The following is a 286,332-nucleotide window of genomic DNA, read 5'->3' on the forward strand; positions in this document are numbered from 1 at the left end:
ATATCACTCAGCCCCTCATCACTTTAAAAATGAGAAGAGTGGGATGCCTGGGTATCTCAGTTGGCTGAGCATCGGACTCTTGATTTCAGCTCAGGTCATGATCTCAGGGTCGTGGGATCGAGCCCCACATTGGGCTCCACACTGAGTGTGGAACCTGCTTAAGATTCTCTCTCTCTCTCTCTCTCTCTCTCTCTGCCACTCCCCTCGTGCTCTCTCTCTTTCTCTCTAAAATAAAATAATAATAATAATAATAATAACAAAGATGAGAAAAATGAACATGTTTCATAGCTAAAAGCTATTTAAAATACAGTGTTATAAATATTTCTGTTAAGTATTCATCTTTTTAATGGCTTTCACAATTTTGAAGTTGGAAAAAAATGAAAGTGTAAAGCATCTAAATATTTTACTAATTATTTTTAAGACGTTTTAAAATTTTAACAAGTTAATAATATTGCTAGATAATCCTGCAGTATAAATATAAGTGACTGGAGTATTTGGCCCATGTTGTAAATGAAAGTAAAGAACAGAAAAGGTCTGGGACTTTACCGGAAGAGTGAGTGGGCCAGGCAGTCTCGGGTTTAGTTCCAAATGACTGGGGTGGACAAAAGGCAAACATTTTAAAACCCAGGAAAAGGGATGGAGAGAGGGTGTAATGTGATGATTTTACCAAGTACTTCTACGTTATTTATACCAACGAGGCAGCACCTGGTGCAATAAATAACTCTGGGAAGCCGGGTCCAACATGAAGGGACCAAAGCACATCTTAGCAGTCATTATTGATGTATTTCCAGATGACAACTTTGTGACGTGACTGAGGTGCCCTGGTTGGACCAATGCAGTATGCATCTGTATCCCACATGGAGTGTGTCTAACTGGAGGTCTAGGATAGAGGTGGTAGGCCAGGAGCATGGATCTGGAAGTTACCAATAACTCAAAGTGCCTACATTCATGGTTTTCAACCTCTTCCTAAGCTATCCCCAACCTGTGTATGCCACCCCCAACCATAACTGTCCTCTCCCACTCCCCAAATCGACAACTGCGGGTCACACATCAGCTCTGGCTCCCCAACAAACAGTCTCAAAAGAATGAGAGACAAGGGCGCCTGGGTGGCTCATTTGGTTAAGCATCCAGCTCTTGATTTCGGCTCACGTCATGATCTCACCGTGACACCTGACAGGGCGGAGCCTGCTGGGGATTCTCTCTCTTCCTCTTTCTCTGTGCCCCTCATTCTCTCTCAAGATAAATAAATAAACTTAATTTTTTTAAAAAAAACAAACTTAAAAAAAAAAGAATGAGAAACAAACACATAATCGTTTTAACTGTTGGTTTACTACAATACCTGTCATCCAGGTATTTAAAAATTCTCCACGTGTTGTCCTTGTTATGTGCTTGAGAAAATGACCATGGGCACCTCTTAGAATTGTGAGCAAGAGTGAATCTGAGGGCTTGCAGAGCTGCTCCAGAAAGGTTTCCACTCTTCCAGCATTTTGCTTCCTGGCCCTGGACAGCAAGAACCAACTCTTTAAGAGTACTTGAATAAATACATCATCAGATCTGGGAACAGATAAAAACCTTCCTCGAATTACCCTCACACTATATGCAAGTGTTTCTTAATGCTCTTGGTCTTGGATAAAATATGTTCCAATAAATTAGATTTTAAGCCATTCATACATATCATAAGTGGAATATACAATTATTTCAATTTCACTCTTGTTAATTGATATGAATCTTTATTTATATTTAACTGATATAGTAGTTCTAAAAATAAAAATTCCTGGAAAGATATGAATTAATAGAATGTGTTTAGAAAAATCTGTGGGTATTGTTCCAAGTCACCTTAGGTACTTTATAAAATTATGTTCTGCAGGTACCAGCTATATGGCACCCCAACAAATTTGTAGCAGTTGACTTTCGACACTTTTACAGGTTGTAACAAATGCTATTTGTTCGGGCTGTAGAGTTACACATTAACAATCACTAGAAAGATGAAGTCAGATGGAATAATGCAGGTCATGGAAACTGTTTGGGATGTTATACTTAGAGCAATGCCAGCTAAAGTTCCCTCCTGACCCTGACCTCAGAAGGCGGCTGGGGACCTGGCAGCCTATTGTAGGAGGTTCTGCTCAGAGGGCTCAACACTGACCCCACTGAATGTTGCATTAATGAGCTGGGATCTCCACTCCCCCCCAGCTCCCGCCCGGAGTTTTCCCAGTTACTACATGAATCAAATTACGGGCACCTCTGCTGGGTTTCCTGTGAAATAACAGATCTTACTGTAACCAAATATTACCATCTCGGAAAAACTTTATGCAACTAGCGAGGACTCTTCATTCTCAGGCAACAGAGAAAAGCTTCTTTGTTTTGAGATTGAACACCTGGAACAAGTTATCCAGGGGGGCCTCCCCGGCCCACAGTGGAGAGAGGGCTCCCAGGACCCAATCACGTCCCTGCCTGTGGACGGCCAGCCGCCCAGAGCTTCCTCCCAGCTCCGTCTGGCCCAGTTTCATTGGAACTTGCAGTTGGCTGTAGCCCCATGGCCGAGGGAGCCTTGCATCTATAAGGAAAGACGACAGTGATAAGGAGCCCAAACTCCAAGGCAAGTTCCACAAGACAGAGGAGAAAGAGCTAAGGATTCGGAGATGGGAAGCATGGAGCCTATCCTGCCCCTAGACTGCTCGGACCCCCCTGAAGCAATTACCAGATAAGAATGCTGGCTGTGTCTCTGAGAGAGCAGGCAGACATCTGGCATGGGATCAGTCAGTGTGCGCATCTGTGCACGGCTTCCCTTGGAAACCAATGAAACCCTGTTTCCACCTTTGCCTCAAAACATTTACTTTCCAGAAGAAAACCTTGTGTTGCTTCTTTTGTCTCTACAACCATGGCTGATCCAGCAGTCCCAAGGAGGAATCTAACTCGGGCCAGGGTGGAGGCAGGAGTCAGGGCTGGTGCGGTAGGAGTTAGGATGCAGACCCTGGTGACCTCACCTGCGGAGAGGAAAACAAGACCACTCCTCAGTGTGGAGAACCCAGGCGATCATAAGACAGATAACCATCCACCCACGAACGCACGTTTTTGAACCCATCTTTGCTCACATCTTAATAAAATATGGGCTACTTGCTGGAAAGGACCAGCTCTCACCCATCTTTGGGCCCCTCACTTTCGATGCCCAGATAAAAGTGTGTGGTCTTCAACACATATATGACTAGAACTAGTCTTTCAAATCCTCCTGTGCACAGCAGTGCCCTGGGGGCTGGGGACATGCAAATTCTGAGTCAGCGACAGGGTCAGGCCTGACGCAGCACTTTTCTAGCAAGCTCCCATGAGATGCTGGAGAGGCTGGTTCAGGTCACACTGAGTTAAGGGATGTCCTAATGACAATTGTTTGCCTACAGAACAGGCAATTTCCCACATCCGTTGAAATTCCCATCTTTGACTGAGTATCCAAGATAGTTGTGTGAACATAGCTTCCCCCACCCACCACCAAATAACAACAAAGTGTAATTGTGTTTCTTGTTAATTCTTGTGTCATTAATTCATCCATTTATATGTGAATGGCAAAAACAAATCTAAGCAATTCCCTAGGAATGCCTCACAACATTTTAGATAGGACTTGGGAAAACAAAGCTGAGAAATGCACACTTTTTTACAGAATGGCAGGAACTGTATATTATTACCATTGAGCTATTGCTATATTTAATAATTTTAAATAAATTTTAATAAAAAAACATTAATTCTTGCTAAATACACAGATGTGGGTTTTTTTTTAATTTTTTAATGTTTACTTATTTTTAAGAGAGACAGAGCATGAGCCAGGGAGGGGCAGAGAGAGAGGGAAACAGAATCTGAAGCAGGCTCCAGGCTCTGAGCTGTCAGCACAGAGCCTAACGCAGGGCTCAAACTCATGAACCCCGAGATCATGACCTGAGCCAAAGTCAGACACTTACCCTTAACTGACTGAGCCACCCAGGTACCCCTACACAGATGTGTTTTGAGAGGAACAGAAAACCAGTTAAAGCCACTCTGAAGACTCTATCCTTTGCACAAAAGTGATTGGGAACCTCTACCTGGTTGATGCTTTAAAAATGTATTCCTTGGGGGGCCTGGGTGGCTCAGTCGGTTAAGCATACGAATTCGGCTCAGGTCATGACCTCACAGTTCGTGGGTTCGAGCCCCATGTTGGGTTCTGTGCTGATAGCTCAGGGCCTGGACCCTGCTTTGGATTCTGTGTCTCACTCTCTCTCTACCCCTCCCCTGCTTGCAGTCTGCCTCTCTCTCTCTCTCTCTCTCTTTCTCTCTCAAAAGTAAATAAACATTAAAAAAATAAAAATGTATTACTTTACTTCCAAACTGTTGATAAAGGGCTCTAACAGTTAGCAGAATGTTTCCTTAAAATGGTGGGGGGACTATTGATTCTTTCCTTCCCAGTGTTCTGTTTCAAGGGACCCAGTGTGATTTTACTCAACAAAGCTGTTCTAGCAAGATGCAATTTGGCTGCTTCTTCGTGCTTTAAAGCAAGTTTAATTTACTTGATTAAAAGTATGTCTATGTTCATCGTGTCTCCAAAGGGCCAGGGAGAGACATTCATGAAGACTTTCCCTTTGAAATAAAATATACAGATTTTGTTTCCCGGTGTTTCCATGTCGATCTTCCTCGCTTTGTTAGTTTTTATGTAGTATCCAATATCACAGAGGTCGGCAGCAGCAGGACATGGAGATGCTTCTGATGAGGGCCCATTCTCTGGGCTTGTAGGCGTAACATATATTTTACGGGAACAATGAGAAATCAGTGAGGGGTCCACTTGTCATGTCCCCATGGAAGAAATGCTCACTGCGGTAGAGGTGTGGGGGTGGGTAAGTGGCTTTGATATAAAGCCCTCACCAGAAAGACAAGCACCCCCCATTCCTTGGGATTTTCTGTCACTACAGTCTCTTCCACAAAGTTCTTCTCCCTAGACTGTTCACACAAACCAGAAAAATTCATGAAGAAAAAGGAGCCCTACTGACCAGAACTCATTACCCATTTTTTAAAAAAAATTAAGTGTTTTTTATTTATTTGTATATTTATATCCTTCAGAGGAAAATAGGTGACATATCTTATTTTTACCATGATGTGCAGAAATTCCTTAAGCAAATACGTGATCAGGCATTTTGAAACGTAAGACGTATTTATTTATAGCTCACACCCACGCATTTACTTTTATTTATCCAAAAGATTGAAACTGTACTTTTTCCCTGGCCCTTTTTTGGTTTCCTGTTAAAATATATAATTAGGCAGATTTTTTAATGTACCTAATAGCCCTGAGGAGACTAAGCAGTGATCTTTTTGAAACTTTAAAAATATTGGTAGGAAGCGGTTCTCTTTTCTTTTTTCCCCAAGTTCAATAGCTCAGCTATTCGTTTCCTGTTTCCAATAGCCGAGGTAATTAGACCATAATGAGAACTCTTTGCTTGGAAGATGACATCTGAAAATTGAAACTATTTGCTGCACCAACCTCAACACAGAGGGGAGGGGGCAGGGATCGCCTCCTTAGGGAGAGAAAATTCTACAACTAGAATGTCATTCCTCCAAAATTATTTCTTCCTGGAAGGACTCTAGTCTGGGAGGTAAAGTGACATTGGTACTGTTTTTTTTTTTTTCCTTTTTGGTTTTTTGTTTTATGGAGTGATCAATTCTTCATTGTCACAGAAACATCTCTAAAAGCCCCAGAAAGAGCCAGAACATACAGGAAACCTGTTTGCCACATTAACTGTTTTTCTTTCTAGGCACAGCACCCATACAGTAAAGTGCATGTCTGTCTTGATGGCACAGCACGGAGAATACAGCAGTGTTTTAACAGTGTTGTATTGTGGTGTATGGTCACAGATGGTAGCTACAGTTGTGAGCACAGCATAACAGCACAGACTTGTCAAATGACTACGTTACACCTGAAAACTAAAGTAACCTAGTGTGTCAACTATATTTCAATAAAAAAGTATATCTTGATGAATTTTTCAGCTATGATGTACCTGTGAGGCTACCACCAAGGTAAAAAATTAGTAGATTTCCAGCTCCCGAAGGCTCTCAACCCGTTCCTGTCAATACCTATCCCCCAAGGGAGCCCCCATTCTTCCCCCAGAATGGTTTTGGCTGTCCATGGATTTCACATAAATGGACCTATGAAGCATATACCCTGTCTGTCTGGCTTCTTTCTTTCAGTTCTGTATCAAATTCAGCCTCATGGTTCTGTATACATTGGGCTCTCACATTTTCATTGCAGTGTGTTTTTTTTTTTTCTTCATGTGGTTGTTCATTCTACCTTTCTATCTATACATTTGCATGTGTCCTGGTTCTTAGAAAGTTATGAAAATTCCATGTCTTTGGGCAGAAGTGCTTGTTTCCCTTGGGTAGGAGTGGAACTCCTGGGGTGTCAAGTATGTACCACACTGACAGATTCTGCCAAACCTCTTTCCAACAAAGTTTTATCAACCATCCCTCCCACCGGGCACCCATTGAGCACTTGTGAATGGCAACAGGGGCACAGTCTCACCACTGGAAGTCAAGTCTCAAGTGTTTCCAAAAGGGAATACACTGGGAGTGAGTGACAGGAGAGGCAGGACAAAACAATTTACAAAATGAAAACTATTCCCCAGGGAGGAAGCTCGCCCTGGCTAAGTGGGCTCTGGTCAGGGTCCTAGGGGTCCTAGGGCTTCCCTGGAGGGACCATTTCCCATCCATGCTGGTCGGGCAGTTATGGCCAGTGGCACCAGCTGGGAAGCTCACGTCCTCAGGGCTTTTGGCCACACACACATGGCCAAGGCTCTTCCCAGACAAGCAAGACTTTCTCAGGGTCACAGCCCTGAAGAAGGACATTCACACGAGATGACTCCTTGACTCAGTAAGTTACCCAATCTTTTCTCATTTGGATCAAATTCCATATGTCCTCTTTTCCAATAATCTTTCTAATGATTGACCAAAGAGTGAATAGCAGAACTATTTAAGGAATAGTCCTTGTGGCCAGTAATCCCCCAACCCACAGTGGCCCTGCTGCCCTCTATGGGTCCTGTCTGCCTTCCGGGGACCACATCTCATCCTCTTGATTTATATGCAAACCCTCAGAGGTTCCCAAAAGGGAGGCTTGGAGCTCTGGGCTCTACGTAGGCCTGAATCCCAGGGGAGATGAGAATCCTAACCCCCCCCCCCACCGCCAAGCAATTCTAGAAACAAAGGAGATACGGAGATTCCTAAGAGACCATTGCTCCTACCAACAACTTTTCTGAACTAGCAAGATGTCGCTTTTAAAGTTTAGTATTTCTGCTGCTCCCTCTGCAAATTGAGACTCCTCCGTGGATGGGAGCTGTGTGGGTTGTCAAAGGGTAACTTGGGAGGCCCTCCTAGCCACTGGAGGCCAGAGCCCCTGGGTCAAGGCCGGTGGCTGAGCAAATCTTGCCACCTCACTCCCCGCCTCCATCGCTCCATTTGCCAACTTCCCACTGGCTTTCTTCTCAGAGCTTCTGCTCTTTCCACTTCTCTGGAGCCCTGATGGGTTGAAATCTCTGCTGGGAGTTTCACACGGGCCAGGATGTTTCAGTTTCACTCAGGATGTTCAGCTGAAGTTTCACTCATAACTCAAAGGGTTACGTGCATAGTCGTTTGTCATTTCTCTGTAACATAGACTTGAACCCAGGCCCTGGCAAGCTTATGTGTTTCGTATCTACTTAGCAAGTGAAGGAGCCCAATTGTCAGTTCACCTTTTGCACAAAGAGGCATCCCAATCTGCCCAGGCAAAGACCCCTGACTCCAACAGGCCATACCCACCAGTGGCAGAGCAAAACTGGCTTAAGCCAGAGAAGTTGGTAGGGCAACTTCAAGGACTTAAGTATTTCCCTTCTTTCTCTCTTTGTCCTTCTTCACCAGAAGTCTCTTTTGAAATGTTTGCACTCCTCCCCTCCCACTGTCCTCCAAGTTGGAGAGGAACAGGGATGGATGGAAAAGCCCTGGCTACAACTAAAGAGGGCTGAACTGGGGCCATATGAACTCGTGGCTCTGCACACTGGTCCCAGGCTCCAGACAGTTAGCTGGGGAGCACATGCAGGCATGAAGGTATTAAGATATAACCCCAGGTTCTTGAATACTCCTCCCTTCAAGAGACAGAGTCTAGGAGCACCTGGGTGGCTCAGTGGTTGGGCAACTGACTCTTGATTTAGCTCAGATAATGATCCCAGGGTCATAGGATCCAGCCCCACATCAGGTTCCGTGCTGAGCATGGAGCTTGCTTAAGATTCTCTCTCCTTTCCCTCTGCTCCTTCCCCACACATGTGCTCTCTCCTCTAAAAAAATCAAAAAAATTAAAAAAAGAGAGAAAGAGCCTAATTCTCTTCAACTTAAGTGTGGGCTGGACTTAATGTCTCCATTCTCCTGAATAGAAGAAAGCAGGAGTGATGGTGTACAACTCCATTGTTTTTTAAAGTGAGCTTTTTAAAAATTCTTATTTATTTTAAGTAATCTCTACACCCAATGTGGGGCTCAAACTCATGAGCCCAAGATCAAGAGTCACATGCTCCTCTAACTGAATCATCCAGGTGCCCCAATAGTGTACAACTCATAAGACTAGGTCCTAAAAGATACTGCAGCTGGCTGCTTGTTCTCTCTCTCTCTCTCTCTCTCTCTCTCTCTCTCTCTCTCTTTCTCCCCCTCTCTCTTTCTCTCTCAAATCACCAGCTTTGAGGAAAACCAGACTCCATGTCATGAGCACTCTTGGGCAGCCCAGGGAATGAATGACCCACGTGGTAAGGAACTGAGGCCTCCTGCCAAAAGCCATGTGAATGTTCCATCTCCCTACAGCCCCAGTCAAGCCTTCAGATAACCATAGCCCCAGCCAACATCTTGACTGCAATCTCAAGAGAGACCCTGATCCCGAATCACCCAGCTATTCTGCTACCAGATTCCTGAGTAAGAAAATAAATACTTGTTGATTGAAGCCACAAAGTTTTGGAGTAACTTGTTACACAGCAATACATAACTAAATTAGAAAGTTACTGGTACTACTAACCAATACTTCTGGTCTACCTCCTAGAAACATAACAAGGCACCTCAAGAGCCAGTGCACAGTCATGGTCTCTTTCTCCCTCTACCAAACCATTGGTAAATTTTTCTGATAATGGGACAATGCCCCATCAGCCCAGGGCCCAGAGTGGGGATGATGTGGTGCAGAGCTCTGAGCCAACCCACCACGGACATGTAACAGAAGAAGAAAAAAAAAACCTTTGTAGATTGTAAGCACTTACATTTTGGGTGTTTGTTACAGCAGCAGGACCAGAACTATACGAGCATAAGCAAGGACACAAAGGGGTCTCCATCCCTCTACCTCCATTTCTTCCTGCCAGCGTCTCCATCAAGGGCAGCAGGATTGCACTGCTAATGTGGGATCCCTACCATCTGCACAGGGAACAGCGCTCTCTCCTGTGGAAGCCTCATTCAGGAGTATGTTCAGAGGTCAGGCACCGTCACTGTGGCTCCTGTAGTTTAGTCCCCAGAGGATGGGAAAAGCTTGTGTGTGAGTTAGAGGAGTTTAAGGTGTTAACAGCCAATGTGATCCAGTTCTGAAAGTCACAAAGTCAACACTGATTGATCCTTTGCTTTCTTTTCCGGAACCATAGAGAATTTGGGGGAAGTTACTGTCTGGCCACCCAGAAAACAAAGGCCAGTTAGGATTTGTTTTATTTTCTTTTCTTCCCAGATCAATCCCCAGTTCCCCAAGGATCCGGTGTGGTTTTGAGCTTCCTCTGTGCCTGTTCTGCTCTTCTCCACACACCCCCTTCTCGCCCCTCCCAGCCACCCCCCCAACCGTCTTCTCCTTCCTCACAGCCTCCTCTCCTTCCCCCTGTCCTCAGGCTGTGGCCTCCTCATTAGGAAGTGTTAGAAAGTTGCTGGAGTGAGAAATGAGCCTGTGAAAGCTCCTTGTCCTAATTAAACTTCAACGAGGAGAGTGACAAGAGGCGACGGGGAGGAAACGGGTGCCACGGGGGTCTCAGACTGGGTCCAGGCTGGGGAGGCCATTGTCCTGCAGAACAAAAGCCGCTGTTTGCATGTGTTAAACCTCATCAAACTTCATCAGACCCAGGTGCAAAAACCCACATCCCAAATGCCATCCCGGCTTATGCCACCTTCCAGAGCACTGTTGGGGCCCCAGCCGTCAGGCCTAATCAGGACAGGGCCCCACATCAAAGCTGCACTCCCTCCACAGACAGCTTCTGCTCCAAGATGCATTGTTGTTACGACTTCCTACGCTCAGCCCTTGCCCCACGAATTAGGGCACAGAGCCCCCCCATGGCATGGCTGGTCCCTGCTGGCGTTGTTGTTAATGAGGTAGGAAGGGCGGGTTCGTCCTAGCCTGGGACTAACATAATCACATAAAGCTGTTGCTTTGGAACAGACCGAACTGCCCCAGAGTCAATTTCCCTGAAAGCAACGCAGAGCAGAGCTTCCTGGGAGAAGACACAATACTGTCTATTGTCTCTGTCACTTCCTCTGCACCCTCCCAGCGTTGAAGCATATAGTTGGGAGCCACAGCCCTTTGCAAAAGCTGTTTGCTGAGGCCCAGCCGCGGTTTTCTGAAAACCCCCGTGAGAAGCAGTTTTTCTCCGCAGTCATTGTTTCCAGACCGGCCAAGCCGGCTGGGGAGGAGAAGCCAGACCCAGGGAGACTGTCTTCCAGGCTCTGGGAAGAGGCCGGGCTTGCGACACAGGACCCTGTTTGCTCATGGCGTCTCAGGGTCTCTAGACGCAGCCCCGCATCTGGGCAGAGGCCAGGCCGGTGCCAGGCCCAGGAAGAGGCTCCCATGGGGCCGGGACCTATGTGAGGGCAGAGCAGGGATTATCTAGGAGGTCCTCAAAATGTTGCTGGGCCCCTGAAAACGAGCCTCCGGGCCTTTCTGCTCACCCACCCCTCCTTCCTAATTACAGCCGGTTCCCAAAGGCGCCGGCCTTCTCCCGGAAGAGGCCAAGACTGGGCGGAAGTTCCCCTCACACCCACCGGATATACCCACGTTTCTCTCTCCTCCTCTTGCTACATGTTCCGAAGAACCCAGGCGGGAAGAGGGTGGGCTGGAGGGATCCCCAGTGTGGGCCAAGGAGGGCCCAGGGCAACACTGGGGTCGGGCCGAAGTGCAAAATGGGGGGAACCTGGACGGGGTGTGGGTGCTTGGTCTGTGCTGAGTGCCAGATAGGAGGTCGGACGTTGCAATGGAAGCTGTGACTCCCCATCTCTCCGCCTGTGCGTTTGGGAGGTTCTGCTGCATTCCCCAGGTCACCGAGAGCTCTGGAAGGCCAACAAGCTGCTAGGGTGATCAAGACATGGCTCTTCTCTTACCAGCCAGGAGATCGATATGTGAACAATTAAACCTAACCCAAAGCAGAATTTTCTAAGGGCTGTTTAAAAGGTGGCCTGAATGAGGAACAAGGAGAAAGGTTTGATGTGGGAGGAAAGACTCCTTCCTGGGAAGGCTGCCCTCACTCAGGCCTCAATGTCCAAGCGGATTTTGCAGAGAGGGAGCATAGGTGACAGGAAGGCTTTGCTAAAGCATTGCTTATGAAAGGGGTGCAATCACTTACTTCACTCCCAGCCCTGGGTTAGCCTGTTTCTCCAACCGAGTCTTTGGCATCCCTAGAAAACTGTGCCTTTTCTAACCTGTGGCTAGCCCACCGCGTCCTCCCACGTCTCATTTTGCAGTCTGGTGTGTGTGGTGGGCACTCCAAGAATTCTTGCTGATCCTGAGGGTGAAGCCATACTGTGGGGCCCCTGGAAACCAAAAGGGCCTACTTAAGCAGATCACTCTTGGATGCTGGCAAGAGTGAAATCACTCGATAGGTATTTTGTCGTGTGTTTCTTTTTAACTATATAAAAAAAGGGTGGATGTGCAAACCCAACCCAAGAATACCTTGGCTCAGGCTCAACTAGATGAAACTTTAAAAAATGATTTAATGTTATGTTAGACTGTTGCATATTAAAGCAATGTAATGCCTTCTAAGAGATGAGAATCAGCTCCTAAAAGTGATGACTTGGACACATTTAAAGAGTTATAGCTCACTTATCAAAAGAGCAACAGTAAACATTTTGCCCAATATGTACAACAGGCTGGACCTCGGAGGAATGTATGGAAATGTCCTTTTCTTCCCAGATTATGATGCCACCACCTTTACTTCCCTTCCTGAGCTGCACCTTTCCAAACAGCAACTGTGTGAGGGGTAGGAAGCTCATGGGAGAAGGGGAGTATTTGGGACCGTGTTGGCCCATGGAGTGGGGCTGTGTGATCACTGGTTTGCAAAGCCAGAATTCTTCCTGGTAAACACAAGTTTCCAATGGCTCTCTGGCCAGGGTTGGTGGGGGGCAGGTGGCGGCGAGTGTATGTGTTGGGTATGTTGCAGCTGTGTAACCTTTTGGTACAGAGGCATTCGTGGAAAATTATTGGGCACTTGGCCCACAGCAGATGGGATGAGAAATCAAGCCAGCAGGAATTGGGATGCAGAGGAGACGAGACATGGAAGGACCGAGGAGCTTTGTGAGGTGACCACAGGTGGAAACCTGAAAAATGAAGACATTCCCACCAGTTCCAGAAAATGGGGCTAACTCAAAATGTAGGTTCTTTCCTTGGAGTGGGCTTGGCAGGCCCAATTGTTGAAAGGTAAAAATAAAATTATAAAATAAAATAAAATAAAATAAAATAAAATAAAATAATAATTTGTTTTTAAAAAGAAAGGAAAGAAAAAAAATCAACATGTTTGACATTTGTCTAGCCTACAGATCTAGCTGAGTTCCCTCCAGGCCCCCTTCACATGCTGAAATGATGTGTGAGATCACAACAAAAGGCATTTAGAGTAGTCTTTGCCATAGGGTCCAAGAGCTAGGGAGGCTGTAATGGGAAAATATTGTTTCACACATTCATGATGTGAAATCAGCAAACAGGTAGCCGCATGCTGGGTCCTCTTGGATGTCACCAGAGTCTCACAGCTGTAGCCTCCCCAGCCATTGCTTAGGAGGGTCACGTGTGCCCCTTGCCCTCAGTCCAGAAGCCAGAGGAAAGGGTACATCTCCCCTCACAGAGTCCTTTCCAGCACCTTAGCTCTTCACCTCCCTCCATCCTCCAAGTCTGTTCCTCTGTAGAGAGTGGAGACCTGCTTACGCCCTAATGTGAATGCCAACCCCAGATTTTTCTTAGGATGGATAAGAAGGCTCTTGTTCCCATTGGGCCTAAGCTAAAGCACACTGTTAAGCACATGAGGGAATTAGATTTAGGGTCAAAAGTTCCACACTGGACTCCTATGAGTTCCTTGAAGTCTCCATGAAATTTCTTAACCCCAGGCTTTATGCAGAAGTTGGTTCTCTCCATCTGCAATGTTTTCCACCTAATTGACTCATGTTTTCTTTCTACTTGAAGATGACACTTCTCCAGAATGGTCTTCTGGGATTAGTTGTGGTCTCTGTAGCAGAAACTGCTAGTTGTCTACCAACACCTATTCCCCTTTCCTCTTGACCAACAGACCCCTATGTTGTTGGGAGCAGCAGTGGGGCCAGCTGGAACAAACAAAACTGCATTTCCCAGGTTTATAGATACCTGTGGCCAAGGAGATGTAAGCAGAAGACATTGGGAGGGCTTCAGAGAAAGTTCTTCAAAAGGAGGATAATTAAGCCAGGAAGCAGTTTTTCTTCTTTCCCTGTCTCCTTGAAATGTGGCCATGATGGTTGGGACCTCCAGCAGCCATCTTGGGACAAACTTGAGGATGGAATTTACAAGCTAAGATGGCTGAGAAGAAAGAAAGAGATGTCAGGTTTTCTGATGATTGAGTGTGGAGCTGTCTTATCAGCCCTTGACTTCCCATCTCTGTATTTCTTTTATGTGAAAACAAACTTCAGTCTTCTTTAAGTCACCATGGTTTCCAGTTTCTGTCACTAGCTGAACTAAGCCTAAGTCCTCCTCTTTCTGCACGTCTCCTGATGGCTATTTACACTTCCAGCTCCTCCTTCTGAGTTTGTCTTCTCCCCAGTCTGTAAGAGCTATGAGGTCAGCAGTGTATCTGTTCTTTTCACCTTTGGAGCTTCAGTGCCTGCCTTGGAGTCTGGCTCATAATGGCAGCCCTATACATGTTTGTTGAATGAGAGGCCCCTGACATATGGCTCCACCATTGGGTGGGCACACTTGGAGCCCTTTTCCATGGAGTTAATCCAGATTCCAGGATATTGAGAGCCAGAGCCCATGAGAAGTCCGTGTTTAGACTAATTTGGACTCAGAAGAGGGAAAACCACCTACTTACATTTATTCATTTATAACAAAAAAAAAATGTCTATTTTTGACCACCTGCCATGTGCTCCAAATATTGGCTCCCTCTGTCCCACTTCATCCCATTCTTTTAAGATTTCTCCCTCTGCATCATTGTTGCAGATTAAAACATATCCCCACATGCACCTTGCCTACCTCACCCTCTCCCTCCTCAGCCAGGAATTTCCCCCATTGAATCTCTGCAGGTGCAACAGGAACCAGGGGCCTCCCTGAGTGGGTGCTCAGGAGGTGGGAGACGGAAACATGACTCCAGGGCCCGGAAGAAGCCCCTGAAGGAAGGTCCCCACAGAGCTTGAGAGTTTCCTTTGTCCACCCTGCATCTATTTTGCCCAAATGTGTTTTTGGACGAACAGTTACCACGGAAGAGCAGGCCAGGCCCCCTGGCCTCAGAGCTCAGCCTTCAGGGTAGGGCAGAAGAAAGAATGTAATCAGAGTTATGGCTTAATGAAGTGAACCGTGATGACCATAAACAGACAGTTTGGGATTTGGTTTGTTATTTTGTACAAGGCAGTACCTTTCAACAGTGACTGGTGTTAGGGTCAGGCTTGCACATTTTCATGTCACCAACAAAAAAACAGTAATGCCATTGTTACACTGCACTTTTCCACCTTAAAATGGGATTGGTTTTGTGGGTTGGGAAAGTTACCAAAACTAAGTTTCTTCGATCACAAAGGTTAGCACAAAGGAAGTTGCTAGATCATTTGAAAGATGAGAGAGGCCTGTAGGTAAGAAAGAGCTATTACAGACAATAGAATGCCAGACCACCTATACTCTAGCTTCTTTATATTTAATGTATGTAATAGACAGTAAATGCAGCACAACTGGGGGAGAAAAGTACGTTTGTCTACTAGTCCTTATATGTGGGGCAGAGCCCAAGTAGTTATCTATATGTGATAGCTCATAGCTGTGTGCTATGCTTTAAGAAATAGCAATAACTAAAAAATGTTCTCCCCCTTGAGAACCAGCATCCCAAATGCAGCAAGCCCAAGATGGCCACACCAAGCAGCCCGACAATGGAGAGAGAGAGATTGGGGGGGGGGGGGTACTACCTCTTCTTTGAAAAACGGCTCAGCTATAAATTGGTGGCCTTTATTTCACATCCAGACATGTAGGCACCACCTAGTGACAGCCCAAATCAGGCTATTTTTGGCACTTTCAGAATTTACAGCCATTTGGGGATACCCTGAGGGGTTGTTCATATTTAAAGCATGCCCTATAAATGCTTTGCATGGGAGATGCTGGGAGCCAGGCAGAAATGGCAGGTCTGAAGGATGACAGGGTGTTGAGGCCATACGTTGGGCCAAGACTTGCCAGGCCCACGGCCCCAGGGTGATCCTAACACCAGAGGTGAAGCTGGGACTCTGGCACCATCAACGCAGCTGAGTCAATGCTGCCAGCTATTATTTTGTCAAAGTGAGTTGACAACACAAAGGTCCAAGTGTATGGCCTTGAATATTTCTCTTCTTAAAAATCTGCCCTGTACCCAAGAGTACCATCTCTTACCTCTATCTCTCCAGGAGGGCATATGATACATTATTCTACCTGGACATACTTTCCTAGCTAAATTAGAAACTCCTTGAAAGCAAAGACCATGTCCCATTTTTCCGTAGTCATCATGCCCAGCTCATAAAATGCTTTAACAGAGTATAAAATCCTTTGGCTTCCCATAAAGTCACTTCACTCAGGATTGACCTTTTTACTTCTCACAAGATAAAAACCAAGAGGGTGCTTTGGCATATGCAAGGGATCATGGATTTCCGCCTGGTAGAGAAGTCACCACGTGGCTGGGAGCCAGGTGGCTGGGCGTTCTAGTCCTGGCTCAGTCAGAACTAACACCATGACTCTGGACAATGTTGGCCCTCTGTGTCCAGTGTGGATTTCCCTATGAGATAAAGAAATGGGTTTCAGAGATCTCTGTGGTCTCCACCAGGTCTACAACATAGGCTAACCAAGAGAATGTCATTTCATTATTAACATCTCAGGAATGGGTGGGAAAACAAACAAAACTTGTTTGTTTATTCCAACTCAAGACCTTTAATTTGTTCTAGAAAGCGAATTGACCATGATGCATTCACTGCAGACTTACAAATAAGCTATCCAACTAACAGTTGATGAATGTACTGAACATTAAATGACTGTTTGCATTTTGAGTATTTGGGGCCACTTTCCATTATCTAGTACCAAGCTGCCCTGGGTCAATGATGCCCCCTGGTGGCTAGTGTGTGTGTGTGTGTGTGTTGCGGGGTCTCTGCAGTTTTACATTTGCATTCTAGAAGCAGGAGTCCAGACAGAAAGCCAACTTGACAGTAGAACAGAATGCTGTGAGGGAAGGATGTTGTGTGGGCTAGGCAGGGAAGCCTTTCTGATGAGGCAGCATTTGAGCTGAGACTGTCATGACAGAAGAGGTCCCCAAAGAGCATTCCAGGCAGAAGCAATTTGCAATTGCAAAGGCCCTGAGGTAGAAATTAGATGAACGTTTTTTCAGAACAGAAAGACACGCTATACAGCCGGCACCTGGTGTGCATGGACGAAAGACAGATCAGGAGAAGCCTCGAGTGGTGTAAGGAGTTGATTCTGAGTGGGAGGGGTTAGGAGCCAAAAAGGAGAGTAACATAGTACCACTATGTTATATGCCTTCTTTTCTTTCTTTTTTTTTTTAATAATTTTTTTTAACGTTCATTTATTTTTGAGAGAGACAGAGCATGAGCAGGGGAGGGGCAGAGAGAGAGGGAGACACAGAATCGGAAGCAGGCTCCAGGCTCTGAGCTGTCAGCACAGAGCCCAACATGGGGTTCAAACTCATGAGCCGAGAGATCACGACCTGAGCCAAAGTCAGACGCTTAACCGACTGAGCCACTCAGGCGCCCCATGCCTTCTTTTTTTGCATGCTTCTCATACTATAGTCAATTCCACTCTAGAAAATATTTCTTTCTCTTCCAGCCTTTGTTCAAGTTTCTCAGAAAAAAAATTTCTTCCTTTAATTCGCCTTCCATTCCGTCCTATTGGAGGCAAAATGACCCTGACCTTGGCCAATGTATGCACTGTGGCATTGGAGAACCCCTCTTTAAGAAGATGAAGAGTGAGCACCCACCCAGCCTGACCAGCTCCCCTCACCTGGACAGGCCCATTTCCAGAACAGCTGGGCACCTTGACACCAGCCATCCACATAGCTGTGTGCTGCTAAACTGTCCTATTTTACAGAGTAGGAAGCCAAAGATTAGAGGCCTGCCCAGGTCACACCGCCAACAACTGCTGAAGCCAGGATGCTGGATACCAGAACCTTGGCCTAAGTCCATAACATAAGATGAAAACAATGCATTGACTCAACATTTAGTGTTTTTTTTTTTTTATATATCCACTGTGATGGCCACTTGGCTAGGCAAAGAGGGGAGAAACTAGACAGTGTTCCTGCCCTCAGAGTTCAGTCTCTTAAAGGAGACCACCATCAAGGGGCGCCTGGGTGGCTCAGTTGGTTAAGCACCCTACTTCAGCTCAGGTCATGATCTCAGGGTTTGTGAGTTCAAGCCCCACGTCAGGCTGTGTACTGAAGGCTCTGTGCTGACAGCTCAGAGCCTGGAGCCTGCTTCCGATTCTGTGTCTCCCTCTCTCTCTGCCTGTGCTCTGTCTCTCTCTCTCTCTTTCAAAATTAAATAAACATTTAAAAAATTAAAAAAAGAAAAGAAAACCAACATCGAATCAATGACTACACAAATAGATGTAAAATTATCTTTTGCATATACAAAATCATATGTATATTATAATGTAGCTACCCCATGAGCTGGAGTATATACAATGGCTAGAGCTGACATTCCTACAAAGAAACCTGTGGCTTGGTGCCATCTCCCTGCTCTGGCTGCTCATTTTCTCCAATGACTGTCCACTGTCCACATTTAACGCCTTTGATGTCACCACTTCTTCAATGGTCAAGGTAGGGGTGATCTTCCCTACCTTCTCCAAGTCTGTATCCCATTCTGCTAAAGCTGACTTCCTGAAGCCCCAGGATTCAACATCAGTATAAAGAACACTTTTTCCATGTAATGAAGTTACAACCTCTTCTTCATAGTATTGCCCTGGTGTTTCTGGTCTTTGATATTGTAAAGTTGTATTGATTATAATTCTGTAAAGCCATTCCTTTGGGAGACACTATAACAAGCCTCTGAAGAGTGGGGGGGAGTTTGCTCTTGGCTAGGAGTGCATACTGGACCTTCCTTATGCTCATGGTGAAATATGGGCTTAAGGTGGATCTCCACTCTGAAAAGAAACAGAGACTCACAAGATACAACAGACTCATTTCAGCCATCCTGACAAAGTGGGCTTCAGGTTAGGGGTGGGGAGGGGTGCAGGTGGGGTTGGGGGTGCCTTTCATAAGTTGCCAGGTATTGGCCAACTGGAGACCAGAGCCTGGTGGCCCTCCTCAAGCCACAATGTGCATACAGAATTCCTGGGGCTCTGGTTAAAATGTAGATTCCATCTCTGTAGGTCTAGAGCAGGGCCAGAGAGTCTGCATTTCTAAAAAGCTCCCAGGAGATGCTGATGCTGCCAATCTAGAGAGGACGCTTCTTACACACTTGTTAGTAGCTGGTATGTAGTGCAGAATCCTGACCTCAGACCCATGAATTGGGTCTGCACACTCACAAAATCCCAGTTGATTCCTGTGCTTGGTTCAGTGTGAGAAGGCTGGTTTCTAGGGCTTCCCCCTGTGCCCACAACAGATATTACTAATCAATCACCACACTGATGATGAGTTGAGGTCCTTCTCTGCAGTGCTGCAAGTGCCCTACTAATGCCTGAGAGTCAGCCTGGAAGAAAACCCTATGGCCAGTACGCACTAGAAAATTGGGAAGAATCAGCCCTAACATACATCTGATGAAACGGGGGAGAGAGAAACAAATTAGGGCAAAGTGGGACTTTCAGGAGCCCCCAAACCAAAAAGATTTCTAGGAGCCCAGGAAGTGTCTGCAATGTCAGGATGAAGCATAAGTATATGTGGAGGGGATGTGTTTCAGGGGGAGTAGGCCAGGAGTCAGCCAGAGCAGGGTTTCTATCCACTGGCATCTGGGGCCACTGAAAGCCACTTATGACATCCATCAGAGAGAAAACCAGGAAGAACGTTCTAGAAGGGCTGAGAAGCTGCCTACCCAGCTCGGAATTTCTTGGCCAGGGCTGAAGGAAGGGACTGGGGTCTGTCTCACTCACATGAGCATCTCAGGTGGCATACATGGAACATTCACCATACACCAGGCAGAGACTAGGCCCTGTCACATCTGTGATCTCATTTACATTTCTCAGGCTGTGAGGGAGGTCCCACGTCCCCTTCTGACAGATGTGGAAAGTGAAGCCCAGGAAGTTTCAATAATGAGGCCAATAAATGCCTTAATGGGAATCCTATCCAGTCTGTCTGCCTGTAAGGCTGACCTCCTAGGCTTATACATATTTATTCTCTGGCATTAAAAAAAAAAGTCTATTTCCTGCAGTCTCTCGGCAAATTTCCACTAGAGGGTCCTTGGCCATTGCCTGTGTGAGGGGCGGGAAAGGATGGCACCCAGAAGGGAGTGATGCCTGGGAGGGCAATGAGGACAGGGCTCTGGCATGATGCTGTCAGGTCAATTATGACTTGGGCAGCAGTGGTGTCTTCCTGTCTGTTTTACTGCAAGTGTGCTTGGCACATCACACCTGCTCTCTTGTTCATTCCCGTGACCTTGCTGGGAAGGAATTTTTACTCTCATTTTCAGAAAAGGAAGTGGAGGAAGAGGTGCGAAGCGCTTAGCTCAAGTGCCGGGTCTGAGTCACACCCACATGTGTCTGATCTCAAAGTTAGGACCCCTTTTCAGGCTCATAAAGAAGTGAGTGGGATTCTGTGGGCTAGTCTGGGCACTAATCTCCAGTTCTAGCATTGTGTCTATGATACAGTTTGAAGTTTGGGGCACTATCAATAAACTTTTGCAACACCATTTATTTGTAAGTTGGGAAATTCCTGTTTCTCACAGTGGGAAAAACTTTAGTGGCCACTTCCTACTGAACTTGGTCCCATGACATCTAGTGGCCACCCGGAGGAGTGCAGTGGAACCACCGGACATTGGCTAGCAGGTGCAAACGCTGGTACTTCCTGGGATAAGAGATGGGCTGAAATGCACAATAATTGAAGTGTCCATGGAACTTATAAGATGTACACTTAAGCCATGTGAAATTTGTAATTCTTATTTTTGTTCCCAATATTTACGCTTATTTACCATCACTGGTGGAAAATACACCTTATCCAGTCCATTGTCTTTTAATTGATAAACTATGTTTAATGATTATAATATAATGTAGTAAAATATAATATAATATAATATAATATAATATAAACTCAATTCTTGCATTATGCTCAATAATGAAAAGCATTAGAAATTTGAAAATGCTACAGTTCACTAATTAGTCTATTCCCCTGGGAGTAGGGTGGCTGTTTTCAGATCACCATAAAACCACATAAAAAAAAAAAAAAACTCACACGACAATATACCTAAATAGGCTTCCCATCTGTTATGCCTAAACATATGATAAGACATGAATGTGCTTTATAGAGACTTTCTGATTACAGGGGACCTTCCAGAGCACTGCTTGAGTAATTTTCATACCACAAAGACGCAAAGGCAACAGGATCCCCAGGCTATTTTGTGAGAACATTGATTTTAACAACTTTTCTACTCTCCATCCCCATCTTTACCCCAGGATTCAAATAATGGCAAAGATCCAAAGGAAGATTCTTCTATAATTGATGCTCCTTTACAGGGAGTCCCGGCTGAAAGGCAAAAGGAAAGTCTTGTCACTGTGGGGCTAGGATAGATGAGTCCAAGAGTGATTCTCCAAACTAACACACTCAAATTAGTTTTCAAACATTTTGGGTTTGGCAAACTGCATCTTGCTAAGCCCCCTTTCCCAACATTTTTATACCCATGTGGATTTCAAGGGAAATTTAATATGTATGTTTCTGATTCACTTAGGCTTAACTGAGCACAATTGTTTAGTGAAAGCCACTTTTTGTCCAAGAATCTTCCAGAACCCTTTTATAAGCCCCTTAAATACCTTTCCTTCTAACCAGGAAGTGCATTTTTCCAGAATAAATTGAGCTCACCCCCCTCCCAAAATAATTCAAATTTGGTTCAAAACTCAGAATCTCTGAATTTCAAAGAGGGTTGCAAATTTTGAAAACAATTCTTCACGTCACTGAGAAAGTCCAGCGGCAATATTGAGAAGTGGGGAGTGTTCCAAGGGAGATGCAATGATTATATGTAGTGACATTTTGTGTACTTTAAAACAAGAAGTCTGGCCTGAGTGCTGGCCTGGCCAAGCAGCTTCCAGATCTGGGTCGCCCGGGGAATGGTGCGGTCATATCAGCAATCTGAGCATTGGTACCTTCCTCAGTAGGCTGGAGGGTGAGGCCCCAACAGCTAATACCCCTGGGCACCACAAGATGGTGAGCTACCTGCCCAGCCCCATGAGAGCCTTTGTACCAAAAAGATTCTCTTCCCTAGGAAGGACATCACCATCCAATTGAGGTCACCAAAGCTGTGGATGAATGAATGAGCTAGCTTCATTTATTCCATCCCATGGTTAGGTTTATCTTTGCTTTTTATTTTCCTATAAATCTGAGCACAGACATTCAGAACATTTGCTTAAAGCCAAAGAAGGTAGAGATGGCGAAAGATTTCAGATGTGCTGCTCATTGTATATAGAGATAAAGAAAACATAATTACTCCACCAGAGTTTAGAAGAGTTTAGAGTTGTTTTTCCAGTCATGATGATATAGCATGATTTAAGCAGCCAGTGGTATCACTTAGGATTAGGTTCAACCACATATTACAGAAAGCCCAAATCGCAGGCTGAAATGAGATAGGATTTCACCCTGGGCTCACATGAAGGAAATCCAGGGGAGGAAATCCAGGGCAGAAAGCCTGGTTCTAGGATCATCAGGGACAAAGGCTCTTCCGGTGCATCTGCTCCAACTTCCTTATCATATAACTTCCATTCTCAGAATTGCTTTATGGTCATAAGACAGCTGCTGGAGCCCCAGCCCTTGTATCTATGTTCCAGGCAGCAGGAAGGAAGAAGGGCCTCTTAGATGACTCAGCCCCATATAAAGAGCTTATTCAGAAGCCAAAACCAAAGACTTTGGCTTATATCTCATTAACCACTCCTGTCTGCGAGAGAGGCACACTGTTCTCATCAAAGCACACTGCTGCCCTCAATAATATGACATTTTACTGGCAGGAAAGAAGCGAAGAATTGGGCGGTCAACCAGCTGTCCCTACTTTATCTGCCATACTCTTTCCTGGACTGATGACAACTCTTTTTTTTTTTTTTAATTTTTTTTTCAACATTTATTTATTTTTGGGACAGAGAGAGACAGAGCATGAACGGGGGAGGGGCAGAGAGAGAGGGAGACACAGAATCAGAAGCAGGCTCCAGGCTATGAGCCATCAGCCCAGAGCCCGACGCGGGGCTCGAACTCACGGACCGCGAGATCGTGACCTGGCTGAAGTCGGACGCTTAACCGACTGCGCCACCCAGGCGCCCCTGATGACAACTCTTAATGCTTCTGTGGGCTAGTCTGGGCACTAATAGAAGAAGGTGTTACTGGTAGAAGAAGGTGGACCAGGGGGAAAGTTCCAGAAGCGTAAACTGTCAGGCTAAGCATGTGTGAGGCCTCACCAAGGCCTGACCCACAAATATTTTGTGTATCTTCTTTGCTTTGATATAGTTGATTCTCTGCTTCTGCATGGCCTAAAACTGATCTACCTCAGACCAATCTTGTGTGTGAAGATTTTCCCTCAGGTCCACAAAAGACCTGGAAAAGAAGCAGCTGGAAAAAGAGGTTTTGTGGCCCTTTTTGCTTTGACATGGTTGGGTGTCAGCTGGCTAATCTTCCTCAGGCCTGGATGCTCCTGTCTCTGGTGTGACCACGGATGAAAACTCACAGGAAAACAACTCAGTTTGGTTGTTCCCTGAGGACAGAATGATGGGGAAGCGTAGAGCAGGCTTGACAGATCTTGAGTTATAGTGACTGTGAAAACCAAGTAGTTCCCTACTCAAGTCAAGTTTAGGCAATATTAAATAATTCGCATGAATGGTGGAATCCACTTCGTGGACACCAGTGGGGAGATGCTGGCAGTAAAGGTAATCTTCCCTCATTTCAAGGGCATCTATCAGCCCATTTTATAGTCAAGAAAACTGAGGTTAGGTCACCTGTCCTGAGGCACCGAAGAGTCTCACTGCTTCCCAACTGCAGAGAACCACCTTCGCCTGAGAAGCCTGGCTTTCCATGAAAGTGTTCCGAACGCCCATGGGTCCCAGAGCCTGGCCTTGACTTCCAGAAGCTGGGTGAGGTGAGTGGCCTTCGGGCGACAGCTCTGCAGCCAGCCACCAACTGTGGGGATGCTGAGAACCCTCCAAAGTCTCTGGGCACCCCCGTGGAGGCTTAGGTAGCAGACTTGAAATAAAGTATAACAAAATGTGGGATCCATTACTGCTGTCATCATTGTTAATTACATTTACTGCAGACCTCAGTATCTCCCACGGTGTTTTATGAATTTAAAAATGGAATTCGGTTGAGCTTTCAATGCCGGGGGAGGAGTGGAGAGGTAATCTAACTTTGATTTTTTATCTTAGTTTTTGTCTTCATCATTACTTTTATTGAATGTCTCGGCAGCAACACAGGGAAGCTAGGGGTGCAAAATGGTAGCAAAGAAGCCAAGAAGCTTCAGCATGAAACGTCTTGGGCTCATAATTTGACACGCCAGAAAACAGCGCAATAGCACCACAAAGCTGAATACAAAATTAAAATGATATTTTTTACAATGAAATTGGTAGAGTGACTGTTGATCCAGAGAAGTTTCCACACAAGTCAGAGAAGCTAGGAGACCTTGCTAACTTCCCAGAAGAACAGCCAACTCAGAGGAATTAGTCTCCAAGGAGAACAGGAAAATGAAGAAGAGGCATGGATACAGCACTTTACAGTTCGTAAAGCATTCCTTCACACCGTGTTCTTGCTTGGGCTTCCCCAGACATTCTAAAGTGGGAAGGAGATTATTTTGTAGGAAAAAAAAAAAAAAACAAAACTGAAGGGGCACCTGGATGGCTCAGTCGGTTAAGCGTCCAACTTCAGCTCAGGTCATGATCTCACGGTCTGTGAGTTCGAGCCCCGTGTCGGGCTCTGTGCTGACAGCTCAGAGCCTGAAGCCTGCTTCGGAGTCTCTCTGTCTCTCTGTCTCTCTTTGTCTCTCTGCCTTGCCCACTCACACTCTGTGTCTCTCAAAAATAAGTAAACATTTAAAAAGAAAAAAAAAAAGAAAAACTGAAGCTCCGCGTGATGAAATGTCCAAGCCAAGAACACACAGCTGGAATATCGATCGGGGATGGGGTCAGAAGGGGCTGGACCTCTGGTACCTTGGCATTCAGGCAATCTCTCTGGCACCCAGACACCCAGTGGCGGACTGTGGGAGAAAATGGTCCTTCCTCCTCCCTCAGCAACTGAGGTCACCACCTCGGAGGCCAGGGGCTGACCCTTAATAGGCATATCCTAGAGGGTCACTGCTCCCATTCTGTACCCCTAGCTTCCCTGTGGTCTATGCCGCTCCAGAAGACATGGGGCCACAGGCCACAGGTGCTCACTTCAGTGAAAGAACATACAGAAGAAGGTAAGAGAAATCCCTCCTCCACAGTCTGCACCACCCACCCCCACACAGTCTGGCCTTGGTTTCTCCACGGCTGCCGATGTCTGGGGCAAGTATCTGCATGCCTCTGTTTACTCACCTGTAAAATGGGGAGAAGAGCATCTTGCCTTCATCCCTCCCACTGGGTGGCAAGACAGGGGAGCAGTGGTAGCCTGCTGGTCTAGACAAGTCTGGAACCAGGCCCATTCTCCTGATCTGTTCCCGGGGAGCTGCCTGCTGTGTCTGGGTGCTCTGCTCTGATCCCAGCCTCCCAGGATCATGTGGGTGGCTGTCTATAGGAGGAGCTGCAGGTGAGGTGGTCAACGTCACTGCAACTGGCCCCTGAGGCCAGATGCTGCAGGTCACAGGGGCGTCTTTGGGTGTGAGTTGAGGTGGCCTCTGTGTCTGACTTCATGATGAGCAAGATGGCAGCTGTCTAGCTCCGAGCAAACAGGCTCCACTCTCTGAGGGAGCAGAGTTCTAAGCCCCACCCTGTTTGCCTCCACCCAGACAGCCAGCAGTTATTAAAAAAAAAAAAAAAATTAATGTTTATTTATTTCTGAGAGAGACAGAGTGAGAGAGAGGGAGAGTGCATGAGTGAGGGAGGGGCAGAGAGAGGGAGACACAGAATCCCAAGTGGGCTCCAGGTTCTGAGTTGTCAGCACAGAGCCCGATGCAGGGCTTGAACTCACAGATCACGAGATCATGTCTGGAGCTGAAGTCAGACACTTAACCAACTGAGCCACCCAGGTGCCCACCAGTGGTTATTTAATAAACACAGTTGCTTCTACAAATCTTCAGACTTTTTTTTTAAAGCCTGGCACAAGTGATTTAAGTTCAACCACCCAGAGTCCCACAGAAACTTCTGGAATGAGAGTTCTGTTTAGAGAGTTTCTCAAACTTGCAGCCTTTGTCGTGCTTGGTGCACCCACCAGCCTTGCACCAAGCACGACAAAGGCTGCAAGTTTGAGAAACTCTCTAAACTGGGGCCTGGGCCCCAGTGCAGGGAGAATGTGCTGCCAGGACCCTGCAGGCCTTCCTGGGCTCAGCATCCAGCCAGGGGCCCTGACATGAGATATCCACCCACAGTTTTCCAAGAGCTGAATGGGGGCCACGGGGCCAGTCAGGCAGGGCAGGGAGCCCAGGGACCGGGAGGAGCGTTGCTCCCCGACGCCTCAGTGTTCATGAGCCTGGCATTGAAGACAGACTCACTGATGTGGGTCGGCCCTAACCCACAGAGGGGACCCTTTATCCCTTTCCCTGCATCACCTGTGTGTTCTAACCCATAACAGCATCGGACCCTTTCACCCCCAGAGGGCAGGTGTTCTAATGAACAGTTTGTAAAAGCTTAAAAGCTTGTTTACTCCACTATTCAGAAGGACACACAGTAGCACTGCAGTGAGGAAAGGGAGAGGGACGCTGAGACCCACCAAACCAACAGAGCATCAGGACATCAAGACACCAAGGAGTGCCACCATTTCCGGTCTCCCCGTTGAGATTACTCACAGAAGGAAATGGACTGAGGGGCTGTGCCTAACTGGGGATTAAACCACCGCTTTTGTTGCCGAGTTCATGCCCCACATCATTGTTCCAGAAACCCGAGGTATGACAAGCATGAGAAGCCACTTCCACGTCTCAGAGGGGGCCCGGGGCAAGTCCCTGGGGTTGGTGGAGCGTTTCCCAACGGGCAAACCAAGGGGAGACGAATATGCCTCTGCTTCCCTGGGAAATCAGGAGCAACCTACCAGACAACCGCCCAACTCTTAAAACACAAAGCTGCAAAGATCTGATGTGATCTCTCTCTTTGTTACTTCATTCTTTTAAATTGAGGTATAATTTATGCATCCGAAAAGTCCAGGGCCCCTGCTGCAGGGCGGTCCGCGCCTGTTAAGGACAGAGGCCCAGCTCGCCAGAGGAAGGGCTAAACGATTTTCTTGCCTTCTGGCCCTCGGCGTGTGAAGCCCCAGGGCCGCGGGGCAAGTCCTGGCCATCTGGGCCAGCAGGGCCCAGGAGGCTGTCCCAGCAAGGGGCCGAGTGAGGCGCGGCGGGCGTCTGTCCTGAGAGCGGGGACCTGGCGACCGGACTCCAGGCCCAGGCACGTGGGCAGCGAAGCGGGGCCGCCCCGTGGGGCGCCCCGACCCCGGACGCGGTTCAGGGCCCGAGGCGGGTGGGGGCGCGCATTCCCGGAGCGCGGCGCGCCGACCGAAGTCAGCCGAGTGCGCGGAGCGGCGGCGGGCAGGGGGCGGCAGGTGCGGCGGGGAGAGCTCGCCCGACTCGGGGAAAGGGCCGGGCGCTGTGGCCCTGGCGCCCCCGCTCCCTATCCTGGCCCGCTGCGGGAGCTCTGGCACTTCCGGGGCCCGGTGGCTCTTCGGGGGAGCTCCTCCAAGGGCAGCCTCCGGGGCGGGGGAGCGCGCGCTGCGCGGTGGCCGGGCGGGGGGTGGCCGGGCTCCCGCAGGGGCGGCGGGCGGGGTGGGGTGAGGCGGGCCGGCCCCCTCCCCTCCCGCCCTCCCTCCCTTCCTCCGGTCCTGCAGCCAATTAGACGGCCCCCTTGGGCGGGAGGCGTGGGTCGCTCCATAAAGCGGCGCGGAGCTGTCACCCCGCGAGCAAGCTGCGCACCATTCAGGCCGGAGCCAGCGCCGCAGACTCGGGCGCCTCGGGCCAGGGAGCGCAGAAGAGCCATGGCCACCACCAACGGGACCGTGGAGAACGGGCAGCCGGACAGGAAGCCGCCTGCCCTGCCGCGCCCCGTCCGCAGCCTGGAGGTCAAGTTTACCAAGGTAAGGTGGGCGCCCATCCCACCCGACGGTCGCCTGGCTCTGAGCTGGGCTGTCCGGCCCGGGTGGCAGGGATGCGGAGCCAGCAGGCCGGGAGCCCCGCCGCTCCGCTCCGAGGGTGCCGGGTGCTGCGGGCGGCGCGCCTTCAGTCGAGTTCGCCCGGCGTTCCCGCGACCGGAGCCTCTCCGCTTGGGTCGGGCCCTCTCCAAGCGGCGTCCGGCGCAGGACATCCCGGGCGGGAGCGCGTCCACCGCGCATCCCGAAGGCGACTCCGCGATCTGCCGTCCCAGACGGGCCCTCGGGCGGCGGGGCTCAGCGCTTTAAGCCACCGAGCCTGGCGAGGGAGGCTGCGCAGCGCCCGTGCGGCTCCAGGCTGCCACCGGCGCGGCCCCGACGTGCCCTTGCAGGGCCCGCTTTGAAGGCGAGTGGAGGTGCGGGCCGCGGCCCCTCGGGCCCGCCGGTCTCCCGCAGACCCTGCGACAAGGTTTCCGGGGACGAACGGGCCAGGCTTTGGGAGGGTCAGAGGGTGCCTGAGAACACCGAGAGTTGGTCACGGAGCTCGCGCTGCACTGGGGACCCGCCACTTGGAGACTCCAAACCCATGTCATCGGGAGCCAACTGGAGAGACGTCGTACCTTCCGAGCCTAGCCTACCTGGCTTACCAGCAGAGCGAGGGGAAGTAGGAAGGTGAGCCCTGGTGAAACTGCCTTGGAGCCCAGAAGCACTGGTGCTGACAGACGGAGAATGTGTTCCCGAAGGTCTCCGAACTGGGCCTGGGAAGCCGCGCTGGTGGCAAGGCCCCGCCGCACCCCGTGGAGTCTCTGCTGGTTTGCGCCGAGCTGGGAGGCCGGGCGTCTGCAGGGCGGTGAGATCACCTGCCTAGGGCAGAAAGGAAGATGGCGAGGCCTGGAGAGCCGGCCGCGGAGGGCTGCCGGGAGCGCGTCCCGTGGGAGGACACGGAGAGGCTGTTTGGAGGCCGTGGACACGGGGAGCGCTGCAGGGTCGCAGGCCGAGAGCCTCCGTTGGCATCTCTTTCCCCAGCTTCCCTTCTTTTTATTTTTTAATTTGCATCTTATCCCTAGCCCCCAACTCCAGCTGACACAGCACTTAGAAAATTCCCCCACCAATTTTACTTTCAAAAGTAGCAATTATGCCTCTCAAATAGTTTTAATCAAGCGGAGAAAGTTGTAGGCCACTATGTGTGGCCTTCAGATTTGGGTCTCTTGGCACTTAATGTCGGCTCTGCCTCAGATCACATGACATTTAAATTAACTGTTTTCAGAGGGCTCTGTAATCAGTGGAGACACTTCACCATAAACGCTGGAGATTATTTTTAATGTAGTTTCCGTAAGTAGTATCAGCTTTGGAGCGAAAAATTCCACCACACGCTCTGGGAACATAAGAATAGTACCTACGTCTTTGTAGATCGTTAACACTGCTGGTGCTTGCTTGCCTGTTGGTGGTGGTGACGTTTGGTTTTATTTTTGTTTCGTAAGTTTTGGGCTTTTTTTTAAAGGAGGCAGAACCCAGAAATCACCTATGTTATTGTCCTTTTTCTTTCTGCCTTTTTGAGTCCTATCAGAAGAAGGAAGCCACATGGAATGTTTCTTTCTCTGCGATTCTTTATGGCCCTTTACAAGTGTATATAGAGAAGGATCTTAGAAGATTCACAGAGCGACCAGTCTGTTGTCTTGCTGGGCACTCCCTTTTTCTTAGTGGAACAGAGCAGGGTATGTGATTAAGGCTGAGAAGAGATGGGGAGGGGGAGGCTCCAAAGAACCTGGAGACTTAGGGGCTCCCGGGTGACGATGGCTGCTGTGGCCTGATGTCAGGCCACTGTACTCTCCTTCCCTGTGGAGGGTAAGGCCTCTGCCTGTTTTGTCTTTGCAGACCCACCACCGCAGAGGCCTAGTGCTAGCACCTGCAGGGCCCAGGCAGCCTGTGTGGTGGTGGCTGAGGGACAGCAACCCTGGCGAGCAATGCTGAGGGAGCCTCTGGCTGGAGAGACAGCAGAAGGGGCCTAGGAAAGAAGCAGGAGACACAGAATTGCAGAATCCATCGAGGCCCGGGGCAGGCGGTGGGGAGGGGTGCAGTGTGTGAGCCAGTAAAGGCCTGTTATTTTTCAAACCTGACTCATGGTACTTCTTGCTAATGGAAGAAATGGCGGGTCTGAGCCCCAGCCTTGGGGGTGCCATTTCCTAGGGTAAGGCCAGTTTCCAGAAGGACGACCTTGTCGGAACTTCCTCATTTGTTCTCCCGTTTTAACACCGGGCTCTGCTATGTTACCCTGGTGTGGGGGAAGGATCCCCTTGGGCACCCCCTCCCAGATTCAGAGGATACCAAGCTCTTTCACTTCAGGGGGACCTTTTCTTCCCTTATAAAATTTCTTCCGGTAACAGAGATTCTCCTTAAGAGTTTCTGGTTCACTAAAACTCCCGTTTTTATGATCTCTTTTGTGAAAAATAAACTGCCCTCAACTCTCCTTTTCTGAAAACATACTCCTCTGAGTTTAGCCGAAGTCCGATGGAAGTTACTGTAAATGGCGCCAGCACACCTCCCTTGCATGACCCCCGTCTTCTCCACCCGGGACCCAGGTCTCCTCAGAGCAGCTGTGGTTTTCCAGCTCAGTTCGGAGAACACGCCTTTCTTCTTCAGGAAGTTTCGAGTTCGCCTACAGCTTGGTGTAACAATTTCATACCTCTGTGAGGTTTATTTGATACCAATTCACAAGTGGAAGATAACATTTTTTTTTTTTTCTGGAGACTTTCTCCTTATTTGGGGCTCAAGACAATACAGGCAGCATAATTGGTAAGCCACACTTACTGACCCCTTCTTTATTTGTGTTTTTGTTTTGTTTTCGTGGAGAGAAAATCAACAGTTAGAAACCACTTCCAAGATTACTTTACTAGTGTAGCAGGAAGAAAAAAAAATCTTGCTAAATTGGCAACATTGTGATGGGAAAATATGGTCAAAGTTGAGGAGTCTGAATGTTGTTGTTGTTGTTGTTGTTGTTGTTTTTAAGTTGCTGGTTAGGAGGGACTACAGACCACTGTCATGACCGACCAAGTAATTTTTTTTTTTTTTTTTGGAGGCACATGCTTGGAGATGAAGTATAACAGACATCTGATCGTTGCAATCTGTCTCCATCTTCCTTATTTATATTCTCTTCTACCGTCTTCTCATTTCCCTCCCCCTTGGAATTGATACCAGGAAGGACCCAGAATCAGCAGTTTTCACTAACAGTCTCTATTTGCTAACCCACGAAATTTCATCTTCCGACAAATGCCCACCCCCCCCCGCTCTGGCTCTGCTTTCGTCCCTGCGCTAACTGAACCCCTCTTCCCCACTTATTAATTTCTCGCTGTTACCGAGTGATTGCTCGCTGGATGGCAAGAGTGAACGCTTGGATTTGGTTTCAGCTGGAAGAATAAACCTGTAATTGTAGCCTGGCTTATTCCACGTGCTTCCCTGGGGGCCTGGCCTCATGTTGAAGAAGCTGAGCTTCCAGAAGTCAGACAGGCACGTCCTACAGGCAAGGGATGCCCTCAGCCCTGGATTCCACATGGGGGACAAGGTGCCTCTGCCCACCTGCCCCGGCAAGAGTTGGCCTTCTGTGCTTTGTCCCCGCCATGATGAGACTTCCCCGCTTTCAGAGAGAGTTACCAAAACGGTCTTCCCCCAGCAGCTTCGCAGAGCGCGCTTCCTTCTCAGTGAGCTTTGGATTTTTTACAGCAGAGTCCAGGACAGAGACCGTAATCAAGCCATGCACAAGCTGGATGAGATGTCGCTCTGCCTGCCTATCATCACTGGGGAGTCAAGTGTTCCTAATGAATAAAATTCACAGCAATTGAAAATAGCCATTGGAGTGACACAATTCTTTGAAAATTAATGAAAGGGAAGCAAAAGATACACATATAGATGTAGAAACGGACTTTGATGAGCTAGCTTTGTACTTAGAAATTATTGATGGAAATATTTCTAAGGTGTCTTACCCACGTCTGTGACTGGGGTCTTTGTGACGCCATGATGGGCTGTGATGACAAGGCTGTCCCAAGCTGGTACAGCAGCAGATCATCTGTCCTCTCTGGGTTACGGGGGCCTCCACACTGTCAGAACGTGTTTTGTATGTTAGCTGTCACCTCTGTTCCTCATTCCTTTCCCAAAGCCCTCTCTTTTAATGTGGTGCTTTTTTAAGGTAGTTAGCAGCTAGAGTAAAGTAAGAGTAAATAGTACATACATTTCAGCGTGGGAACTTTGTGAATTCCTTTTCGTGTGCTCATGATGTCTTTTTTTTTTTTAACATCCTTCTTCTCGGTTGTGTTCTAGGTAATTGAGGCCCCGAGCTAAATGATTTCTGTGGGTTAATTCCTTGGTTCTAGATATAAATGACTATTTGCTACATCTTTTCATATAACCAGACCATTTCCTAACCCAGGTATTTATCTTTGTATTCCAACACTGGCTTTTATCAAGCCCAACATGAACATAGACATTTTAAAGAGAATGGGGGAGGAGTGCCAATGTACGTTTAACAAAGATTAGGGATTATGGTAAGATCCTTGTAGAAAGCCAATTCCTTGGCAATCTGGCTGGGGGTTTCCGCAAGAAGGAGGCAGAAGGGAGTGCTCACTGACGACCTACCCTTCGGGGGTAGGTGATTCCTTGGCACTTATAGGTCCAAACCTATTTAGTCTTCGCCCAAACTCTATGAGGGTGTTGGATTTAACCTATACCCGCTAGCCATTCTTCCATGAATCCATATTAATGCTTTTTAAAAAGAGAGAGACAACATTTTAGAAAAATTCTAAATGACTTTAGTTTCATTATGACAAAAAGTAATTCTCTGAGAATGCATTAGAAGTTAGGAGACTTGGATTCTAATTCTGAGGGTGCTCCGGGGTGGGCGTGGGACTCCACCTCCCCTCCAGGTCTCATCTATAAAGGGGTGGGTGGGTGGGTAGGTGGCGGGGGGGGGGGGTGGGGAAAGGACAAGACATTACCTAAGGTCCTCAGCATGTTGGAATGATATGATTTTGATTTAACCCTAATGCATTACAACTTCCTTTCCTGGTTAGATATTCATCAACAATGAATGGCACGAATCCAAGAGTGGAAAAAAGTTTGCCACATATAATCCTTCAACTCTAGAAAAAATATGTGAAGTAGAAGAAGGAGATAAGGTGAGTGCTCCACCTACCCCCCCATCCCCCAAGTAATTAAATTGCGGATAATTAAAGGATAAGGAGGCAGTTTGGCTCAGTTGTAAGACAGAACGGGCCTGTCCTCCGGGTACAACCTAAGTTAGCTGCTTCCCAGACACATGGCCCAGAATGGGATCAATTAGGGACAATCCACTGCAAACAGTCACTCTCCTTTGATAGATGTTTCCCCATCTATAAGGATGACCTCAGCTTTCCTCAGCACAGGGATAAAGGAAAGGTTTTTATCAATTATTTGAACCTGGAGGCATTAAAGAATCTTTCCAGAAAGCATTTCCGGCTGGTGTGTTTCACCCAAATGCAGCATTCTGGCAGGAGACACTTAAAAAAAAAAAAAAAAAAAAAAAAAAAAAAAAAGACTTGAAGGGAAAAAGACTCAGTGGCCAGATTTCTCTTCTGCCAGAACCTGAAATGATCATGTAAAGCTATAGTCTTTATAACTATTTAAAACAACTATATAACCTTAAAACTATATAATTTTGCATATATATCTATGTCTTCTGGATGTGTCCTTGATACATTTCAAAGCCGGAAAGTATCTTTTAAATATACGTGCCATTAGAAGAAATGTTGAAGGTAAAGCTTTTCTAAGGAGGGAAGGGAAATTGAAACCTCTCCTCCACCACTAGAGTAATCATCTGATGTTCTTATAAGCGTATGGGTAATGTCGAATGTGGACAGGGTGAAAGACATGTGTAAAATAGGCTTGAATTTGATCCCACCAGTAATAGTTCTGTGCCAGGCAGGAAACACAGTGGTTCTACCTATACAGACCCTTCTGTGTGTAGTGTTTCAGGCTAAGCTGTATTTACAAAGATAATAGCATCAGGGAGCTCGTCTTTATATGATGTCAGTACATGGGGTGGCTGGGGTGTGGGGGCACAGAGCAGGATTCCCAGTGGGTGATTCCCAAGTGCATCATTACACAGGAATCAAGGAGGAGAATGAGATCCCTGCCTGAGGCTCTGGCTTTTCTCTTGGTCTGGGTGAGTGCTCTGAGCCCGTGGAGTCAGAGGCTGTCCTGTCCCCTGTGCCTGGAGAGGCTCTGGCTCCCAGAGCCTGGAACAAGGAATTCAAAGTCTTAATATCTCCTTTGCCCAAGTTTTCAGTGGCCTCCAAGCATGCTTTGGAGACAGAGAATCTTGGTGGTGTCCCCCTCTTGATTGCATCCGGCATCACCTTCCTAGGGAAATGAGGCTCTGAGGGGCCTGGGGGATGAGCTTTTGCCCATCAGCAATCAGAGCCTTGAACTCATTTTCCTGAAATAAGAATGGGTGACCTTAAACAACTCTAAATAATTCTCACCTCCTTTCTTTTACGAAGAAGTTTTGATTATAATTCTATGGGTGCGCAGAAAATCCAGTTCCTTGTCTATAAAATGGTGCAATACTTCTGCCCCCAAGGGGGGTAGGTGAGGCTGAAGGGAGAGAAAAGTTCCAGATCCTCCCCGTCTGTGGACTTTTCCGATGTGGTCAGTTCCCAAGAAGCACTCCTGCCCCATTCTCACTATGGGACCAGAGTCCTCAGCTTGAATACAATGCCAAGCTAAAATAAAAAGACAGACATTTCCCCACCTAATTGAATAACTGTGGGAGTGTGTGTCCAGACTGAGCTAGCAAGTGGAAAAATCTTTTCCTACTTGGGTCACCAAGAAAAATAATTAAGGTCGGTAGTTTTAGAAACTATTTTAAAACGCTTTTATAATCAGAAGGATGGTTCATGCTTGGCCATTGTAGGAATCTTGAAAAAGACCTAAGATGTAAAGAAGCAGAAAGTCACGCTGAAGCCCCGAACAGGTCCAGAGATTTGAAACGTAGCTGCCATTTTCCGACTGCCACCAACCCCCTTCCTCTGCTTGTGTGATGGAGGCAGGTCTCTGCTGTTCTCCGAAACGGACAGCTGAGTTCTCCCAAAATGCAGTCACAGCAAAAGATGATACACTCACTCTGGTTTTCAGCCCGACGTGGACAAGGCAGTGGAGGCCGCACAAGCCGCCTTCCAGAGGGGCTCCCCGTGGCGCCGCCTGGATGCGCTGGGCCGTGGCCGGCTGCTGAATCAGTTGGCTGACCTGGTGGAGAGGGACCGCACCGTCTTGGCTGTGAGTTCGCGCGCGTTGGCGGGCAGGTGTGGGACGACTGGCTGGCCTCACAGAGGGGGCCTGTCCCCCACGGAGTGTGGGGGAGACCCAGGGCGCTGGTTTTGTGTGGAAGTGGATGTGTTAGGCCCTTTGAGGTATGGCTCTCTGGCAGTAGGCACGTGTCCACGCCCTCCGCCGTCACCTGTTTGGTTTTGAAGTCAGACTGTTGCCCCCTGAAGTTCACATTCGGGACCAAGAAGTTGCCTGGATGCAGTTCAGCTGCGTTGGCGGTCCCCAGACTCATAGTCACAGCCAGCCAGATGAGCTAGGCCATATCCTGGCCCTGCACCTGTATGTTTATGACATTAATTTTTTTTTTCACATGAGATCTCTTTCAAAGTTAAGTTTAACTTCCTCCTAAGTGACAATATCCATGACATTACAGATTTAATGTGCTGGTGTATATATTTTTTGAATATTTATTAAGATAAATGCTGCCATTCAACATAGAAAAAAACTGTTCCCCTATGACTTAAAAATCAATTCGGATCCCGCCTCTGCCACTTGCTAGCTGCGTGGCTTTGGACAAGTTGCTGTACTTCTCTGAGCATATATTTCTTTGTGGAAGATATCAGTAAGAATTGTATTTAAATGTTGTGAGAGTGCTCCATTTAAAATCCTTAGCAGAGGCCCTGGCATGCAGTAATCACTAACTAGATGACAGGTATTATTGGTAACAGCATTCCTCATAAATAATGCTGCACACCCAGCTCTATACCCTCCTGGCCAGTAATTTCTAGTAATCTTAGATCTGCTGCTGCAAAATGGGCACATGAATTCCACCCACCCCATGAGGTAGGGCTGCTCCGATCAGAACGGACTGTGAAGACAATTATAGGTTGTAAATGCATTATTCACAGGGGTCCTAAGACCTTCCTTTAGTCTTGCAATGAGTGAGCAGAGGAAATTTCAGGGCCATCTCCTGCCTTGAGGTCCTCTGCACCCTCCACATGCTGCCCTCCTATGGCTTTGACTCCTGTTTAAAACTTGCTCCAAACCTTGAGGCCCAGTTGGTAGGGGAGAAAAATCTCCTTTTCAGCCTCTGATTTGGAAAAATGGTTCTTTCCTTTCTTGATCGGGTGTCTGGAACGAGCCATAGAATATCTACCGTCATGGAGAACAGCGTCATCCAGGACACTGAGATTGTTTTTGTCCCTGGATGTGTGTTTTGGGGGTGGAGGGCTCAAGAACCCTGCATCTCAGGTCCTGCTCTTAGGTGCAATGCCCAGAGGGTGTGTCTGCACAGAGACCTGAGCTCTCCTTCCTTCCTTCCTTCCTTCCTTCCTTCCTTCCTTCCTTCCTTCCTTTCTCCCTCCCCAGTCGGCCCTTGCCCGGCATGTGTGCCCCAAATCTGGGTGAGGGGTGGCTCCCTCTCAAGGTCAGCGTTTCTGTCCGAGGAGCCTCTGGTTTCTTCCTGCAACGAAAGCCAGCCTCAACTCTCAAGCTGCCAGACTGGCTTTTTCAAAAACATTTCTGTTTTCACCCAGCATGAGCTCATCAGTCTGCAATGTCCGTGGGGACTAATAGCAGGCGGGAGAGGATGTGCCCTGGGCACCCCTCCCCACCCTGTCCTCAAGTGTCAGTATCGTCTTAGGGAGCAGTGGCCATAGAACCACCTTCGCCGGCAGCCCGCCCCACGGGCCCGGCAGGACTGGGTCGTGATAGACGGAGCGAGTTGCCTGTGTTGTCGGGACCTGGCTGTGCACGAGAAACAAGATCCGGCTCTTTGCCACATCGTGAAAGGAACAAGAGAATTAGTGGGAAATATGTTTTTCAAACCAGGACCACATCATAGGAAAATACCCTCACCCTCCACCTTGATATGGTTTTCTTGCATTTTCATGCAGCGTAGTGCTTCTTTCCATCATGTTCTCTTGCCGGCTCAGTGGTTTTGACAGAGCTACGTATTTACTTCTGTGTTCAATGTTTAGAAACAGATGTGGGCGATCCGGCAGCCCCAGCTTTCTCCCCCTTCCTGAGGCACCTGGGGCCCAGACTCTGGCTCTGTGGGTGCTCTCTCTGGAAGCGCCCCAAATCGGGGCCCTCCCTGTTGACTCTCTTTTCAACCCAAGCCCCATTTCTGGGCCTCCTCATTTTAAGCCTTGGAATACTGACTTGAGTGAAGGGACAGGTTCCTTCGCACTTTGCCTCATTCTTTAGTATCTGAAGGTTACGATGCATTCGTTTTTCTGAAGGCATATTTTTCTCTTAAAATGTTAGAGGAAGTAAATGCAGGAGCGGCTGCGGTTCACTCCTGGTCCAGCCACAATAACTGTTTACAAGTCCCAATCAGTAGCTAACACTTGATATCTCAGGTTCAACCCTGTACACTCATCTGTGATTCTTTTTCTTTTTTTTTTTTTTTTTTTTTTAACGTTTCAAAAGAATTTCCTGTCTAAACCTATTATGACCCTGGTTTTGCTTGGACAGATTCCATAAAACCAACCTGGCAAATTCATGTCATCCCTCTGGGAAGCAAAGTGGCCCAAGTTAATAGTGACAGCTAGCCGATGCTTGCTGAATCCTCACCATGTACCAGGCCTGTGTTGGGCACTTGGCCTGCGCATTCATTATCCCGTTTCAGAGATGAAGATACTGATGCCCAGAGAGGTTAGGTAACCTGTGCAAGGTTATCCAGCCAGAGGAGGTAAGCCAGGACTGGAGGCAGGACTTCCCTACCATGGTACGCCATAGTCTTCTGCCTTTCTCCTCCTTGTCCCATCCCAGAAAAAGGCCAAGAATGATTCCCTCATCCCATCGACAGATATGCAGATGCCGTCAGGAGTAGGCCCGTCCTGGACTTTGGGGCGTTATTTGCAATGCTTGGGTTTCCTGTGGGAAGATAAAAGTTTCAACATGGAATCGATAGGAGCGTAAGGGACGGCACACTGGATCTTACGTTGGCCTCACTTGGTCCCTGAACAGCATCCGCTGGGGGTGGGACACACCCCAGACCCAGACCAGCCCTGTCATCTTCAGCAACTCACAGTCCTCTCTCTTCAGTGTCCCCAAGTAAGGATTGCCCAAAACGAAGCCTCCCGAAAGGAAGATGATCATGATCATACAGCTGTCACCGGCAACAGTTAACATGGCACTTCCTGTGGGCGGGCCCTGCTCTAGCCCCCCCACTAGCCCCATGAGACAAGTACTACTATTAGTAGTAGTTATTAGTATTATTGTTATTATTATTATGATTATTCTCATTTTACAGATGAGGAAACTGAGGCAGAGAGGGATTCAGGGGCTCGCAGCTCAGCGAGAGAAGCGGTTGCTCCTGTTTAGAAATGCTTGGAACCCCAGTTCTGACAGAGCTGCCCCGAGCACCCTGTGTGGCCATTCTCCAATCTTCCCAGATGCAAATGTCTGGGGGCAGCCACCTCAGGAGTGGTCACTATGCCGGCTGGAAGTTTGATGCCCTGAATTCAGTGCCACTGACCCGCTAGGTGACCTTGGGTGTCACCTGGCTCCATTAGCCGTGGTGTCGGCACCTCAACGTGGGAACACAGGTGTCAAGCTCAGAGATGAGGCACACACAGGTGCACGTGGAGGGGGCCTCTCTTCCCTAGTAAGTCACCCTGTCACTGCATCGATGCTAAAATGAGAATCCAGCCCCAGGCTATGTGTCAGGGTGGCCACTTCCTGCAGAGATGGATGAATGGATGACAGGCGGTCTCAGCGCTGGACTCAACTGGGGCCGCTTGTCCAAGGGACAAAGGGGTTCTCTTAAACCCCGGCTGGAAATAGAAAAGAATCCGGACCATTGAGTGGCTGCGCACTCGCCCTGGGTAATCACCTCCCTCACTGCCAAGGGCGAGCCTGCTCCCTTCTGACCGACGGCGCATCCGGCTTGGGCAGCCCAGTTGGGGAGGACTGCGCCTTTGGCTGGTGGCACTACCCTTCGGGGCTCTGTCACTCTTTCCACAGCCACAAGGGTCAGCCTAGCCAAGAAAGAAGAATCGCATCCCCCCTTTTGTCAGAAGAAGCCAGCCTTTGTCCAGCCTCCCCAAAGCCTAACCTTCCAGGAGCTTCCCGGGAAATGCACAACGTGTGGCCAGGTCACAGAGCGAGACAACTGTGCTCCAGACAGAAGACCAAATGCTACCGTGTCCTCCTTCCCAGTGAGGCTCCAGATCAGACTTCTATCCACTGTCCTTCACGGGGACACCTGCCCATGCTCTGGCCAGCCCCCCAGATCGAGGTGTTTTGAAGGGAAAGAAATCCTCGACCGTCTGAGATAGGTCTTATGGGAAATGTGTGTCTTGCTTTCTGAAGGGACACGCAGAACATTGCACACACAGTGTTCTAGGGCTGTGCTCTCCTCCCCTGTCCCCTGTCTTTAACAGCCCGACAGCCAAAAGGGAAACTATGTCTAAAATAGATGTTGTCTTCATGTTGCAGACCCTGGAAACGATGGACACAGGGAAGCCATTCCTTCATGCCTTTTTCATCGACCTAGAGGGCTGTGTGAAAACCCTCAGATACTTTGCAGGGTGGGCTGACAAAATACAGGGACGGACCATCCCCACAGGTGAGCCAGCGCAAGACTCCTAGCCTCATCTGGGCCTTCTGGGGACCCTGTCTTCTCGTCACTCCAGGTAGCCTCTTCATAGCACCCCTGGTTTCCCCTTCAAGGCGCCTTCCCTGTCCCCAAAGGAAATGGTGCTGTGCTGATTTCTTCTCTTAAGGAGTTTTTTCTTTTTTAATTCTTTTTTTAATGTTCATTTATTTTTGAGAGAGAGAGAGCATGCGCTCGTGGGAGCTAGTGGGAAGGAGACACAGAATTGGAAGCAGGCTCCAGGCTCTGAGCTGTCAGCACAGAGCCCGACTCGGGGCTCAAACTCACAAACCGTGAGATCATGACCTGGGCCAAAGTCAGAGCTTAACCGGCTGAGCCACCCAGGCACCCCAAGGAATTTTACTTAAAAAAAAAAAATGTTTACTTATATTTTAGAGAAAGAGAGCAAGAGTGGGGGAGGGGCGGTGGAGCAGTGGATCCAAAGCAGGCTCTGTGCTTATAGCACAGAGCCTGATTTGGGGCTTGAACTCATGAACTGTGAGATCATGACCTGAGCCAAAGTTGGATGCTTAACTGACTGAACCCCACCCAGGCACCGCCCCAGGAAGTTTGCTTTTAAAATTGAGTTCAAAATCACTTCTTTGTAGACTAGACAAGACTTGGAGCTGATCCCATTGTGGGCTTCTGGGTTTCTTGTTGTTTTGCTACGTAAAATCCTTAACCTAGATTAATCCCAGTGTGTTCTCCTCCATGTAACCTCTTCCAGATGACAACGTTGTATGTTTCACCAGGCATGAACCTATAGGTGTGTGTGGAGCCATCACTCCGGTAAGTATGATGACTTTTCTGGATAGATCCATGTAGATCCCGCCCCACTCCCCTGTAGCCTTTGGAACCTGTTTCTGATGTGTTTTGATTTGATCACATCAGCATTAACTGAGCATTTGCTCTGTGGCATGGAGTTCAGTGCTTTAGAGTTATCAGGATAGATTAGATCCCGCTCCTGTTCTCAAGGGGCCGACCCCAGGAGCACAAGAGAAGGCACCATGGATTCCAAGCAGAGGGCTCAGGAATAGCAGGCTTAGCCTAGAGCAGTGGTTTCATAAGCCAGCCTTGAAGGATGAGAAAGAGTGGTTCAATAGGAAAGTGGGTTTTCTAAGCAGCAGGAATAGCCTGAGTGAAGGTGTAGGGTTGTCTGGGCTACTTGGAGAGCAAGGACAGCTGGTGAGGCCACACTTAGATGGGGACAAAGTGAGGAAGAGGAGGTGTACACATCAGGTGGTGTAGACCCAGTGGGCTGTGGCTGCCAAGGGCCTGGGACTGTATTCACCGTGCAGTGGGGAGCCTGGCAGGAGCCAGGGAATGTGGTAATGCTGCCCGTCTGTTGGAGGAAGCCCCGGGCCACTGCAACACCAGGGCGGGAGGCTGGGCAGACAAGTGACAGTGTACGGAGAGGATTGGAAATGTGCTCCCAGGGACGAAGGAGATATGTGCATTCAGCAAACGGTTGAGAGTCCACTGTGTGCCAGGCATGGCACCAGGGTACCAGGTACTGAAGGCCTGAAGGAAAAGGGTCCAGCCCTTGTCCCTGAGAAACTTGCAGGTCACTTAAAAGGCTGAGGGGGGTATCCCCGCCAAGAAAATAAGACAGGAAATATTTGAGGACCTAGCAGAAGCATGGATTTGAAAGCTCCTAAGGATGTAGAGTTGGTGGAGTTCAGTGGCTGATCAGAGGTTGGGGGTGAGTCCTGGCTGGAATTGGGTGGATCGTGTTGCTGGTTGATTTGAGGAAGACGGGGGGAGAAGTAGGTTTGGGTGGAGTGAAGTGAAAGACGAAGGTAAGTCTGGGCAGGTGAGGCAGAGGGGCCAGTGGGTCCCATCAGGCATTTGCATATTTGGGTCTAGAGCTCAAGAGAGAGGTGAGGGTTGGAGCTACCCACAGGCGATGGTCAGGACAAAGGTGTTCCCACCCATAAGTTGGGAGGGGGGTCATCCAATGAGGGGTTGTAGAGTGACAGGAGAGGACCTGGGGCCAAATCCCAAAGACTATCAGGGGGTCCCACTGAGAAGTCTGAGCAGCAAGGGTCAAGGGCATCCCAGGAATGGAATACATTCCCAGACATTGATCATTCCTGTGATCAATGGGGTCACCTCCTTCCTTGAAATTAAACAAGACAGAAACACAGCTGTTAGATTTGCTCACCAACAGTGTTGTCGGGAGATTTGGGTGCAGCGGAAGCCCCACTGCTGGGGCTTACAGGAGGGGACCTGGGCACGTGGGCACAGCTCTGCCAAGAAGCTTCGAGGAGAGGGAAGGGAGCTGCTGGAAGCAGTACAGGCCAAGGGAAGGTGTGGCTTTGCTTGTCAGATGGGAAAGAGGATGGTATTTGCATGCTAAGAAGTGGGGATCCAGGAAAGAGGGGACCCCAACCATTAGGGGGTAAACCCAAAACAATACCATCATTTAGCCAAGCGTATCGACCCTTGGGAACTGAGATCTTATGTTTATTGTCTATGGTAGGAATTCCAGACAGAGCTGGGGAAGAAATATATACATATAGCAGAAATATAAACATACAGCAGAGTCCTCTTTGCAAAGACTACCTATTAACATCTCCCAGAATGCAGTTTAGGAAGCACTGGGCAGGAATGAGTTTCTTTTTCATTTTAATGTTTTTTCATTTATCTTTGAGAGAGAGAGAGAGAGAGAGAGAGAGAGAGAGAGAGAGAGAGAATGAACTGGGGAGGAGCAGAGAGAGAAGGAGAAAGGGAATCCCAAGCAGGTTCTGCACTGTCATCACAGAGCCCAATGTGGGGCTCATCTCAAGAACTGTGAGATCTTGACCTGAGCCGAACTCAAGAGTCAGGCGCTTTACCGACTGAGCCACCCAGGTGCCCCAGGAATGAAGTTCTGATCATTGCTGTCCTGTGTTACCTCTTATGCCCCAAATCTAGACCCTGCGAAGCAAATACCCTTCGGGGAGGCATTGTGGGGCCTCCAGGACAGGGGAGCAGGGTGGATCTAGGCCCTCCCACGAGTTCCTCTGTGTTCTGTTGTAGTGGAACTTCCCTCTGCTGATGCTGGTGTGGAAGTTGGCCCCGGCTCTCTGCTGTGGGAACACCGTAGTTGTGAAGCCGGCGGAGCAGACCCCCCTCACGGCCCTTTATCTGGGCTCTCTGATCAAGGAGGTAAGGCATCCAGAAGAGAAAGACAATAGTGTGCGTTGTTGATAACATTCCCACTCCCAGGCACCAGGCCACCGGCACCAGATAATGCTGCCCCGTCGAGCTGGGCTGCGGGTGACAGTGCCAGCCTGCTCACAGCTGAGTGGGAGGGAAGGGCTTCTGTGTCTCACTTGGCAACTGTACATTCTTTCTCCTGCTTGCGGTCACTGAGCTAGAAGAAACTCCATTCCTCCCACTGATCCTAATGAGAATACTTAACTCTTATTATGGGTTCAAACCTATGGTTGAGGAGCAAATGTTGTGTCTAGAGAATTTGTAGGAGGGGCACTTGAGAGGGAGCCAAATATTTGGGGGTTCTTTGGTCCTTGCATTTGTGGCGTATGAAATGGTCTGGTTTTCTCCCGGAGGGACGGTCTTGCGGGCTCCCACGGAAGCGGCTGCCCCGAGCCGGGCCCACTCACCAGTGCTCTTGCTCTCCGACGACTGTCCTCTCCCCTGCGACAGCCACCGTTCCAGGAAATAAGCCGCCCAAACACACCTGGCAACATGCTTCAGTCCTTCTGTGCCCAGCTTGTATGCTGCAAAGAGGTTAAAAAAGAAACAGGAAGGGAAGAGGGATGGGAGAAAAGATCCATTCATGTCACTTCTCAGCTGGGCGAATACGACCAGGAAGCGTGACCTTTACCGCTTAGAAGTAAGGCTGCAGCAGCGGCCAGAAACTGACCAGTTTCCCACTTTCCTTTGACTGGTGATGTTGGACATGATTACATAATATTCATGAGACTGACAGAACTGGTAAAACACAGCCCCTAGGACAACTAAGACTCAAGCACCATGTCCTAAATTCTTCCCTTTTAAAATAATGTGTTTTAAGAACATTAAATATTAAATTAATTAAACATTTGTTAAATAGCATCCTCCCCCCCACCCCCCACCGACCTCATTCACTTGCGGTATTCTTGGTTAATAAAGAGGCCTCAGATGTGCAAAGCAGGAGGCATGAATGTGGAAGAGATGGCAGTCCCCACCTTGAGGACCTGCCAGTTCGGGGTGTGGCCTGAGAGCTTTGAGGGAGTGATTACACTGTTGCCATTTGGAACACTGATGAGGCAGGTTTAAAAAATGAAAAGCTGAAGGTCATAGAGGATATTTTTCAGGTGCCTCTGAGCCTCGGGGCTTGTGAGCAAGGTATCTCTCTTCTCCCAACACACACATAGACAGATACACACAGACACACTCATGCACACGCACGTGCACATGCACAGAATGGTGCTCGGCTGTGGAGGCTCACCGCCGTTTTGGTCAGAGGCCCTTTTGGGTTATTAAGTGCTGCCTGGAAGGAAGGGTGTGCACCTCACCCTGGCCCAGCCCACACACTGGCCGCGTGGGGCTGGGCCCTGGGGTGGACGTATGACCCAGGCCCTGGCTTCCCAGTGACGGTGCCGCTGGGCTCGTGGACATCCTACAGCGGTTGGCCTGTTGGCCCAAGCATGGTCTGTGGTAGACGCTGGTCCGTTGTCCTCCTCTGAATGCCACCTCAATTTCCATCCAGGTCGGATTCCCTCCAGGAGTGGTCAACATCGTGCCAGGATTTGGGCCCACGGTGGGAGCAGCCATGTCTTCTCACCCTCAGATCAGCAAGCTAGCCTTCACGGGGTCTACAGAGGTAACCTTCCTCACTGGCTATGGGCAAAAGTAGCAGTCACTGCATGATCTGAGACCTGGGAACTTTTCCTTTGAGGAGCTGAACTATGGTTTATTATCCTTCTAAATATGACCGTGTTATTTAATACAGAACAATCAGTAAAAGTAATAACATAATAATAAGTAAATAAATAAAGTCACTGGTCCAGTTTCCAAACTAAATAAATGTCTAATAGAACTCAGAAGCCTTAGAAGAAAAGATTGGTAGATAAGATAAAATAAAAATGTAAAACATCCAGAGGACAAACAACATCACAATTGAAGGGAAAGGATAAATAGCAAGCTGGGAGAAAACCAGTCATAATTCATGCAGCTCTCCGAGGCTTAAAATCCATAATATCCCTAAAAATCAAGGCGGGGGGGCAGAAAGCACACTGAATGATAAGACAATGGGTAATTCAGAAAAGAGAAACACCGAATGTCCAATAAGCTTGACCTAAGTTCCTGGTTTTGTCTGACATGCAAAATCCAGTGAAATTCAGATTCTTTTTTTGTCCATCAGATTGGTAAAAATTGGAATCCAGTGTCATTGACGTTACCAGGAAATGGGCACTCACCCACCCCAGTACCAGGATGCAGGGCAATGTTGCAGCACTGACCACAAATTTGAAAGCGTCAAACTTGTGCTCCAGAAATGCCATTTCAAAGCAACTACTTACAGAAATATTTCCCGTATACTGTCAGGTATACGGTATCCATTCTGTACGCCGTGTTGCAGACCCTACAATAAGGAAAACTGTCCCGCTTCTGTGATTGAAGCACAAAAACGTGGGAAAGTATCTTCGGGACGATCGCACTGGTAAAAGCATGGGTGTGGAGAAATAGAAATCGTTCATAAGGGTACCCAAGAAATTCTCAATTGTGGCCACCTCTGGGCAGGTCCTGGGCCACAGGGTGAGGGGAGATGAGAACTTCCCCCCTTTTTAACTGACACACATATGCGTGTGGAATTATTTTTTAATATTTCGTTCTTGAGAAAGAACACTGAACACAGAATAAACAGAATAAACGCTGTCCGTGCAGTGAGTGTCTCCTTCTTCCCCCTAAGATTCGTCCAGCTTGGAGCCTGAGAGGGCAGTACCATAACCACCCTCCTCTGCCGGCTGGGGTGAACCTGCTAGAGAAGCCTAGTCAGAACCGAATTGGGGCCCTGCATGGCGTCATAACAGCCGGGGGGCGCTCAGCACGTTTTCCTACCCTAAGTGCCCCTGTTCCGTCCACCTGTGAGAGCACCCCTCAACCCCACAAGGACTCGCCAGCCCGTGGCAGACTGGTCTTGCTGTGGTTGCTCTCGGGGGACAATCACTGTCACTCTGGAACTTTTCCAAGCATCATTCCAGTCCAGCAACTGTGAGCTGGACAATTTTTAAAACACACTCACACTCAAGTTTTGGGGAAACGGCCTCAGCCCTAGAAGAGCCCAGCCCTGCCTCTTGCTAGCTTAGCTGCCTGGTTCCAAGCCTCTGTGTGCACATTGGTCTCTGAGAGTCTTCCCAGCTCTGAGTGTGCGGCACCAGCTGTGTGACGGGCCCAGCTTGGCTTCTAGCAGGACGTGGATTGATAAGAGAGACCCGTCAGGGACATGAAGGAGGTTGGTAGGTGGTCCCTCTGTTACTGCACAGCGCGCCCATTCTCTCCCTCCCCCCTGGGGAAGCCTCAGTCTTGAGTCTGTTTTCAGAGAATTGGCCTTTTCTCATCCTGAAGGTCGGCTTCCCTATTACCCCAACATTTGGAGGTTCCCTGAGATTATACCACAGAGCCACATGGAACCACCTCCCCTACTGGTGGGGGCTGGTCCCCTCAGGCCCCTTGCCAGACTAGCAGGACCAGCCTGCTGCCAGGACGGACAGGCACCAGGACAAGCGGGTAGCTGGCTGTGCCCCTAGCCAGCTATGTGGCTGTGGGTGAACCGCTGGGCCTTCCAAAGGCTCCCACTCCACCCCTGTAAGTGGAACAGTTTGGACCAAGGATTCCAGTGATGTCAAGATCTGATGAATGAGATGCAGGGAGTGGGAAGACACTATCATGGCCCGGGGCACCTGGGCAGAGAGGCAGGGGAGCCCTGGGCATGCTGTGCTCACTGCCTCCTAGGCTGGAACGTTCAGGCCATGCCTGACCCCATCTGAGGTTTCATCTGGTCTGTTTTTTATCCTGAAGGTTGGAAAGTTGGTTAAAGAAGCCGCCTCCCGGAGCAATCTGAAGAGGGTGACACTGGAGCTTGGGGGCAAAAACCCCTGTATCGTGTGTGCTGATGCCGACCGTGAGTCTCTCCCCTTGTGGGCATTGCTGGGGCTTTATGGGATCCATAAACCTCTCCCTGTTTCCTTGCCCAAATTCAGGACCAATTGAGACAGACACACACACACACACACACACACACACACACACACACACGCACCGGCTGTTTTTCCACCTTGGGTTGTCCTGCCATAAGTAGGCAGATGGAGATCAAAACACCAGCTTTATTGCTGATAGAAAGCTGCATTGGAGGAAAATATGTCCCATGTGGTGGCGGAGAGGCTGCCTGTTCCTGCCTTTGAAGATTAAGTTTACGTCGCCTGTCCCTGCAGAGCTGGGGCCATGGGGAGCAAGTCCAGATTCTTCTCCAGAGTCCTGTGTGCAGGGAGGAGGCCAAGACAAGGAGGAGCAGGGCAGATGCTCCCCACTCACAGGCATTAATCACTCTACCCTCGCAGTCAGTATTTCCTACAGTGCTTCGAGGCTCTCCGAACACTTGAGATGTTTCTTCCTTCTTTGTCTCAGGCCTGACAGATGAGAGGACAGTGGCAGCTGACCCTTAGAATTACCTCCCTGGTCTGAGTGCTCTCTCTCTCTCCCTCCACCTCGAGAAAGCAACCCTGCCCAGCTGCTTGAGGGCAGTTTGTGTCTTGCTAGAGCTTCATGGATGCACAATATGAAAATAGATGCTATTCTTGGCTGCTGTGTCCAGAAGGAGGAAGAAAGGGCCACATCGGGCATTCATTCACCTGCTGATAGGGTCAGCCGCCAAAAGGTGTCACTTCCCAAGTACCCTGAAGCGCCCTAAAGAGTAGCCTCTCCCACCTGCCCACTGGTGCCAGAAATTCCTCTCACGGAAAACAAAGCCTTCCATTCCATGCTCAGATAAGGTTGGAACTACAAATATCCCTGAGAAAAATGACCCTGGCCCAATTTCTTGCTAAGGTGTAAATGACTGATATGACTTCCTCTCCTTGAAGCTGGCTTTCAATGGGAGAGTGGCCTGAGGGAGGAAACAAGCTTCAAGGAAGGAGAGGGAAGCTGGGCATGAAGACAGGGCTCGTTTTTCACCTGGATTGGTAGCCCTTGCGGGAGCATCATTAGTGTTGCTGATGGTTTCTGGAGCCACATGAAACAGTTCTGGGTATTGCCACATTTGGGCTCCCCAACTCCAATCCTGAAGAGCCAGGACCCCTGTTTTGCATTCTTGTGCCACCATATCTGGGTGCCCCGTCTGCACCTCAGCTCATCTTCTTACCCCCTCGGTGAAACAAACAAACAAACAACAACAACAAAAAAAAAAACTGCAGCTAAAACACAAAACCCTTCCATGTTTGAGGCTTGGTTTTACAAGGGTCATAAACACCCTATGTAGCCATTTCCTGCTTCTCATCCAGGCAGCACCAGTCCACAAAAGTAAATTCAGACGTCGCTGGCATCCAGACATAGTGTCAATGGTGACATGCCCCCATTCCCCACCACTTGCAGCCATTACCCCTGGCTCCTGTCAGGATGCGGGAGGGGCAGTTGGCACAGAGGGTCAGGGAAAGCCAGAACCTTACGGTGCTGTCTGCTGATCCAGAGACTTCTACAGACTGTCCTGCTGGAGAGCAATGGCTCGGTTCTCAAAGTGGAGGCCAGCAGTCCTCAGAGCTGCCTCAGAGCAGTGCTGGGTGTCTGTGGATCACCTGCTCATGGCAAAGCTGCATGTCTTAAGCAGCAGTGTGTGCATTGGAGGGGTGGGGGATGTGGAAAAACCAGCTAACAGTGGAGCGCGCACAAGAGGCCATCCTGTGAGCCCTAAAGGGAAACCCACTGAGCACTTCTTTTTCATGAAGCACATCCCCAAAGGTTTTACTTACTAAGCACCCTTCTAGTTTTAACTCGGTGCCTGCTCTCCAGTTCAGATTCAGCCCCCATGAGGCAGGATCCCTGCTTTCTTTTTTAACCCATATAAGTTCTACATGGAGTTCATGCTGCTTAGTAAGGCTTCATAAGCAAAAGAAGCTTGCTTAATAGGACTTGATAAGTGAAGGAAGCACAAGGTGGAAAATATGGGCTGTCACCAATTGGGGGCGCCTCGGTGGCTCAGTCTGTTAAGCAGCAACTTTGGCTCAGGTCAGGATCTCAGGATTCCTGGGTTCCAGCCCCACCACCGCTCTGTGCTGACAGCTCAGAGCCTGGAGCCTGCTTCGGATTCTGTGTTTCTCTCTCTGTCCTCCCCTCCCCTGCTCGTGCTCTCTCTCTTGCTCTCAAAAATGAATAAACATTAAAAAAAAAATTTTTTTTTTAAGCTCTCACCAATTGGCCTACATCCAGACTTACCAAAGGTTAATCTATAGAACGGGGGTCCTCCCGAGAGGGGGAGGGGAGGGATCCACGAGCAGGTGAACGGAGGGGGGGGGTGGAGGGGAGGATTACTACAACTCTCCGAGTTCATTAGCATAGTAAAGAAGTCCAGCAGTCCCAGAACTCACTTAACCCCCCACTCCCAGTGCACCAGAAAATCCCTTTTCCCATCCTCTCTGTTGGGAAATGCCGAGAATAAAATTAATTTCTGAAACGCAGCCATTCCGGGGCCTGTTTTCTTGCGCCGGCAATTAGAGCTGCAGCTGTCACCAGTCCGGCCCTAACGACTTAATCGCTTCCTCTTGCCCCCGCCGCTCCCCTCCCTCCAGTGGACTTGGCGGTGGAGTGCGCCCATCAGGGAGTGTTCTTCAACCAAGGTCAGTGCTGCACGGCCGCCTCGAGGGTGTTCGTGGAGGAGCAGGTGTACGCCGAATTCGTCAGGCGGAGCGTGGAATACGCCAAGAAACGTCCCGTCGGAGACCCCTTCGACGTCAGAACGGAACAGGGGCCCCAGGTAACCTACCGATGTGTGGGAACCCTGCGTTGCGCGTCTGGAGGCTGGACCAGGCAGCCCCTTTGACCACAGCCCCTTACAGCTCTGGTGCTTTTTGATTCCACGGTCCCTCCCGAAGCAGAAGGGAGGCTGCTTGCCTCCTGAGGCTTTTGTTGAGGCGCCATCGAGGGACAGGGCAGTCCCATCAGGTCTCTGTGGGCTTCTAAAGTGGGAGCGGACACACACCCCTGTGTGTTGCTCTTTGCAGCAAATAATGCCAAGCTCAGGGCCTTGGCAGGAGGGAGGCGCTCCCAGATCAGAAGGCCTTATGCTTGCACCCTCCAGCCAAGAGGACCCTCCAATTTTTGAGCCACCAGGATCCCCAGAGGAGAGACCCAGGCAGAGGCTGTCTGACTTGGCTGGTTTCCCTACAAAAGAGGGGTTGTAACCCTGGGCGAAAGGCAGCAAAGTGCAAGCAGAGGCAAAGTACCCAGAGCAGTCTCAGCCTCCGGGCCCTGGAGCTCACATGTGCTATAGGACAAGGTGACCGTCAGAAACCAAAGAGCCCCAGTGGAGAGGGCTCTGGGAACCGGGATGCCTCTCTGGGCGGGCGGAACATGTCACTGAAGGCCTGGTTTTCGAAACTAACGGCAGGATGAAAATGATCATAACCACGAGGTTTAATAACCTCTTTAAAAGGGCACATCCTGTATCACTTTCTTGCTAATTATGCAGTGCTCGCAGATGGATAAATATTTAAAAGAGGGCAGCCTGACCATCCCATGCATTACTGAAATAGAGCTCGACAGCAACCCACTTTTCTCGTAGCCAAAGTCCTGCCCCAGCCACAAAGTTTCAAATCACGTGTCAAGACTCACCTACTTATGTCTATATCCTGGGAACTTGCTGCTTACCCACTGCAGTGGCACCATGTGTTTACATGGGAAGCCATAGATCTGAGTGCAAGTTTGGCTCTATGACTTTGAGAAAGTCCCAAGCTCCTTCCAAACCTCAGTGTCCTCATCTGGAAAATGGGAGTAATGGATGAATATTATGAATATTTCAAGGCACCTAATAAGTCTTTATTTTTTAAGGAGGGGAGCTGAGCATTAAATGACAGCCTCCCTGATCTAGGTAGCAATGAATGTCTGTGCCAGACTTCAGGTCACGTCAGTCAGGTCTTGCTTGACCATCCCGTGGGGACGATCTGGCTGGGGAAGGGGGAGGACCACGTGGAAAAGGTGCATTTCTGGCCACAGTGCCCATCCTTGCCTTTTCCCAGCCCACATGCTCTGTGGCTCCAATGCCATGTGACCCTGGTGGAGAGAAGCATCTCAGCTTGTGGCCAAAACTCCCCACCCTGCCAGACCTCAGCTCCAAACCCAGCGGCCAGTGACACAAAGTTGTCCAGTGGCCTTGGTTGGATTTCAGGTCTGAATGCAAACATGGCCACAAGTCATTACCAAACCCACCGTCATTGTAAAGCTAATCCAGACTCCGTGGGAAATATGTGAGCTGATCCCATAGTAAGGAAACCCTTTCACCCCATCATTATTCATAAGTCTCTTTCCAAGGCTCCAGGCTTGACTTTTGAAGCCAGATACGGAAACCTCTTCCAAGAGAGCAGATCCAAGCAGAATGGGTGTTGATTTCGTCGGTGCTTTTGATGCTGCTGCTAAAAGTCCTTTTGAAAGCTCACTTAAGCCGCCTAACCTCAGCATATTATTTTAGGACACTGTTGGATTTTTTTCTCCCAAAGTGCTTTTTCATCTATGGTAATAAGATTTTTACTCAGAGAGGATTTACAGCTGTCCAAATAGTCAGTCCTGTCTGTCTCATGCCTGTAAAACAGCTAGCTGACCTAGATCGGTGTCCACTGCAGGCAGTTGCTTTGCCGAATGCTCCAAAATCTCTTAGGTTTATTTGGCAACGAGGCACATAAACACTGCACAGGCCACCTGGTGGGGGCAGGATCCGGTGCCCTCTCCAGTGGAGCCCAGTGCAACTTTCCACCTGTCCTTCGGGGTCCGTCTGACTCCGTCTCTGGTGTTGTGCCCCACCGGGCCATTCACTTCTGGCAGGTCTTCTTCCAGCACTGGAAGTCACCAGCTGCCATTTCTTGGAGGACTATTAGATTTAGACAATGTGTTCACATGGACTCATCAGGAAAAGTTGAGTCTGGATATGCAGGCTTCCCACGGGGATCCCGGCACTGCCTATAGGACAGACAGATGAGAAGTCTGGTCTTACAGGCAGAGAATGGTCACAGCCACTCAGGACCCATAGTTTGATAAAGCCCTACAAGCCCTCTTGGCCTCTGGGGAGGAGCAAAGAGCAGTCCTGGAACTTTTAACCCAAGACCAGGTTCATCCAGAGACAAATTGAGAGAACCTTGAGATATTCCTGGATCCATTACAGTTGTTTAAATTCGTTCTCTAGGCGAGAATGCAGACATAGGAGTTAAAACCTAGGGCACATCTAAATGTCAATAGAGAAAAGTCTTTCTTCCATCCTTCTTCCTCTTGCATGGACCTGGTTCTTAACCTTCCCTCCGTGGGTACCCCACAGTCTTAGTTTCTCACATAGCCCTCCAGAATTTCTTTATGTATATATAAGGAAACAGGAATATGTGTTCTGATTTCCCCTGTTTTCACCCACAAGATAACTATGACATCTATACTGCTTGCACCTTGGTTTTTGTGTTCTAATAAGAAATTTGAAGACCTTTCCATACCAGGCCATGAGAACCTGCCTCATTCTTTTTCACAGGTACATAGAATCCTGCTTTATGAATTCACCAGGATTCAAATCACATGTTCTTTTTTTTTTTAATATTGTATTTATTTTTGAGATGGAGACAGAACATGAATGTGGGAATGGCAGAGAGAGACACACACACGCACACAGAATCTGAAGCAGGCTCCAGGCTCTGAGCTGTCAGCACAGAGCCTGATGTAGGGCTCGACTCGAACTCATGAACCGAGAGAACATGACCTGAGCCGAAGTCAGATGCTTCACAGACTGAGCCACCCAGGCGCCCTTACCATGTTCTTTTTCTAATTAAAGTTTATTTATTTTTGAGAGAGAGGGGGACAGAGCATGTGCATGCATGCGTGTGCTAGTGGGGGAGGGGCAGAGAGTGAGGGAGAAAGAATCTGAAGCAGAATCCTGATCTGCGCTGTCAGTGCAAATCCTGACGCAGGGCTCGATCCCACAAACTGTGAGATCATGACCTGAGCCCAAACAAGAGTCAGATGCTTAACCAACTGAGCCATCAGGGCACCCCTCAAACGACATGTTCTGATGAACACGTCAGTATGTGCAGTTACACATGATGTTGTATGTCATTTTGTAAACATACAAGGACATCAGTGGGACGGATTCCCCAAGTGGGATTACCGAGTGGGAGCACATTTGTAATTTCTGCAAGCATTGCCAAATTACCTTCGAAGAGGATGAACCAACTTATGTTATACCAACCTTGTGTGAGCTTGTCTGTTTCTCCAGCCTTACTAATAGGATATGGATTTTGCCCATCCGAGAGTTAAGAACCGTATCTCACTTAGTTTTAATACGCATGTATCTCTCATAAGGAGTAAGGCAGAACATCTTATCATGTTTAAAAGCTATTTGCAGTCCCTTTTCCATAAACTCTGCAGGTGCTTTGCATATTTTTTCCTTATATTTCTGGTCATTTTTCTTATCATTTCCAAGGACTCATTATTTTTTATTTTTAAATATTTATTTATTTTTAGATAGAGAGCAGGGGAGGGACAGAGAGAGAGAGGGAGACAGAGAACCACAAGCAGACTCTGCACTGTCAGCTCAGAGCCATAAGCGAGACTAGATCTCACAAGCCCTGAGATCATGACCTGAGCCGAAATCAAGAGTCGGATGCTTAACAGACTGAGCCCCCCAGATACCCCTCTAAGAACTCTTTAATTTTTTTTTTAATGTTTATTTATTTTTGAGACAGAGAGAGACAGAGAGCATGAATGGGGGAGGGGCAGAGAGAGAGGGAGACACAGAATCGGAAGCAGGCTCCAGGCTCTGAGCTGTCGGCGCAGAGCCCGATGCGGGGCTCGGACTCACAGACCGTGACATCATGACCTGAGCCGAAGCTGGAAGTTCAACCGACTGAGCCACCCAGGCACCAGGAACTCTTTAAATGCTAGAGAAATTAGCTCCAGTTCTATGAAATGACTTGTCAGGTTTTTTTTCCAGTTTGTTTTTTGCCCTTTGATTTTGCTTATGATGTTTTTGCATTTTTTTATATAATATACTCAAATTTATCATCTTTTCTTTTTGGCTTTTGGGTTTCACATCATAGACCATCAACACCCAATATTTACAGAAGCATTCTCCCACATGAGAGAATTTGAGAACTTCCCTGCGTTCATTTTTCATGGTTTAATTTTTGATCTGTTTGGAATTTATCCTGGTACAAGGATCCAAAACTTGGAATTTTAACACTGGATCCGCACTTCAGGAGATGACTGGTCTAGGGACGTGCATGATTTGTGCCCACTGGTTCTGAAAAAGCCAGCCTGCTCCTCAGGAACAGTCATCCAAATACACCATTGGGTTTGCTTATTTCTCTTTTTTAATTTAAAATTGTTTTAAGAAAACCAGTTTTTCTGTCCAAAAATCTCAGTTACCGCAAACCAATCACAGTCAAAACTCTGTCTCTCTCAGCCAAAGAGGAAGGGACTTAGCAGCTGGGTCATGGCCATGAACAGGGCATCCATGGATTAGGGAAGAAGGCCTACTGGGGATGAGGATAGCACTTCTTCCCTTGAGCACAGTCTCACAAAAAGGGTGCCCTTTGACAGCTATTTGGGTGCCATGTCCAAGAGCAGAGTGTTAGGCTAGTGATGCAGGGTGCACGCTAGCCCAGGAGATTCCTAGGCAAGGTGGCAGAAGGTGGAGCCTTTCTGATGACCTGGCTCCTTACAAACAAGCAGCCCATCCATCTCACCTTCAGGCTTACTCTGCTGTATTTCTGGGGGTTTGGGTACAGTGGTTAGCTCTCCTTCCTACTTCTCCACATTATGGATGGAAAATTCCAGTAACTGTTACACTGATCCATGGTGCCCTGTGCGAAGGGCGCAGGGGTGCCAGATAACATACATGGCACTCAACTAGATTTGACATTCAAATAAGCAATAAATGACGTTTACCAAACATTGGTTTGGTATATACTTATGCTGAAAATGTCATTTATTGCTTTTCAAAAATTCAAATTTAATTGGGCATCCTGTAGTTTTATTTGCTAAATCTGGCAGCCTTCCCAGGATGCGAAGAGTTGGGAGAGCAAAGAACGTGACCACTTCAGATCTTGTTTCATTCATGGATTTGCTTAACAGCATGGAAGAGGTCAGTCATATGAATAAACCCTACACCTAGAGAGGATGAGAAGGGCCTATCTCCCCCTCTCTCCCCTGCTCCGAAGAGCCTAGATGTGTGCATCAGAGGAGTATTTGTATACAAGGCATATCTGCTCCATGACTTATGACTTGGCAAGAACATTTAGGGGTAGGACAGCTGATCATGTGAAAGGCCATTGGACTCATAAGATGGCAGCCACTGCCCAGAAGGAATCCAGGCTGTACTTCTCATTGTGTTTTGCAGATTGACCAAAAGCAGTTTGACAAAATCCTCGATCTGATCGAGAGTGGGAAGAAGGAGGGAGCCAAACTGGAATGTGGGGGTTCGGCTATGGAAGACAGGGGGCTCTTCATTAAACCCACGGTCTTCTCAGAAGTTACTGACACCATGAGGATTGCCAAAGAGGAGGTACTGGGCACTGCAGGAAAAGCTTCATTCCATGGGGACTCTTATGGGACTCGAAGGGGGAGAGGGCTGGGCCTTTCAAACAGAAGTCTTCTCTAGGGCTTGGGCATCCCAGAAGTCTTTGTGAAGGGAATGTTTTCTTTTCTCCTGTGGCCTTCTTCCTCTCCTTTGGGGTCCTGAGAGAAGCCATCTTGCCTACCTGCCTTTGGGAACCCCAAGCACTGTATAGCAGGTGCAGAGTTTGTTCTAAACCCCCCATTTTCACACATCTCTGGGGATCAACCGTCCCTCTTCTGTCTTCTGACACATCCTTGGGTTAGCACATGCTGGAAGGCTCTTGCTGCCTATAGGTTCACAGTCCAAAGCTGCCTTCATTACCCCTAGACTGAACTGAAATGACAAGTGTGTTGATGCAAAGAACACCTCACGGCTGGAATTCTCTATGAAGTTTTCCACCATGAGCATCTTTGCAAATGGTGGACCTCCATATGACTTCCTTATGACCTCCATAAAAGTGTGATTCTAACTTTGTCTTTCAATCTTACCATTAATCTAGATGGAAACTGGTTCCCACCTAGGGTCCTGGGTGGTTCGATCCTGGGATGTGGTCTTTTGGGACGTGTGAGAAAGTGAATTACTGCCTTCCTGTGGGGGTATTTTACAGATTTTCTCCTAGAGATTTTTATGGGATTTTTATTTTTATTTTGCATAACAAGGAACACTGTCTCATCCCCTCCCCTGGGAGTTATTAGGGAAACATTTTGTGGCATCTTCATTGATGGAAAATGTACCACCAAGAGGTCGGGGCACACAGTTCTATATGTGTTCCGTGCCTTGCAAACACCCTTGGCAATAACTTTCTCCAAGAAAAACTTGGAAAGTTTTGTCTTCTGTGTATGTCAGTATGCAGGGTCTATGCCAAAGCTCAAGGGCTGGGGCTTCTCAGAAGCCCTGATGACAATAAGAGATCATAAGCCTGAAATATACTTTCAGTTGATATTTTAATTTTTCATTGTAATCCTTCCCTTCAGATGTCAACCATCACGTAAATAAAAAGATCTCTGGACATTCTTTTTCCTCTGGTCATCATTTCTCCTGCATGTAAGCACTCTGGGTACATGGAGAAGGCATAAAACGAAGGCAGTGTTTGCTCAGAGTGTGTGTGCTTCATTTGAACATGACTCTCATGGCCATTCTTGCAATTAATCCTAGATTTTTGGACCAGTGCAGCCAATACTGAAGTTCAAAAATATCGAAGAAGTGATAAAAAGGGCAAATAGCCTTGAATATGGACTCACAGCAGCCGTGTTCACAAAAAACCTCGACAAGGCCCTGAAGCTGGCTTCTGCGTTGGAGTCTGGAACAGTCTGGTGAGTAGAGGGTGTGCGTGTTTCGGCTCTCCTGAGTTGCTGACTTGCTAACTTCATTACTCTTCTGTCGACAGAGAGATGCTAGTTGTATGTTATGTGCGAAGCACCGCCTTAGTGCTTTGCTCGATACTCATGACTGCCTCTGAGACAGGGACCGTCATCGTCTCCATGTTACAGATGAGAAAATCAAGACACAGAGAGACTGGGTGATTTGCCTAGGGTCACACGGCTAGTACGTGGCACAGCAGAGCCCACAGCCCGCTGGGCAACTCTGGTGTCCGTGTAGCTCTGGTGTCCATGTTTTTGACCACCGTGTCGTGCTGTCCCTTGGACTTCACTCCCTCTCGCTTTAATTTTGTATTCTGGTTCTAAAAGCAGCGCATGGTCCTGTTCAAAGTGTGGGTGAAAGTCCCTGCTTTACCAGCAATCCTGCAGATGACATTATCCTCATTTTATTTTTTAATGTTTTTTAATGTTTATTTTTGAGAGACAGAGAGAGACAGAGTGTGAGTGGGGAGGGGCAGAGAGAGAGGGAGACACAGAAGCAGAAGCAGGCTCCAGGCTCCGAGCTGTCAGCACAGAGCCTGGTGCGGGGCAGGAGCCCACGAACTGTGAGATCATGACCTGAGCCAAAGTCGGACGCTTAACCAACTGAGCCACCCAGGCGCCCCATCCTCATTGTAAAGACGATAATGCTGATAAACATGAATGGGGGCTCAGAGAGGCTGGGTAACAAGACCAGAATCCTATGACCAAGCAGGAGAACTTTGAGGTCAGGGCTGGCTCATTTCAAAGCTGAATCTTACTCCCTTATGCCATAATTTCACTCTCCTTTCTTCTCCCCCTTGACATTCCCTTCCTATCCCAGTGAAGAGCTTTATCCTTGAGAATATTTGAATTTTAGGGGCACCTGGGTGGCTCAGTCGGTTGGGTGTCCGACTTCGGCTCAGGTCATGATCTTATGGCTCGTGGGTTTAAGCCCCACGTCGGGCTCTGTGCTGACAGCTCAGAGCCTGGAACCTGCTTCCGATTCCGTGTCTCCCTCTCTCTCTGCCCGTCCCTCGCTCATGCTCTCTCTCTCAAAAATGAGTAAACATTAAAAAAAATGTTCAAATTTTAGCTTCTGGTGGGAAGAATGAGAAGACAGAAGTTGAACAACCTGTTCCCATTATTAAAACTTAGACAAAAGTCACTCTTGAGGCAACAGTCTGCTTCAAGTGCCTGACAGCCGAGATGCATGCACCCCAGGTGGGTCTTCTCCAGGTAATCATGAGCATCTTCTGTTCTTCCTCCAGGATCAATTGCTATAATGCCATCTACGCACAGGCTCCATTTGGTGGCTTTAAAATGTCAGGAAATGGCAGAGAACTGTAAGTATTTCTGTTACTGCACGCCCACCAGCAGGTGGATAAAAAATATACTACATTCGCAGGGTGGTAGGGATATGTACTCCAGTCCGGTGACCTTGCCCTGTGCTCCTGGGTGGCAGGCTGGGTCAGCTGTGTCAGGAAGGCTGGTGGCCCTTTCCCTCTGGGGCTGCGATGGATCCCTTCCATCCACCATCTCCTTCCCGCCTTCCCACTCCTGCCCTTCCCTGCCCTCATTCTCATGCTTCCCTCCTTCTGGCCCCAGGACCAACCTCTAGCCTCAGCTCCTGTGTCCTCCCCAGCACCCACCACACATGGAGATGTTCCATAGAGACTTGGCATAGGCTCCTTGAGTGAGGACAGGGGCAGAACTGGAAAAGTGCACTCTTTGCCAGACTCCCACAAACTCCAGCCCTCAGCAGGGAAGATGGGCTCTCTCCCAGGTCGGGCTCTGGTGCTGTCCACCCCACCAGCAGAGGCTCTGGGGACAGACTCTGGGCTACTCTGGCTCCTTCTGGGTGCTGCTTTGGGAGACATACTGCCCCGTCCTCTGTGGTCCCATCAAACCCACTCATATTCCTCCAGAGCTCCTTTCCATCTTGCCCGCTGGGAAGATGAACTCCATGCGTAGACTAACGGACAGGCCTTCTTGTGTCTGGCCTGAGATAAAAGGTCCAGACACAGGGCTGGACAGAGCGTTCCGGGAGTGGACACACTGCAGTTTCCAGCTGGACGATGCCTTCTCTCCCACATCCTTCGTGGTGGTGCTTGGGGTTTTATTAGTCTTTGTGGACAAACAGCTTGTAGGATCACTCTTCCCAGGGGACCATCTGTGACAACATGCGGGGCTGCTCCTGGAACATCTCAAAGGGCTCCAAGCTCTTCCTCTTAGTTAAACAGTTTGTATTATTTATATACAAATGCATTACCTCGTCCTCGTTTGGGCATCTTCCAGTGGGAGCACTCAAATGCTTCTCCTCGGCTCGGGCCCTATTGGGGCTTTTGGGCAACTCCCCTTCCAGATTCTTAATAAAGATGTTATTATGAAACAGAGGGGCTGGCTTCCCTCCCTGAACAAATGCTTTTGACCAGTCTCCACAGCATTGGGGTCCCTTCCCCTGTGTTGGTCTTTCTCTCTAATCCATTTCTGAGTCATGGCAAATATGCCAGAACCATCTGAACATCTGAGTAGAGTGTATCCATTGGTGTCGTCCTAATTCCTGTGGCTGGTTTTCCCTTCAGGGAACTTCAGTAAATTCTTGGCGGTGAAAACCCTTTGCAGAAATCATGTTTCATCCCCTGAGTGGCTTGTTTGTGTTGTGTTCTGTGAGTCTCTGCTTCATTTTCTTTTCACACCCTCCTGCCTGAGAGAGACATGAGGCCTGGGCCGGGGTCACCTGCATCCCCGTCAGGGCCCCCCAACAGCCATAGTATGGGTGACAACTGGCATTTGCTGAGAACAGAGTCGGCCAGGCTCTGTAAGAGCACTTTCGCGTGTGTTCATTGATTCCACGCTCACACCATCTATGAGATGGTGTCTCATTGTGCTCTGGTGGCTATAACAACACCACAGACAGGCGGGCTTGAACAATAGGCATTGATCTCTCAATGCCTGAGAGTTCTGGAGGTTGGAAGTCTGAGATCAAGGTGCCAGCAGATTTGGGGTCTGGCGAGGGTTACCTTCCTAGTCCATAGATGGCTGTCTTCTCACTGTGTCCTCACATGGTGGAGGGGTAGGGGAGCTGTCTGGAGTCTCCTTCATAAAGACGCTTATCCTATTCGTGGGGATAACCACCTCCCAAATGCCTTCACCTTGGGAGTTAGGGCTTCAGTGTATGAATTATAGGTGGGCACAAACATTGTCCACTGTAGATGGCTAGTACTACTACCCTAATTTTTGGATGAGGAAACCCAAGGATGCTAGGGAGGGTCCCTGCCTTTCCCAGGTCACACTGCCCATAAGTGACAGGGGTGGGGTTGAACTCTTGGACCCACCACACCACAAGGCCTTCCTCAACAGGGATGTCACCCCTGTGAGCCACCTGGAATGAAGTCAGCCAGGACATTGGTGTCCTCCAATCAGCTGCCTTCGACCAGTGACAGCTGAGGGCCCCAGAACCCCACACAGTCCTCCTCCCAGAGGCCAGACACAGCTTCCTGCTGCAACAAGAACTTGGGCCCCCAACCAGACGGCCTTGGATATGGAAGCCGTGGCAAGGGTGTGTGGGGCCCACCTGACTTCTAGTGTGCACTCACTCACGCCGACTATTGCTCATTACTTTCCTCACCTGTGTCACTTCTGTCCCCCTTCCCCCTGCTCTGACTGTGCCTCCGGGTCCTCAGCACCCCCACCTGGCACGGAGCACAGCCCATGTTTCATCCTGCCACAGTCGGGACTTTTCTCGATGTGTTTTTTTGACCCTTGGCATATACTTTCCCAAGGCTTTAGATAAAGTACTTTAACATAATTCCCAGGGAGCCTGGAAACGGACTTGCAAACCAATTTCCATTTTCAGTCGTTCCTGATTAATGTCTTCATGTTGCATCTAGTTCTCCTTTTCTCTGTGCTGGAGCACTGCACGGTGGATTCCGTGGTTTTCCCCACCTCCGGCCGCCTGAACTGGGCTGGCTATCTGCCGCCCACCCACAGGCCCCTCCGGGGGCTGTTCCTGTGCAGGTCTTGGGCTGAAGCCTACAAGTCCTCTTCCTCCTGGGCAGTTTTCTTGGTTGTTGTGCAGTAACAACAACAGAAAGCAACAACAACAGAAATCCACACGGTAGAGGCATGTGGGAAGCCTAGGCTTCCCGCCACGGATCTTCAATCCCATTTGTTAGCGGTCACCACTGTTCAGTCATTCATTCTGTTCATGTGTTCCTTGGTTCACTCAGCAGCTGTTTAATGAGCACCTTTAGTGCACCAGGCACGTGCTGGGTTCTGAGCACATAGCAGTGAACATATGATCCAGTCTCTGCCCCTTGCAACGTTATGATGAGGTCTACTAGGAGAATGGCTGGGCTCGTGGATGGCTTTGCATGCCAAGACAGTCATGACTGGGCAGGAAACCCATTAGGAGACGCCACAGTGGGTTGAATAAGAGCAGCATGAACTTGAACTCTGGCAGTGATTGCAGCAATAGGAAGAACGAGGCGATTCATGTACTTCATCCTATAGGAATGGTTGAATACTGGAGTTAATAGTTCATGAGCTAATGCAGCATGCTTTCATCATTTGGTGTACTTCTGTTTACTAAGTTGATAAATCCTTAACCACTTTTGGATTTTTAAAAAAAATTTTTTGAATGTTTATTTATTTTTGAGAGAGACAGAGACAGAGCACCAGCGAGAGAGGGGCAGAGACAGAGGGAGACACAGAATCCGAAGCAGGCTCCAGGCCCTGAGCTGTCAGCACAGAGGCCGACACGGGGCTCGAACTCATGAGCCGTGAGATCATGACCTAAGCCAAAGTTGGACGCTCAACCAACTGAGCCAGCCAGGCACCCCAACCACTTTAGATTTTAAACAGTGCAACACAATATGCTCACTGTTAGAAATATTTTGTAATCTTTTCTAAATGTAGCACAAGATACAAAGTCCCTATGCATTTTCTTTGCATGCAGTGGGTGTGCATGTGTGCATTCTTTACTGTTTTCAAATGAAATGGGAGAGAAAGCTACTTTTTGCTTTTGAGAATGGGCTTTGGATACCCTTCTGTCCTTTGCATTAACCGTCTCCCATGATGGACTCTTGTGCTGTTTCCAAGGGCTTTTGCTATTACAAACTATGCTGGTGTTCTTTCTTGTGCAGAAATCTTTAGGCACTCGTGGGAGATTGTTTTCAGAATAAATTCCTAAAATTGGGTAATCCACCACACAGAACATGAGCTTTCCACTTTTTTCGTTTGCCTGTCTTTAATTGTGAGGGTATCGAGCGCATTTTTAACACTTACTAAGTAATCTGTGTTTGTTTTTCTGTGAACTGACTGTTCATGCCCTTTGTTGATTTTTCCATTTGGTTGTGTGTGGGTTTTTTTTTAATTGGGTTTTAAGAGCTCTTTGTATGTGAAGGAAAACAGCACTGTTTCTCACATAGAATTGTGAACGTAATTTTTTTCTAGTTTGTCATTTGTTTGTGGGGGTGGGTAGATGGATTTCCTGCTCTATAAAAGTTCAATTCAGCATTCTGCATAGGGCTTTTATATTTTGTGTTACGTTTAGAAAAGATTGCAAAATAATTCACTCATTCTCATGGGTTCTTGAACTATTTGTTTTAGGGAACTACCAAAAACTCTCAGAGACATATTAATTCAAAATAATGATGTTACTTTCTGGCATTCATTTTTTACCTAGCACATAGGAGGTGCTCTATACTAAATTATCTCCAATCATTATAACTGCAAGGAGGTGATGATATGCCCATTTTAAAGATAATGAAATGGAGGCTCAGGGAAGACAAAGAACTTGCTTAAGCTACATTGGTCTAAACCAGTGGTTCTCCAACTCAGAATCCCCTGGCTTGTTAAAACACAGATTTCTGGGGGCACCTGGGTGGCTCAGTCGGTTAAGTGTCTGACTGTTGATTCCGGCTCAAGTCATGATCTCATGGCCTTGTGAGATCAAGCCTGGAATTGGGCTCTGCACTGAACATGGAGCTTGCTTGGGACTCTCTCTCTCTGCCCCTCCCCCACTCGTGTGCATGCTCTCTCTCTCTCAAAATAAATAAGTAAACAAACTTTTTAAAAACGTTAAAAAAACACACAGATTTCTGGATCCCACTTTAGTAGGGTGTATTAGGTTTTTTTGTTACTGCTACAATCAATTGCCACAAAATTCGTGGTTTAAACAGCATACATCTATGATTTGATACAGTTCTGGAGGCTCCAAATCTGACAGTCTGCAGGGCTACCTCCCTTTCTGGGGACTCCAGGGAAAGAATATGTTTTCTTGCCTTTCCTGGCTTCTGGAGGCTTCCCACATTCCTTGACTGGCAGCCCCTTCCTCTGTATTCAAAGCCAACAATGTTGCACCTCTCTGAACCTGCTTCCATAGTCTCATTTCCTTCTGGCTTCCTTCTCCTTACATTTTTAAGGATCCTAGTGATTACATTGGGCCCATGCAGGTAATCCAGAATAACCTCCCTATTTTAATTTGCAAATTTAATTCCATCTGCAACCTTAATTCTCCTTTGCCACACAGGTGCAGCGGGTTGAGATGTGGTCACCTTGAAGGGGGGCATCATATCAGGGGCAGGGTAGGGGGCCTGAGAATCTGAATTTTGAGCAAGTTCTGAGGTGTTGCTGAGGCTGCTGGCCTGGGGACCACCCTTTGAGAACCCCTGATCTAAGGGGTGAAATGGGACAATGTCTCAAGTCTTCCTAGCGACAGAGCCTCCAGGGGCCACCTCTGCGTCTACCTCTTTTCCTCAACAAGTACACGTTTTTATGTGCTTAACAGCAGAGCAAGTGTTGGAGAGGCAGTTAAATCTGTCCAAAGTTGTATCTCAGTTCTGGGAAGAGGGACCGCCCAGAGGATGGCCCATGACGCCCGAGAAGGGTCAGCTGGACTCTGCAAGACTTAAAGAAGGGACACATAGCAGAGAGGCTAACTCAAAGGCTGTGGTCCCCCTTGTGTCCAGGCTGTGCTAATGTCTGCTGCCCTCACCGCTCTGGGCTGGCCTTATTCTTCTTACAGCTGGTCCCCAGCTGCAGACTCTGAGGTCAACTCCAGGCCCTCCATGTCTCTGCCCCTTGCACATCCTCAAGCCACATATCCAGCTCCCCTCTTTGTTCACCCATGCAGGCCCTCTTCTTGCTCTGTACTCCCCACTTAGGGAATCCACCTCTTTATTTCCATCCCTTTTTGTTCTTTAAAGACAAGCACTTATTCCTTCTGAAAATATTTCCAAAGCATCACACACCAAAAAACGTGATACTTATTTATCTCTTTTATTTATTTAAGTTTGTTTGTTTATTTATTTATTTACTTACTTACTTACTTATTTTGAGAGAGAGGAAGGGAGAGAATCCCAAGCAGACTCCGCACTGTCGGCACAGAGCCTCATGCGGGGCTTGAACTCACAAACTGTGGGCTCGTGACCTGAGCCAAAATCAAGAGTCAGATGCTTAACCGACTGAGCCACCCAGAAACCCTCCCGAGAAACGTTATATTTAAACTTAACTTATAGATCCCGTTACTTAAACGTAGTAATGATGTTACAGTCCTGGCTTCTCCTCTATAAAGTCATCACATTCTGACCTTTTGCGTAGACTCCGAACTGCCCCCCAGAGTAGTGACCAACCAAGCATTTGAACACAGGTTCCCACAGAACGGCTAAGTGACATGCCCATTTTATATTCTCCTCTTTTCTGTAATCGCAGTGGTGAATATGCGCTGGCTGAATACACAGAAGTGAAAACGGTCACCATCAAACTCGATGACAAAAGCCCCTGAGGGAACGATGGGCTCCTGCCTCAAACATTGGACAGCCGAATGTGGCAGATCAAACTTGCCGAAGAAAACGTGCATTGCCCGCCTTCCTGGGTCACTTTGTTGTGGAGACTTTACATCTACTGGATTTGAACGATTTTTCTTTTCCTCTCACACTCCTGTGTTATTGACCATTATGTTGTGTGTGAAATTGTAGTCCTGCCTGGGGGTGGAGCTATTGGCCGTTTCTGTGTTTCCCTTTCAACCAGGTCCCCAGGGACAGTAAAGAGGCTCAGGGTGTGGCCAACGGGAAGTGGCATTTCAAGTATCCAGCGGTCACTTACAAATGTTTTGCCGGCTCTGACTCCAGTAAGAACTTGGAAAAACTCCCGGGTTGTTCTGCAAACAGAGCCCTGCACCTGTGGCTTCCTCAGGGTCACCTGCCCACAGAACAAGCCCCTCCCAGCATTCAGTGGGAAAGAAAGCGTTAAGTTAAAAACAAAAACAAAAGCAGGACTGTGAGGAGCCAAAGTGGGGAGTTCTGGGGAGTCCAGTACTATGGAAGGGTACTGAAGGTCTTGGGTGTGAATGGGCGTGCGTCTTCAAGGACTGCATCTCGACATTGACCGTGGGACTCAGCTCAAAAACCAGTGTTCCTTTTGGAATATGATCGAATCAGCGCCCAAAATGCTTATCTAAAACTATGTCACGGTCGACCTTAACCAAGGCACTTTCTTAGGCAGAGAACATCGCTGGTGTCACCATTGCTGCTAAGGACCCAGTGCTCTGACACTACAAGAGCATAGCCAATGCTAGGATAATTAACTCTCGTGTTTGACAAATCAGAGCCACACTCCGCTTTTACGGAATATCAATTTCTACCTTGCATTAATGGTTTATGATCAGCCTATGTAGTTTTCTTTTTCTCCAGTTTGGTTATCTGTTTTAGACTAGCAAAACATACACAACTGGAAAGGCCATTGGCCGTTGTTTAAATACAGCCTGGCTTTTTTAAAGTCCTATTTTGATATTAATTAATGATTAATTAACAAATAACACCCAGACTCCGTGGAAGAACTGGGTCTCCTACTACAGTGGCCTGAGTACTGCACTAACATGTTGCGAAATTTTCTTTTCCTGTGTGTGCAAATGCTGTGCAATTCCAAGTTTTAAAGCGTTCCCAGATAGCTTTTAAAAAACGAAAACCAAACGTAACTGCGTTATTTGGATACTTTTACCATTACTAACTAGTACTTTTCTAATGGTGCTTATGTTTGGGAATTAAATTATGTTTGAGAATTAAATTGGGGGGAGGGCAATAATACAATGAAAATCGACATCAAAAGCAGTGTACGGATGAAGAAAGTCCTATGTGAAATGGGTTTATCATTCTTGTCAGAAATAGGCAATACGCTATTCACCTTCTCTGCATCAGTTAACACATCACTTAAACTGTCAGCAACTTGCTAAGTCAGGATTTGACTTCAGACACTGAATTTTCAGGATTTTATCTCAAGCAACTTTAGACACTAACCTTGATAGTAATACATTAGAGGGTTCTTAATCTTCTGTTGTATAATAATGCCTTTAATATGAAATGCTACATTATTTATAATTGGTATAGTTAATGTATCTTTTTATAGTTGTAAGTAAACAGAGGTGGTATATTTAACCTTCTGTAATATACTGTATTTAGAAATGGAAATCTATATAGTATTAGATTTCACTTCTTTTAAGGTTTACTCCTGTGGTATGGTTTTAAAAAATCTATTGGCCTGGGAATTCCGACCCTAACTGCAGATTGTGTTCAACAACGCAACGATGATAAAATAAAATTGGATATTTGACAAACGTGTTTTTTCCTTTAAGGACCAAACTCATTTTAATTCTATGGGTGGCCTTTCTCTTTCTCAGACCTTCAGTACAAAATGGCTTGGAGTAAAGCAGTATCAGTAGTTGAAGATGAAAATTCCATTTGCTGAATCCACCAGGCCACACATTTAGCCTGTGTGGGAAACCCGCTTGCGTGGGTTTGTGGGTGGAGGCAGGCAGCAAGCTTGGCTTCAGAGGCTGTGCGTCTTAGTTGGTGAAGTTGAAGCTGTCACCTAAGCTGCCCGAGTCTGTTTTGGTGAGGGTGTGATTGTGGAAAAGTGTGGGAAGGACAGCACGGGAATTGAGGGGAAATAGAATTTAGGGAAAATACTGCATCCCACTTCTGTGTGCACAGGTTTGCATTTTCGTCGCGAGGATCTGAGTGTTTGGGTGTCACCCACCTTAAGTTTCTAAGGCTTTGAACCAAGAAGCTTCAATCACCAAGTCGTGAGCTGACACAGGTTGGGCCAAGAGCATCCTTTGTTCACTTTGGCCATGAGGTGGCAGGGTGCCACCTTTTAAGAGAAAACTTAAGGAAGGCTTGGATCAGATTTCTCTTTTAAAAAAAAAATTTTTTTTAATGTGTATTTATTTTTGAGACAGAGAGAGACAGAGCATGAACGGGGGAGGGTCAGAGAGAGAGAGAGGGAGATACAGAATCTGAAGCAGGCTCCAGGCTCTGAGCTGTCAGCACAGAGCCTGACGCGGGGCTCGAACTCACGGACCGTGAGATCATGACTTGAGCCGAAGTCGCACACTCAACCAACTGAGCCACCCAGGCGCCCCAAGATCTCTCTTAATGTATACACTTAATGTATGTATGAATTTCTTTAGAGACTTTCCATTTCTCAAGCTAAATGTCAGCAGAAAATTCTAGAAAAATGGCCTTTTCCTTCATTTGGTTTGCTCTCTGACGGGAACCATTCTGGGGGCACAGACTAGCCGTCATGTGTGTGGATGTACATGCCTGCACTTGTGTGTTTGTGGTGGGAGGGGGCCACCAGAGGTAGGCACATTCTCTAAAAGCAGACCCTTTGGAATCTCCTAGATTTTCCTGATAGTGGATAAATAATTTTTTTGATGTTTATTTATTTTTGAAAGACAGAATGTGAGTGGGGGAGGGGCAGAGAGAGAGGGAGACACAATCTGAAGCAGGCCCCAGGCTCGGAGCTGTCAGCACAGAGCCTCATGTGGGGTTCGAACTCCCAAACTGTGAGATCATGACCTGAGCTGAAGTCCCACGCTTAATGGACCGAGCTACCCAGGTGCCCCTGGATGGAGAATTTTTAATGTCCTTTCCCCTAGCATATATCTGACTTGAGCTTGAAGGTGGATAATAAGGGATTTTTTTAATTTAATTTATTTTAGAGAGAGAGAGAGACAGAATGCAAGTGGAGAGAGGCAGAGAGAGAGGGAGACACAGAATTCGAAGCAGGCTCCAGGCTCTGAGCTGTCAGCACAGAGCCTGATGTGGGGCTGGAACTCACGAACTGTGAGAACATGATCTTAGCTGAAGTTGGCTGCTTAACTGACTGAGCCACTCAGATGCCCTAAGGGATTTTTTTTTTTTAGGTGTCCAGGAAGTAATGTCTGAGGAAAGTGAGTTCCCAGCTGAAGAAATGACTAGAAGACAGTGTGGGTGGGGTGGTGGGGTAGCAGTCAGCCACAGAAAACAGTGGGAGTCGGGAGGGGGGCAGCAGTCAGTCACTAGGCCTTAAGGAGGCAGAAATGTTAGGTCGGGGAGGTAGTATCCACCTGACTCCACCTTAGGAAGTGTCATTCCAACATGAGATGCTGAGAACCCGGGTAGGCAGAGCAAAAGCTAGAGGACAAGCAGTCAGCGCGAGTCAAGAAGCAGCAAGAATAAATCCTAAATGACCTGTAATAACCTTCCCATGCAAACCCATGACAAATGCATGCCTAACGAATAGAGTTAAATGCTGGGATGCAATCAGCTCAAAGAAGTCCACTCGGCTGTTCCCTACTTTGTAGACATTCCCTAGCCTATTCCCAAACTCATGTAAAAGGGAAGTTCAGTTGCCCCCTGCCACACTGGCCACAGGAGCCCCGGGTACTGGGCGTGCTCTTCCTCCTGGCGCCGCTAGATGGCGGGGCCGTGCTCCTCGGAGTCGCCGCACCGCGATTGCCGCGCTCACTCAGGAAGGCGACGCCACGCCCTGCAAATTATTAGGGACTTTTCGGTAGCAATCACACTGCTGCCTTTTGAGTGCTGGAATTGGGACCGAAGTATTGAGGACAGGATTGCAAAACTGCACCCACCCTTTTGCAAGGGCGTTCCGTGGCAGGAGAGCTGGGGGCGCGGCCTCCTGGGAGCAGAGCAAAGCTGCCCGATTGTGCCCTTGCCAAGGGGCCACTACTGAAAGCGTCCTCGAGTTCGTGCGGGGGTCGTGCGGGGGACCCTGCGGCTGCCTGGCGTTTGTGAAATGGCAGTGAGGGTGGTGGCGATTTGTCTGTCTTACGCTAAATCCTGGGAATGTTCCAGTCATAACATTACATGAGTCTAGGGTGCGGGTCCTGCTGGGCTGCAAACCATTTACTTTATTCCAAGTAGGCTTCTCTTGCTGGGGTGGGCACGTGGAGTCAAATCTGATGCCCGCCCGCAGCATGGACGTATGTCTTTGCGATCTGCGTTCGTATAATGGCCGCAGGGGTGTGATGAACATACTTACATTAGGTTGAAACCTAAGAAATTGCCAACATTCCATGTTTTATCTCCCCCGCCAAAACGCCCCACCCAATTAAAAATGATTCACCAAATAGTGTCATCCTCATACATACATCCATAATTAAATTGGTACATTCATGTGATGGAAGGGGTACAGTTTGCCAAACACGAAAGCTTTAAAAATATGTATTTCCATACCGCCCTATAGTTGTACATAAGTGAATATTCCCGGCCTTTTAAATATTTACTGCGAGTCTACGCCTAACAGCTGCAAGTCAGAGGTTAATTGGCGTATTTAGCTCCCCGAGCAGAACAGAGGGAAAGCTGGGTTGCGCTGAGAACCCACCAACCTTGTCGCTGCGCCTGCCCCGCGACGAGAGAGCAGGGGACCCAAACCTGGAGGAGACCTCGCGCTACAAGAAGGGCTCGCGGGCCTTGCGGCCTCCAGGGTAGGAGCGGCGAATCTTGGCACCTCCGGCTTTCGGCTAGGGAAACTGAGGCAGGCCACCGTAGGGACCCCTGGCGCCCCTCGTGGGCAGAAGCAGCAGCGGCCGACCTTCACCGCGCGCGCTCTTCGCGCCGCCCGCTCACCCGCCCGCCCGCGGGCCGCAGGATTGAGGAAGTGCGTCTGGGCCCTGCCCGGCCCCGGCGCGCTCGGCCGGAGGCGCAGGGGGGCGGAGGGCAGGGGGACGGCCAGGCCCCGGCCCGCTGGAGTCCGCCCCTCCCGGCCCGCGGGCCCAGCCCCTTGTCCCAGGCGCCCGGGGCCGTGCCCCGCCGCCGCCGCCGCCGCCACCGCCGTCGCCGCCGCAGGTAAGTGCCCGGGTCCGCGCCCCGTGGGGGGGCCTCGCTGCCTCCCGCGGCGGGTCGCGGGGAGCCCGACTCCGCAGCGCAGGCCCGCGTTCCAGGCGGCCTCGTGCTCCGCCCAGGTGGCCCTTGCCCGGGGTCCCCCGAGGGTGCGGGCGCGGGCGATCTCCGTCTGGCAGCCCCACCGCCTCCCTGGCCCGCGGGGTGGGGGAGGGTGCGCGGTCCCGGAGGGGCGGGGGTGCAACCCCGAAACCCCGCGCCGGACGGGGCTGGGGGAGCCGGGGCAAGAAACAAAAGTCGGAGGCTACACCAGGGCGTCTACAGGTTTCCTCCGCCTTTGGAGAGAACCTCTTCCTTCAGCCCGGCACGGGCGGAGTGTGAGCGCTCCTGTGTGCGGGCGAGTGTGAATGCGTGTGCCCAGGTTCTGGCCGATCGTGGAGTTGGGGGGGGGGCGGGGGGGTAGGTTCTGCTGAAGGGGGCGGCCCAGCGCGCCTGCACCCCCAGAAGAGTCCACGGGACGCGCGGCTCTGCCCAGGTCCGGATAAAACCCGCCATCTCTGTGGCGGTCTCTGAGGGCCACCTTTCCTGGCAGGGGTTCGGAGACGGAGTGAGGACCGGGACGGGGCAAGAAGCGGAGCCTGGGAAGGCTGAGGCCAGAGGAAGATGGTGAGGGAGAGTTTGGGGACCTCTGGCCGGCTCCACCTGGCCCTGCACAGTTGGAGGCCAGGAAATTTTCTCCCCAAACACATCCGCAGGGGTCAGAGAGGCAGAGAAACAGGCGCCTGTAGTGAAGTGTTCAGCAAGGCTCTCAAAGAATATGCTCTTTTTAGAGTTTGGAGGTCATCCAGCGATTGTAACAAAGTACCCAGACATTAAAGGGACAAGTGGACTAGCAAGATTTTGGAAAACATTAACATTAAAATGCCTTTTGTGATTTGACTTTCATTACCTTTGCTTATGTCCCTGAAGAATAAAGGAATTAAGTTAAAAACATACAAACCTCACACCTGATTTGTCCCTAAAGGAGGTTTTGGGGTCAGCCAGACTTTCCCTCCCCCAAGCTTCCACATCTCAGGAAATAGCTCCCTAGTCAACTCAGTTGCTCAGTTGCAGGGAATTCGCCCCCAGCCTGTACCTCCATCCCTTGAATTCAGTGTTAGCAAGTTCTGTTGGGTTTACCTAGGTGTCTGGGCTCAGCCCTTCCTTCCCACAGTCTCGACCCTAGCCCGAAGGTATCAGCATCTCTCTCCGGTATGATTGCAATCCTCCCCTCTCCAATTCTTTATTTGACAGCCAGAGTGATTTTCTTTTTTTTTTTTTTTAATAAGTGAATCAGAATGTGATTTACTCCCAGAATGTGATTTAATGTGAATCAGTCCTCTGCTTAGAACCCTGCCATGGCTTCTCTCCTTGTGATTGGCGTGAAATCTAGGACACCTCCTTCCCCTCAGTTGATCCGGCCTCTGCCATCATCAACCACCTGGCCATTGCCCAAGCCACTCCTGCCCCCCACCAGCCACCCTGGCCCAGCTCACTCTCCAGCATGTGGCCTCTGCAGTGCTGGCCCTGGAGTCTTCACATGGCCAGCATGTTAAGCTCAGCCTCTTTCTCAACAACCCTCTCTCGCTGTCCTTCTGGAGCCTCCCCTGGTGTTGTGTTCCTTCTTCATGTATTTCATTTCTCCTTTAATTACCTGGCAGTCTCTTCTGGAGCTCCAGGGACACAGACCAGTATTGCTCACTGCTGGGTCTTCACTCCCAGAACTAAGAGGTGCCCAGGACACATGGTATAGTGATGGAATGGTGAATGGACAGCCTTAACCCGTTTGTGGTTTCAGACTCCTGAAGGGCTTCTGTTCCCAAACCCCTTGGGTGCTCATCTGAGATGGAGACCACACATTTCTCTGGTCTGCAGCTCCATGATATTTTGATGCTCACAAACCCATTAAACACATTTTGTAGCAAGCCAGTAACTAGTCAGGGAGACTAGCAGTGCCAAAAGGATGTCAAGGACCATGGGCCAACCATCCCTACCAGGCTTCTCATTCAAAGAAATTACTGGATAATATGAGAATTACTCACATGCTTTATTTGCAAGCATCTTCCCCGTACTGGCAATCCTTTCCATGCCTCCTGAAAAGACAGGTGAGGAGGTGCAGGTCCTCCTATGTTTCTCTCTATTTATCCTGTGTCTGAAACTTTGTAACTGTCCCTTCCGGACCAGCTGTAAGTTTCATGAATTACATGGCAGTTCACTCCATGGAAAGGGCCCAATGAAAACATCTGTACAATGAAGGTCAAGTTCCTTTTTTTCTTTTTTCATTAAGTATTCAGGTTTATTCGTTAATGCAGGTATAAAGAACTGGCAAATGAAAATTGGTGAGGTTTTAAAGATTATTAAAATAATTATTACAAAAAAAGATCCTCTCGAAACTCTCTTAAGAATGTATATACACCATGATGGCAAGATAGACCTGTAACTTACAACCATGATTTGTTGCATTGATCTAAACCCAAAAGGAGCAGGAAGAAGCAAAGATCCGTTTGAGGGCAAAAATTGAGCAAAAACTGAGTTACCTCATTTTAAAACTTCTACCTTAGAGTCTAAGCCAACATACAAATTGCAATTGAAAAACTCCAGTGGTAAAAAATCCTTCATTGGTAAAGTGATTTTTCAAAAGGAAACTGAAAATGAAAAGGGGAACAAAATGTGCTGGGCAAGGGTTGGCCTAAAATATTTTAACGATTTTTTTTTTTTTTATCACTTAAAAGCATTCTATGGTAAGACACTTCTGTTTTCCGAAGGAACATCTACTAGCATTTGGATTTTGAGGTGTTGTTAGGCATATGTGGTAGCTGATTTTAAGAGGTGTTTGAAAGTAGATAGGAACTGTGCCTCTTGGTTTCTGAATGTTACTGTAGGATTTGGAGCCTTTTTATTTATTTAGTTTAATGTTTATTTTTTGAGAGGGAGAGAGAGAGACAAAGCATGAGTGGGGGGAGAGGCAGAGAGGGACAGAGACACAGAATCTGAAGCAGGCTCCAGGGTCTGAGCTGTCAGCACAGAGCCTGATGCAGGGCTCGAACTCACGAACCGTGACCTGAGCCAAAGTCGTACGCTTAACCAAGTGAGCCACCCAGGCGCCCCTGGAGCCTTTAATTTAAGACGGAGATTATTTTCGTCTTCAAGTTGATTTTCCTGTCTCAATTTGATTTTCCTAATCAGGTTTTGCAATCTACAGTGCTTTGATGGTCTCCTAAATTTTGTCCAGATTTATCATTTCTCCTTAGAATTTTTAGGCTCCCAAACTTCAGACACAGGCTTTCCTATGAATGGCTTCCTCAGACCTTTCACTCTTTAGTTCAGAAAGGTGGGGGTGCATCATGGACGAGTCCTCTGGGGCAGGCTTTCCAAGCTCCCCCTTCCCCTGCCTGTAGGAGTACAACCCACCTGGGCCAGGTGCCCGATTTCCAGACTCTAAGATGAGACAGCCCCAGTGCTCTGCCCTCCAGCCTTGATGTTCTGAGCTTGTTAATCAGAGAGCAGCAGGGAGACCCTGCTGGTCTCCCAGGCCTCCCGCTGGTATTGTAGGTAAGAACCACAACTCTGGCCCTGTTGTAGAAAGTGATTCCAGAAAATTTACCTTACTTGAAATCACATAGCCACCCCAAGAGGTTCCCTGGGTGAGAGGCTGCATGTCTATTTTTAACAGATGGGAAAACTGAGACACACATAAGTTTTGGCTTGAGGTCACACTGCTGATCTGTGACAGAGACAGTCCAAGCCTTTGACATCCAACCTGTGCTTTTTTCCTTTCCATATTGTCTTGGGTATGATTTATATGACCTTGATTTTTTTTTTTTTACTACACTTTATCAGTCTCCATTTCAGAGGTATCTGTCTCAGAGAATAGTTGCTAATTACTTATGTAATGGTTCTAGAAGGTTCTGAGCAGGTTCTAGAAGGTACCCTGAACAGTATGGGCACTGTGCAAGCTACCAAATAAGGCTGGAAGAGCACTGGGGCTGCCTCATCTAGAGCCTGGAAATCGGGCACCTGGCCCAGGGGGGCTGTACTCCTAAAGGCAGCGGAAGGGGGAGCTTGGCAAGTCTTGCCCCAGAGGACTTGTCCATGATAGTATAGACTCTACACCAACACTAATAGAAACACACACATTTCATATACTAATCCCCTCCCCACTGTGCAATGTATCCCATGCCAGGCCTGAGCTGGACCTGGGTCTTTCCCTCAAGGCAATGGATGTCACCTGTGTTGGGGGCACCACCCTCCCCCCAAGTTCAGTGGGAGCCCAGCATGAGAGAACCGCACTCTGCTTCAGCATTTACCACAGTTGTGCTGGTTTGGGGCCAGATAAGTCTCTGTTGTGGGTGGTGCCCTGTGCATTATAGGAAGTTCAATAATATCCCTGACCTCTACCCACTAGTTGTCTGTAGCACCCAGACCCTGAGTTGTGATGACCAAAAATGCCTACAGATGTTGCCAGATGTATCCAGGCAAAATGTGGGGCTCCTTTCTGTTATCTCCCAGGGTGCACACTGACTTGTCTTCATAACCAGTACCAATGCCTTCTGGAACCCTCACTTCAAGACTGTTGCCTGGTTGCCTCTTTGGGATTACATGCTTGCCTCTGGGCTTCTGGAAGAGCTGGTCCTGGGCAGAGGGGAAACCTTATATTGTGACCAGTTTAAAGTGCATCTGCCCCACCCCAGCTGGAGTGTGAGCCCCTGAAAGCAGAAGCCTCGTGTAGTCATATCGATGTCACTGTGCAATTGACAAGGGTTATGTGTTGACTAAACAATGGCTGAGCCCTTACCAGTAGGTGTCTGTCATTGTTGGGGTTTCTTAGGACTGTTTTTAAGTAGACATGATCAGCGGGGTGCAAGTTGGGGTGGGGGCAGCTCATCCTTTCACTGCCCCCACCTGACTGGGCATGGCTAGACAGACGGAATGTCAGGAATGTTGCAAGAAGAGAAATACCTGTGCGATGTATAAATAGTAAATGTATTGGGGCGCCTGGGTGGCTCAGTTGGTTAAGGGTCTGACTTTGGCTCAGGTCATGATTTCATGGTTCGTGAGTTCGAGCCCTGCATCAGGCTCTGTGCTGACTTCTCAGAGCCTGGAGCCTGCTTTGGATTCTGGGTCTCCTCCTCTCTCTGCCCCTCCCCCGCTCATGCTCTGTCTCTGTCTCTCTCTCAGAAATAAACATTTAAAAAAAAAAAAAAACATTAAAAAAATAAAATAAATAGTAAATGTGTGCAAGGGTACAAGAAGGAACTTGACAATTAAGAAAAGCTTTCTGATTTTATAATGTTTTTCACCACCAGAACGAGACTGCTTTCCGCTCAGCTATGACGGCGTGTCTGTGCCTCAGTCCACCCTCCGGGCAGCGGTGGCGGCGGTGACCCTGGCCAAAACTGACTTGGAGAATAGCCACCGAGGGTTGATGGCTGGCATGTCTCGGCGACCGCCCAGCATGTACTGGTGTGTGGGTCCAGAGGGCTCAGCTGTGTGTCCAGAACGTGCCATGGAGACCCATAATGGTAAGAGCAGGGCCAGTCTCACATGCTGGGCACAACCTGCAGTTCCTGTCCTGTGGGGAGTCTAGAACCAGGGGTGTTCAACCCGCGGGTTAAAGTGAAAGTCTCATTATAAAACTTATCGTGGGATTCTCACTTAAATTCTAAACATTAGGGGGCTGTGGGCCAAATTTATTATGGAGTCAAGGATCCTAAGAATCAGGGCATTACTTCATGTTGGTTAAAGGTTTTTTGATTGGGATTTGGTTTCATGATAAAAATGATGCATATTTATTAAAAAAGAGAGAAGTAGGAAAAAAAAAATATTGCCCAGAGTGCCACTGCCCTGAACACAAGCACTGCTACTGTCTTGAGATGTTCTCTTCTAGTCTGCTTCCTTCTGGGCTTCAGGGATTTTGTTTTAATTTTATAGTGTATAGTTTACTATCCTACTTTTTTCCTCCTAAGTTCACCAGTCACCTAGCTCATATGATCTGGTGAAACATCTTATGTGGGAACACTGTGTAAAATGATTGACCTAGTCCTCACTCTCCTGTGGGGTGTGTGGGGATATATAGGTTGCTTCTAGTTGCTGAATCTTACCAAAAACATCCCCTCCTGTTTTTACACTTAGTTTTAAGACTATTTCCATAAAGTAGATTTGTAGGGAGATTATTAGGTTTGAACACTTGTAAGCCTCTTTATACGTATGGCCAGATTTCCACTAGAGTTAGTTACACCACTTTTTAAAAATGTTTAATGTTTTATTATTTATTTATTTATTTATTTATTTATTTATTTATTTATTTATTTATTTATTTTTAGAGAGAGAAAGAGAATGTGAGTGGCGAAAGGGCAGAGAGAGAGGGAGACAGAGAGTCCCAAGCTGGCATCACACTGTCAGCACAGAGCCCGACACAGGGCTCTATCCCACGAACCGTGAGATCCTGACCTGAGCTGAAATCAAGAGTTGGACACTCAACTGACTGAGCCACCCAGGCGTCCCTATGTGTTTTACCACTTTTAACACTGTTAACACAAGTTAAGAGGATGGCAGTGACACTGCTGAGGTTTTTTTTTTTTTTTCTTTTTTTTAAATTTTATTTTTTTTTCATTTCCTAATCAGTATTTTTTTAAATTTAAATCCAAGTTAGTGAATATATAGTATAATAATGGTTTCAGGAGTAAAACCCTGAACACTTACATATAACACCCAGTGCTCATCCCAGCAAGTGTCCTCCTTAATGCCCATCACCCATTTAGCCCATCCCCCACCCAGTACCCCACCAGCAACTCTCAGTTTGTTCTGTGTATTTAAGAATCTCTTATGGTTGGTGCCCCTTCTGTTTTTATATTATTTTTGCTTTCCTTCCCTTTTGTTCATCTGTTTTGTATCTTAAATTCCACATATGAGTGAAGTCATATGATATTTGTCTTTCTCTGACTGACTTATTTCGCTTAGCATAAGACACTCTAGTTCCATCCACGTTGTTGCAAATGGCAAGATTTCATTCTTTTGTATTGCTGAGTCATATTCCATTGTATGTATATACCACATCTTCTTTATCCATTCATCCATCGATGGACATTTGGGCTCTTTCCATACTTAGGCTATTGTCAATAGTGCTGCTATGAACAATGGGGTGCATGTGCCCCTTAGAATCAGCATTCCTGTATCCCTTGGATAAATACCTAGTAGTGCAATTGCTGGGTCATAGGGTAATTCTACTTTTAATTTCTTGGGGGACCTCCATACTGTTTTCCAGAGTGGCTGCACCAGTTTGCAATCCCACCAGCAATGCAAAAGAGTTCCTTTTTCTCCACATCTTCGCCAACATCTGTTGTTGCCTGAGTTGTTAATTTTAGCCATTGTGACAGGTGTGAGGTGCTATCTCATTGTGGTTTTGATTTGTATTTCCCTGAAGATGGGTGATGTTGAGCATTTTTTCATGTGTCTGTTAGCCATCTGGATGTCTTTGGAAAAGTGTCTATTCATGTCTTTTGCCCATTTCTTCACTGGATTATTTGTTTTTTGGATGTTGTGTTTGATAAGTTCTTTATAGACTTTGGATGCTAACCCTTTATCTGATAGGCAGAGATACTGTTGTTAACAATAAATATTTGTTAAGTCCCTAGTACATACCAGGCACTAGATTCAGTGTTTTAGGTTGTTGAATTCTCACAATGACCTATAAAATGGATATTTACCCCCATTTTATAGCTGAGGAACTTGAGAGTAAAGAGATGTGTAGATACGTGGTGAAGGTCAACAATTTATAAGTGGTAGAACTGCTGTTTGAACCGTGTCTTAACTCTAGAATTTCTCGCCCTTAAAATCTAGGCCATTGTGTAGGATATGAGAGGGCCCATATGTTGGGTTTGAGAGGGCCAGGGTGTTTGTACCCTTCATCAAGTTAGTGATCGAACAGTGCACCTGGCTCAGCAGATATTGTCCAGTTACTCGAGTGTTTTTCTTCATTGAAAATGCCCAAAAGCTAACTAGGGTGATGTTCCTGGAAGATTTCTTTGTGCATAAATCAGATTATGAAATGGGAAAAGAATTTGTTTCTTGACATTGCCCAGCACTAAATGTTCCCAGAATGTTCGATTTGCATCCTTTGAAAAGTTATTTCTCTCTTAACGACGTATGTCTTTTTTTTTTTTCTCTCTTTTTGGCTGCTTGTTAGAAAGGTGACCTGTGGCAGAACATGATACCCGCTGTTTGGGTAGCACCTCTACTTTCCAGCTCCATTATTCTACCTATCTCTCCTCTTTGCAAGGGACATTGGGGTTTACTGGGTGGGTGACCGTGGCATCTGAAAAAACCCTAGAGGGGATCTGCCCAGTCCCCTTCCTGGTCAAGAGTTGATGACCTAAATGAGTGGCTCTCTACCCTCGCCCTCAGAAACACTGGGATGTCTAAACTACCATTGGCCAGGAAGCCCCTAGGCATAAGCATTTAAAAAAAGTGTTCCACCCCCTCTTCATGATTCTAATGTGCAGCTGGGACTGAGAATCAATGGGTCTAAATGGGTTGGGTCCGTAGAGCAGCACTTCCCAAATTGTAGTATATACTTGAGTCCCCAGGCGATCTTGGTGACCTGCGGATGCCCACTGGGTAGGTCTGGGGGCCCCCAGAGCCTGTGTTTCTAATAGGCTCCCAGGTCATGCTGATGTTCTGGTCTACCCACCAAGTGCAAGGCTGAGATGATACTTTCTGAGGTGTCCACAGATCCCCACTGATTCTTACGGATCCTGGGGACCTGGGCCAGTGGACTCTGAACAGACATGGATCCAGCCCTGCCTCCAGGCCTGAGATAAGACAGATAACCAGAAAATGTTCATGTGCACTGAGAGGGCAAGCACTGAAACTACCCAGCCCCCATTTTTTCTTCCCTTCGAGGTCTGTCTGGACTTTACCCTTCTCCCATAGAAGGGCTCCCCACTAGCTTAGAAGAAGCAGGCTCAGAAAAGTCTTTTCTGCTCCAGGGGCCTCTTTCCCCAGTGGAATCTCAGGATTTGCCACCACCCTGCTCTGAATGAACCATAGGACACACACAAGGGTACAGGAGCTTATGGGAGTCATGCAGCCCCCACTGGGGACTGCTCTAGGTGCTGGGGGTTGGAGGGAGGGGTTCCCCAGGGGAGGTGATGTCTTGTGAATCCCTGATGCTAAGTGAGGTGTTTACGTGAGGACAAAACACATAAACCACAGAGTTGAAGAAGATAAGAGGAAAGTGGCCTGAAATGCATGGGACAATTCTGTCCTATGGCTCAGCATTACGGCAATTATTTTCTCTGTTAAGGAATTATAATAGTAATTGAATTCTCCTAAGGACTCCATGAAGAAGTGCAAATTTATGCCCGCACTCCCAAGGTAGAAAGGTACCACAGGTGGTTGCAGAGGAGCTGAGGGTGGGAGTCCCGCCTTGGGACCCTCAGGGATGACTTTCAGCACTCCCTTCCTGCTGGCAATGGGCTGCTTACTTGGTGGCCAGACGTCAGGCACCTTCTGGCCTCCTATAGCCACCATTGAACCCCTGTGAGAGCAGTGGAAGAATGAGGGCAGAGGAGGACACCCCCCCACTCCTTGCCTGTCCCCTCCACAGAACAGCATCACCATGGGGACCTCCACAGGATCCCACAGGCACTGGGAATGTTAAATGTATTACCTGTGGCTCTGATGTTAAATCTATTACCAGAGGCCCTGCTAATTGCATGTTTGCTAGAGTGACGAGGACTTCTGTGACTGTCTTGTTTGAAACCCACAGGTTGCTTCTGACGGTGTTTTCTTTTTTTAAGTTTATATATTTATTTATTTTGAGATAGAGAGAGAGAGTGTGCGCACACAAGCAGGCGAGAGGCAGAGAGAGGGAGAGAGAGAATCTTAAGCAGGCTCCACACTGTCAGCGCAGAGCCTGACGCGGGGCTCGATCTCACAGACTGTGAGATTATGACCTGAGCCAAGATCAAGAGTTGGACGCTTAACCAACCAACTTAAGCCACCCACGCGCCCCATGACTGTGTTCCTTTTCTTTTCACTGAGAGGGAAGCAGTGGGCAGACACACAATGGGATTCACACAATGTAAGGTTGGGGTTGGGGGAAGGGTGGGGAGCTTAAGGGCCTGCCGGTGGGGTTAATCGGGACTGCATTCAATTCTTAGTGCTGGGTGACCTCCACTGAGTGGCTCAACTTCTCCGAACCCTGATTCAGGCAGACGCAGGATCTCAGTGGGATGCACCAATGACAGTTTATTTCTGGCCTCCACACCGGCAGGTGGCTGGGGGGGCTCTATTGCACGGAGCTGTCTGAAGCTCTGCTTCACGTGACTCCTGTTCTTCTGAGACCAGGGGACGCTCTTCCCCTACCAATGGCAGAGATGCATTCTCAGAGTGGAGAAAGCAGAAGCATGCCAGGTCTCTTAAGGCCTTGGCTCAGAATGGCACGCCGTTGCCCTTGGCCAAAGCAAGTCACAGGGGAGAGCCCAAATCGAGAGCTCCATCCGTGAGGAGGCCGTGGCCAGGCTGTGGATGCAGACAGACATGAAAAAATTGGTGTCTGCCGTTCCATCTGCCATGATGGGAGTTGGCGGGCTTCAGTCCTTTGGAAAATCAAATGTACCTTATGTATATATTCTTATTTATGTATTTATTTAAGCAGCCAGCAGAGTGCCTTCCTCCCCTGAACTCCTACCTGGAGCCTATGTAACAGCTAACAGTGGAGTTGCTTTGATGGGCAGTAGTGAGAGGTGGGCTTGGTGAATCCCACCTGCGGGTCTTCACCTTGACCCCAGAGCTCTGCAGGCCCAGTTTAAAAATATCGCGTGTTGGATTTTATTTTCACAAAATGCAAATACACACACCAAGACCACAGCCTGAGGGCAGGTGACACTCAAAGGGTAGCACAGTCACATGGAGATTACAGCCACTGCTCTGTGCTCACCTGCAGGGTTTATGTTTTCTGCACTGAACTTGTGTTCCTTTTTCTGTTTGCTTCTTGTTTGTTTGTTTTTTGTATTATGTTTGCAACCAGAAGAATAACACTGCAATTTATTTTTAAAAGTGTTGACTTTTTAAATACCAATGTGTTGCGATTAGGATCTAACTGGCAAACCTCAGCGCTCACTTTCAAGGTCAAATCCATGTCAGCTGGCCTCTTTCCTCCTAATTTCTTTTTGGAACAAATGGAATATTTGACTCCATGAGCCTGAAGCTGTACCCGCCATCTGGGTTGTTCCCCCAGCAAATGGGCTGGCTCTGTCCTGCCCACCTTCTCCCAGACCTTCTGGGATCACAGGGAGCCCTGCTTCCCCACCCCCCACTCCAATCCACCTAAGGAAAATTGCCAGGAAGCAAACCAATGAGACTCTGATTATAGTCAATGTAGGAGCAGCTTGCTTTCACTCCAGAAGCTCTCTCTTTTAAAAATGCTTGGAAGAGGGGTGCCTGGGTAGCTCAATCACTTAAGCATCCAATTCTTGATTTCAGCTCAGGTCATGATTTCACAGCTCGTGAGTTTGAGCCCGGCATCAGGTTCCGTGCTGATGGTACAGAGCCTGCTTGGGATTCTCTCTCTCTCTCTCTCTCTCTCTCTCTCTCTCTGTCTCTCGCTCTCTCTCTCCCCCCCCTCTCTCCCTCTCTCCCTCTCTCTCTCCCTCTCTCTCTCCCTCTCTCTCCTCCCCTCCCTTGCTCGTACTCTCTCTCTCTCTCTCTCTCTCTCTCCAAAATAAACTTAAAAAAAATGGTTGGAGAATAACATACTTTGGAAATGATAAAGTTATTATGATGCCTCCAAACATAGTTTAGAAAAAGATCCAAACATTAACAAAAATCAGGAAAGAACTCACGTTTTACTTTCGGGTTTGGGGTGCTGAGGCATTTTGTGTGTGTTTGCAGATGTGTACGAGGTGTGTTTTTCATGCCCTTACCTGTATGGGTTGTATACCTCACCTTGTGCCTGTTTAGAGTGGCTAGCCCTTCCAAAGCCCAGGAAGGTGCAAGTACTTCACCAGTTGCCCAGTGGTCCCAGGGGGTTCTGCCTGTGCCTGTCCTGTGTTTGCTCAGCACAGCTGTGTCCCAGGAAGGCTTGTTGCAACCTTATTAGCGCTGTCAGCAGTCAGCTTGCCTGAGGTTCAAGAGGAACATTTAGAAAGTGTGGAGGAGTGTAGAGTGTGTATGGATAGATCGAGGGTCAGTGAGATACTGGGCTGGGGCTGTGGGGCCATCTATGTGAACAAACACATCATTATGCATTCTTCCACGTCTGACACCAGTCAGAGTGGAAAAACCTGTCCTGCCAGCTGAGGTGAGGCTCCCTGGAAAGTTGAGAGGTGAGCAAACTTCTAGATAATTCAAGCCAAGAACTCTTGGTGAGCCTCTTCTGGATCGTGGAGGGTGAGGGGGGCTTGGGCAGACGTCACTGGCGGTGGCTCACATACCCCACAGCTCTGTGAGCAGTCCTGACTTCAGCTGCCTGCCTCTCAGAGCACTGTCCTCCACTGAACCAGCATGGACCAAAGGAGGAGAAGGAACATTCCAGAAGCTCTTCAAATCCCAGGTTTTTACATAGCCGCTTTTGGCGTCCTTCTCTTTTCCTTTTGCCTTTTTCAAATCTGTATTAAAAATAGCTTCCTAAGAGCCAAGGGGTTTGCTCGAGTAGGGGCTCTCTTCTTGCCTTCCAGAAATAGAACAAGGAAACAGGCTGAAATAGGAAGTGCCACTCCGGTGGTAGTGTGCTTTCTTGGCGGGCCGCTGGAAGAGATCCTACAGGGGACAGGTCCACACTGACGTGTGCCTTCCGGAGTGGAACTGCCAGCCCATGTGCCTGGAGGCGGTGTCCTGCTGGCGTCTGCCAGGCTGTGTGCATACCATGGGAGCCAGGAGGGCGGACAGAGCTTTGCTTGGAAGGAGACCGAGGTCCAGGGGGATGTCCCAACCTAAGCCTGGCCTCAGGGGCAGCACTGGGCCTTCCAGGGACCACAGCCAGCATTCAGTAAGGAATCCCTTACTCAGTGAGGTGAAGGGAAGGGAGGCCAAGCCGTGGCCCTGGGGGTGGGAGAAACGGCTGTGGGCATCCATCCACGCGGGTAGCAGTTGACACAGCTGTGCTTCATGCCCACAAAGCCCTGCCCCACTGCAGAAAGCTCTGGATTTGATGGGGGTTTTAACATTAACCTCCATCTGTGGCTTACATCTTCTGATTATTTGTCCAGAATACACTTGCTTACCTCTAGCAATGGGAAACTGACTACTGCTCAAATAATGCCAGCCGTTCTGTGGGCAACTCTGTTCGGAAGTTTATGCGGCGGGACCAGTCCTGCCTTCCTTGCATCCAGCTCCACCCACCTTGGCTGATAAGAATCCCTTAACCCCTTTCTTGAAATAATGAAAAGCAGATATCTTGTCCTCACTCCCTGCAGATTCCTTTTTTAGGCTGAGTAAACCATCCCGCAGCCTTCAAGAGCAAGAAGCCTTCCACTTGGTTATCACTGGGATTTTGCTCCTTGGTCTGTGCACCAACATTAGGCCTTGGCCACCTGGGCCCAAGGAAAGAACTGCCTCCCACCCACTCCCTGCATCTTGTCATGGCGGCTCTCGGGAGCACCCATTCTAGGTGGCAAGAGCCTGAAGGTCACCCAGGGCCTCGGCCCCTACCCACTGCCCATCTTCCCCTACCCGACATTGGTCTTTACTCGGTTCCCTTTATGAGAGATGGGCAGGGCGGTCCCACCTGAAAGCCTTTGTGCTCACTGGGGACCAGCCAAGACCCACCTGGCATGCATTCAGTGGCCAAGAGAGGGTTTTTTTTCCCCAGCCCTGCACCTGGGCCCCTATGGAGCCATCAGTGGCCTGTGAGCAGGAAAGTATCTGTGTAGACATTGCCAGGTCCCAGTACAGAGGAACAAGGATTTTCTTCCACCTGTCTGGTTTCCTGGTCCACATGAGTCAGACCTTGAAGCAGCCATAATTAGGGATTTTTATGAAATTCTTTAATTCTCTGGGAATAGACCCCTCTGTCTGCAATAAGATATAAGTCCAAACTTTAGTGTATGGATTTCACACACATTTTCAGGAACCCTGATGAATGAAAATAGGGGGCTTCCAATATTCTTTGGAAGTCCTTTACCATCCTGGCCTCCCTTGTGTTTAGTTTGTCCAGATTCCACTTAAACATCTTGTATATTGGCATTCATCATGGAGAAGAAAAAAAAGAAAAAAAAAAAAGCAGTAACACGCATCTCAAGCATCCTGAGCCCATAACCCTAACCCTGATGTTATAGAAGAAATCATACATTAGCAGGGACGCCTGGGTGGCTCAGTCAGTTAAGCATCTGACTCTTGATTTCAGCTCAGGTCATGATCTCATGGTTTGTGAGTTCAAGCCCCACGTTGGGCTCCGGGCTGACAGCACGGAGCCTGCTGGGGATTCTCTGCCTCCCTCCTTCTCTTTGCCCCTCCCCCACTCGCTTTCTCTGTTCTCTCTCAAAATAAATAATACTTAAAAAAAGAATTTATGTAAAAAAAGAAATCATACACTTGTTAGAAATTATATTTCCAACTGTAAATAACTTCTTAAGATTATACTTAATTTTGCTCATTCTTACTGGGGTTGTGCTTAGCAGTCTTTATCCCACCTACCTCCATCCAACATCCAGTGGCCAGGACACGTCCCTAGGTGTTGATTGAAAATCGTCCACCTGGTGGTTTCAAGAGAACCAAGAACAAAAATAACTTAATTTTGCCATCTTGAATTTATTAGAGACTTAGAGATATTTATTTTTTTTATTTTTATTTTTTTTTAGAGATATTTAAAAGTATTGAAAAATTGTAGTGCATTATTTTGGATACAGAACCATGTGATAGGGTGCCAGGGTGGCTCAGTCAGTTAAGTGTCCGACTCTTGATTTCACCTCAGGTCTTGATCTCACAGTGTGTGAGTTTGAGCCCCATGTCAAGTTCTGCACTTGGGATTCTCTCTCTTTCCCTCTTTCTCTGCCTCTTCCCTGCTCACTCTCTCTCTCACAAAATGAATAAATTAAAAAAAAAAAACAAGAACCAATGTGATGATGTAAATTTGAGATTGGAATTTGAAAACAAAAGGACAAGAATTGACACTGGAAAGTTCCTTTTAGTAGCTTATTTTGGACTTGAGATGAGCGCTTAAACACTGGCAGGTGACCTCAGGTGGCTTCCTGCGGAGGAAGGCCAGGACAGGGCCCTCAGGCAATTCCACCTCAGCCTGGCGGTCAAGATCGAAAGGCTCCGGTGGGCAGTTGCCCATGTCTTCCTGCAGACATCACCAGCACCTCTGGGTTCAAAAGCAAAAAGCAAGCAGAGAGCCCTTGCCCCACAGTGGGCAGGAAGCACCCCAAAGTTAAGAAAAAGGTTTTTGTGTATAATTACACACATTTCTCATAGAACATTCATACAATACAGATAAAGCCTCTGTACTTTTTGGTTCCTTTTCCGTCTTTTCCAAGTGATCACTGTTAACTGAGTGTGTTTCCTTCCCAGCCTCCCCCACACTTGTGCACATGCACGTGCACACGCACATGCACACACACACACACACACACGCCATTCTTTTGTATGTGTTTCTGGTTTTACATGCATGATATTCAATTGTACATGTGTTGTGCAACGTTTTTTCCTTGAGTTGTCTTGGAGTCTTTTTCATGTGCTCGTGCATAGCATGACTAGAATAAAATCGATGTAATCAGTCTTCCATTAAAGTGTCCTTAGATTATTTCTACATTTTGCTTGTTATCGTAAGAGTTATTACTGCCTGTGACCCAGCAGAATTGCAAGATCAAAGAATAAGCACATTAAAAATTATCGAAGTAATACACACCCCTGGGTAAAGAAGCGAGTGACACAGAACAGACATTAAGGCAAAGCGCCAGTGTCAACTCCCAGAAGGGCGTCTATTTCCTGTTTCTAATTCCAGTTCCTTAGGTCATTACCATTTCTCTACATAGGGAATATATGCCTGCACATCTGCTCCATCGGCTGAGCCAGTGTCCGTGGCCTGCCTGCCGTGATAAATGATTTCCTTCACTTCTGTGCCACGTCTCCCAGCTGCTTCACCCTACTGATTCTATCAGTGTTGACGCACCTTTGGGTTGCATTTGTGGTGTTCATTGATATGTTCCCATTACTGCGATTTGGCCCAGGGACTCAGTGTCATCCTTGCCCCGTGGGGCCCAAGGGGTGAGCACCTGTTCTCTTCTTTTTACTTCCACCCCCCATTTCTGACTCCTACTCAGAAGTCTTTGGCCCCTTGTTTATATGAAGCACATCATCCAGAAGACTCCTAGCACAGGCTTATGCAGGCGCACACAAGAGACTGGGCATTCCTGGAAGCAGGTTCACTTTGCCCTCCCTGGGTCCCAGCTGGAAATTGTCTGCCTTCAGAACTTGGAAGAGCCTGCTCTATCGTCCTCTAATGCAGTTTGATTCTCCTTGCTTTGTGGATGACTTTTGTTTTCTTCCCCCCTCCTCTGTGGCAGCTTTTAGAATCTTCCGAATGCTTGGTCTTCCGAAATCTCGTCACCACAAGATGTGGGTGAGGGTCTTTTTTTCATTCATGCTGCTTGGCACTGCGTAGGCCAACTGTTTAGGCCTGGAAAATTCCTTGTATTCTCTTTGATAATATCTTCCTCCTCTGCTTTTTGTCTTAGAGGTTTGGTTTTGTTTGTTCTTCTGGAACTCCTTTTAGTTACAATAGATGTTGCTTATCTTTTCTCTCACATTTTCTGATTTTTCTTCTTCTTCTCAAAATTGTAGACATGTTTTTTAAAAATTTTTAATGTTTATTTATTTTTTAATTTTTTTAACGTTTTTTATTTATTTTTGAGACAGAGAGAGACAGAGCATGAACGGGGGAGGGGCAGAGAGAGAGGGAGACACAGAATTGGAAGCAGGCTCCAGGCTCTGAGCCATCAGCCCAGAGCCCGACGCGGGGCTCGAACTCACCGATGGCGAGATCGTGACCTGAGCTGAAGTCGGACGCTTAACCGACTGAGCCACCCAGGCGCCCCGATGTTTATTTATTTTTAAGAGAGAGAGAGTGTGTGAGCAGGGGAAGGGCAAAGAGAGAGGGAGACACAAAATCCAAAGCAGGCTCCAGGCTCTGAGCTGTCAGCACAGAGCCCAATGTGGGGCTCAAACTCATGGACCGTGAGATCATGACCTGAGCCGAAGTCAGACACTCAACCAGCTGAGCCACCCAGATGCCCCAGAAAATTTTAGAGATGTTCTTGACTTCATCTTCCATCTCCTGTACTGAAAGCTTCATTTTGGCATCCATTTGTGATTTCCGAAAACCTCTTTCCTATTCTTGGCGGTTTCTTTCATAGCATTCTGTTCCTTATGTTTGAGGTGTCTTCTTGAATTCTCCTGAGGATCGTAACTGGCATTTATTTTATTTTATTTCAATGTCCATCGTATTACTTTCTCAGCTAATTTTTAAATTGATCTCTTCTATCAAATTTATTCAAATAAATTTTTTAAAATGAATTCTAGATAAACTAATAATTTAACTGTGAGATCATGACCTGAGCCAAAGTCGGATGCTTAACTGACTGAGCCACCCAGGAGCCCCTTGGGGAGCTCTTTTTAATGTCCTTTGTTATCTGTGTGTCTTCTAAAGCCTGACTTCCTGTTTGTTGTACTAATTCAGCATTATTTTGTGAATAGGTATCAAGCATCTTTCTGTGGTGGACACTGTTCTAGATTCTTAGGACATAGCAGGGGTGTGGCCTCTGCACTCCTGGAGCTTGTAATTCTAGCAAGAAAAACAGACAACAAAGAACAGGAAAAATCAGAGAGTGATCCTTGATGAAGATAGCATTACAGCAACAGGAGGTACTCAAGAAACTGTGTGGCTATTTTTAATTGTTATTTGGTAAGACATCTCTGAGGAGGTGACTTTGAATTTCAGGTCTGCTTTGGTTGACCAGGAAGGAAGGGGTCACTGGAAGACTGGGAAGAAGAGAGATTTTGAAATATACTGAAAATAATATAGCATGAGGTGCCCAGCTCTCCTTCCCATGCTCCTTCATTCACTCCTTCATTCACTCCACACTGTATCAGAACCCTCTACAAACTGAGCACTGGGAAGGTGGGAAAATGTCCTCCTAATACTTCTTTTTCTGGGGGTGGGGTGGGGGGATAAATTGTATGCACCACTGTCAGGAATGAAAATTAACCAGTGTGCAGGGGATGGGGGGTGATGGGCAGAGGACACATCTTTAGATCAGATGTCAGGGAAGACATCTAGAGAGATGTGGCACCTACTCAGAATCAGGTGAATGGAGGGAGGAAGTCAGTTCCATAAAGGGCTGGGGAAAGGGCCCTCCTGGCAAGGATACCCGCCAGTGCACAATCTGTGAAGAGGGGCTGAGCTGGGCAAATTGGAGCAGCCACAAGATGGCCTGTGTGCCTGGAGCAGAGTGCTAGAAATGTCAGGTGGGACTGGAGAGGTGGGCCTTCCTGGCAGGCCAGGACAGGGGCTCAGATTTTATTCAGAGAGTAATTAGAGCTGCCTAGGGGCAGTGCGGTTGGATTTGGGAACTAGGGGATGGGGGGGGGGGGGGGGGCGGAGCATGACCTAGGTGGGTGGGGCAGGAGCAGGAGCAGGAGCAGGAGGAAGAGGCTGGACCTGGGATCTGTTCCCAAGCGAATGCTATCACGACCTGTTTAAGTATTTACTGTTACACAGCAAGCCACTCATAGTTCACTGGCTTAAAAGAACAGCAATTTATGGCTTCCCAGGAGTCTGTGGGCCGGGAACCCGCAGGGCACAGCTGGCAGCCTTCCCACGACTGACGCCTCAGTGCTCTTCCGCATGACTTCTCCCCCTCCACGTGCTTTGTCATCGTCCAGCCGCTTGGCCTGAGCTTCCTTCCAGCATGGCAGGTGGATTGAGGGCGTTGAGAAGCACAAGCTCTCAGGCCTCCCGGAAGGTTAGGCCCGGTGCTGTCTCTTCATCACTTCTGCTGCCCCCTGTGGGTTCAAACAGGTGAAAAGGCCAGGCCGGGTTCCGGAGGATGGGAGAGATTCCACGGCTTAAAGGGAGGAAAAGCAAAAAGTTTGTGGCCATCTTTAACACACCACAGAACTTGAGAATGGATTACAAGTGAGGAGGAAAAGAAAGAGGCATCAGATGTATAACATGACAGGTGTAGTTAGAGCCCCCCACTTTGGGCCTCTCCCTGATTTCTGCCCTCCCATCAGCCCCCAAAGGTAGCCATTATTTTGAAAATAATTCAAACCCTTTGCCATGTTTTATAACATTGCTATATAGGTATATATAGATATTGATATAGATAGATATAGATATATCCATAAGTATGTAGTGTTATTTCTGTCCTGCCAGATGAGTCCCCTCTGGGCTGCCACCTGGGTCACCATAAATTCGACAACATCATCTGCCTGGGTTAAGGAAGAGGCTTCACTGAGGGAAAGGAAATCACAAAGCCTAGCTTTGCAAGGTGGACTGCATGTGGTCCCCAGGCTCTCATCCTCTCCTAGGGAGGCATGCCAGGCCTTCAAAGAGGTGGGTTCCAGTCCAGCAGAGGGTCTAGCATGGACCTGCCTTCTCAGAAGGCTAGCCTGTCAGTGGTGTGCTAGGTGTGATGCTGGCTGTGCAGCTTCGAGCCATGGGACGGAACTATGGCACGTCACAATGCCTCAGCTCCTGAACCCACAGGAAACTGAGCATGGGCGCCAATCGTTTAGCTGAGAGAAGGGGGCACCCCTCAACTGGCTTGTTGTCTGTGTTTGTGGAATGGCTGCGGGGAGGGGCTGCTAACCAGAGTCGCGTTTGGCAATGCTGCTCCTCGCAGAATGGTTTCTGTATTTAAATTTTTTAAGTAAGTATTTTCATACTGTGCCAGTCTTTTGCTAACTTGCTCTTTCAACCAACATTAAGTTTGTACAGCATAAGAGCTGTGTTTTCCAAGAAGCGGGGTAAAACCTTTTGCCTATAAAACTATCACTGCCTGGTACTTTTTTATGGGCAGATGTTTTACCATTGATTCCATTTCTTTAAAGGTTACATGTTGGGGCGCTGGGTGGCTCAGTCAGGAAGCCTCTGACTATTGATATCAGCTCAGGTCGTGATCTCGAAGTTGTATCTCGTGGTCATGGGATTGAGCCCCGCATCGCACTCCATGCTGACTGTGGAACCTGCGTGGGATTCTCTCTCTCTCCTTCCCTCTCTGCCCCTCCCCCATTCACATGCAGGCACGTCTCAAAATAAGTCAACATCTAAAAAACTAAACAAAGGTTACAGGTTTATTTAATTTTTTTTTTCAATGTTTATTTATTTTGGGGACAGAGAGAGATAGAGCATGAACGGGGGAGGGGCAGAGAGAGAGGGAGACACAGAATCCAAAGCAGGCTCCAGGCTCTGAGCCATCAGCCCAGAGCCTGACGCGGGGCTCGAACTCACGGACCGCGAGATCGTGACCTGGCTGAAGTCAGACGCTTGACCGACTGCGCCACCCAGGCGCCCCCAGGTTTATTTAAAATTTCCATTTCATCTTCAGGTAAATTTGGCAATACGTTTTTCTAGATAGCCGTCCGTTTACTCTAGATTTTCAAGCATGTTAGCATAAAGTTCATAGTAGCTTTGGGATTCAAAAATATTTTTAAATGATTTTACTCATTTGTCACAGATAAATCATATATTTGATATAAAGTTCAAAAGTGCAAAAATGGGGGACACCTAGATGGCTCAGTTGGTTGAGTGTCTGACTCTTGATTTTGGCTCAGGTCATGATCCCAGGTCATGGGATTGAGCCCTGGGTCAGACTCTATACTCAGTGTGGAGTCTGTGTAAGACTCTCTCTCTCTCTCTCTCTCTCTCTCTCTCTCTCTCTCTCTCTGTCTCTCTCTCTCCCTCTGCCCAGCTCCCCCACTCACGCATGTGCTTTCTCCCTCAAAAAAAAAAAAAAAAGTACAAAAGGGAATATAATGAAAAGTATTCTCTCCCACCCTGGCCCCCCTCAGTCTTTCAGTTCCTTTCTCTTTCAAAAAACTCAGGGGAAAAAAAGCACCCCCTCTTGATTTTCTTCCCCCTCAGAAACCACAGGTTTTTTTGGCCTCGATTTAAAACAGCTGTTTTTCTTTTCATAAATCTTTAGCTTAGGCAGAATTTTGAAATGTTATGTTTTCATCTTAGTTATTTTTCATTTTCTATATTATGAACAATTTTGGACACCTTACAAAAGTATCTTTGTGTCTATAGCTCCAACTTCCAGAACTGTCACGCATAGCCAAACCTCCATCTCTCTATATCCCATTCCCTATCTCTCTAGATTGTTTTGGAACCCAATTGGAGGCTTCCTATGTTAAGAAGACAAAAAAAAAAAAAAAAAAGAATCACAGTATATTTTACATACATTCTTAAAAAATGAAAACATGTTTCATTAATAACATCAGATATCAGTGTCCCTTGATTGTCTCATAATGTGTTTGTATCACTGTTTTGTCTGAATCCGGTTTTTTGAATCAATGTCCCTGCATTCTGTTGGGTGATTTGGTTCTTAATTTCCGCCTTTCTCCCTCACTTACTTTTTCCTTGCAATTTAATTGTTGATAAAACCACATTTGCAGTTTCCCACAGTCTAGATCTTGGTGATTACATCTGGTGGGTGTGGCTTCACAAATTCCTGTCTCTGTGTTTCCATAGATCCAAAGGCTTGCTTAGATTCAGTAAGATGTTTTGGCAAGAATGTGAGGTAGTTGGTTTATACTTTCTATTGCATCATTGCGGGAGTCAAATGATATCTAATTGTCTCTCCTCAGTGTTTAGCTTTTTCAGTGATTTTGGGTGTTGTTGCTCTGATACTCCATTACAGAGGTCCTAATGGTTTTTCAGCTCTTCACCTAATGGTTTAATTAGTCATGGATCACTGCTTAGATCAGTTACTTCTTTCGAGATTGCAAAGTGGTGATATTTCGAGTCTATCATTCCTTCTTCACCTGTTGGCTGAAATCCATCTCTAAAAGGATTTTCTCCCATCACCTCTGTGATGGGAAAGTCAAAATAAATGTGTGATTCTTTGCCTTAATTTATTTATCCCTTTTCCTGAAAATGAGTCAATTCCCTAGTAGTATCTTTCAAAGGTTACCAGTGAGGGATCATTCTCTTAGTATCGTTATTAGATCATGAATTTTAACTTACTTGATTTTTGATGCTAAAATTATTCATCTTTGGCCAGTAGAACCTCTTTTGGGTTGGTTCTTCTGTCTTTTCCCATGACCCCAAGAGTCGTTGAGCACCGTCTTGCTTTCTGATGTGAAAAGATATTCCAGGCTTGGAATTTGTTGCCTGATTCCTGCCATCTGCCATTTCCTTAAAGAACCCGCTTCCTCTGCTGATCTCCTGATTTAATTCTCTACTGTATAGTTTTGTCCCCTTTCTCATTGCAGACACTATTTCCTCTCTCTCCCTCCCCCTCCCCCCTCCTCACCCCCCCCCAGCCTCTCTTATTTTTTGTTGATCAATCTTCTAATAAGATTGTTTCATGAGTCTTTTGAAAGAATCAGCTCTCTGGGTCCTGTTCTTTTTTATTTCTCTGCTTTCTATTTTCTATTTCTTTTTTTTCTAAATTCCCTTTTCCCCTTTCCAACTTGTGGAGTAGTATCCTCTCACTTCTGAGAACTCATCTTTTTTCAGTGGGAGCATTCTTCTCATATATTTGAGTGTGTAGTTCTGGAATAATTACCAGACACGTTTTGGAAAGCTTCAAGCATCATCTTCCGTGTCTCTTAATTTTTTTGCCTGTACCCTTTGTGTCTGGGTGCTGCACCTTCTGGTTGGTCTCGCAGATGATCCATGTGTCCTCCAGCCCCGTCCATTCTTTTCCTGCCCTCCGTTTCATGTGTTTTACAGTGCAACTCTTCTAGTGTTAATTTCTCAGCTTTTTAGTCAAGTCTTGTTTATAGATGCCACATCCTTCTATAGATGCCACATCTATGTCTCTCCAAGATGCCAGTCATGTTCATTCTGAGGTCTTGCTCTTGTTTTATAAATGCAGGTTCTGGGTAGGGATGGATCCCTGAAATGCGGGAAAGCCAGAGCCCAAGATTTCGCTTTGCGATGCTCAGGCGCGGACTCGTCCTTTCTTCCTGGATGAGGATGGTGGTTGTTTTATCAGGGACCGGGAGAGTCCAAAGTTTGCCCTTAACTGGATTATTTGTATAGCTCCCCGTGCCCAACCCCAAGCAGTGATGTAAGGGTGCAGCAAACAATGCAGGCTTTCAAACCTGGCAAGACCCTGCCTTGTACAGGCATTGCCACTGTCAGCTGCGCCCTTCCCCTTGGGGACACTGAGACCCGAGGAGGGCTGCGATGAGATATGCCCCAGCTTCTCCTGTCTGGGTGGTCAGTGTGCTCCAGTGGCCCTGGGTCCTCGGCTGTAAGCAGGGAAGTTAATTCAGCTTTACTTTCTGCATGTGGGGGTGGGAGGTGGGAGGTGGGGAGGTCTCTTCCTGCTCACGTGTCGTCTACTTGTTGGCTCGGTTGGTGAAACTAGGTGCTTCTCCTTATGGTGTTCATCTTCCTCAAATGTTTGTGGGTGCGTCGTTGGATGCTGGTCTTTGTGGCTGGGACTCCCCGGAGCTGTCTGTGAATGCAGCATCAGACACCCCAGCCCTGGGAGAGAAGGGCAGGGAGGCTGCAGTGGGCTTCCCTGGGCGTGGACGTGAGGCATGTCTTCTGGAGGTGGGGGAGCTCCATGTGCCTCCTGGGTGCCACCTGCCACCTGGAGTTCCACACTTCCCATCTGGCACATAAGAGGTAGCTTTAAAAAGGAAAAGAAGGAGGGGCGCCTGGGTGGCTTGGTCAGTTAAGCGTCCAACTCTTGATCTTGGCTCAGGTTGTGATCTCATGATCTTGCAGTTCATGAATCCAAGCCCCATGTTGGGCTCTACACTGAAAGTGCAGATTAGGATTCTGTTTACCCCTCTCTCTCTCTCCCTCTCTCTCTCTGTCTCTCTCTCTGTCTCTCTCTCTCTCTCTCTGCTCCTCCCCTGCTCTTCCTCTCTCTTCCAAAATAAAACAAATAAATTTTAAGAGGCAGAACCCTGGACCCCTCCACTGCCTGGCACAGGCTGGCTGGAGCTCCCTCTACCTGTGCTTTCTCCCTCCCTGCAGTCCCCTGCTGGTGACCTTCGTGGCCCTCCAACTTCCTTTGTGCACCCTTGGCAGCCTGGGAGCACTCTCCAAACCACCTCCAACTTGTACAACATGACCTCCTGTCCTCTTAGGTCTCCTTTTTGTTTTCTGATGCTAATATGGTTTGGTGGTAATATTTTTTTTTTTTTTATAAAATCTCCAAGGAATTGGGGCAGGAGTTGATGACTATATCAGGGTTCAGTCTGCTGTCTTAATTCCCTCTTCTAGAGTCTTCTTGATAAGTTATTAATATCTCTTAGATATCTTCTTGATATCTCTGATATGTGTGATTTATAGGAAACAGTGAGTGACAGTGTCATGAAGGTGGGCTTTGCAATCAGAAGGAGCTGGATTCGAGTCCTGGTCCCTCCACACGCTAGTCCTCATCGGTAACAGAGGCATCATGAGTGTGTTTGCAGAGCACTTAGCACCACACCAAATGTGATCCACTGCCTGTATGATCTGTAGCCCCTCAATTAGTGTTTTCTTTCTCCTTCCCTGTTGGGCAAGTTATCTAGCCTCACCTGGACTGTATTTTTGCGAGTGAAAATGATAATAACATTGATGAAAAATATGGGAGTTCTTAAAAATGGAAGAGGGGGTAGTCTTTGATTTTATTTGAAGGCACAGGATTTAAAATGTGGCCGGTCCTCATTTTCGAATATGTGTAGAACTACTAAAGTGATGAGTTCAAATCTAATCATCAAAATAGAATCGTTTTACTTAAAATGGAATTGAATCAAAGGTTGTTTAATTAAAGTTTTACATCCAAGACCTTTTCATTAACGTCAAAATCTTTCCTTGTCTCATGTTCGCAATGCATTTTTTTTTTTGGCCCAATTAACAAAATGTGTATGTCTCATGGAAGAACACTCCTAGTAAAGCTCAAAATTCTAATATTCTTGAGTATCTTGAATGTTCAGCCGCAAACTGTCCATAGGGAATGCCTTGAACACGGGTCACAGAAGCATCGAGAACGGAGGCGGGAGGCGGGTTTCGGTGGCCCAGGGGCCATGGTGGCAGAGCCCAGGCATTCTTGGGATGTTTGCGGTTACACAGAGTCATGGAGCTCCTTGCTTTAATAATCAGGATATCGCTCATAAAAACAAAGAGCCATATTGTCGTCCAGCCAAGGTTGTACTGCACTGAAGAAGCTTGAGCTACGCGCTTGGACATTTCCATACAGGAAAAGAGGCTGTGAAGGTGACAACCACAGAGCAGCAGGGTGCAGACTGAGCCACACACTAAAAACCCAGCCACAGAGGAGCCCGGCTCCCGGGAAAGTCAGCCCTTGCTCAGACTGAAGATCTCAGCGTTTCTGTCTAAGGGCAAAGGGGAGAGGCTGCCGGCATTCGATTCTGTTAAGCATTATCTCCTGAGCGATGTGTCTGTGGCTTTTGCTTTTAACTCTTCAGAGGCCACGTGGTAATCCCGCGTTGGGCTCCGCTCCAACCCCTACCCGTACACCAACTCACAACTCTGCGAGCCACCGAGGAGCCCCAATCCTGGGTTTTGCCTCTTTGGTGTACGCCTGCTTTGGGATTTGGAAGGCAGATGGCAGTCCCAGCATTGAGGCGAATCAGCTGGAATCAATTTCAGTTGTGTGAACTTGAGGTTGTGTGTCTCTGCCTGAAGACATGCAGAGGAAAAAGAAGAGCAAATGACCTCATTTCTTCCCCCTTTGCCAAGATTCAGAAAACGTTGCTTGTTTCAAGGCGGATCACACGGTTCCAGAACCCTAAGTATCGGTCTGCAATTCTTAGATTCTTACATCATTCCAGAATCGCCTTATGTGTATACAAGCAAAACCAATTCCTATTTCTCCTCCTTTCACATGGAACATAGCTGATCACATCCACTGATCTGTACCTTGCCTGTTGCCTTCACACATTTGTACATAAAAGCTATCACAATCATCATTGTTCTTTTTGACAACCGCCTAGTATTCTATTGCACAGATGTCCCTCACTTATTTAAATAGCTTCCTTCCAAAAGGCATTTGAGGGGGCGCCTGAGTGGCTCAGCCGGTTGAGCATCCAACTTCGGCTCCCGTCATGGTCTCATGGTTCGTGGGTTTGAACCCCGCGTCGGGCTCCGTGCTGACAGCTCAGAGCCTGGAGCCTGCTTCAGATTCTGTGTCTCCCTCTCTCTCTGCCCCTGCCCTGCTCATACTCTGTCTCTCTCTTTGTCTCTCTCTGTCTCAAAAATTAAATAAACATTTAAAAAATGTTAAAAATAATAAAAGGCATTTGGGCCGTTCCTCGTATTTTGCTGTAATGAATAATGCTGGAATGTCTTTGCATGCACAGAAGCACACCCATGTAATAAATCCCCAAAGTGATGGATCAAGGGGTAGATGTTTCCAAAAATCTGCCAGGGACTGTCAGTCACCCTCACAGGAGCTGTTCCTGTTACCCCCTCCCCCACAGCTCATGTGCTTGCCTGCTTCCTATAGACCTGGCAACAGTATTTGTTCGCACACTTTTGGTTTTTCCCAGTCTGACCTGTGAAAAATGGTGTCTTGGTATAGTGTTACATGCATTTCTCTTACAATAAGGGAGGCTCGGCCTGCGTTAGCATGTGGAAAACCTGGTTATATTTGTTTTCATTGAACCCCCTCTTCACACCTTTTGCTTCTCAGTTTCTAGGAGCTCTTTGTGTTAGATGGTATCCAGTGTTAACACATAAATAGATGCCCTCTAGAGATCCACTTTAAGAACCAAAAAACTGAGGGGCGCCTGGGTGGCTCAGTCGCTTAAGCGTCTGACTTTGGCTCAAGTCATGATCTCACGGTTCGTGGGTTCGAGTCCCGCATTGGGCTCTGTGCTGACAGCTCAGAGTGTGGAGCCCGGTTCGGATTCTGTGTCTCCCTCTCTCTCACTCTCTCTCTCTGTCCCTCCCACACTTGAGCTCTCTCTCTCTCTGTCTCTCAAAAATAAATAAATTGAAAAGAAAAAACGGACCAAAACACCGAAATGAAAATGTTGAATGTTCAAGGAGCTATAATGTTTTACTTTTGTTCTTAATTTAATTATTAAACTAATATTAGTTAAATATAAAATATTCAGGGAAATAATGATAAATATACAGGGCTCGTCTGAGGAAAACTTCAAGCCTTGGACAGAAAGCATATTTGAGGAAATAAAATGACACCCCCTCCTCTTATAAAGGAAGACAACACTGTAAATATGCCAATTCTTCACAAGCTGGTTCTGTAATTCAGAGCAGTAGCAATTAGGATATTGGGGGAGGGGGGAACACGAACAAAATTTATTTTTTAAAAAATGGGTTTTTTTAATGTATATTTTTAAGAGAGAGAGAGAGAGAGAGAGAGCGTGAGCAGGGGAGGGGCTGAGAGAAAGGGAGACACAGAATCTGAAGCAGGCTCCAGGCTCTGAGCTGTCAGCAGATAGCCCGACACAGGGCTTGAACCCATAAACCGTGAGATCATGACCTGAGCCGAAGTCAGACACTTACCCGACTGAGCCACCCAGGTACCCTAAACACGAACAAAATTGAATATGTTTTACCCGGAAAAATAAATGTGAGAGTCGCCACAAAAATTAAAATGGAGGGGAGGTTGGCTGAGAGAAGGAGGGGAGATTCCTTCCACTACGTGTTTGAATTTATTACATCATAGTAGTGAAAGGGGTTGGAGACTATAGAGAGACAGTGATGGAATGGAGTAGCAACTCGAAAACAGACCAAAACGCACATTTGATTTTGCTTTACCGTTTGAGGTTTCACATCAGTCTAGAAAAGAAAGTGAATTGGGTAATAAGATAGAAATAACATCGCTTTCTCACTTCTGGACCAAAATCAATTTCGGATAAATCAAATATTTAAACATAAGAATTAATACCATTAAAAGTCTAGGAATATGATAACTTAAAAATAATTTTGGAGCAAAGAAGGCTGTTTTCTCCCTAAAACATCAAACCTAGTTAACATAGAGGAGGGTAATAAACATGGTTACATAAGAGTTGAAACTATTTTGCGGAAAAGCCTCCTCAAATGACAAAAAACAAGCAGGTAAAAACTGTTTTCAACATATACTATAAAGAGCACTTGCAGATCATTGGGAAAAAGAACATTCCAGTTTCCAGATGAACCAAGAAATAGAAGCAGAGAGTTTTCGTTTGCTGAAAAAGATAGAAATGGTGGGTTGGTGTATGAAAATATGCTGAATGTCATTCATATGGGAAAAAATGCAAACCAACGCCAACGATGAGATGTTATTTTGCTTTTCAGATCCGGAAAAATCAGAAAGTTTGATGTTATTTAATATAGCGAGGATATAATTTTTGCTCCATTCTTCATATTAAAAATTTTTTTAATGTTTGTTTATTTTTTGAGAGAGAGAGGTAGAGTGTGAGTGGTGAAGGGATAGAGAGAGAGAGAGGGAGAGAGAGGGAGGGAGACACAGAACCTGAAGCAGGCTCCAGGCTCCACACTGTCAGCATAGAGCCTGATGTGGGGCTCGAACTCATGAACCGTAAGATCACGGCCTGAGCTGAAGTCAGACGCTTAACCAACTGAGCCACCTAGGTGCCCCTCCATTCTTCATATTTTTAACTGATGTTGGGTTGATAAATAAGTAAGCATTCAAGTGGTCCAACTTTTGGAAGAGCAAATTGACAATCTTGATAAAAACTAAAGCTCAATCTATCCGCTGCTCTGAATTAACCTGAAGATATAGTTCACAGGTGAGCAGAAACACACACACAGGATGTTCAGCACAGCATGAAAAGGGATTACAAAGACACTAGGAGTGCCCTAAAAGTCCATCAATGAGGACAAAGAACCACCGTGAAATAAAATGTCTGGATCTCCATGTGCAGATACAGAAGAACTTGTAAGTCAGAAAAGCAAGTTGAAGAACATAACCCTCTTATAATCTAATTGTTTAAAAAAAATGAAGAAAGAGAAGGAGGAGGAGGAGGAAGAGGAAGAAGAGAAGGAAGAGAAATGAATATTTATGTGAGATCCAGGGAAATCTGAGCCACTTCACAGCCTCTGTCATCACAATACAATGATGTATTCCAAGGAAGCTCCAGCCTACAATCTTAAAATGAAAAAGCACCTTAAATCCTTACTAAAGTTTCTTGACAAGGCATCTGTGGGGAATTCCATTTAAAGCACACAGCCAAATCCCCGAACGCCTCTGCCCAGATCTTCCTCAGAAATTCACAAAATATAGTCTCTGTGCTCAATCTCTAAGCTCATTCTGTCAAGAGATCCCCAAGTATTTCCCCCAAAGTCAGCTTGCCTTAGTGTTTGGATGTGTCTGCAAGGAAGGTGCACTCAGATTCCGCCTGGGAGGTGGGGAGGAAAAGTGGGGACACCTCTTGGAGGTTCTGTCCCCACCATCAGTACTTATGGATGCACGGAGATTATGGAAAGACATCAAGAGAGTCCTCAGCACAGTGACCCGTGGGCACAGTCGCAGGGAGGAAGAGAGCAGGCCTCTCCTTCCAAGAACAAAGGTCCCTTTATCGTCTGAGCAAACCAAGCATGAGTGTCACAGCTCCCCCACTGCATGGTGCCACTTGGAGGCACTGTTCAGGGTGCCTCATTCACCATCTGCCGAGCCTCCGTCTTCCTAGCTCCAGGATGGGGTGAGCAGACCCAGCACACCGCGTTATGGGAACTGCACTGTTGTCTGCTCACCCCCGGAAAGAGCATGCCCTGAGAATCACAGAACAATAGGTGATGACTCCAGAGTGGATAGAACTTCACTTTCCTTCTTACCACTGCACAGGACTCTCTTCTGTGCATGTCCCAGAGTTTATTTAGTCATTTCTCTATGACATCTGCATTGCTTCCTCTGCAGTAATGCTGCAGTAAATAGTCTTGTGTAGATATCATTTTGCATTTGTGACATTGAATCTTTGGTGTAGATTTCTAAAAGCTAGAGTGTTGGCTAAGAGGGAAAATGCAGATATAATTTTGCCAGGTATTGTTAAATTCCCTTCCATAAGTGCTGCACTATTTTGCATTCCCTCCAACAATGCAAGAACATGCTTGTTTCATCATATTGACCCTGTCTCTGTGATATAGGTTGCAGTTTTTTTTTTCTTATTTGTCATTTGTCTTCTTACCCTGCTTGTGTGTTTTGGGACACACAGATTTTTGTGGGAGGGGGGTTTCCTTGCATGTTTAAATTTTTTTTTTTTTAAATTTTTTTTTTCAACGTTTGTTTATTTTTGGGACAGAGAGAGACAGAGCATGAACGGGGGAGGGGCAGAGAGAGAGGGAGACACAGAATCGGAAACAGGCTCCAGGCTCTGAGCCATCAGCCCAGAGCCCGACGCGGGGCTCGAACTCCCGGACCGCGAGATCGTGACCTGGCTGAAGTCGGACGCTTAACCGACTGCGCCACCCAGGCGCCCCTAAATTTTATGTTTGGCTGTAAAACAAGCCTCAAGAAGTTTAAAAGGACTGAAATCATACAACCTATGTTCTCTGATCACAATGGGATTAAATTAGAACTCAATAACGGAAGAAAATTTGGGAAATTCACAAATTTGTGAAAATGAAACAGCATGCTCTTTAAGTAATCAGTTTAAAGAAGAAATCACAAGAAGGGCACCTGGGTGGCTCAATAGGTTGAGCGTCTGACTTTGGCTCAGGTCATGATCTCTCAGTTTGTGAGTTCGAGCCCCACATCGGGCTCTGTGCTGACAGCTCAGAGCCTGGAGCCTGCTTCGGATTCTGTGTCTCCCTCTCTCTCTGCCCCTCCCCCTGTCACGCTCTGTCTCTGTCTCTCTCTCTCTCAAAGATAAATAAATGTTAAAAAATATTTTTAAAAAAAATCACAAGAAGAATTATAACATATTTGAGGTAAAAAAAAAAAAACAAAAACACAACATACTAAAACTTAGGAGATGCACCTTAGGCAGTACTGAGAAGAAAATTTCTAGCTATGATCATCTGTATTTAAAAAGAGTAAAGATCCGAAATTGATAAACTAACCTTCCATCTTAAGAAACTTAGAGGAGGAAGAACAGACTAAACCCAAAACAAGCAGAAAGAACAAAGATTAGAGCAGAATTAAATGAAATAGAGACTAGAAAAACAATAGAGAAAATCAGTAAAACCAAAAGTTGGATTAAAAAAAAAATCAACAGTATTGGCAAATTTTCACTTCGAATGGCCAAGAAAAATAAGAGAAAGGGCTGAAATTACTAATATTGGGGATGTAAAGAGGACATCACTACCAACTGTACAGGAATAAAAAGAATTAGAAAATACTATGAACAATCGTACACCAACAAATTCAATCAGCTAAATGAAGTGGACAAATGCCTAGAAAGACACAAACTGCCTAAATTGGCTCAAGAAGGGATAGAAAATCTAAACAGAATTATAAGTAGAGACACTGAATTAGTAATCCTAAAACTCCCCACAAAGAAAAGCCAGACCCAGATGGCTTTTTAAACCATTTAAATCATTTAAACATTTAAAGAATTAACATCAACCTCACAAACTCTTCCAAAAAATGGGAGTGGAGTGAACACTCCCCAGTTCGATCTAAGAGCCCAGTGTTACCCCAAAACCAAAACCAAAGACAACACAGGAAAAGAAGACTACAGACCAATATCTCTTATGAATGCAGATGCAAAAATCCTCAACTAAATATCAGCAAACCAAATCCAGTAATATATAAAAAGGATTATATAACATCACCAACTGGAGTTTGTCCAAGGATTGTAAGCCTGGTTTAACATCAATCAATATAATACATCATAGTAACAGGAGAAAAAAAAAAAAAACATGATTATCTCAACAGACACAGAAAAAGCATTTGGAAATATCCAACACCCTTTGATGATAAAAAATTTAGTGAACCAGTAATGAAAGGGCACTTCCTCAACCTGAAAAAGGACATCTGTTAAAAGTCCACAACTAATATCATATGTAATTATAAAAGACTAAATGCTTTCTCTCTCGCATCAAGAACAAAACTATGATGTCCACTATCACAGCTTCTATTCAACATTATACTGGAGTGGCCAGCCAGGGTAATGAAACAAGGAAAAGAAATAGAAGGCATCCAGATTGTAAAGGAAATAGTGAAACTACCTCTATTTGCAGATGACATAATATTTTATATAGAACATCCTAAGGAATCTACAAAAAATTAGAACTAATCAGCTCAGCAAGTTATCAAGATACAGGATCAAAATGTAAAAATCAATTTTAGTTACATATACTTTCAATGAAAAGTCTGACAACGAAATTAAAAAAAAAACACATTTACAATAGCATCAAAAAGAATAAAACAATTGAGAATAAATGTAACAAAAGACGTGCAAAATTTATACACTGAAAACTACAAAACACAGTTGAAAGAAGTTTAACCATCCTGTGTTCATGGGTTGGAAGACTTACTAATGTTAACATAGCAATACTCCCAAAATTGATCTACATGTGCAGTTACTATCAGAATTCCAGCTGAAATATTCACAGAAATTGACAAGCCAATCCTAAAATTCACGTGGAAATGCAAGAGATTCAGAATAGCCATAACAGTTGTGAAAAAGAAGGACGAAGTTGGAGAATTCAACACTGCCTGATTTCAAAATGTACTACAAAGTTAGAGTAATCGAGACTGTGTGGTATTGGTGTAAGGGTAGACATATAGATCAGTGGAATAGAATTACGAGTCCAGAAATAAACCTGTACGTTTATGGTCAGATGAGTTTTGATAAAGGCACTAATACAACTTAAAAAAAATTTTTTTAATGCTTATTTTTGAGAGAGAGAGACAGAGCACAAAAAGGGGGAGGGGCAGAGAGGGAGGGAGACACAGAATCCAAAGCAGGCTACAAGCTCTGAGCTGTCAGCACAAAGCCCGACGTGGGGCTCGAACTCACAAACTGAGAGATCATGACTTGAGCTGAAGTCAGACATTTAACTAATTGAGCCACCCAGGCACCGTGGGAGGGAAAACAATCATCTTTTCAACAAATGGTTCTGAGACAACTGGATATCCATATGCAAAAAAAAAAAAAAAAAAAAAGTTGGATCCCTACCTACACTATATAAAAAAAAAAAATTCAAAATGGATCATAGACCTAAATGTAAGAGCTAAAATTATCAAACTCTTAAAAGAAAACAAGGGATTAAATCTCATAACCTTGGATTACGCAATGGTTTCTTAAATAAGACACCAAAATCACAAGTGACAAAAGGAAAAAAAATAAATTGGACCTAATAAAAATTAGAAGTTTTTATACTTGACAGACATCAGTCAAGAAAGTGAAAAGACAACTCCCTGAATGGGTTGAAATATTTTCAAATCATATATCCTGTAAAGGGCTTGTATCCAGATTACGTAAAGGCTGCTTAGGAGTTAACAATGACAACAAATGAGCAAAGGATCTGAATAGACATATACCAAAGAAGATGTAAAAATGGTCAATAAGCACATGAAAAGATGCTCAACATCACCAACCATCTGGGAAATGGTGATCCAAACCACAATGGGACGCCACTTCATACCCACTAAAATAGGTAACATTAAAAAAATGGACAATTCTCACTAAGTGATGGTCAGGATGGGGAGAATTAGAACCTATGTTTCAGGTGGGAATGTAGAATGGTACAGCCGCTTTGGAACATGGCTTGGCAGTTTCTCAAAATTTTAAACATAGAGTTACCATCTGGCCCAGCAATTCCACTCCTACATATATACCCAAGAGAATTGGAAGAACTTGTACACAAATAATCATACCAGCATTGTTCACAATAGCCAAAGAGTAGAAAAATCCAAATGTGCCTGGGTGCCCAGCTGGCTCAGTTGGTTGAGCATCCAACTTCAGCTCAGGTCATGATCTCATGGCTTGTAAGTTCGAGCCCCTTATTGGGCTCTGTGCTGACAGCTCAGAGCCTGGAGCCTGCTTCGGATTCTGTGTCTCCCTCTCTTTCTGCTCCTACCCACTTGGCGCTCTGTTTTTGTCTCTCTCAAAAATAAATACCCCCCCTTTTTTTTTTAAATCACAGTAATCATTTCCTATCAAGGATTTTACAGTGATTAACCAAGTGGTTAACTCCGAACACTGCCTTCATGATTAAAAACTATATTGACTATATTGACTATAACCATGTAAGGTTACCTCTTACATGATTATAACCATGTAAGGTTACCTCTTACATGGGAGTATTTTGGGGCATTTCTCATGCTTTTAAGCAAAATCACTGCCATGGTCTGAATGTTTGTGTCCCACTAAAATTTATATGTTGAAACCTAACCCCCAAGGTGATGGTAATAGGAGGTGGGGCTTTTGGGCAGCAATTGGGTCACAAGGGTGAATAGGATTAGTGTTCTCACAGAAGAGACCCCACAGAGCTCCCTGGCCCCTTCTGCCATGTGAGCATGTAATGAGAGGCCAGTCACCCAGAGGAGGGTTCTCATCAACCACGCTAGCACCCGGTCTCAGACATCTAGCCTCCAGAACTACAAGAAATAAGATTCTGTTGTCGATAAGCCATCCAGTCTGTGCTGTCTTGTTAGAGCAGCCCTAATGGGATAAGACAAGTTTTAAAGAAGAGTTATTAACCAAAATGAACTCTAAAGCCACTTACTTGAACTTGGCTGATCTCATTCAGCAGCATTTTTAGATAAGGGCACTGTCTGCGTAAACAATCGGGGCTCCCTATTTTGGCCGTTAGCATATTTATTGAGCTTCAGCTGTGTGCTAGGCAGCATGCAGGGGCCTGGCTGTGTCCACTGGCACATACTACCCTGTCTGGAGTTGATTCCCAGGCATTTGGGGCGCCTCTGTACCCCTGCTCCCCCAAAAGTCCAGCAAGGGTGCTGGAGGAAATGACTTCCACTGTCTGGCCCCCACTCACATCTGCCCCAGAGCTCAGTAAACAAGGTACAGAAAACAACCAACTTGTCCATTTAAACTCACATGACTTATCTTAGATGCCTGAGAAGTAAGATGGAACCCCAGACTTCATAATTTTTAGACACAGGCCACATTTAACTTCATGTCAAAGAGCCATACTTAAGAGCTAGCATTTATCCAGAGCCCACTGAGGGTCAGGTAGTGTTCTAAGCAATTCCCATGCTTCCATACTTCCATTCATGTGACCTTACAACCACCCTTTGCCGCCGTCACCTCCAGGAGGCACAAGGAGGTGATGTAGATGTGGATGCCCAGCTGGGTGACCTGACCATTCCACTCTTCCACTCCTCTACGTGGCTCTCTGTGTTTTGGGGCCTCCTTCTCCCTCTGTGTAGGACAAAGTCCTGGGCTACTTTCATGAGCTGGAAAGCCCCAGAGTATTATCTTGAAACAGTCTACATTTTGACCTGACGTGAACCCTACCGCCGGAACACTGAAGCGGCCTCACTGGAGCAGGTGGGGTGGAGGCGAGCACGGCCAGGTGGAAGTCGTTCATGGAAAGTAAATCCAGAAGGACCTGAAGGTGTCCTCCTCCTCTTTCACCAGGAGAATTCTGTGCCCCAGTGCCCGTGCTGAATGATACTACAGATGAGCCAGATTACAGGTGAAGCCCCTACTGACACATAGAGAGCTCTGGAGGGTGGACAAACCGACTCCAAGAAGCTCTTAATGAGCATCTATGGTGCACATGGCTCAGTGCTAGGCACCACGACCCTGAGGAAGTGGGGCCCAGCCTGTGGCACTTCTGGGCAGAAAGGAGGTGGACAGACCACTCACAAGAGGATGGTCCTGGTCAGGCAGAGGAAGGAGAAGGGGGCCCATGGAGAGCCCCCTGCCCAAGTCCTCCCTGGGGGAGTAGCGTCTGTGCTGAGCCTAGAAGCAGAAGGAGAATTTTGATAAATGGGGAAGGGGCAGGAGCTCCTTCCAAGTTGGAGAGACACCAGAGTAAAGGCTGAGGGAGCCTAGGGTCCGTGGAGGAAATGAGGGTGCAGTGTAGGGGGGGAGCACACCCCCTGGAAATAACCCTCTGTTTGTGTACCGGTCCAATTTTTTTTTTGTCATGAATTTTGCAGTAGTTTTTTGTTTTTGTTTTTGTTATTTTTTACTTTTTAAGTTCATTTATTTATTTTGAGAGAGAGTGCAAGTGGGAAAGGAGCAGAGAGAGGAGAGAGAACCCCAAGCAGGCTCCACATGGTCAGTGCAGAGCCCCACGTGAGGCTTGAACTCACAAACCGCGAGATCATGACCTGAGCTCAAATCGGACACTTAACCAACTGAACCACCCAGCTGCCCCACAGTAGTTTTTTTTTTTTTCTGTGCCATTTTGTTGTTGTTTTTAAAAGAGATGACAAGATTCAGACATAAATACTTGTCAAAACCTTGCAGCCATTAAGCAGCGAAGGTAGGACTTGAACCCAAGTCATCTCATCTGAGTTGAGTGGCATTTCTGTCACCACGTTTTAGCATAGTTCACGGTTCTTGGGGAAAAGACACCACTGGAAAGAATCTGGGTGCCTCATCCTTAGTTTCCTTCTAGACTGAGATATTTTCTTCCTTCCCCTGTGCCCATCTTTGCCAAGAGGAAGTTGGAGTCAGCCAGAAGTTTTACAGTGCTAACCTGGAAAGTGTATTTTTATTTATTTTTTATTTTTTTATTTAAATCCAAGTTAGTTAACATATAGTGTAATAATGATTTCAGGAGTAGAATTTAGTGATTCATCATTTACATATAACACCAGTGCTCATCCCTGAAAAGTATATTTAAAACACTACTTTTCCATTATAGCAGTAACATAAGTAACTGGAAAACTGAGCAAAGGGAAGGGATCGCCTCAAATGCCACCACATAAGGAAAGCCAACGTTATTCTCTTGGAGTCTTTCCTTTTTGTCAGTTTGCCTATGTGGTGTTGCATTGTCCCTCTGTGTGTTCAACATGATAAGCATTTATAATGCATTAGGTGCTTGGCATAACCTCCATTCTTTGCTCCACAAAACAATACCGCAATCAGCATCTTCATGCATACTGCTTTTTTTTTTTCCCTTTGCACAATGTTTTTAAATGTGTAGAATTATTCCCTCAGAGTCAGTTCCCTAGAAGCTGGGTTGCTGTGACAAAGGATGGCCTGGCCCTCAGTGTGTATGCCCATGATTGCCTCCCCACAGTGTGACCACTTTCTTTTTCTGTCTTCAGATTGTGCCATTTTATATTATGGGAGTATTAAACAAAGGAACTGTCTTACTTCTGTGATTTTTACTTCCCCAGAAGGATGGTTCCTCTTTCTTTACCAGGGCAGCGTTTGTCTCTCGAGCATGCTTTCTGTTGTAGATGTTTAAAATCTGGGAAGAAGACAGCCTCACACACTGGCTCTTCCCTCCGTCTCATTAGGCTGTGTCCCAGAGTCTAGCTCAGCATATGCTGGGTGTTAAACATTTCTAGAATGAATGAGCAATAAATAAATGAATATTTGGAAGAGGAACTAAGTATAGGAAAGAATTCATCTTTGTAGCTCTGTATTTCTGGGTTTTCTCTTCTGCTGCTGCAGAAAATTCATGGAGAATTTGACTTCCATCGTTTGCTCTCTGGTTTTTCCATCTAATGAGACAGGATCATCTCACCTTTTAGTTTCCATGTGTTTGCCAAGCACATTATGTTCCAAATAAGTATCCCATGTTTGGTTGGGAGCACACAGCCGGGGGGGGGGGGGGGGGGGGGAGGGGGGGGGAGGTGGGGAGGGTCAGGGGTTAGACTTTGGTGGCAGGTGTTGAAGGGTCCAAGTCCCAGCTGTGCTCTCTGACCCCTCAGAACACTGGTCAGCTCATGAAGGACAGTGAATAGAACCCCTGCCTTCATGGGTTTGGCAGGAAGGTGGAAGTATGGAGGACATTTCTTACAACATCAGGCGAAACTTAATAAATGGCACCAATTACTGGCATACTAAATATTATTATTATTGTTAGACCATTTTATTTTGTCTTTTAGAAATCTGTGACATGCTTACGGACTATTGTCCCAAGAGACTTTCTTGCTCTACCCAGAACCAAAACAATTGGTATATCCAAGAAAAAGAGTTGTTTCAGTTTAGATAATGCCATCAAAGAACTGGTTTGTGAAGCCAGGTTGAAAATAGTCAACCTTGGGCTGAATATACTTTTTAAATTTCTTTTTCTGAAGTTCGAAGTCAATCCAAGCTTGGTAAGAAAAAACAATATTGGAAAACACAAAATTTTAAAAATCTCCATCCACTGCACCTGCTGAAGGCATCTGCTACTGTCATATATACAGACTGAATTTTTATAAACAAAAATAATAGTCTGTACACATTAGAAACCTTTTTTCTCCAAGCATTTTAATCCCATATAATCTAAATTCTGTTACTCTGCATATTTTCAAATGATGTCAACCAATGATGCCTCAACCTGTGTCCCATGTCCTACACTTTTAGCTTAATATTATGTATATATTTTTTATTATTAGTCTTCATTATTATGTTTTAATGGCTCATAGTAGTTGCTCATTTTGAACTACCCTGAGTCACTATTTTAAAAGTCATCTCAGGCTGCTGTAACAAATTGCCACACGCTGGGTGACTTAGACAACAGACATTCATTTCTCACATTTCTGGAGGCTGGAAGTCCAAAGTCAAGGCAGCAGCAGATTCTGTTTGTGGAAAGGGCCCACTTCCTGGTTTGCAGACAGCCATCTTGTTATTGGATCCTCACTAGGCAGAGAGCTGTGAAAAAACTCTCCTGTGACTTGTGCCACTAAATCCCATTGTAGGGGCTCCATCTTCATGACCCAGTCACCTCCCAAAGACCCTGCCTCCTAAACCATCACCCTGGGGATCAGGGTGAAAGCATGGATGTTGAGGGTATACAAACATGCAGTCCACAACAGGCATTAAATGGGAAAGCAGGGTGGCGGGAATTCTATGAACTCTGGGGTCAGAAAGACCTGCTTCCACTCTTGCAGCTACCTGCCAACTCTATCACTGTGAACAATGTCTGTATTCTGGCCCCCTTCATCTGTAAAATGGCAGCCATGACACCTACCCACAGCACTGAGGTGAGCATTTGATTAAATAACAAAAATCAAGCAGCAGTCAGTGCAGGGCACCTAGACATTGCCTTTCTATAAGCCATTCCCTAAAACCTGATATTGGCCATTTACCTGGTTAGCAGGTTCTTCCCTCTGCTGTTGTAGGTAGTTCTGCAAGGTAGTGTCATAGCTTAAGAGTGTATCTTTTTGTGCATGCCATGTTATTTCCTCAGATAAACTCCTAGGAGAATAGGGTGTTGTTATATAATATTGCTATATATATATAACGTATATATGTATACATATATATGTACATATACACACATATAATATTGCTATATATATGTATGTATGGCTATATATATGCAATATATATATTGCTATATATATATGACATAATGTATGCCAGAATATGTTATATATGTTTTATATATATATGTATATATGGCATAATGCATCAACACCCTATTCTATATATAGCTACATATACTATATATATAGTATTGCTATTGCTTTCTGAAACAGTCATACAATTTTCCAGGCCTCCCACAGTGACAAATGTCACCACACTCTGGCCAGCCAATGCACGTTAGAATTCATTACACTTTTCGCCATGTCGGTGGGCATAACATGGCATCTTAAGATGAATTGTATTTTTTATTTCTAAAGAAAATAGCACTTTTTCTTGTGATTGTCTCTTGTGTGAGCTGTTTGTTTATATAACTGCTCATCCCCCCCTTATTAGCAAAAATCCATTTGGTGAGAATATCCTCAGAGAAGCTGTGCGTCTGTGCTGTGAGGCTCTGAAGCACGAGAACACTCAGCGTCCATTGCGGAGCGCTGTTCTGTGTGAGCCATGAGCCAGGATGCCACCGCTGCCTGGGCTTTCTTTTCTGATGCTGGTTGATCCAAGTGGCCCAGCGTGATGGGGCTGAGCAGCAGCCATCTGGAGCTGGTGAGGAATTATCACCGAGGGTCACCCTGGGGGTCACATCACCCTCCACATCCCCCAACCTCTGCATCTTCCCCGAATAAATAAAGGGTTGGATTTCACCGTAATACGACCCAGAGATGAAAACTGCTACTGAGGCTAAAATCCTAGAGTGATAGCTGCAGAGAAAGAAGCATCCTTCCAGCTGAAGGTTGGTGAACCCAGGGCTACAGCAGGTGAGCCCCTGCAGAGCCAGGAGGGTGTCCCCTCCAGAGAGGGACAGCCCCTGCCCTCAGTGCTCTGGCCACCCAGGGACTCGGGGAAGGATGCAGGACAAGGTACTTAAGCGATCATGACCAGGTCAGTAGCATCCTGAAGTTTACTTTTGTGTGCTTTGCTGTGAACTGTGGGTTGAGAGATATGTCTTTACTTTTTGCTACTCTGTTGATAGAGATGAATGGAATAAAAAAAATCCATAGATGTACAAGTAAAATGTTAGGGTCTTTTCCAGGATATACAGAGGATGCAACAGATTTTGAATGGACAGACAGCATTCTCTTTCCATCATACATGTTTTCTTTGGTGGGGAAGAGAGAATTAAAAATTATAGATAGATAGATAGATAGATAGATAGATAGATAGATAGATAATATATATAATTGTATATAATATATATTATTGATATAATTATACATAATTAAATATATATATATGAGAGGCCAACATTTAGAACTTAAAGAATTAAAGTCACTTTCGTATTACTTCTCCATTGTCCTAGATTTGTAGAAGAAAAACAGTAGAGAGAGAATTTTATTCTGATATTTGGGTGCGGAGGGATGACTTAACAAATGTTGTTCTAGAAGAAAAGGTAAGACTCTCCTTAGGACTCTCCTTAACGGACTCAGAACCAACAAACAAAGGAGGACTTTCTTTAAGGGGGGAGGTTCATGAGGAACTGTTCGTGTAAGTGATATGGCTTTTACAGTTGACATCACTCAATCATATTCATGGAATTCTATTTTACTATGTCCCCAAAATAGAAGAGAAGAAAAATTTCCATTCATTTTCCTGCAGTCAGAATACTCTGCGTTTCCAAAACCTGAATTACAGAAATGATATTTAGAGCCTGAATTATTGGCAACCGAAACCATTTCTCCTAGCAATGGCTGAATACGTAGAGCACACAGTGTTGCTGAAAATATTTCTTTTATAAATAGAGTACTACATTGAAAGTGATTCTCGAGGACAAAATAATATTCTCATGCCACAGGCTAAAATACTGTTTTAACCAAATGCTTCTTCACATTCTGAACTTTAATTAGCATCATGTCCAGCATATTTAAATACCAGGCTATGCTGATATTATTGTTTGTCACCAACCAGGAATATGTCCACTATCATTTCACAGCTTACTGTAGATGTTTCCTGTGTTCTTGAATAGTTCTACATGGGCCAAAGCCATAACCCTAGCCATCCACTCTATTTGTAGCCTCTCCTCACTAGCTCCTACTTCTAATTAATTGATTCCTAAAATCAAACCAAAAACCAAAATTGTCCTCTTGATTTTCCCTTCTCCTCCTTTGTTTATTGACTTCATTAAGCATATTTATCATGTTAATTTTGCATTAAAAGCAAGTGAGATGCCTGTTTGTAGTGTATGTGAGTCTGTATATATTCATGTATATATATATAGGGGATTTTCATTGCTGTATAGGAAAATAATGACATTGCAATAGAGAACAAAAAGGGATTTCTTTTTTTGAAACTGAATCATTCTAATGTTCTACAATTCTTTTCCTAGGGTTTAGTGACTTATTTGGTATTTTATTGAAATAGGATACATTTGGGTGTTTATATTTTTAATACGAATTTTACATCTGTATGAACAAAATACTTAGAGCTGTCACATTTTACTGCAGAGAAGAATAGAATTATGGACAATGGCTGTTTAACAGGCACAAATCCCTGAATAATCTTGAGTGGTGTAAATACAGTCCTCCGCTTTAAGTTTAAATCAGAAGTCACCAGTTGTCAAATACAGAGCTGTAGTATTTGGGGGGAAAAGTAATATGAAAGTAAATATTTACCTCAAGAAAAGGTGTCTGATGGTGGGGAGGAAAGCTTCTGCTTTATTACATCATGAAGTTCTGTGTTATTTTTTTTTCAGTGAGAATGTACTCTTTTATTACTTGTGTAATTTCTTTAAGGTTTAAAACAAAATAGTCCTCTATTTCCATTATGGGGAAATAAAGAACAAAAATCTTTTCTAATTCCATTATTAATTCCACCCCAGCCCATCCTTAATACTAATTATTAGCATTGTGGTCTTTTTTTCTTTCAATTTAAATATATGCTAACCATTATTTTTATAATTTCAGGAAATTAAGAGAAGTTGGCAGATTAAATCAAATGCATGCACATTACTGGATGTTTTCCTGTAATGTCCTTCCAACAATTTGAATGTGCCAGACCCCCCCCGCCCCAGCCCTCAGCATCAGTGACAGTGGACGTGCATTGTCCACGCAACCTAAGAAAATCAGATGCAGAACTGAAAACACCACAACGTTAAAAATTATATAAATAGAATTGAGTAGAGTCTTGGTTCCGATTGCATCATTTACTGCACATATGCTGCATTATTTAAAAATCAAGTTAAAGTAAAATCACCCTTGTAATTTGACATGCACCCTATACCCTAGGTTCTGCCTTCTCAGTGTCACTCAATTGAGACTCAAAGGTGAACTGTTTTTATTTATGTTCCTAACGTGAACAGAAGAGGTTACTTTATACTTGCTTGTGTACACACACACCACACACACACACACACACACACACACACACACCCTCACGCTTGTAATCTACAGAGATAAGGGAAATATTTGTTTAATTTTGAAAGATGGGCAATGACATAATTAAGTGCCCCTCCTGATGGATGCTGCTGCTGTTGATTTTACCTCCTTCTTGCACCCTGCCCATGCTTTTCTCCTCCCAGTCAGCTCTCTGATGTCCCAGGGTCTCTGATGGTAAATAATTAATGGGACAGTTAGCTTGTGTTGGGGAGCAAAGCTGTCTTACTCACAAGTGCAACCACTATACCCTGAGCCGTTTTTGTGATTCCTCTTTACAAAATGCACAACCAAAGATCCCCAGTAATCTCCACTCAGACACAGCAATCTTGCATTGGTGTTTTGGGAATGATGCAGATGGTGTGTGATGCTCATCCACTTCCATGGATTTTTCAGAATGGTCCCTTTGAAGTAGTGAAAGTCATGGCTTAGAATCAGCTGTAAAGACCCTGAACAGTGTCAAGCGCCTTTATTGTAAGCCCGTGTCTTTACCTTTCTACAGAGCAGGATTTTTCTGCCCTGATGGTGGCGCTTACACAGTGTGCCATATGGTGGGCCCTGCATTTAGGGTATGATATTTTGATTCACTTCTGTACATTTTGTTACAAAAACAAACAAGCAAACAAAAAAACGTAAATGTGAAGTTGAAAGAATTGAACCATGTACATCCATTACCCACTACCTAAATTCTACCATTAACATTTTCTAAACTTGCTCTCTCACATTCTATCCGTATTTGTATCCCTGTGTCCATCCATCGATCCAATATTTTCAGTACATTTCAAAGAAAGTTGCAAGCATCTGTACACATCACCCTCAAAATCTTCAGCACTTGTGTTATTAACTACAGTCCAATATTGTTGATAGTGCTTGTGGGTAAAATCCATATAGAGCAAAATGCACAAGTCTTCATTAGACTGTTTGATAAGCTTTGACAAGTAACAACAGCAATTTTCTCATGCCCCCGCCCTGGTAAACTTCATGCTTGCCCCCTGCCCCCCAGGAACCACCATTCTGATTTTTTTTCACCCATCGATTACAACAGCATATAAACGGAATCATTTTGTGATCAGTCTTCACTCAGCATTATTTTTGAGACTGCCTGTCACTTATTCCATGGATCAGTAGTTCATTCCTTTTTATTGCTGAGTAGTTACTAAACCACCGTAGTTGTTTATTCCGTCCTTCTGTTGATGGACACGTGCTATTTACAGTTTGGAAACAGTATGAATGAAACTGCTATGAACATTCTTGGATAAGCTTTCAGACGTATTCTCTTGGCTAAATACCTGAAAACAGAATTGCTGGATCATAGGGTAGCTGTATGTTTAGTTTTATAAGAAACCACCAGACTTGTTTCCATTTTACACTCCATTTGTGCCATTTTTCACTCCAGCCAATGAAGCATGAGTGTTCTGGTTGCTCCATAATCTCACCAAGTATTGTAGTCTTCTTAAATTTGGTGATTCTGGTGGAGTATAGCTGGTCTGCTTCTGGTTTAATTAGCATCTGTCTGATAATTAGTGATATTGAGCTTTTGAATAGTTTTAATATCCTCTGCGTTCCAGTCTTTGCCCATTTTTAATTGGGCTGTCCTTTATTACTGATTTTGGAATCAGTTTTGAATGCTGGGATACCATTGTATGTTTTTCTTGATTTAACGTTGGTAATATTTCTTCCAGTATACAAGTTGCCTTTTCCTTTTAAACGGTAGCTCAATCTTCTGATGAGCAGAAGTTCTAAAATTTGGTGAAGTCTATTTAGTAATTTTCCTATCATGGTTATTGCCTTCTGTGTCCCATCTAAGAAATCTTTACTTACTCTCAAGACATAAATATATTCTCTTATGTCTGTTTTTCTAGAAGTTCCATAATTTTAACCTTTACGTTAGGTCCATGGTCTGTCTCAAATTAATGTGTTGGGGGCGGGGGTGAGAAGTAGGAGTCCAAGTTTCTTTTTATTTCATTGTGGGTGTCCAGGTGTTCCAGCACCATTTGTTGAAAAGACTGCTTTTCCCTCGTTGTATTGCTTTGGTAACTCTGCAAAAATCAATTGAATGTACAAGTATGGGTACATTTCTCAATTCTCTATGCTGTTCCATGGGTTTATTTGTCTATACGGTACCACAATGCCTTGATTACTGTAGCTTTATAGTAAGTCTTGACATCACATGGTATCTATCTTCCAGGTCTCTTCTTTTTCAAGATGAACTTTGGATATTTAAAATCCTTTGAATTTCCATACAGATTTGAAGGTCAGATTGTTAATTTATACCCCCCAAAACCTATAAAAATTATGGCTGGGATTTATTCAATCTGTAGATAAAATTGAGAAGATTGACCTGCTAATAATATTGATTTTTCTAATCCATGAATATGGAATGTCTTTTCATTTATAGAGGTCTTCCCCATCTTTGGTTAAATTTGTTTCTAAGCGCATAAATGTATGTTATTATAAATTTATATTTTTTAGTTGTCCAAATGTCAGCTGGTATAATGTGATTCACTTCTGTGATATGAGAGTTTGGAAGCCAACCTTGCCCCGCATTACTTTCACGTGAGAAGAAGCTTCTTTTATTCATTCCTTTCAAAGAGGTAGCAGAGACATGGAGGAGGTTCACCCTAGCCTGAGAGCTAGGGGTCCAAACTTCAGTTCAGGTTTGCCTTTTACTGACTATGTGAACTTGGCCAAACATGGTAGGATTCTCTCCCTATTTCATTCAACACATTCAGAACATAACTCCTCATTCATTGTGGTATTTCAGTAATATTTTATAGAGGTAAAACTTTTAACTCTGATTCACTTGCGCATTTGGAAATCTGGTAGAAGCCTTGAATTTTCTCCTCAGAAGAATGTACACACACACACGTGCATGTGCGTGTGCACACGCACACAGACACACACACACAGAGTTTTGTGTCCAATTTAGGATGTTCAGGCAACCTCGGAAGGCTGTTCATCAACCTTTGGGGTCCACAAAACCCCTGTTCTAAAGGGAGAGCTCAATGAGGGTAGGAGCTGACTTACTTTACCTATACATCTTCAGCACCCAGTATGGTGCTCAGCCAATCATGACTGCTCAGTGAATGCCCATCATTGCTGCAACATGCCTGCTGCAAAGCTCGCCATTTTTCCCAAGTAGCACAGCCAGTGTCACAATTAGAGGACAGTCAAGATATTGCCTGATGATGAGCCACATTTCAGATAACAGACTGTCAGAGTCAAGAGATATCTTAGGGACACCCTGGGCCGTCACACTAGTGATCCAATGGCGTCCCAAGGCCTAGAGTTTCAGAGGATCACCATGATCAGAATGTGGCATATTTGTGCAGGGGCAAGTATGGATGAGGGCTGCTGATTCTAAATCCCACACCCTTAGTGGGGTTTCTAGGCAGAGTGAGTATAAATTTCCAAATCCTGAATATTAGGCCTGTCTTTCTTCCACCACTAGATACTATACCCCTGTGAGGGAAACAGAAGGGGAAAAATTTGGCTGGACTTTCAGCTCTCCCACCAAACCCCTACTTTTCTGTCGCTGTCAGTGAGATCAGCCTGGCAGTTCCCAGCCAGGCAGCTGCCATAGGTGCCCTGGATCCACTCCATGGCAGGACAGTGTTGCTGCACAGACAGCCTGACTCAGCACCAGCCCCAGACAGAAAGTCCCTCCCACAGGGCTGCAGATCCCAGGGTCTGCTGTCCTTGGTGACACTGGCATTATTTCAGGGCAACCCTTTTCTCTTCCTAAAGCCCCAGATTTATTTCACGGAGAGCTCATCCTGCTCTCCTCTCTGTGATTCCCATGAGCGGCACGGGCAAGTGATGGTGACATTGTGTGTGTGCTTCCGTCCACCCAGGTGCTGGGGACATGGGCAGCAAACCGTCCACACCAGGCAGTGACCCCACAGCGCGGTGCCCGGGGACGGAGGGCATTCATGCTGCATACAAGCAAGGAGACCCCAGCAGGGCCCGGCACTTGCTCCGGGAGGCTTGTGATGACAGCACATCCCAGCTGGAGAAGGTAGGGTCAACGCCGGCTCCTTCAACCAGACTGGGGATCTGGCTTGAATGAAGGTTATCATTCAGATTATTTCCTTGTTATCCTCTAATCATAGTGGGGATTTTTTTTTTTTTACCTCATTTCACATGTAAACTTAATGGCTGCCAGTCTTGTCAAGCCAGTTCTCAACCTGCCACTATCTATGCACACCCTTTCACCTTACCAGGAACTGAAATGTGAACAACAAAAGGCCAGTCTGAAGGTTTAATGTACTGTATTCCTCTACATTTCTTTTCCATTATGAAAATAGCGCAAGCTAACAAGAAAATTTAGAAAAATGTAAAAGTAGAGAGGAAAAGAATAAGAAAGTAACCATATTCCTAATGCAGCCAAACAGTCCCACTTAACAATTTCATTATTTTTTCTCTCCATTTGCTGATCTGTGCGTACATTGTTGTTTCTAACAGAGATAAAGTCATTTTGTGTATAGTTTTGCATGCTGCTTTTTCTCACCTAATATTATATCGAGCATTTTCCATATGATTATAAATTCGTGTGTGCTTTAAAGCAAGAAAGGTGTTTACACTTCACTTTAACTGGTGAAATGTTGAAGCCGGTAGACTTGGTTAAGCTGTGTGTAACACCCAGAGCAACCACTTTAAAAACTATACAAAGAGGTACACTTACCTGGCAAGGGAGATACCATGATCACGAAGATGGTTTTCCCAGGGTGAGGCTCATCCATTGCACTCCGGATGTGCTAAGCCCTGCGATTTCCCTAAATGTGGGAAACTGGACTACATAATTTGTGGTAGTGGGGGACTGCGTTCGCACTTTCCCCTGAAAAGAAACAAAACAAAACCATACAAAGAGGTATACTCAAAAACACTATTGACCAATCAAAATGGGATTTGAAAAATGTTTAAGAAGCTCACAGGAAGGCAGGAAAATAATCAGAAAAATGAAAGAGTAAACAAAACAAAACAAAACAATGCATGGCAGACCTTAACTTTAATATGTAAGTAACTATATTAACATAAATTTTCCAAAATCATAAACTTTAAGAGACTGCAGAGTAGATCAAAAAAAATAAATAAAAGGGGTGCCTGGGTGGCTCAGTCGGTTAAGTGGCCAACTTCGGCTCAGGTCATGATCTCGCGGTCAGTGAGTTCAAGCCCCGTGTCGGGCTCTGTGCTGACAGCTCAGAGCCTGGAGCCTGTTTCGGATTCTGTGTCTCCCTTTCTCTGACCCTCCCCCGTTCATGCTCTGTCTCTGTCTCAAAAATAAATAAACGTTAAAAAATAATAATAATTAAAATAAATAAATAATAACCATGAGCAGCTATATTCTGCCTATGGGAAACTCACTTCAAAGAGGATATATGTGGTTGAAAGTAAATGGATAGAAAAGATATACCATGCAAATATTAATCAAAAGAAAGGAGTGGCTAAGTATCAGATAAAATAGACTCCAGACTAAAGGAAGTTGCCATGGACAGAGAGGAATATTCATAACGTTGAAGGAGTCAGTCCATCAAGAAGACATAGCAATCCTAAATGTGCATGCACCAAACAACAGAGCTGTAAAATATGTGAAACAAAAACTGGCATAACTGAAAGGAGAACGAGATAAATCCACAATAATTGGAGACTTATAGTTTGACACCCTCTCTCAACAAATGATAGAACAACTAGGCAGAAAATCAGTAAGGATACAGAACTTCACACCATCAGCCCACAGAATCAAACTGACATTTATAAAACATTCCACACAACAAGAGCAGAATGCACATTCTTTTCAAGTGTCCACAGAGCATATCTCTAGATAGACTGCACATCCTAGGCCATAAGATAAACCTCATCACATTTAAAAGAATTAAAATCAGACAGAATATGTTCTCTAACTTCAGTGGAATCAAACTGGAAATTAATAGCAAAAAGATAATAGGAAAATCTCCAAGCACCTGGAAACTAACCACAGACTTTTAAATTACCCATGGATCAAAGACAAGGTCTCAAGGGCAATTTAAAAAATACTTTTAACTGAACAAAAATGAAAATACAACATGTCAAAATTTGTGGGATGCAGCTAAGGCAGTGCAGAGAGGGAAATTTATAGCACTAACTACTTACATTAACAAAGAGGAGAAGTCTCAAATTAATGATCCAAAACTTCCACCTAAAGGAGCTACAAGAAGAGCAAAATAAATCCAAATCAAGTGGGAGAAAGGAAATACTAAAATTAAGAGTAGAAAAATGATGAAATTTAAACAGAAAAACAATAGAAAAAGTCAGTGAAAAAAAAGGTAATTTTTTGAAAACATCAACAAAATTGACAAACCTCTAGGAAAACTAACATAGAGACAAGAGAAAAATATCTAATATCAGGAAGGAAACAAGGAATGGCACTACATATCCTACAAATATCAAAAGGATTGCAAAGGAACAACTTTATATACATAAATTTGACAACTTAGATGAAATGGACCAATCCTGGAAAAGTACAAACTATAACTCACCACTATAAAATACGTACATGATTTTAATAGCCCTTTAACTATTAAGGAAATTCAATTCACAAGTTAAAACCTCCTAAAAAGAATCTATAAGGGGGCCTGGGTGGCTCAGTCAGGTAAGCAACAGACTTCGGCTCAGGTCATGATCTCATGGTTCATGGGTTCAAGCCCCACATTGAGCTCTGTGCTGACATGTCAGCTCAGAGCCTGGAGCCTGCTTCAGATTCTGTGTGTGTATCTCTCTCTGCCCCTACCCTGCTCATGCTCTTTCTCTGTCTCTCAGAAACAAACATTTTAAAAAATTAAAAAAAAAAAAAAAAAAAAGAAATGTATAGACCCAGATACCTTCATGGGAGAATTCTACCAAATGTTTAAAAAAGAATTAACACCAACTCTACGAATACTTTTCAACACTTCTGTGAGTCCAATATACCTGATACCCAAACCAGACAAAGACAGTACAAAACAGAAAAGTACAGACTGAGCCATCATGAATATAGATGCAAAAATTCTTAATATATTACAAATAGATTTCAACAATATATGAAAAGAGTTAAACACCATGATCAAGTGGGATTTATTCCAGAGATACAAGACTAGTTCAGTACAGTACTCAATAATCAGCCAATATAATCCTCCATATTAATAGACTGCTACAGACTGAATGTGTCCCCCCAAAATGCCTATGTTGAATAAAGTGATGGTGTTTGGAGTTGAGGCTTCTGGAAGGTGATTAGGTCATAACGCTGGAGCTCTTATGAATGGGGCTAGTGCTCTTATTAAATAGATCCCACAGACCTCCCTAGCCCTATTCTGCCATGTAAGACAGAAGAGATCAGCCACTAGGAGGAAGGCCCTCATCTAACCACATTGGCACCATAATCTCAAACATCCAGCCTCCAAAACTGTAAGAAATAAATTTTTGTTATTTTTCTGCCACTCAGTCTGTGGTATTTTATTATATCAGTTTGAATGGATTAAGGCTTAAAGTGAAGAAGAAAAAAATCACATTATCATATCACTTGATGCAGAAAAAACATTTGACTAAATTTAATACCCTCATGATAGAAACTCTTAGAAAATTAAGAATGGAGGGGAGCTTCCTCAGCCTGATGAATATCTACAGAAACCTACAACATACTTCATACCTGATGGTGAAAGACTGATTTACCCCTAAATTGGAAATAAGACAAGGCTATCTATTCTCAATGTAATACTGGAAGTTTTATTTGAGAATAATTATATAAAATTATATTCAATATATTACTGGGAGTTCTGGCCAATGCAGTAAGACAAGAAAATGAAATAAAAGGCATACACATCTGAAAGAAAAATAAAATGATCTCTTTTTGCAGATAACATGACAATCTACATAGAAAATCCAAAAAAGAAATTATCCATAAAAGAAAAAATTGACAAATTAACAACTTTTGCTTTGAGAAAGACCCTGTTAAGAGAGAGAAAAGATAAGCTACAGGCTTGGAGAAAATACTTGCAAATCACATATCTGACAAAGGACTCATCTCTGATTCATACATAAAAAATCTCCCAACATTCAACATAAAAGGCAAACAATCCAGTTAAGTAATGTAGGAAATAGATGAAGAAACATTTTGTTGAAGAGTATATACAAATGGCCAATAAATCCATGAGAAGATGTTCAACATCATTAGCCATTAGGGAAATGCAAATTAAGACACAATGAAATATAACTACATATTGATTAGAATGGCTAAAATTAAAAAAAATAGAATGCCAAATTCTGATGAGGATGTAGAGAAACTATCTCTCATTCATTGTGGTGAGAATATTTCCATTCCGGAAAATAGTTTGGCAGTTTCTTTAAAAACAAAAACACACTTACATTATGACCCAGCAAGTGCACTCCTGAGCGTTTAACCTAGGGAAATGAAAACTTATGTGCGCGCAGAAATCTGTGCATGATTTGTTCTTAGCAGTTCTACTTGTAATAGGAACTAGATACTACATAAAACTCTTAGCAGATGAGTGGTTATACATACAATGGAATATAATATAAAAGTATACGACACATATATAAAATGTAATATATAGTATAATATATTAAAATATAAATATGATACTAAGTAACACAAAGAAACTCTTTGAAATATGCAGCCATTCAGGTGGATCTCAAAGGCATTATGCTGAGCAGGATATTAAAAAAAAAACAATCTCAAAAGGTCACATTCTGTATGATTCCATTCGTATATAAACATTCTCAAAATGGCAAAATTATAGAGATGGAAGAGACATTTGTGGCTGCTGGGGTTAGTGATGGTGGAGGGCAGTAAGGTGAGTGTGACAGTAAAGCGGGGGAGGGGAGGCTGGAGAGACTGGTCTCACAATGGAGTAGTTCTGTATCTTTTTTTTTTTTTTAAGTTTTTTAGTGTTTATTTTTGAGAGAGAGTGGGGGGGAGGGGCAAAGAGAGAGGGAGACACAGAATCTGAAGCAGGCTCTGGGCTCCAAGCTGTCAGCACAGATCTTGATGCAGGGCTCGAGCCCACAAACCTCGAGATCATGACCCAAGCCTAAGTCGGATGCTTAACCGGCTGAGCTACTCAGGCACCCTGGAGTAGTTCTGTATCTTGATCACAGTGGTGTTTGCACAAGTGCAGAATGATATACCCACATTGTACTAACATCAAATTGCTGGGTTTGATCTTGAAGTACAGTTGTGTAAGGTGTCACCATCGGGGGAAACTGAGTTAAGGAAACATGGATGCTCCTCAAGACTGTCTTTGCAACTTCCAATGAGTGTCTACTTCAAAGCAAACAGAAAAAAAAAAAATAAGTGAAGTCTAATTCCAGTTTTATAACATTTAAAAACTGGCCAAGACAGGGCGCCTGGGTGGCGCAGTCGGTTAAGCGTCCGATTTCAGCCAGGTCACGATCTCGCGGTCCGTGAGTTCGAGCCCCGCGTCGGGCTCTGGGCTGATGGCTCAGAGCCTGGAGCCTGCTTCCGATTCTGTGTCTCCCTCTCTCTCTGCGCCTCCCCCGTTCATGCTCTGTCTCTCTCTGTCCCAAAAATAAATAAACGTTGAAAAAAAAATTTAAAAAATAAAAAAATAAAAAAATAAAAAAATAAAAACTGGCCAAGAATGAATCTGTGGTGTTAAAAGTCAGGATAGTGGTTATTCCAGGTAGGACAGTGACTAGAAGGGGGACTTTGGAGCACAGATAATTTTAGATTCCGTGGTCTGGATGTCCATTACATGAATGTGCTCATTTGTACCAGTTCATGAAACTGAACACACAATTTGTGTCCTTGTCTGTAGGTGTGTTATATGCCAATAAAAGTTATAACGACTGCAGGTGCCTGGGTTAAGCATTCGGTTAAGCATTCGACTTCAACTCAGGTCACGATCTCAAGGTCCATAAGTTCAAGCCCCATGTCAGGCTCTGTGCTGACAGCTCAGAGCCTGGAGCCTGCTTTGGATTGTATGCCTCCCTCTGTCTGCCCCTTCCCTGCTCGTGCTCTCTCTTTTTGTCTCAAAAATAAATAAACATTAAAAAATTTTTTTTAAGTTACAATGACTAAAGTAAAAAAGAGTTTGGTTTCATGTGGGATTACCCATGTGTTGATATGGATGAACATGTTCTGGAAGGCTGTGTAAAAGCACTTTCCTTTGCAAAAGGGCATTGGGAAGTAGAGGTATGGAGGGAGGCCTCCTTTTTTATTTTATACTTTTCTGTGCTATTTGAATTAAAATAAATACACGCTATAGAGCCTCTGGGCTGTCTCTAGCCAGAGTGCCAGCCCTGACCTTTCCTGCCTTCTGGTTCCTCTTGGCTTCAGGCTGACTCCTAGGAAATTACCACTTCATGAGGATGGGGCTTTTAAGCCTCCAACCCACTAGCGTCTAGACAGCTGTTGGTTGTGTGCAGTGAATCATTTAATCAATCCCTGTGGTTTTTCTCCCTAATGCAAGTGCTTTCCTGGAATGGCAGGCCTCCCGGGCCCCACCCCGGGCAGATTGGCAGGCCAGTGGGTTTTGCTTTTTCGGTCATATTGAATGAGTATGTCACGTCACCAGCTCATTCACTCTCCTTCAGAGCCCAGGCCTCCCTCCAGGTCCCACAGTTCCTGGGAAGTCTTGGATAGAATGAGGAGAACATAGGTTTGGGGCTAGACAGACCCCAGTTCAAATCCTGGATAGTTCTGCAGACTGTAAATTCCCTCTCTGTGGGCAAGCCTTCATTTCCTCACCCACAAGATGGAAATACAGTGTGAAAATAAATAAAAGAAACCTCACTTAAACTGGAGTCTGGAAGCCCTGAAGGGGAGTTCTCACGCACTATCACTCACCTTCAGAAGCAAACCCTGCATTCTCCAAGGAGGCTTACTTACCACACCGCAGCTGGAGGAAGGAAGAATTTCTCCTTGCCCAGCAACAGCCCAGCCAATGGGAACTCAGTGAAACACCCTCCCAGCTTCTTCCTTTTTCCCTTGTAAAAGTAAGCCCCTCTCTTCTGTTCTCCAGACTTGGCTATGGTTCACTGTAGTTGGCTTGTCCTGAATTGCAATTCCTCTGCTATTCCCAAATAAACCCATTTTTCAGGTAAAATAAATGGCTCTTTACTTTTTAATTTTAAGTCTATTTATTTATTTTTGAGAGGTGAGGGGGAGGAGGAGCAGGAAGAGAGAGCATCCCAAGCTGTGAGAACAGAGCCTGACGCGGAGCTCGATCCCACAAACCGCAAGATCAATACCTGAGCCGAAATCCAGAGTCAGACACTTAACTGACTGAGCCACCCAGCCACCCCAGGCTCTTTTCTTTTTTTAAGATCAACAACAGATGCAGTCCTCACAAGACTGTTATCAGGATGAAGTGTGACCATGTAAATAGGATGTTCAGTGCATGATAAGAGCTTAATATATCTGTCCCCATCCCTGGGATTCTGTTGACCCATCCCTGTCCATCTCACCCTACAGTGACTCCGAAAGCACAGGTTTCCTAACCTATTCAGCAAGCAAAATGTGCTCTTTCATGCCACGGATTGGTTCTGGCACCCTCGGTGCTCATCCCAGCTTCTTACACACAGTACGTCCTCAGTAAATGTCAGTGATGGCACAGACTGCCTCGGTTCCAATGTGGGTTCTGCGTGCACCTCCTTGAACACCGCTGTTGCCCAAGTCCATGGGGAATAGTCAAGTTCCGGGAGGACTTCACGTTTCAGTAATGCAGTCACACGCTGCACATGCCAATCCAGGGTTCTTTTGGCAGCCCTGGTGAGCCCACGAAAAGCCAAGGCCATTTTTATAGTCTTTGAAAGCCATTTCCTAGCTGGGTGATCACAGGCAAGCTACAAAACCCCTCTGAACCTCCACGTCCTTGTCCATGTGTTAGTATTCTGCCTCAGATGGGGATACTCACATGGTCCCCATCCTCGTGAAGGTTATGGCAGCTTATGCTGTCCCAAAGAAACGGAATGGGAGCCACATTTATATCAAGTTGTCTAGCAGTCACATTCAAAAAGGAAACAGAAACAGATGAAATATCAACCGTATATTTTATTTAATCCGAATGTATTAAAGATCATTTCAACACGTGATCAATATAAAAATTATTGACGAGGTCGTCGACAGTTTTGGACTGAGTCTTTGAAAATTGCGTGTGATTTTATGCTCCCGGCTCCTCTCACTTTGCGTGAGCCCTCATTGCAAGTCCCCAACACCCACACGCGACCCATAGTGCCATCCCAGACAGCACAGCCCAGTCTTGCCCACGGACTTGGCGAGGCATTTCAAGTTGATTCTCTTGGTACTTCCTAACAGCACCCAGCTCCCCAAAGTCCTATTGTTCCTGCTCTGTTTTGACCAGGGCCGGCTCCTGAGCATCTCAGCGGCCTATGGGGATCTGGAGACCGTCCGATACCTTCTCACCGAGAGGCGGGTGGAGCTGCCCACGGAGCCCACCGATGACAACCCAGCTGTGGTGGCAGCACATTTTGGGCACACTGACATCGTGCAGGAATTGCTTGAATCTTTGCCAGGTAAATGCCAGGGTGTGAGTTTCTTGGCTACCTCTCAGGACACCCTCTTCTTAGGAATCAGATCGGCATGCGGGGGCGGGGGGGAGGTGGGGGAGGGCTTCCCCTCCAAATGCTGGTTTCTTCACACTTTTACCAAAGCAGGAGCTCCAGAAATCTGGGGCATCAAACTGACAACCAAAGTCAAAACTGCCTGCCAATGGCAACACCACATCCCACATCTCACTCCCTTTAGCTCAGGAGGTAAATGTTCTCATGCCATATTTCATAAGGAATGTGGATCTATGTCCCTTTTTTAAAAAAAAATTAAAAGGTTATATTCTTTAAAGCAGTTTTAGATTTTCAGAAATACTGATTTGAAAGGACAGGGAATTCCCATATACCCCCCTGCAAAAAGTTCCCCTGCTATTTTTACTTTGTATCAGTGTCATACATTTGTTACAACTGAGGAACTTGAGAGACATGGAGACTTTCAAAAGGTGGTCCCGGCTCTTTCAGAGCTCCTGGTCAAGCCGAGGAAATCAAAACAGAACGGAGTAACTCCGTGCAGTGTAACTGTGCTGAGGTTGAAGTATTTACACAGTGGCCTGTGTAAATACACAAACACAACGGGAATGTCTTGTCTGGGCACAGGGCAGGGTCTTCATAAGGAGATGACATCTGAGCTGGGTTTTGCAGGGTGAGTAGGAGTTTAGTTGGCAGACAAGAGAAGGAAGGGCTGAGGTTGCCTACTTTTGCAGAGAAGGGGCCTAAGCATGGCTGGACCTGAGCATTGTTTTCAGCTGCTCTTGGGGCATCCTATCTTCAACTCAACTAGGGACAGAGTTGCTGAGGACTGAAGGAGTCTAGAGCATTGTTCTGGAACCTGCAGGAAGTGCAGAGATGGGCGGAACAGTGTGTGTGTGTCCCTGTGAATTCCCAAACTGGAGGGGAGGGCAGCCATTGTTAGGAGTAATGTAAGACCAGAAGACACACAAGACACAACTAGAGAACAAGGGAGGGTTTGAGAAGAGGAGATTCGAGGCTCGCAGGGGGTGGGTACATCATTATGTAATTTCTGGTCTCTGTAGCTGAGCAGAGATAGCGCAAGGGAGGAAGAGGCCAGATGGAGACCAAAATGGGGCTCTCTCTGAGTATCACTGGATTGGGACTTCAGAAAATACATGTAGGGGTTTCATATGGTTCAGAAAGAACCCTTTGGTTTCACGTTTAAACCTTTTAGTTTTGCATGGCTTAATCCTTGACTTTGCCATTTACTGTGGGACATTTGGCAAGTTCCCAGACCTCTCTGAGCTTTGAGTTCCTCATTCGAAAATCATAGCTTTGAAATATAGCCTGATACAGCTTCCTAAGACTGGTGTACACCCATCCTCAACAGCAGTTAGCAGCATGATGACTGGATTTCTCGTCTCTAGATATCCTGGTGGTAAATGAGTTAGGGATCACTTGTTAATATGTGTTCAAGTACCACCTCCTTTGAGTTGTTAATTCTAGTTACCAGAGGGAGAAGATGGGACATTTATTTACCATCTGCTGTAGCCCAGGCACTGCACCAGATGCCCTTTGTGCTGAATCTTCATTTCTTCCACCCCCTCCTCACCCCTGTGTCCTGGTCAATTTCTTACCATGGAGGGGAGGGTCCCCATCTCCATGCTTGGGACCACTTTGGTTCCTAAGGACTTTCAGCCTCTGGAAATGAGACAATGTTATAGTGCACTTGGCAAGTGTCAATGTGGAAGAGAGATCATTGTTCCATGGCAGCTACATCTAAAAGGCATTGCATTCCTTTGAACTTGAAGATATTGTAACACTTTAGCCCACACTGTCTCTGTTCATTCAGTGGGCTAAATGTTACTTCATTCTGGAATTAAGTAGGTGGTTCTTGCAGGGAGTAATTCTCAAAATTCTAGGCTGGATAGTTAGATCTATTTCTTTCATCATAGCTTTTTTCTTTTCATTTATGAAAGTAGTGTATGTGTCTTACAGATATTTTCGAAATACAGTAAAGTGTTAGTACTCTAAAAACATGATGACATATAATGAGTTAGAATGTTTTGAGCCAGGCACTTGACGTACATTATGTCATGCAACCCTCACGTTAAACTTGGGAGGGTGAGTGTTATTATTCACATTTTAGCAATGCGTAAACTGAATCAGGGAGAGGCGAAGAAATTTGTTTTAAGATTACACCGCTGAAATGTTTTAACCCTAAGCTGCCTGTCTCCAAAGCCCATGTCCCTGTATGTAATGCTGTTGGTGGGGATGGGGATGGGGAGAAGGATGAGGGGAATAATGGTCATAATCCCACTACCCAGAGTCAAAGCTGCAACACTGGGATGGTACCTTTTACTTTCAAAAGTACACATACATTTTTTTACTTCACACATACATTTTTTTTTTATTCAGTTATAATTACACTATATATGCTGTTTCAAATGCTGCTTTTTCTCCTTTGGCATTATGTGATGAGCAAGTGGGTTTATAATGATGTGGGAAAGTGTCCCATGCAATTCAGAGGGACTGTTCCAGAAAGCAGCATCAACCTGACAGAAGGCACTTTCAGCTAGAGACAGGCCAGCTCTATCAATAGTCCAAGGGGACATGGGAGTGGGAAAAACCAGAACCCTTCAGTGACGCTTTCCCTTTGTCCTGTCATCTCCTCCCAGGTCCCTGCAGCCCCCAGAGGCTGCTGAACTGGATGCTGGCCTTGGCTTGCCAACGAGGGCATCTGGGGGTGGTGAAGCTCCTGGTCCTGACACACGGGGCCGACCCGGAAAGCTACGCAGTCAGGAAGAACGAGTTTCCTGTCATTGTGCGCTTGCCCCTCTATGCGGCCATCAAGTCAGGTGGGTCCCCCAGCCAATCCTGCCCATGGGAAGCCTCAAAGTTTCCAGATGTGGGATGGTGGCTTCACCCTCACTTATAGCTCTTAAAGAGCCTGTATGGAGACATTTGAAAATTCCATTATTTGCCTCTTTTTCAAGATGTCTGCACCTTCCCTCATTTGCCCCACTCACCCCTGCAAGGGGATTTCGGTGACAGGGACCAACTGTGGCAAATGGGACTGTAGTAGGAGGCACACCACAGGTCAGGGTCCCACAAAAAGTCTCTCACTAACAGGAATTTGATGCCTCAAGGGAGGTAGTAGAGGAGCTCTACCAGCACAACTACCCTTTGCATTCCCATTTCACATATTAGCGTCCGCCATTTTGGACAACTGTGCCACACTCTACATCTGAATGACCTTAGCTTCCCATTTTCTGTCCTTTAGGAAATGAAGACATCGCCATATTCCTGCTTCGGCATGGGGCCTTCTTCTGTTCCTACATCTTATTGGACAGTCCTGACCCCAGCAAACATCTCCTCAGGAAGTACTTCATTGAGGCTAGCACCTTGTCCAGCAACTGTCCGGGAAAAATGGTGAGTTGTCCCTGCCTATGGATGAATGGATAAAGAAGGAGTGGTACATATATATGATCGGATACTTTTCAGTTACAAGAAAGAGGGACATCCTGCCATTTTCAACTAGATGGATAGACTTTGAGGACACTGTGCTAAATGAAATGAGTCAGACACAGAAAGGCAAATACTGTATGATCTTATTTATGTGAGGAATCAGAAAAAGCCAAACTCATAGAAACTCAGAGTAGATGCTTTGCCGGGAGCTGGAGGGTGCAGAAAATGCAGAGATGTTGGTCATACTGTATAAACTTCACTTATAAGACAAAGAAGTTCTGCAGATCTAATATACAGCTTTGTGATTATAGTTAATAATACTGTATTATATACTTGAAAGTTGCTGAAAGAGTAAATCCTAAATGTTCCACCCCAGAAAAGAAATGATGATTAGGTGACATGATACAGGAGTCAGCTAACACTGTGGTGGTAATCATTTTGCAACATATAAGTGTATTAAATCAAGTTGTACACCTTCAACTTACCCAATATTATGTCAATTATATCTGAATTAAACTGGAAAAACAGCAGAATGTGGTTTTAGTTAGTTTTCCATTGTAATAACAAAAAATCATGTTGCGTTACTTCCATTATCATCAATTTGGCTTTTTCTTTTTTTAATGTTTATTTATTTATTTTGAGAGAGAGAGAGAGAACAAGCAGGGGAGGGGCAGAGAGAATCCCAAGCGGGCTCCACACTGACAGTGCGGAGCCCAACTGGGGGCTCGATCCCACGAACCATAAGACCATGACCTGAGCTGAAATCAAGGGTTGGATGCTTAACTGACTGAGCCACCCAGGTGCCCCCAATTTGGCTTTTTAAATCTAGCACTCTAGATCAGTCAATGTGGCTAAAAGCCATTCTTTTAAATACATGCCTGAGATGCCTAGGTGGCAGTTAAGGTCAGTTAAGGTCACTTAAGGTCAGTTAAGCATCTGACTCTTGATATTGGCACAGGTCATGATCTCACAATTTGTGAGATCAGGTACCACATCAGGCTGTGTGCTGACAGTGCAGAGCCTGCTTGGGATTCTCTCTCTCTCTCTCTCTCTCTCTCTCTCTCTCTGCCCCTCCCCCACTCGCTCTGTCTCTCTCTCAAAATAAATACATAAATAAGCATACATAAATAAATAATCAAACAAACAAATAAATAAATGTATCGAGTGAATGTAGCTTAGTTGCCTCTGCCCTTTTCCTGTTGGTGGACATTTGGGTTATTTCTCGGTTTTGCCCCTTGTAATACAGCCTGGTTTTCTAGGATATTTGCTTCTGTAGATCTAAATCCTAAAAGTGGATCACTTTCTCAAAAACCTGTGGGGTTTCACTCTTTCACCAACATTATATGGGCAATCTCTGTTCCCTTGGCTCTAGATATCCAGAAGCCTTTTAATTTTCATCAGTCTGTTGGATGAAAATGTGAGCTCCTTGTTTTTTTGTTTGTTTGTTTGTGTTAATTTTTTTAATGTTGATTTACTTTTGAGAGAGAGAACAGAGCATGAGCAGGAGGGGCAGAGAGAGAAGGGACACAGACTGTGAAGCAGGCTCCAGGCTCTGAGCTGTCAGCACAGAGCCTGTCGTGGGGCTCGAAATCACGGACCATGAGACCATGACCTGAGCCGAAGTCAGATGCTTTACTGACTGAGCCACCCAGGCGCCCCTGAGAGCTCCTTGTTTTACTGGCCACGCTATTGTTATTAACAATATCAAACATCTTGTCATATCTTTATGAACTATTTGCCTTTCCCCTCATTCACATTAGTTGCTTGTTACTATTTGTTGATTATTTTCCTAAAGGGTTGGTCATCTCTTCTCATTTTGGAGGACCTTTTGTATATCAGATTTTAAACGTTTGTTAATCATACATATTGCCAATGTTTTCTCCAATTCCTTATTTTTCTTTTTTGTCTGTTATCTTTTGTGATAACAAAGATACAAGAATATGTAATCAGGTATGTCTTTTTCTTATGGCATCTGGGTTATATAAGAAAGTCATTCCCACCTCAATTTTACATAAATATTCTCCTCCTGGGGCATCTTGTAATATTTTTATTCTTTTATTTTTTATATTTTAAGCTTTAATTTTTGTGATATGTATTTGTATGTGTGGTGTGAGGGAGGGAATCTAGCTTTCACCTTTGCTAGATGGATGTTCAGTTATTCCAGCACAATCTTTTAAATAGAACTTCCTTTTCCTTCTGAATTGAGATGTCACCATGGCTATTTTCCCCAGGATCTATCCGTATGGATTTTGGGATTCTCTGTAGTGGTCCACTGGCCTGTTAATCTATTTCTAGGTAAATGCCATACTTTTTTGATAATAGACATTTTTTTTTTAATCTTACAGCCTATTAATGCATATTTTCTACTTGTTATTTGGGTTTTTTTCTTTGAAAATATATTGACTGTTATTACACATTTGTTCTTCCATTTTGTGCATTTCCAGCAATGACTCTGTGTAGCTTTTATGTTCTTTAATGAGATTTTGAATTTTATTTTATATTTTTATTTTTCATACTTTAAAAAGATTTTATAGTTTTATTCATAAAGAACCTGGACCTGTCTTGTTTATTGCTTTTCCCACTATTTGAGTAAAATACAATTCTTTTCCATGTCTGTTTTCACCCTGATGTTACTGATACGGAGGAAAGCTCTTTTGTTTACTTATGTTTAATCCAGTCCCTTTGCCAACTTCTCTTATTAATTCTAATAGTTTTTAGAAGAGTTCTTGAAACTTTTAGGCATGTGATTAAGTTATCTGCAAATTCCAAATAGGTTTGTCTCTCCTTCTCTAATATTTATATAATTTATTTTATTTCATGTCCTGTGGTATCACTAGAAATGTCAAAAGTTGAATCATCATGATAGAGATGCATCTCTCTTGTTCCTGATTTTAAAGGTCTTGTCCTCAGCAATCTATAGGCATTTGCTGTAGATTTTTGGTATATAGACTGTTATTATATTTGGGTAGTTTCCATATCTTTTTTTCTGCTTAAGAGTTTTTATTATAAGGGAAGATTGTGGGATTTTGTCAAATTCCTTTTTGGAATTTTTGGCAGCTATTGATACATTCATGAAACCTTTCTACTTTAATTTGTTGATGTAACAAATGATGATGATAAATTTCCCTTTTCACTTATGATGTTGGACAGTTTTACTTTTTCTCTTTTAAACTTAATCAGACCAGCCAGGGATTTATATGTTCTAGTGGTTTTGTCAAAGACTTGCTAGATTTACTTATGTATGTATGTATGTATGTATGTATGTATTTAATGGTTTGTTTGTTTCTTATTCATTAATTTTATCTTTATCTATACTAAAATCATCACATCTCCCTCTTTGAATACTGAGTGTTTGTCTTTGAGTATTTTGGATATTGCGGTATGAGATTTCCTGGATTAATCCAGGCTCCAGACTTCACTGCTCTAGGACCTTCATATGGTAACTTTACTTCTCTGTTTTGTTTCCTTATCTTAAAGATAAGAAAGATAAAGAGAGATAAAATATCTGTCTCAGAGGGATGCTTGACAGTTAAATGTGGTAATATTTGTAACATTCTAAAAACAATGCCTGGCGCATGATAAGTACCTAATAGAAAATAGTTATTATTATTGGAGTTCTTTTTTAGATTTACTAAGTTAAATACTTCAGTCTTTTTCCCCCTAATTTTAGCTTGTCATTTGCATTATTCAGTCTTTCGTGTGCTATCAATTTGTGCTGGCTTTCTTTATCAGAATCTGAAATATACACATGGACGTACACATAAACATTTATAAAATACATGTTTATGTATTATGTGTACATATGTATTTCTTGCTTCTGATTTTTTTTTTCTACCTTGTCACATGGTTCTATAAGTTTTTGCTTCATATGCCTGGTTTATGGCTTTAGGACCCATTTTGACTTATTTCATTATGTCAAATAACTGCTTTAATCTTGTTCATGCTTCTATCATTAAAATTGGGATTGTCCGCTCTTCACATGGCCCCAGGACGTTATTTTTTTTTTTTGAATCAACCTTTTATAAGTTTTCCCAGACATTTATCTTCAGTTTTTTGATTGTCTTAGGTGTATTTTATAAACAGCATTTAGTTTTTAATCCATCTGAGAGTGTATCTTTCAGGAATCCACTCAATTCACATTATGTGGTACCTGTCATACTAACTTATTACTCCCATCTTTTTATATCTATTCATCGCTATTTCCTTTTAAACCGGTCCCTTATTTGCTGGTTTTGTAGTTTTTAAAGAATACCAGGGGGTGCCTGGCTGGCTCAGTCATTAGAACATGCAACTTTTGATCTTGGTGTTGTGAGCTCCAGCCCCACACTGGGTGTAGAGATTACGTAAAATAAAATTTTAAAAATAAATAAATAACATAAAGAATACCAATATTCTTATCAATATTAAATGTCCAATAAATGTTAAAGATTAACCTCATGTTGTAAAGGAAATAGTGATCATCCAGCCTCTACCTTTATATTGTCCTTGGTGTTTTTCCCCAACACCTTCTTACCCTATTTGATCCCTACAACACCTGGTATGAACTGCAGGGATATAATCTGTTTTCCAGATGACAAATATTATGGTTCAGAGACATTCTGTTACTTGTCCAAGGACAGCAAATACTAGCAGTAATACTCGACCAGAACGTGAGTCTTCTGAACTCAGGGCTTTTCCCATTTCTTGATTCCCGAACTGTAAACCTCCCAAGTTCATCAGCGGTTATCATATTTCTCTGTACATGGACTCCCTGGAACTTCTAAGAATCCCAGTGCTCCTGTCATACCCTACACTGATTGAAATCTGAGTCGTGGGTGGGACCGGCATCATTTAGTGTAAAACATTCCCCAGGTGATTCCAGTGTGCCCCAAGCTTGAGAGCCAGTGACTTTGATTTTCCTTGGCTAAAGGTTAAAAGCAGAAATGGGTTGGCATCTATATCTGCCATCTTCTCTACAGGGTAAAGCCTGCTACGTTGGCCAAGATAGTCATAGAGCATAAAAGTCCATTATTGCGTGTTAGAAGGAGTAACAAAGAAAAGACAATGTTACTTTTCTTCTCCGTGGCCCAGAAGAGAAAATGAACTTTACAGTGCAGACTGAGTCATAAGGAGTTTTTGGGGCTTCCCAAAACAGGTGGTATTTTGATTTATCACGTGAATTTCAAAGGCAAGTGCCTTTGTGTCTGGCAGTGGGTGTGTCGGGCTGCCTGTGATCTCTAACCTATGATAGCACATTCCTTCCGTGCTTCTGGCAGAGGAAAGGGAGGCAGGCACAGTCCAGAGGGACCCAGCAATCAGGAAGGATGACTCAGGAGCCAGAGGTAAGTGCTGCTACCTTTCCAGGTGAGCAGTGGGTCTGAACTGGCATTTTGGGCTCAGAATACTAGGCAAGCGCCGTCGTTACAAGGGTGCTTTGCTGCCATGGATGCACAGCCTGAAAACTACCTTGCCTTTGCTGGTGTTCACGGCAGTGACCTTGCAGAAGTAGTCCTCTTGTTTTCTGTGCGTTTATGCTCTGCCTCCTCCACCAGCTGGTGGGTATTTTGGTGTATAATCGCTGCCTCTGTGAAGCCAGAGCCAGTGAAGGTTCAGAGCCTTCCTGCGTGCCTTCGGTCAGACTGGCCAGAAACCTGCCTCTGCCCACAAATGGGGAAGTGCAGAAAAGTCCACATTGATTTTCCACTGGCAACAGCAGGTTGCTTAGGTCGTGTTGGTGTTTGGCGAGGAAGGTCCCAGAGCCCACACCACGTGGTCTGGACATACTTTTAGAAGAGCAAACACAAAGCCAAGTCGGACCTGGCCGGATCTGTTTCCTGGCTCTGGTTTGCTGGCCCCCCTCTTGAAAGCTGCCAAACCCTTGCCTGAAAGTTTAACGAGACGGCCTGTGTTCATGGCAGAGGTCCTGTCATGTTTGCTTTGTTGCCATGAAAATAGCAACATTTGGCATGCCCAGAAAGGAACAGGAAAACTCAGAAATGCCAGGAAAGGCCTGAGCAGGTCCTGGAATAGCCATGATGTTTGTCTCCATTCAAGCAGTTAGCAGGCCTGGCGATAGGGCTTTCCTGGGGCTGCTCTAGTATTGCAGTAGACAAGAACTGGAATTAATCTTGAGGCAACCCAATGGGAGAAATTATTAATTTCCTTCTAAAAGTCTCTAATGGTTTTAAATTGGGCAGCTCGCCTAGAGAGAACATTGGTTATCATTACATCATCATCATCTTCGTCGTCATGATCACTTTTTGGATCAGCTCTGGCTTATGGGCCTTAAAAATTCCTGGTGGCCCACCATTCAGATGCCTGTGTCTGTGCCCAGAGGAACAAGACGTTCTGGCTGCCATGTTCACGAGCTGAAGCAGCTCTTCTCCATCCACGTCATCTGGGGCGGGAGGGGTGGGGGTGGGGGTGGTGTCCAAGGAGTTGTGTTTGCAGGATGCTCAGAAAGGATAGGAAGCAGCAAATATGCCTCTTGGCTGTTGCTGGGGCCTTCATGAGTATGCTGATGGATTGACCTGACAGGTCGGGCGAGAGCACCTGAATCCCATGGGAAAGCAGCCTGTTCTTTCTGCTTCTTCTTTTTTTTTTTTTTTTTTTTTTTTATGTTTATTTATTTTTGGAGAGAGAGCGAGACAGTGTAAGTGGGGAGGGGCAGAGACAGAGGGAGACACAGAATCCGAAGCAGGCTCCAGGGCTCCGAGCTGTCTGCACAGAGCCCGATGAGGGGCTCAAACCCACGAACCGTGAGATCATGATCCAAGCTGAAGTCGGAAGTTTAACCAACTGAGCCACCCAGATGCTCCATGCAGAAGCCTTTTCTTGAGGGGACACTGAGTCCTCTGGGGAACACCCTTTCTTGGGTTGGCCCTACTGCTTGATGCAAAGAGTTTTTATTCAATAGCTTTATGCTCTCCAGGGCATCTGGTTGGCTCATTCAGTTAAGCATCCGACTTTGGTTTCAGGTCATGGGTGTACCGGTTCATGAGTTCGAGCCCACGTTGGGCTCTGTGCTGACAGCTCAGAGCCTGGAGCCTGCTTCAGATTCTGTGTCTCCCTCTCTCTGCTCCTCGCCAACTCACTCTCTCTCTCTCTCTCTCTCTCAAAAATAAGCATTAAAAAAAAAAGAGTTTTATGCTTTCCAGAGTATTTCGACGTATGCACATTCCCACCTTCTTAGACCCTCACGCCCTCCTCACAGCTGGCAGTGTAACAGGCGTAGGAACTGGTGTCCCCAGAATTCAGTCTCTGGAGCAGCAGCACCCCAGCGGGTAGGAGGCGGCTCTGGGAGCAGACTCACCACCCCGGGGCCTGGCCTTCTCGCCACTCGCTTGTGTGAGAGGAGAGAAAGCCTTTCACACCAGACCCTCGAAAAGTCGCAAACCCAGACTCAGGACTGTTGCGGCCTCTGTCCATCATTCGACCTTTCTTGTGCTTTCGTGAGGAATTTAGCTGATGATTCTACACGTGTCTGTTTTCTCCAGTTTCCAAATACTGAATCTTTCCCTGCCCCTCATGCCTTCCTTCTCGGACGCTTTCTGGGTATACCATCCATGCTGTTAGTTCTTCTTAGAACTTGAAATAGGGTAGTGAGGTTATACAGTAGAGGAAGTGAGCAAGGACACAGGATAACCTTTCAAGGAGGCTTTCATGACAGAGTTCCTCCCAGATCTTAAGCCATGATATGAAACAGCAGTGAAAGAAACCACTTGTATTTAGTTAAAATGAAGAAACTGATGAATAAAACAGAGATGCAGAAATATTAAAACTATGATTTGAGCTTAAATGACAAACTGGAAAACACAGTAAGGAAAGAGTGCAAAGAAACAGTATCAGATGTGGTTGCTATGGTGGGTATCAGTATATAGACAATTACATCTGTAGCGATGCAAATACACTTCAGACAGGTGAGTTAAACACTGGAAACCCATCAGAATATATTTTTAAAAGGGCATTTATCCCAGTTGTGAAAGAGAGATGATTACATTACCAAGTTTTTTAAAAATATAAAGGTACATCGCCAGAAATCAGATGAGCGATTTATATATTAAAGCCAAACACTTATAGGAAAATATAATTTTGAAAAGAAATATAAAAAAGAGAGCAATAGAAAATTTTTGAAAAAAAAACCTGACCAAAACTTAAATTCAAAATAGATCACTGGTAGAATGTACATGGCAGGCGATAACTGAATTTAATTCAGCCAGTGTTTATAGATCACCTGCTACGTGCTCGGGACTCAGGGATAACCAAGCCAGAACCATGGCCCTTGCCACCACATTGCTCATAAATTCTGTTGAGTAAGAAATTGAGAGAAATTAAGGATTAATTTACATATAAGAAAACACAGGCAGCAAATCATGGCATGGATACATACATAAATTCATGATAATTATAGAAAGTTGAATTAAAGCAACTTAAAAGAACTGACAGAAACCTGTTAAACTAGCAAAATAAATATAAATGCTGAGTAAGACACTTGGCGGGTCACAGAGAAATAGGCACACCAAGGCCTTACTGCTGGCACTGTAAATCTGTTCCGTATGTGTGCAAAGTTATTGGCATCATGTGACAAAAGCCATAAAACTCTTTCTCCCAGTGAACTGTTCTGAATTTGGCATTTCCTTTCTGAGAGATACCTCTAGGACATAATTTAAAAGGAAAAAAAGCTATTCCCACAAACGTGGTCAACACCCTGCTCTTTATAATAAGAAGAAATTAGGGGAAGGGAAAAAAACGTCCAGCAGCAGGCGAAATTGTACCATTCGTGCAGGGTGGATACCACATAGCCAGGAAGAAGCATGCCTGTCTCCCCAGCACTTAGCACACACGGTTCCTTGACCCTAAGACACCCTTCAAATCGTAACCCCCACACAACATCCTCAGGAAGGCTTCCTTGATCCACAGGCCTGGTCAGATCCCCTTATATCTCTCAGAGCTTCCTGTCCATTGTATTCACAGCACTTAACTAGGTTTGAGATTGTCTGGATGACATTATTGTATAATGTCAGCTCTCCCATCTGATTGGAAGCTTCTCAAAAGCAGGGGAGTTAGCCAATTTGCTTTGTGTTTGACCCCCAGTGTAGGGCCTGGGAAGGATGAACAGATGGTTGCATGCGTGAATGGATGGATGGATGGATGGATGGATGGATGGATGGATGGATGGATGAAATTTTATAGATGCAGTAACCTCCCATTTACATAAGACTTCATAGCTGACAACTTTGGCAGACATTCTGCTTTATTCCCCTATACAGTCCTGTAAGGTAGAAAATTTTGTCTTTGTTTAAAAGTTGAGGAAGGGATGCCTGGGTGACTCAGTCAGTTAAGCCTCCAACTTCAGTTCAGGTCACGATCTCATGGCCTGTGAGTTTGAGCCCCGCATCGGGCTCTGTGCTGACATCTCGGAGCCTGGAGCCTGCTTTGGATTCTGTGTCTCCCTCCCTCTCTGCCCCCTCCCCTACTTGTGCTCTGTCTCCTTCTGTCTCTCAAAAATAAATCAATGTTAAAAAAATTTTTTTTAAGTTGAAGAAGCAAAGGTTTGCTCAGTAATAAGCTAAATAATTTAGTTAACTACAGACATTTTATTTCTTGTGTCCCCCCCCCCCGCCCCTTCTCAAATAGATGTTGGCAAAATTAACTTGGAACTAGTGATGGAATATTTCTTGTAACCTTCCCATTTTTAAAAGGAAGGACTGAAATACTACAGGGGAAAAAAAAACACAGTGAATGTTTAAAGAAAAAAAAAAAACCCTTCTCTTTATTTTAAAAAATTTTAGTGAAGAAAAAGTGATAAATTTTATTAAACACTTTTTGGCGTTCAGATACTCTTAACTGTGGAGAACAAACTGAGGGTTACCAGAGGGGAGGTGACTGGGTGGATGGGTGAAGTAGGTGATGGGGGTTGAGGGGTGCACTTGTCCTGATGGGCTCTGAGTAATGGACAGAATTGCCGAATCACTGTATTGTACACCTGAACTGATATAACACTGTATGTTAGCTACATTGGAATTTTTAAAAATTAATAAAAAATAGAAGTTAAAACTTTGGGATAAAATACTAAAAAAGACACATATTGAATTAGGAAACTTTGGGCAGTGAGCCACTAGTTATTTTCCTTATTTGTTTGTCTTATGTACATGATTTTGTTTTTTCTCTGTTTATGTCACTTTGAGAATTTCTATCTTTGAAAGTGAATCTGGAATTTCAACATCTTTATTTGGTTTGTTACCTGTGGCCAAGGACAACACCTTCCATAACTTAAACATTGTTTTTACACGGTTGTCAGATTATCATTTTCATTCTCAGATTATTAAAAGTACATTTAAACTTTTTTTAATTTAGTCTTTTGTTATTGACTTTATTATTATTATTATTATTTCAAAGGCCCTTGAATTGGCTTTCTTTATCTTGGCTTTATTATCTTCCTTGTCTTCACTTCATTCTGGTTTTTCTGTGCTTAATCTATTTGTTCTAATTTTCCTGTTTTTCTACGCTTAGTCTAATAGGTCTAATTTTCCTGTTTTCTTTTAGCTTTCCAACTTGGGCGGGGCTGGTTTACAACGTTTCACTTTTTCATTTTGCAATTCTGATCAGAGTTGTGCGTTTTCTTTTTCATTACTTGTAATGTTTTTGTTGTTCTAAAAACAGATTCTGTTGTGACTTGGTTTCTCTCTGCCACACACGCATTACTTAAAAGGGCGTGTTTTCATGTTCAAAGAATTGGCCACCTTCTAATCCTGCCTCCATCCTTGGTTCTACCTGTACTTTGCCGTGGCCTTGACATAAGATATTGTCTTCTGTCTCAAGAGATGTTTGCCTCTCCCTGCTCCCTTTTTTCCTTTTCCTTTTTCCTATTTACTTTTCCTTCACACTCAGAATTTAATCAGTAAATGTGCACCTTCCTATCTATTTGAACACAAAACTCATTCTCCTGCCTCCTACCATTGCTGTCTCCCATTTTTATGGTGGTGTGTACCTCTAGAATTCCTCGCTTCATTTTTTGCTTAGTGGATCTGTCCTAGTCTGCTGGTACTTTTCTTCAATTTTCATTAGTTTTTCTTTTCCCTTTTGCCCTGGGTTGGAGCACAAAGACTTAGCATGGCTGTATTTTGGGGTGGGGGTTGTTCGGGTATCTTTATTACTATCAGGGAGCCTTGGTTATTTCTCGTCATGCCTTTGAAACAGTGTCAGCTTTTCCACGGCCATGGGAACATGGCGGTATGGTAGGATGGGACCAGACAGAGCACTGGGCACCTGCGTCGCCATCCTGGTTCTGTTACCTTTGAGCAGATTGTCTCCCTGAGCTTCTTTATGGGCAAATGGTGCCTGACCTTACAAGGTTACTGTGAGAGTCAGCTGAAAGAGTGGGCAGGAAAGTCGGTACGTGCATCGCAGAGAGTCACCAAGAATGTGTCATCCTGTGATCCTAGCTCGACTTCCAGACGGTTTCCCTACAGTCTGACCTTGAGTGTGCCCTTGGAGGCAGCAGACAGTTCCGTGTTGACTGTTGAACATGCCATCATTGGTTTGCTTGTAAGTTATTTTGGTACTTCTGTTTCCCATTGATCTGGTTTCTATGGTAATATTTCCTTGTGTTTGTTTGTCTTGAATGATATTGGCAGTGAACCACTATACTAATTCTGATATTGCAGCATTTTGAGCAGACATGCTTTTTCAGAACAGATTACATTGTTTTTCCTCAGTCATTTCATTAACTGCCTCATTAAATTAATCTTCCTCCTGAGTCTGGAAAGAAGGCTGACCTCCCCTTTCTCTTTATCTGTCCCTTCCTTTACTCCCTGTAGTTATTCTCAGGTCCCTTTTGAAATGCTCCTTTACACTATGGAGCCCTCCCAGGCTTTTTGCTAATTTCATGACCGATCTTGCTGTCCTTTCCCTTACCTTTTTATCATATTTCTAATCTACTTATCTCAATAGGCATCCTTTTGGACTTCAAGAATCTCTGTTTCTTTGTTTTCCTTTTTTAATGTGTGGGCCTCTGTTGATGGAATGTTCCAAGATCTCAGGTCTTGACTTCTGTAGTCTTCGTTTCACTTGTTATCTTCTATATCACTGCTACCGTAACAAAGTACCAAAGAAATGTGTTGTCTCAAGTTCTGAAGGTCAGAAGTCTGACATCAAGATGTCAGCAGCAGGACTATGTTCCCTCTCGGCTCCAGGGGAGGGTCCTTCCTTGCCTCTTCCTAACTTCTGGTGCTGGCTGGCAGTCTGCGACTTTCCTTGGCTCGTAAACCCATCACCCCAGCCACGTGCCATTTTCCCCTGCACATCTTTGCACCGTCCTCTCTCTGCATGTTTCTGCCTTTGTGACTCAGTCTCCCCTTTTCAGAAGGACACCAGTCAGTCATATTAGATGAGGACCCGCCTTAATAACCTCATTCTGACTTAATTATCTCTGTAAAGACCCTGTTTCCAATGAAGCTCACATTTGGAGGTACTGGGGATTGGGGCTTCAACGTATCTTTTATGGGGAACACAGTTCAGCTCATAACACCATCCTTGTGGCCGCCGCTCCGTTGCCCTTGACCTGGGTCCACCACTCGTGCCCACTTTGTGTGCATGGGCAGACATCCAGTGTCCTGCTCATCTTTACATGCTGAATGTTCCCTCTCTTCTCGAGAGCCCTACACTCTGGCAGGGACTTGAGCGGCAGGGGTTTGGAAGGTCTCACATGGAGCGTTCCTCCCGGGGATGACGAGGCAGGCACAGACGGTTCTTATGTGTCATAGCCCTCACGTGCACGAGGAGGCTGGGACAGGACTGCCGTCCCCAACATGCTGGTCCTCTGTCCAGCCAAACCCTTGTCATCCATGACCTCCTCTCACAGTCCGGCTTCCCAGAGAACATTTGCAGGCATCTTCACTTTTAGGGTTTCTTTGGGTTTATTCCTCAAGCTTTTTAGCAAGTCAGTTCTGTTTAGATTAGACCCATTGGTTTTGTGGCCTCCGCAGCGGTCTGGTTACCCTGACTGCTCCTTTCCCTATCAGAAAGTTGTTCCTGTCTTTCTGGCTGGTTCAACAAGGAGAAGCCCCCTCTGCCATCATCCCAGGAATTTTCGCTTAATCATAGAAAGAAGGGCTTGAGTTTTATGTTGGCCAAGGATTCACAAATACATTTTAGAAGATTCTATTTATCCTGCATCCCCTTTTATTTCTTTTTAAGTTTATTTATTTATTTTGGGGCGGCAGGAGGAAACATGTGTGAGCAGGGGAGGGGCAGAGAGAAATGGAGGGAGAGAATCCCAAGCACGCTTCACACTGTCAGTGCAGAGTCCAACGTGGGGCTCGAACTCACAAACTATGAGATCATGACCTGAGCTGAAATCAAGACTCAGACGCTTAACCGTCAGAGCCACCCACGTGCCCCTCCCCCATCCCCTTTTAACATGTACGTCTTGATTGAATAGACTAATTCAAGAAGCTGCCTTTTTGTATCATTCCCTAGTGTCATGGAGCTCCAGTCGATTACCTCAAGGGATTTATAGTCTCTAGGAGGGAAGATTCTTACACAGTTAACCATAGGCCACAGGTCAAATGCTGACCAACTGAGAGGAACGATGAATTGGCAAGACAGGGAGAAGAGGTACGAATTCTGCTCTGTGGGCCCCGCAGAGACAAGTAACGATGTAACATCGAACCTCTACTCTGGTGAGGCTGCTCTCTACCTAACCAATGGCAGAGGTCCTCGGCGTAACCCCCCACCCCCACCCCACCAACCTGCAACTGTCAACGTTAAAAACCAGGCTGAAAGCATTGTAGACCACAGCCCTCCACTTACCAATTATTTTTCTTCCACCAATAAAGGTTGCACTGACATAGAAGCAACCATAAGTGATATCATTGTGGTCCACTGGCTCTCTCACTGTGACATTTTATGTCCGGTGGCTTTAAGAAGGATTGTGTAAAGGCGGGTAATTGGACCGCAGCCTCCACTACGGGACAAGGAGGTTTTTCATACACACAGAAACACCCCAAACATCACTATCCGTATTGAGCCATGCCCTTACATACACCTAGTCCTTCTTGATTTGATTCTAATCACTACCACTGTCCCAGGAAATATGTTTCTAAGCCATCACACTGTGCCTCCTGGAAGAGTAGTACTTTCTTCTCTTTGGCCCGAAATTTAAAGGGTTCGTGATTGAGGACAAACGGGAACACGTATCTGTCTGTTTGCTCTGGAGTGGGGGTGCCTTAACCACAGTGCTGGTGAATTGGGGGGGGGTGGGTTCTCCGCATCCAGCTGTCTTTGATTTTGCGATTCCGCTTGCATGGATTTCATTATGCAATTGCTGGCTTCTGTCCCCCAGAACCTTGTTTATTGTGATCCTTCCCGGACTAAACACAAGTAAGTAATGAAGGCTTCGGGGCTTACCCGGCTGTTTCCATGTGACGTGTACTATTATCTTCTTAACTCTGCTTGGGTTAGACTCCTTTCACTGTTCCGTAAACGCTTGGGCACCCTACAGTGTTTGTGCGCCCAAATAACTTTTGTAAATGAAAGTTTTCACACCAACCCAAGACCAGGTAGAAGTCTCACACATTTATTTGCAGCTCCCAAGCCCAGAAATCTTTTCACAAGGATGTTTATATTCTGAGTGTGTTTTCCTGTTTTCAGACTTCTGCTTTTTCTGACTTCTCTGGGAGCTTGACTTTAACAGATTTCAACCCTGCAGAAGCTCTGGCGGGTGTAAGACCCAGAAAGAGCTAAATATTAGGAAATGGCAGCATCTGCTTCCCCCTCTTCCTCGTGTCTGGGGAATTCAATGGCACACAGCCACTCACTTGTTACTGATGATTTTCTTCTGCTAGAACAGTGCCCCCAAAAAGAAGCACGTGTGGTTTCCCTACAAGTGTTCTTTCGTGGCTGTGTGGTCAGCATCACCTGCTTATAGTCCATGAAGATCAAGAAACCCATGAGTTAGGGACACCTGGGTGGCTCAGTTGGTTGAGCGTCCGACTTCAGCTCAGGTCATGATCTCATGGTTCATGAGTTCGAGCCCCTCATCAGGCTCTGTGCTGATAGCTCAGAGCCTGGAGACTGCTTCGGATTCTGTGTCCCCCCCCCCCCACCCGCCTTTCCCCTGCTCATGCTCTGTCTCTGTCTCTCAAAAGTGAATAAACACTAAAAAAAAGAAAAAAGAAACCCATGAGTTAGGGCGACCAGATGCATATTTAACATACACACACACACACACACACACACACACACACACACACACTTCTGTCCTTTAAACCATAATCTCCCTGCGCCTTGGTTCCATTTGGTAAGCCATTTCTCTCATCTGCCCCAGTGCTCACAGAATGGCTTACACGTCACAGTACTCAAGCAAACGTGGCTAAATGTACAAACGCAAGTGAAGCAAGGTGGTGTCCCTGTCACGTAACTGGAGGCAATGCAGACCCTGGTTGGGGATGAGGAAGGCAGTCCTTGCACTGAAGCTTGCACAAGTAGGATGTAGACAGGAGCTAAGAGGACTGTGAATTCCAGGGGAGAGAAACCGGAGCGGGGTGCAGAGCCAGGAGGAGGTTTCTTGCCCCCTTCATCGTAGTGGCAGAGCAGAGTGTGAAGGCAGAGGCCGGCCAGCCAGGCCTGCAGAAACTTGGTCCTTGAGTGACCTCATGACACCCACCATCAACAGGAAGCCAGTTTTCAGGAAGAAGCTTTTACAAAAAATGTCAGCGCCCACAATGTGTTTGCCACAGTGTCCAAGTGTTACCAAACAACGCACGTTCCGGGGGGACTATCAGCAGCCCCAGCAGCCCTTTGGCAGATGGGACAGTCAGTTACTGACAGCGAGGCCACACTCCCTTGGCCCCCACAGCCTACCTACGAATTTCAGTGTTGGGTCCACTTTCTGAGCCGTGTGGTTCATTCATGAACAGGCTGTTGCTGTGCTTTAATTGGCGCTTTATCCTTGGCCTTGACTCCTCTGCTCTTGGGAGCATGCCCATCCCCCAACTTCTTCTACCTACAACAAATTATTAACTCCACAAACCCTCTGCCAAGAGGAGCGCAAAGGGCAAGCAGAGGGCAGGTAGGAGACAGGGAGGTGTAAAGCTGGAAAGAGGCTGGGGAGACTGGCAGTGTGGGGCTGCCCAGGGAAGGAGCTCGGATGTCCTGCTGCATTCAGGCAGGGAGTGTGGGGAGCCTGAAAGGTTCTGAGCAGACCTTGACATCTTAGGATGATCGATCTGGTTAGAGGTGTGAATATGGATTGGACTGCGGTTCTCGGTGGTTTGATTCTTGTCAGTGCACAAACATTTATTTAGTGTCTGCTACATGCTAGGCATGCTGCTGACCTTCAGAGACTGTCAGTCAAGGCTCTGCAGGGAGGTGCGTGCGGACCAGGCTCTGGACAGGCCACACCCGCTGGGGCATAGGAGATGACCCTTGGTTTGAGTTAGCACAGTACAAAATCAGCGGGCAAGTTCATATAAAGGGAGTTGAGCCAGACCGAGCCCAAGATGGTATTCACATCCACCACGACTTGCCCAAGACCCCCACCTGGAGGGGCTCAGACACAGGGCTCAGAGTCTCCTGAGGTCAAGTCCCTGCTCTTCATGCACTTACAAGCTGCAGCTCTGGACTCCCAGAACGTGCAGGAGATGCCGGAGGGAGATTGCCATTGTGGGGAAAGAACACCTAAGCTCATCTGCCAAGGATGTCTAATGCATTTGTAGCATAAGTGGTTCGTGTCACAGTAATATTCTGATGCATTTCTCATTTTCATTTACTTTTGATGGTCTTATAGTTTTATGTATGAGACTTTCAATAGACACCTAAGATTTATTGTTAAAAATCAAACCCAAATCAGCCTCCTCGTCAGCTTACATTTGGCTGCCGTTTCCATTCAAGTCCAATCCGCTTGATATTGATTGACCAGAATGGCCACACAGGGTGAGTGGAGAGTCAGACTGCAATCTGGGCCCTCTTGGCTTTGTGTCCAGCTGTCTGGGCCTGGGACCTGTGTGTGTCTCCAAGAACCCAGGAAGAGGAGGCAGCCAGGCCCTTGGAGGGCCTTCTTTGACTTGACATTGCTAAACCTGACACGGTGACCTTCCTGCCAGCCTGCTCCTGGGTTGGCTGTCTTCCTTATCCCAAGGCTCCCGGTAGGAGAACACTGTCCTTCGAAGCACACAAGCCAGACAGAATCCTGGGTCCAGAAGTGACTTAGACATCATCAGGTCCAAACCGCTTATTTAACAGATGAAAGCCAATAATAGCCAGATGAAGGGTGATACAGTTAGGAATTATGGAAAGATTAGGGAGAAGCGCATGTGGCTGGGTTTGAAATGAAGGCATCAGGAGGGACTCCTGTGTAACACAGAGCTGTGTTGGATCAGTGGGCTGAGAAGCAGTGACACCCCAGTAGCAGTGGGTACACCTAACACCAGATCTTGGTTTCTATATACCATTTTCTGCTAAAGGGAATCGGGGCTGATTCCAGGGCTGGGGCTTGGAAAGCACCAGAAGAGACTGGAGCACCTTATCTTGCCAGGAGTAAGGAAGTGCCCAAAACATGTAGGGACATGTCAGAGGAACACAGGAGCCCCCTTGATGGGACTCCCACTGGCCAAACTGGGGATGATCTGAGCAGCAAAAGAAATAATGATAATAGTAATGGCAATACTTTGAGTAAAAAAAGAATCCATGAGTCCATAGTGATACTTAAAAGGAGAGGGAGACACCCTTCTGCACAGAAGAATGCCAAGTAACAAGTGTAGAAGGAATGATCATTTTAGAAAAGTCACTGTTTTGCAACCATCAGTGTACTAACTGAGTCAGGCCAGGGTCAACAGTGGATGCTGAAATCAGTGGATGAAATGATGTAGGAACACAAGATACTCACTAGTCTCAGAGTATCACCCCACAGCTTGCTCATTAGTCACAAAGAGCAAAATGTACCTTTATAAAGGAGGGCTCTGACGGACACAACCTTCAACAAGAGGTCAGGCCCGGCATCACCAACAGGGGAATAACCTGACATCAGTTGCCCTCGCATGAGGTCCAATTGGTAGGACTCATCATTGTCTGAGATTTTTGCCAAAAATGCTTCACTTGAATCTCAACATTGGGAAACAATTGAGTAGATTCAGATTATGGGGTATTCTATGAGACAACTGGAATGACTTGAAAAATTGCAATGCCAATGTTGGAAAAGACATAAAAAGCCATGAGGATTCTTCTAGCTTAAAGAAGAGTAAAGGGACATGACCAATAAATTCAGTGTGTGATTCTTGATGGGATCCTGGATCAGGACATAAAATAGTTATAAAAGACATGTCTGGGACGGCTGGGACTGTTTGAATGTGGACTGTGGATTTGATAATATCGTATCGATTTCATTCCTTGAAAATGATAAATAATGGAGGTCACCTAGGAAAATATTCTTGTTCTTCAGAGATACATGCTGAAGTATTTAGGGGTTAAGTGTCCTGATGGTGCTAATTTACTTGGAAATGATTCCGCAAAAAATGAAAAGTGTCTGTGGAGAGAAAGGAGAGAAAGCAAAATGTGGCAACAGAGTAACAGTGGTACCTAGGGGCAGGGCATTTTAGGGGTGCTCACTGTGTCCAAGTTCAGCTTTTCTGCAGTTCTGAACTTTTTCAAAATAAAAAATTGTGGGGGGAACAGTAATGACAATAGAAACAGCAATAGAATGACTTGTCTTTTTTTAAAAATCAGCTGCAGTTAAAACTCCATTCTTTTGTCCTGAAATCCAGTATGCCATCACCTGTCCCTCTTCATCCACGTGAATGGAGAGAGAGATAAGACAGAGACACAGTCCTTCATCCCCTGGTTCAAAGACCAGAGCTTTGAGAGGGCGTGATAGACCGACCCTTTCCAATCCTGGCAGCTCAGCTAAGCAGATAAAGACGACACACTATCACCATCTAGTGGCCACAGAAGCAGTCTGCTGCTGCCAATTTTGAAAGCAAACTTTACCCCAAGTTATTACTGTTCTTTCCCGCCATGGGCTTGGTGAATACATTTTCCCATCTGCCAAGCCCTGGTTTTTGTTCCTCTAATTTTCTCATACGCTTTCCAGCTGCTTTGGAGAAACAAGCCCAGAAGCTGATTTCCTCCTCCCGCCCCCCACCCCGAAACCTAACTGAGCCCCAAATTCTTTGATAATCCAGAAGAAAGAGAAAAGCCCTGTTCGTGCGTACTTAACCAGATCTCTTTTTACCAGTTCTCTTTTTACCACCACACACCAGCAAGCTTCTGGCCTTTCTGACTCTGCCTTGTGGAAATAAACAAAAACTAACCCAATGAGGAAAGCAAAGGCGATTTATTCAGAGCTTGCTGTAGGAAGGGAGTCAACTACGTTCGCTTGTGTTTTGGCAGAAGAGTGAGAAAGCTTTATAGTGGGGAAAAGGGAAAAGCCTTGGGTGTTCCCCAACTGGAGGCTCTCAATGGGAAAGCTGGAGGCAGCTAAATAGAAGCGGGGCCGGGGGGGGGGGGTGTTCTACATGTTTGGTTGGGGGAGCATTTTGGCTTTCTCTGGTTGGTTTAAGTTGGACATAGGGCCAAAGACTAGTGACGCTGTCCATTATGAGTCAAGCCCTGGCAATTTGAGTTCAACTGTTCCAGAAGCTATTGTGTAGCTTCCTGGATTGATGTTAGCCATGGAGGCTTGGCTTCCTATGAGTCTGGCTTAGAACAGGCTGGCTTCCTGGGCTGGTTACTACAGATAAGGGGGTTAGTTTTCTGGGAAGGTTGCTGCTTGTGTGTCAAAGTTCCATTTTTTACATATGGTCTGGCCATTGTGTATTCAGTCTCTTGCTCTCTCTCTCTGTCTCTCTCTCTGTCTCTCTTTCTCTCTCAGCAAGCCCATCCACAAAGCACGCAACATGGGGCCCGCCATGTTGCCGGCAGCAGCATCTCTAATCACAGGGAAGAGGCCCCTGGAGGGAGGTCAGAAGACCTTCGGCCTTCTGCTCCAGTCTGGGGAGATTCCTCTAAGTGTGGGTGGCCTCCCCCCTGTACACAGCAGGTGCCATTCCTGCTGATTCCTGCCCTGTGAGAGGTAACGCTTGCTCCCTCTAGAGGCCAGAGAGTGAGGTGGAGTCTTGCAGAGATTACCTGTGAGACGCAGGTGCAGATGGGAACAGGTACGTCCCCAATGCCAGCTACAAGTCAGCCAAGATCCTGACGTCCAGGGACTCCAGCTGAGATGAACAGACAGACTCACACATGAATAAACCATTGCTTTATCCCAAGCCTACGTTGGCCGTGGGCTCACCATCCGTGGGTGCTTTTCTCCTTTCTCCAAATCCAGGCACTGCGTGTGAAATGGTCCCATCTCAAGTTGCCCTGGGTAGATCTAGACTGGCTCATAGACATCTCCTGCCAGATCACAGAGCTGGACCTTTCTGCCAATTGCCTGTCTTCCCTCCCCTCCGTCATCCCCTGGGGACTCATCAACCTCCGGAAGCTGAACCTCTCCAACAACCACCTGGGGGAGCTGCCTGGTGTGCAGTCATCGGATGAAATCATCTGTTCCAGGTGGGCACTCAGCCCACGCAGGCCCCCTAGAGTGGGGATGGGGACCTCCGCACCCAGCCGCCACCACTGCCCTCCTCCTACACGTACTCCCTAAGTGTCCTTTGTGGTTTTGAAAACAAACTCTCAGGAATGGGAGAGAAGTTCTGCCTGCCCTTATACAAGCTCTGAGGAATAAGGCCTCCCCGCTTTTTGGGGTGAACGCAGAGAAGTCTAGAGGGGCGGTTTGTCCGGCCCACATTTATACTCCCACTGGTGGCCACGCAGACCTGCCTGCCTGAGACATCCAGTCTTGGTCTCGCACACAGGAATCAGAGGATGCTGAAATACTCCTGGCTGGTGCAAAGCTTTTATTCCACCTCCCAGGAAAAGTTAAGTGAGAAAGGCGTCACAGAAAGAATTAACAGCAGGTGGATAGTGTGAGCAACTCCTGGTCTCCTTTTGCGGGGGGGAGGGAGAGCGTGGGAACAGGCCTGCACCTTCCCCCTGCAGCACATGGACGTACTGGTGATACCTACCTGCAAAGCCCCATCTTCTGAAGGACTTGAGCCTTAGAGCTAAGGCTCTAAGCAAAGTTAAGGGAGAATGTTGCAAAGAGCATAGGGTCAGACATAACCCATGAGGAAGAAGGCTGCACACAAACATTTAATTTTTTTAATGTTTATTTATTTTTGAGAGAGAGGGAGAGACCTCTCTCTCAAAAATATTTTGAGAGAGAGCATGAACAGGGGAGGAGCAGAGAGATAGGGAGACAGAATCCGAAGCAGGCTCCAGGCTCTGAGCCATCAGCACAGAGCCCAACGCGGGGCTCGAACTCACAAGCCGTGAGATCATGACCTGAGCTGAAGTCGGACGCTTAACCAACTGAGCCACCCAGGTGCCCCAACTGCACACAAACATTTAAAGGTCAAGTGCCATCTGAGCGGGGGTCCCTAACCAGGTTCCAGATGCCTGAAAGCACCGCCCTGTGGCCTTCCAGGAACTTTCAGGACACCAGCTTCTTTTGCTATCATATATTGAGGAAGGTTTGCAACCCTATGAGTCAGTGAGACCAGGGCCCACGAAAGAGACAGTTGATTTTCTTTGTCTACACAGTTAATGCAATGAATACCAATCCTACTCTGCATTTTCAACCCACACTCTTTAGCTTGGTGCGAGGGGAAAAGAGAAATACGTGTGCAGAGACACGGAACCTTGATGCTTTGCCTCTTTGTTCTGATGCCTTGCCTTCCTTCTTCCCCAACCACAGGCTCCTGGAAATTGACATTTCCAGCAATAAATTGCCCCATCTCCCACCAGGATTCTTGCACCTCTTAAAACTTCAAAAATTGACAGCTTCAAAAAACTACTTGGAAAAGTTGTTTGAAGAAGAAAGTGGTAGGTTGGTTCATCAGTAACCTGACTTACTTTGTTGTGGTGTACTTCTTGATAGGACCTTTTTTGTTTGTTTGTTTGTTTGTTTACTGATGCATTTATTTATTTATTTTCCCCTAGCCACTAACTGGATCGGTTTGCGGAAGCTGCAGGAACTCGACATCTCTAACAATAAATTGACGGAACTCCCTGCCCTTTTCCTTCATTCTTTCAAGTCACTCAGTTATCTGAATGTCTCCAGAAATAACCTGAAGATGTTTCCAGATGCCTGGGCCTGCCCTTTGGTTAGTACTGTGCCAGAAGCTGGTCATTACCCAGGGCTCTCTCAGTGCGCTCACTTGCGCCCCCTGGGTGGCCACACTGGGTAGTAGCACTGCCGTCCCCCTCTTACCCTCGGAAGTGTCCCTCAAGAGCATCCCGCCCCTGAGTGTCTCAGGCAGGTAACTCACGTGAGAGCCAGCACCTGGCTCCGGGCTTGAGGTTCACGCCATGACGCCCATAGAACTTTCCACAGTCACAGCTCACATGTCCGGTGTAGGAAGACTTCTGCCCCAGAATGGGGGCACAGTTCCTTTCAGATAGCTGTGAAATCAGAATAAAGAAGCAGAAATCATCTGCCTCCACAGCACTGCCAATTAAATGGTAGTTTTGCTTCTTGGGAAGTTTGCTTGTTAAAACAGATGGAATACCATAAAGAATATTTATGTTTTATTGCCATTGGTTTTGAACCAAGAAATTCTCTGTCACTAGCATTAACATTCTGGTGGAAACATGTGTGTGTGGGAAACGGTTCCTCTCTGGAGCATGGTCCTGAATGATGCCATTATTTCCAAGGACAATGGGCCAGATGTTCTGGAATGAAGGGAAAGGACTATGAGCCACCTTTGTCTCCCTCAGGAAACCATTCCCGTCCCTTTCTTGGGGCAAAAGGACAGGAAAACGGGACAATAACAGTTTGTAGCGTCTTGACTCCGTTGCACTTATGACAGAAGCTTATTGTAGCATTCTGATTTTTAATATCAGGTTTGGAAACGGTCTTTCTCCTAGGCCCCCCGGCACTTGACAAGCTAACTAATGTCTCATTCTCTTTCTTGTCGAACTCTTAGAAATGTTGTAGAGCATCCAAAAATGCCCTGGAATCTCTACCAGACAAAATGGCTGTCTTTTGGAAAAACCACCTCAGGGATGTGGATTTCTCAGAAAACGCTCTCAAAGAAGTCCCCCTGGGGCTTTTCCAGCTCGATGTGAGTCGAACAGGCCCTCTATTTCTCATTTTCAGCCTTTGTGAGGAAATCGCTCCACATTGCAGTGCAATCCACATGCTTCTCCTGAGCTTCTGAGACCAAAAACAAAAAATGTTGAGCTGTCAAAAATGTGCATGTTTATGAGCAAAGATTGGGAGGAAGTGAGCCAAATGAAAACAGCTATGTGAAAGGGAAGGGGGAGCGTGGGGTTTTATCCACCAGGACTCTGCAGGGTTGAAACTTGTAAGCACAGCCCAGCAGCCCTCTGTCTGACCTGCTCTGGCTGTGTCCTTCCCGCCCCCGCCCCCACGGGGCCCACTGAGGCCCATGTGCAGAGCGGAGGGAGCACTGTAGGTGGGGCCTTATTGCCCCCCCACCCCCCACCCCTGTCTCCCTCCCCAGCTGGAATTCCTGAGGGTTAGAAGCTTCTTTGGATGTGAATTCAGGAAAGTGCCTTTTGCCACAGTCCCGAGTCCCCCCGCCCCACCCAACCCACCAACACAGGCTGCTTTCTTATCTTGGGGTATATGCAGACCTGTCCCCCCCCCACTTGAATGGGAGCCCCTAAAGGCCTAGAGCACAGATCATATTCATCCCTTGGCTCTGGGTGCCGCCCCAGATTGGGGCTGATGAGTGTTGCCGGAAGGCATCAGGGCAGCCCCGGGCAGAAGGCACAGGCATCGGCCCCCAGTCCTGCCGCACCGGCTACCTGGGCCCCCACAGGTTCTCCTGCAGGGAAAAGTGAAGCTTCCCCCCATGTTCAGGGACCCCAAAAGGGCCAGGAGGGCACCTTGCATCTGTGTGTTCTCAGGGAGGATGGGCATCGAGTCTCAAGCCCCAAGGTGTGCATGTTTCAATGGGGACAGAAGTCACTGCTACCCTCAGGGGGGCCCCGGGCCATACACTCAGTCCACTGCCCCAGCTCTGCCCTTGGGGAGATCGCCTGTATCAGCCCCCAGCTCTGGGTCCATATCTTCCCACCAGCAGCTTGCCGACTCGGTTTTCTGGTTCCTAGTGGGGCCAGAAGCCACAAATCAGGAGGGAAAGAACTCTGTCTGGGACCTTACTGCTCGGCCCCGAGGAATTCATGTTTGCTTGCGGTCTTCCCCTCCCAGTGGGGGTACTGGGAGGCCCTGCACAACTTTCGGTGACAAGCTGGTTGTGATGGCGGGGGTGGCGTGGACCCCCTTTGACAAGGGAAGAGACAAGTGCGTGGAGTAAGGAGTTCAAAGCAGGCAGCCTGTTCACACTGCTGAGCCACCACCATAGAGGACAGGATAGTCGGTGTCCCCAGTGGTGGCATCAAGAAAGGTCACAATATGGGGCGCCTGGGTGGCTCAGTCAGTTAAGTGTCTGACTTTGGCTCAGGTCATGGTCTGGCAGTTCATGAGTTCAAGCCCCGCATCGGGCTCTGTGCTGACAGCCCAGAGTCTGGAGCCTGCTTTGGATTCTGTGACTCCCTCTCTCTCTGCCCCTCCCCTGCTTGTACTTTCTCTCTCTCTCTCTCTCTCTCTCTCTCTCTCTCTCAATCTCTCTCTTTAATGTTTAAAGTAAACATTAAAAAAACTTTAAAACATAAAAACCTAAAAAAAAAAAAAAGGTCACAATCCGCCCCCTGTACTCCCAAGTAAAACATGTTACAAGTCCAAGGGTAGAGTTGGTGCCCCTCTGTGACTGGTGGGTGGACAGAGGGCCGAGGGCCGGGTAGTCACCAGGGGGCACCGCAGGCACACGGGTGGTGCCAGGCACCTGGCCAGCAGAGGGCACCCAGCTGGGGCAGATGACCCTCTGTGGCCCTGCCACCCTGCCCCTGCCAGGGGCATCACCTGAGGAGGTCAAGGGAGGCAGGAGGGCCCAGCACTGTGCAGCAGCCCCCTCCCCTGGGGTGTGATGCCTCGGCCTCCAGGACCCTCAGCATCGGCTGCTGTTCCCAGGTCGGGCCCGTAACTGTTACTCTTAAAAAATTTTTTTTCAACGTTTTTTATTTATTTTTGGGACAGAGAGAGACAGAGCATGAACGGGGGAGGGGCAGAGAGAGAGGGAGACACAGAATCGGAAACAGGCTCCGAGCCATCAGCCCAGAGCCTGACACGGGGCTCGAACTCACGGACCGCGAGATCGTGACCTGGCTGAAGTCGGACGCTTAACCGACTGCGCAACCCAGGCACCCCTGTAACTGTTACTCTTAAGAAGGCCCAGTGCTGAGAAGCACTTGGACTCCTTTCAGCCTGAAATGAACTGCCTCCCATTGATCTGGAGGGAAGGATAGTGTATAAACTGTCACGTTTGCTGTATTTGATACAATTTCATGAGTTTTTTTTTTTTTGGGGGGGGCTCCATCCCACAACCGTGAGATCATGATCTGTGCCAAAATCAAGAGTCAGACACTCAGGGCGCCTAAGCGTCTGACTCTTGACTTCAGCGCGGATCATGATCTCACCGTTCGTGAGTTCGAGCCTGGCATCGAGCCCTGTGCGGGCAGCCCTGAGCCTTCTTGGGATTCTCTGTCTCTGTTTTCCTGTCTCTCTGCCCCTCCCTCACTCTCTCTCTCTCAAAATAAATAAATAAAGTTAAAAAATTAAAAAAGAGTCGAACGCTGAACTGACTGAGCCACCCAGGTGCCCCAATATAATTCTGAGTTCTAAGAGACTATGAAGCCCTACACTATTGGAATCTTTGCTAAAGTGAATCCGTTACAATCATTTGTGCATTTTGTCAGGCACATGACCTTTCTCTTGAGTTTCTGCTCCCTTTGGTGTTTGATGGTACCTTTGACTCTCTCTCTCTCTCTGTCTCTCTCCTTCCCAGGCCCTCATGTTCCTGAGGTTACAGGGCAACCAGCTCATGGTGCTGCCACCTCAAGATAAGTGGACCTGTAGACAACTTAAAACCCTGGATCTCTCCAGAAACCAATTTGGCAAGTAAGCATGGGGTCTCCTTACCCTGGCGAGCTCAAAAATGTGCGTGTAACCACAGTCAAGCCGACCCTTGGCTTGGTGCCTTCCTTGGTGTGTTAGGGCCGCCATAACAAAGTACTTCAGGCTGGGGGGCTCAAACAACAGACTTTTATTTCCTCATGGCTCTGGAGGCTGGGAGTCTGAGATTAGGGTGCCAGCAAGGTTGCTTTCTCCTGTGGCCTCTCCCCTTGGCCTGAATATAACTACCTTTTCCCTGTGTCTCGCATGGTCTCCCTGTGTCCTAATCTCCACTTTCTTAGAAGGACACCAGTCAGATTGGATCATAGTCCATTTGTATGACCTCATTGTAACTTGTGCACCTCTTTAAAGACCCCGCCTCCAAATACAGTCACATTCTGAGGTCCTGGGGGTTAGGACTTCAAAACATAATTTGGAAGAAAGGGGCACAACTCACCCAAAACAGTGTCCTGCCATCTCTAAGTTTTAAAGGCTCCAGGAGACTCTTCTCATGTCAACCTAACCTGTCATTCCGTTCCAAAATTTTGGCCAATCACTAGCCAAAATGAGCATCCAATGAATAAAAATCACTCCCAAAGCCTTCTAATAAAACAGGAAAATCTGAGGATGAGCACAGCTGGTCCTTGGGGCCCTGGAGACCAGACTCCCAATTTCATTTGCTGAAGTCCACTTCTTAGCAGAATTTACCCCCCAAAGAGAGCCCCCCACTCCTGTGAGAATGTGTAATATGGAACAGCCACTGGAAAAGGCCTTCCTGCCAGGCACAGAAGCGCTCACATCTGCCTCAAATGGAGAAGCTCAAGAAAGGAAATCATCATTGATCATGCCAGTGTTTGATCACCTCCTTTAGAGGTTTTTTTCCCCCAAAGACTTGTGAACATCACTAGTGCAATTAGCGGTCAGGGGCTATGAGTGCTTACATAGCAGCTGCAGGGGAGCCCAAAGATCCTGCTGATCGACTTTTCTCCCTTATCTCTGCATGGCTTGGCGTTGTATAATCACAGCAAAATAGTAATGTCTTTGCCATGCTTTCCTCAAAATCTGACCTTTTTTTGTTTTTGGCCCCGGCAGAAATGAAGACGGACTTAAAACAAAGCGTATTTCCTTTTTTACCACCAGAGGGCGCCAGCGTTCTGGGACGGAGACAGGTGTGTAAGGCGGTGCGGGCAGGAGACAGCTGGCCTGCTCCACCACCGGGGGTCGCCCTTGCATGGGGCTTTTCTCTCCCCGTTTGGCCTGCAAGTATCCTGAAGTCCCCTCTCCTGCTTGCGGTCCGATGAGACTGGTAGCTGCTGTGTGGGTGGGTCTGCCATGAGCGAGCACCGCCCTAGATATGGTGCACGTGTTAGAGCCTTTCTTGAAAGCCCACAGCATGAGGTATGGATTGGGGTTCCCATTTTGCAGGTGAGGAAACTGAGGCTTCCACCGTCTTGCATTCAGCTCAAGCTTCCATAACAAAGCATCACAGACTGGGCGGCTTAGGCAATGGAAATTTATGTTCTTACGGTTCTGGAGGCTGGCAGTCTGAGATCAGGGTGCCAGTATAGTCGGCTCCTTGTGAGAGCCTTCTTGCTGTGTTCTCGCAAAGACCGACCGACAGACCGAGCCCGCCGGTGTCTCTTCTTGTGAGGGTACTAATCCCATCGTGGGACCCTACCTTCATGACCTCATCTAAACCTAATTACCTCCCAAAGGCTCCAACTCCAAGTATCATCACTCTGGGTGTTAGGGCTTCAACATATGAAGGGAGGAAGACAGTTCAGTCCGTAGCACCTGGCTGAAATGCCCAGGTCACACGGCTGCTCGGTGTGGTTGGGAAGGGAAGCACTGTGAAGTCCTTACTGCCATCCACGTAGCATCCACGGGAAGTCCACGTGGGCACACAGTCACCCCACCCCCATCCCCCGCATGCTATCCTGGCCAGCCTGAGACTCTGTGGAGGGCTTAGGGTCTTCCCCCAAACTCATCAGGAACAGAACTTTTCTTAGAGTATTTTTACTGGTCTTAAAACCAGGCCAGTTCAGCAGACAATATTCCAGGAAAACAAATTTTTCTGGTTTCATTTTGTCTTCTGTGAGGTATGGGGGAAGGTGTGAACCTGTCCCTGGAGCTATTCAGCCGGCCCTTTTCTTTTTAACCTGAAAACTAAGGCTTCTAAACCCAGCAGGGGTCACAGAAATATCCCTCAGGATGCTGTCCCATAGAACCGGAACCAATATTTAGGTCATTTGAAATGTAACATAATGTTCTTCTTTGGCTCGATTTATGTTGGCAAGTGCTCTTTCAGTACAGATGGTGTAAGATGGGGATGAGAAATGCCAGAGGCCAAGACATATTGCAGGCATGTCCCGAATGGTCTGTTCACCTGTTACGCCTTTTGATGAACTGATATGTTCAGTATATATATAGATATATGCATATATAGCAGTCACGTATGAGTGTGTGTATTTACATATGATTGAAAAAGTAACATATCAGCAGTGGAACAGACCTAAGTAAATATAGGAATTCAGCATATGACAAAGGTGGAATTTCAATTTGGTAGGGAAAAAATGTTTTATTGTTTTAATAAATACTGTGGTGTAACTGCCTGTCCAATTGGAAGGGGAAAAATCACAAGGCTGGAGTCCCTTCCTTATATCAACTACGAAAATTTCCATGTGGATTTCAGATTTACAGATAAAAGAAAAAGAAAACAAGAAGCATTTAAGAGAATATATGCATAATCTGGGAGTGGAGAAGACCTTTAAAAACTAGGCGGGAAACCCAGAAGTCTTTAGAAAAGGACCAAAATCTTGGGCTTTGTAGAAATATGAAAGCTTTGTTCGGTAAAAGGCATCATAAACCAAGTCAAAATGCAAACAGACAAGAAATGTTTGCAACACAAATTGTTGCAACATAAACTGGCTTAAGTCCTAATATACAAAGACTGCTTACAAATTGTTGTTTCTTGTAAAGACAAACCAATAGGACAAAAAAAAAAAAAAAAAAAAAAAACCAACAGGGGAGGGCAGTGGATATAAACAGTTTGCAGAAAAGGAAGTCCAAATGGCCCCTGTAACAAATGATGAGGCCTCGAACCAACTACTGGGGACACACGATTAGGAATTTCATAACCGGTCCTTTTTTAAAAATTTTTTTTAACGTTTTATTCATTTTTGAAAGACAGAGTGCAAGCGGGGGGAGGGGCTTGCAAGGGGGGAGAGAGAGAGAGACACAGAATCTGAAGCAGGCTCCAGGCTCCAAGCCGTCAGCACATAGCCTGATGCGGGGCTTGAACTCACAAACCATGAGATCATGACCTGAGTGGAAGTCAGACGCTCAGCCGACTGAGCCACTCAGGCACCCCTCATAACCGGTCCTTCTTAAAATGAAGGGCCTTGGGACTTTGGACATTGAGTCCAGACATAAGGATTTCACTTGGAAGGAAAGAGAAACACACCCTTTCTTCTCGTCGATGCCCAAACGGGATGATAACACACGAGAAGTGTAGCGGAGGTGGATCTCAGTCATGTTTCCATTGCTGCGGGTTGAGCCTCGTACTTCATGAGTGGATTAGAAAGGTGTCTCCGGTTTAGAAATGTAGGCCGCACAGAAGAAGGTGGGCCCAACGCTGAGTGGGTCCAGACACTCCCTCATGAGGCTACCAGAGCACAAGGCCAAAGGCACGCATGAGCAGCATAACTGGAGCGTGCACCGTTCTGGAAAATGACCTTGCCGGTGGCCCCTCAGGAGCCTGTCTGGGGAGCGAGGTGAGGGGGGCCACACGGCTTGGCAGTTTCCCTGGCAGAGGTGGGCCGGGGCATCAGCACACGACAAAGTCCGCTTGAGTTCCTAACTTTCGCCTCGTGAGTTGAGGCCCACACCTGGGATTGCAAATTCTCCCTCGGTGGGGCAATTTTCTCGGGGCTGTTGATCCTTGGGTGAGGAATTATCTATAAAAGATAACTTATTTGCAGAAGGAGAGTAGAATTCCGAGGAGATTTATGTACGTTCAAGTAGTCATGTTTGTGTGGCGGCCTCGTCCAAAAATAATTTGGACAGCCGTTTTTACGGTAAAATTCAGACCAGCAGAGTCATAAATTACTTATGAATAAATAATTACAGTTCATAAATACCTCGAGCTGTGCTCGCGCAGCCCCGTTTCCATAGTTTCTGCACCGGGCCGAGAACTCTATGACAGGTGCTGTCTCTGTTTGCAGTGGTAATTGCTTGTTCCCTCCGTCCGTTACTTAGAGAGGCTTCATAAACACCGAGGTCAAACTGGAAAATCGGGACGCACAGAGGCCAGGTGTTGAGAACGTTCTCTGGGTAGAAAGGGAGGCTTTCTTATTGTGCGTGTGTTGCAGCAGGTTGAAGTTGATCATTCTTTTTCACTGGGGGGACAAAAAGAAAGTCCTTTTGAGCATCTTCCTATGTCCAAATCCATTTTTTTTAGAAAGCGTGTTACACCTTTATTTCTAAAGGAGCCCCTTCACTGAGTCCCCTCCCTGTGGCTGCTAGCTGGGTCGGTTTTCCGGGCGCTGCTTTCAGTATTCTGTTATCATCTCTCCCGGAACATTCTTTGATGCCAGGTTACCCCCATTAGCATTGATACCTCGGCTACATGTGTGGAGGAGAGCCAGAGGACAGGGAGGAAGTTGTGATCAAGGACAGCGAAAGTCGCTCGGCCCAACAAAAGAATCCCAGCTTCTCTATCTCACTTGGCTGGCAGAGGGCCGGAGAAGAGGGCTTTGGGCCAGTCTTTTATCTTGAGTTCTCAGAGCTGGAGCTGAAAGGGACCCTTGGGGGCCTGCAGTCCTGCCCCCCTCTGTGCCTGACCAGGGAGGATAAGGCACTTCAGAGATTCTGCTAGAAACCTAAGCCTCTCATCCCCATCAGAGTGCAAGCACAAGCTCCCTGCTACGGTCTTTCTCCGCCCCCACCCTCTGGTGCCCCTGGAAAGAGCACATGTGACATGATTTTAATGGGAATCTCCTAATTAGCCTAATTAATGAAATCACTGAAATACTAGAGAGCTGGCTACTTTTTCAGAGAATGCCATCTTAGGAAGCCTAAAAACTGAGCCCATCGTATTATTTTCTAGTTGCCTGGCTCTTTCTTAACTGGAGAGGTAGTTCATGTCTGCAGTAAACAGAATTTTTGAACAGTGCTGAAGGTATGGAATGAATATCCAGCCTCCTAGTCATCCCCTTCCCCAGAGACAACCACGGAATTTGCTGTGTCTCTGGTAACGGATATGTTTGTGTCTAACATACTTGTAGAACACGTATGTGCATACGTGCCTGTGTATATCCACATGCCTATAGCAGCACGTAAAATGCACGCACATGGGTGGTGTGTGTGCATACACCTATAATATCATATAGCACACTTATATACCTGTGTGCCTGTGTAGTGTGCACATAAACAGCATCAGATAGCATATCCATGTGCATATACCGCACATACATGTAAACATTCATGTAAATGCATGAGTGTGTTTGCTCACATGCCTGCACACGTTTTGGTGGGTCACAAGTTAAGCCTTCTAGATGCCTGATGCCACCTCCTTGCTTTTCAGTTCACCAATAGCTCGTGAGTATCACTTCATACCCGCACGTGTAGACCTGCCCCATGCTTTGTAATAGTTGAATACTATCCTATTATTCATTAGCTACCCTCCTTTGGGGGAGACATGTAGGCCATCTTTTGTCTTTGCTGTTACAAACAGTGTGCCATAGAGTGTCCTGTCTTTGCATCTTTGCCACACGGGCAAGAGCATCTGTAGGACCATTCCCTCGAATTAGAATCCCTGGGTCAGTCAGATGGGCACCTCATTCAGATTGCCTTGCCCAAAATACCCTCCAGAGGATGCACCATTTTGTATGGCCACCTGGCCTCCAGGCTGTGACGGTCCAGAATTATCTGCAAATATCCAGTCTGCTTTGCCATTTCTTTGCAGCCGGTGTGCTGGAATTTCCGGCCTTCCTAAGTGAGTCTTTGGAAGTCCTTTGTCTGAACGACAATCATCTGGATGCAGTCCCTCCCTCGGTTTGCCTACTGAAGAGCTTATCAGAACTCTACTTGGGAAAGTGAGTACCCAGCCAGAGCAGCCGCACTGGCCCTTCTGGCCCGGGGAGGCAGAGTGTCCTGTAACCCATCTGAGGACACAGACACGGGGAAAGAGAAGCCATCTATGTACCAGGAAGCAGCAGGCGGACTTTGAGAACCGGGCTTAGTCAAAGAGTCGGGGTGGGGGGTGAGGGTGGGGGGAAGGCTGGGCAGTGACGCCATGATGCATCGTTTGCTACTTGACTCAGTCGTAATGAAAAGAAGTGCTCCTTGATCCTTCCATTTACTGGATACCTACTGCCAGGTGCTGCTGGGGGGTTCAGACAGTGTGCAAAACAACGAAAATATGAAAAAAAAAGTTCAGGTTATGTTGCCTTTTTGAGAAGAGATACTAGTAATCTTTATGGATCATCGTAATACATAGAAGAGAGGCGGACGTTGGGGGTGGAAATCCAGTTCTAAGCCACAGGGCTTTGCAGAAGACAGGGCTCCCATTTGTACTGCTGGCTTCCCAGGGAGAAAGGCTTTGGAATTACTATATAAATGGGAGGCGGGAAAGCAGGGGCCCATGATGTCAGGCTTGGGGTGCGGGCCCCAGAGGCTGACAGGCTGCTGTGTGTGTGTGCACATGTGTGTGTTCTCCCACGGTGTGTGTGTGTGTGTGTGTGTGTGTGCGTGTCCTCAGCAATCCTGGCCTCCGAGAGCTCCCTCCTGAGCTGGGGCAGCTGGGAAACCTTTGGCAGTTGGACATTGAAGACCTGAACATCAGCAACGTGCCCACGGAGATCAGAAAGGAAGGTAGGGCTTCCTCAACACCGCCCCCTGGGAAAGATGACTCAAGTCCACTTGTTAAGGACCTTGGGGTGGAAGCTGCTGGGTGTCCCATGGAGCCCAACTGCGGGCTCCCATGGTGGGAAGGTGCTGTAAAATTACCCAGAAAGTGATAGTTGCTGGGCACCGTGGTATTGCGATTGACCACATGATAAAAGTATCTTTGGTTCTGTGGGCAGGAAGGATTTTGTCTGGACGCCCTTGACTTTTGGACTCCACTTTTGGGATGATTAGTATCACACCTTTTCCCCATCAAACCCAATACTGCTCTCAACTTGCCCCATTAGAACATGTGCAAAGTGTTCCTTCAAGACAGGATGTTGTTTCCCAAGGGCCGTGAGCATGTACTCGTCTGTACGTCCACCGTGTCTACTTTCCCCGCTCTGTGATTTTGCATAGGCCCCAAAGCGATGTTGTCTTACCTGCGCGCTCAGCTGCGGAAAGCAGAGAAGTGCAAGCTGATGAAAATGATCATCGTGGGTCCTCCGCGCCAGGGCAAGTCCACCCTCCTGGAGATCTTACAGACGGGGAGGGCCCCCCAGGTGGTGCACAGCGAGGCCACCATCAGGACCACCAAGTGGGAGCTCCAGAGGCCAGCTGGCTCGAGAGCCAAGGTCAAGGATGTTCGGTGTGCAGAGTCCCCCATGGGTGGGAGGGAGTTTTCCCTGGCACCTTCTGTCTCCTCTCCAAAGAGCCTGGGATTTTCACAGCCTGGTGTCTGGGTCCCAGGATATTTACAGGGGCTGCTGTGTGCTGTTTCAAAGTTCCTGCCAAGGGCCAGTGAATAATTTCTTAATATGACTTCATAGTTCTGTTACGGTTAAGTTGAGGCTTCGGGCCAGTGGTTTGGCCGTCCGTTAGATTTCTTTGATGAGCTTTTGAAGGCAGCAGTGGCCAGGCTCTGCCCTTCCTGGCTCTAAGGATTACAGTTCAAATGGTCTGGGGTAGCTGCCCCCCCAGAGCTGAGAGCAAACTGCTACCATAGACAGTGAGACCCAGCAGCACCTGCCCCTCGAGGGGAGGCTGAGAACCCACCCCCTGGAATGAATGCACTGTCCTGCCTAACACCTGCTTCCACCCCAAGTTCCGAAAAGTCTAGTTTTCAAGCCCCTATGTGGTGAACCTGTTAATCATCTTGTTTTGCGTTCAGCGTGAGACAAAGGAAAATGAAACTTGCCTCGCACTGGAATCAGAGAAGAGAGCCTGTAGAGGAATGCAGGGGTAGAATATCCCAGAATATAGAACGCTGGGAGCAACAGCTCAGGGGAGAACACACCCCTGGAATGCCTCCCTCACCTGTCGCAGTATTTTTAGGCACACAGAACCACACAGGGACCCAGGTGCAGGGAGGCTGTTCAGGGAAAACCGATGGGCGTTGGGGCCAGAGGCTGCAGGATTTACCCGCCCCCTCCCCCAGCCCCAGCCCCCAGCACAGTGCCAACTAGAGACAACAATGTTTTGTTGCAGGATCTTTTCTACAAAATCACTTTCCAAGTCGGAAATTCCGGTTCGGGTCGTTAGGCATTTAGGCTGTACATTTTAGCAGACTCAGAAACCGGTCCTCTAAAGGGCAGAGCCCCGCCTTTTAATGCCATAACAGTCAAATAATACCAGCCCCACCACAACCCCCCAAAAGGCCCCAGGAGTGAATCTAACTACCCCGTGTCCAAAGGTTCTCTAAAGCCCCCAGGATCTCTGGATTCTCTCCTGGTTTTTTAAGCAAAACTACTCAATATCACTTTCTCCCAGCTATTCTTTAGCAAATGATTGTCTGACGTCTGGGGGGTGAATTGCAGTTTCCATTTTTCCTGTCCTTTGGCCCCTACTTCCTTTTTGCCGTTATTATCATTTCCCCTCCTTTAGTGGAAGGACAACCACCTGATGTTTCAGGCGCCGAGCCCTGTAACGCCCTGTGTGTCTGGGCCTTCTGCCAGTTTAGAACAGCTGCCCGTTTTCATTTCTTTGCAAAAGCAGGTCAGCACGCCTTGTCTTGGAGGCCAAAATGCAGCATCTTGGAAATGATTCTTTGCTACAGAAAACTGCAATCTTAGCTGGTGGGGCCAGACTCTTAGCTCATTGAACGATAGAGAAACCACCGTTTACACAGCCTTTCCCGGCAGCGCTACAGCTAATCTTTTGTTTGATTCCCACGTCGGGGAAGTTTCCCATCATCCTTGGTGGGCGCCGCCCTCTGGCCTACTCAAGTCCGGAGGCCGGAGGCCCGTCTCCTTGGCCTCGCCCTTGCACAGATGGAGGTTAAGCCTTGGCGTGGGCGCTGACGTCAGCACCGGAGTTCCCTCCAGCAGGATGTCTCCTAACTGTCTGCAGCAGAGACAGAGGCAGGACAGAGCGCCCAGTGTTCAGCAGATACAGGTGGACACGAACGGGAGCCAGCCATCCAGGAAGGCCTGCCCTCCCTCCTACCCCCGGGCTCTGTCAGGGGTAGATAGATGCTTCCAGAAGTCCACCTCCGCACTGCTGGGCCCCTTTCCCTCCCTTGGGTCACTTGCTTCCTGAGACAAACAGCAGGACGGGCAAAGCCCTTCCACTGCTGGGCTGTTTTTAGGCCCCAATCCCAGCATCTGAAGTGATCAGTTATCCCGATAACTGTACAGCCTTGGTTCCTAAATGCCTCCTGTCGCTGCCCTTGTTGCTCAAGCAGGTTGAGTCCGTGGAATTCACCGTCTGGGACATCGGTGGCCCCGCCAGCATGGCCACTGTCAATCAGTGCTTCTTCACAGACAAGGCCCTGTATGTGGTGGTCTGGAACCTGGCGCTGGGGGAGGAGGCCGTGGCCAACCTCCAGTTCTGGCTGCTCAACATCGAGGTGAGGAGATGCCAGCCAGCCCTGCGGTTGCCAGTCCTCAGAGTGTCACAGGGGTCCGCCACTTCTCTGAAGCATCCCCCTTCACCGAGGAAAAAAAAGAGAACAGAAAAGAAATGGTCAGGGAGAAACACTTTGCGTTTGGGCTGGTTTTCGGAGGACCCAGGATCCTAGGTCACAGTGAAACACTTCACAACCATCCTGAGCCAGGGGCGCCTGGGTGGTTCAGTCGGCTAAGCACCCGACTCTTGATTTCAGCTCAGGTCACGATCTCATGGTCGTGAGATTGAGCCCTGCATCAGGCTCTCTGCTGAGCGTGGAGCCTGCTTGGGATTCTCTCTGTCTCTCTCTCTGCACCTCCCCTGCTCATGCTCTCTCTCTCACTCTCTAAAAAGAAAAAGAAAAGCGAAAAACCCTCCTCAGCCAGATTGTTGGTGGTGCTCTCGTAATTTTCTTCTACCTTAAATTTAAGAGCCCCCCACCCTTGGACCCAAAAGGAAAACAGAACTCCCCTCTCATGAGCAAAGGTGATGAGAGCCTGGATTCAGGCCACTGCCCCAGGGAGCTGACGTGCTGGCTGCAGGGATCAGAAATCCAGACCCTCCAGGGTGCCTCATGGAACCCCTCAGGGCCAAACAGGTTTTGCAGAGAGGAGTGCGGGGCACCTGGGAGCTGTTTCCCAGTGCCCCGATGCTCAGCCACGGGGTTCTCTCTGGCAGGCCAAGGCCCCCAACGCTGTGGTGCTGGTGGTAGGAACACACCTGGACTTAATCGAAACCAAATTCCGAGTGGAGAGAATCGCAACCCTGCGCGCCTACGTGCTGGCGTTGTGCCGCTCGCCCTCCGGGTCCAGGGCCACGGGCTTCCCGGACATCACCTTCAAACACTTACAGTGAGTGTCCTGCTTGCTCCTGCCTTGTGCCTGAGATCGCTGCTCCCTCCGGTGTCCATCTTTCCCGGGGACACTGGGATCCGCCTGCAGAGGGCTCCCCGAGCCGGGGGCTGGGCTCCTCGGGGGGGGGGGGGGGGGCCCTTCCGGGCTCAGCCCCCAGAACGGACTCGGCCCTGGGGAGGGCAAGGAGCCACTAGAGGAGTGGCAGGGCAGAGCCTGGGCACACCCTCTCCATGCTTCTTTCCTGGTCCCCTCCTCCCCCGGGGCCAGTGCTGAGTGTGCATGGCCCCCACGGGACCAGGAGATTTGAGCTCGTGCACCACGCATCACATTTGCTGATCCCTGACCAAGGACAGACCCCACGGGCAGTCTTGGTCCTTGCATTGGGGCTGAGCGGTCTGGGCCCGTGCCAATGGAACTGGTGCCCTGGGCTTGTCACTTCTCTCACCTTCTGAGCTTGGACTCACGACAGCCCCGTGAGGTACAGGGACCGTTGTGCCCACTTCACAGATGATAAAACAAGCCCAGCGAGTGAAGTAAGCGTTCTCTCAGAGGAATCAAGTGTGTGTTACTACAGCTGTGCCGGTGGCTCTCAGCTTCCCTCACTCTGAGTGCAGTGCCGCGGACCTGGGTGCAGGTGACAGCCTGGGGCCACTTCTGCCCCGCTCAGAATGCGGGACCTGGCAGATCCTGATGCAGAATTTCCGGAATTCTTCGTGTGTCCTTGAGAACACCCCTGAGTCCTGTGACAACAGGAGCACTGGCTCTGAGCCAGACACCTGGGTCCACCCCAAGTCTGCTCCTTTCCAGCTTGGAGGTCACCTTGCACCCGTGTGCCTCACCTTCCTCCTCCGTAAAACGGGTGCACTCAGAACACATACCGCGTTGCTCCCAGTGAGATCTGGATACATTTGTCCGTGCCCACCTCTCACGAGTTCCCTTGACTTGCCAGCATTAGGGACAAAACCTGTGGAAACAGAGACACTACAGGGCTTGTCAGAGGGAAGACGCGTGATGAGTGATCACCTTCTGTGTTACACTCGCAGCGAGCTCTCCTGCAAGAGTCTGGAAGGCCAGGAAGGGCTACGGCAGCTGATCTTCCATGTCACGTGCAACATGAAGGATGTGGGCAGCACCATAGGCTGCCAGAGACTCGCGGGGAGGCTGGTGGGTACCCGGCGCTTCCGACCGGAACCAGAGGGGCTGCTCCCTCCCATTCCGTTGGGAACCCAAACTTCCCTTCCTCCCTGCTGTCAAACAAGTATGCTGGGTCCTTAGGCTCTGTGGTCCCAAGGCAAGAACCGTTTTCGGGATGCGGGGGGGAGGGAGGCAAGGGGATGGGGCAGTGAGGGGAGAGGTTCACCTACCCGGGGGACACCTGGGTGGCTCATTCGGTTAAGCGTCTGACTCTTGATGTCGGCTCAGGCCGTGATCTCACGGTTCGTGAGTTCAAGCCCCGAGGTGGGCTCTGCGCTGGCAGTGTGGAGCCTGCTTGGGATTCTCTCTCTCTCTCTCTCTCTCTCTCTCTCTCTCTCTCTCTCCCTCCCCCCTCCCCTGCTTGTGCTCTCTCTCTCTCTCTCTTTGCAAATAAATAAACATTAAAAAAAAGAAGAAGTTCACCTGCTGAGCCTCAGGGGCTGGCAGGCAGGGCTGGGGACCTGGGGACCCAGCCACCCACCTGTCCGCCCCCCACCCCCAGATCCCCAGGAGCTACCTGAGCCTCCAGGAGGCAGTGCTGGCCGAGCAGCAGCGCCGAAGCCTGAGCGACGACGTGCAGTACCTGACGGACAGGCAGCTGGAGCAGCTGGTGGAGCAGACACCAGACAACGACATCAAAGACTATGAGGACCTGCAGTCCGGTGAGTGGGGGGCGGGGGGGAGGGGCGCAGCGGCCCAGGTGGACTCCCACCGGCACAGGCGTGTCTGCGAATGGCTGGCAAAGCACTTCAGGTGTTCGTGATTCGGGGGCCACAAAAAAAATTGTCAGGAGCAGGCAAGTGTGCCAAACTGGAACCCATGAGAGGCGGAGATCAACGGCGGGGGGGCTCCCCAGCTGGCCGTGTTGGATCAGCACGTGGGCAAGACTTACGAGACAGGGCGGCCGACCCGGCTAAAGGGCCATGCGTGTTGGGAGCCTTGGTTGCTTTCCTAGGAAGAACGTGTGGCCTGGGCCCCTCGGGATGAGGCCACCCCAGAGTCCTTTGCCCCTTGTCTGACGCCGCTTCCTCCCGCCCGCTTCCCTGGGCAGCCATCAGCTTCCTCATAGAGACCGGCACCCTGCTGCACTTCCCGGACACCAGCCACGGCCTGAGGAACCTCTACTTCCTCGACCCCATTTGGCTGTCCGAATGTCTGCAGAGGATCTTCAACATCAAGGGCTCCCGCTCCGTGGCCAAGAACGGGGTGATCCGGGCCGAAGACCTCAGGATGCTGCTGGTGGGGACCGGCTTCACACAGCAGACAGAGGAGCAGTACTTCCAGTTCCTGGCCAAGTTCGAGATCGCCCTGCCCGTGGCCAACGACAGGTGAGCCCTCGGCCGGGCTGCCCGCACTGCTCCCTGGAGGAAGGACTTGGGACTGGGGGCACTGGTGGCTGGAACGAGATGTCCAGGGATGGGCCATGGTGAGGACCCGCCTGCCTGGGCTGGCTGCTCCTTCCTGTGCCATGGGCATCCCTTTTCAGGGGATTCAAAGAAAATGCATTTATTGAAAAAGTGCAGGAAACTGTGCAAGAATGGCATTAAAAATATTCTGGGGGCTGGGGAGGGAGTTCATGTTTTAGAGGGTTGACTGCTTGGGTATTTGGTGAATACATATGGGTTAAGTGACGAGGGTGACCACGCTAATTACACAGCCTGGCTTCAAAAGGCAGAGAGGGCAGGGGCTGGGGGGCGGGTACTCATGGGTCCGAGCTAGTGATGATACACCTAATCCAGTGCCACCCAGGAGGCAGTAGCCAGGACTCCAAATCCACAGACCAGACCACACAGACCAAATCCACCTACTATAGACCTTGTCGCCACCCAACCCTGACCCCAGAGCTCTGGGGAGATGACCACTGGAGGCTCCCGCGAAGCTGGCCTGGACCGGACCCTGTGTGGCCAGCCCAGAGACTCTGCCTGCATAGACTGGGGCCTCTCAGGACCCAGACCTCAGTCGCTGTGCCTGAGGCACGACTCAGATTTCCACTCAACCTTATAACTACAGGAGAGGGCCTCAGTCCTTCTTGTTGCTCCAGCCCCCTGGGGGCCATGAGTGAGTCCTAAAAAGAGAAACTCCAGAGAGGAACTGAGAGTCCGCAAGATACCTCATACTGTGGCCCAGGGGGTGTCCTGGACTTTGGTCCATGCAACGTGAGGCAGCCTCTGAGTTGACAGCATTGCCAAAATCTGACGATTTTCTGGTTATTTTACCGACAGGACAGAGAAAGGTGGGAATTCCTGCACTCAGGAAAGGCAAGGCAGTTGTCCACACATGTGTGTCCGGGTGGACCATAAAATCAGCCAGGTCACGGCCAAGTGTCCAAAGAGGCTTATAGCACAGCAGGTCAGACCACAGAGCCAGAATGCCTGAGTATGAACCCCAACTGCCTTTCTTGCCTCATCTGTAAAATGGGAATAATGCGATTACCAACTAGTATTATAGTTGTTGTGAGGATTAAATACAACAATGCACGTTGGGGTACTTGGGTGGCTCACTCGGTTAAGCATTTGACTCGATTTCAGCTCCGGTCATGATCTCATGGTTCATGAGATCAAGCCCCGAGTTCGGCTCTATGCTGACAGCACAGAACCTGCTTGGGATTCTCTGTCTCCCTTTCTCTCTCGCCCCTCCCCCACTTTCTCTCTCTCACCCTCTCTCTCAAAATAAATAGACATTTAAATAATAATAATAATAATAAAATTAGATAATACACGTAAAGTATTCAAGGTGTCTCTTGCACTTGAAGGCTCCAAAGACATCAGTACAACTTACTGTCACTCTTCCTTTGTGTTAAGTACTCAGAGCCAGTGGCATCTGGTTCCATAAAAAGTAACAAATATCCGAGCATTTTCCATTTTAGCACAGGTGTGATGGTTCCCCTGTGCCCTAGGCTGAGTTCCGTCTCCTTGCACATAAGCCTTTATCTGGTCAACGATGCTACTGACCATCTCTGAGAGCTCCTGTCCCACCAAGGCAGTCATGGTGGTGTAGCATGAGTGAACCAGCTCCCGGGTACAGACCCGGTGCCCTGCCCAGGGTTTCATGGCTTTATGTTCAACAGGCACATGAACATAGCCCCCATCTTGCTGACACTGTGGTTATCCCCTGGTTCAGGCTTCCCAGCTAGTAATTGCTCTCAAGTAGGTCAGCAGGTGTCCGTGGTCTTGCTCCACACACCTTAAGAAGAGCTTCCGTTGCCAGTCGGGATCTCTTCGTTTGCCATGCTGGCTTCTGAGTCATCCCTGCCTTTGGAAATATTGAGCCCCTGCTCTGTGTGTGCCGTGTTGCCTGCGGGGCTCCTGCGTCCAGAGCAAGCTCTGTGCACTCACTCTCACACCTACAAAGACGTGGCCAGCTGAGTGTGATGTGGGCGGAAGAAGCGGAATAAATCATGCAAGGCACTGACAAGGGCCTCCCACTTGGGGAAGAGACAGAACAGCTAGATAACAAGGACTTTTCAGAACATGAAGGAATAAATCAGGGTGTCCTGCTGGCCAAGGCCGGGGGTGGAGGGAAAGGTGATTGAGAAGGTCCTTTTACTTAAGATCTGAAGTGGCTAAAAAGAACCTAACATTTCATTGCCTGCCCCCTTTGGGCCTCACCTGCACAGCCCCTGTCTATCCTCCACCAACTCTGTGGGATAAGTGTCCTTTCTCGTCCCACATCAGGGAGGTGGAATCTCAATATGGTTACACTGCATGCCAAAAACACAGAGCCAGGATTAAGTATTCTTTTACAGTATTTTATAGGGTCTCTTCCAGAAAGTTCTAAAGACATTTTATTGGATCTAAACTGATGTATTTTAAAAGCATCAGGGGAGCTGAAGGTAAGGCCTTTGTTGAGAAAAGGGCACACCCAGGGGCCGCCCTGTGCCTGCCTCCACAGCTCCACACACACACAGAACATGCTGGTTTTCAGGCACGCTCTCAGTGGGACCTCCCCAGGCTTCAGCTGTTTCCCACTGACCACAGTCATGAACAGCTCACTGACTCGGTGACTCAGCACTTTTACGATGAGCAAGAGTGCTCTCATAAACCATCCCTCTGTGCAAAAACAGCCTCGTCCTGACTTTGAAGGCGATTGTGTTGTCTCAACTGTCCAAGAACAATAAATAGCTTCGAAGGCCAAAAATGTTACTCTGACCCTAATATCTGCATTGTCCTTGGAACCGTGCAGCTGTATTTGTTTTTCCTCCACCATCCAAAGTTCATTTTAAGTGATTTCCCCGATCACAACCCACTTTTACAGAGAGCGAACCGTGACTTGCTATGTCTGACGGGTTTATGACTACAGATGTTTTCATGTCTTCCCTCGGGATATTCTAGTCGCCGTCTCAGAGACCTTCCTTGATACGTGTGCTTGCTGTGCCCATCTTCATTTTCTCTTGGAGCATTTATTCTCAACACAGAAACTACTGTCTCTTTCTAAAAGTAAAATCCCAAAGGCCCCAGGGGGGAAGGGACTTGGGCAGCGTGCCCCGGCCAGCTCGGGCCACGCTGTTCACCCGTCCCCTTTGTTGTGTTTCAGCTATCTTCTGCCACACCTCCTTCCGTCCAAACCCGGCCTGGACACTCACGGCATGCGACACCCCAAGGCCAATACCATTCAGAGAGTGTTTAAGATGAGCTTCGTTCCTGTTGGCTTCTGGCAAAGGTTTATAGCACGGATGCTGATCAGCCTGGCGGAGATGGACCTCCAGGTAGCTGCCGTTTCTGCATGGGGTTGGCGGGGGGTGGGGGGGGGGTGTGTGTGGAGAATGCGTGCGCAGCAGCCGTAGCTGAGCCCTCGAGGGAAGGAGATGGCCCTTCATGGGAGGGGCTTGATCAAAACCCCTTTTCCTGCAGCAAAGCTACTGACTTGGGGCCAGGAGGCCAGTGTGGCACGGCTGCCTTCTCTTCTGTAGGCTGGCAGACCCACTTGAACCATTCTGCAAATACCAAATCAGCACCTCACTGGCTCAGAATACTCATTTTAGGAGCAGTGGTTGTAAATCAATCCATATCAAAATCCCCTGGAGGGGTCACCTGGGTGGCTCAGTCGGTTAAGCATTTGACTCTTGAATTCAGTTCAGGTCATGATTTCATGGACCCCATGTCAGCTCCACGATGGGCTTGGAGACTGCCCGGGATTCTCTCTCCCCCTTTCTCTCTGTTCCTCCCCTGCTTGTGTGAGCATGTGTATGCACTCTCTCACTCTCTCCCTCTCAAAAAAAGAAAACAAAATCACCTAGCTTGTTAGGACATAGATGGCTGGTTCCCCTCAGAGGTTTTGATCAGGTGGGTATGGACTGGGACCCATCATTTTGCATACCTAACCCTTGTCCCCAGTGATGCCACTGGGTGGTTTGGGGACCACACTTGGAGAACCATGGCTTTAGAACCATGTTTTTGCCCACTCAGGCTGTGCGCTAGAAGCCACCGTGAACCTGGGGAGCTTCTAACAGACATGGACAGAGCCCAGACGGCTTAACTTAGAATCTCTCAGGGCAGCACCCAGGCATTGGTAGTTTTTAAAGCTTGGCAGGTTATTTCACCATCCAGTCAAGCTTGAGAACCAGGAGTATAGAGCTTTAACTTGGTCTGGAAGCAACAAAGACCTAACCCAAGAAGTTACTTTCTGTGGGTTCACCTGGGGTGGTTGAAAGGCATCCTGGCTGTCCGTCAACGTGAATTTCATGCAAAACAGTAACATGAAAGTAGCATTTGTATGGAGTGGTGTTTCTCAAAGTGGGGTTCCTGGACCAGCAGAGGCAGCCTTACCTGGGAGCTTGTTAGAAATGCAAATTTTTGGGCCCACCCTGGACCCACTACATCAGAACCCCCAGGATGGAGGCCAGCACTCTGTTTTTCACAAGCCTCCCAGGGGATTCTGACCCACTCTACAATTTGAGCACCCCAGCATAAACTTGGACTATTGAATAATTGGCATTAAATTCAGTATGGATTTATTTTTTACCACATTGTAATTAAAAGGCTCTTATAGAATTAGCAACTCCTTGACTAATTAAAGATATTCTTTGATCTCCCCATTTTACTGAAATGTTAAAAAATAAATACAAGAGCCTGAAAATCATAACTGCTGTGGCCCATGTTATGGGGAGTTTGGTGGGGGGTGGGGGGCTTGTTTGCAAGGCCTGGAGGGCGCACTCGTGGGGAGAGTGGGTGCAGGAGCTGGCTCATCTACAGTCCCGATTCGGTCACGCTGCCCTCCCTTTGAACTCATTGTCCTGCCACGTTCTAAGTGGGAGGTCACAACACAGCGTCCTCGTCCTCGTCATCGTGTGAGGCCTGAGCTCCCAAGTGGGCTCAGTGTTGGCGGTGGGGGGCAGGCGCCCTTCCAGGCAGCATCCCTCACTCAAAATGAGGGGGAAAGTCCCATTGAAATTCAGATGAGAGGGATTTCAGTCTCAGGAGCAATCAAGGCGTACAAATTCAAGCGAGGATGAAATGCTGGCCACTTTTCACCTCTCAAATCAGCAAAGAGTAAAGCCATAGTAGCCCCCAGAATCATGACGCGGTTCATACCCTGTGGTCAGAGTATATATGTTCTAATCGTTTCAAAAGCGATTGCTCAGTACACATCCAGGGCTAAGAGTATTCCAACCCTCTGATGTAATAATCCCACTGCTGGCACTGTGAACTAAGGAAATCAGAGAAAGTTTTGTGACTTTTCACATTCTACTGGCTCACAGTCTGCATTATTAAATAAGGCTTTCTTTTTTTAAGTTTATTTATTTATTTTGAGAGAGGCAGAGACAGTGTAAGCAGAGGAGGGACAACATGAGTGAGACAGAGAATCCCAAGCAGGCTCTGCGCTGGTAAGTGCAGACTTGGGGCTCGAACTCACGAACAAACCATGAGATTATGACCTGAGCGGAAATCAAGAGTTGGCTGCTTAACCAACTGAGCCACCCAGGTGCCCTGGGAAGTTACTACATTTAGTAAAATATTGAGCTTTAGGAAAATGAATTTTATATGAGTTATTAATGGCATAGGGAAAGTGAGGTTTTTAAAAGCATACAAATTTAGAAAATTAGAAGTACAAATTTAGAAAATATGGCCTCAGCTATTTTCTAAACATACATGTAAACAGAAAAAAAAAATCCTGGATTAATATACACCAAAATATACCAAAATAGTGTTGTTTTGTGTTCTTTTGCACATTTGTCTGTATTTTCTACATTTTCTAACATAAATTGTTGCTCGTAAAGTCAGGGAGGGAAAAGATTTAAACAGAAGAAGCCTATTATTATCAATCCTTTGGGGAAAATGTGCTCCTAGAGTATCCTGGAGACCCGTTCAGATAATGCAGTGTTTAATTTGGCAGCGGGATGCATGGTGCAGGAGGAGGGGGTGGGAAAGACGGGGGTCATTTATCACGATGGGGCCACACCGGTCTCTCCAGAGCTCTGTTCAGGGCCAGCGAGGAGGCCGGAATACTTAAGCAGCATCTTTTCTCTGTCTTTCAGCTTTTTGAAAACAAGAAGAATACTAAAAGCAGACACAGGAAAGTCACCATTTATAGTTTTACAGGAAACCAGAGAAATCGCTGCAGTACGTTCAGAGTGAAAAGAAATCAGACCATCTATTGGCAGGAAGGGCTCCTGGTCACTTTTGATGGGGGCTACCTCAGGTAGGAATACTTGAGAACCCACGTGACTGGGTCAACGTGGTGCCGTGGAAATAGCCCCGTGGCGGCCTCTTCTGGGAGACTGTCCACTGGTGTCCAGAGTTCTGTTCCCGAGAGCAGCTCATCATGGCAGTTTGCTAGAAATACGAGACTCTCCCCTGAAAATATCCAGGGGCTCCCTGTCTCCTCACCTCCTTCCTCTCCCTGTGAGAGAGGGTATGGTGACCACAGCCCAGGACTTGAGGGAAGTGGGCGGGCACTGAGCTCCAGCACCCCCCACCACCTAAGTGGTCACTTAGGTGACACCTACAAGAGCCTTGCAACCGTCTAGCCCTATCCCTTTGTCCTAAGTGACGATGGCCCAGGTGACCCCGCTGGTTCCCCAGCCCGGATCCTACGTGCAACGTAACGAGTTACCTCATTTAGCTCCCTTTTCCTGTCTACCTTTTTGAGAGACAGAAAGACATAAAGTCAACTCAAGAGGTTTAATAAATGACTTTTAATCAGTTTTAATAAACACACACAATTATTTCATATTTACAATGAGTTTTTCAAAATATTCTTCAGTTGCATGAGAAGAGAAGAGTAATGTATCTTCTTTTGAGGGCCTGACTTGAGCCCCTCTCTTTGCCTAGGGTTTTCATATAGATAGATGTTCCCACTTAAAGCTCACAGCTGCCACCTGGCAGATGAGAATCTTGTGGTTCAGAGAAGGGGAGAACCTTCCCCAAGGCCACGCCTGGAGATCTGATTCTAGCTTGAGCATCCCCTACTGCCAAGTCCTCATTACGTCCACCTCATGGCATTGGGAAGTCGTGGGGGCACAAGGCAGGGTCAGGCACACAAGGGGGTCCCCTTGACAGTCCTGCCTGGGCACAGGGTACTGGGGTGGGATGGTAGGGTCCCTGGGGTTTAGGTCTTGCCCTGGAGGCAAGGAGATCATCCCAGGGCCCTCCACGGGCAGATCACAGTGGACTCTTTCTGGGTTGCAGTGTGGAATCCTCGGACGTGAACTGGAAAAAGAAAAAAAGTGGAGGAATAAAAATCATTTGCCAGTCAGAAATGAGGGACTTCTCTGCAATGGCTTTTATCACAGACCATGTCAATTCCTTGATCGATCAGTGGTTTCCTGGTAAGAGAATGTTCTGGAACCAAGTCTTTGCTCATGTTAATATTTCTTTATGAATCAGGGTGGGGCACATTATTTAGGGAGCAGAAGTCTCACTGGGATTTAGCCCAAGGCAACCAGAGAGGTCCTAATGGCCCTTTGGCAGAATCCTGATCCCAGGGGAGTATGGCTGTGTCATGGGGGTGGGTGCTATGGGGAAGACGTGGGCCCGGGCCCCACAGGGTGTGTGCAGGACTTGGCCCCCTGGCTTCCCACAGTGTGTGGGAAGGAAGACTACCCTGGGTACCACGCGTGGTCTAGGAAGACCTTGCGTGTGAACTTCACGTGGGTCTTTTCTGCACAGTGAGGCTAGTGCTGAAATCTGGGGGCACCGCATGGATGCAGATTTAACCCTTACATGGGGGTGGGAGGCAAGAGAGCCACACCTGTCAAGGACCCCCATTTTTCTTTCCTGCCTGCCCCCATCCTCAAATCCCAGAGGTGATCAACCACCCACATGGCCCTTTGATCAGTTTCTCCATTGACAATCCACCCAAAGAAAACACTTTTTGAAGTGAAGCTTTTGAGGCCCTCTGTTTGTTTTGCTACCAGAGTGGAGACAAACCCGCAGGGTGTCCTGCAGAGAGGAGGCTGTCTGGGGCCAAGCAGGCAGCCTCTTCCCCATGAGCCCTCAAACCCTGAAGGCTGGCAGCTGAGAGGGCAGTGCTGGGTTTGGACACCAAGACCTGCTTGGCCAGCCTTCTAACCTCCCCAAGCTGGCTTCTCACTTGAAGCCATCCCTGCATCCCCGGGCAGGGGGTCATCGGAGGACATGGCAGGATGTATGCTTTGGACACCAGGGCCTGGGATGCTTCCAGGGTTGATGGAAAAGCTGACATACAAGGCAAAAATCTTAGAAAGGAGCCTAAGAGAAGGTAGTTTGGGTGTGCTTGGCCATCCAAGGGAGCCTCCCTGGGCTTTTATGACTCCCTGCCAACCAGAGAGCCCTACAGCAGGTGCTTCTGCAGATGTGAGGGGGGCGGGGCAGGGGGTGCATTAGATAATCACCTGAGACAGGAGGGGCTGGGCCGAGCGCCTGAGACAGGGCTGCCCAGGAGAGAGCACCACCCGCCAGCTAGCAGGATATATTATACACAGGGCTGCAGATAGCAAATGTGCCCAGAAGCTTCTAAGAGTCCCCCTCCTACCCTGCACAAGACAGGCCATCAGCTCACCCTGAGGGTTCCTCTACAGGGGGGCCATGGAGCCTGTTTCTTTGCACCTCCTTTCAGAGGCGGGCAGCAAAGCTGTGTGTCTCCTGCCCAGGGGAACGCAGGTAAAATGACTAGGTTCTATTTTAATTTGTACTCATTTCTCCCCCCTGCATTGCTCTTCTAGGAAGGATCGGAGTAATTGCAAGCCTTATGTTTCTAATTTTAAGAATGGCTCCTTATGGGTTGTGGTTCGGTTGTTGGAGCGTGACATAGCTCCGACCCAGCCCGCAGCATCCTGTCAGGGCCCGGCTGTGCAGGAGGGATCCCCAACCTCTCAGCCCTGCCTCAGCCAGCCGGCTCAGGGTCTAGACCACCCACTGTCTGTCCAGTGCATCCCTGACCTTTCCCTGTGCGCGTCTTTCCTGGTGAAGGATCTCGCTGTCCAAAAAAGAACCCAAGTCATGGTTCAGCCACTCCCTTGGGTCCAGGCAGGGGCACACAGACCCCCTCCCGTGAAAAGCCCACCCAGCCCAAAGTTGCAGGGTGCTACCTGCAGCCACCTTCATGTGAACTGTGTCCTTCTCTGTCCCCATATAGCCCTGACAGCCACAGAAAGCGACGGGACCCCACTCATGGAGCAGTACGTCCCCTGCCCAGTCTGCGAGACCTCCTGGGCCCAGCACACCGACCCGAGTGAGAAATCAGAGGGCGTACAGTACTTCGACATGGAAGACTGCGTGCTGACAGCCATTGAGCAGGACTTCATCTCCTGCCCTAGACACCCTGACCTCCCCGTGCCTCTCCAGGAGCTGGTTCCTGAGCTGTTCATGACTGACTTCCCGGCCAGGTAGGCCACAGCACCACACTGCATGGCTGGCCCCCACCTTGGGGCTGCCCTAGCCATGCTTCCCACACAATCTCCTGTGACCTTTAGGTCCCTGTCCTAGGCTGCCCGAAGGGAACCAGGCTGTCAGCTTGCCATTTTTGAGGCCACAACAGGCTCAGCTGAGCCGATCACCTGGAGGGGCACGCCATTCTGGGTCCCCACACTGTGTTTCCATCACATCGCCTGAGCTCCTTTGCACTAAGTTTGCTATTCCCTCTGATTCCTCCTTTTCCTGCCTGCTCAAGGAATAAGAGGCAAATTCTCCTTGGCGGCGTTCAGGAAGGGGGCGCTCCAGACCTACAGCCACATTTGCCTTTCCTGGCAAACGAGAGCATTTGGATCCCTGAATCTGTTCTCCTTTTTTTGTTGTTAATTTTTTTTAATGTTTATCTATTTTTGAGAGACAGAGTACAAGTGGGGGAGGGGCAGAGAGAGAGGGAGACACAGAGAATCAGAAGCAGGCTCCAGCCTCTGAGCTGTCAGCACAGAGCCCAATGTGGGACTCAAACTCAGGAACAGCGAGATCATGACCTAGGCCAGTGTTGGACACTTAACCTACTGAGCCACCTAGGTGCCCCAATCTGTTCTTTTTTTTTTTTTTTTAAGTTTATTTATTTATTTTGGGAAGAGAGCACAAGTCGGGGAAGAGCAGAGAGAGAGGGAGAGAGAGAGAATCCCAAGCAGACTCCACACTGTCAGCACAGAGCCCAATGCGGGGCTTGAACTCACAAACCGTGAGATCATGACCGAGCTGAAGTCAGACACTTAACTGACTGAGCTACCCAGGCAGCCCCTCTAAATCTGTTTTTAAAGTTGAGTCTACTCTATAACCCAAGATAATGGCTGGGCAAAGAATGCTGGAGAAATGGAGAATGTTTTGAGGTCCCATCCAACAGGAAACAGTCACAAAATCCAAGTGCTTGGTAAAAGAAGGAATCTTCTGTAGTCATGGAAACCAAAAGGTATGACTTCGTCTCCCTGGAGACAGTTTGACATTGGCCATTACCAACATTTTGGAGTTATGGAGTCCTATTGTTGTCTTATTCAAAGGATTGCTAGATCTGGCTTCTTTAAAGAAAAGTAAACTTTATGGGGTTATTTTCATTTTTCCAGATTGCCCCCTCTCCCAAAGAATAGACGCAGAGCACTCGGAGATACTGCAGAATTGGGGTTCCAAAGCCTGCTTCTGGTTGAGTCTATGAGATTAAGAAATTGCTTCCTGCATTGGTTGATGTCCCCCTCCCCACAGCCCTTTTCAATATCCCCAGTTACCTCACTGGTAGAAAGAGCAATAAAATGCTATTTTTCTGCCAAATGAGCCCTTTATTCCTAGAATTCTAATGTGAGGGTTATCACTTCTCAGAGACCACATGCAGAGTTTTGTGTATGTGTGAATCAGATTTCTTGGGGGGGGTGCCCAGTTAGGCAGCCCCAAATGTTAGGATTTTCATGTATTTGCTGAACCTTGTCAGGTTTTATGCCCCAACTGCATCCAGGCTGTGGCATCTACTGTATGAAATCTGGAAAGCCAGTTTGGATGTCCCCATTGGTGTGGATCTAATTACAAGCTATGGCGTGGTTCTTAAATGACGGTACTTGGCTGGGACTTGAAAAGCCCAACAGTGTGAACAGGATTCCCAACCTGGCAGAGGCTCTCTGGAAACTTGGGCAGTAGCCCCAACTGCGGCCCTGAAGCATCGCACTCCCCATGCTGGGAGTTTGGGCAGGTGGGGGTTGGGAGAGTGACTACGTGGCATCCAGGGAGCCCCATCCTGTGGCCCCGAGTTCACAGGAGTCCTAACTGGATGCCCTGAGGGATCCCTGATGGTCCTGCTGCTTCTCATGCCCATCCTGGGAGGCTCCCATGTGCCCACACTGCCCAAGCAGGTGGTTTTGGGGTGGGCACTTGAAGAGCAGCCCAGCTCGTCTTCCGCTGCACCACTGAGGTCCACCGTGGGTGCAGCTGCACCCGCCTGGAGTGCAGTGCGTGCTGTTGAGCTGTGCAAAGTCTGAGCAGCTGCAGAATCTGTTCCTGGAAGGCGTGGGAAACAACAGCCTGGCAGGGTTGGCCTGTGGGGCCAGAAGGGCTTCAGTGGGTGCACCTGGCGTAGGCAGCTGACCAGGAACCCAGACAGACCTCAGCAGAGCAGGGGGAGGCCCTGAAATGGGAAGGCATCTCCCCCTCCTTCCCTGCCTCCCATCATCCCTCTCCATCCCCTCCCTTCCAGGAATGACGTGCAGTCTTTCCAAAGCCCCACAGAAATCTTCCCTTTACCCGGATTAGAACACACAGACCAGTGCGGTCTAAACTGCCTGCCCTTGGGTGAAATCCTAGTCATCCATTGTGCAGACACTGCTCATGGCTCTGTGGCTGCCTGGGGCATCTGGGTGGCTCAGTCCGTTGAGCATCTGACTTGATTTCAGTCATGATCTCACAGTTCATGAGTTCAAGCCCCGTGTCGGGCTCTGCACTGACAGCACAAAGCCTGCTTGGAATTATCTCTCTCTCTCTCTCTCTCTCCCCCCCCCCACCCCATCTCAATTGCTTGATAAAAAGAAATAGGGAAACAACTAACCTAGCAGTAGATAAATGCAGTTTGATGGATACCAGTTCTCAAAACACAGAACCTTTTGGAGGAAAACATCCAGAAGAATTGTTTTTCTATGTAGGCCACTTTCCGAGGTGTCCCCCAGTGCCAGCCACCATCCACACACAGGAGGCAGTTTCTATTATGAGCCCACTTTACAGAAAAGGTTTGTGGAGGCTGTATGACCTGCCCACGGCCAAGGTTTATCCCAGATCTGTCTGACCCCACCGGCGGCTTTGAACCATGACTCTCTGCAGTAGGAAGAGATGACCATGGGTGTCCTCACACCCACCCATCCTGGGACTTCCCCCACCAACCCCAGCGGGACCCTCTGGAGGGGTGGGTAAGGGAACGGTTAGGGAGGTCTGATCTGCCCCACATGCTGTGTTGCCGGCAGGCTCTTCCTGGAGAACAGCAAGTTGGAGCACAGCGAGGATGAGAGCAGTGTCCTGGGTCAAGGTGGGAGCGGCACCATCATCTACCGGGCCCGGTACCAAGGCCAGCCCGTGGCAGTGAAGCGATTCCAGATCAAGAAATTCAAGAACTTTGCCAACGCCCCAGCAGGTGAACAGGGAGGGCCCTATGTCCTTTCTTTTCAGACATGTGCTCCCATGGTCCAAACTCCCTGCCACCTTAGGGAGACCTAGGGAGGAGGGTCAGTGAGGCCAACGGAGGCCCCTGGGTGGCCAACCTGCTTTATTCCTGGCAGGATGCGGGACAGGCTGAAAGGTCAGGCTGAGCAAGACCCAGAAGTTGTTTTGGAAGATTGCTTCCTTGTCTAGATGCGAGCTCCCAAGAGCCTGGGCCATCCTTAAAATTTCCATCTGCTTGCTCCACGGCCAGCACAGGCCTGGCATATGGTGGGCACACACTTAGACCTCAGGTGGACCCCTTACCTTACAGGGCCTCTCTCAGCCATCCGCACTTAAGGAAGGGAAGTGATACTCTGGCTGAATGGATGGGGCAGCCAGCATGGGGTGGCTTCTACCCCACCCACACGAAGGAGGGGATACCGTCTTGCCTTGGCACATCAGCTCAGAGATGCTCTCTACCTAGAGCAACCCATCACCTCTTAACACCCAGCCAGCGCGGGTGCTGGGCAGCCACCTCGCTTCCAGCCAGCTGAGTTTCACATTTTCACTGCCCCTGGCTTAGCACGTTCATCTTTATGACCACTAAGGTAATTTACACTCTTGGTAGAAAAAGCAGAATCCTAGAACAATCAGATCAGAAAGGAAGAGACAAGTTGTTGCTATGGGAAGAGAATGACTTCCTGCACAGAAAATCTAAGCAAATCCACTGGCAGAAATGAGAGCCAGGAAGAGTTCCACAAAGTTGCCAGACGTGAGCTCAACCTCAGAATTCAGCAGCGTTCCCACGCACGGCAATGACCCATTGCTAGAAAATGTCCCCGTGGCAGTGATGAAACCACAAAATATTGAGAGATAATTAGTATATACCATTCAATTTAGTTCCCATTTAAATCCTAGCAAGGGATGTGTGTGTGTGTGTGTGTGTGTGTGTGCGCGCGCGCGCGCGTGTGTGCACGCACACGTGTGGGCTGGGGGGGGGAATCTCACTGATTCTAAAATATGCGTATGAAATGACAAAATCCCAAGGACAGCTGACAGCTGAGACAATCCTACAGTAGGAGACAAAGGAAAGCGGCCTGCCCAGCAGATGTCATGACTTAGAACCCTACGGACACGAAGGCAGTCTTCTCCAGGGCTCGGCCAGGCCCGCCAAGGGAGCAGACACAGCCTTGCGTGTGCGTGGGAAGCTGGCACTTAGCAGAGGTTACATCGTGAGTCAGAGGGGAAAGGCTGACAGTTCCCTAACTGAGGCAGAGACTTGGGTCAGACTTCACACCATAGTCAAAAATAAATTCATAATGGGTTAAAGACCTCATGTAAAAAACAGAACCTTTGTGCTTGAAAAATAAATTTGGCCAGGCTGCACACAAATCTGACACATCTGATGCATTTTAACTGCCAAGGGTTTTTTCATGCTGTTTAAACCTCCATATCCAAACATCCCTGATTTTCAATTCTGAACATAGGGGAGGAACAGAGAGGGATACAAGAGGACAAGAAAGGCCTGGTGGACCCTGTTCGATGACCTCAGAGCCAGCCACAGACCAGTGGGCAGCACCCTGACCCTCCACTTGACGGGAGAGACCCCTCAGCGGGTGGGGTCGTGGGGGGGGCTTTAGCAGCCACGGGTTCAACGGGTTACAGCGCAGACTGGAGATCGCCCACCACTGCCCACAGACCTTGCTCCTCTGGCCTGAGATGACGTGTCACAGGCCTGTGACGGCCCCAGTTTTCTCTCTGACTGAGGAGAGAGTGCTGGTTCTTTCTGCCCTCGGCAGTCCTGGCTGCTGGCAGGGAGCCAGGTGAGCAGTGACGACCCAGTGCTCAGCCCCCTTCTGGTCATGCTGGTCGAACCAGGCTCTGGGTGGCACTCAGGGATGCAGAACTGGAGTAAGCCACAGCTATGACCCTCAAGTAGCCAGCAGTGGGGTGTGGTGAGGGCAGGGATGTGCGCGGTTCTCCATCGAGGGGGCAGGAACTGCCCACTGTGTTGGGCCGGGTTTAGCACCTGAGGAGGAGAAGTTTGATACCAGCCTGGAATGCCTCAGGAATGCCAGCGTGTGGGGCCAAATTCTGGGTGACAGTGTTGCAATCCCTGATGTGTTAAGTGCCTTGAATATATATCTTGCCCACCAGCCTCTCGAGTCCCCATGAGGCAGCTCTGAGTGTGGCTGGCCCTCCACCCCGAGTGGCCCTAGAGGGGCTCCCAGCAAGGCAGCAGGTGCTCTGTGTCCCTCACCCCCCTGGGCTGCTCTGATGGCTGTGCCCTCCCCCGCAGACACCATGCTTAGGCACCTGCGGGCCACGGACGCCATGAAGAACTTCTCGGAGTTCCGGCAAGAGGCCAGCATGCTACACGCCCTGCAGCACCCCTGCATTGTGTCCCTCATCGGCATCAGCATCCACCCGCTCTGCTTCGCCCTGGAGCTCGCCCCACTGGGTAGCCTCAACACCGTGCTGTCAGAGAATGCCAGAGGTACTAGCCACACCCAGAACAGTCCGGAAATGGATTGCCTGGGGCCCCGCCTGGCCAGATATAGCCCCTCAGGGACCAGAGAGCCCTTGCTGGGCAGCACGGGCCCCAGGGAAGCTGTACCCTGGAGGTTCCCTCCTCCTGCTGGGCCTGGCTGCCTGGGGCAGAGCACGCCTGCCCCACAGCTCACGTGGCCAACTCCCCTCGGGCAAAGACCTGCCCTTCCCCAGGTCTACACCCTGTATGGTGCTGTTGGCAAGGCTAGAGAAGCTTAGGGTTTGGAGTCAGATGCAACCATGCACGTTCCCAAACCTGGTTCTCAGCCATAATCCAGTGAATTAGTGCTTAGTTTGCTGGCCTATAAAAGGGGGATAATAATAGCCCCACTGAGGGGGGCAGTTGAGGGCTTCAAGTGAGGCAGGGCAGGGAGGGCCCAGGCTGCAGCCTGGCCCCCAGAAGCCCACCAGCCACGTGTCCATCATCATTAAAACCCTGAGACCCTGGGGTGAGGTTTATCTTAGTTTTTTTTGTTTTTTTTTAATTTTTTAATGTTTATGCATTTTTGAAAGACAGAGAGAGACAGAGCACAAGCAGGGGTGGGACGGAGAGAGAGGGGGACACAGAATCCGAACCAGGCTCCAGGCTCTGAGCTATCAGCACAGAGCCCAACGCGGGGCTCAAACTCAGAAACCGCAAGATCATGACCTGAGCCAAAGTCGGATGCTCAACCAACTCAGCCACCCAGGCACCCCAAGTTTTTAAGGAAATTTTAAAATAATTTTCCTTGGGAAATGAATTGGTAACTAAATTCCAAAGAGCTGACAGAAGGAGAGAGGTAGTTGTCTCTCGATTCAGGAAGAAGAAATGCAATTAAACTCAAATCGTTTCTCCCTCAATGGAAGAGAACTTTTTAAATTATTTTATTCATTTTCTAATGTTTATTTTATTTTTTTTATTTTTTAAATTTTTTTTAAGTGTATTTATTTATTATTCTTGAGAGATAGAGACAGAGCATGAGCAGGGGAGGGGCAGAGAGGAGGAGACACAGAATCTGAAGCAAGCTCCAGGCTCTGAGCTGTCAGCACAGAGCCGGACGCAGGGCTAGAACTCACGAACTGTGAGATCATGACCTGAGCCAAAACTGGACGCTTAACCGACTGAGCCACCCAGGCGCCCCATAATGTTTATTTTTGAGAGAGCGCAAGTGGGGGAGGGGCAGAGAGAGGGAGACAGAGGATCCATAGTGGGCTCTGTGCTGACAGCAGCGAGCCCGATGTGGGGCTCAAGCTCACGAACTGTGAGATCATCTCCTAAGCTGAAGTCAGACCCTCAACCAGCTGAGCCACCCAGGTGCCCCGATAGCTTTTTTACTTTTATTTTTTAATGTTTATTTATTTTTGAGAGAGAGACAGAGCACGAGCAGGGGAAGAACAGAGAGAGAGGGAGACAGAATCCGAAGCAGGCTCCAGGCTCTGAGCACTCAGCACAGAGCCCCAATGCAGGGCTTGAACTCACGAACTGCGAGATCAGTTCCAGGTACCCTGAGAGCTTTTTTAAAATGAAGCTCTTACTCCTGCAACCCACCCCTTGACAATATAGTAAACTTGGCCTACAGTGAACTCTAGGAATTTTGAATCCTTGCTGTTTTAGTAAAAACACAAATTCCAGGCATGAGATACCGGGAATCAAGCAATGTCTGTTCTAAATACTATTGCACTTCAGAAAGTCATTCTCTGTCTCCTCCTATATCCAGCACGGATAATGATGAGAAGTATCTGTAGAATATAAAGTATCTGGGAAGAGAAAAGGTTAGAAAAGACAGTTGTAATGATGGTTTGCTTTTTTTTTTCTTTGCAAAGATTCTTCCTTTATGCCCCTGGGACACATGCTCACCCAAAAAATAGCCTACCAGATTGCCTCTGGGCTGGCCTACCTGCACAAGAAAAACATCATCTTCTGTGACCTGAAGTCGGACAACATTCTGGTCTGGTCTCTGGACGTCAAGGAGCACATCAACATCAAGCTGTCGGACTACGGGATCTCACGGCAGTCATTTCATGAGGGTGCCCTCGGCGTGGAGGGCACGCCCGGCTACCAGGCCCCAGAGATCCGTCCTCGCATTGTGTATGACGAGAAGGTACCCACCCCGGCCCACTGCTACCCAGCCCAGTCCCACAGCCAAGCCCAGGCCCTGGTGAGGCCAGGAACCTGCAGCCTCTGAGCTCTGTGTTTCCCCAGGCACACGGCTGTCCCTCTCCTGTGCTCAACCAGGAGGGTATGGCTTGAGCCAGAAATGCACAGGGGCCTGTGTCCACCTAGCAATGTCAAAGTTGACCTCTCGTTAGCTTCAGGAATGGTGCTATAGCCTCTGAATTCTCTAACCTTGATTCAGAGACATAATGAAGGTGGTACACAGTGGACAGTGAACCCAAGACAGAAATAGGTCTGGATTTGGGTCCCAACTCTACCATTTAGATGGGTAAACTGGAGACAGTGGACCAGCCTCATGGGGACTCGTGAGGGGCAGACAGAGTAAGGATGGCAAAGGCTCCCGGGCCATAGGTGCTGTCCACAAGGCATTGTACGAACTGAATGGCAGAGATGGCCAAGACAGCATCCTCCAAAGCCGGAAGAGAGTGAATTCTAGGAAGACAGGACTGGACTCCCGAGCAGCTGCCTGGCCCGCCTCGCCAACATGATGGCTAAATGTTTGCCTTCTTCCCTGAAATAGATGCAGGCACACAGGCAACTAAAAACCATGTTACATCTGGTGCCATCCCTGCTTCACTAATCGCCCGGCACTGAAACTCCCCTGGTCTATAATTTTTCATTATTTGGTGATTTACAGATGAGTCATTGGCTAATTGCTTCAGGAACGGCCTAAATGGCAATGCTGGACATTACATTCCCATGTTATCTTATAACTGGAAGTTTGTACCACCTTCAAATAAAACAGGAAGAAGAATGACCTTAGCATGTGTAGGTTAACTCATCGCCTGTGGTTATTAACCGAAATAGAAAAGGCAAATCAGGGTGATAAAAATAAGAGCTTCTTAAGTAGCAGGTGACACAGGCAAGGCACCTTGAAACTAAGATTATAACAGGGACCTTCACGTTGAAAATTCTCAGGTCTATCTCAGCCGTTCTCCCGCTAAAACATTATTTCTTGGCCCTCATGGAGGCCTATACTAACTTCTCCTTACTGGGCCTTTTGATAACATTAAAATTAGAGGAGTCAACGTGTTATGATTTAGGAAACATCCCCCCTTTATGATTTACAGACACTGCTCTTCTAGTGCCAAGCACATTAAGCTGAGAGTCCGTGTTCTCCTGCCTTGTCTTGATTCTCAAGCATAAAGGAACATGACATCCTTGCAGCCCTTAACCAGTGGCTGGCAGTTAGCAAGTTCTCAGTGTGTGTTTATTGGATGGATGGGTGGGTGGGTGGGGGAATGGATAGATGGATGATGGATAGGTGGAAAGAAGGAAGGAAGGAAGGAAGGAAGGAAGGAAGGAAGGAAGGAAGGAAAGAAGGAAGGATTCAAAGGTGGGTGGCGAAAGGGACAGAATGATGCATGGTCAGATGGTTGGCCAGATGTTTCAACAGGTAGGAAGTGATGGATACATTCATTGGTGGATGATTGATGATTGTATCCCTTTGGACAGGATCCCTTGTCTAATTGTGTCCTCCTGCTCCCTCCATCTCAGGGCCAGCTTCTCAAAGGTGCTGGGCCCAGGCAGGGGACCTAACTTGGCTTGCCTCTTTGCCCAGGTAGACATGTTCTCCTATGGAATGGTGCTCTACGAGTTGCTGTCAGGGCAGCGGCCAGCGCTGGGCCACCACCAGCTTCAGATCGCCAAGAAGCTGTCCAAGGGCATCCGTCCTGTTCTGGGGCAGCCCGAGGAGGTGCAGTTCCATCGCCTGCAGGCACTCATGATGGAGTGCTGGGACACAAAGCCCGAGAAGGTACCGGGGGCCCAGGGCCTGGGGGACCAGACACCTCCTGCCACAGTGGTGGAGGGTCTGCGTCTCCAGAATGCACGTGTACAGCTAACTGCCCATCCTTCGCTAAAGGTCTAGAACAAATGAGGCAACCCTCCTCTGCTCATCCCTTCTAGAAAGAGATGTTTACTGTCCTAATACATCCAGCTCATCTTTTTGTGTGTGTGTCACTCTCAGGAAAAATGAGCTTTTTTTCCTCCCCACTTTTATGTCACACCATCATGCAAGCAAAACATACCAGCCCCTTTATAGCAGTACAGTCCCCATGCAAGAGCAGAGAGAATGTACGTATCTCTTTTTAAAGAAATGGGGAGCAAGTTTGCTTGTGAGAGCAGGAATCATATTATCACTTTTTTTAAATGTCTATTTTTGAGAGAGAGAGAGTGCAAGCAGGGGAGGCATAGAGAAAGAGAGGGACAGAGGATCTGAAGTGAGCTTCATGCTGACAGGAGAGAACCCAATGCGAGGCTCAAACCCACAAGCTGCAAGATCATGACCTGAGCTGAATTTGGATGCTTAAGCAATTGAACCACTCAGGCGCCCTGTCATATTATCATTTTAAAACTTAGCTGTTTGGGGAAGAGGCCAGTGGTTTCAAGGTTAAAACGCATTCATCAAACTAGATGATACTAATTCAATGTATTGGGAGTAAAAGAAGCTTCTGAGAAAAATCCTTTACAAGATTGTAAGTCTATAGGCATGGAGGTTGAAATCTTAGAGTTTAAGCCAACCAGAGGACCAAAGTTCAAGTTGCCATCGACAGTGATGACCCAGACACTCTGGCATCTGAAGTTGTTTCAGCCTCTTGTTTTGAGCAGTTTCTAGACCTTCCTCCCTTGTTCAAGACCATTGGTTTCATGGGCAATATAGGCATCAATCTGGTTTAAGTGACCCTTGCTCATGGCTCTGGTGGCCTCTCTCCCTCAGCGCCCACTGGCCCTGTCGGTGGTGAGCCAGATGAAGGACCCAACCTTTGCAACGTTCATGTACCAGCTACCCTGTGGGAAGCAGACGGCCTTCTTCTCATCCCAGGGCCAGGAGTACATGGTGGTGTTCTGGGATGGGAAAGAGGAGTCCAGGTAATGTCCTGAGGCTTACTTTGCCCTGCTGGGGTGACCATGCACTTGGGGAGCAGTCAGGGCTGACCATGGTGAGAGATGTTTACGGACGGTGGGTTGGGAGCCTGATGGAGTTTGCTCCAGAGAGAAAACTGAGTCCATGCAAATGACAGGCATGTATGCATTTGTGCTTAAGAGCAGCAAAGAGAAGGTGGTGTCTGCCAGGGGTGGGGTCAACACAGGGCTTTGCTTTTTGTTGGTTTTTTCCTTCTTAATCCCCATCACCTGTTTCATCCATTCTCTCACCCCAACTCCCCTTTGGCAACCACCAGTTTGTTCTCTGTGTTTATGAGTCTGTTTCTGCTTTATTTTTTCTTTTGTTTTTTAGATTCCACATATAATTGAAATCATATGGTGTTTGTCTTTCTCTGACTTATTTCACTTAGCAGAATACATCTAGGTCCATCCAAGCTGTTGCAAATGCCAAGATTTCGTTCCTTTTTATGGCTGAGTAATATTCTGTGTGTGGTGTGTGTGTGTGTGTGTGTGTGTGTGTGTGTGTGTGTATAAAGTGCCTTTATCCGTTTATCTATGGATAGACATTTGGGTTGTTTCCATATCTTGGCTATTGTAAATAATGCTGCAGTAAACACAGGGGTGCATGTATCTTTTCAAATCAGTGTTTTCGTTTCCTTTAGGTAAATACCCAGAAATGGAATTACTGTATCATATGCTATTTTAGGAACCTCCATACTGTTTTCCTTTTTTTAAATATTTTTATTTTTGAGAGAGGGAGAGAAAGTATGAATGGGGGAGGAGCAAGGGTGGGGGGACAGAGGATCCGAAGCAGGCTCTGTGCTGACAGCAGAGAGCCCGACGTGGAGCTCCAACTCACGAACTGTGAGATCATGACCTGAGGCGAAGTTGGAAGCTGGTTAATGGGCTGAGTCTCCCAGGCGTCCCCATTCTGTTTTCCAGAGTGGCTGCACCAATTTATATTCCCATCAGTGGTGCACGAGGGTTTCCTTTTCTCCACATCCTCACCAACACTTGTTTCTTGTCTTTCTGATACTCACCCTTCTGACAGGAGTGAGGTAATATCTCATTGTGGGTTTGTGTCATATTTCCCTGATGATGAGTGACGTTGAACATCTTTTCATGTGTCTGTTAGCCATCTGGATGTCTTCTTTGAAAAAATCCCTATTTAGGTCCTCTGCTCATTTATTAGTCAGATTGCTTGTTTTCTTGGTGTCGGGTTGTATGAGTTCTTTATATATTTGGATACTGACCCCTTATCAGATACTTCATTTGCGAATATCATCTGCCATTCAGTAGGCTGCCTTTTCATTTTGCTGATGGCTTCCTTCGCTGTGCAAAAGCTTTTTAGTTTGATGCAGTCCCATTGTTTATTTTGCTTTAGTTGCCTCTACCTGAGGAGACAGATTCAAAAAAATATTGCTAAGCCTGATGTCCAAGAGTTTACTGCATATGTGTTCTTTTATAAGTTTTATGTCTCACATTTAGGTCTTTAATCCATTTTGAGTTTATTTTGTGTATGGTGTAAGAAGGTGGTCTAGTTTCATTCTCTTTCATGTTGCTGTGAAGTTTTCCCAACACTGTTTGTCAAAGAGACTGTCTTATTCCCATTGGACACTCTTTCCTACTTTTTCAAAGATTCATTGGGGCGCCTGGGTTGCTCAGTCAATTAAGCATCCAACTTCAGCTGAGGTCATGATCTCACAGTTCAGGAGTTCAAGCCCTGTGTCAGGCTCTGTGCTGACAGCTCAGAGCCTGGAGCCTGCTTCAGATTCTGGGTCTCCCTCTCTCTCTGCCCCTCCCCGACTCGTATTCTCTCTCTGTCTCTCAAAAATAAATAAATGTCAAAACAAATTCAAAGATTCATTGACCATATAGTTGTGAGCTCATTTCTGGGTTTTCTATTCTGTCCAACTGATCTATGTGTCTATTTTTGTCCCGGTGCCACACTGTTTGGATTACCACAGCTTTGTAGTATAGTTTGAAATGAGGGATTGTGACGCCTCCAGCTTTAATCTTTTGCCTCAAGCTTGCTTTGGCTATTTGGGGTCTTTTGTGGCTCCATACAAATTTTGAGATTATTTGTTCTAGTTCTGTGAAAAATGCTGTTCCTATTTTGATAGGGATTGCATTGACTCTGTAGACCACTTTGGGCAGCATGGGCCTTTTAACAACATTAATTCTTCAAGTCCACAAACACGCTGTTCATTTATTTGTGTCATTTTCAATTTCTTTTCTCAATGTCTTAAGTGTTCAGAGTACAGGTTTTTCACCTCCTTGATTAAATTTATTCCTAGGTGTTTTATTCTTTTTGGCGCAGTTGTAAATGGGAATGTTTTCTGAATTTCTCCTTCTGCTAGTGTGCTAATAGTGTATAAAAACACAACAGATTCCTATATCATTATTTTGTATCCTGAAACACTCCTGGGGTCATTTATTAGTTGGAGTAGTTCTCCTGTCCTGAGGGGACTTTGTTTTAACATGGATGCTATTTGCAGCTTGATAGTCGAAGAAGTCAATGATGCTGGGGGTGGGAGGGAGAGGACAGTCACCAGAGTGCAGTTGCTGAGTAGTGAGAGGAGCAGGGGACCCAGAGCCAAGCACAACTGGTGCCCTTAAATGAGAGTTTGTGGGCCTTCCCTTCTAGTTGCATCTTTTTCTCAGTGAAGTGGCAGGAGGGTCAAAAGCATGGGGAGAGGTTTTGAATATTCGAGGAGAAAATGATGACGTGTGATGTGAGCAGTGACACATGAGACCAGGGTGATTGCAGGATGGCACTGAGGCCCACTGGAGGTTGGAGATTGTGCGTTCCCCCAGCATGCTTTGCTGACCCACATTGCAAGATAGGCAACCGTTGTTTTTAAGCCGAGTTGGGTTTTTGCCAGGAAGGAGAGAAGGGCATGGGGGGGTGGGTATTTTCAAATGGCACATGACAGAGATGGATCATAGAACCTAAGGGAGGCCATAAAACGGATGAGGAACAATGGAATATACCAGGAAATCCTAAGTCTTGGCAGAGTGTAAACCCGCCCTCCGCCACACACACACACACACCCGTAATGAGTTATGGTAGTAGGTGGAGTGATCTGGGAAACCAGGAGGTAGTGGTCAGAAAACAGATGCTTGACATTGAGTGGGTGGGAGGGATGAAAATATTAGGAAAGGCAAGATCTGATATGCAACTTTGGGAGAGGCTGGCTGGGGTAAAGTGGGGATAAGATCATTGAGAAACAAGGAGGAGGTCACCGGACCAAAATGACAGGGTATTGGAAAGAGCATCAAAGACTTTTCAGACTCCCCCAAATCACCATCTAATATGAGACCCGTCAGTCCTGGCCAAGGTGTGTGGTCTCTCTCACCTACGTAGTGTGACATCTTCAGAGCCACGAGAGCATTTCATGGCATGAGGAGTCTTCTAGTAAGCCTTGTGGCAGACATTTATAGGTGCTAAAATATAATAAGGCTTAGACAAAGTGAAGCTTAAGACACAATGAGATAAAGGGAAGGAAATTTGCCATTTTCCTTAGGTCAGCCTAGGTGAGCTTCACATCAGGTTTTATGGCACTGGGACTGAGTGCTCTGACCTAAGACATAGTCTAAGGAACCATGGCCTAAAAAAATACATATATGTGTGTGTGTGTTTATTAATTTCTATTTATATATGTAAAGATATATGTTTTCAGTTTTTACATCATTGGTAGCAGTGTTGTTATTGCTATTTTAAGGCTTTGCTTGTAATTGCAGGGCAAAGTGGGTAATTACAATGGTGTCACGCGTTGCACATTGGGCTCTTTGGCATGCAAATATGAAAGAGAGGTTAAATAAAAAAGTTGCAGTTCTGAGTTTAAATTTTTAGGCTCATGATATATTGTATCTTTAAGAAAAATGAACTCATGTTTCCTCATCCTGCCCATTGAAAAGGCCTAGAGACGATGACCAGTTACCAATGATGAGCTCTGGGACCCACATGATGGTCTCTAAATACCATGAGGAAGCAAAGCTTATCTGAGAAGTGGCTGACTCCAGGTCTGGGACAGGAAGACAGCCAGAAACATCTGACACAGTAGAATCAAGGATGCCATCAGACACTTATGAGGGTAGATTAAAGGGATTTAGGAGCCAACCCAAAGAGGTTCCCACTGGCCAAAGATAGGGCAGCCGGCCAGCCATTAGTAAGAGGAACTGCAGTGGACTGAGGTACATCAAATTGTTTACATTCATGAGTTTCTAATGCTGTTTAGGCAAAACAAGCCAATAAACAAAAACCCCTCATTGATCACCATTGGAGGCTCCTAGAGAACCAACACATTATTTTGAAACTCGGCACATACAGAAGAGTCAAGGTTGTATCCTGTCTTTCCTATGTGTACCCCAGGGTAACAAAAGAGATAAAAGGAGGAAGTTTCTCTTTTGAGAATAAATGAAGCTAATAAATGAGGAAGAAATGCCAGAAACAGAATGTCCGCCTTTTGTGATCTCTATTGAAATAATGCATGTAGACAATGATCATTAATAATCACAAAAGGAGAACCAGACGTTCCCAATAGAAATCCACAACCCCAATGAGGAAATGTTCGTACCTGAAAAAATCAAATAGAATCTGACCGAGACTTGAGATTGGGAGCAGGGGGCTGAGACAGATGGCACCCCAGGATGTGAGGACCTCATAGGACACCCCCACCCCCGGAATCCTCAGCACATAACCTGCCGGAGAAAAAAGAGAAAGAGGGGAAGGAAGTCAGTTAACAGACAGACACATAAAGACCAAGGGAAGTGTGGACAAAAGATGTGTGTGACCTGGGTAAAGAACTTCAGTCTCTGCCTCAGACAGTGAGCACACTGGGATGCCACTGAGGACAGTGGGGAGACAGAAATGCTAGTGGGTGGCCAGACCTGGTGAGCACACAGCTGCCCTCATAAATGACAGCTTATTAATTCTCAGAGCACCTAGGTTGGAAGGGGTGTTTTGAGGCCCCCCAGCCTACTATGAAATTCACCCATCTATCTTTAGTCTTGACTTTGTCTACTGTGATATTGAGAGGTTCCCCTGCTACTGGGGTGCAGCAGATAAGGCCAGTGGGAGGGCAGTGAATGGCTTCGGTGGAGGTACAGCCCCCTGTGCCCCTTCTTCACATTGGGGACAGCTCGTTGAACCCTCCAATGTCACAGAAGAGTGTCTCTCTTCCCAAAGGGAAGGCCCTTTCGTTGCCCGGATGTTCGAGCACTACCAGTGGGGCCAGAACCCCCTTGCACCCAATGCCATGAACAGTTCTGGAGTCTCTCAGAACATGGCAAAATTCAACTCTGGGTTCAAGGCCTGTAGCCGATGTCCTCCTCCAAGGCTGCTTCAGGCCAAGAGCCGACATAAGGGAGGTGGCCCCTGGCCACCATGAGCTGACCACACTGTGGTTGCCCATTGCAGGAACTACACGGTGGTGAACACGGAGAAGGGCCTCATGGAGGTGCAGCGGATGAGCTGTGCGGGAATGACACTAAGCTGCCAGCTCAAGGTCCAGAACTCTCTGTGGACGGCCACTGAGGTAACTGCCACCATGCAGGGTGGGCCATCGAGGTGGGCAGCACAGGGTGCAGTCCATGTGAAGCCAGATTTAGCAAATAAAAATACAGGATGCCCAGGTAAGTCTGAATATCACATGAACCCCACCTGCACGTGTGAGGCCCCCGGCACAGTGGCAGCAGCCCTGGGAAGCAGAAGCGTCTCACCAAGGCCAACAGCCTGCCTTGTCCCTGCCTGGTGACTGAGACTCAGCCGAGATAAGTATCAGGGGCAGGATCGCAGCAGGAGAACCCCATTAGGTTAGTGAAGTGACCAGGTTTCTTATAACACAGCCAGATCTACACAGCAAATCCACTCAGCTCTGAAGGCTTTTTGCCTTCCCGTCAAAGAAGTCAGCGGAAAGCCCGAGAAGCTGTCTTCTGAGAAATGCAGAGAGGGATGCACCAAACAAATGCTGTGAAGCTCCTGGTGGTGTGGGGCCGGGCAGGGCAGTGGGGGACGGGTGCAGCCGTCCCAGGTATGCAGAGAAGAGCAGGCAGACGTGTCTGTACTATTGAATGTTCACCCCAAAGAAACACCTCGTCATGAAAACCTGGAAACATCCTGAGCTTCTGACAGCAGGTTAGCCAGGCTACGGCATCCCTGAGCGACGGGCAGCACAGAGGCGCTCGGACACACTTCCCTCACCGGCCAGGCAGGGCAGGGCCTCCTCCCGCCTGCTGGGTATTGTCTCGAGATCAGTGAGGGAAACCAGCACAGTCGTGTGGTCCCACATTTGCCGGGAATGCGGACACAAACACACAGATACCCAGAGGAAACAGAGTCTGGGCCCCACGTCCCCATGGCAATTTTCTCCAAATAATGGGTTATGGGCGATTTTACATTTCTTCTTTAAACTCTTCTGTAGTTTTCAACATTTCTGCCAAGAATAGGAATATGAAAACAGACAACCAGATAGCCAACGTGTTACTTTTTAAAGCACAAAGGGATTCCCAAGGCAGAACGCACCTGGTAGGAAATGGCCGCCATGTTCCAGCCTGAGTCTCACGTTGGCTCCTCTGCCTCTGCAGGACCAGAAGATCTACATCTATAGCCTCAAGGGCATGTGCCCCTTAAACACACCCCAACGGGCTTTGGACACCCCGGCTGTCGTCACCTGCTTATTGGCAGTGCCTGTTCTTAAAAAGGTGAGGTAAGGGGAAAGGTGGTTGCCCGGGTGTCTGATTCTCACTTCCTCTTCCGTTGGTGTGGGACTCCCTCTGCCCACCCAGCTTGGGGGGAACAGTATGAGGAGTGGGAGCAAAGCTGGGCCCTCTTGGACCAGCAAACCCAGGGCAGGTCACAGTCAGCCTTAGAAAGACAGACCATGATTAGTGCCTTTTCAAGAACCTATGTAACCAGCAAAGCAGAGGGCTGAGTGGAAGCTTGCATTCCTCCTGCAAATGCCATGGTCCCAGAGTAAAAGAGCACTTAGACGTGTGCCCTTCCCCTTCTGATAGTGGCGTGGGGGGTTACTTCCCCACCTGTCAGGGCCAGCACCACCCCAGAGCCACTCAACAGGCGCCGGTCCCCCTGCCCCCACCCCTGGGGAACAGTCGGTTCCCCCCACTTGTGGTGCCCACTGTCAGCCTGAGACCTGGGTCCCTCTTTGTCCATGTCCTTGACCTTCTAGCCCCCACCTCTCTGAAATGGAAGCCCACGTGGTAATCTCCACAGCCCGGGGGTCGGGCTCTCCTGCTCCTCCAGTGGGACCCTGCCCTTCTGCAGGGCCGGCGAGCCTCCCCCTGCCGGCCCCCTGCTCCCCACCGCATCCAGCACTGCACTCTGAGGAGACCCTGCCTGTTAGCAACAGTCCCACCCCACATACCCCTGCAGGACTACCTCCTGTTCAGTTCTCAAGATCAAAGACCCCCGACCCTGCTCTGAGCAGCTGGCCTGCCCCGGCCCCGGGGCCCCAGTGGTGCTCTCAGGCCACTCTGGTCGTCCTCTCTGCTCATGGTAGACGCTCAAGGAATCATTATCGGTGTCTTTATTGGTGGTGTTTGTTTAAAACATGCTGGCTGTCACCATCCAATTTCAGTTTTCCCATCTGCAAATCGAGGATAAGAAGCAGTCAGAGAGGGTTCCCTGGGCATAACGTGCCCCAAGCTCTGGGCGCAAGCACTTGGGTAAATGTGAGCATTATTATTACTTCCTGGCAGTGGTGAAATATATACGTTCTTCATCCTACTACAGTTTATTTCTTTAAAAAAAAAAAAAAAAAGTCTGAAATCCACCCTCGAGTCATTTACGACTGTGGCCCCATGGGTGAGGCTGGGCAGTGCGGGACCCGGTCCGCCCCAGAGCACAGGAGAACATGACACAAAGCGCTATTTAAGGCCACTGCTGGCCAGAGCCCCCGAGCCAGGGCACCACCGCCCGCGCCACCAGAGGGAATAAAGCCGGCTCTGTGCGGAGCCTCCCTGTCAGGGGCCTGCCCCTCCGAGGCCAGGCCGCCCTGTGGCCACGACGGCGGCCCCTGCATTCTTGCACGCGCACGTTCACACCCAGCCGGGCCGTGGGGCTCGCCGCCCCAACTGGGGCCCAGGGCCGGGATCGGATAGAGACATTGCTCTTGTTTGCTTTGGCTGTTTTCTTCCCTAAAATTCTGAAGATGGATTTTGATAAATGTTCCTACGACTTGTTGACCTCACTGTTGAGCTCGAGCTGGTTCCCTTGTTACCTTGGACAGCCCCGCCTCCCGGGTTCCCAGGGTGCTCAGGTCCCAGAAAGGGGGCTTTCTGCCACTCACCCTGGCTGATACAGGCCTGGATCCTCACTCTGTTGTGGCTTCGGCTCTGTGCTCCCGAACCTCTCCTGTGGTGCCCCAGCCCAAGCTGGGCAACCAGGCCTCAAAGCCGCCCTCTGTCCCCGCTCCACAGGGATGCTCCTGGGATGCCTGGGGTGGGTCCCAGCATTTAGCGCTGTCCTTGCAACTTTGCCCAGTGATCTCTGGTGCCGTAGAAGATCACATGCTTCACTGCAGGGGCAGAGAGCAACCCATGGACCCTAGCACTGCCAGCTAGGCATTTCAGGGTAGGTGTGCTAATTGGGGAGCATAGGCACAGTGTCCAAGAAGCGCCTCCACAAGAGGGTTGAGTTGGAAGCAATTTCTTCAAGAATAAATAAGGTCGGCAGGCTCGTATTGTCTACGGGCGCAGAAGACCGGGTGGAGCCAGAGAAACAGATGAGACGTGGCCCTTCCTGTGGCAGGCCAGCACCCAGGGCAAGAGGGTGGGGGGTGGGCGCACAGAGCCTGCCCAGTGGGGCTGGCGGGCAGGAGACGGCAAGCAGCCCCACACTCTGCCCACAGCTACTGTCCCGTCGTTAACCAGCAGAGTTCACCGGCGGTGGGGGGAGCCACATCCTGCCTCTGAAGGAGGCTCCTGTGGCCTGAAGGAGAAGGCAGACCCCTCCTGCTCACACTGCAAGAACCCAGCCTGAGCCAAGGCGGGCCACGTGGTTCAGGCCGCGTGCGCTCCTCCCCTGGGCGCCATGGGCCTCGTTCTCCCCAGACACGTTCCTCTCCTGCTCACTGCCAGACGGGCGGGCTGGCTCAGCTGGGCCTGGGTTACCTCCCTTGGGAGCACGTCCAGAAGGTCCCACTGGCAGCCCCTGCCTCTTTAGGAGCCTTGCTCCTCTGGGGTGCACGAGGTGTGTGCCGAGATGAGTCTTGCGCCCGTGCTGTTTCCTCCCCTGGAATGCGTGCAACCAATGAGCGGTGCTGTCTTTTCCTTGCAGAATTCCTACCTGGTGTTGGCAGGCCTGGCCGACGGGCTTGTGGCAGTGTTTCCCGTGGTGCGGGGTGCCCCGGACGACAGCTGCTCCTACCTGTGCTCACACACAGCCAACAGGTCCAAGTTTAGCATCCCAGATGAAGACACACGGCAGAACCCCTACCCCGTGAAGGCCATGGAGGTGGTCAACAGCGGCTCCGAGGTCTGGTACAGCAATGGGCCCGGCCTGCTGGTCATCGACTGTGTGGCCCTGGAGATCAGCAGGAGGCTGGAGCCCTACTCGGCCCCTTCGGTGGTCACCTCGGTCGTGGGCAGCTCCGAGTGCAGGGGGGAGGAGGTCGTCTGGTGCCTGGACGACAGGGCCAACTCCTTGGTGATGTACCACGCAGCTACCTACCAGCTGTGCGCCCGGTACTTCTGCGGGGACCCCAGCCCGCTCAGAGACATGTTTCCTGTGTGCCCGTTGGGTCCAGAGCCCTGCGGCGGCCACACAGCCAGCCCCAAAGAGCCCAAGGGGGACTCCATCGCGGACGTGAGCATCATGTACAGCGAGGAGCTGGGCACGCAGATCCTGACCCACCAGGACTCGCTGACTGACTACTGCTCCACGTCCTCCTCCTCATCCTCCCCCCACCGGGCCCCCAGGTCGTCCTCAAGCCTGCCCTGCTCCCCGGCAAGCTCTGCCAGCGTGCCTTTCGCCGCCAACTACGAGGACTCCGACAGGCTGCACGAGCCCACCGCGGGCTCCGACAGGTCTGAGCACGACCTGACCCCCGTGGACGGGGAGGCTTTCAGCCAGCACCTGCAGGCCGTGAGGATCCTAGCCGTGAAAGACGTCATCTGGGTCCCCAGGTACGTTTCCCGGGAGTGGGGCACATTCCTGTGCTGCCTGAGGGAGCTTTCAGATGCTGTGGCATCAGGGGCCATCAGGGGCCACCCCCTCTGTGCTGGGGCCTGGAGGGATCTCTTTAGCAAACCTGAGAAGGGCTGCTCTGACGCTCACCTGCCCGCAGGGAAGCTGCCGGCAGCACAAGGCAGAGCCGTGGTCAGCTGCGATTGGGTTTCCCGCTGGGAAAGGCCTTCTGGGGCCGGCTTCGGTGCCCTCCCAGTAACTCGATCCATTCACTGAGACTGCGCGTTTGTGGCCGTGCTTCTCTGCACGCCGGCTCCGTTTCCTCTGGAGAGCACAGCCCTGGACAAAATGCTTCCCCTTCTCGGTTTTGGTTACGCAGGCGCGGCGGCGATGTTATCGTCATCGGCCTGGAGAAGGACGCCGGAGGCCAGAGGGGCCGTGTCATCGCCGTCTTAAAAGCCCGCGAGCTGACTCCGCGTGGGTAAGACTGAGGGCACCTCCTTTAGGACCCGAGGTGTGATGTGGGGAATCTAGGCCCCTCCACCACATCCCCGCACAATGGCCTCTCGCCCTTCTGGCCTCCGCAAATAAATGCCACATCTACCGGTGTGGCCATAAGGCAGAGAAGGAACAAAATGGGGTCCTCCAGGCAGCACCTAGGGGCTCAGCAAATACCAGCTGAACCAGGCATCAGCCAGTGGTCATGGCTGTCTGTTTCTGGCATACCCCGTGCACCTGTGGACCAGGTCTCCTGACTGGGGTGTGTCTCCAGGGCCGGAGTTCAGCTGAAATGGAAACAGGGAGCCAGGTGATTCACTGTCCTCCCCGCCAAGTGGGAGGGCCCTTCCTGGGTGCTCCACCTGCCCATATAGCACCCACTGGAGTCACAGACCTAGCACCCACCACCCTCCACCATGCCCAAGCCCAGGCTCATCCATGGCTCCATACCTGTTGGGTGGCGTCCGACCAGGAGGCAGGTCATACCCCACTGTGAGGGTCATTCTGGGGCAGGACAGCATGGCTGTAGGCATGGGAGGCTGGCACCAGCTGGTATCCTCAGAGTCCCCTGCAGCCAGCAGTGTCCACACCTCACTCTGTCTACTGAGCCCCATGCTATAAATCTCGCTTATGGACAAACACCATTTGACCCATTTTCCCCAGAATGGGACGACAATGGGAGGGGAAACATCTATGGCAGGTCCCCTCCCTTGCCTGAACGCACTGAGCGTTCTCAGAGAGTCACCAGATCCATTGACCCCTGCTGTGCCAGTGATTCCAGAAACAAGATCTGGGTGTTTTCGCTGAGTCCCGGCTGAGTTTGTGGGCCAAAGTAGTTACCAGATCGCAAGCGGGGCTTCTGGGGAGCAGGCGGGTCTGTAGAGCCCAGGCCTGCTAACCTCAGACTGCCCATGATTTGTGTTCCTGAATTTTTCCCTGGTGTCGTTTTTCCTATTCAGCCCCTAAAGACAGGTTTACTAGGAGCCAGGCGTGTTCACTGTAGGGAGAAAGCAGCCCAGGCAGCCAGCTGACAGGGGGTCCATAGCCTGAACCCTGCCCCCCAGCTTTCTGCAATGCATCTGAGACATTGATCCTGTCGGCAAATAGCTAGTGAGTGCCTGCAGTGTGCAAGGCCCCGAGGAGACCAGAGGCCCTGTGCATGCCAGTTTGCGTGCTGGCCACAGGGCAAGGCAGTGAGGGCTCAGACGTGGGCTGCACGGCCCAGCAGAGGCCCAGAAGGAAAACCGGTGCGCGCACAGATCAGCAAAACAATCCACAGCCTCCAAAAACTAGTGTATGTAGTTAGGACATGTTGGCACAGGTCTTCTGCCCGATATACCGCCCCGTTTCCCTAAGCTGGGCACTTTGCACAGGAGAAGAGCCATGCCCGAGCAGACGGCAAGGGAAGGGAGTCAGTGCTTCAAATCCATCATGGGCCATTCACAAGCAGGAGTCAAAGTTGGTGTTTTCCAACACTTGGGAGTCTGGGTCCAGTTATAGAGGCTACCTGCTCTCGTTGTATCTGTGGCCTTCCTGAGTCCCTTACAGACAGTCCCCATCAATGTGCACTGCCATGCTAGGCTCTTCTTCAGATGGTAGGAAGTCTCTGCCTGCAGGCTGGACCACCCAGGGAAGCAGGGCATCAGAGAACATCGCAGCTGCTAGGCCGGGATGGACAGATGCACCCGCTTAGCCAGGCTCCCAAGAAGGTGCAGGCTGGGGGTCCTGGCCCCGACTAGGTGGGGACCCCTGCAGGTTTTCTCAGACCCCCCTCTCTCTGTAGGGCGCTTGTGGATGCGGCCGTGGTGGCAAAGGACACGGTTGTGTGTGGCTTTGAGAACGAAAACATGGAATGGTGCCTGGCTGTCTGGAGGGGCTGGGGCACCAGGGAGTTTGATGTTTTCTACCACTCCTACGAAGAGCTGGGCCGGCTGGAGGCTTGCATGCGGAAGAGAAGGTAATTCCTATGGAATGACAGTTGTGCAGAGTGGCCGCGCCGGGCCCACACCCTGACCCCTCTGCCTGCAGCCCGCAGCCTCCCGAGGACCCAGAAGACGGACTGGGTTCTCCCGTGAACCACTTGCTGCTACAAATGCTGAGAAGTTACCACCCTGACGGTGGTTTTGGAGTTCTCCGGTTCTCCAGGGCGGAGTTAGCTGCCTACCTCCATTCTCCCACTGCGGAGAGAAGATGGGTGGGAGAAACTCTCCCTGCCTCCTGCATCCACTTCCAAAGAGCAGGGGAGGGGGATCCTGCTCTGTGCTGGGTCACACAAAGTAGGGGTGTGGGCTGGGCCTTTACAGAGCAGGCCTGCCCGTTTTCCTCCCCACGGCTGGGACAGAATTACACTAGAGGCTCTCAGTTAGGGGAGCAGTTCGGGGCAGGGTGGGAGGAGGGCGATGACCCTTGCCCCTTCCCCCCAGTGGCCTCCAGGCTCTCAGGACATTTCACAAGCCTCTGGGTCCCCGGGGCCTGGGGCCCCGCTTAGGCAAGCGGAGATCAGGTATCTCCCGCTCGGGAAAGTCTCTGTGTGAGAAACCCTTGGGGGAATGAATGAGTTCCTTCAAGTGACACAGCCAGAAAGCCCAGAGCTAGTCCAGTGCCCAGAGCACCGCCTCAGCCTTTACATTCTTCTTCTGCCGACAAAAGGCAGGGGAAACTCAATCAGCAGGACTTGAGAAAGGGCCGTGTGTTTATAGCTTTGTAAAATACACTTGGACGCAGCTGGAACGCAAACCCTGTTTGTTTGCACATAATAATCTTGCTTATCACTTTAACAAATTAAGTAATAGCTCAGTGGTTGGGCCTCAGTTGTGAAGTCACATTGTATGGGGCTTCTACCAAATGATGTATTTGCTAAACATTTACTACACACGTGTACAGCAGAGTAGAAAAAGTGAAATTGTTAATGGGGGGTGTATGGGTGTGACGGCAAGAATTTTTACAAATGATGCACACACACGCACACGCACACGTACCGCGTGGTTACCCAGAGTAACCGTTTGAGGCTGCTTCACCCGGGATGGCAGGATGACCGTGAGGTCATACTCCAGTTCAAGTTGTTAATCTTTTTCTAAAATTAAGTTATGAAAACCAAGCTTAAGATTTGCTGGGGTATGCAGGCAAATGTGGTTCCTTTTACCTGAAAATAAACAGACCCTCTTGAGAACGATGTCACAGCCTCTGTCTTAGAGTGCGTGTCCTAACAGCATGGGTCTGTCCCACCCAGGCCTGCTCCCTGCAGGGGTGGAAAGGAAAACCACCCCTTGCCCATGGCTGCCCCCGTGCAAGGAGTTCCACAGCAGATTCCGTGGGCAGAAACAGCCACGCTTAGTCTCCCCACTTCATTTTGCTGGCCTGGGCACTGAGTCCTACAGGGGCTGTTCGGCTACGCCTCCTGCCCACATCATCAGCATTGTCCCGCCCTGTCCCTGAACTGGGCCTTGGTGGTCACTGCTCTCCTCTCCTTTCCTTCTCATTCCAGCACGCCACAGCTGCCCAGTTGCCCCCCAAGTGCAAACAGGGTCCCGTCCTTCCCCTGCCCGAATCCTGTGCTCTATAACCTGCAGCCAGACTGCTAGAGGCCGACAGTCAGGGCCCCCACGATTTAGTCCTAACCCACCTTTCTAATCTGGCCTCCTCCCAGCCCGAGGCCCAGGCTGCTGTGAGGAGAGGCCAGGTGATCAGCCAACGGCCTCACGGAACCAGCTCAGGGCACCTCTTTACAAAAGTTAGACACTGTGCAGGAGATGTGTAATGAAGTTCACTACATAAAAAGTAGAAACCTTAAATGGGAAAAACTACCACAAAGTCAAAAGACAGTCAACTGGGAAAATATATTGGTGGCAAATGAGAGACAAATAGCTATTTTGTCTTATAAACAAAAGTTCATACCTATCGATAAGAAAAACACAAAAAGGAAAAAAGGTAGAAGATATAAATAGCACCCGACGTCACCCAACAGGAAATAGGAGGACAGCAACAAAATGTCATTTACTACCCTCATGCTGGCATCCCTGTGGAGACCTGAGGGCACCAGGTCAGAAGATCCATGCATGCAAAGGCCCTGTGGCCAGAATGAGCTGCTGTGCTGGAAGAAAGATGAAGAGCTGGTGGAGCATTTGGAAGAAGGGGGAGCTAAGGATGGGCCCACTAGGCCTGACTTTCTAGGCCATGGATCTCCATCAACACCACTGGCGGTTTTAAGCAGAGATGTTAGACGACCTAACTATCTTTAAAAATCACATTGTTGGGGCGCCTGGGTGGCGCAGTCGGTTAAGCGTCCGACATCAGTCAGGTCACGATCTCGCGGTCCGTGAGTTCGAGCCCCGCATCGGGCTCTGGGCTAATGGCTCAGAGCCTGGAGCCTGTTTCCGATTCTGTGTCTCCCTCTCTCTCTGCCCCTCCCCCGTTCATGCTCTGTCTCTCTCTGTCCCAAAAATAAATAAAAATAAAAAAAAAAAAAAACACGTTAAAAATCACATTGTTGAGTGGAAAATGGCCTAAAGGGGGCATATTTACAGGGCGGCCACCCCTAAGGGGGCATTTTGGCCATATCCATCAAAATTTCAAGTGCGCATACCCTTTGAAACCGGGTCCCGTCCTTCCCCTGCCCCAGCAGCCCTCCTTAAGCATTTGATCCTGAAATTTCCATGCAAGTGCCCAAAGATACAGAACAAGGGTGTCATTGCAGCATCGCCTATAATGGCCCCAAATGGAGACCGCCTGAACCTCCCACAATGCCATACTCTGCAGCCAGTTAGAGAAGGAGGCAGTGCTAACCATGCTGGTCCAACATGTTCTCCAGGGTATAATAAATGCATTGTGTTTCTAAAAAGCAACTCACAGTGCAGTGTGTATAGAGTTACTATTTGAGCAGAAAGTGTTGTCTAGCTACACGGGCACGCATAGGGAAACTATCCCACAGGATGCCCAAGAGTCTGGTAGACCTTGGTTACCTCTGGGGAGGAGAATTGAGGGGGCACACAGTGGTAGGTCCTTAGCTTTCCCTTTATTCTTTCCTCACTGCACTGTTGGAATTGTATAGAAGTCTCTTCATGATGGTAAGCCAGGCTGAGAGGGACTTCTCTCCTGGACCCCAGGAAGGACACACCTCAGCCTTGCTGTCCGCAGGTAAAGGGAAGTCCCCCTCTGCCCGCTCTCCTCCATGAGGGCACTTGACCCCCATGGAGGGTATCAGGTCCCAGGGGGCAGGGCCAATAATCTCACATCCGTCTGACCTCATGGCATGACTCAAGCAGAGCCCACCCCAGCCACCTTTGGGACGTAGGCAGAGAGTCCCAGGCAGAGGTGGATGTCCACAATGGGAGGACAGGTGGGAGGGGCTGGGGACAGTTGACAGAAGCCAGTGCGCTCTGACTCTGGTCCGCCCTTGCCCTGGTATTGTGAACATGGACAGCCCAGCTGCAGGGTCAAGACCCCTCCCTCAGCAGATAGCGCCCAGCTTCCTCCCACCCACCACCCTGCACTAGGGAAGGCAGCAGCCTTTTTTTGTTGTTTTTTTTTTTTAATTTTTTTAACACTTATTTATTTTTGAGAGACAGAGCACAAGTGGGGGAGAGGCAGAGGGAGAGGGAGACACAGAATCTGTGCTGACAGCTCAGAGCCTGACACGGGGCTCAAACCCACGAACGTGAGATCATGACCTGAGCCGAAGTCGGACGCTTAACCGACTGAGCCACCCAGGCGCCCCGAGAAGGCAGCAGCCTTGCTGACGATCACCGGCTAGTCACTGCCACTGATTACTTGGAGTCTCTGTAGTGACCCTACCTGGGAATGCACAAGACCCCACGCCCCTGCACAGCACCTCGAGCAATGGGAGTGGGTCCTGCTTTCCCTGCTGTTCCTCTTGCAGGAAGCATCTGCTGAACCCCAGAGCAAGCACGATGACACAGAACCCCCACCAAGGCTACAGAAAAACAGCAGCATGAAACCCCTCCAGATGCCAGCAGGCTGCTGTCCTGGAAGGAGCCACATCTCCTGGAGTGTCGGGGCCTGGGGCCTCAAACCCTCTGCCTCCCTAAGTGCCTAATGGTTTTTCCCATCCTGGGCAGAAAGGGGCAGTCCTGAAGGAAATAGGGGAGGGGTGGGCCGTTCATTGAAATAGCCCTTGAAGAACCACTGGTAGAAACTGCTTGGTAACAGACACTTCTTTTGTTGGCACATCAGTTCCCAGCCTCCCTTACGTGGGGGGGTGGGCCGGGGACTGAGCTCAGCCAGGGATGGGGTAGAGATGGCTGAGTAGAGCTTCAGGGAAGCACCCCCAAAGGTCTGACTCAGTGGGAGCCCCTTCGGCCCTGCTTCTGCCTCCCTGGTCCTCAACAGAGCATGATGGCAGGGCCCTCTGGGGAGGCCGGGAAGGCCTTGGGGCAGTGATGGGGAGGCAGCCCTCCATGCCAGCCCTGGAAGCTGACCTCTAGTCTCCTCATTACCTCACAGACCAGGAAAGCACTTCCTTGTTTAAATATTTCCCAGTTCTCCTCTACCAGCAGCCCAGTGCCATATTCCTGGGTGTTCGGGTACCTTTCCCACTAGCACAACCAGATCCCTGAAGGTAAGCAAGTGAAGCTCTCAAGTTTCTGTTCCAGTTCAGGCAGACGCACCTGAGCAATGATGGATTGGAACGTTCTGTGGCCAGACCTGCCCTGAGAGCTTCCTTCTGCACCATGAGGGCTGGACACGGTCTAGTTCTTAACACAATTACAAAGAGGTCCAGGGTTACAGCCTGCTCACCCAAAAACCAGCTCTGATGTCCTGCAAGTTTAAACCTTCCACTCAGGGCAAGCTACCCCACCCCTGTGACCCTGGTTTCTTCTTTGTGAGATGGCAATGACAATTCTCACCCCATCAGGATCAGGAGAGAGAGGGTATGTGATAGCCCCCAGCCCAGGCCCAGCCCAGTCCAACCCCAGGGCCAGGACGCCCTCCCTGCCCCTCAGTCATGACCATCCTCTCCCCTGTCATTACAGCCTAGGAAGGCTCACAAACACTTGGAGGAACTATGGCTATAAGTAAGAAGGAAGCTCATGTGAAACAAGGAAGATGTGAACCTAAGGCAGTAGAATTTGGGTCAGTTTTAAAGTACTCAGTTGGGTAACAGATGTAGCATTTTATGGTATTTAAAGCACTGAAGGTCATCTAATATTTCAGACTCTGATTTTTAGTTGAATGTTTATAGTGGGATTCAATAAAACTTTAAATCAATATTTAATTGGAGAAATAGGTCAAAACTCAGGTGTTACACATTAGGAATATAAGGAGTATAACATTTAGAGATCAGTTGATTGTTTTGTATTTGATAGATCCACAGGCCTCATTAATCAGATATCAGAAAGTGTACAGGCAGTAACAAATGAGCCTGTAGGATGCCCACAGCCCAATCCCCAGCCTTGCACCCACAAAATGCTCACAGATCTGAGTTAACTGCAAGCAGAGGGAGACAGAAAATACTTCAGGTTTGGGGGCTTAAAATTCTGGAATATTCCCATCTCTCTGACTTAGGTGCCAGAAAGATCCAGAAGAAGATGGCATCCTATTCCCACCTTTCCCCCAAAGTCACACCCACCCCTTTCCAGGACAAACTCCCCACCTCCCCTCTATCTACAGAGGATGCAGAAGAGGTCTGAGTGATGAAAAGAAACATCAGCACAGGAGATCTGTGCATATCTGTGTGATTCTGCAAATGAACCTTCAAGGAGTGGAACTTAGCTGCATTTGGGGAGGCCAGGGATGGCCTGGCACCATCCCACTGACCGTGCAGCTCTGGGACCTCCCTTTCCCACCCTGAGGGCTGCAGAACAGAGACCCCCACCAGAAGCCACAGTCTGCATCATGGCCCACTGAAGGCAGTTTTATCCAAGTTAAGTTCTTATCAGCTTGAAACAGATTATTATAAGATGTTTTATGTAAGCCTCATGGTAACCACAAAGCAAAAATGTAGATACACAATAGAAAAAGGAATGAAAGTACACTACTATAGTAAATCATCAAATAACAACAGAAGTCAAGAAGACAAGAACAAAGAAACTACAAAATAGGCAGAAAACAATTAAGGAAATGGCAAAAGTAAGTCCTTTTCAATAATTACTTTAATAAGTAGATTAATTTCTCCAACCAAAGGACAATGAATGGCTGAATGGATAAAAAACAAGACCCAATTATGCTATCTACAAGAGATTTCCTTCAACTTTAAGGACACACATAGGCTGATAGTGAAGGGATAGAAAATGGTATTCCATGCAACTGGAAACCCAATGAGAGTACAGATAGGTAAACTTATATCACACAAAATAGACTTTAAGTGAAAACTATAGCAAAAAAAAGTCATTATGTAAGGGGTCAAATCATTAAGAGAATATAATAATTGTAAAAATATATGCATGCAATATCAGAGCACAAAATATATATAGTAAATATATATAGTAAATATTAACATTTTGAAAGGAGAAATGGATAACTATACAATAATAGTAGGGGATTTCATTATCCCATTTTCAACAATGGATAGATTACCCAGACAGAAGACATTAAGGAAGCACTGAACTTGAACTACAGTTGAGACTAAATGGACCTAACAGACATATGCAGAACATTTCATCCAACAGCAACAGATTTCACATTCTTCTCAACATTCTCCAAGATAGATCATACGTTAGGTCACAAAACAAGTCATAACAAATTTGAAAAGATTGAAATCATATCAGCATCTCTTCTGACCACAATGGTAAGAAACTAACATTAATAAGAGGAAAAAAACTGGAGAAATCACAAATATGTGGAAATTAAGCAACACACACTTAAACAACCATTGGATCAAAAAAAAATTGAAAGAGAAATCAAAGACTATCTTGAAACAAACAAAAATGGAAACACTACATACCAAAACTTATGGGAGGCAGCAAAAGCAAATCTAAGGGGGAAGTTTACAAAGATAATGCCTGCAGTAAGAAGGTAAGAAAAGATTTTAAGTAAACAATGTAACTTTATACCTCAAGGAACTAGAAAGGGAATAAACTAAAAAATAAAGTTAGCATAAGGAAGGAAATAACAAAGATCAGAACAGAAATAAATGAAACAGAGACTAGAAAAACAGTAGAAAACATCAGTGAAAGTGAGCTCGCTTTTTGAAAAAACAAACAAAATTTGCAAGTGATTAGCTAGACTAAGAAACAAAATACTCAAACACATAAACTTAGAAACAAAGGGGATACAGATTACATACAACTGATACCACAGAAATACAAAGGGCCATGAGAGCCTACTATGAACAATTGTACCCCAACAAATAGAATAACCTAGAAGAAATGGATAAATTCCTAGAAACATACAATCTACCAAGATTGAATCAAGAAGAAATAGAAAATCTAAACAGATAAATAAGGGTAGAGATTCAATCAGTAATCAAAAATATCCCAACAAAGAAAAGACCATGACAAGATGGCCTCACTAGTGAATTCTACCAAACATGTAAAGAAGAATTAATATCAATCCTTATCAAATTCTTCCAAAACATTCAGAAGAGAGCACTTCCAAACTCATTTTATGAAGCCAGCATGACCCTATACCAAAGTCAGACAAGGACACTACAAGAAAACAAAATTACAGATCACTATCTCTGATAAACATAGATGCAAAAATCTCCAACAAAATACAACAACCAAATTTAAAAACACATTAAAGTGACCATACACCACACTGAATGGGATTTATCCCTGGGATGTAAGGGTGTATCAACATATGCAATGGACATATTGCATATTGCATATGTCCAATGGACATATGAAGGACAAATTCACATGATCATTTCAATAGATGCATTTGACAAAATTGAACATTGTTTCATGATAAAAAAATATATTCTCAACAAATTAGATATGTAAAGAATGTACCACAACATAATAAAGATCATATATGACAAGCCCACAGCTAACATCAAATTCAGTAAAATTTTAGGATACAAAATCAGCATGCAAATATCAGTTGTGTTCCTATACACTAAAAATGAACTCTCCAAAAAAAGGAATTAAGAAAACGATATTATTTACAATAGCATTAAAAAATAATAATAATAAAATACCTAGGAGTAAATTTAAGCAAAGAGGGGAAATATCTTCTGTACACTGAAAACTATAAACATAGGTGAAAGAAATTGAAGATATGAATAAATGGAAAGATACACTGTGTTCATAGAAAAATTAATATTGTAAATACTATATGAAGTGATCTATGTAATCAATGTAATCCTTATCAAAATTCAAATGGAATTTTTCAAAGAAATAGAAAAAACAATCCTGGGGCGCCTGGGTGGTGCAGTCGGTTAAGCGTCCGACTTCAGCCAGGTCACGATCTCGCGGTCCGTGAGTTCGAGCCCCGCGTCGGGCTCTGGGCTGATGGCTCAGAGCCTGGAGCCTGTTTCCGATTCTGTGTCTCCCTCTCTCTCTGCCCCTCCCCCGTTCATGCTCTGTCTCTCTCTGTCCCAAAAATAAATAAACGTTGAAAAAAAAAAAAAAGAAAAAAAGAAAAAACAATCCTAAATTTGTATGGAACCACAAAAAAATCCCAAATAGCCAAAGCAATCTTGAGCAAGAAGAACAAAACTGGAGACATCTTCCTGATATCAGACCTCCTGATATCAAACTATATTACAAAACTGTAATAATTGAAACAGTATGGTACTGGCATGAAAACAGACAGATGGACCAATGGGATACAATCAAAAGCCCAGAAATAAACCCATCCATATATGGCCAACTGGTCTTCAAAAAAGGCACCAAGTATAAAACAGAATGGGGAAAGCATCATCTCTCTTCAGTAATTGATGTTGGGAAAATTGAATATCCACACACAAAGAATGAAATTAGACCGTTGTCTTACACCCTACACAAAAATCAAGTCAAAATGGATTTAGACTTCAATGTTAGACCTGAAACAATAAAACTTCTAGAAGAAAACATAAGGAAAAATCTCCTTGACATTAGTCTTGGCAATGATTTCTTGGATTTGACATCAAAGGCACAGGCAACAAAAGCAAACACAAACAAGTGAGACTACATCAAAGTAAAAATTTCTTCACAGGAAAAGAAGCAATAACAAAGTGAAAAGGCAATCTACGGAATGGAAGAAAATATTTGCAGTCCATATATCCAACAACACGTTAATATCCAAAATATATCTAAGGAAATTGTAAAGCTCAATAGCAAAATAATAACAACAACAATAATAATAATTAATAATAATAATAACAAAAACAAACCAAACGACTTGCTTTAAAAATGGGCAAAAAACCTGAACAGACATTTTTGTAAAGAAGCCATACAAATGGCCAACAGGTATATGAAAAGATGCTCAATGTTATTAATCATGAGGAAATACAAATCAAAATAATAATGAGATATCACCTCACATCTGTTAAGCTGGTCATTATAAAAAAGTCAAAAAATAAAAAATATTGGTGAGAATGTGAGAAGAGGGAACCTTGTACACTTCTGGACATTTCAATTGTTACAGCTATAATGGAAAACAGTATGGAGATCTCCCCATGCGTGCTATTGCATGTTGATTGTGGCATTATTCACAGTAGCCTAGATGGAAACAACCTAAGTGTCTATCAACAGATGAATGGATAAAGAAAACGTGGTGTGTATGCATATATACAACGGAATATTAGTCTTTAAGAAGAAGGAAATCCTGGCATTTGCAACACTGTGGATGAACCTGGAGGACATTAGGCAAGGGTGACATAAGCCAGAAGCTGAAAGACAAATACCGCATGGTATCGCATGTGGAATCTGGAAAAGTCAAAGTCAGTAACAGAGTGGAATGGTAATTACCAGGAGTTGGGGCAAACGGGAAAAGGGGAGATGTTGGTCACATGGTACAAACTTTCAGTAATAAGTTCTGGAGACCTAGTGTACAACATTGTAACTGTAGTTAATAGCAATACAGTAAAACCTTGGTTTGCAAGCATAATGCGTTCTGGAAACATGCTTGTAATCCAAAGCACTTGTATATCAAAGTGAATTTTCCCACAAGAAATAATGGAAACTCAGATGTGTCATTCTACAACCCAAAAATATTCATATAAAAATGATTGCAATACTGGAATAAAATACAAAATAATAAAGAAAATATAAAATATAAAGAAATAAACAAATTAACTTGCACTCACCTTTAAAAAACCTTCCAGGATGGTGTGAGGGAGATAAGAGGAGGGTTATTATATAGAACGATTTTTACCATCAATAACAGAATTATCACTGCTATCTATTGGCTCAATGCAATGTTTTTCTGTTCATGCAACTTTAACAAGGAACGTATCCAATGACCTAGAATGAAGCAAAGCATTCCTAAGCTTACTCTTGTCTGGAAAAGCAAAGGACTGTCCATAGGGGCTTTGAAGTGACAAAAAATACACTAGTGCCAATTGTGGGCACCTTCCAACGTTTTGAATGATCACTGATTTCTGCCAATCACCGCAGCCTGAGATCAAGCATCCGGACATGGGAAATGATTACCCAAAATCCAGCAGAGAGAGAGAGCGAGAATAGAACCATTGGCTCAGTTGTGATCATGTGACATTCGGCATCACATACTACTCGTATTGCAAGACATCGCTTGCTTATCAAGTTAAAATTGATTAGAAATGTTTCCTCATCTTGCAGAACACTCACAGAACAAGTTACTTGCAATCCAAAGTTTTACTGTATATTCTATGCTTGCAGTTTGCTACAAGAGTAAATCTTAAGTGCTTTCACCACACAAAAAAAGTGGTAACTCTGAGGTGATGGGCATGTCAATTAGCTTGATTATGGTATTCGTTTCACAATGTACACATGTATCAAAACGTCACGTTGTACACCTTAAATATACACAATTTTTATTTGCCAATAATACTCCAGTAAAGTTGGAAAGAAAATAACACAGGTGTGGAGGGCAGGGCACGTTTTGAACCTGCAGGAGGCGGCTCTCTGTGGGCCCTGGACAGCTGCGTCCTGCCCTCTCCTCCCCTCCAGGTACACACCAGTCCCACAGGAAGCTTCTAAACAGCTCTGGCTGGTGGCCTGGCCTCCACTGAACAGGGACTGGGAGCCACCTTCTTCACTTCCTCCTCAGGTGGCCTCCCAGACATACTGTGAGTGGCGCAGGGCAAGTGACATCTTTACCACCAGCCAGGAAAGGATGCCTGTCTTCAAGTCCAGCCAAGGCCAGCCTGTGTCAACCCTGCTCTCGGAGCAGTGGTGGGGATGAGGGAGTGGGGAGGGGGGACGGGTGGGGTAGAAGCTGCGGCAGAGGACATACTCCACACACGGGAACTAGAAGCCCCCTCCACCTCTCAAATAGCTGGGCCAGGTCACTGAGGCCTCCAACCAAGTGCAGCTTGACAAGGGAAACTGAATCACATTTTACCTGGATTTTATTTATCAAAATGGTCTAAACTGGATCTAAAGTACACTAGGTGGCCGTGGCCTTCAGTGGGAAAGAGAACGGGCTGGAGCTCAGCCTGACTCGTCAGTGAGGGAGACATCCTTCCACAGAAGCCTGCTGGGTGGGGACCCAGGGCCACTGGTGATCTCTGGACCCCTTCCAGCCCCTGGGCCTCCCATCCCCCAAACTCCTGTCCTTGAAGCCGCCCACTCGAGGTTTCCCTTTCATTCGCTGCTGTGTCCAGCAGTGGGCATTGAGTGAGCAGGGTCACAATGAACGGTGCAATGTGGTAAAGCATCGGCTGGGGTGGGAGTCCGGAAACTAGGCCTCGTCTCCACCTACCACCTCCTGGCAGCCCCACAGCAGCCCCCTCTCTCCTGGGACCTCCTCTACTCTGTCCCACCCGCCTCCTAGGTGACAAAGTAACAAAGAACCCATGGTGAGTGTGCAGTAAACCACTCAGCCCCCACGTGAGGAGGCCGGGTGTGTCCTCAGAACAGAAAAGCCCAAGACCCCGAGCAGAGGGAAGGGGTGGCTGGAGGTCTCTGCCTGGTCCTGTCATCGGCCTCTCTAAACCCCCAAAGGCCAAATGCCCCAGAGCTTTCACCCCGAACTTTCCTCGAGGACTAAGGGAGTGCCCATTCCCCAGTGTGGTGACCAGGGAGGGGTTTGGAGACACGGAGAGACCCAGGTTCAAATCCTGCCTCTGCCGATTGCCCTGAAAGGCCCAGGAGGGTTTCTCAGCTTTGTGACTCCCGTTTCTTCAGTCACAGAATACAAGGGTGACTTCATGACAGCTCCAGGCACACAATAGTCAGTGAAAGTGAAAGTGAAAGCCTCTGACCCAGCAGTGTGCCCAGCAGCGTGTGTGTGTGTGTGTGTGTGTGTGTGTGTGTCTGGGACGGTGGCCAGGTTTTGAGGGCCCACACAGGCCTGGAACAATTGGTTGTGAGGATATGTTCACAGGTCGACCTTTGACTATAGAGAGGACGACATGAGAGTCAAACCCCTGAGGGCACAACACCTCTGGAGGGCCAGGGGTCCCCACCCTGATTCCCAGTGCCTGTGTCAGATGCCTGCAGGAGGCCTCTGACCCTTTCCTGTTGACACTTCTTGGGTGACATCCACAGACCAGAGCTGAAGACACACGTCACCCATACACATGCGCGCGTGCATGCACACACACACACGTGGGAGCACGCTGGCACAATCGGGGCTCTGGGCTGTGTCAGCCCCTGGTGGGAGAGCCATCTCCTGCTGTCCACGTCTGCTCAAACCAGGGAGGAGAGCTGACCTAGATGCAATTTAAGAGTTGCAGGTTAACTCATTCCAGAGTTGCAGGCTAAGAGCCAAAAAACACAAGACCCAAAGCCACATGGGTATGCTCCTCTTCTGCCCCTGCACACGGCTATCCCTGTCACAGAGACCAGGGCTGTGCACAAAACCACGCCTGAACATTACCGTCATTGTCCCCTCCCGGTCCCCAGCAGGGATAGCATGGAAGTCAGGGACCAGGCCCAGAGGACCTACGAGTTAAAGGGAGACAGGTGGGCAGGTGGACCCTGGTCCAGGGCAATGTAGAGGTTGGGGTGCTGAGGCGTCCTCCACACCCCAGCATGTGTGACACTTCTGGATGTGGCCCCTCTCTGAAAGCCAGTCTGCCCCAGTTGTGAGTAGCCCCCAGATGGTACCAGTAACACCTGGGGTAAGGCCAGGGGCTGGGTCCCACCCTCTTCCTCAGAGAAAGAACTGGGCAGACCATGGTGGCCAGCTGCTGGGTGCTCAGCCAGAGGATACGATGTTTTCCAAAACATGAGAGCTCTTCTCCCTCCTTGGAGCCCAGGGGAGGAAGGGAGTTGATGCAGCCTCTGCACCCCCCATTCCTCACAGCTACAACCTCCCCCTGCCAAGTTCACCAGACTCACTGCCAGCAGTTCCGTCACCCGCGGCCAGGGGGCGCCCTGGTCCAGGAGGCCCAGCCCCTGCGCTCCCCGCCTCGACAGCGCCTGCTGAGAAATGGATGCCTCTGGGCTCCTGGCCCTCTGAGGAGGGTTTGTGGGCTTGATGAGTTTACTTTACCAAGTATTCCCAAGTATGAGCCCATCTGAGGAAGAAGGAACCCTGCGGCTGTGTGTGGACGTCGGTAAATACAGACACTCAAGCAAGCTGCTGGGGCGGGCAGAGGCCCAAAGGAGCCCCGGCTGGAGGAGAGGCGTGGCCCATTTTCTCCACTTCTTGGAACTTTCTAATCGACATCTTGCATTCTCTGCGTATTAGAACGTTTTAAGAATGTGACTTGGCTTTCCTGCATATGCCACAGGCTTGCGAAGAGTCTCTTCTCTGCGTGTATGTGTGCTTATGTGTACATGTGCACGTGCATATGGAGGGGGTGGGTGCGTATGAGATATGTAGTGTGAGTCCCCACGTGTGGGAGTGTATGGTGTACATGTGTGCGGTATGTGTGTGTGCATGCACGCGCGGTGTGTATGGTGTGGTGGGTGTGTGTAAGTGTGTGGCACGCATGGTGTCTGTGCACGTGAATGTGTGGTGTGTGTACGTGTGTGAGTATGGCGTGTACATGGGCGAGTGTGTGTGCATGTGTGGTGCTGTGTGTGGTATACATGTGGTGTGGGTGTGTGTAGTGTGTGGCATGAGGTATGCAGGCATGTGCACACAGTGTGTGACGTAATATGCGGTGGATACGCACATGTGTGCACGTATGTGCAGTGTGTGGGTGTGTGTGTGTGTGTGCCTGTTGCCAAACGACCAGATGCAGGCTGAGTGGGGCCCTGCGTCCGCTCTGGGATCGCTCAAGTCTGAGGGTCAGCAGCAGTGGGAGGTCGCTCAGGTCAGTGGGAGCAGGCAAAAGAGTGGAGGGAGGTCTGGAAAATCCAGAGAAATTATTTTCTCTGATAATAATTTTTTAATTTTTTAAATTTAATAAATTTTTTAAATTTTTCTCTGATAATAATAATTTTCCAGAGAAAATTATTCCTGTGAGAGTCTCTGGAAAAAGCAGCTTCTGGAACTACAAAGGTCCCTCAATTCTCCCAGCTAATTCACCCACTAATCCTTTCAGGGTCCTCCTCTCCTGAGTCACCAAAGGCAGCAAGAGGCACCACTGGAGTTCACTCTGTCTCAGCCCCACAGACACTGTCATCCACAAAAAACCAACCTTTACATAAAAGGAAAGGGCACCTCAAGGGTTCTGTCCCAAGACCCCTGAACCATAGCCACCGAGGGGCAGCCATCCACGGAGGAACCCCTGGACCACTGTGGGGGCTTGTGGGGCCCCAGGCCGCTTGGCTCCAGGGTGAGGCTCTGCCTGGCTCCCCTCATTCCCGACTTGCAGGTTAAGAGCCAAGAAACACAAGACCCAAAGCCACACGGACAGCCACAGATACAGAGGGAGGCGGGTGAGCCCAGGCAGTCAGAAGGCAGAGGTGCGGGACATCCCCCACACTGTGTGGCCCAGCTCACTAATGGGCCTGTTGAGGACCTGCCCCACCACTGGCCAAGAGGGAAAGAAAACATGAGAGAGGCCTGGTCAAGGCCAGCTGTGCAGGCTGAGGAAACCCGATGAGTGGTGCATTCTGCCGTGTTTTCCAAAGATGGCCACAACAGCATCCCCCACCCCGTGTGCTTTACTACAACTGGCCTTGATGTTCCTCCCATCAAAGGGGGAGGAGGGGTGTCTGGACCCCCTCCCTTGAATCTGGAGGGCTTGCGACTTGTTTATAACCAAAGGAATACCATGGAAATGATGCCGTGTGACTTTGAAAGCTCAGTCAGAAAAGGCAATGAATCTGGACACTCACCCCTGGAGTCCTGAGCCCCCAGGTAATAAATAAGTGTGACTATGATGAGGCTGCCATGCTGTGAGGAAGCTCAAGCCACATGGAGGTGCCCCATGGAGGTGCCCTTACCTATAGCCCCAGCTGCAGTCCCAGCCAGCAGCCAGCACCATGTGAAGGAAACATGAGGGAAGGAGCCTTCAGATGATTGCAGCCATTTGGTCACCCTTCTGCTGTTGCCAGACACCACAGGGCAGAGGCGAGCCAGCCTCCTATGCCCTGTCCAAATTCCACACCCACAGAACCATGAGCATTGGAAGATAGTTGTACACTACGAAGTTTGGGTATGGCTGATTATTTCTGACAGAAACTGGACCGAGTGGGGTTCTGAAAAGCTGTGCCAATCCACCCTCCTGTCCTTTTCCCTTTCTCAAATGCTGCAGGGACCTAAGAGGCCACAGGTCCCTTGGACAGCTGCCCCTCCTCGTCTCAAGCCACTAATGACCTGGGCTCTGGGCTGGGAGCTGTCTCCTAGGGGGCAGTTTAACCATAAGACCCTGTGGCCCCTGGCCCAGGGAACCAGAGTCAGTGGGTCCTGCTGGGCAAAGCTGGCCTGCCTGCTCCCAGGCCTGTGGAAGGCACTGGTGGCTGAGAACTGGCCGTTCACACCGTGAGCTCCAGGGCTCCATTTGCCAGGCTGTGCTCAGTGTTTCTGAGCCTGATGGATGGACGGAGGCTCAAGTCATGGGTTACTGCAGCAACGAAGTCCTCACGAGAGGCAAGCAAACCCCTACCACTATGGATGGTCAACTGAGAGAGGGAACGGGCCTTCGCCCCTTGTTGTTGGCCTGAGCTCCGCCCTCCTCTCCATCAGCCACTCTCACTGCTTGGGAGTAGACAGATGAGTGGGGATTTTCAGGAGCAGAAAAAGGGTGTCAGGTCCCTGTGGCTGCAGAGATGGGGCTGGGCAGAGGGCTGGGAAGCCTGGACGAGTGCTCCGGGGACCCAGGTTTGTCCACAGCAGTCAGGGCCCCGTGGTGGTCAACAGCCACCTTCATTAGCCATCAGGTATCTGCTCCCAGGCAAGTGGCCTTGGGAAACCAGCACCACAGAGACCTTTATTCTCCCTGCTGTGATACCCACCAGGGGGCTCCGGGACAGGAGAGGGGCCCCAAGGTATGGGTTTGGCTTCCCAGAACATGCAGCCGGAAAACGACCTGACCTTCTCCCAGCCCGGTTGTTGTGCATGAGGGAAACAAAGACCCAGCGGAGCAGCTAACCCAAAATGTGTCGTCACCAGGGGCAACCTGGCCGAGGGGCTTGCTCGCTCCCTGGGAAAAAGTTGTGGTTCACCCCAGTTGGGTGTTTGTTTTGTTTTGATTTTTTAAAAGCCTGAACCAAATCAGCTTTTTAAAATTCTGCTCCAGGACACAGCACGGCTTGCAGACGGCCCGAAGGGGCAGATCCAGGCAGAGAGTGGACACATTCCAACGGAAACCCTTGCAGATTCCCAGACACCCGTGTGCAGCTCCCGCCCAGGACCAATGCTTCCTGCGGGTATCTGTCCCCTCTGCTCAGTCAGCAACGTTGATGCCTGAATTAAAGTAAAAGATTGAGTTCCTTGTCCATGATCTGATTCAGTTGCCGCAATTTCCCTTCTCGGAAAACTTAGACATCTCAAGGTGGAGGGGTCATTTGTCATGAGCTCATGTTGTCACATACATTCAACTAATTGTCGCATCAGACCAAAAAATGGCACTAATCCAGCTGCGTGGGACAGGACTCCAGACTTCTTGGTGAGTAAGAGAGATAATTATGGCAGAATTCCAGCCTCTCTGGTTTCAAAAGAAATCAAGTCAGCATAGCCCGGCTGGAGGTTCCTTCCACTCATTACATCCTGAGTGTTTTTGCTGAGACAAACCTCTTAACTCCTGGCCATGGCCCCAGGCTCCCCATACCCTCTCACGGGGCTGCCCTGCCCTCCTCACCCTGCCTTCTCCATACACCACTGGGTTTGTCTTTCCACTGAGATCCAGTCTGAGGGAGGATCTGGGGACAGCTCCTGGGGACCCACATGCAGGACTGAGTGAGACCAGGAGACCGGGCAACCAGGCAGAGGGGAGGGGAGCTGGTGCAACTCGACCTTGCTGCATCCTGCCCTTGTCAAGGACGGACCGCAGGGATCCAAGAGACCAAATGAGGAGATCTTGGAACTCTAGCCGCTTGGGCACCTCTTTGTGCCCAGCTGATTGTCAAGTTTTTAAAAGATTCATAATATCAAATGTTGGTGAGGTTGTGAGGAAAGCTTACCTTTCGGATGCTGCTAGCAGAAAAGTAGGTAAGAGCAGCCGCCGTGCAGAGCAATTTGACAATAGCCACCAAACATTCAAATCCACGTGCCCTTGGACCCAACTGGTCCATTTCTGCGTATTTGTTTCCTAAAGAATATGTTAAGACACTGCATGTGTACTAAAAAAAATAATAATGATGAGTCAGGTAAAATAGGAGAAATAGAATATTTATTTATTTATTTATTTAATGTTTATTTTTGAGAAACAGAGACAGAGAGACAACCAGCTAGGGAGGGGCAGAGAGAGAGGGGGAGACAGTCTGTGAAGCGGGCTCTGTGCTGACAGCTGAGAGCCTGATGTGAGGCTCAAACTCACAAGGCACGAGATCATGATCTGAGCCAAAGTTGGACACTTAACCAACCAGGCTACCCAGGCATCCCTAGAATTTTTTAATTGGATATGAGGGTTCTAAAAAGTTAAGAGGCACAAACCACACCATCAGGGTAGCTCTTGCAAAAGCACACAAACAGGGGCATGTGGGTGGTTCAGTCCTTTAAGCGTCTGACTCTTGATCTTGGCTCAGGTCATGATCTCACAGTTCGTGAGTTTGAGCCCTACATAGGGCTCTGTACTGACAGTGCAGAGCCTGCTTGGGATTCTCTCTCTCTCCCTCTCTCTCTCTCTCTCTCTCTGCCCCTACCCCGCTCTTGCTCTCAAAATAAAGTTTTAAGAATAAATAAAGTACACAAACAAACTTAAAATAGCAAGTGTTGGCAAGAATGTGGAGGAAAGGGAACCCCATGCACTGTTGGGGAGAATGTAAAATTTCACAGCCGCTATGGAAACGCTATAGCATTTCCTCAAAAAATTAAACATAGAATTACTGTGAGATCCAGAAATTCCACTTCTAGGTATAGGCCCAAAGAGCCAAAAGCAGGAACTCAAACAGGTATTTGTGCAACCCTGTTTATTGCAGCATTATTCACAATAGTTAAAAGGTGGGACCAGCCCAAGTGTCCATCAACAGATGAATAGATACACAAAATACGATATACACATGCAGTGGAGGGGCGCCTGGGTGGCTCAGTTGTTTAAGCATCCAATTTCAGCTCAGGTCATGATCTGGCAGCTCAGGCTCAGAGCCTGGAGCCTGCTTCGGATTCTGTGTGTCTCCCTCTCTCTCTGCCCCTCCCCCACTTGCACTCTCTCTCTCTCAAAAAAAAAAAAAAATAAAAAAACATTAAAAACATTTTTCAATAAACATACAGTGGAATATTATTCGGCCTTAAAGAAGAAAAATTCCGACACTTGCTGGGATATGGGTGAACCTATAGGACCTCATGCTGAGTGAAATATGCCAATCAGGAAAGGACAAATACTGTATGATTCCACCTCTATGCCACAGAATTGTACACTTTTTTAACTTAAATGGTTAAAAAGGTAAGTTTTGTGTTATGTGTATTTTACCATAGTAAAAAAAAAAAAAAAAAAACCCATAAGTTGTGAGGCAATCTCACGTCTGTAAATAAACCTTCTGGGAACCCAAGAGGAAGTCAAAACAGAGTAATGTGGTTTTTGCAATGCAGCATCTAGAGGGTCAAGGGGTTAAGGGGTGGCAGACCAAGGCCCAGCCTCCCCTCACTGCTGCCCGGGCTGGCCTCAGGTTGGGGCCAAGACAATCAGCGTGGAGAAGTCTCCAGGCACTCCTTGGGAAGGCCCCGATCCCAGTCCTTTATCCCCACAGCCTGTGGGGGGCATAGGCTTTCCGCTGGCACCTCCTTCACACTTGGGTCTGGAGTTCATTATTTCCCTGCTAGACCATGATTCTACTGTGACAACCGTGATCTGCCAGATGTCTATCTGTTGGCAGCCTCGTGGAATGCACAGGGCACAGTCTGAGGGGTCAGACTCCGTCCAAATCCTGCCCCTCCCTCTTATGTACTGACTAATCTTGACCAAGCCTGAGCTTTCTCAATTTCTTCACCCAGAAAACGGGAAACACCCCCTCACAGGACTCCTGTAAAACTCGGATAAGAAAATGTAAATCTTTGGGCCAAGAAGGTGTTCAGTAAAATGCTACATATTTTCTCTCGTTGATTCATGAGTTCTTGAAAACCTAACGTTATGTGTGAAAGCTCCCTCCCGGGGAGCACCCGTCCGTCCATGCAACATCTAGTCAGGAACCTTCCGTGTGGCAGTCACAGGGCTGAGTGCCAGCCTCAGAAGGCACAATCTCTGCAGCTAAGAGGCTGGGGACCTTGCCTCAGAAGAAAAAGAGTAAGTCACCCATGGGGCCGGCCGGAGGCCCCTGATGCAGTCACCACCTATGAAGCAACCGTGTTACTCATGAGGTAAGAGGGCCCCTGATATGGTGCCTGGCGTCTAGAAACCGCTCACCATCCATGAGCTTCCTGTGGCCTATTGTGCAAGCAAGAAAACCGAAGCTCACAGAGGTCGGGGGACTTGCCTGCGATCACACAGCAAGGGGCAGCCTCCAAGTCCAGGCCTCTCTCCAAATTCCACTGGAAGAGAATCCACATGAGAACGAAAATCCTACATTCAGAGCTGGAAGCAAAGGGTCTTTCTCTTGGGGCTCCGTGAAGTGTTTCAACAAGCCTAATTTGGCTGGGACTTCCTAAAAAGAAACCTGGGCTCTTTCTCCCCATCACGCCGGCCCCTGGCTGTGCCAAGACCCTTTCTAAGTGGATGGCATTGGGAACTGCAGACTGGCCACAGCTGGGCCTTGGCACGGCTTCCCCTGTGGAGCGGAGAGGACGGCCGAGCAGCTGGAAGCCTTCAGAGCCACTGCTGGGGGTCGGGACACCACAGTCCCCTCAGACTAAATGGTCACGCTTTTCAGGAGGACGGCCGGGGTCCACTCAACTCGCACAGGGGCTGACACAGGCTCCGGGTGTATTGGTGGCTGTCACAGCCTCTTGTCATGAGGGGAAGTGGTCTGGTACCTCGGTTCCTCTGTCGGCCGGGTCCCACCACCAACACTGGCTCTGGAGCTCCACTCCGTGCTGATGGCCACAGGCCTCGGGGCCAAGGGATATGGGACAGATGCAAACAACCTGGTCTTTGGGAGAACCGCCAGCATCAGCAGCTACCCCAGGATGAGGATATACAAGACGGCCACTCATTCATTCCTGGGCAGGGTACCTCGCAGGGGTGGGGGCAGAAAATGGGGACAGTGGGTCCATCTGAATATTATACAAGTTTCCTAGGAAACATCAAGACCATCAATTTCACATTCCGGAGGAAACCATAAAGGCATCTAGACTCCTCACCCACACTGAGGGTCAGAAGCACCAAGGATATGAGAAGCACCAAGGAGGTGAGAAGCCAAGTTTTAGAAAGAGCCATTGCTATCCTGGGAGTCCCCTCTCTACCCTCCAGAGGGGAAGAAGAATTGAGGGTGTTCCCCCTTCCCCTCAAATCTCACAAGCAGGGCACAGAGAGGACCTCTTGTAACCTTCATATTTTCCCCTGCAGCATAGGGCACACAATGGACAGACACCCCCCTGGATGATAGGAGACATACACTGGGCTGGCACACTGCTCTGATGGTAGAGTGAGGGTGAGGCAAGACCGTACCCCTAAAGTCTGTCCAAAGGTTAAGCACCATGGACCATATGTGATGGATAACTGCCGAGGGGCCCAGCAAGAGAGAGGCTGGGCATGCTGGGCCTTACGGAAATGCATTCACTGAGGCCAAAGGCACTCAGCAGAGCCTATCCCAGAGAGTGTAAGGGTAGGGTTCCCTGGAGACCTCAGACAGTGCTCAGGAAAGACAGCTCTTTTTAAAAAGCCAGCTAGTGGGGCACCTGGGTGGCTCAGTTGGTTAAGCTCCCAACTCAGCTCAGGTCATGATCTCACAGTTTGTGAGTTCGAGCCCCGCATCAGACTCTGTGCTGACAGCTCGGAGCTTGGACCCTGTCTCCCTCTCTCTCTCTGCCCCATCCCTGCTCATACTCTATCTCTGTCTCTCTCAAAAATAAACATTAAAAAAAAAGCCAGCTGGTCTAGGGGGAACACATGTGAAACGACAATGACAGTACCAGCCAAGTAATAGCTTCTTGATTGCCCTCCCCCACTCCTTCCCTCTGAGGGCATCAGAACCTGAGCAAGATAAGGAGCGGGAGGAAGAGAGGACATCACCCTTTCCCCAACTCCAGGCTTCCTGGGAACACCTCCAGAAACAGGTGAGTACCTCCCTGAAGCAGGGAGAGGCCAGACACCAAGGGCGACCAAGGGCCCTCTAGGCGGAGGGTGTCAGAAAGGGCAGAGGGCTTGGCTTGCATGGTGACTTTGGGGATGGTCCAAGGAAGCAGGACTTTGCTCTATAGATTGGGTGTTGTTGGGAAGCAGGTGCAGGTCAGGGATTGTGTGTCCAGACAGTCTGCAGGGAGGGCAGTCCAGAGCAAGGTGAAGAAACAGTGGTCGCTGATTTTAATCGAGAGACGATATTTGCTGTTTTGCAGTTTGCACCCCGACCTTGCTTGTGTCTGTGCTTAGACACGGTTATGAAGTGGCCTTGTTCTGTGACACTTCATCACGGCCTCGGGGTCATCTTGCCTGGTGGTGGTGCTCCATGGTGCCTATGGGACACCAGGCCTGGGCTGAGAGGGTCCCACCAAAACCAGGGCCCAGCTCTAGGGACCAGGCCAGCTCCTGGACACCAGGGGCTGCTTTTCTCTTTCTCTGCAAAGTCAGCGGTTCTCAACAAGGCCTGCAAGGCCATATGGTCTGGTCCTTCCAGCTCTCCAGAGTCAGAGCCCATCTCTGCTATAGCTACACTGGCCTTTCTTTTCTTTCTTTTTTTTTTTAAGTTTATTTATTTATTTTGAGAGAGAGAGAGAGAGACAGTGTGTGTGTGTGTGCGCGTGTGTGTGTGCGTGTGTGTGTGCACGTACAAATAAGGGAGGGGCAGAGACAGAGTGTGAGAGACAATTCTAAGCAGGATCTGCACCATCAGCACAGAGCCTGATATGGGTTTCGAACTCACGAACCATGAGATCATGACCTGAACCTAAATCAAGGGTCAGATGCTTAACCGACTGAACCACTCAGGCACCCCCTACACATGCCTTTCCTCCCCTAGCTACTACCTACCTCCCAGAACTCAACTGTAACTCCTCAGCATCCCCAGGACAAGATATCCTAGTCCCACCTCCCTCTCCTACCACTAGTGTAATTGTGTGTGTTTTCCTGGGGGCCCCTCACCACGTTGGTCCCTTCTTAGACTGTAAACTTCACGACAGCCAGGACTTTCTCCTCTTCTGCTTCACCAGAAGTGTTGCTGAGGTACCATGTCGGGAAGGGTATGTGAGCCGGACAGAGATGCTGCGATCAACTGGCAATGTCGGTCATCCTCTTCAAACCATAAAGGCTGGGACATTCTCCCCATTGGGACACAGAGGAGCTGGACTCCAGACTGATATTCCCCATCCCCACCGATTACATTTGAATATAGTTGAATTAGGAGCACCAACTCTTTTGCCCCACAGTCAAAAATCCACATATAACTTTTGAATCCCCCCAAATTAAATCACAAATAGCCTATTGCTGACTGGAAGTCTTACCAATAACATAAACAATAGATCAACACATATTATATGTATTATATACTGTATTCTTACAATAAAGTAAGCTGGAGGAAAAAAACATTAAGAAAATAATATAAGGGGTGGGGTGCCTGGGTGGCTCAGTTGGTTGAGCATCTGACTTTTGATTTCAGCTCCGGTCATGATCTCATGGTTCATGAGATGGAGCCCCTCATCGAGCCTGCTTAGGATTTTCTCTCTCTCTCTCTCTCTCTCTCTCTCTCTCTCTCTCTCTCTCTTTCTCTATCTCTCTTAAAAATAAATAAACTTAAAAAAAAGAAAGAAAATCATAAGGAAGAGAAAATACATTTATAGGACTGTCCTACACAAAATCCACACATAAGTGGACCCACCCACACTGTTCAAACCCACTTTGTTCAAGGGTCACATGTAGTTAGAAATCTGATAAATGAAATTGGAATCAAATAAATGGGCAGTCTCCCGCAGAACCTCAGGATTCTGCAACCCACCTCGTGCAGGTTCCTCCCACTCTGTTCTGCAAACTTCCCCCTCTTACTAACCCTTCATCCTTCTGTCCCCCCTCACCCAGGCCAGGTGCTGGGTGATCGCAAACCAACAGACAATCCCAATTTAATCACTCACCCTTCATTGGCAGATTTTAATGACTTAATTTTCAAGGGGCTATATTGATATCCTGGGGCTGCCACGATAATTACTGCAAATTTGGTGGCTTAAAACAACAGATCTTTCTCCTTTAACCGTTTTGGAGACGGAAGTCCCAAGTCAAGGGGTCACAGGGCCATGCTCACCTCCACAGGCTCTAGGGATGATCTGGGTGACTCAGTCGTCCTAGTGGTCACACAAGCTTCTTCTTTATGTGCCAGTATCTCCTCCTCTGTCTCTCATAAGGACACTTGTCTGTGGATTAGGACCCATCCAGGTAATCCAGAATGATACCATTTTAAGATCCTTAATTTAATTACACCTGCAACGACCCTTTTTCCAAATAAGGCAACATTCACAGGTTTCTACGGACTTGGACATGGACATGTGTTTTGGGGAGTCACCCTTCAACCCACTGCTGGGGCCAACTTTTCTCCCCTTTGTTACTTTGTGTCTAAGAAGCAATCCGCATGCTTCCTGGCACTCAGCGGGTGCTTGCTCAAAGGTGGCTGATCTTATGCCCCCCGCCTGCCATGTTCTCAGGGTCACATCTCTCTTATTCATTCATCCTTTCCACATGGACCAAAATGTCTTTGGGAAGTTGATCATGCTCTGTTTGGCTGACTACACTTTCACAAATGGCTATTTTTTCAAAACCGGTCTCATTGTTTAATGTCAATTGCCAACGGGTTCATTTGCTTAATGCCAATATTAGCTAAGTGACACTGTCATCATCCATTTGCAGACACTCAGTCTAACATCTCAACAGTCAGAACTCCCCTTCCCTCGGCCCACATCAGACTCATGCCAAAGCCATACTCTGGAGCCATGAGCTCATCACATTGCCTTTTCTGACTCTGTGCTTCTTTGGAAATGTTGTGTCCCTGCTGAGGCAGCATCGCACGAGGAGACACCTTGGAGGCAAGACAATGGAAACCCTCCTTGGCCTTCTCAAGGAATCTCTTCTGTTTCCTGACGCCCGCTGTAGCCAGACATCAGCAAAGAAAATATTCATGACATAATTAAAGAAAAAAAAAAAAAGCAGTACATCGATGTTCACAGCAGTATTATTCACAATAGCCAAGAAGTGGGAATAACTCAAGTGTCCACTGATGGATGAAAAGATAAACAAAATGTGGCCTTTCCATCCAATGGAGTATTACTCAGTCTTAAAAAGGAAGGAGATTCTGGAACCTGGGGGATGAACCCATCCCCTCTCTCCTCCTTCCCAGACCTGCCCACCTCCATCATTCTGGGAGGCTTGGAACACTGAAGAAGCCCCTTAGATCTAATCAGATGGGAGCAAGGAACAGACACAACTGGGGGCTCCAGGGGGCTGCTGGGATGGAAGCCCCATACCCGGGCCCCAAACTCAAGACCTCTGCTGGGTCTGATTCCCCTTCGCTTCCCAGCTTCCTTCACCCCTTCTGGCAGCCCACCCTACCGCCGCTGCTGTCCTTCCTCCTGCCCCCACAGGTATAGGATCTGTATACCCTGCACCAGCACTGACTTCCCCAGCTAGAAGCTGAAAGCATCTTCTTTACTTCTCTCAGAGCAGGAGAACTGCGAGGAGGCACAAGCTACCCCTGGAGGGACGGGTGTGTCCTGTCTCTGTGCGTTCCACGACACGGGACCAATTCAGAAGAGGCATCGGGGGTGTTTATGTATCCAACCAGCAAGCAGTTAGCAATTGCAGCGGGGACCAAAGGCAGTGTGGGAACAGTAGGACCTACCTTGGAAGGCACTGTTCGTGAGGCCTGCTCAAGCCCTCTTCCAGCTGGGCCAGTGGTGTGTGGGTGCAGGGGATAGGCCCACTCAAAGCCCCTGCCCCAGAGCCCAGAACCACCCCCGTACCATCACAAGCCTGCATGGGCCTCTTGACAGACCCATTCTCTGTAGGGAGGCCACACCATTGGCGGTGCGTGCTTAGGCTGCACACGAGGAAGTTGGATAAAGCTCGAATGTCTGGTCACATGGCCCCTCACAGACAGAGCCTGGGGTGGGGAGCAGCCCGGGGCTGGGTTCCAGACCTCTCTTCTCTATCACTTTCTCATGCAGTATTTATAAAGCACTAAAATCCCTTATTTGAAGCAGGCCTTTCATGTCATTACAAAAAAATAGATCTACCAAGGTAGGAGGGGAGAAAATATTTTACTAAAAATATAACAAGTTATAACTTAGTAAATATTTTTGCATATCGTATTTGCGTGTCCCCTTGTGCCCTTGCTTCAGGGCCTGAAGATATTAGGGGCAGGCCCAGGGGAGCCCAGGCCCCCAGGGGAGGAATGTAGTGTCCCCTACCCCACCCCCGGCCCACCTTGGGTGACTTCCTGGGACATGTTCCCTGCTAAGCAATGAATCCCGCCAGGGCAGCCGAGGGTGCGTGGCCTGGTGCAGAGTCTCAGAAGGAAGGGTGTAGATACAGAGGAAAGGGGTCTGCACCCCACCCCTACCCTGGAAGCCTAGCCCTCGCCAAGCCCATCCTGTGGTGTATTATGGCATCCATTGGCGGCCCTGTGCCCCCCAGGCTAATCTGAAGAAAGGGGAACTTCAGCCTGTCCAGACTGTGAGGGCTGGGGGTAAAGTTTCCAGTTCAAACTTTCAAATATCCCCATTCACAGATGCGTTCTTTGCAGTATTTCCGATCTTTGTTTATACAATGTCATTCTTCATGTGGCTTTGCTGACTGAATAACAAACCATACTTAAATTTTATTTATATATATTTTTGGTAAATAAGTAATACATTTGTAAAAATGATTTTGTACTATTTATAACAAATTTACAAACCTGAAAAAAAATTTTGTCCAATAAGGATGTCATTTGTTTGCTCTGAAAGGATGACCCTTCTTCATATATATGTGTATATATGAAGCCCTCACTTGAAATTGCCCATGCACAATCCATAAAGGAGTTTTCAGCACTGCCTGGTGGGAGAGAAGTTTAAGGAGCCGGCTCCCCCTCAGCCAGGTGCAGGGACCACGTCCTATGGTCCAGGCTGGCCAAGTGCTGTAGTCCCAAGGACATGTACTTGGTGGCTGGTTGTCTTTGGTCCCGGCTGAGATCTCTGAACCATCGCCAGGGCTGGTGGGAACAGCTTGGGAATGCCCAGAACTGTGGGAGAGGCTCCAGGCTCAGCAGCAGCTGTTCTGAGGCTCCCAGCAGCTCCCATGGGTGCTGCAGAGGCTGGCCAGGCCTGGGTCCAACTCACCCCACAGGATGCTGAAGGATATGACTCCTTCACAAGAACTGATCTATTCTAATATTTGGGTCTCATCCAGGTCATTCGCTGGTTCCTAACAACAGGGCGTGGACACTTTTCTCCTTTACCTGCAAACTAGAATTCCCGGGGTTCTCCTGGGACACTCCATCTGCCTCTCGCTTCTCCACTTTTAGTAGCCCTTTGCACCTGCCTAGAGTGCAGTCTGTTCCCTTCCAGAAGCTACATACCTTCCATCCCAGCTCAATCCCTATCCCTTCCACCATGACCTCCCCAAACCCATCTCAGCCATCCTTGGGGTACCCCCTCACTTTCTGTCACTCATGGCATTTATGCTTATCAGGAGATCACCAGACACCCTAACTTTCCTGAGGTCATCCTGATAGCAAAAACTCCACCCGGGTGTCCCCACGTGCCATCCAAATGCCCTAGAAATCACATGGAATGAAACACACCCATAAGATTAGAACAAAAACATGCCAACAGCAGAAATAAGAGCATCTCAGTTACTTGGAGAAAAGTCCTTTCCCTGTGAAGCCGCTGAAGCCAGGTCCCACCTGCAGTGACTGACTTCCCTGGTGGAGACGTGGGCACTGGGCTTTGGAAGAGCTCACAGCACCTCCAATGCAGGGTTTCAGGGCTCATCAAGAGTGGAGGGCCGGAGACTGAGCCTCTTTCCCAGCCAGCCCTGTACCTGCCGGGGAGAGTGATGGGGGGAAGGGGCATTATTTCAGGCCCTCGAGAGCCCCCCTGACCAAGACCACGGTCAAGGGAGCCCTGGTTACCGATTGCTGGTACGCAGCTCCCTGTCTGGGGGCCTGGGCTGCCCGCTCTGGATGGAGGTGTGTGCAGCCCCACCATGGTGCTGAGATCTAGGACAGGACATCTGGGACACCCTTGCACACAGCTGCAGAGGCACAATTTAAAGATCAAAGTATTCGATATTCAGGTTGAGCTGTTTTAACTTCACTAAGGAATGTGCACATCAGCGCCTTACCGAACTCTCAGGGAACCCTCCTAGGGGCAGTTTAGGGTATGAGGGTGAGCAAGACATCCCAGATCCCTGGGGCCCAGTGCAGGCTGACCTGGTGCTTAGTCTGGGGTCTGCCAGCCCCTCTTTGTCCTGGACAAGACCCCAGGCTCTCAGAGGACCTGGCCCTTCCAAGGTCATCAGAGAGGGAGAGGGGGCCCCTGGGGCGAAAGCAGCAGACACTACCCTCCCGCAGGGGGCTTGTCCTCTGGTGTTTTCCTGCTCAGCCCACTAGGCCAAGAGTTCCTCAGGACTGGCTTAGTCACCAGGGGTCTTGGTATTTCAGCCTCAAGCCAGACAGGACATCTGAACCCTGATGAATGGGTCCCCCTCTTCTCAATGATTCATTTGTCCACGCACTCAGATCATGCACCTTTCATGGGGCAGGCACTTTGCATGACCCAGGGACCCTGTGATGGGTGCGACAGCCAAGGTCCTGCCTGCCGCAGGGATCCATTCCAACAGGAGGCTGACATTAATGAGCACACAAATGAGAAAGTCCGTGCAGTTCACGATACGTGGCGAGAAGAGGATAGGGCCAGTGGGACCCAGAGGTTCCTGGAGTGAGGCGTGCAGGGTCAGGCTGGGTGGTCATGAGGCCAGAGGAGGTCGAATAAACTCAGTGTGTTTACCAAAAAAGTCGAGATTTCACTCAGAGCAATCACCCCAGATCCAAGGGGGAATACCCAAGGAGGCCAAGACTTAGGCAAGCCAGACTCAACATCTTTCAGGGTGTGCAGGTTAGGGACCTAAGCCCAGGGCCAGCCCTGCTTTCCTGGGCAGGTCGTGACTGCCTGTGTGCAGAAGGCCCTGACATCCAGGCCACACCCCAGCCAGTAGATTAGAATCTCTGGGGCTGGAGTACAGACATAGCTCTTTTGTAAGCTCCCGTGGGGATAGTTAGGGAAAGCTTTAGGGGAAGCAGCACAGGAGAGCAGCAAAGCCCCACAGGGGTGGAGTGGGTGAGACCTTTGGGGTCAAATAGGGCTGAGTTTCCATCCTAGCTCACTTAACACAAGTTACTTAAGCTCTCTGAGCCTCAGTTTCTTATCTGTAAAATGGGTCAATACCCACAGTCCAGGTGTGGTATGAATATTGAGTGAAGAGACCCAGATAAAGGCTGGTGTAGAGCCTGCTCCCTACGAGGCAGTGTGTCCTGTGAGCACCCCAAGATTGGAGCAAACAGACCCCAGCAGAACCCAAGCCCCAATCCTAACCCCTCCTGGCTCTGTGAACCTTAGTTTCCCTGGCTGTAAAATGGGGAGAATCAAGATCCATCCTCTGGTAGAAGACGGCACCTCCCAGGGCGAGCCTGCCTGAGCATGTGGCCTCCCACGGTGAGTTGTGTCTAAGGTGGACAGAGGCCCACGATTGCAGAGAATACACCTACAACTCTGCTGGTGGCCTTTCCATGGATGCGGAAGCCGTTACTGTAAAACAGTAGCTTTCCTGCATAAACGGTGTGAGTGGAGAGGCCACCCCCGGGATGTGGTTTCAGTGGAGTGCCTCCAGCCTGCACAGAATTTCACATGGGCCCCAATGTCTCAACTGCCAGATCCAGTGTTTATCAGTGAGCTCAACGGCTGCCAGCAGCGGTGACAGTGAGGCCACCTAGGGAGGCAGTTTGGGAGCCACAGGAAGTGCCATTTCTGAAAAGCACCCCCGCCTGGGGAGGGGCCTCTGTATCAGCCTCCATATGGGTCTGGCTTCTGCTCGGAAATGCCCTGAGATGAGTGCTCTGGAAAGATCTGGAACCCTGGAGCCCAGTAAGGAGGACCTCAGAGGGACCCTCCGTCTCCTTCTAGTTTCCGTGAAGATCACTCAGGAGCCTCCTCTCCTCTGGGGAAGCTGGGGGGAGGTCTGGTTTCCCTGGAGCCCCTCCTACTCCTACCCTCAGTTCCCTGATCGGTCCCAGCAAGGCCCTGGAGCACAGAAACATACCGGTGACCTCCCCAAGGAAGCACTGGTCCCCGCCAGAGGGGAGGGCAGGTGGGCCTCACTTTCACTCCATCAGCCCCCACCCCGGGATGGAAAAGAGCCCTAAGGCCAGGCCAGGCAGCCAGGACACACCACTTCCTCCACCAAACCTCCAAATATCTAGGCTATTGTTGCTGGAACGAAAGCTGGGGAGTTGTGAGACCCCAGTCTGATAGCCAGGCCAGCAGGGGATGGCAGGGAGGGGAGGCTCACCGGGGGAGGAAGAAGAGGCCAGGCCCCAGGGAGTGGGTCCTGGGGTGGGGGTGGGGGGTAGCCTAGGCCAGGGCCGCTGCCTTGAAGAATCCCAGCCACGCGTGGGTCCTGGGCCAGGTTCATGGCCAAAGAAGCCAGGCATCCTCCCCGCGGGCCCCCGAGGGCCTGCTGTGTCCTGATGCCTGACAACGGAGGGCCCTGTGGGCTGACCTCCCCCCTTGGGACCACCACCGGGAGAGGAGGCCTAGCTTCGCTGAGATCATGGAAGCGCACCTACTCAGTTTCCTCAGGGGTACTGGGAACGAGCCCCCCACTGCAGGCTGGTTGGAGCTGGAGTGTCCCCTTTGGGTTGAAGCTGGATTCTTAGCCCAGGGCCCACAGGGCTGATCCCCTGCTGTCCATGAGGGGCATGCTTTGGGAAGGGGCCTACGCTAGACATGGTACCCACAGGCACACTCTCCACCCTGGGAAAGGCTGGCTCGACCACGCAGTAGGTGTCCCCGTCGGGGTGGTCTTAAGCCTCTGCACCTCTGAGCCTGCAGTCCCCAGCCCTGCTCTCAGCTCCCATCAGGCAGCTGTGACTCCACTTCCCAGAGGGACAGATGAGGCCCAGAAAGGCTAGCCACCTTGCTCGAGGTTGCACAAGATCCCCGGGGCTCTGAGTCTCCTACACCCACAACCTCCTGGGGCCCAGCACCTCCTAGGCCTTCAAGGTCAGCCAGGTCAGCCCTTTACAAACTTTCTTTGAAAAACCTTCCTCCTTAAAGTCCGACCTGGACGTTCATTCAGTCAAAACTTCAGAGCGTAGACGTGGGTGTGGTTGCCCGAGCCCCGCCCACCCTGTATGAGACACCCCCCCTCCGAAAAGCCCCCGAGAAACCAAGGAAACCCTCTGATTTACTTTCATTCCAGGGGATGAGGACCTCACACTATGGGTGGGGAAGCAAGACAGTGGCGGCAGGGTGTGTGCTGAGGCCGCAGGGAGAGAGGCAGATGTGGGCTGCCCCCCTACAGCCCGCCTTCGGCTCACACTGGAAATCCATTCACACTGGCTTCTGCGGCCTGCAAACCACACTCACCCTGGCTCCTGCCGGAACCCTGATGCGTCCCATATTTCTGGTCGGACAGCCAGGAAAACTCAGTCTCCTCCTTGTGATCGCCAATCCGTTTCCCGTTGGAGGAGCTGACTTTGAACAAAGACCCCTTTGTGAGTGGCTTTGGGGCAGGGAGATGGGAGAACATGGCATAAGTAATATGCGAAACGGCGACCCCGATCATTTTTTGTTCCTCCCTGATGAACGTGAAATCAAAACCACTTCTTCGGAGACGAGCAAGCGGAGCCAAGCTTCTCCGGCCTGGACGTGTGGGCCTCCGGGCCAGAGGGACAGCCGCCATGCCATCAAGGGCAGCAGGGCTGGCTGCGAGCACGCCAGCCTGCTGTGGCCCTACCCTGCCAGGCCAGGCATCGCAGGGCATGGCATTAGTACATTTTCCCGCAGCTGCAGGAAGTCCAGCTTGTGCAGGAGGAAACTTGTTTCTTTACCATTAGGAGGGGAAAGAAAATGGCCATATCCCTCCCTTCCCAACCCCCTGCCTCCCCCCCTCCCGCCCCCGTTCTCAACCGTGCATGTCCTCCCAAGCTTGTCTTCAGTCTCTTCCAGCCGACGACACCAATACCTCGGGCAGAGACAGAGTCAGAGGGCCAGCCCCAGGGCCCCTGCAGGAGCCGGCCCGGGGCTGCCGCTGTCCTCCTGCCCTCCCCAGCTCCGGGGACACTGGCCTCCAGCTCCCTGCCTGCGGTTTCTTCACACACTCTGTACTCTGTCAGCTGCTTGGCCGGTGCCTCCATGGCCTCTTCTCTCTCTAGCCAAACCCCATCTTTTCCCTCAAGTTCAAGGCATATGTCACCTCCTCAGGGAAGTCCTCTCTGATTTGGTTCCCCTCCCCCACCCGCTTTCTCTAACACTCAACATGGGGCAGCGTGGAGCTGTCTCAAATCTGCCCCCTCAGCCCAGCAAGGTCCTCACTGAGGATGTAATCTGAGTTTGTGCCCCTTCATTGTCAGAGGTGCACAGGGGCTGCTCAGGGGCAGTGAGGGCCCAACAGGACCTCCAGGACCAGTAGCAGTCAGTGGCCCAATTGGGCCACCCCTAGGGGCCCAGAGCAGGCAGCAGCCCCCGGAGGACCTGCTTAGGAGAGCTCTAGAACTTTCCTGGGACAAGGACAGGAATGTCATTCTGATTTCACCCATTCACATGTGCCTGCAGGTTGGAGGCCTTGAGATTTTCACTCTGGCCGTAAGATTTCCCCGCATCTCCTCTGCTCCAAGCCCAGGACTTCCCAGTCCACACTTCCCAGTCCACACTGGCCACTCAGATCCCTGTTCCAGTCCCACCCCAGCACTTCCCTGGCCAACCCCACATGTCTTTGGGGCTTTGCTCAGTGGCCAGAGCACAGGCCCTAACCTCACCCCCACAGTGTTCTGTCCTATGGAGCAGGTAGGTGAGCAAGCTCGTGTCATGAACATGGAGAGGACCAAGTGACACCACCGTGTGACATGTACCAAACAGGCTCCACAGCTCAAGTGCCGGCACGGGGTGGAGATGCCACAGGCCCGGCAAGCTCTGAAGTGGTCACCCTGTCACAGCAAGTGGGGACTCACTTCTGCAACATGGCGTCACCCACCTCATCAGGTGGATGCCGTTCTTTGGAATCTCTTCTTTTCGTTTTGTTTGTAACTTTTGAATGGTCTTGGGGGGATGGGTCCATAACAGCTACAAACAGAAGAGGGTCATGGCTGCTCTCACGTTTTCATGTACTTAAGGAACGTTATAATGAAAATCATCTAGATCAGTACTAGGCATCCAAGATAATTTTTTCTTCTAAAAGGGGAGTGGGGAGGGTCCTGCATTATTTGGGTTTAAGAAACACTGTGATCAAGGGACGCCTGGGTGGCTCAGTTGGTTAAGTGTCCAACTCTTAGTTTCGGCTCAGGTCATGATCTCACGGTTTGTGAGTTCAAGCCCCAATTCAGTCTCTGTGCTGACGGTGCAGAGCCTGTTTGGGATTCTGTCTGCCTCTCTCTCTGTGCCTCCTCTGCTTGCATGCTCTCTCTCTCTCTCTCTCTCTCTCAAATAAATAAACTTAAGAAAAACACTGTGATAAAATAATCAATCCCGTCTGAAGTGTCAATAATCAATAAGGGACTTCGTGAGGGAGTAGCCTGGAAGAGGGTCAAAAACCCAGAGACAACTTTGGGTTTGAACTCACATTCTTTTATGAGCTCTGACCTGGGAAAAGGAACTTGGAGTCTCTGAGGCAGTTTTCACATCTGAAAACCAGAGCACTAGTAAAGATTAGGCGGTCTCTATCCTCTGGCATCACTCTTCCCAAGGCAGACGTGCTACACCCTGGAGAGACACCTTGAGCCAAGAAAAGCCCTTCCCCAGTGAGGATGCCAGGCCCCTGATGAGCAGGATAGGAGAGGGTTTGGCGGGGGCCTCTGGAGCAGTGGCCCCCAAGACCCACGAGGGGCCAGCTTCCCTTCGGGCTATGAGGCAAGGACTCCGTCACCTGACACTCTCAAATCCAAACCAAAGGGTGAACTCAGCCTCCCCTATGCCCTCCGGTGCTAGCACAAGAAAAGCTATCGCCCCTGACCTTAAAGCAGAAGGGCTCCAGCAGGTGTGACTCCGAGAGCTGGTGCTATCAGGTCACACAGATGAATTTCCAGAGCGTTTAAGCCAACAGACTTTTGTGTGCCTCTCCGAGCAGGCAGGACCTCCTGACCTGAGCTGAGGTCAGAGAGGTCAAGCCGGTGCCCTTGCGAGACCCAAAGCCCCTGGTCCCGGTCAACAGCCTGCCAGCCTCTGAAGGACCCAGCATGACGCAGGGGAGCTGGGCCCAGGCCAGGAGGCTGGGGACAGAAGGGCTGAGGTCTTCCCAGTGAGGGGCTGTGGTCATCACCAGCTTGGCTCCGTGAGGGACCCTCAACTAGCCTTGATGACTGCCCTGGACATTTGAGGACTGAGCTCAGGGTCCACCCAGCAGGGACCAGTGCGATGTACTGACAAGGCAAAGATCTGATTTATTTTTACTTTTCAGGGTTGCCCCCATCAAAGTGAAGGCTCTATTTAACCAGTGGCCACTAAAAATAAATATTTAAACACCACATTTGTGTGGCTGGGCCAGGCCACGTTGGGCCTCAGAGGCAAGCCGGCTCCCCCTCAGCCTGCTGGGACAATGACACCCTCGTGCCTCCAGCACTGGAGGGGCCAGGACTGGCCTAGAAAGAGGACAAACCCTGTGATGTCCACGCGCATCCCCACGTCCCAACCTCTGGGGAAAACACTGACTGATCCGGAAAGAAGGTCAGAAGGAGACCAAGAAAGGAAACGCCTCTCCAGAGCATTCTCTCCACACGAGAGTGTGAGCGGCCCTGCAAGAATGCCCTCGCCTCCCCCGAATCCTTGGCCCGTGGGGGCCCCACTGAGACATCAGACACCAGCACCCTGGCCCCGGCCCAGGCCAGACACCACACATGGCAGGGGGTCCCAGGGCAGGGCTGGCCGGGGCCTCCAGCTGGGAGAAAGCCAGGCCGGAGAGAAGCAAGTCCCCACCCTGCCGGCAACCTTCTGCTGTTTTCCAACCCTGAGATGTCCGAATGCAGCTTTATTGTGAGGAGGCCAGGCCATGGAGGCAGGAAGGCCTCTGGAACGAGCGAGACAGAAACAGAGACAGAGAAAAGAAAGACACACAAAGAAGAGAGAAGACAGAGATAGAAAGAGACAAGAGACAGACGGAGAGGGAGAGAGACCTTCTAATGCTCAGACAGGGTAAGGGCAGCCGGAGAGCGGAGTAAGGCGCTCAGGTCCCTGCTGGACCCCCGGGCCCCCCCTGAGCTGCCGCCCTGCTGGACCGATGCCCCAGCCCGTGCCGGAACAGAGCTCCCCGCTGCCGAGGCCCGGTTCCCACTCGCTGACCCTGTCCTGGAGGGCATCCCGGGCCACCTCTCCCCAAATGAAGCTGGACCTGGAGTCACACAGGGGATGGACAGAAGCTACAGCTCACCCGGTACAAGAGCCTTGGGCTGCGCTATGAAGTAAGGTTTTCGGGAAGCCCGTGACTGTGTTGTGAATAGCGCACCGTGCTAGTTTGTTCAGCTGTATCTTGTGGATTAAAACACTGTCAGGTTTGTTCATATGCTGAGCACACCCCATGCTTGCCGGCTTGTTTTTTTCTGAATCTATTTCTTCTTCCTTCCTCCCTCTCCCATTTCTTTCTTCCCTCCTTCCTTTTTTCCTTCCTTCTCTCCCTCATTCCTTCCCTCCCTCCATCCTCCCTTCTTTCCTTCTTTCCCTCCCTCCATCCTTCCTTCCTTCCCTCCCTCCCTCCCTCCCTCCTTCTTTCCCTCCCTCCCTCCTTCCCTCCCTCCTTCCTTCCTTCCTTCCTTCCTTCTTCCCTTCCTTCCCCTCCCTTTCTTTCCCTCTTTTCTTTTTTTCTTTTCTTTTCTCTTTCTTTCTTTCTTTTTTTAATATATTGAAATGCTCCAAGAGCACAAGTGTGGCCAGGACTTGCCTCCAACCTGAGGTCACCTAGAAGGTTGGTGTGGCTCTATAAGTGCCCTCACTGAGAGCATGACAGTCTTCCCATGGACCCCATCACAGGCCCCAGGACCTACAGCAGTCCCAGGGAAAGGCTTGTACCCCAAAATGCTAAGACCTTTGAATCCTTTTGCCCCTTAGAAGTCACTGGAATCAGGGACCCTAAAAGCCAGGGTAGCCTGGGCAGCCACCTGGCTGTGGCACATGAGAGGGCCCCTAGCTGGGGCTGAGAAACCAGGAAGAAAGGGGATCCAAAGCAGGTACTCAGCCTACCTGGGAGGACTGGCCCAGGTTCCCAACGCAGTGCCCACTTTGGGTAGCAGGCATTGGACACTAAGGGGAATGTGGCATGCCTGATTTTCGTCTCTGGCCCTGATCTAGCTGGATGTTATTACCAAGGATATCTTCTTTTGTCTTCTCTCACCCTCTGGAAATATCTTGGGAGACTCTCAGTGATAGGAAATAGCCCACCTTTCTCATCCCATAATATAACTTGCTTACATATTTTTTCCCATTTGATGTTCACAACAGCACCACTTCTCTCCTGTCACACTGATCTCTATGCTGTTCCTTGAACACACCACATGGTTTCTTGCCCCAGGACCCTTGCACATGCTCTTCCTCCTGGCTTAAATACTCTTCCTCATGCTGCATTCCCTTCACTCAGGTTTCTATCAAATGGCCCCTCCCCTGAAAAGGGGGACACCCCCTGAACAGCCTCGTGTAATCTATGTATAATCCAGAATTTCCTTGTTCTTAGAAGATACAAACTGGTGTGTTTAGAGATTGTTGTGAATTCAAAATGGTCACAGATACTTTGGAGATTCTTTGCAGCTTCTTCCATCAAAAGGCACAGTCTGTGTCCACACCCTTCTAAGATGTGCCGACTTGTAAATTTGCTTTGAGCTGCAGAGTGTGGCACAGATGATGCCGTGTGACTCCAAGCAAAAACTCAAGACACTTGCAGCTTCCATTCTCATTCCTTTGGAACTCCCTGGGAGGAGGCCTGAGCCAGCCTGCTGGAGAGGCACGTGCAGGAGAACCCGGGCAGCAAGCCGACGGCCCAACCAACTACCAGGGTTGTGAGTGGGGCCACCTGTTGACCTGTTTGGAAAGAATATCTCACCGAAACAACACAGAAGAGTCAAGGTCAAGTCAACTTATATTTTTCTTTTTTAAATTTTTTTAAATATTTATTTATTTTGAGAGAGAGAAAGCGCGAGCGGGGGAGGGACAGAGAGAGAGAGAGAGAGAGAGGGAGACACAGAATCCGAAGCAGGCTCCAGGCTCCAAGCTGTCAGCACAGAGTCCGATGCAGGGCTCGAACCCTTAAACCACGAGATCATGAGCTGAGCTGAAGTCAGAAGCCCAACCAACTGAGCCACCCAGCACTCCAAATCAATTTACATCTTTCAAAATAAGATGGAGGAGACAAACATAAATAAAACTTCAAATAGCTACATCTATGGTCTATAGATTTTCACAAAGGGTGCCAAGACAAGTTAATGCGTGAAAGAAAAGCTTTTTCAAAAACTGATTTGGGGACAATTGGATATGCACCGGCAAAGAAGTGAAATTGGACCCCCCAACTCATACCATATAAAAAAATTAATTCAAAATAGATTTTTAAAAAATGTCCAAGGGGCACCTGGGTGGCTCAGTCGGTTGAGCGTCCAACTTCGGCCCAGGTCATGATCTCGCGGTCCGTGGGTTTGAGCCCCGCATCGGGCTCTGTGCTGACAGCTTGGAGCCTGGAGCCTGCTTCCGATTCTGTGTCTCCCTCTCTCTCTGACCCTCCCCTGTTCATGCTCTGTCTCTCTCTGTCTCAAAAATAAATAAACATTAAAAAAAATTTTTTTTTAAATGTCCAAAAGTGAGAGCTAAAGCTGAAATACTCTTGGAAGCAAACATAGACATAAATCTTGATCTCGTATAAGGCAATAGTTTCTTAGATATGATACCATAAGCAAAAAAGGAAAAAAATAAATCAATTGGACATCATCAAAACTAAACACTTTTGTGTCTTAAAGCACACCATCAAAAAAGTGAAAAGACAACCCAGAGAATGGGAGAAAATATTTATGAATCATACATCTGATAAGGGATTTATTTCTGGAATATGTAAAGAATTCTAAAAACTGAGAATAAGACAAATAATTTGGCTTTAAAATGGCAAAGGATTTGAATAGACAGTTCTCCAAAGAAGATTTACAATGAGTGTTTGTACAAAAACACGTACAAAAAGATATTTAACATGATTAGTTATTAGGGAAATGCAAATCAAAACCACAATGAGATTCTACTCCAAATACATTAGGATTACTCTAATTTTAAAAAGGCAGATAATAAGTATTTACAAGAATGTAGAGAAATTGGGACACTTAAACATTGCTAATGGGAATGCAAAATCACGAAGCCACCTTGGAAAACAGTGTGGTGGGTCCTTCAAAATGTAAACGTAGAGTTACTATATGAGCCAGCAGTTCCACTTTTGGGCATATACCCAAGAGAAATGAAAGCATATGTCTCCACAAAATCTTGTACATGAATCATCACAGCAGCATTACTCATAATAGTCAAAAAGTACGAACAACTCAGATGTCCATCAACTAATGAATGGATAAAGAAACTATGGTATATCCATAAATTTAAAGGCCTGCATCGGATTCTGTGTCCCCCCCCCCTTTGCCCCTCCCCAGCTCACACCCTGTCTGTCTCTCTCTTCCCCAAAATTAAATAAACATTTTTTTTAATTAAAAAAAAAATTGGGGCACCGGGTGGCTGAGTCGGTTGGGCGTCTGACTTTGGCTCAGGTCGTGATCTCACAGTGAGTTCGAGCCCCACATTGTGCTCTGTGCTGATGGCTCAGAGCCTGGAGCCTGCTTCAGATTCTGTGTCTCCACTCTCTCGACCCCTCTCCCACTCATGTTCTGTCTCTCTCTCTTTTTCTCTCTCGAAAATAAACATTAAAAAAAAAACTTTTTAAAAAAGATAGCAGTCTGACTTGGTGTCAATGTCATTGTCCAGTTTTCTACAGATGGCCCCCTCTTTATTGCCTAAACACAAGCCGAAGGCTCTATCACTCTGCCCTTGCTTCACCACCTACACTTTCTGTTCCCCAATGCCTTATAGTTCTTATTTTAGCCAACCCTCTGGAGAAACTTAAGAGGTTAGCTATTATAGTCCCCGTTTTACAAATGAGGCCCAGAGAGCGAGTGGTTTGTGCAGGAGCGAGGAGGAGGGATCAGAGCCTGAAGCCAGGTCTGCAATTTTGGTTCAGGGCCTAGCTTCCCACCTGTAGGACCCCACCGAGACTGGCCTCTCTCATTGCTGCCACTGACTGGTCTACTCACCACATTTCTGCTGTCAGACTCACCCCAGGTGGGTCATGTTCCTAGGAAACTGTCCTCAGCTCAGTGTCTGTTATAAGCCTGGATAGAACCTGGGAATTCCTTCACACTAAGGTGCCCAGAGCTGATAACAGCCTCTTTTCTCAAGAGATATTTGCCTTTAACAAAGGGAATACTTCGTAAGTAGCCAAAAGAATGCCTCTACTAGGCTGCCAGAATCATCCGTATAACACATCCCTCCTCCTCCATATCACCTCAGGAGTATTTTGCTCCCCAGACATGAGTTCTGCCTGAGGACAAAGAGAGAGACCCCAAAGACAACTCAGCTTTAAAGTGCATTTAGAGTAACAATTGCATGACACATTCTCATGTGTCTGGTTATGTGGGGCCAAGAAAATCTAGCCTCTTCCCCAACTGGAGCTAGCATCCAACAGCTTAGCCTCTGCCCGTGAATGCAGGCAGGCTGAGCAGGGCCCAGGAGAAGAGGCTGTGAGAGAAAAGAGAACGCTCTGGAAGGGGGGCCTTTCCTTCTCAGTGCACTCAGATCTTCCCTCCAGAGTTGCCAGATTTACCGAGCTCATCAAGTGCCGATGTCTTTATTATTGTCCTCCCAGACCTCATGACTCATTAACATGCTTCTGCACAGACAGATTAGGGAACAGATTAGAAAAATGTCTATCTGTTTTAAGGAGGAAAAAAATGATTTCAGATTCAACTTTATATCATCCAGGGTTTACTTACAGGAAATAGAAACCACTCAAACAATTTTAAGCAAAAGGGGGTTTAGACAGGAAATTATGGGCTTACAATTTTATTGAAAGGGCTGGAGGAGCAGGCGTGGGCCAGGACGATTGGAGAGATGCCCAGAACAATGCCTGGGGACCAGGCGGCCGGGTGCTGCTGCCTCAGCCCCAGCAGCCAGGTGGGGATGAGGAGGTCACCCCTGCTGCCTCTTGACCCCACAGATGGACTCAATGGACCCTGGATTCCACTGGAGCAGAAACAACCACCACAACCCTGCTTGCCAACAGGAACAGCCAAAAGCAGCAGGGGGGGATGCTCTTGGCCTTGAACTACGTATAGTCCCATGCAACTAATTGGCAGAGCTGGGCATGTGCTGGAGCCGGCTCACCCAGCAAGGGTCGATGGCACACAGCAATCCAGCTTCACAGTCAGTGACATAATACGAATAGCTTGACTGAAACCGACCACAGTCGGAGTATACACGGCCAGAGTGTACTTTTTATTTTTTTATTTATTTATTTTTTTTTTTTGAGAGCTGGTTGAACACACCACTGGGCAGAGCCCGATTCACAACTAGAACTCTAGCTGCAAGGGAAGCAGGAAATGCAGCTGTTCACTTACCAACCTTTGAAGAAAGAAGAAGGTGGTAAGGATGCCCGCTGCCAAGCCACCTCCCATCCCCCGCACTTCGGGACTGCATCTTGAAGGAAACGCACATGTGTGCGGAATGACCTACGACTGATTATGTCATGGGGTTGTTAGTAATTGTGCTGAAGCTACATTTCTCAGCACAAATTGCTCCTGACCATATGTCGAAATGTATTAACCCCCCAGCAAGGGAACTGGCAAAGTGACAAAATAGTGTGTTGGTTCAAAACAGGGTTTGGAAATTGCTGATGTGTGTCCACAGCAGGGAAAGAAGGCTTGCATAAGCAGCTCATTAGGAAAAGAGGCAGCTATTAGGGTCAAGATTACGGCTTCAGTTGCCATGATCATTGACATGTTACTTCCGTATCAGCTGCAGCCAATGAAATTCCAGGCACAATAATCCTAGAGACAATTTTTAGAGAGGCCAACTGTTCTTCAGAAATAACAAGAAACAACAATAAAAAAAAGAAAAAACAAGAAAAGAAACAAATCCAAGACACCGTACATCTGTGGCTATTAATTAGACAAAGTTACCCAGTTTCGTGGCCCAGAGGAGCCAAATGGGGGCCTGTCAGCCCCTAGGAGCTGGCAAGTGCGTCGAGAAGAGGTAAGACCAGAGGGCCAAACAACCAGGCCCTGCTTTGTCTCCTTAGCCAGCATGACCTTCTGGCTGCCTAATCATTGTTTTTGGTTTTTATTTAATAATAGGCAAATATGGGAGCACCTGAGTCGCTCAGGTGGTTAAGCGTCCGACTTTGGCTCAGGTCATGATCTCATGGTTTGTGAGCTCAAGCATCACATGGGACTCTGGACTGATAGCACGGAGCCTGCTTCGGATCTTCTGTCCCCCTCACTCTCTCTGCCCCTTCCCTGCACATGCACATGCACACATGTACTCTCTCTCTCTCTCTCGGTCTCTCTCAAAAAACAAATAAACATGTAAATAATAATAATAATAGCCAAATACAGAAATAAGCTATATGGACTGAACTGCATTCCCCCCACATTCGTATATTAAAGCCTTAACCCCAAGTGTGACTGTATTTAGAGATGGGACCTTTAGGGGCGCCTGGGTGGCTCGGTCGGTTAAGCGTCCGACTTCGGCTCAGGTCATGATCTCACGGTCCGTGAGTTCGAGCCCCGCGTCGGGCTCTGGGCTGACGGCTCAGAGCCTGGAGCCTGCTTCCGATTCTGTGTCTCCCTCTCTCTCTGACCCTCCCCCGTTCATGCTCTGTCTCTCTCTGTCTCAAAAATAAATAAATGTTAAAAAAATTTAAAAAAAAAAATAGAGATGGGACCTTTAAAGAGGCAGAGTTACATGAGATCTTAGGGTGAGGTCCTCATCCAGTAGGATTAGTGTCCTTATTCGGAGAGGAAGGGACTCAGAGCTCACTCACTCTCTCTGCCATATGAGGACACCGTAAGGAGGTGGCTGACTACAAGCCAGGAAGAGAACACTCACCAGGAACCCACCATGACAGCACCTTGTTCTTGGACTCCCAGGCGCCAAAACTGTGAGGAAATAAATGAGTGAAGCCTCCCAGTCTGTGGTATTTTGTTACGGCAGCCCAAGCAGATGAATACCCAAGCAAATTTCAATTAACAGGGAACTGGTCAAATAAATTATGGTGCATCTGTCCAGGGCCACATTGAATACCACGCGAAAGACACCTCCCCAGAGTTGCACGAACAGCAATACTGACTCCTGCACTGAAATACTATGCAACCATGAAAATGGAAGAGGCAATTCTATAAGCATAAGGAAGACCCTCCATAATATGTTAAATGAAAAAATGGATTTTTTTCCAAATCATTATGTATATAGTATACTGTCACTCAAGTTGAAAGCGGTCAAAGGAATCTATAAATGTATTTACTTAGCTAAGTAGAACAGTCTCTAGAAAGATACCCAAGAAAATGAGTCCAAGCAAAAGGTTTGCCTCCAGGGGAGAGTAGGGGGAAGCAGGGATGGGAAAGGAGATTTTTACCATATGCCTTTTGATACATTTTGAATTTTGTACCAACGAACAACTATTGCCAGTTCAAAAATATTTGTTTTAATGGTTGCAGAAATATAATACATCGGCCATGGGAATGTGGTGTTTGGCCAGGGAAGAGCAGAGCTTGGGCTGGAAGAGTCAGCACCACCTTACATGCCTGCTTTTCTGCAGCAATCAACGCTGGACTTCGGGGCACACGGGGGCCTGGGCCTGTTCTGACCTTGAGAGAGTCATTCATCCCCGTGGCTTCAGTGTCTTCACGGGCGACCACCCAGCTCGGGGGCGGCCATAACCTATGCAGGACCGCACAAACCTAGGTGTGAGGGGGGCTCTCATCCTAAGCGAGGCAGGGGTTCAGGCCCAGAATGGACCCCAAACCAGACACTTCTATAAAACCCCCACCCCAGGTATCCACAGGAAGGCCACTTCTGATCTCCGCGGGGAGGACAAGCAGGCCAGTGGTGCTAGCGGTCAGTAAGAGCGGTGGCAAGTGTGGGCGCTGGAGTCCCTGCTTGGCTTACGTCCTGGCCCGGCCGTCACTACCCTTGCCTGCGTCTCACCTTGGCCTGAGGACAAGCCTGGTCCATTCTAAACAGTGCTGTGGGGACTGCAGGGGACACGGCCCATGGTGTGGATGATGGCATGGGGCTACACAGCTCATAAATGCTGGCCACTGCTATTTCCTCGGCTTCAGCTCTGGCCAGGAGAGGCCACCACAGCTGCTTCATGGCATCCCGGTGACTAAAACATCATACAAACTCAAAGGCTCGCTCGAAGGAACAGATGGCTTAGCAATTGGGAGCGGGCAGGTCTCGCTGAAGCACGCATGTAGATGTCCTCAGCTGGCCTTGCTGGGCCAGGTTAGGGGGGCCCGGCTCGGCTGCAGCGCCCACCACGGCCCCTCTCCCCTTCCTTCCATCCTTCCCCACAAGGAGCCTCTCCTCCTCCCCTTGCTGTCTCTCCTCCACACCCAGGCAGAAGCTCCCCTTGGCCCTGACCTCCTGTAGCTGCCTGGAGAGTGAAGGGAAGTGAGTGCCAGGAGCAGGCAGAGAGGGGGCAGGTGCATTGTTCTCCCCTGGCCTGTTCCAGGAGGCTCGCCAGCTCCGACCCTTCCCCCCCATCGGACCATGGCATTTCACAAGAGCAGCTCATGGAGGATGGGTGTTGTGACTGCCCTTGTCCATCAAAGAAAGGCCGGAGAGGCTAGGCCAAGGCCCCTGGAAGGAGAATGGAACCCAGGCCGCCAAGCCCCTCTCACCTGAGCACCGCCCCCACCCCCACCCCCACCGCTGAGACAAGAGTGAAGTGACAGGTCACACCACCTTGCCTTGCCGGTCCTCACAGCAGCCCTGAGGTCAAGGATACAGACACTAAAGCTAAGGGCCACGGGTCCAAGTGGCACAGGGTCTATGCACCCCCGCACCTGGGGCTGACTAGGGGGCGACTCTCCGCAGTCCAGCAGCCCAAACCTGGTCACAATGTGCTAGAAAAAGGCTCTGGTCAGCCCCACAAGACAGCAGCCACGCCGGCCCGACCCAACGGACCCCAGCACCACAGGGGCCCTGCACAACTAGCAGCTCTTCCCTGGCTTATGCAGTATTCTCCACTTGCTCTTTTCAAAGTCCCTGTGCTCAATGACCTTTCTCCTCTGACCCTCCTCTACCACAGCCTCATGCTCCCGCTTGACAGGGCCCCGGTGTCCCAGGGTCTGGGTCTGGCAGGGGCCACAGCTGCCGGCACCTCTTGACATCTCCCCTGTCAAGCCCTTCAGTCACATGTTTCTAATTCCCTGACACTGGGTCTGAGGTGGGAGGGGGCAGCGCCTGGCAGGAAACTGCAGGCTGCCAGGCAGCCCCGGGGCTGGGGAAGGAGGAGTGGCAGGGCGGGGGCTGCCCACACAGGCCTGGCCTACCCCCAGGGAGCTCCTGTCCCCTGCCCAGAGCCAGCGGGGGAGCAGCGAGTAGCCAGCAGGGCCGGGCTGAAATGGGCCTTTCCCAGGCTGGATGTTTCTAGAATCTAGCCTGGAAAAGTCCTGACAGAATCCCTCCCCAGAGATGGGCCTGCCCAGTGTTCCCGTAAAGGAAGCAGATGACAAAGCCATTTCCCCAGAGCCTGGGAGATAGAACCCCGATTCCTCTGTGAGTATGATTCTCTCCTTCCCAGCTCTGCCCTGTGGCCTCCTCCATACGGGAGATGGTCGCTCACCGGCATGGCCTGACAGCTGATCATACGGTGAGGTTTGGCCCTTCAGGTTGAACTAGTTTTTTTTAATGCTTAATGTTTTAATGTTCAACGAGCAGGGGAGAGGCGGGGGGGGGGGGGCGGCGGAATGGGCAGAGGATCTGAAGCGGGCTGTGCTGACAGCAGAGAGCTGGATGCAGGGCTCGAACTCACAAACCATGAGATCATGTCCAAGGCTTAACCGACTGAGCCCCCAGGCGCCTCCCAGGCGGAACTATTTTTAAATCAAATTTATTGACGTGCCCTTTATATATAGTAAAATTCAGCCTTTGTCGGTGTACAACTTGATGCTTCGGGACAAGCGCATGGTCATGTAACCACCACCACAATCTAGGGAAGCAACATCACCGCCTCAAAACGTTTCCTGTGCCTTTGTGGTCAGTATCCTTCCGCCTCTCCAAACCCGGCGACCGCTGATCTCTTTTCCATCCCTAGAGTTTTACCTTTGCCAGACTGTCATATAATTGGAACCATAAAACAAGCGGGCCTAGTTTTCTCACAGTGTTTTTGAGCTTCCTGCACATCAGTGCCTGCTTTGGAACTTCCTTCTCTTACTGCTGGGTAGTGTTCCCCTGTGTGGTGGCTACACTATGTTTTTTGTCTCTCCGTGCACTGCTTGAGGGACATTGGGCTGTTTAACCTCTTAGCTACGGTGAAATGTGCCGCTGGGAACCATCACGCACAAGTTGTTGGTTTTTTTTTTGTTTTTTTTTTTTTTTTAACGTTTATTTTTGAGACAGAGAGAGACAGAGCATGAATGGGGGAAGGACAGAGAGAGAGGGAGACACAGAATCGGAAGCAGGCTCCAGGCTCTGAGCCATCAGCCCAGAGCCCGACGCGGGGCTCGAACTCACGGACCGCGAGATCGTGACCTGAGCTGAAGTCGGACGCTTAACCGACTGAGCCACCCAGGCGCCCCAGGCACACGTTTTTGTGAGGACGTACGTTTTCAACGCGTGGGTGAACCTAGGGGTGGGATTACTGGTCATATGGTAGGTATATGTTTCCTTCTGTAGGAAGCAGCCATACTGTTTGCTAGAGTGTTCTTTCTGCTTTATGTTCCCAGCAGCGGCGTAAGGGGGTTCCAGTAGCTCCGCATCCTCGCCAGCACTCAGTGTTCTCAGTGCCTCTCATTTCCGCTGTTCGAACGGGTGTACGGTGGCATCTTATCATGAATTTATTTTGCATTTCCCCTAACAACTGATGACGGTCCATCTTGTCATGTGCTGATTGGCCAGTTGTGCATCTTCTTTGATGAAGTATCTGTTCAGATCTTCTCCCCCAGCTCCCGCACCCCACTTTTTTAAAAGGCTTAGAAAACTGTCAAAAAGGCTCCTTAGCATTTGGGGAAATTAGCAAACTCTCATCAGGAACACAGGTCGGGGAAGGGCCCGTTTATTCAGCATTGGGCTCTCAGCTCAGGGTCATGCTCTGTCTCCACCGCCAGACTCACTTCGCAGGCTGCACGGAAGTGAGAGCCAGCCACAGGCCGGCCAAGGGGAGGCATTGCCTTGGGCTACAGCCAGGACATGGCCCTGCCCTGCCCTGCCCTGCTGTGCCCTGTCCTTCCTGTGGGCAACACCCCCGGGGACCCAGAGGGGTAGTAATGCCCAGTTCCCTGAAAAAGTAAAAAATAGTACCTACAAAGATGAATTACATACAGGGAAAGCATTTAGTCAGTGCCATGCAAATCACAAATGCTAAGTGTCAGCGTTCATCCTTACCATAGTCTAGTAATTCAGTATTTTGCTGAGCCTGAAATCCAGGCCCCCAAGTTAGAGACCAAGGCTAGGAGGAGGTCTTGCAGGCGCCATGGGCCCCCCAGACCTGTCCATCTCTGCAAAGCCAGGCTCAGCTCCCACGCATTGTCCACAGGGTACTATTGCCACTCCTGCAGCAGGAGTCCGAGGGCCTCTGTTGGTGTCATTCGGTGTCACCTGCCCTCTTCCAGCGGCCTCAAGCAGTCTTCCATCTCACACACACACACACACCTCATGCCTCTGTGCCTCCAAGAGGAACACCTCGTCCCAGATGCACCAGATGCATCTTCCAGGAAGAAGTCACTGTCATGCCTCTGAACTCCTAGATCTAACATCTCCTGAGTAGTGCCTGTGGGCAGTGAATGCAGGGCAGAGACCAAGGCCTGGGCACTTGGTCCACAGGGAGCAGCAGTCTTAGCTGGCACCAGGCAGTGTGGATGGCACTCGGGAGAGAGGACACAGAGAGGGCAGGGCTGAGCCGCTAAGCAGAGGATGGGAGCAGGGGGCTGGGCAGTCGTGCAGGAGCTGAGCGGAGGGGCCGCTTGGGGCCTGGAGTGGGGTGTGGAAAGAACGTGGGTTCGGGAGAAGCCGCTCCCAGCTGTGGGACCTTGAACAAGTCCCCAAGACTCTGAGCCTCACTTTTCTCCTCTGTGGAGTGGGCCTAACAAGCCAGCCTGCCTCTGAGAAGAGGTGGGGAGTCAAGGTATGATGTGCTGTGTAAGCCAAGAAGGAACGTGACGCCACAAGTCGCCACATTTGCGCTAGTGAAGGTGGAAGAGAGGGCGGTGTCACTGAGGTGGCTGCATGGCTTCCTGAGCAGGGATGTGATGGAGACTGATCTGGACAGAGACATCGAACATACAGGCACATACAGCGCCTTCTTATGATTCCCTGCTCCACACACATGCCAGATCACGGGGCCTCCCTTTTTAGTTTTCTGATTCCACGGATAACATACAGGACAGACCAAGCCAGGCACATGCATGTGCGCACACACACACACACACACACACACACCAAACCCTTGATCCCTCCCCACCATCAGTAGCAGAGTGGACTGGGTCCTGTTCTTCTATACTTAGTACACATGCTCAGCACCCCAAGTGAGGAGTGTGTGTGTGTATGCATGTGATTGGCTCTTAGCATATGTGTTGATCCAACCTGCTTTTGTCACTTAACACCAGGACTTAGGGACGACCCTGCTCCTCCTGGCCACCAGGACATCCTCTGTGGGAAGCGCCAAATTTCACAGGGCCAGTTCACTGCAGGGTTATCTCAGACATCACTCGAGGCAAAGAAAGACCGAGAAACTCTGTCCAGAGTCGGCAGCGATGTTTTTCCAGGTTAGGAGGCCAAGAAGTCCGGAGCCTGCTCCAAGACCACCCTTCAGGAGAGCAGTCAGACCCCCAGGGCCCTGCCCGCCACCCGCAAAGGAAGCCTCTCTGCTCAGAGGAAGGCATCTCTGAGGAACCCAGTCCCCAACACCATGGATTGTCCCTGTACCTGGAGCCACACATGTGACCAGACTCACTGCCCTCCATTCCAGAGGACTAACAGAGGGGTCTGGGAAGCTGGGGCAGGGACCCTTGCCCAGGGCAGCCCTTTGTCAGCTCAGAGACGGCTAGATCTCTTTCACAAAGGGCTTTTTTTGCTTTTGTGATTGTCAAGTTATCCACAGGGTGATACTTCCGTGTCCCGTGGATACCCCAATCCCCAGGAACATCTCACTAAATGGTTTTAGCCTCCACCGATGGTCTTGGCCTGAATCAGTTACACACTGAGGGCTGCAGATCCGTGACTTTCTGATTCTCTCCTTTCTACATTATCCGACATTCTTCTGTGAAGAAGAGCTTCCCTTATCCCCCCGGGCAACAAGTGCTTCTTCTAAAAATGTGTCATGCTCACCTCCAATGGTGGGAAATGGGCTTTTCTTTCTCCTTCCCTTCCTTCCTTCCTTCCTTCCTTCTTCCCTTCCCTTCCTTCCTTCCTTCCTTCTTCCCTTCCCTTCCTTCCTTCCTTCTTTCCTTCCTTCCTTCCTCCCTTCCCTTCCCTTCCCTCCTTCCTTCCTTCTTTCCTTCCTTCCTTCTGTCCTTCCTTCTTTCCTTCCTTCCTTCTTTCCTTCCTTCCTTCCTCCCTTCCCTTCCCTTCCCTCCTTCCTTCTTTCCTTCCTTCCTTCTGTCCTTCCTTCTTTCCTTCCTTCCTTCTGTCCTTCCTTCCTTCCCTCCTTCCTTCCTTCCTTTCCCTTCCTTCCTTCCTTCCTTCTCTCCTTCCTTCTCTCCTCCCTTCCTTCCTTTTTTCCTTCCTTCTTTCCTTCCTTTCTTCTTTCTTTCTTTCTTTCTTTTCTTTCCTTGATAATCACAGTGGGCCCATGATTTGTATGTATGGTTCTTTCCACTCACTTATGGTCATTATGCTTTTCAGTGCTCCAATTGCCCCAGAAATCTTTGAGCACTTGCTTACTTTCTGGCACAAGATGTCCCAGACCTGCCTCGTGCTGTTCCTGCCCCAGATCTAGGACCAGCTGGTCTCCCAAAGAGCCGCAGGTCCCCAGCATGGGAGCAGGATTTAGAACCTAAGATTTGGCTCTCGGTGTGCTCACTGCTACAGAGGTGGCCCACTTCCCTTTACAGAGGAAAGATCTGATGGCAGAGAGGGTCTGGGAGCCCCCAGTTCCCACAGGCAGCTGGGAAAGAGTGGGGACTAAGCTTCCAGCCCCTTGACTCTCCACAGATTCTCTGGGGTGGGGAGGCGTTGCTGAGTTGGTCAGTTCCAGGCATACAACCTGCAGCTCATGGTTCTCCCAAGGGAGGCCTTGTGAGAGTCCTTTTCATATCCTTGGTCTTAACCCTGCAATCAGGGCCTTAAACCCAGATGATGAGTAATTTCAAGAGCACTGGAAAAGGCCAGTCACAGAAACAGAGCTGCCCACCCACTAGCTGACGCCTCAAATTCCACCATTCATTGCTAAATGTGGAGTAGATCCTTGTTCAAGTACAACCTCCCTGAGGAGTTCACTTTAAGGGTTCAAGTGTTCCTAAGAGCAGACGTCACCGATGGGACAGATGACCCTGAGATGCCTGGGCCCCAAGGTTGGCAAGAGGGGCCACCCTACATTAGGGAGGGGCCTGGGGACTTACACACACCTTGGGGACCGTCTAGATCTGGGGCACCACTGCATAGACATGTGTCACAATCTGGCAGCCTCAACCCCCTGCCCACCCACTGCTCTAGGAAAAAAATGCACCACCCCTCATAACCTCCAAGACCCCCCTGGGGCTCCTGGGGCTAGATATAGAACACCCAGCTTCTGCTGGGCACAGACGCCCTTTATGGCTACAATGCATTAAACTTATGATGGTCAGTGAAGAAATCTCATTTATTTCCTTTTCCACCACAACGCCTTAGTCTCCGGGGCCTAACAAAGTACCAACAAATGGAAATGTTATTCTTTGACAGAACTGAGAGGCAGGAAGTGAAAACATCAAGCCAAGAGAAGTGGTAGGCGGAGCAGGTGTGTGGGCGTTGTCCGTGTCTGTGTGTGTGTGTGGTGGGGAGGTGTTGGGGGGCCTGACTCGGGCTGCATCTGCTTTGAGGAGTAGGCCCCAGAAGACCTCAGAGGGGCTACAACCTTTGAGATGGGCTCACCCCACCCCTCCACTCTGCCCTTCCCAACTGTTCCCCAGGGGATCCAAATACCTTTTAAGCCAAAAGGTTCTTTCGTCATTAACAGAAAGAGGGAAAGGGTTGTTTTCAATCCACAGGGAGCTATTTCTGTTTGTGACAGGATACTATCTTGACATATTAATCAAAGGGCTTTGTTTTCTGTTCGGGGGTGTTCTGTACACTATGTTTACTCCATCAGTTAGCCTGTTCAGAAGGGGGTTATTTCAGAATGGTGGTCCTCAGAGGGGGGACCACAGAGCACACACGGGTAGACTTTTGATGTCCACTACCGGCTGCTGAGACTCGGGGAAGAGGAAAGACAGTAGGAGCCAAAGCTTCACATTGCAAGAGCCCAGCTTGAGAGAGAAAGTTTTGGTTTCGGGTTTTGGCCAGAGGACAGGCGTTAGACCATACAAAAGAAAGGATGCATGCAAAGCCACTTGGAAGAAATCTGTCCAGGAGGAGGGGGTGGCGGGCAGCAGGAGCAGCAGCCGCGCTGAGCCCCTCAGCCCAGGTCACGATGGTGCACGGGCTGGAGGTGAATGGACGGAACCCCTGTGGAGTCAGGAGACGACAGAAGAGAGTCGGGCCTGGTAAGCCTCATCCCGCCAGGATTTCCCACCACAGCAGGTGAGCTAGTTGTGCTTAAATATGGGGCCCAGGCCACCTCTGGCTTTCCCCTCCATCATCCCTGGGGGTGGGGGGGTTTGCTGATCCTCATGACAAGAGATGGACCTCAGCACAGTTGCGCTCAGCAAAGGCCACCCCGCAGACCTGTCTTCAGGATGTTCCACATTCGCTGCCTGACAGCACTTCTGCTCTCATCCTTTCCACCAGAACAAAGACACCCACCCAAGTGCCACGGAGGCTGAGAACATACGTGGTCTTAGCTCAGGAGGCCACGAGCCAGCTCAGCCAGGAGTTCTGGAGGGGGTGAAGGGATGTGGGGGAGGTGACCTTCAGGCTCAGCCGGGCCTGATAGGCTCCAGCCTCTGCAAAACAGGGAAGGACACCTGAGTCCCCCAAGGCTGTGCCTGCTCATGTCTATGCTACAGTGACATCTCTCCCCCTGCTTCATTCTGGGTTCTCAGGCTCAGAAGTCAGGGGCGTCCCTGTCCTGGGACTCTTCCTTGAATGAGGCTGTCTTACAAATTAGAGCTGACCCAGCCCACCAGAGCTGTGCCTCCTCAAATGGTTCACTGCCACTACTCATCTGTGGCTGTTGAAATATAAATTTAAATTAAACTTAAATAGATTTTGGTGCCCAACATCACTAATCGTCAGGAAAATGCAAACAAGACCACAATGAGACATCAGCTCTCAGGTATGAGGATGACAGGAGATAACCAGTGCTGACAAGGATGTGGAGAAAAATCCTTGTGCGCTCTTGGTGGGAATGTGAATCGGTGTAGCCACTGTGGAAAGCAGTGTGGAGATTCCTTGAAAATTAAATACAACTACCATATGATTCCCGCGATTCCACTTCTGGGTATTTATCCAAAGGAAGGGAAAACACTCGAAAATGTATCTGCACCCCCATGTTTATTTGAGCATTATTTACAATAGCCAAGACATGGAAGCAATGTAAGTGTCCATCAAGAGATGAATGGATAAAGAAAATGTGGCACACGTGCACACACACACACACACACACAAGAATATTACTCAACCATAAAAAAGAAAGAAATCTTGCCATTTTTGACAACATGGATAGACCTTGAGAGCATTCTTCTAAGTGAAATGAGTCAGACAGAGAAAAACAAATGCCATATGATCTCACACGTGAAATCAAAACAAAACCAAACTCATAGATACAGAGAATAGATTAGTGGTTGCCAGGGTAGGGGATGGGGGTGGGTGAAAGGGGAGAAGGTGGTCAAAAGATACACGCTTCCAGTTATTAAAAAAAAAAAAAAGTCCTGAGGATGTAATGTACAGCATGGTGGCTATAATTAATAATTCTATATTGCATATTTGGAAGTTTCTATGACAGCCAATATTAAAACTTTTCATCATGAGAAAACAATGTAAGTATGTGTGGTGATGGATGTTAATTGCATGTATATTAATATAATGTTATATGTATTTATATCTCAATAAAAAATAAACAAGAAAATTAAATAAATTTAAAACATCAGCTCCTCTATCACACTAACATTTCAACATTTTAAGTGTTTAATAGCCACATGGGCTAGTGGCTACCATATTGGACAGCACGGACATAGAGCAGTCCATTATTGAAGAAAGTTCTATTGGCAGTTCTGCCCCAGAGGGTGAGGGTCCAGAATCCTCAAGTTTCCACCTGGGGAACTACAGCTGTGGGCCCCATTCAGTACACCTGCTTCTTCTGTCACCACAATCCCCACTTCTGGTGACCAGAACCACACCCTGGCCCTGTCACACCCACCAATGGAATGGACAGTCGGCCTGATGCTGGGGCCCAAAGGGAGGAGAGACCAACAGGGACAGGAGGAAGACAGTTGAGGATTGGAGTACCTCTGTGATGGCTGGCTGGGCAAGTGGAAGCAAATCCCCTCCCTGATCTCAACTTCCTCATCTACCCACCCATCCACCCATCCATTCACTGAAACATACAGCCACCCACCCTTCCATCTATCCACCCATCCATCCACCCATGTAACCATCTACTAACCCATCCACCCACCCACTCATTCAACCATCCATCCATCCACCCGCCCCTGCACCCATCCAACCACCTATCTACCCATACATCTACCCACCTAGCCATCCATCTCTCCATTCATCCATCCATTTATCCACTTGTTCCATACTCTTACCTTCCAAGTATTGTGGGTACAAAAACAAATGAGCAACAGCAAGTGTCTGGGTGGTGTCATAAGAGCTCTGAGAGTGTGGAATGAATGCCCCATGGAGACACAGCAAATGATAAAGACTGATGAGTGCTAAGGAGCCCGTCCAGGTCCCTCCTCCTCTGCAAGAGGGTGCTTCTCAAGCGAGGCTGTCAATCCACATGCTGGGACTGGCCCAGACACCCTAAGGGCGTTGTGGGAGGGTGTGTGACCTCCCAGAACCTGGTCTGGTCAGGCCACTCAGCCAAGGTGGGACCCAGGTCAGCCCCCCACCTGCCCGCCTGTGGTCCCATTCCCAGGCTGCCAAGTCTCCGCCCCCACAAGGGGAACAAACCCAAGAACCCCAAGGGGTGACCTCACCTGCAAGAGGAGCCTGGCCTAGGCTGCCTTTTCGGCTTCAGCTTCCCTTCAGGGGGGTTGGAAAAGGTGGACCTGACCACAGTCCCAGTTCTTCCACTCTCGAGCTGGCAGGGGGACGGGGGGTGGGGGGAGGGGCTGCTCAGAGCTTCAGAGCCTCCTTCTGTAGAATGTAGAGACCTTTCAGAATCGCAAGAGGATTGCAGATGGTGTGAATAAAGGCCTATCTGGGGACTGGTATACAGCTGGCGCCTAGCAAATACTACACATGGTTACCATGCGCAAAGGGCTCCCTTTCCACTCTCACATAATTCTAATGCTATAAACTGGAGATTTGAGGCATGCGGGATTGCTCCTGTAACTTCGCAAAGCCTGAACAAAACCACGCTGTACATGGTCTCCGGCCTGTACTCAACAGGAAAGGGCAACACATCATAAATCAAAACACCTTTGACCTGCCTGGGAGATCTGCTCCCCCACACACTTCACCTGAGTCTTTGGAGAATTTTCATCACACATGTCAACGTGCCAAACAACCAGGAGGTCCGAGGCCTCCGGGGAGCCGCCTTTTACAAGCGTGTGAACAGCCACGGAGCCTGGATTCCTGGTGGGCGGAAGACTGGGCCTGAGCACACCTGAGGGCGAGCTGGTTGGCTGCATTTCACTGCTGGTTATTAAAAGGTTCAAGATCAGATCCATTCGCTGTAAATGCAGTTTGAGAGTTGAGTGGGCCACAGGGTTTGCCAAACCACTTCTCCCCCACAAGAACATATCTTACAGGCAACATTTGCCCAAGCGTTCGAGCCAGAGGAGTCGATAAAGATTTCTGGAGCACCAGGTGCCAGGCCATGTTTGAGGGACAGATAATATTCAAGCAATTTGAATCTGTGGAGAGCCTACTCTTCCCAGTATTCTGCTAGTCAGTGAGTAAGACAGGGTTGGTCTCACCCTCATGGGCCTGCAATTCAAGTTGAGGAGCAGATAAGGAGGCGGTTGAATAAATAAAATGACTGTGAATCCATAAATGCTCAAGTATTGTCAAGAAGATAAACAGACTGAGACAATTATAACACTAGGTGATCAGAGTCCTCTTTGACAGCAGGACATTTAAACGGAGATAGGAAGAATAGAGAATGAGCCAGTCATGGAAGAATGCAAGGAAAAAACATTGCAGACTGAGACTAGCATGTGCAAATGTCCTGAGGCAGGGAAGAAGTTGCCACGCTCAACTCCCTGAGAGAGACTAAAGCGGCTGGCACAGGCAAAAGAGACACAGGAACAGATGATCGGGGCCACACAAGCTATAAAGAGTGTAGGTTTCCTCCTTAGTTAGATGGGAAGCTGTTGGGAGGTTTGAGGCAGAGGACCCACATCTTCCCACTGCCAGTCTTCTGCTGCCGTGTGGAGAACGGGCTGGAAGAGACACAAGTGGAACGGAGAGGCCTTCAGAGCACTCCAGGGGGAAAACCGAGGCTTACCTGGATAGCAGTGAAGTAGGGAGAACTGGGATAGTTTTGAATAGAGCCCAATGCAACTTGCTGCTGGGGGTGGATCTGAAATTAGAAGGAAAGAAGGAGAACCCCTTACGCTGCTGGCTTTAACATGGCAGTGTCAGTGACTGGACGGGGTACGCCGACTGAGAAATTAAAGACGGAAATCGGGAGCTGTGCAGTGGACAGAGGAAGTTAGGGGTGTCTGTGGAACAAGTACACACAGGGAGTATGAGGGTCTTAAGGGAGAGGTCTGGCCTAGAGATGGAAATGTAAGGCCATGACTCACGGGTGGAATCATCTAGGTGGTGCAGGACCCCTCAGACATAGAAGCCAGGAGGAGGAGGGGGAGGAAAGGGAGGAGGCAGCTGAGGAGCCAGAGGAGTGGCCACAGGAGGAAGGGGAACCTGGGAGATAGGGTGCTGAGGAAGGCGGGAGACAAGTGTTCTAAGGAGGAGGTCAACATGTCCCCTTCTGCTGAGAAGTTAGATGGGCACAGAGACCTGCCTGGGGATGGTCACAGGGGGCCACTGGTGCCGGGCCAGAGTAGCTCCATTGTAGCTGTGGGACAGGAGGTGAACGGGGGTGGAGAGAATAGTGACCGAGAGGTGACGAACAGGAAATGGTGCATGGGGTGACACCCGTCATGTTTTCTGGCTGCCCTATACTTTGAGAACACTCAGGCTATGTTTGTGAGAGTCCCGTGCCCCTGAGGCAGACTGGAGAAAATTCTTCTCCTGGTCTCCTTTGCACCCAGGGCTCAAACCAAGCAGATGCAACCTCATGAAATTTCTAACTCTCTCTCCAGCTTCCTTTGCAGCCAGGCACAGGCATGTGACCTGGCTCCACCAATCAGATTCAAGTGCATATGGCGTCAATCCAGAAGGAAGCTCCACTGGGCAGCCGTGGTTGAGCTCCAAGCACCAAAGGGCACTGGTGGTGTCACCAATGCCAACTTCAGTAAGGTCAAGTTCCAGGCAGTGGACCCACTGTAGCATCTGGTGGTCCGTGGAGCAGCAGTAGTGATTTGCTCTCTAGCTACTCCATGGCGTTGGGGGGGGGGGGGGTGCTGATCCTTGGGGTTTGGTTTCCAGCCTGCTCCTCCAGCCTTCCTCAAAACTCCTCTTAACAAACTCATGTTTTGTTCAATGTTCTTAACTTGGCTTCTGTTGCCCCAACTAAGAATTGTGCCTGATTTCAAAGGCTAGAAAGAACAGAAAGGGCAGAACAGAAAGCAAGAAAGAGCCTGAGTGCCTGTCACTCTCAGATGCTGGGCCAGCCCTGGACTGCCCCAGACTTCCTGTTGCATGAGACCAATAAATCTCTCCCCAGTTTTCATGTTTTCTTACAGCCAAGTGCACTTCTAACTAAGCCAAACTCTGGCAGTGGAGGGCTGCAGGGGGAGGAAGGGGCAGGCATTGAGAACCCCAGCGCTGCAAGATGGAAAGCTGGCGACCTCTGCAAGACATTTGGCCAACCGGTTGCCTGCTGCATGGTGGGACACAGACTATATGCAAACTGGGTCTGTAGAATTGGGGAAATGTGAGGGAAAACCCAGAATGGGGTTGCTGTTGGCTACCTTGGGCAATGTCTTACAAGAGAGGAAGGATTGAGACCAGTGATGGACGTGAAGCAGTGACAGAAGGGAACGTGACAGCATTGAGAGAGGCACCCATTGCCAGTGGCCTGCCATCTGAATGGATGGAATGTTCCAGAGTTTAGAGTCTTGCAGTCTTGCACATGTGCACACACACACACACACACACACACAGTTTCTTTATCCCAGACTAAAGCAAGTTCTTGCCTGCAAATGACAGCCATGGGGGCATCTGGGTGGCTCAGTTGGTTGAGTGTCTGACTTTGGCTCAGGTCATGGTTTCATGGTTCGTGGGTTGAAGCCCCGTGTCAGGCTCTGTGCTGACAGCTCAGAACCTGGAGCCTGGAGCCTGTTTTGGATTCTGTTTCTCCCTCTCTCTCTGCCTCTCCCCTGTTCTCACTCTCTCTTTCTGTCTCTCTTCCTCTCTCTCTCTCAAAAATGAATAAGCATTAAAAAAATTTTTTTAAGTGACAGCCATACTGGGAGAGGAAATTAAGACACAAAGTCTTTTTCCAGAACTTTCTCTTAAGAATTCCAACTAACAGAGGCCCCTGGAAAAGAGCATATAAAGGGACAGTCTCCCACCGAGGTCACTGTTTTGAATTGCCTCAGAACAGTAACCATTCAGTTAGGGTGAAGGCACCGCAGGGGTCAGTGGGCACATAATTGGAGATGTCACATGTAAGGCTTGGCCAGACAGCTCTTTGGCTGGAGTTACTCTCAAATGGAACTGACCCCTCCTCCCCCTGCCACCAAAAGACCAGAAGCCAACCAAGTTTTTGAGAGAAATGTATTGCCCCAAATAACCCAAGGCCAATCCCTGAAGCTACCCCCAGGTCCCCAAACTCACACCAACAGGAAGCCGCGTGGCCCCCAGAGATGGCATGCCTCTGGTGTGGCCATGGAGAATAACGGACAAGGAGGACCCTTCTGAAGGGCAGAACCGAGTCCACAGGGGCTACGGGCAGAGTCTCCCAGGAGCAGAGCAGGCAACTTGTGGCCGCCCGAGGAGCCGGGCGTCCTCGCAGAGGAGGATTTTACTGCTGCCCGTGCTCCCTTTTCCTGAACGCAAGCTGCTTCTGCATTCTGCCATTTCTCACCAATGCTAATTGGAGAACGTTGGAGCAGATAACTTATCTCGTAGTTGAAAGGTCGCAGGACCACCGGGAACATTATGGAGAAGCCTGTCCCGGGTGGAGCAGGATGAGACCTTGGCTGTCTGCCCTGGGAGACAGACATGTTTTCTGTGTGTGAGGGAAGGGAGTGACAGGTGTCAGCTAGCAAGGGGGCAGACTGTGAGGCGGCCACTGCTACTGCCTATCCAGCACCCACCCCCCCACCCCACCCCCGCCCCCCAGCTGCCCCTTCTTTCTCACTAACAGAGTCCTGGTTTGGAAGGGATTGTAAGTGTGCCCTGGGCGCCTGGGTGGCTCAGAGGGTTAAGCATCCGATTCTTGATCTCAGCTCAGGTCATGATCTTGCAGTTCATGAGTTTGAGCCCCACATCAGGCCCTGCACTGACAGTGCAGAGCCTGCTTAGAATTCTCCCTCTCTCTCTGCCCCTCCCCTGCTCTCTCACTTTCTCTTTCTCAAAATAAATAAATAAATAAATAAATAAACTTTAAAAACACTCATCTTCTCGGAGGTGGCCACTGACACAGGTCTGGCCAGCCAACAAAATGTAGGTGAAAGTTTCTGGGGAGAAGAACCCCGTTTAGATAAAAAGTTGAAGCCTTGCTAGAAGAAAGACTGCCTGTGTTCCTTTGACTCTCCCCCCTTCCTCCTCTTCCTGCGTAGAAAGGAGATGTGATGCCTGGTGATGCAGCAGCCATCTTGTGACGATGTGGTGTGAAGGGAGGCCATCAGCCAGTGGGAGGGAGCCAGAGAGATGTGGGAGGTTAGGAGAGAGAGGAGAGACATGAAATGGTGGTGAGAGGAAGAGCAAACTGGCCAATAAAGTCAGATACGACACCGCTGTCAAGGAACCAAAGCTCAGAGAGGAGCACACGGCACTGTGGGGACATAGAAGGAAGAAGGACACACAGAGGGAAAGAGAGTGCAGCCCAGGCAAGTAAGTGACCTGGCCAAGCATCTTCTAATACCATCAATTATCTGAAACAGGAACAATGTCATCAGTGATATTCACGGCACAGCGAGCTATACACACTTGCAACCCTCCAATCTTTTTAAATGGGATCGAAAAATCAAACTGAAATCTAAATTAGCATTACATTTTTATGGTATTAATAAATATTTCACTCTCGCCTTGGCCAGGCAAGCTGACTTTGCTGTAGAATGGGGAGGTCAGGAAGATGAGTAAAATTCCCCAGTGGCCCTTTTTGGAATTCAAGAGGCGAATCTGGAAGAAGAAAATGATTACCGAACGTCATCCTGGGCCCTGGGCTTGCAGGCTGGCTGGTCCCCAGGGGCCATCTGATGAAACTATAAAACCAAGAGCAGGACATCAGGCAGCTGATCCACAGATCTCCACACAGGCAGGGAACTGTCAGAAAAACATTATCCGAACCCCACAGTTCACAGCTTCGTAGAGAATTCCAGAGGGCACCAGCCTCGTGCATGGAGTCTTATGATGCTGAGTGCATTTGCCTCTTCCAACAGCCTCGTGTGGCAAGATGCACAGAATTGTCACTGTTTTGTGGATGCTCCCTTGCCCCCAGGACAGTGAGAGGACCCTCAGAGGACATACGAGAAAGAAGAGGACTGGAGCCCGGAGCCCGCGCTTCGTAGACGTCCACCAGGGCCGGGGGCTATAGGGCTGTTCATGGTCACGGATGTGATCTCATTTAATCCTCCCAGCCTCCTGTGACGTGGGGATTATACCGCATTTCACCTCAAGTAACAGGTTAATAGAAACACAGTAATTAGGCACAGCCACCTGGCTGGTAGCAGCCGTGCTGGGATGCCGTCCTGGGTCAGGGCTGGGAACCACCACTGTGCCCCTAGACCCAGTTGCGGGCACCTACAAATTTCTTTAGAGAACATGTGTGGGCATTTGTTGCCTTACAGTACTGAAGGTGCGGTAACTCCCAGACTCGGGAGACAGGCAGCCTCGGTTTGTTTCCCAGTTCTGCTACCCCCCGGCTGAGTGACCTGGGGCAACTTTCTTAACCTCTCTGGCTTCACTTTCCTCATCTGTAGAATGGGAATAATGAGAGCAGCATCTAGCATCCAGCTAGGCGACATAGGGCACTTAGTGCTGTGGCTCTGGCAGGCGGGGGACGTATCAGTGATTGCTATCTTATTATTTTTATTGCGGCTGATAATGCCAGAGTGGGCGGAGAAGCTTGTGAAACCGTGTGGCACAGGCAGTAACAGGGGAGGGTGTGTTGAACTCCGCAGGTGCTAGGAGCCCCAAAAGCCCACTTTAGCAGGGCAAGGGTGGAGGGCAGCGAGCTGGGCCCTGACACCCCAGGTGCTGCACGCCCTCCCACCCTCACCCAGGAAGCGGTTTAGTTTTGTGTGACATTTGCTCTGAGTGTTCAGACCTCTTAGGGTTCCCGTCCCCACACGGCCTCCCACCCTGCTCCCCAAGGGGAAGTGAACTGATGATCCTGTCCTGGGCAGGCCTCTGCTGAGGTTTTGGCCTGCCTCTGGGGTGGCCAAAGAGTGGGCTTGGGTTCACGCCAGGCACCTGCAAAAAGATCAGCCGCCTCTGATGGAGGATGCGTGTGGGTCTGTGGCCCAGCCAGGGTGGAGACATCTGTCCTTCATCCCTGAGCTGTGGCTCCCTGTCTGTCCTGGGAAGGCCCAGCCACCAAAGGGAAATGTTCTGGCTGGTACCACACACTGCTGGTCTGCCTGGACCTTCCTTTTGTTTCCCTAAGGGTCCGGCTCATCTCTAACCCCCAGGACCCGGCCACCCTGGCTGGGCCACCGGCTTGAGGGCTGAGACCCTCTCAGGGTACCCTTGGGCCTGGCCATAACCACCCAGGCCTGCACCTCTGAGACCAAACAAGAGTGCTGAGTAAGCAAGGCTCCCCGACCCTACTTGGCAATCCTCTCGGTTGCTTCACTTCTCACCTAAAATGGAAGATCTGGGAGACAGGGCCCCGTCACCGCTTACTGGGCCCCCAGACTGGAGCCCTGCAAAGCAGGCACTTTGGCTGCCCAGAAACAGCCCTCCAATAGTCTTATCAGTCCAGATAGCCACAAAGCCTTGCCGTCTGCTGCAGCCTGGTCACACAAAAATAGCACCACTGATTAGAATCTTCCAACAGCACTAAGGCCATAGCCCCTCCGGGAGGTACTGGAGAGACATCCTCGTGAGCTCTTCCTGCCTCTCTCTAGCTTTAGAAAACCGTATGAAACTTATTTTGGGTTTTGCAAATCAGCACAGCATCTTTGAAAAGAAATTTGCCACTATCTTTAAAAGGCCATAAAAACAATCCATCCCCTTTTACTCAGAAACCTCATTTTCTGAGAATGTAGCTTAAGGTAATAATTAAAAAGAAGAAAAAAAGAGTAACAGTTAAAGCCACCCGCTGCAGGTTTTGACTAAATCATCTAAGATGACTCTGGAAATGGCCTCATGTCTGTCCAAACACCAGAAAGATGGCTGTTATTAGTGTGTGACTATCAACTCAATGACTTCCTGTATGGCTGTGGAAAATGATGTCTGTTTCACAAGGACAAACAGAGCAACACAAAATGGTCTGTGCGGTAACTGACACGAAACAGGTCTGCCCATGACCTGGAAGGAGGTTGTGTGTTGGGATTTGGGGATTGCAGGGGACCCTCCCTCCCTCCTTCCTGGCTTCCCTCTTTTCTTTTTTTCTTTCACTCTCTCTTCCTGCCTGTAAAGGAGGCCATTGGCTGGTCCCACCATGGGGAAGCGTGTTACACAGAAACATAAAATTTCAGGCCCGAAGGAGGAGCCGATGATGGTGTGTGAAGGTGGGGAGACCGGCCTGGGGTGGTCAGCAGAGTGGGCCAGAGGGTTCCTGTATAGCAAGAGATTCCAACATGCCCCTGGCAGGTTTGGAAAGGGGCAGGCCTCTCCCAGCCTCACTCTGGACGTGGGGTGGCCAGGTTTGTGCTAGAAACTCCTCAGGAAGAGCAGGCTAGGTCAGAACCTGGGCACCAAATCTTGGCCTTGAACACATTACCCAAACATCTGAACCACTGTCTGCTCCCATGTGAACTGGGGACTGAGACCCAGACTAGGAAGGCTTCCCAAAGAAACAACAGAACACCAACCCTAAGGGAAAGATGTATTTGACCACACTGCATTAGGAACTTCTGTTATCAGAAGACATCATGAAGAGGGTAAACACAAGTCACAAACCGACAGTATCTGCAGCGATTATAACCAACAAAGAGTTAGTATTCACTACGTAGAGAAAGAGCTCCTCCAATCCAACAGGGAGATGATATCGGTCTGGTGGAAAAAATGGGCAAAGGTCACAGAGGCATTTGCAAATGCAGAAACTCAAATCACAAAGAAAGGAAAATTTGCTTAACTCTAAATGCAAAAGAAAGCTAAGATAGGACTGTGGAGTGGTGGGGGTCTGTTAAATGCCAGTGCAATTCAGCACATCCAGCCTGGAGGACGGTCTAGCAGCATCTAATGAGGCTATACATTCCTGCCCTATGATGGTGTAAGCCCTACAGAAAACATGCACAGTGCACTCGAGGCCAGGGAATTCACTCCCCATCATCCAAAGCTCAGAACACCAGCAATGATGCAAACCATCCTCAAATGTAGACTAAATTATTTTTTAATAGCAGTACATTCACTTAATGGAATCCAACATTCATTACATGGATAAATCTCAAAAATATTTTGAGGGGTGCCTGGGTAGTTCGGTCGGTTGAGCATCTGACTCTTGATTTCGTCTCGGGTCATGGTCTCAAGGTCATGGGATCGAGCGCCGCTTAAGATTCTCTCTCCCTCTCTCTCCCTCTGACCCTCTCCTGCTCTTGTACATGTGAGCTCGCTCTCTCTCTCTCGCTCTCTCTCTCTTTCTCTCCCAAAAACAAAAAAAAACAAATAAACAAAGCCATTTTGTGCAAAAATGGGGGGAGAGTAACAGAATTTAAAAAGAATATATTTAATCTATTCTTGTTTCTATAAGGTACAAAACTAGAGAAAACCATCTAGTGCATTAATCTGAGATGCACACATACAAGGGTGCTAACAGCCTGTGCTCATTTTACTCCTACTATTTAAGATGTATCTAAAGTGATGTTTGTACAGCATGACTTGTTGTGCCATGGTTTGTAATAGCAAAAGATCGAAACAAGCCCTGTCGCTCGGTAGGGACTGAGGTTCACCAAGTGTCACCATACCAAAGCTTGCAAGCAACCACCCAATGCACGATCTCTGCGTGAAAGATCTCCGGGATACACTGCAAAGTCGGAGAAATTAAGCCAAAGTATAGAAGAGGCTACGTGCCGTGCCTTCCCCTTTTGTAGAAAATATGAAAACATATTCTTCGCCTGCTCTTGCTCCCCCAAATCAGAATGATTGTCTGTCCCCATTCTGGTTTGGGCTTGCTCTCCTGGCATAATTTAATCACACTCTTCCCTGTCGGTGGTAGGGCCTTAGTTTGAATGATAAATTACAAGGGTCACCCTATTCCAAATCCAAAGCCATTTCTCTTTTGTCCTGAGTGCACAGCTGGACTGTGTTTCTTAGTCTCTCGTGCAGTTAGGTTTGGCCATGAGAGTGAGTTTCAGCCAGTAAAACATAAGTGGAAGTTACGTCATGACTCTCAGGGCTGGCTGTTAAACTCTGCCCTGTGAGTTCCTTTCCAAGCGGCTGCCTGTCCATGCCAAGGGCAGCCTCATACACCCTGAGCTGGAAATAGCAGAGCCCCCGGCAGCCTGGATCCCTGAGTGACAGTGTGGACAACAGCCGCCCACCCCTCCTCTGCCTGCCTCCACTGCCCTGGCCTGCTTTGGCCTGCTTTGGTGAGTAGAAATCAAAGGTCTTTGTGTTTTAGCCATTAGACATATGGGGGCCTATTTGTTACAGTAGTCACCCTGATGAATGCAATTAATTTCCTATTAAAAACTCAAAAATAAATGTACAAATATATTATACCTGCTTCTGTATCTGTAGCATATATTTTACAAGGAAAATTATTTAAAATAAAGATGCTGGGGTGCCTGGGTGGCTCAGTCAGTTAAGCGTCCGACTTCAGCTCAGGTCATGATCTCATGGTTCACAGGTTTGAGCCCCGCACTGGGCTCTGTGCTGACAGCTCAGAGCCTGGAGCCTGCTTTGGATTCTATGGCTCCCTCTCTCTCTGCCCCTTTCCCACTTGTGCTCTATCTGTCAAAAATGAATAAACGTTAAAAAAATTTTTTTTTAAATAAAGATCCTTCACCACAGTATTTCTGTGAGAATTTTAAAAATAATGCCTATAAAGCCCTCCTTGGTGACCGGACCAGTGTTGGTGCCCTAAAATTTGTAGCACCTACTTATCTAAAGGTTAAATCAAGGGCCGTTGTCAGGGCTGATAGCTGGACAACTGCCCTTCACCCTGGTTTCCTGGCCCCCCTGACACTCTAGTCCACCCTCAGGGTATATCCAGCCACCTTGCCCGCAGGCACAAGACTCAGGCCCTGGGCAGTGGGGGCTGAGGATGAGATCCAGACAATTCACTCCCTTACTTCTTATTGCCTTTTAAATTCTTAAAGTGCCCTTCACCCTCCCCTCAATTATTAAAGTAATAAGTGCTCTTTGCAGAGAGTTGGGGAAATATATTAAGGCTCAAGGGAAAATACTAAGATGTCCAGAATCCCATCCACCAGTGGTGCCTGGGTGGCTCAGTCAGTTGAGCTTCTGACTCTTGATTTCAGCTCAGGTCACGATCTTGCAGTTCATGGGTTTGAGCCCAGCATTGGGCTCTGCATTGATAGCACAGAGCCTGCTTGGGATCCTCTCTCCCTTTCTCCCTGCCCCTCCTGTGCTCAAGAAAGAGAGAGAGAGAGAGAGAGAGAGAAAAGAAAGAAAGAAAGAAAGAAAAGGAAAGAAGAGAAAAGAAAAAAGAAAAGGAAAGAAATAAAAGACAGAAGAAAGAAAGAAAAGAAGAGAAAAGGAAAAAGAAAGAAAGGAAAGACAAAAAGAAAGAAGAAAAAAGACAGAAAGAAGAGAAAGAAAAAAGAAAAAGAAAGAAGGAAAGAAAGACAGAAAGAAAGAAGAGAAAGAAAAAAGAAAAGAAAGGAAAGACGAAAGAAGAAGAGAAAGAAGAAAGAAAAGAAAGGACAGACAGAAGGAAAGAAAGAAAGAAAAAGAGAAAGAAGGAAGGAAAAAGAAAGAAAAAGAAAGAAACAAGAAGAAAGACGAAAAAAAAGAAATAAAGGAAAGAAGAGAAAAGAAAAACGAAAGGAAATAAAATACAGAAAGAGAAAAAAGAAGAGAAGGAAAAAGAGGAAGACAAAAGAAAGAAGAAAAACAGAAGAAGAGAAAAGAAAAAGAAAAGAAGAAAAAGAACAGAAAAAGAGAGAAAAGAAAAAGAAAATAATAACATCAATAAGAAATAACATAAATAATAAAGAAAAAATAATCAAAACTCAATAAATAAACAAAACTAAATAAATAAATAAAGACTAACTAAGAATATAACTAAAAATAATTAAATAAATAACATAAATAACTAAATAAAATAAGATAAAATAAATAAAATGAAAAAATAAATAAAACAATACATACTAAATAAAAATAAAATAAAAAATAAAAGAAATAATTAATAAATACATAAATAAATAAATAAATAAAAAATAAAATAAAAAATACATAAATAAATAAATAAAAAATATAAATAATACTAAAATAAAAAAAAGAGACAAAAAAGGAAAGAAAGAAAGAAAGAAAGAAAAAAAAAAGAAAGAAAAGAATCCCATCCACCAGAAACAACCTCGGTGCTTCCCGCTGAGGTGAAGCACTGAAGAGCAGGGCATGGTTCGTGTGTGTGTGTGTGTGTGTGTGTGTGTGTGTGTGAAACTATACACAACACAAAATTTACCATTTTACCCATTTTTGAGTGCATGGTTCAGCGGAATGAAAGACATTCACACTGTCGTGCAGCCATTACCAGTGTCCATCTCCATGACATTTTTCATCTTCCCAGACTGAAACTCTGCACCATTAGACACCGACTCCTGGTTCCCTTGTTCCTACGGTCCAGGCCTGGCACCAGCATTCCACCCTCTGTCTCTGTGAATGTGCCTACTCTGGGTACCACATTTGAGTGGGGTCATGCAGGATTCGTGCTTTTGTGACTGGCGTATGTCACTCAGCACAATGTCCTCAGGGCTCTCTCATGCTGTAGCAGGTGTTAGGATTTCTTTCCTTGTTAAGGCAGAGTACTAGTCCACTATACGGAGGGACCATATTTTGTTCATCCATTTGTCCAAACGCTGAGTGTTTTCTGTGGACTTTTCTCCCCTCTGACTTACTGGTGTCCCGAGGGCCATTTCCCTCTCCCAGCTCATGATGAAGTCTCAGAGAAGGTGCCAGAGTAAGAAACAGAAAGATCTGGATATGTGCTCATAGGGCCAGATGAGGGGCGTCTCCTGGAGACCAGGGAGAAGGGAGGGGTCAAGGTTAGCTGGAGTCATCACAGGGACTCTTCTGTGACCTGGGCCTGCAGGTGACCTGGATACCAGGAGGGGTGGGGGTGGTGTGAAGGAAAAATCCTGCCCCGACAAGGGGATAGGAACCAAACCAGGGAATGTCTCAGGAACCTTCCTCCGAAAGACAGTGGTAGGCACAGGACCCCTCTTCCACACCCATACATACCTGTGGCCAAACCCTCCCCCAAACAGTAGGTGGGCTAATTTAAAAAGACAGTTAAAGCGGGAAATCATAAAACCACTCTTACAAGTTGAAGCTTCTAACTGAAAGCACACTTAGTAATTACACTTTGATTCAGGTTCAAGCCCGCAACAAGGAGCCACTTGATAGAATTCCACGTCCGCTTTTATTTTTTTTGCATCACTTGTGTCTATAATGTTCATCTATGATTTTCCACTTGGTTTGCCTCAAAGCGGAGCCAGAACTTGCAAACCCGTGTGAAGCGAGCGGCTCGTGGGCAGGGTCACTGCGACTGGGCTTTCCTGATCTTTCATAGCTGTGTTGCCCACATCTAGCTTGACAGAGATTTTTATAAGGTGACTCACCTTTAGTGCTCGCTTCGGCAGCACATATACTAAAATAAGGTGACTCACCTTTATCAAGTGTTTCCAAAGCATCTCATCTACATATCATAAAGACAACAATTCAGTCTTATTACCCTGTAGCTCATTAGTTTGCATCATATTTAGTTTGCTTCCTTAATGTAACAAGTGTAACTGGCATGAACAACATTGGGAATAAACCCACCAGATTCTCAGCGCGCTTTCCAGAAGGAACGGCGAGCCCTGGCTCCTTAGCGGGGGGTGGGAGGGGTCAGTAACAGCCCATGCACATCTATGTAGATTACAAAATTAGGATCTCTCTCAGTATCAACTCTTGATGAAATGATACTTGTAAAGAACTTAAACTAGTCCCTGACTCATACAAAGCCCACCATAGATGTTATTAGCTATTATTATTATTATTGCCAACTTCACGCCCTTTGAGCATTTCTCCCAGGCCAGGCTCTCGATGCTGCGGGCAATTGAGAGCAGTAGAAGCAGGACTCAACAAAACGACTGGGGAAATTGGGACAGGAACATCCCTAAATTAATGGCCCAAGTACACAGCCAGTGGTCAACACAGCACTGGCGAAAAGAAAAGAAAGAAAGAAAGAAAGAAAGAAAGAAAGAAAGAAAGAAAGAAAGAAAGAAAGAAAGGTGAAAGGTACCACGTGATCCACTGACATGACGTGCTGCACCTAAGAACTTGTTCCATGACACCTGCGTGCAAGAAACATCTGTTTTCTAAATAAAGTTTTACACTTAAAAAAAAAAATGGTCTTTGAGCAAGTCATACCGGAACACATTTGCACGGTACAAGCCCCAAACTACGTAAGTGTTGGGAGGAGGTCTCCCCGCACTCCTACCGCCCAGAGGAAATGCTGTCTGGGGGTGGGTTGTTCAGGGTGCTGGGCTCACCACTGAGCAGGACTCCAACACCCATCTCCTTCCTCTCGCTCAGGGTGGCCAGGCCGGCCCCCAAAACCTCTGGCCAGAGGCTCCACCCTCCATCCTGTTCCGAGGATGCAGCAGCCCCCCTCCAAGGGACTGAACCATAAAGACCAGTGTCCCCCATGGGAGTGGCCCGGCCCCTTCCGACACCCGGGGGTGGCTTCCCCTTCCTGGGCTGGAGGTGGGAAACCCTCTAGGGAGAGCACAGCTGCAAGAAGAAAAGCCACACACTTGAAACCCACAAGAAGGAGACACCAGCTCATGTTTTCCGCACTTACTCACCTTTTCACACCCTCCCTCAGTAAGTCCCTGTGGAAGAGGACGTTCCTCATTCCTCGTCCTCATCCCTCCGCTGGGGCTGGGCCTCTGCCTGAGGCTGCCCCCAAGGTGTGGGTGGGGAATGTGGAGATGCTGGATGTCTCTCTCCCAAGTTCACACCAGCCGCCACAAGGATTTTCCTTGCACTTACCCTGTTACCCAAGGTACAGACAGCAAGTGTCTGACACAGAAGTTCTCGAGGGACTGGGCAGGCAGAGAGTTGAAAATGAGAACACCTAGAAAGCCATCTCCTTACCTCTGGACTGCTGGAGATCCCTAGAGGGCGCAGCCCTTCGCCCGACAGAAAAGAGGGTGGATCTAAGATGGATGGGGGTGCACGGAGGTGGCCACATGTGTAACAGATGAAAGAACTGGGAAGGGGGCTCTGCAGTCATCAGAACTTTTTGTTGCCAGTGGCAGAAACTGCACCCGGGCCAGCTTAGGCTGGGAATCGACTGGCTTGTGTACTCGAACTATCCGGGGAGGGCTAGTTTCAGGTACGGCTGGATACAGGGACTCAATATCATTCTCTCTTACTCACATTCTCCCTTCACTCTCCTTGTCTTGATTCCTCTTATACTGTGTGTCCTCATTTTCTTTCTGCCTGCAGAGAATCCACAAGCTTCCCAGGCTCATATCATCCCAGTTTGGTATGCCAAGCAGAAAGAGACACTTCTCTAATAGCCACATTGTGGCCTGACTGGCATGGATTGAATGGCCACCCTGTAGGCCAGCCCTTAAACCAAGGTGCTGGGAGCACTAGGATCAGGCAAGACTGGGTCATGTGCCATTGATGCAGCCAGGAGGGGGAGGAATACCATGACCCACAGTCCCAGCAGAACTATCTCAAGAGGAGATGCAAGAAGGTGTTTCTTGTGCAGGCAAGAAAAAGTCTGCTGCAAAAGTCCATGTTGTTGGAATGGTATAATGAAGGCCAGAAGATGGAAATGCCCAGCTAGAGCAAAGAAAGCATTCTTGCTGGGAATGGCAGGAAATGAGATGGAAAGCAGGGCAGAGGTCCCTGGATGCCCTAAAAAGGGCTCGTTTTCTCATCCAATGATCTCTCACCTTGCCTCCCATCAAAATCACATATAGATACAACTCAACAACAACAACCAAATCCAATTTAAAAAAATGGGCTAAGGACTTGAACATATATTTCTCCAAATAAGATACACAAATGAACAATAAGTCCATGGAAAAGATTCTCAGCATCCCTGAGTGTCAGGGAAATGTAAATCAAAACTACCATGAGATATCACCTCATATCCACTAGGATGGCTACTACCAAAAAACAAAACAAAACCCCAAAAACCAACAAAACAAACGAATGAACAAAACAGAAAATAACAAGTGTCAGTGAGGATGTGGGGAAATTGGAACACTTGTGTGCCTTTGGTGGGAATGGAAAATGGTGCAGCCACTGTAGTATAACAGTTCCTCAGAAGCATTAAAAAGAAGATTGCCGGGGCTCCTGGGTGACTCAATTGGTTAAGCATCAACTTTTGATATCAGCTCAGGTCATGATCTCAAGGTTCATGAGATCAAGTCCTGCTTCCAGCTGTGTGCTGACAGCTTGGAGCCTGCTTAGGGTTCTCTCCCTCCCTCTCTCTCTTCTCTCTGCCTCTCTCTCTCTCTCTCTCTCAATCTCTCTCAAAATAAGTAAAATTTTAAAAACTTCAAAAAAAATAGAATTACCGTATGATCCAGCAATTCTACTTCCAGAGATGAACACAAAAGAATTGAAGACAGGGTCTGAAAGAGCCGTTTATACACCCGTGTTTACGGCCACATTATTCAGAAGAGCCAAAACACGTAGGCAACCCAAATGTCATCGACTGATGCCTGGATGAACAAAAATGTAGTCTCTGCAAACAATGGAATGTTATTCAGCTTTAAAAAGAAAAAAATTAAAATAAAAAAAAGAAAGATAATTTGGGTGCATGCTACAAAATGGCAGACATTACGATAAGTGAAATCAACCAGTCACAGAGGACAAATACTATATGGTTCTGCTTATATTCATCAAATTCATAAAGATAGAAAGTAGAAGGGGCAGAGGGAGGAATGGGGAGCTAGTGTTAATAGACACAGGGTTTCAGATGGGGGAGAAGAAAAGCTCCAGGGGTAGCTGGTAATGATGATTACACAACAGTGTGAACGTACTTGTCCCAGGCAGCTCAGGCTGCTATTCTAGAACAGCAGACCGGGTCGCTTAAACGTCACTTACTTTCTCAGTTCTGGAGGCCACATTCACATGGCCTTTCTTCCAGTGGATGCTCACAGAGAGAGATCTCTCTTTCTCTTCTTAGAAGGACACTAATATCATAGGACCCCCACCCTCCTGATCTCATCTAAACCCAAGCACCTCCCAAGGGCCCCACCTCCAAATACCATCACAACAGAGATTGGGTCTTCAACATACGGACAAACATTCAGTCCATGCTAGTACTTAATTCCCCTGAAGTGTATATGTAAAAATGGATAAAATGGTGAATTTCATATTTTGTGTATTTTACTACAATATTTAAAAACTGTATATATACGAGTGAATAAAAGGTCACCTAAGAAGTAAGTTAAAGTCCTTGGGCTCCACCACTGGAGGTCTGATTGCTGGGTCCGGGATGGGAGCTGGAAGGGGATGATCTTTTATGACCTACAAACAAGTCTGCAGGTCTGAGGCACTCAGTCTGAGAAAAGCCACTTTAGGCAATAGGGAGCCATAAAAGGTTTTGGAGCAGGGCTGTGCAGGAGGCCAGAGGAAGGCTTTGGAGTGGTGTGCAGGATGGCTGCAGAGTCGTCCTGTCCATGTGGCTAAGAGGAGGAAGGGAGAGGAAGAGACAGAAGCAAAGCATGGAGGGGCAGGGTGACTGATCCCCAGAGAAGTACTGAACAGAACCCCACTAACCCCAAGGCCATTTCCACCCCAGCCGGCAGCACCCTCTCAAAGGAAGGGGAACGTCAGCTCATCTTGGCATGCTCTTCCAGAAAGACCCGGACCGAGGCACTTGCCACAGGACCATCTGCAGACACAAAAAGAACAGCTTCTTCCGCCGGAGAAAACCAGCCGGCATCTCTGGGGCCTGGCCAGGGATGGAATCCAAGCTTCGGAGCGACCCGCAGGGACAAAGGCATCCGTGCAGTCCCGGCCAACAGCCGCTGGAAGGGAAACGTGAAACTCTCGCCGGGAGCCACAGGGCTCTGCTCCGACCCTCTGGCCACAGATGACCGCTTATCATTCAAGGGGACGGTCCCAGCAAGGGGGAGGGGAGCCCAGGCCTCTCTGGTGTCTCGGGAGCTACTCCCATGGCCACTGGAGAAGCAAGACTGTTTCTGTGCAGAGACACTGCAGCAGCTCAGGGAGGAAGGCAGGCATGTGTCCCCGCTCTGATGCCGGGTCTCTGCCAGATCAGATCAAGACAGGGCCTTCTTCCAGGGCCTCTGCCTGTTCTCCCAAAGCTTACCTAGGCCCAGAGCCAGACCCAGAATAATAAAGAGGTGTGGGGGCCCCAAACCCCAGGGACTGGCTCCCTCCTCCCCCTCCAAGGTGCGTCCAGCCAGATGGCAGCTGGGGGAACGGTTCAGACAGGGCGTCCTCCCACACAAAATAAACCCCCCAGGTGGTGCAGAAGGCAGATGGATTTTTATGTTAGTTCTTGGACTCTGCTGCCAACAAAGTGATCACCTGGAAGAATATTCTCGGAAGGCTGACATCTGTGTCCTTGGTGCTGACCTTTGGCCTTGAAAATTGCCCCAGGGTCCCAGCCTCCACAGGGCCCTTCCCAGCACAGCACATTGTCAAAGTCTCCATGATTAATCTGCAGAGAATCTTAGGTTTCCTTTTTCCCTCCATTATACATGCTTTTTGTAAGAAGCTTGAACGTATTGGGGCGCCTGGGTGGCTCAGTCGGTTAAGCATCCAGCTTCGGCTCAGGTCATGATCTCACGGTCCGTGAGTTCGAGCCCCACGTCCGGCTCTATGCTGACAGCTCAGAGCCTGGAGCCTGCTTCCGATTCTGTGTCTCCCTCTCTCTCTGACCCTCGCCCGTTCATGCTCTGTCTCTCTCTGTCTCAAAAATAAATAAACATTAAAAAAAAAAAAAAAAGAAGAAGCTTGAACATATTGTTAGGGTTGAATTGTGTCCCCCTCTCAGATTCATATGCCCTAACCCCCCGTTTCTCAGAAAGTGACCTTGTTTGGAAACGGGGTCACTGTAGGTGTAATTAGTTAAGATGAAGTCATGCTGGAGTGAAGTGGCCCCTGATCCAATGTGACTGATGTCCTTATAAAAGAGAAAATTGGGGGGCACCTGGGTGGCTCATGAGTTAAGTGACTGACTTCAGTTCAGGTCATATCTCGCGGTTCATGGGTTTGAGCCCTGGGTCGGGCTCCACACAGACAGTGCTGACCCTGCCTGGAATTCTCTCTCTCTGCCCCTACCCTGCTCATGTGTGCACATATGCTCTCTCTCTCTCTTTTTCTCTAAATAAATAAATAAACCTAAAAAGTATGCGCTCTCTTTTTCTCTAAATAAATAAACCTAAAAAAAAGAGAGAGAACATTTGGATACAGATATATGGATAGAGGGAAGACCATGTGAAGACATAGCCATCTATAATCTAACAAAAAAGGCCTGGAACAGTGTTCCTACAGCTCTCAGAAATAATCGGTGCTACCAATGCCTTGATTTTGGACTTCTGGCCTCCAGCACAGGGAGAAAGCACATTTCTATTGTTTGAGCTGCCCAGTCTATGGCATTATTTTTTATGGTAGCCCTAGCATTAAATCCAAAAGGGCATAAAGGACACCTGGGTGGCTCAGTCGGTTGAGTGATCAACTCTGGATTTCAGCTCAGGCCATGATCCCAGGGTTGTGGGATCAAGCCTTTTGTTAGGCTCCATGCTGGGCGTGGAGACTGCTTGAGATTCATTCTCTCTTTCTTTTCCTTTCTCTCTCTCTTTCTCCCCCTCTCATTCTGCTCCTCCCTTGCTCTCATTTTCTCTCTCAAAATAAATAAATAAACTTTAAAAATACATATATACGTATATACATACATACATACATAATAGCTCAAGGAAGGATGTCCCCCTCAGCCACATCCTCTCTAACCCCCTTCAGGATAATCCCCATGGACGTGCAGGGTGCACAATGCTCTAACCTCCATTCACTAGACTCATCCACCTGGGCTCTGCATACATATTAGGTTCGCTGATGAGAGACATTCGTGTGATCTACAAGGTGGGACTGAGGTGGAGGACAGCTGTGGCTGCTCCTGCTGCTGGCAGCTATGTGTAGCTGTGACCCACCACAACCAATTGCTAAATCTCTTCCTGGGTGTGAGATGTGTCTGTGGCAGTGGTGGCCTGGACAGTGATGACTTTTGAATCAAAGCCACAGTGGTGTACCCTCTTACAGATCAGTCCGGGCATAGTGTCTGGCTTCTCTAGTCTTCCAGTGCAGCATGCACCCAAGCCCCTCTATTCAATACTTTTTCTGGAAATACCTTGAGGGGCTTCCATTTCCTACACTAGATCCTGATTGATAGAAATAACTTGGTAAGTTTTATTTCAGACCTTTCTGCAGAGAATTTACATAATATGTATTGGTTTCCTATTAAAACAAGAAAGTTAACACTTATTCATTGTGCAAATTTGGGTTATCACTTTAGAGTATACAAAAAAAAAAGAATCACTTAACATTTTTGAGGTTTTCCTATTAGATCTTTTCTCTGTGAATATATACATCCCCTTCTAAGCTGCACTCATGCTGTGTATATGGTTTTGTAACTTGCTTCCTATTCTTATCGATACTTGAACGGTGTCCCATGTTGTAGAATTGTCTTCAGTAAGATGATCTTTAGTAAATACAGCATACAGTGCCATAGTTCATTTTTTCTCTTAATTCATTTATTTTGTGAAATGGGTAATAGATATAAAGGAGGTCATTAGCATATGTACAGTTTAAGTTGTAATTATAATAGGAAGGCTCAGGTAAAGTAACAATATTTACTGCATCCCAGAAAGCCTTTTCTTGACAGATTCAACCACTATACTGTCTTTATGATAATTCTCTCCTTTTTTTTCTTAATAGTTTTACCATCTCTGGATTCATCTTTAGACAATTAAATGTTGTTTAATTTGGCTGTTTTTTTTTTTTTAATTTGATGTGCATAGAAACATAATGTCTTCCTGCTGACTTTTTTCATTCATTTGTAGGTTCATCTAGTGTCACGTTTAACAATAGATTATTAATTTTCATCGCTATATATGGTATTCTTTTTATCAGTATGTACTTACTCCATTTATTCATCCACTTTTACTGTTGAGAACCATTGAGTTGTTTCCAATATTTGGCTATCATGAGCAATGCTATTATGAACATTCTTGCATATGAATCCTAGCATACATCCATTTCTACTTATGAGAATTGTTCCTAAGACAATAGATGTGTCATCAACTTGATTAGATAATGCCAAACTTGTTTCCAATGTGTCTATCCCAATATACATTCCTGTCAACAAGAGATGGGCCCTCATTCCTCCCTGTGTTCACCAACACTAGGGATCATTCTTTAGACTTGAAAATGTCTTACTCCTCTACTGGTGTGTGAGAGTTTCTCAATATGGTTTTAGTTCACATGCTCCTGAGTACTAATAAAATTGAATGTCTTTTCATGTTTAATGGACATTTAAATTTCCTTCATTGTGGAATTCTTGTTGAGAACTTTTGCGCATTTGCTGTGGGTCATCTGTCTTGTTCTTATTGGCTTGTAGGAGTGCTTTACGTATTCCAAATGTAAGTATTTTGTCAGTTATATGTGTTGAAAATATCTTTTCCTGGTCTATGGCTTGTCTTTTTGTTCCTTTTGTGATGCCTTTTGATGTGCACAAATTTATTAGTCTTTGCCTTTTTGGTTAGTACATTTTTGGGATCTTGTTTAGGAAACCTTCCCTAACCCCCAGATCAAAAAGATATTCTCCCATGTTAATTTCTAAAAGGATTATGGTCTTGTTTTTTTACATTCAGGTGTTTAAGCCACCTGTGAGTTTTCTGCGCACGGCATAAGGTTGGGGTCATATTCTACTCAACTTTGAGTGTCAGCACCATTTATTGAGAAGTCAATCCTCTCCCACAAATCTGCAGGCCACCCTGTAAACATTTCATGTCTGCATATGCACAGACCTGCTTCTGAGCTGTTTAGTCTGTTCCATTGATCTCTCTCTCTCTCTCCCTCTGCCCAGGCTTTATTTACACAGTCATTATTACAGAAAAGTGTAGGCAGAATCATGTTGTGAAGACAAGTGTTTCCTCTACACCACTATTTCCTGTTGCCCCATGTTGTTCCCTCACTCAAACAGCTGGCCTATGAGACACCCATTTCCTCAAGGGATTGTTGTTGCAGCAGAACATAGATGATAAATAGTCAAGGTTCTTGACTTTTGAATTTCAAAAAAAAATTTTTTAGTGTTTATTTATTTTTGAGAGGGAGAGAGAAAGAGTGCAAGCAGGGGAGGAACAGAGAGAGAGGGAGACACAGAATCTGAAGCAGGTTCTAGGCTCCAAGCTATCAGCACGGAGCCTGATGTGGGGCTTGAACTCACGAACTGTGAGATCATGACCTGAGACGAAGTCGGACGCTTAACTGACTGAGCCACCCAGGTGCCCCTTGACTTTTGAATTTCAAAAGGATACAGATAAGTCAGAGATGAGATGCCCCTGAGAGGACATAAAAATCCCTTAGGTGAGGAGGAGGAGAAGCAAGGGGCAGAGCACAGGTTGGGGTGGGCTTCCTGTCTCTGGACCATCTCTCTTGAATCCTTAGTTTCTTGGGAATCTAAGATCAGTGAGAACTGATGCTCCCATCCTCAGGAGGACTGGGGATATTAGCAAGACCCCAGATTGATTTATCCTTGTGCCTGGCAGTGTTGGGACAGTGAAGCAGAAGAAATGCAGAAGGTAACAAATGTTTCCTGAATATGGCTAGTGGCACTTCTGGAAGTGAGGAAGGATGTCTCATGAAGAGAAGCCTTGCAATGGAGGACATGATAGGGCAACCCATAGCCAGAGTCTAGGACACCTCAGCAGACACTCCACTCTACAAGGCCTCCAGTATCTTTGTCAGGTTTTGGTATTGGGTTATGCTGGTCTGAAATATGAGATGGGGACACGTTCCCTCCTTTTCCACTTCCTAACAATTTCTGTGGGATTGTTTATCATTTCTTCATAAAATATTGATATAATTCACCCCTGAAGCATCTGGCCTGTTATTGCTTTTCTCTGGCCAGGTTTTTAATTGCAAATTAAATTTTTTATTATATGAAAGGCTATTCAGATTATCTATTTCATCTTGTGTCAATTTTGGTAAGTTTTGTTTTTAAATGCTTCCATTTCATTTTTGTTATTGAATTCATTAACATAAAGTTAATATTACTCATTTAATACAGTAATTAATCACTCTAGTAAGTAATTATCACTGCAGGATCTGTAGTGATATCCTCTGTTTCATTTCTGATTTTAGTAAATTGTGTTTTGTCCTATTTTTTTCTTGATCAGTTTTGTAGTGGTTTGCTAATTTCTTTAATATTTTTTAAAATCCTTTTGTGAATTTATTTTGAGAGAGAGAGAGCATGCAAGCAGAGGAGAGGCAGAGAGAGGAAGGCAGAAAATCCCAAGCAGGCTCTGCACTGTCAGCACAGAGCCTGATGTGGGGCTGAAACTCACAAACCATGAGATCATCACCTGAGCCGAAATCAAGAGTCGGATGCTTAACTGACTGAACCACCCGGGCACCCTGCTAATTTCTTTAGTCTTAAAAAAAAAAAAAAAAAAAAAAAAAAAAAAAAAAAAAAAAAAAAAAAAAAAAAACTGTTTTCAATTTCCATTGTGTGAATAAGTCCATTCAGTGAATCCTTCATTTCAGATATTATATTTTTCAGAATATCTATGAAATTCTTTTTTCTATTTTCTATGTCTCAATTAAGATTCTCCATATAGTCACTCCTTGAATATTTTATAATTGCTGCATTAAAGACTTGTCTGATCATTTGGGGCACCTGGGTGGCTCAGTCAGTTATGTGTTCAACTTTTGCTCAGGTCATGATCTCTCAGTTCATGAGTTTGAGTCTTGCATCGGGCTCTGTGCTGACAGCTCAGAACCTGGAGCCTGCTTCAGATTCTGTGTCTCCCTCTCTCTCTGCCCCTCCCTGACTCACACTGTCTCTCTCTCAAAAATAAACATTAAAAAAAAATTTAAACACTTGTCTGGTCATTTGAATACCTGGCTTATGTCAGGTCTGTTTCTATGGCCTGGATTTTCTCTTGACTGCAGGTCACATTTCTCTGTTTTTTCACACATGTCTACTAATCAAAAGTTATCAGTCTGGTGTGGCAGCCAGCCAAGCAGCAGATCTTGACAAGAAGCCCCCATATAAGTATTAGAACTTAACCTCAAAGGGGGTCCAGGATGGGAATAGGGAGCCATGACTGAAACTCTGCCAAAGGCACTAATAAACCTATGACTGAGAGGGAAATCTTAGACCTCATCAGTGAGGTTGTACAAACTCTGGATTCTGTTATCTTCCTCTGAAGAGTGTTGATTTTTGTGAATACCTGTTAAATTCCTAGCTGATCATCTTGATTTTGTGGAGCCTCGTTTTTAATACTTATTAGGGGCAGTCTGTTTTGATTTTGCTATTGGTCTTAGGATAAATCTAAGACAAAGTCTTTGCTCCTAATATGCAGCCCCTCTGGGGTTTTAATGGAAATGTCCTTCAACTTAGTGGGATTCTAACTCCCAACTCTGACTCCACTGCCGTGGGAAGCAGCTGAAATTTTTGATTAGCTTTTCCTGCTTATTACTTTCCACTGTGTTCCTTGGAGTCTCCCCATTGCAAGCACAGCTCAGGAGTAACTGATTCCAGGAACAGAGTTGATGTGAAGATTTGGGGTTTGCCTCCTTCATGTCTCCCTGCTTCCTGGGATTTCCTACTTCCACCTTCAGCTTCTCTGTCAACTCTAAACTCCATCTTTAATAAATAGTAGAACTTTCTGAGTCCCTATCCCCCCGTGCTCTGTGGCCAGGAGAGTGCTCTCCAGGAAAGAGCAAAATAAGTAATATGTGTAATAATAACAGTATGCAGTTCCCATCTTCGAGGGTCATATCTCCTCTGGTAGCTGCCTGATTTCTGTCACTCTCCAGGGCCTTCAAACCTTCAAATATTTTTTTCTGTGTGTATGCATTTGCTGCTTTGTCCATAGTTTATCATCACTATCAATGGAAAAATGAGTCTGATACAAGGTACTCCACCATTACAGGAACTTTAATTCTTCTGAATACTGTGTATATTGAAAATAAAATGTTTTACTCTACCTATATTGAATTGTATGCTTTGGGAATCTCAAAGAAATTCAGCATTTAAAAAGGTAGACAAAAATTAAAAGATAAAGTATTTATGCATTGTCTTTTTTTATGGTTCTGAAAACATCCCATTCAGTGGGTTCTCACATCCTGGTACTCTGTGAGTGCTCTAAATAGAGGACCTTAAATTTTCCTGACAAGTAGATACACTGCCTTTTCCACCCCCCAAGACATGGATTTGGTGGGGGCGTGGAAGCCTGATCTGGTGTGAATTTTGGATCTGCCATTTACTAGCTCTGTGACCTTGAGCATGTCACCAAAACTCTCTGAGCTTCCATTCCTCCCCTATAAATTGAGGTCAGAATACTGATCTCACAGGGATTAAGGGAACAGTAAATTAAGTAACATATAAAATGCCTGGCACTTAGTAACTGTTCCATAAATGTTAGTTTCATGACTCAAGAGGGAGAGCATTCCACATCTCTGAAGTAAGTAAGGTTCTTGTTCCTACAGTTCGTACTGAAAGCTATTTGATTGTTTTCACCAAAAAACTGGATGTCCCAGGCTGTCCGTATAGAAATATTTCATCTTAGTTATTTCCCCTTGGCAAATAACCCAGCCAAGAGCCTAGAATAGAAGGGAAACTAACACTGGCCCCTGGTGAGTCACAAAGGTGAATGAGCCTTAGTCTGGGCCAGTCTGGTGTGGCAGCTGGGCTCCCAGCAGTTGGAGACAAGAAGCCCCAGCTAGGAGCTAGGACCTGCAAGGGTGAGCGGAAAGGGGGCCTAGGATGGGGTGAGGCAGCGTGATGAAACCCCATCTAAGATACCCAGACGGGCCTGAGTGATGAGAGGGTAACACTGCCACCGAATCTGCAAATCTGCTCCAGACAGAGGAGGCCGGTATTCCAAGCACAGGATGCCATCTGGGCCAAAGCTTGCAGTTTCAAGAGGGATTTCCTGTCTCCTCTTGGGCAGGGAGGTGTGGTGATGGGGGCAGGGGTTGCTGGGCTCAGATGAGGCCCTCTGGAGGCCGGCCAAGCAGAGCCTTGGGCCAGTCAGGGCTTATGTCTGGACTTGAACCGGGGTCGTGTCTAAGCGGGAGAATATGGATTAAGTTTTGTGTTTTTAAAGAAGAGTCCAGTAGCCAAGAAGCAACTGGACTGGAGCAGGAAATGGGCAGGACCTGCCCAATGCGGGGCCGCTTTGTGGGGAGACGATGGGGTGGGAGGAGGGGCCACCCTGGTGCCTTTATATCCAGGAGGATTGAGGGACTTGATGAGTCACCGGATACGGGTCTGGAAGGAGTTTTGAGCAACTGCAAGTTCTAGGTGGGGACACAGTGTGGAGGTGACGCGTTGACAGAAACCAAGCGACAGGAGCTGAACCAGGTTCTGTGAATTCTTTCATCGATAGCTGGCCATTTCAGAGGAGGAAGCGGAGCTCTGGCGCAGGTAACCTGTCCCAGGTCCCCCAGTGGCTGGCACAGTCACACAGGGCCTGGGCCATTGCCTGTGCGCCTGATCCCAACCGGTGCAAACCAGTGCTGTGCTAAAGCCAACTCCACAAACACACAAGGAAAGAAGAGAAATCCTGACCTGAAGCATTCATTCACCACACTCCCACCCCGGCCAATTGCAGGCCACCTGGTGTGAGGTCACCGAATGGGGGCTGGGGGTGCTGCCCACAGTTGACTGTCGTGAGCCAGTACCAGCCAGTACTCACTGGTACTAGCCTGCGCTAGCCAGCACCAGCCCATTCCAGCCCACCACTGACCCAAACTGCCTGCTTCTGGGCGGCTTCTCCCACCAGCATGCCAAACCAAACACCTCACTATTAACCCAATTCTTTGTATGTTTATTCCCTGCCCTTCCTCCCAAACTCCCTGGGGTTTCTAGAACCATAGATTGGGTGCATCAAATGGGCCACAGGGAACAGCAGGGTGGACTCACTGTCCCCTATCTGTCCCCACCCTCCAGGCCTTGCTATTTCAGGATGCGTGGTTTGGTGAATTCTGCTGGAGCCATATTCAAGCAGCGAATCTCCCACAGAGACACTCTTTGCTGAGAGGACATGGGAAATAGCTGCAGCCGAAGCGAGCTGGTTTTCACACCCGCCTGGCAGCACTCCCACATCAGCAGGGCCGGGAGCCGCTCACCGTTCACCGTTCAGAGCCCCATCGCAGCAGGTTCTCGTCCCAAGTGTGTTCGTGGCGTCACCGTCTGCAGACAGGCTCAGTTTGCACAGCATCTGTTGTCAAAGTTGGCAACTCCACGTTCTCTCAAACGATTCCTTTTAAGATGATCTGTAGCATTTTTAAAATATGTTGTCTTTTAACTTAGGGGGCGCCTCAGTGGCCGCTTTCAGCTCAGGTCATGATCTCATGGTTTGTGGGTTCCAGCCCCGCGTCGGGCTCTGTGCTGACGGCTCAGAGCCTGGAGCCTGCTTCGGATTCTGTGTCTCCCTCTCTCTCTCCACCCCTTCCCCTCCCGCTCTCTGCCTCTCTCTCAAAAATAAACATTAAAAAAACTGTTTACTTTTTTATTTTTGATAGAGACAGAGAGAGGACAAGTAGGGGAGGGCAGAGAGAGAGTGAGAGACAGAATCCCAAGTAGGCTCCACGCTATCGGCGCAGAGCTGGATGCGGGGCTGGAACTCATGAACTATGAGATCATGACCTGAGCTGAAACCAAGAGTCAGACGCTTAACTGACTGAGCCACCCAGGTGCCCCTATCTGCAGCATTTTAGTGCCAAACCTATGCCAGTCTGTACATGCCATATTTTCTCCCCAATCTTGCAGTTTGTGGACATTCTCCTCTTAATTTGGGACTGTGTGGAGGCAGCAGAGGCCAACATGTGGTGCCAGAAATAGGGCAAGCGGAACCCTCCCGACCGTGCATTTCTATGGGGAAAGAGGGGATGGGCTTTGGGGTGAAATGGAGTGATTCTGTGAGAAACTCACCCCCCAAAGCAACACGGGAGCAGCTGTTGGCTGCAGCAGTGACTGTGAGGGGAAGGGCACCTCCTTGGCCAGGAGGTGAGAGAGGTGACCCAACACTGTGGGGCAGGAGCCAACTGGAGGGTCCCCAGTGGGGTGGGAAATGGAAGCCAAGGCAAGCATCCTCCTAGCTCAGGGGAGACCTGGCAGCCAGGGTTAGCTCCTGAGCAGACACAGTGGCCAAGACTGCCTGGCACCTCCCCACAGACCCAGGGGACACCGTCTGGGGCTGGACAGGGCTTTTCTATCCCACCAAGCTGGCAGGACACAAAGGTCACATCCTCATGAGGACGTGGCCCAGCCAGGGACTGCGCTGAGAGCCCGCCTCTCAAAGAAACTGGGCCTGGCGAGTTTTTGCTGGAAGCCACATCCTTTTGGGAGAAGGAAAGGCCCGTCCCCAAATCTAATTTTTAAAGAAAGCCCATGAATCATAACCTAAACGGCTCCGTTACCCATGACTGCATGGTGATCCACTCAGCCCTCTGCCTGCTCCAGCCGCCGGAAAAGCCGTGAAGGTCCCTGTCATTAGCACTGGCCTTCCCTGAGCCCAAGACACTCTCTCAGAGATCTCCAGCTCGGTGGGGCCCAACAGTGAGCTTCCATGAGATACCCCACATCTCCCCTCATGGCCTGCTCCTACAAGTGACCATTCAGTCCCCAATACTAGCCCACAGCCAATACGGCCTTCGAACCCAGTCACAGGCTTTGGTGTCCAAGCAGCACAGATGTCAAATGACAATACATCATTATGATAGAAGTATGTAATGAATCCTCAAAGCTTGCCTGGAACATAGGTAAGTGGTCAGTAGTTTCATCTCTGAATATTGAGATTAATTCCCATCTGTGTGAAATGGACCCATTGCCCACCCCAAAATGCAGACTCCCTTCCGGCTGCACAGAGGGATGCCTGGCGCCTCTGGCCACGTCCACACCTCGCCTGGCACCCCCGCTGCCTTGTGAAGTCTGGAAAGAGCTGCTCTTGATCTCAAGCTGGCCACGTCCATTCCTGACCCCTGCCCTTCAGTCTCCTGGGATGAACGCCTGTGGCCCAGGGGTGGAGAAATGTACCTTATTCCCAAACAGGCCATCTGTCTGGAACTTGCGTCTCTTCGCTCCCTGCCTGACTCATCAATAAGTCTGTCTGCCTCTCTTCTCGCTTCGTAGTGATTCGGTGGTGTACTCTCAGAGTGCCTGTTCCCATGGGATGGCGTAACCAAGATACCGTGTGCAATATGCCCGTAGTATTTCTTGAAGGCCAGTTGGCTGAGTTCAAGTTTATTTTTAAAAGGTTTTATTAGAAGTGCTGGTAGGGACAAAATGTCAGCGTTGACCAAGTAAAATACCAAACGACTTAGTGTTGTGTCAGAAATAGCCAAACACCGAGTCCCAAGGCCCTCGAGGTGGATGGCCCACTTCCGGGAATCTGACGGTCCAAGTACAAAATGCTCACTGCAGTGTTACTTGGGATACAATATGGGGCACTCGGGATGGTCAACACTGGGAAAATTCTCAACTTTAACAGAGGAGGCAGCCTCTAATGGTGATTTCAAAGGACCAAAAAAGGGGTTTTAAGGGTATGTGGTGTGGGAGCAAGGAGAAAGTTGCCCCACTGAACATACGCCATTGCATCAAACTGTAAGTGCGTTACAAAAACTCCAGAGGAACCTGCCAAAGTGGGAACGGGCTGGTGGAAGAGGAAGATCTTTCCTTCTTGACTCAATTTCCCTGTATACATATTTTCATATTGTGATTAATTACACTGCTATTCACAAGGGGAGACAGATTTAAAAGTCCAAAATGCTCCCTTCACAACACCTTGAATGTGTATTCTAGAACATTTCTAGCTTTGGGAGGGCATTCTGAACCTATGATTGAGGTTTCCCTTTTAGTTTTGTAACAGGAGGTAAGCCTCTGCCTAGAGAAAGCCCCGAACTTAATTCAGAATAAATTTGAAGGTACCTTTGAGATTTGGCTCTAACCGTGTTCCTTCCTCCAGTGGGAATGTGTATGTAGCATTAAGCTGGGTATGCAGTGGGCTGTGGCCCAATACAGATGTTGAGTTGCAGCACATCAGCAAGAGGAAAGAGAAGGTGGCAGGCCAGAGGCATCACCGGCTCGTGATAGAGGGAAATTCATTACAGATGCATTTAAGTAGATTCCAGAGCTTACCTATTTTGCATCACTAAATGGTTTGATCAATTTCTTATACTTTCTCATTAGATATCAAGTCAGGCATAGGGGTGCCTGAGTGGCTCAGTCGGTTGAGCGTCCAACTTCGGCTCAGGTCATGATCTCACAGTTCACGAGTTCGAGCACCACATCGGGCTCTGTGCTGACAGCTCAGAGCCTGGAGCCTGCTTCAGATTCTGTGTCCCTCTCTCTCTGCAAACCCCCCTCACTCGTGCTCTGTCTCTCTCCCAAAAATAAAACATTTTTTAAAAAGAAAAAGAAATCAGTCTGGCAGAGGCACCTGGGTGGCTCAGTCAGTTAAGTGACCGACGCTTGATTTCAGGTTAGGTCATGATTTCACATTTCATGAGATCCAGCTCCGAGTTGTGCTCTGTGCTGACAGTGCATACCCTGCTTGAGAGCCTCTCTCTGCTCCTCCCCTGCTCATGCTCTCTCTCAAAATAAATACATAAGCTAAACAAACAGTCAGGAACAACTCATCAGCCAGACAATCGTTTTAAAGAAAATGCAGCTAGAATGTTTTCCAAAGGACAAAATTTTGTGGGTTTTCTTTTAAGTTTATTTACTTTGAGAGACACAGGAGAGAGCATAAGTGGGGGAGGGGCAGAGAGAATCCCAAGCAGGCTCCATACTGCCAGCACAGAGCCCGACATGGGGCTCAAACTCATGAAACCGTGAGATCATGACCTGAGCTGAAATCGAGTCAGATATTTAACCAACTGAGCCACCCGGGTGTCCCCAAAATTTTGTTTTTGATTGTTGTAGTAAGACATGAAAACCTTCAAAACTGGAATATAATTAATGGTAAATAAATGCATTAAAAAGTATGTGACAACAGGCATGTAAATGGTTTAACTCATTGGTGACAAGCTGGCCCTTAATCTGGTTTGCCGTACTGCTGAAGGTTTTTCTTTCTTCCCCCTTCTCCGATCCACCCCCTTCACATCTCTGCAAAAACAAAAACAAAAACAAACAAAAAAAAAACCCAAAACGCTGAAGCATAGCAAAACTAACATGAGAAGTTTTTTTTTCCCCCCTACTGGAAGTCATACAAAATGAGTTGCTGTAATTTGATCCAAAGCATTGCAACATTTACACTTCAACTGCACTTGTAACAAGTTTGACGAAGCAGATTTGGTACGAGCAGCCTTTTCCTTCAAATGGAACAGAAGCCCATCCTTTCAGGGCTTGAAGAGCACAGTGGGACCCATGGAGGTAGGGTACAGGCCTGTGCAGCCACCATAGCAAACAGGTCCCCTCCCTGCTGGCCCCCAGTCACTGCGGCACATAAGCTCCTTTGCAGCACAGATTACAGCAATTTATATGCAGTAACACAGCCTAATCCCCCAGGGCGGGCGCCAGTGCAGGTGCAGGAGGGCTGGCACTTGCTCCCCACCATGACAAGAAAGCACAAGGGGAGACCCTGAAGTCTGGGGCCAGGGCAGAGCCCCTCAGCGGCTGACAGAGTCCAGTGGGCAGGCAGCCCCGCAGGTGACAGTTCACCTTCCTGGAGGATGGACTTTTTGTTGAAAGGCAAGAGACCTGGCATCAGAATGCCTCTGAAAACCTACCATTCCCCTTTACTGTCGTCCTCCTCCACGTGACCCTTCAAGGGCATAGGATTGAGGCAAAATGTGACTGTCATTTTGCTCAATCGCACGTGACAATAGTAAGCATCTCTAGCCTGCTGGGAGTGAAGATGTGCGTTAGGCGCGTCCCTGCACCTGCTGTCTGAGCAGCAGAGGAAGCACACGTCCGCTGAATTGGGGGTGAGGCTGGGCCAGCTTTGTGAATGGGATGCGTCAAAAGGCTGGGCAGGAAGGGAGCACAGTCTTGGCCCACAGAGATCAAGAGCTTGATCCCGCTGGGTTATTGGGAGTTTGGGGAGACTAGGGAAAGGTCAGG

General features: G+C 47.9%; 2 protein-coding genes, 1 long non-coding RNA gene and 1 other non-coding gene across 5 annotated transcripts; all 4 read left to right on the plus strand.

The window, feature by feature from the left end:
* The first annotated feature begins 27,609 nt into the window (after positions 1–27,609).
* Positions 27,610–66,400, plus strand: ALDH1A3 (aldehyde dehydrogenase 1 family member A3). The gene is made up of 13 exons (XM_030317505.2): positions 27,610–27,779; positions 32,852–32,956; positions 34,953–35,093; positions 39,531–39,660; positions 40,415–40,476; positions 42,709–42,837; positions 44,387–44,500; positions 46,696–46,798; positions 49,455–49,639; positions 55,250–55,414; positions 56,624–56,781; positions 58,077–58,151; positions 64,522–66,400. Exons 1-13 carry the CDS (start codon positions 27,681–27,683, stop codon positions 64,592–64,594), a joined length of 1,539 nt encoding a protein of 512 aa, XP_030173365.1. The 5' UTR covers positions 27,610–27,680; the 3' UTR covers positions 64,595–66,400.
* Positions 66,401–69,921: 3,521 nt separating this feature from the next.
* LRRK1 (leucine rich repeat kinase 1) lies at positions 69,922–202,159 on the plus strand. Its single transcript, XM_030317506.1, has 34 exons — positions 69,922–69,938; positions 75,278–75,493; positions 116,746–116,909; positions 125,248–125,419; positions 128,083–128,262; positions 128,688–128,836; positions 149,172–149,398; positions 150,645–150,772; positions 150,890–151,053; positions 151,876–152,013; positions 154,822–154,934; positions 156,021–156,097; positions 160,894–161,023; positions 161,689–161,801; positions 162,234–162,448; positions 164,497–164,661; positions 165,378–165,550; positions 166,597–166,717; positions 167,250–167,409; positions 167,799–168,075; positions 171,281–171,452; positions 174,222–174,385; positions 175,375–175,514; positions 177,302–177,551; positions 180,576–180,742; positions 183,050–183,247; positions 185,104–185,381; positions 187,017–187,211; positions 188,175–188,326; positions 193,764–193,881; positions 194,930–195,046; positions 197,640–198,487; positions 198,868–198,969; positions 200,770–202,159. Exons 2-34 carry the CDS (start codon positions 75,397–75,399, stop codon positions 200,945–200,947), a joined length of 6,042 nt encoding a protein of 2,013 aa, XP_030173366.1. The 5' UTR covers positions 69,922–69,938; positions 75,278–75,396; the 3' UTR covers positions 200,948–202,159.
* Positions 117,568–117,731, plus strand: LOC115517472. The gene has a single exon (XR_003969919.1). It is a non-coding gene; the product is annotated as a U1 spliceosomal RNA (small nuclear RNA).
* Positions 202,160–220,552: 18,393 nt separating the features above from the next.
* LOC115515579 lies at positions 220,553–225,785 on the plus strand. 2 transcript variants are annotated; one of them, XR_003969339.1, is made up of 3 exons: positions 220,553–221,851; positions 222,531–222,719; positions 225,490–225,785. It is a non-coding gene; the product is annotated as an uncharacterized LOC115515579 (long non-coding RNA). The 2 variants fall into 2 exon arrangements; XR_003969338.1 differs by lacking the exon at positions 220,553–221,851 and having other exon boundaries at positions 222,461–222,719.
* Positions 225,786–286,332: the final 60,547 nt, after the last annotated feature.

The sequence above is a fragment of the Lynx canadensis genome, chromosome B3 (assembly GCF_007474595.2).
Source record: "Lynx canadensis isolate LIC74 chromosome B3, mLynCan4.pri.v2, whole genome shotgun sequence".
In the NCBI taxonomy this organism is placed as follows: Eukaryota; Metazoa; Chordata; class Mammalia; order Carnivora; family Felidae; genus Lynx; species Lynx canadensis.

Coding starts and splice junctions, on each gene's coding strand:
- ALDH1A3 (XM_030317505.2), top strand. CDS start 27,681: ATGGCCACCACCAACGGGACCGTGGAGAACGGGCAGCCGGACAGGAAG. Junction 27,780..32,851: donor TGGAGGTCAAGTTTACCAAG/GTAAGGTGGGCG, acceptor TTTCCTGGTTAG/ATATTCATCAACAATGAATG. Junction 44,501..46,695: donor CCTTCACGGGGTCTACAGAG/GTAACCTTCCTC, acceptor TTTATCCTGAAG/GTTGGAAAGTTGGTTAAAGA.
- LRRK1 (XM_030317506.1), top strand. CDS start 75,397: ATGGCTGGCATGTCTCGGCGACCGCCCAGCATGTACTGGTGTGTGGGT. Junction 75,494..116,745: donor TGCCATGGAGACCCATAATG/GTAAGAGCAGGG, acceptor CCGTCCACCCAG/GTGCTGGGGACATGGGCAGC. Junction 195,047..197,639: donor CAGTGCCTGTTCTTAAAAAG/GTGAGGTAAGGG, acceptor TTTTCCTTGCAG/AATTCCTACCTGGTGTTGGC.